At 38.9% G+C, this 288,358-nt stretch overlaps 2 protein-coding genes and 1 long non-coding RNA gene across 16 annotated transcripts; 2 read left to right on the top strand and 1 right to left on the bottom strand.

Annotated features, from left to right (window-relative positions):
- The first annotated feature begins 65,557 nt into the window (after positions 1-65,557).
- On the top strand, positions 65,558-200,595 carry ATF7I (activating transcription factor 7 interacting protein). 12 transcript variants are annotated; one of them, XM_071072174.1, is made up of 16 exons: positions 65,560-65,709; positions 89,274-89,524; positions 122,400-123,961; positions 133,586-133,672; positions 135,371-135,516; positions 137,076-137,213; positions 145,871-145,936; positions 155,434-155,507; positions 156,077-156,165; positions 159,353-159,991; positions 165,347-165,411; positions 173,349-173,427; positions 175,748-175,903; positions 178,421-178,603; positions 193,880-193,992; positions 195,315-200,595. In XM_071072174.1, exons 3-16 carry the CDS (start codon positions 122,407-122,409, stop codon positions 195,732-195,734), a joined length of 3,810 nt encoding a protein of 1,269 aa, XP_070928275.1. In that variant the 5' UTR covers positions 65,560-65,709; positions 89,274-89,524; positions 122,400-122,406; the 3' UTR covers positions 195,735-200,595. The 12 variants fall into 12 exon arrangements, with proteins under 12 accessions (XP_011740062.2, XP_011740019.2, XP_070928275.1 ...); XM_071072173.1 differs by lacking the exon at positions 65,560-65,709 and adding an exon at positions 84,203-84,656; XM_011741760.2 differs by lacking the exon at positions 89,274-89,524 and having other exon boundaries at positions 65,558-65,709; positions 133,589-133,672.
- A 713-nt stretch (positions 200,596-201,308) lies between these two features.
- On the bottom strand, positions 201,309-269,027 carry LOC105481910 (phospholipase B domain containing 1). The gene is made up of 11 exons (XM_011741703.3): positions 268,391-269,027; positions 255,039-255,258; positions 242,671-242,754; positions 241,234-241,372; positions 237,107-237,247; positions 236,185-236,329; positions 209,511-209,711; positions 209,260-209,400; positions 204,780-204,965; positions 204,006-204,112; positions 201,309-201,594 (listed from the first exon to the last, which is right to left on the bottom strand). The coding sequence occupies exons 1-11, from the start codon at positions 268,503-268,505 to the stop codon at positions 201,412-201,414; spliced, it is 1,662 nt and encodes a 553-aa protein (XP_011740005.1). The 5' UTR covers positions 268,506-269,027; the 3' UTR covers positions 201,309-201,411.
- LOC105481903 (uncharacterized) lies at positions 228,781-241,732 on the top strand. Of its 3 annotated transcripts, XR_011609326.1 has the most exons (5): positions 228,781-229,013; positions 229,835-229,949; positions 236,111-236,426; positions 239,268-239,362; positions 241,556-241,732. It is a non-coding gene; the product is annotated as an uncharacterized lncRNA (long non-coding RNA). The 3 variants fall into 3 exon arrangements; XR_011609325.1 differs by lacking the exon at positions 236,111-236,426 and having other exon boundaries at positions 228,787-229,013; XR_011609324.1 differs by lacking the exons at positions 229,835-229,949; positions 236,111-236,426 and having other exon boundaries at positions 228,791-229,013.
- Positions 269,028-288,358: the final 19,331 nt, after the last annotated feature.

Below are 288,358 nucleotides of genomic sequence, written 5' to 3'. Positions count from 1 at the left end.
CCACACACCTATGGCCATCTAACCTTCAACAAAGTTGATAAAAACAAGCAATGAGAAGAGACTCCCTATTCAGTAAATGATTCTGGGATAACTGTGTAGCCATATGTAGAAGATTGAAACTAGAGCCCTTCCTTATGCCATATACAAAAATCAACTCAAGATGAACTAAAGACTTAAATGTAGAAACTAAAACTATACACTTTGGGAGGCCGAGGCGGGCGGATCACTACGTCAGGAGATCGAGACCATCCTGGCTAACATGGTGAAACCCCGACTCTATTAAAAAAAAAAAAATACAAAAAAAATTAGCCGAGCATGGTGGTGGGCGCCTGTAACCTCAGCTACTAAGGAGACTGAGGCAGGAGAATCGCTTGAACTCAGGAGGTGGAGGTTTCAGTGAGCTGAGATCGTGCCATTGCACTCCAGCCTGGGCAACAAGAGCAAAACTCCATCTCAAAATAAAAATAAAAATAAAAATAAAAAAGTCAAAAAATAACAGATGCTGGTCAGGCACAGTGGCTCACACCTGTAATCCCAGCACTTTGGGAGGCCAAGGTGGGCGGATCACGAGGTCAGGAGATGGAGACCATCCTGGCTAACATGGTGAAACCCCATCTCTACTAAAAATACAAAAAAAATCAGCTGGGCGTGGTGGCTGGCACCTGTAGTCCCAGCTACTCAGGAGGCTGAGGCAGGAGAATGGCGTGAACCCAGGAGGCGGAGCTTGCAGTGAGCCGAGATCGCACCAATGCACTCCAGCCTGGGCGACAGAGCGAGACTCCGTCTCAAAAAACAAAAACAAAAAACAACCAGATGCTGGAGAGGTTGCAGAGAAAAGGGAACACTTATATGCTGTTGGTGGGAGTGTAAATTAGTTCAACCACTGTGGGAAGCAGCATGGCAATTCTTCAAAGAGCTAAAAGCAGAACTACCATTTGACACAGCAATTCCATTACTGGGTATATAACCAGAGGAATATAAAGCATTCTACCATAAAGACACATGCACATGAATGTTTATTGCAGCACTATTTGTAATACCAAAGACATGGAACCAACATAAATGCTCATAAATGGCAGACTGGATAAATAAAATGTGGTACATGTACACCATACTATGCAGCCATAAAAAAGAAAAAGATCATGTCTTTTGCAGGAACATAGATGGACCTGCAGGCTATTCTTAGCAAACTAATGCAGGAACAGAAAACCAAATACTGCACGTTCTCACTTATATGTGGGAGCTAAATAATAACTTATGAACACAAAGAAGAAAACGACAGACACTGGGGTCTATTTGACGGGGGAAGGTGGGAGGAGGGTGAGCAGCAGAAGAGGTAACTGTTGGGTACTGGGCTTAATACCTGGGTGATGAAATAATCTGTACAAAAAAATCCCATGGCCGGGCATGGTGGCTCATGTCTGTAATCCTAGCACTTTGGGAGGCCAACGCGGGAGGATCACTTGAGGTCAGGAGTTTAAGACCATCCCGGCCAACATGGTGAAACCCTGTCTCTACTAAAAATACAAAAATTAGCTGGGTGTGGTGGTGCATACCTATAATCCCAGCTACTTAGGAGGCTGAGGCTGAAGAATTGCTTGAACCCAGGAGGCGGAGGTTGTACTGAGCTGAGATGGTGCCACTGCACTCCAGCCTGGTGCCAAAGCAAGACTTCGTCTCAAAAAAAAAATAATAATAATAATAAATAAATAATAAATAAAAATTAAAAAAAGAAAATATATGGTTTTAGCTTGGTTGCTTATTAATCAAAGTGACAATGAAATCATTTAAACATGACAGAAGATAACATAATTGCAGGAAAACATAGGGGTTTCAGGGTGATGTTTTAGTCCATTTCCTGCTGCTATAACAGAATAGTGCAGATTAGGTAATTTATAAAGAAATTTATTTATTTGGCTTATGGTTCTGGAAGTGAGAACTCCAAGATCTAGGGCCACATCTGATCAGGGACTTCTTGCCATGTCATAACATGGCAGAAGGCATCACACGGCAAAGAAGCATAAGACACACACAGAGAAAAAGGTAGCTGAACTTCCACAAAAACCCAATCCCACAATAATGGCAGTAATCTGCTCATAAGCATAAACCATCATGACATAATTACCTCTTGAAGGTCCCGTCCCCTAATACTGTCATGATGGTAATTTAATTTCCACATGAGTTTTGGAGGGGACATTGAAACCACAGCAGAGAAACTAAAAAATATAATAATAATAAATAAGACAGCACAAAGCACAGAGCATGATTTTGGAGAGATGCCAAATCTCATTACACTTTTTAATTTTTTTTAGCAATAGAAATCTATCCTAAAATTCACATGAGGAAGATAAAGAGAAGTTGACTAGTGGGTATAAATTGATGGTTTGATAGAAAAAAATAAAGCCTAGTGTGAGATCAGTAAGGTCACTATAGTTTACAGTAGTCAACTGTACATTTTAAAATAACTAGAAGAATTTAAATGTTTCTAGCATAAAGAAATAACAAATATTTAAGGTGATAAATATTTTAAGCACACTGATTTGATCTTTACAAATTAAATGAATGTATTAAATTACCACATGTAACTTGAAAATATGTACATTTATCATGTATCAGTTGAAAAAATGTACATGCAATGTCAAGGAACCCTGAGTAGCCAAAGCAATCTTAAAAAAGAAGAAATTTGCTGGGCGCAGTGGCTTATGCCTGTAATCCCAGCACTTTGGGAGGCCGAGGTGGGTGGATCACGAGGTCAAGAGATCGAGACCATCCTGGCAAACATGGTGAAACCCTGTCTCTACTAAAAATACAAAAATTAGCTGGGCATAGTGGTGTGTGCCTGTAATCCTAGCTACTCAGGAGGCTGAAGCAGGAGAATCGCCTGAATCTGGGAGGCAGAGGTTGCAGTGAGCCAAGATCAGGCCACTGCACTCCAGCCTGGCAACAGAGTGAGACTCCATCTCAAAAAATAAATAAATAAATAAATAAAAATAAAAAGAAATTTGAAGGTCTCATACTTCCTGATTTTAAAACTTACTATAAAGCTATAATAATCAAAACAGTGTGGTGCAGGTTGAGTATCACTTATTTAAAATGCTTGAGACCAGAAGTGTTTCATATTTTTTCATATTTGGGAATATTTGCATTGTACTTACCGGTTGAGCATCCCTAACCCAAATCCAAAATCCACAATGCAGATCCACAATGACCGTTTCCTTTGAGTACCATGCTGGCACTCAAAAAGTTTCAGATTTTGGGGCATTTAGGATTTTGGATTTTTTTGATTAGGGATACTTAACTTACATTGGCATAAAGGCAAACATATAGACCAGTGGAATAAAATAGAGAGGCCAGAAATAAAAACCCAGAAGTATACGGTTAAATGATTTTCTTTTTTTTCTTGAGACACAGTCTTGCTCTGTTGCCCAGGTTGGAGTGCAACGGTGTGATCTCGGTTCACTGCAACCTCCACCTCCCAGGTTCAAGCAATTCTCCTTCTTCAGCCTCTTGAGTAGCTGGGATTACAGGCATGCACCACCATGCCTGGCTAATGTTTTATATTTTTTAGTAGAGACGGGGTTTCACCTTGTTGGCCAGGCTGGTGTCAAACGCCTGACCTCATGATCCGCCTGCCTTGGCCTCCCAGAGTGCTGGGATTACAGGTGTGAGCCACCGCGCCCACTTTTTTTTTGAGATGGAGTTTCGCTGTTGTCTCCCAGGCTGGAGTGCAATGGCATGATCTCGGCTCACTGCAACCTTCACCTCCCAGGTTCAAATGATTCTCCTGCCTCAGTCTTCCTAATAGCTAGGATTATAGGCATGCGTCACCACGCCTGGCTAATTTTTGCATTTTTAGTAGAGATGAGTTGTCACCATGTTCACTAGGCAGGTTTGAGCTCCTGACCTCAGGTGATCTGCTCACCTCAGCCTCCCAAAGTGCTGGGATTACAGGCTTGAGCCACCATGCCTGGCCGGTCAAATGGTTTTCAAGATAATATCAAGACCATTCATTTGGGAGAGGACCGTCTTTTTAACAAATGGTGTTGGTAGAACTTGATATCTACATGCAAAATAATGAGGTTGGACCCTTAGCCCATATACAAAAATTAATAGAAAATCCATGAAAGATCTAAGAGCCAAAACTGTAAAACTCTTAGAAGGAAATGTAGGATGAAAGCTACATGACATTGGATTTGGCAGTTTATATATATACATATACCAAAAGTACAGACAACAAAAGAAAAAAAATAGATAAAGTACATCAAAATTTAAAACTTCTGTGCATCAAAGGAAACAATCAAGAGTGTAAAGGTAACCAATGGAATGAAAGAAAATATTTACTGGCTGGGCATGGTGACTCATGCCTGTAATCCCAGCACTTTGGGAGGCCGAGGTGGGCAGATCACCTGAGGTTGGGAGTTTGAGACCAGCCTGACCAACATGAACATAGAGAAACCTCATCTGTACTTAAAAAATTAGCCAGGCATGGTGGCACAAGCCTGTAATCCCAGCTACTCAGGAGGCTGAGGCAAGAGAATCGCTTGAACCTGGGAGAGGGAGGTTGCAGTGATCCGAGATTGTGCCACTGCATTTCAGCCTGGGCAACAAGAACAAAACTCTGTCTCAACTACATACATACATACCTACATACATACATACATACATACATACATAAAATATTTGCAAATTATATATGGTCATGGTCATGCATCGCTTAATGATAAGGATGTATTCTGAGAAATGGAACATTAGGCATTGTGTCCTCACAGCTATAAGAAAATGCGCCCTCACTTGACACAATCTGCTGATATCTGGATCTTGGACTTCCTAGACTCCAGAACTGTGAGAAATAAATTTCTATTGTTTTTTGTTTGTTTTCTTTTGAGACAGGGTATCACTCTGTTGCACAGGCTGGAGTGCAGTGGCACGATTATAGCTCACTGTAGCCTTGACCTCTCGGGTTCAAGCGATTCTCCTGCCTCAGCCAGCCTGTAGCTGTGATTACAGGCACACGCCACTACGTCCGGCTAATTTTTTGCATTTTTGTAGAGACGGTGTTTCGCCATCTTGCCTAGGCTGGTCTCAAGCTCCTGAGCTCATGTGATCTGCCCACCTCAGCCTCCAAAGTGCTGGGATTACAGGCGACGGCCACTGCATCCGGTCAGACTTATTTCTTTTTCAGACATTATAGGTATTAGAAACCACAGCAAAATAAAATTGATGTTCTGCATGTCACTTGCAATTTTCTGTAGCCATTTCAGCTTTATCTTTAGATCTCCTTTCATATTCTGGATCAACCAGGAATATTACTTTAGAACAGAACTATTCTCAATTTCTCTTGATAAGCAAAAGCACATCCCATTACCTTGCGTACCGAGTCTGCCACTGTTGATTCTAGGATAGTGTGCCAGTTATGAAATTATCGTCTCCCAGCCCCAAGCCCACTTGCATGTTTTGCTTTGTGACTTTATAGCTTGTGTTCTTCAAAAATTTCTGCTTTGCCAGATGGCTCTTTTTTAGACTCTGTCAATAGAGTATTAAACGGCGACTGCAGACTTGGTGCGGTGGCTCACGCCTGTAATCCTAGCACTTTGGGAGGCCGAGGCGGGTGGATCACGAGGTCATGAGATTGAGACCATCCTGGCTAATCCGGTGAAACCCCGTCTCTACTAAAAATACAAAAAATTAGCCGGGCGTGGTGGCGGGCACCTGTAGTCCCACCCACTCGGGAGGCTGAGGCAGGAGAATGGCGTGAATGCGGGAGGCGGAGCTTGCAGTGAGCTGAGATATTGTGCCACTGCACTCCAGCCTGGGCGACAGAGCGAGACTCCAGCTCAAAAATAAATAAATAAATAAATAAATAAATAATAATAATAAAATAAAATAAAAAATAAAAAATTAGACAGGTGTGGTGGTGGGCGCCTGTAGTCCCAGCTGCCTGATAGGCTGAGACAGGAGAATGGCGTGGACCCAGGAGGCGGAGCTTGCAGTGAGCTGAGATTGCGCCACTGCACTCCAGCCTGGGTGACAGTGGAGGCTCCGTCTTAATAATAATAATAATAAAGAGAACCTGTAAGGCTAGAGGAAGAAGAAAGGGCCAGCCCTTTGTATCTGCTTGTGCTTCCTGTGACCATCACCCTAGCAATGCTTCTTTACACTTGCAATGGCCGTTTCTTTCTATAACATCAACTCCCTCTAGTTTTCCTAACAGGGGCATAATGAATATCCATGTACCTCCAATACCCTCAGAGACATCAGCACCAGCTGACTGGCACTCCTTCAGCATCCCTTCAGAAGTCTGGATTTTAGCTCCACAGAACCTTGCCTTTAAATTTCTTAAGTTTTAGGTTGGGTGTGGTGGCTCATGCCTGTAATCCCAGCACTTTAGGAGGCTGAGGCGTTTGGATCACTTAAAGTCAGGAGTTTGTGACCAGCCTGGCCAATATGGTGAAACCCTGTCTATATTAAAAATACAAAAACAATTAGCCAGACGTGGTGGCACATGCCTGTAATCCAGCTACTTGGGAGGCTGAGGCAGGAGAACCACTTGAACCCAGGAGGTGGAGGCTGCAGTGAACCGAGATAGTGCCACTGCAGTCCAGCCTGGGCAACAGAGTGAGACTCTGCCTCAATAAATAAATAAATACATTTCTAAGTTTTAATCATTCCAACCTCTTCCCTTTGTTGTTTTAGTGCTAGGGTGTTAGCTGTTTATTGCAATTGCGACTTCTATGATATCTCAGAGTTTTCTTTTTACGTTTTCCAGGATAGTTAAGAAATTCATACTTCATAATAATTTTTTATATTAAATCTACTTGTTCAAGTTTTCTATTTTCTGATCAGACCTTAATACATGTGAGGACAGACCTTGCTTTGTATGGTAGTACAGGATCATAAAAATGATTGGGGAAGCCAAAAGTGAGCAAAATCATCTTACCAATCAATGGATATAGCAAGATGAAAAAGTTCTAGAGATTGCTTCACAACAATGTGAATATGCTTAACATTGCTGAATTGTATGCTTAAAAATGGTTATGATGATAAATTTTGTTGTGTTTTTAACCATAATAAAAAAAAAAGTGGAAAAAATGACAATTGTCTTTCGACCTTCAAAAACTTTTATCAAGATGTTAAAAACAGCCAGGTGTGGTGGCTCACACCTGTAATCCCAGCACTTTGGGAGGCCAAAGCAGGAGGATTGCTTGAGCCCAGGAGTTTGAGCCCAGCCTGGACAACATACTGAGACACTGTCTCTACTGAAAAACAAATGAAAAAAGACATTAAAAAGTTTATGTCCATCTAAATGTATATAGGGGAAAAAAGAAATGAAAAATATTTTTAGTACACCATACTTCAAAATATTAGAAACATTGAAAAACTACAGTGTTATATTTATTTGCTAAAAAAAAAAAAAAAAAGTATCAAGAGTAATTTGAACAAGGAACTGATATCCAAGGATAATCTGCTACAAAAAAAAAAAAAAAAAAGAGTAGTTTCTACAGTGCATGTCATCTTCTTCTGTCTTGTAACTTACAATATGGAGGAACATATTTTCCATGCCTTGGAAAACTGTAATATACCCTTCCAACATTTTATCTTTTTTGCTTTCAAGGTTATATCTCCAAGATTTTATTTTAATATGAAGATTTTTTTGATGGCATCACTTCCTCTGAGACATAGCCATCTTTTTTTTTCTTTTCTTTTTTTTTTTTTACCACAATCACTTTCTTAATTATGTCAATAAATTCACATTTACTAAGTTCCTCTGGCTGAGTATCTAGAATCTCTTGAACAGAAGCAATGTGAACATCCCCGAAGTCAGCTATTTCTTCTATAACTCCATTATGTTTGATTTGCATTTCACTTCTGGCATCATCAACTTTAGTTTCTTTGCTGCACTTTCATCTTTGTTGGCCAACTTCCTTTTCTGATTATCTATTTTTGTAAAATGCTGTATGGGTTTATCACTGGGAGAGAAGAAAGTAACACAACTACATGCTTTGGTGTCTGTGGGTGAAATGAACAGAGGCAAAGTGATCAATCACCGACAGATTTTGGAAGAAGAGACATGATGAATCCCTGATAATCGTGTGCATGTTTTATTTACATAGTGATTTTTGGACTAAACAGCAGCAAAATTTTTACTTCATGCAATTATTCCCAATTAATATACCATCATAACTGAAATTGAGCCATGTTGTTGGGGCATTGGTATTATTTTTTTAGACAGAGTCTCACCCTGTCGCCCAGGCTGGAGTGCAATGGCACGATCTTGGCTCACTGCACCCTCTACCTCCTGGGTTCAAGTGATTCTCCTGCCTCAGCCTTCTGAGTAGCTGGAACTACAGGCACCCGCCACCACGCCCAGCTAGTTTTTGTATCTTTAGTAGAGATTGAGTTTCACAATGTGGCCAGGCTGTTCTTGAACTCCTGACCTCGTGATCCTCAGCCTCCAAAAGTGCTGGGATTACAGGCGTGAGCCACCACACCTGGCCTTGGGCACTGGTATTATTTGACTAAACCTTAGTGTTGTCTGTTGGATTGTGACCCCAAAAAACAATTTGAGTCCTTACTCTCAGTACCTCTGAATGTGAACTTATTTGAAAATAGGGTCATTTCATATGTAATTAGTTAATATGAGGTCATACTTGAGTAGAGTGGGGCCTTAATCCAACATGAATAACATCTTTATAAAAAGACAATGTGAAGATAAAAGAGAAAAAGACCATGTGAAGATAGAGGCCGAGATTGGAGTTATGCTGCTATAAGCCAAGAAACCCTTAGAGCTACCAGAAACTAGGAAGAGGAAAGGAAGGAAAGAGCCTTGCCAGCACCTTGATTTCAGACTTCTGGTCTCTACAACTATGAGAGAAGAAATTTGTATTGTTTTAAGTCACTCTGTTTGTGATATTTTGTGACAGTGGCCCCAGGAAACTAATACACATGGTAACTAAAATTTGTGCATATCAGAACTGTGCAAAGCAAGGACTGCCTATAGTCTCAATTACGTATATTATTGTTACTATATTATATATACTATTTTTTTTTTGAGACGGAGTCTCTCTCTGTCACCAGGCTGGAGTGCAATAGCGCAATCTTTGTTCACTACAACCTCCACCTCCCCGGTTCAAGCAATTCTCCTGCCTCAGCCTCCCAAGTAGCTGGGACTACAGGCGCATGTCACCATGCCTGGCTAATTTTTTTGTATTTTTAGTAGAGACGGGGTTTCACCATGTTAGCCAGGAAGATCTCGAATGCCTGACCTTATGATCCACCTGCCTTGGCCTCCCAAAGTGCTGGTATTACAGGCGTGAGCCACCATGCCCAGCCTATATATATATTTTTTTAATCAAATTAGCTAATGCTATTTCACAGAGAGAACCAGGAAGTAGGATGTTGATACCTGTCACATGTAAGCATTTTAACAGATTGGTGGAGCATATCTAAGATGACCCTTATAGCCACATACACATCATTTTAACACTTTCTTAAGGTGATGAAAATGAACACTTTCAGCTGCTTAATAACATACAAAACAAGATGCAAAAGTATATATAAAAATTGTATTTGATGACCAATGTTTCATTATTCTATCATTTGGGTAATATCCAGGTTCAAATATGAACCATTAATTAATAGTAGTAGTTCAGAGTCTTAAAGTTCTTAGATATTTGTCTCAAGACTAAGAATCCTGGAGATTATGTTTAAGCTGACATAGTATGGAACATAATTACTATTGATATGAAAGTTTGTCAGTATTATAATTCAATTTAGTTGAATACATAATTTTACATATTTTATAATATTAAATGCTTATACTCAATATATATTAATAAATATTACTGATCAAATCAAGAAGACATATCATTCTTTTTTTTTTTTTTTAAGTCAGAGTCTTGCTCTGTCACCCAGGCTAGAGTGCAAAAGCGTGATCTCAGCTCACTGCAACCTCCACCTCCCAGGTTCAAGTGATTCTCCTGCCTCAGCCTCCCGAGTAGCCAGGATTACAGGCGCCCGACACCATGACTGGCAAATTTTTGTATTTTTAGTAGAGACGGGGTTTCACTATGTTGGCCAGGCTGGTCTCTTTGGCCAGGCTGGTCTCTAACTCCTAACCTCATGATCTGCCCACCTTGGCCTCCCAAAATGTTGGGATTACAGGTCTGAGTCACCGCACTCAGCCTTTTTTTCTTTTTTTTTGAGACTGAGTCTCACTCTGTCACCCCAGCTGGAGTGCAGTGCCACAATCTTGGCTCACACAACCTCCGCCTCCTAGGTTCAAGTGATTCTCCTGCCCCAGCCTCCTGAGTAGCTGGGACTACAGACATGTGCCAACCATGTCCAACTAATTTTTATAATTTTAGTAGAGACGGGGTTTCATCATGCTGGCTAGGCTGGTCTCGAACTCCTGACCTCAGGTGATCTGCTTGCCTCAGACTCCCAAAGTGCTGAGATTATAGGCATGAGCCACCACACCTCGTCGTATAGGCTATTTTAAACTATACACGTGAAGACACATTAAGAACTGCAGATTCCATTCCACAATGTTAGCCATGGGTAAAAAAATTAATACAGAGCACAAAAACTCACCAATCCAGATATCCAGTTTTTCAGTGGGCACAAAATATTTGCTTATTTAATTTGAGTTCACAAATAATTAGACAAGCAAATAAAAACGAGATTAATAGAAACTATACAAACATATGGAAATTAAACAATATCTTCTTGAACGATCAGTGGGTTCATGAAGAGATTAAGAAGGAAATCGAAGTTGGGTGCAGTGGCTCACGCCTATAATCCCAGCACTTGGGGAGGCCGAGGCGGGTGGATCACGAGGTAAGGAGATTGAGACCATCCTGGCTAACACAGTGAAACCCCTTCTCTACTAAAAATACAAAAAATTAGCCAGGCGTCGTGGCACGTACCTGTAGTCCCAGCTACTCGGGAGGCTGGAGCAGGATAATCGCTTGAAACCAGAAGGCGGAGGTTGCAGTGAGCTGAGATCGCGCCACTGCACTCAAGTCTGGGCAACAGAGCAAGACTCTGTCCCAAAAAAACAAAAACAAACAGAAAAACCAAACAAATAAAACAAATGATAATGGAAACACAACATGTCAAAATCTGTGGAATACAGCGAAGCAGTACTAAGATGGAAGTTTATAGTTATAATCACTTATATCGAAAAGAAGAAAAACTTCAAAGAAACGACCTAGTGATGCATCTTAAAGAACTGGAAAAGCAAGAGCAAATCAAATCCAAAACTAGAAGAAAAAATAATAATAAAGATCAGAGCAGAAATAAATGAAATTGAAACAATCAAATGCAAAGATTAATTTAAAAGTTGGTTTTTTTAAAAAAGATAAAATTGACAAATCTTTGATCAGACTAAGACAAAAAAGAGAAGACCTGAATAAATAAATTAGAGATGAAGAAAGAGACATCACAACTGATACTACAGAAATTCAAAGGACCATTAGTGGCTACTGTGAGCCACTATATGCCAATAAATTGGAAAATGTAGAAGAAATTGATAAATTCCTAGACACACGAATCCTATCAAGATTGAACCATGAAGAAATCCAAAACTATAAAACATTGATGCAAGACAATGAAAATGACATCAAAAAAAAAAAAAAAGGAAAGATATTCCATGTTCATGGATTGGAAGACTCAATATTATTAACATGTCCATAACTAAAAACCAGTAACAAGGAACAAGATCAAAGCCATAATTAAAAGTCTCCCAGCAAAGAAGAGCCTGGGACCAGATGGCTTTACTGCTGAATTCTACCATACATATGAAATGGAACTGATACCAATTGTACTCAAACTATTGTAAAAAATAGAGGAGGAGGGAAAACTTCCAAACTCATTCTACGAGGCCAGTGTTACACTGATAACAAAACCAAAGAAACATCCAAAAAAAAAAAAAAAAAAAGAAAGAAAGAAAAGAAAAAAAAGAAAGGAAACTAGCCAAATATCACTAATGAATATTGACGCAAAAATCCTCAGCAAAACTCTAACATAAAAAATACATTAAAGTCCGGGCATGGTGGCCCATGCCTGTAATCCCAGCACTTTGGGAGGCCCAGGCGGGTGGATCACCTGAGGTCAGGAGTTCCATCTCAGCCTGGCCAACATGGTGAAACCCCATCTCTACTAAAAATACAAAAATTAGCCTGGCATGTTGGTGGGTGCTTGTAATCTCAGCTACTTGGGAGGCTGAGGCAGGAGAATTGCTTGAACCTGGGAGATGGGGTTTCACCATGTTGGCCAAGCTACTCTCGATCTCCTGACCTCAGGTGATCCTCCAACCTCAGTGGGAGGTGTGTGCCACTGCGCCCAGCCCTAATTGTACTTTTTTTAAAATTTTATTTTTTGGAGTCTGGCTCTGTCACCCAGGCCAGAGTAGAGTGGCCACAATCTCAGGTCACTACAACCTCTGCCCCCTGTTTTCAAGTGATTCTCCTGCCTCAGCCTCCCAAGTAGCTGGGATTACAGGCTGCGCCACCATGCCTGGCTAATTTTTGTATTTTTAGTAGAGACAGGGTTTTGTCATGTTGGCCAGTCTGATCTCGAACTTCTGACCTCAAGTGATCCACCCACCTTGGCCTCCCAAAGTGCTGGGATTATAGGCGTGAGCCACTGCACCCAGCCTGGATAATTTTTCCTTTCCTTTTTTTTTTTTTTTTTTTTTTTTTTTGAGATGGAGTGTTGCCCAGGCTGGAGTGCAGTGGTGCGATTTCAGCTCACTGCAACCTCCGCCTCCCAGGTTCAAGCCTCTTTGCCTTAGCCTCCTGAGTAGCTGGGATTACAGGCGCCTGCCACAATGCCTGGTTAATTTTTTTTTTGTATTTTTAATAGAGACAGGGTTTCACCACCTTGGTCAGGCTGGTCTTGAACCCCTGACCTTATGATCCACCCACCTCTGCCTCCCCAGGTGCTGGGATTACAGGAGCCTGGCCGATAATTTTTCTTAATAAGAGAGAATACCATGGTAAAGTGTGGGGAAAAAATGCTTCAAATTTATTTCTTCTTTAGAATTCTGTTTATATCTTAGTTACGTCTGCTACATTTTTGCAGGTTGTTGGAATCCCAAGCCAGGTAGAGCTTGCGGGTCATTTACAATTGCTTTCACTGAGAATTTTCTCTTCATTTGTTGGCAAGGCTTCTAACACGTTTGATTTCCTTTTAAGCAGATAAATGCCAGTTTCCTTCAATGGGAACACTTAGCTGAGTTTCTAAAAATAGGAATGGGATTTAAAGCAGGTTAGGTTCTCTTACAACTCCTACATTTCCCCCCTTTCCACAAATACATATGGATACTCTTTTTACATGTATTTATGTTTGTATCACATGGAAAACTTCCTTTTGGTGTTCCACTCAAGTAAAACTTACATGTCTTGAGGCATTTATTCCCTGGTCTACCTTAAGACCCTATGTCTTTCTGAATAGAACAGTGTTTAAGAGGGCAGTGATGGTAACAAGATCTCAGTGTGAATCTTGGCTCAGCTCATGCTACCTCTGTGATCTTGAATAAGTACATTAACACTTTTTGTCTTAGTTTCTTTACCTGGTTTATGCTGAAACATTTCTTAGGCAGTTTGGGCTGCTATAACAAAGTGCCATAGACTGTATATAAATAACAGAAACTTATTCCTCACAGTTCTGAGGGCTAGAAGTCTTAGACCAAAGTGCCAGCACGGCTGTGTTCTGGTAAGGGCACTCTTCCAGCTGCAGACAGCCAACTCCTTGTTGCATCTTCACATGTCAGAAAAGGGGTAGGCTAGCTCTCTGACCTTTTTTTTTTTTTTTTTTTGAGATGGAGTCTCGCTCTCATTGTGCAGGCTGGAGTGCAGTGGCACGATCTTGGCTCACTGCAACCTCCACCATCCGGCTTCAAGCGATTCTCCTTCCTCAGCCTCCACAGTAGCTGGGATTACAGGCACGCACCACCATGCCCGGTTAATTTTTGTATTTTTAGTAGAGACTGGGTTTCACCATGTTGGCCAAGCTGGTCTCTAACTCCTGACCTCAGGTGACCCACCTGCCTCAGACTCCGAAAGTGCTGGGATTACAGGCCTTGAGCCACTGCACCCAGCTCTGGCCTTTTTTTTTTTTTTTTTTTTAATAAGGACAGTAATCCAATTCATGAGGGCTCCACATTAGGTCATGATCTAATGACCTTCTAAAGGCCCCACATCCAAGTACCATCACATTGGGATTTAGATATCAACCTATGAATTTGTCGGTGGAGACAAACATTAGCCCACAACAAAAGGGAATACAGGAAGGAATATTATACTGGTTCTTTCACTGCCCTACCAAATTCATCCATCAATGTTCAATTATTCATCCATGTCTCCAGCCATTAGGAATTAATTGATAAAAGAAGCAATCCAGACAATGGTTCTTACTATACATAAGACTTATCTAATAAACTCATTAAAATGAAGATTCCTTGCCTTACACTCAGATACTCTAATTCTATAGAACTGAGATTAGCTAAGAAGACTGCATTTTTACCTAGACCTCCTAGGGAATTCTTATGCATGTGGTCCTTAAAACACATTTTTGGAATAGAAATGGAAAGCCAGGGTGGGTGTGGTAGCTCACGCCTGTAATGAGCACTTTGGGAGGCCAGGGTAGGCAGATTACTTGAGCTCAGGAGTTCAAGACCAGCCTGGGCAACAAGGCAAAACCTCGTCTCTACAGAAAATACAAAAATTAGCCAGGCATGGTGGCACACATCTGTAATTCCAGCTATTTGAGAGGGTGAGGTGGGAGGATCACTTGAGCCTGTGAGGTTGAGCCTGCAATGAGCCACGATTGCACCACTGTACTCAAGCCTGGGCGACAGAGTGAGACCGTGTCAAAAAAAAAAAAAAAAGAAAGAGGGAGAGGAAGGAAGGAAGGAAGGAAGGAAGGAAGGAAGGAAGGAAGGAAGGAAGGAAGGAAGGAAGGAAAGCTATCTTTCTATACCGATTGGTATAGAGGCAGAAACCATCATAGAATTATTGTTTTTGTTTTGGGTTTTTTTTGAGATGAAGTCTCACTCTGTCACCCAGGCTGGAGTGCAGTGGCGTGATCTGGAGTCACTGCAACCTCTGCCTCCTGGTTTCAAGCAATTCTCCTGCCTCAGCCTCTCGAGTAGCTGGGACTACAGGTGCATGCCACCACATCCGGCTAATATTTTTGTATTTTTTTTTAGTAGAGACGGGGTTTCACCATATTGGCCAGGCTGGTCTCAAACTCCTGACTTCGTGATCCACCCACCTCGGCCTCCCAAAGTGCTGGGATTACAGACGTGAGCCACTGCACCCGGCCTTAAGTGGCAACTATTTGAGGAAATAAAATGGGTGTAGTGAGTGATCCAGGCATAGGAGTTACAGAGGTTAAAAGAAAAAGCAGCAGATAATTAAGCAGAGTAATCTGAATCCTGCCAGAGGATGCCTTACTCCAGATATCAATGATTTTAGCTTTGGGACAATGGAATTTGCAAGAAAAAATTGAACCAGCTTATCAAGGTGTTTAATACGTATTTCAGAAAACACTGAGCCTAATGAAGAGTTCTTAAACCACCACAATGGAATGGAAGGTTCTTAGACAGTTCTCTGACTTAAATGCCTTTATAAATGTGGAATATGGCCGGGCGCGGTGGCTCAAGCCTGTAATCCCAGCACTTTGGGAGGCCGAGACGGGCGGATCACGAGGTCAGGAGATCGAGACCATCCTGGCTAACACCGTGAAACCCCGTCTCTACTAAAAATACAAAAAACTAGCCGGGCGAGGTGGCGGGCGCCTGTAGTCCCAGCTACTCCGGAGGCTGAGGCAGGAGAATGGCCTAAACCCGGGAGGCGGAGCTTGCAGTGAGCTGAGATCCGGCCACTGCACTCCAGCCCGGGCTACAGAGCAAGACTCCGTCTCAAAAAAAAAAAAAAAAAAAAAAAAAAAAAAAATGTGGAATATTTGAATGAATGAGAGATGGGGAACCCCACAGAAAAGAGTATATAATATCACACACTGGGAGAAAGAAAATAGCAAAATTTTTGTGGAGTTATTGATACTGACTATAATAACATGCAAAGTCTGTAGGACCCAGGACACCACTATTTTCATTAGCCAGAATAAGGTCCTTAAGATATCATATAATAGTTGGAACTCTAATATGAATTTGTTGCACCTTTGGCCCAATCAGATTCTGAACTCAACCTGAAGTTTCACATAGTCCCTGCTTAAAACACGATGGCTGACTAATTAGTTGGATGGTATGATCTACACTGTGGTTGTCAATCATCCTTGGCCTGGTTCTTGCTCAAAGTAGCAAGCTGTTAGTGAAGTAGGCTTATCACCTGGAGTTTATCACCTGGTCTTCACTAAGGCTAACTTGTCTGCTAGCGTTGCTAAAGTTTGTTTGTTTTTGAGATGGAGTCTCGCTCTGTCGCCCAAGCTGGAGTGCAGTGGCACGATCTCAGCTCACTGCAACCTCCTCCTCTTGGGTTCAAGCAATTCTCCTGCCTCAGCCTTCCGAGTAGCTGGGACTACAGGTGCTCACCGCCACGCCCAGCTAATATTTGTATTTTTAGTAGAGACATGGTTTCACCATATTGACCAGGCTGGTCTCGAACTCCTGACCTTGTGGTTCGCCCGCCTCGGACTCTCAAAGTGCTCGGATTACAGGCGTGAGCCACCAGGCCTGACTGCTGAAGTTTAAATTGGCAAAGCACACTGATCAGTGAACAGAAAGCCCATCCATAGTTTACAGGGAAGTCTTCCATCTGATTGCAGGTCAGTCAGTTTCACTGGCTCCCCTTGGCATGTAGAGGACACTGTTTTGTCTTTACTTAGACTCCCTCTGGTTGTATATTTGTTTTCATGGTTATAGTGTCATCATGCATGAACCTACTGAATGTGTTATACACCACTCAGACATTGCCTTAGACCATTCTTCATAGTGTAAGAAGCTGAAGCCCACAGTATTTCTTGTTATTATACTTTTTTGTGCTTATAAGTCAGCCATATAAGAAACTGGAACATTTTATTGAAAATTCAACCAGGGTATAAGATTGGGAACTTCATTTTGCAAAGTTACAGCTCTGTCTTGCAGAATGTGATATATGTTCTGAACCAGTGACCAGCAATGATACTTTCCCTCCCATAGTAAGGAATAAGATTCCAGGAAACTAGCAGTGTACTTGGGAGGGGCACTGCTCATGTTCGCATCTAATAATCTGTTTTCAGAACTTTTGTCTCCTCAACTTGTAACCACAGGCTTTTCAGCTGTCAATTCTCAGTACCCAAGAGAATGGTACTGTGTGATAATAGTGGAAACAAATTTGAAGTAGAAACTGCCACCTAACTATTTCAGGCTCCATATGCCATTGGAGCAAGACACAAAAAGGACGTGATGATTTTAACTGTATTATAGATCTCGATTACATAGGAGAAATGAAGAATACAGCAAGAATCCTAGGGAACACCTGGGGTCACCTCTTTTTACTACTATCTAATGGTGCCAGAGTACCCGAGACCTATTGGAAGTATCACAAATAATTCATCACCCTCAGAATTGAAGGTATAAGTCACTCTGCTCTGGGTGGGGTGAGGAGGTAAGGGAGGAGAAGGAAGAGGAGCAGAATCATACAAGCTTAAGTGTTGCTGGAAGGCAAAGAACACAGTCCAGGTAAAAAGAAAGATAAGTCATAAATACTAGCTATAGTCTCTATGTCAAGGTTATTATTGCTAATTTTGTTTTTGGTAATTGTGAAAATTACTAATTGTCCTTCGTCACTTCTTTTTCCCCTTCTTTTGTGACAGAACATCAGTTTTTTGTTGTTTTTGTTTTGTTTTGTTTTGTTTTTGTTTGTTTTTTTTAAGAAAGGATCTCACTCTGTCACCCAGGCTGGAGTGCAATGGCAAGGTCTTGGCTCACTGCAACCTCCCCCTCCCAGGGTCACGCAATCCCCCCACCTCAGCCTCCAGAGTAGCTGAGACAACAGGTGGGGGCGCCACCATGCCTGGCTAATTTGTACTTTTTGTAGAGAGGGGTTTCACCATGTTGCCCAGGCTGGTCTCAAAGTCCTGGACTCAAGCGATACGCCTACCTCAGCCTCCCAAAGTGCTGGATTACAGATGTGAGTCACCATGCCTGGCCAGAACACCAGATTTTTATCTTGGCACATGACTACCTGAAATAAAGATTGCTTTTCCTTATCTCTCTTTAAGCCATGAATGGCCATGTGACTAAGTTCTGACCAGTGGAATATAAGCAGAAGTATTGTTTGTGAAAATCCTTAAAGGGTGGAGGATGCTGGGGGAGGAAAAAAACGTTTTCGCTTCCTCCTTTTTCTTGCTAACTGAAAAGTCATCATGTATGTTTGCTGTATAATTTGAGAGTATTCAATTGGTCCATAGAAGCTAGGACAAACAAGTGAGATATTTGAAACTCATATGAAGTATTAAGCCTGGATATCAGGTAAACTAGTAGCTTATAAGATACAGGTGAAACTTGGCTGGGCGCAGTGGCTAAGGCCTGCTTCCAGCACTTTGAGAGGCCAAGGTGGGTGGATCACTTGAAGTCAGGAGTTTGAGACCAGCCTGGCCAACATGACGAAGCCCCATCTCTACTAAAAATACAAATATATTCCAGCCAGTCAGCCTGTGCAAGGAAATGAATTTTGCCAGGAAGAAGAATGAGCTTGGAGGTGGATTTTTCCTTAGGATTTTCCTTAGACAGAACTCAGTCCAGCTGAACCTTGACTTCAGCCTTGTGATACTTTGAGCAGAGAATCCAGTCATGCAGTACCCAATGTCCAACCTATATAACCATGAGCTAGTAAATGGGTATTGCTTTAAGCTGCTAAAATTGTGGTAGTTTGTTACACAGAAATGGGAAACAAATGCAGCTACTCATTAGTGATACTCATTATGATGTCATTCTGGTCTTGTCTGTGCTCTAAAAACACAGATGACACCCACAGCTGTTTAGTAGGTTAATTAGGGAGCTACAGTTGTAGCCAGGCATATTTGTCCTCCTTGCCTTTTGCTTTTAGAGCAAATGAGTGTGTTGGTTCCAGGCACTCTCTGTCTGCTAAGCTCCCTTGTCCAAATCCTAGTTCTGCTCCTCATGAGCATACCTTTGAAGGGAAGACTGATGTAGCAGAAACAAAGATAGGACCTGTACACGTTGAAAACCCACAATTCACATTATGTGGTCTTTTTACCCTACCTGTATCCTATCCTAAGTATGTTCACCTGTTACCTCATTCCTTTGTCCTTGTTGCTCAGTCTGTGTTTTTGTTGTTGTTGTTGATTTGTTTTTTTTGTTTTTTTTTTTGTTTTGTTTTGTTTTTTTTGAGACGGAGTCTCGCTCTGTAGCCCAGTGTTGCTCTGTCACCCAGGAGGCAATGCCGTGGTTCGATCTTGGCTCACTGCCACCTTCGCCTTCTGGGTTCAACCGATTCTCCTGCCTCAGCCTCCCTAGTAGCTGGGACTACATGCATGTGGCACCATGCCTGGCTAATTTTTTAAGTTTTAGTAGAGATGGGGTTTCACCATGTTGGCCAGGCTGGTCTTGAACTCCTGGCCTCAAGTGATCTGCCCGCCTTGGCCTCTCAAAGTGCTAGGATCACAGGAGTGAGCCACCACGCCTGGCCCAGTCTTTTTTATTTTATTTAATTTATTTATTTTAAGACAGAGTCTCTCACCCACTCTTTTGCCCAGGCTGGAGTGCAGTGGCACTGTCTCAGCTCACTGCAATCTCCGCCTCCTAGGTTCAAGCAATTCTCATGCCTCAGCCTCCTGAGTAGCTGGGATTGCAGGCATGTGCCACCCACCACACCCAGCTAATTTTCTTATTTCTTTTAGTAGAGACGGGGTTTTGCCATGTTGGCCAGGCTGGTCTCAAACTCCTGACCTCAAGTGATCTGCCCGCATTGGCCTCCCAAAGTACTGGGATTACAGGCGTGAGCCACCATGCCTGGCTTCAGTCTGCGTTTTAAATTGATTCAATAAACCACGTAATTCAGGCATCTTTACTTAATCTGCATGGCTTTTTGTTCGATGACTTCTATGATAGCTTGCATGGTAGTATACTTAGGGGCTACTATTGAGCCAAAGTAATTTCCCACATGACAAATGTGGATGTAAGGACTGACACTCAAACAGCCATCTGGGACCATAAGGTGAAAGGTTCATGCTGAGGATGGAGTAGCAGCAAGACGGAAGAAGAAATGAGAAACAATTTAGCAGGAGCCCAGATCTCTTATGATGGGCTGTCCCAGTCCTGGATTGCCTCCCTATATTTTTTTATGTGTGAGAAAATAAACTGATTTTTTTAAAAAATCAATATTATTGTAGATTTTCTGTCACAACTCAATCTAGCTCTACTTAATACACTAATATTCCATATTTCTTCCACTATTTTAAATCACTTTTTCAAAATGTGGTCAGTCTAAGGGCCATCTAAAGCATCTATCTGAGCTACTTGTCAAAATTTAGTTGCTACCTCACAGTCTGTAGTGGGACCCCAGGATTCTCCACTAATGATAAGTCTCTTTGGATATTCTTTTTTTTTTTTTTTTTTTTTTTTTTTGAGACGGAGTCTTGCTCTGTCGCCCAGGCTGGAGTGCAGTGGCCAGATCTCAGCTCACTGCAAGCTCCGCCTCCCGGGTTCACGCCATTCTCCTGCCTCAGCCTCCCAAGTAGCTGGGACTACAGGTGCCCGCCACCTCGCCCGGCTAGTTTTTTGTATTTTTAGTAGAGACGGGGTTTCACCGCGTTAGCCAGGATGGTCTCGATCTCCTGACCTCGTGATCCGCCCGTCTCGGCCTCCCAAAGTGCTGGGATTACAGGCTTGAGCCACGGCGCCCGGCCTTCTTTGGATATTCTTATGCCACCAATATTTGTAAACCACTGATCAATAGGAAATGTCTGTGTTTTTCATCTTTAGAATTTAATCCAAAGACTAAATAATGGCAAAGAATAAAACCTGGGGCTGGGCACAGTGGCTCATACCTGTAATCCCAGCACTTTGGGAGGCTGAGGCAGGCAGATCACTTGAGTTCAGGATCAGCCTGGGCAACATAGTGAAACTTCATCTCTACAAAAAAATACAAAAATTAGCTGGGCCTGGTGGCACATGCCTGTAGTCCCAGCTATTTGTGAGGCTGAGGTAGGAGGATCACTTTTGCCCTCGAGTCAGAGGTTGCAGTAAACTGAGATCATGCTGCTGAACTCCAGCCTGGGTGACAGAGCGAGACTTTGTCTCAAAAAATAAAATACAATAAAACCTGGATATAGGTCCGCAAAGGAACTAGAGGGCTAATATAAAATACCTAGATATTTTGAACTGAAGAGAAAAAACAACTTTAAAAATTACCCCTCGTATTAGTTTAGAGTGGCTGCCATACCAAATGACCAAAACAATGATGGTTTTAAACAACATACATATCTGTCTCTCACAGTTCTGGAGACTGGAAATGTAAAAATCAACGTGTCAGCAGGGCCATGCTCCCTCCAGAGCCACTGGGAGAGAATTGATTTCTGGCCTCTTTTAGCTTCTTCTGGGAGCTATCTGGCATTTCTCAGCATTCCTTGGCTCACAGCCACATCTTTCTGATCTGGGCCTCCGCCTTCATACTGCCTCCTCTTCCTTAGAAAGATCGTCTTTCTAATCTTCCCCTGCTTCTCTGTTTTAAGGATACATGTAATTGTATTTAGGACAATGATCCAGGACATAATAATCCAATAATCCAGGATAAATGCTTCCTCTGAAGATCCTTAACTTGATCAGATATTTTCCATACAAGATAATATTCACTCTTTTGCAATATAAAGTAGTATTTTCAGGTTCTGGGGATTAAGAAATGAATATATGGGGGGAGTTTTTTCTCCTACTACATATTTATTTATTTATTTATTTATTTTTGAGATGGAGTATTGCTTTGTCATCCAGGCTGGAGTGCAGTGCTGTGATCTTGACTCACTGCAACCTCCGCCTCCCTGGTTCAAGCAATTCTCCCTGCCTCCGCTTCCTGAGTAGCTGGGATTACAGGCATGAGCCACTGTATCTGTCCTCACATCTCTTAATGCTATTTTTGGACAGACTAATTGTTCATGCTTGTTAAGGAGGTAGTGAATATATTGTAGTCTTTCATATGACAGTAGATCATTTTTGGAATTACAGAGAACTGTTTTATGCATTACACCCAAGAAAGGAAATATATTGGACATAAAAGTCATACTAGCTGCCACATTCACTGTGCTTCTTTATCTTAAGCCTTGCTCAGGGAAATTGCTCTGAAATGCATTACAGTGTCACTGATTAAATCATGGTAGGTACATGATTTACAAGAAGCTAGCTTACAACCTAGGAGATTACTTGTAGGGGTGATCGTAAACATCTAAGACAAATACTCTTGCTTCCTCTGTAATTTGGACTGTGGAGTTTGAAGCATGGTGAAGACTGGCCAGTGAATAGAGAGATGTAGATTCAGCAGATCTAGGATAGGACCTTAGTGTTCATTTTCTCTGTCTTTCCAGTAGTTCTTTTCCACTCCATGATTGAAGAATCTCTGTTGTTTTGAAAGAATTAGGGCATATCAAGTCAAGTATTTAAATCTTGTTCCTACCACCTGCTAGCTCTGTGGTTGTCACTTAATCTCTCTGATATTTAACTTCTTCAACTATGAAGATTATGCCTACCTATGAGAATTATAAAGATTATATGATGCGGCCGGCATGGTGGCTCATGCCTGTAATCCCAGCACTTTGGGAGGCCGAGGTGGGTGGATCACGAGGTCAGGCATTTGAGACCAGTCTGGCCAACATAGTGAAACCCCGTCTCTACTAAAAATACAAAAAATTAGCTGGGCATGGTGGCAGATGCCTGTAATCCCAGCTACTCAGGAGGCTGAGGCAAGAGAATCACTTGAACCTGGGAGGTGGAGGTTGTAGTGAGCCAAGATTGCACCACTGCACTCCAGCCCAGGTGACAGTGCCAGATTCTGTCTCAAAAAAAAAAAAATTATATAATGTAATATATTTAAAGTACCTAGCAGAGTACCAGGCACACTGGAAAGCCTCAATAAACGAAATAGAGCAAGGGCTTTACTGCCATTTCTAAACAACAGATAGGGTGACTAAAACTACAAATACGGTCCAGTTACATAGCATAAGAAATCTGACATAGCTCTTACAGTCTTTCATATGTTGTCTCAGCCGTTTGTGCTATACAATAAAATAGCTGAGACTGTGGCTGGGTATGGTGGCTCACATCTGTAATCTCAGCACTTCGGGAGGCCAAGCCAGGAGGATCACTTGAGGCCAGGAGTTTGACACCAGCCTGGGCAACATAGCAAGACCCCATCTCTACAAACAATTTAAAAATTAGTTGCACATGGTGGCACGTGCCTGTTGTCCCAGCTCCTAAGGAGGCTGAGGCAGAAGGATCACTTGAGCCCAGGAGGCTGAGGCTGCAGTGAGCTATGATTGCATTACTATACTACAGCCTGAGACTCTATCTCAAAACAAACAAACAAACAAAAAACACAGCAATAACAAACCTGAAACTGTGTCCTCAGATGGCAGAAAAGCTAGAGAACAAGCTAAATAAATGTGTCATATTCTATATGAAGAGGGCAAGTTACGGAGAATCCCATTGTCTTAGGGACAGTTTAATTTGCTACAACAGAATAGCAGAGACTGGGCAATTTATAAAGAAGAGAAATTTCTCACAATTCTGGAGGCTGAGAAGTCTAAGATCAAGGCACTGGCAGGTTCAGTTGTCTGGTGAGGGCTACAGGCTCCAAAGGGGAGGGCTGCTGTGTCCTTCTATGGTACAAGGTAGAAGGAAGGGCAAGAGAACTAGAAGCTGCACGAAGCCTCTTTTATAACATCCTTAATCCCCTTAATGAGAACAGAACCTTAATGACATTTTCACCCCTTAAAGTCCTCACCTCTTAATAAGATCACATTGACAACACCTGAATTTTGGAGGGGACACAGTCAAACTACAGCAACATCTTTTTATGAAATAATATTAGGAACCCACTGAATTTTTGTTCTCCAGATTCACTCTAGTTCAACACACGCAATTCTTGGTAAAAATTTCTCTTCCTATCATGTGCGATTATATCAAGGGATAACTAACTTTTGTTCAGGAACCTCCTTATCTCTGCTTAGAAATTTGCATTTCTGAGCGTCAGTAGATTGCAGGTCCTACTCATTAGGGCATTTCTTATGGTACTGATATTATATTTTAGTCCTAATTAACATTAACAAGATGATTTTCATGTGGGGGAAAGGTATTCATTTGAGTGCAGATAGAACTGGATTCATGGAACTCTTGAAAGATGTGTAGAGTGGTGCAGGAAGCTCTGGATTATTCCTTACTGCCTCACTGATACCATAAATAGTTGGATTACTGCTGTAACTAGATACACGCATTCTTGAAAAACGTCTAATCTTGCAAAATTGTGCACTAAAACTACTCAAACCTTACGCAGTATTTTAACAAAAGCAATATCAAAAATGCTAATAATAATAGCACAGTTTAAAAGATAGGTTGAGTTTCTAATTAATATATTACAGAAAATATAGTAAAAAACAAAACCAAAAACATAAGAAGGTAGTATGAAGGAGAAGCTAAAAGGAAAGGTCTTAACAGTTTACATCACAGAGAGAGACAAGGGCAGAACTACATTGTTACCAGAAATTCCACCTAGAGAAGCTGTTGCAGACTTTGCACAAAATGTGGTAAGGCTGGAGACTTTGGCTTATTTCATTGTGTGTGTTTGTGTGTTTGCACAAAGCCTATGGAGAATTCACATTAAGCAGTTTTAAGACAAAGTCCATGGCCAGACAGAGCTGAACAGAAGAACTTGCAATGTACAGACATCTTGCACTCTATGCTTCCCCTGTGACTGGCGGCATTCCACTAAGTTAGGGGGCATACTATGCAGCAGCTGTAATCTAGCACTTCACTTCTCTGTAAATGTACCTAATGATAGACTTTTTTAAAAAAACACACATTGACATATATTTGATATAGGTGAAGTTTAAGAAATAAAATGGCTGAGTGCGGTGGCTCACGCCTGTAATCCCAGCACTTTGGGAGGCCGAGGCAGGTGGATCATGAGGTCAGGAGGGAGACCAGCCTGGCTAATATGGTGAAACCCCGTCTCTACTAAAAATACAAAAAATTAGCCGCGCGTGGTAGCGGGCGCCTGTAGTTCCAGCTACTCAGGAGGCTGAGGCAGGAGAATGGCTTGAACCTGGGAGGCGGAGCTTGCAGTGAGCGGAGATCGCGCCACTGCACTCCAGCCTGGGCGACAGAGCGAGATGTCTCAAAAACAAACAAACAAACAATCAAAAAATACCATTTCATTTCAAAGTTGAGCACTGAAGATTGAATATAATATTATTTTTTGCTAGACTGTAAGTTCTTCCAGGTAAGAAAATAGGACTATTTAGTATTGGATCTCAAGTTTTCAACAGTGCTTTGTACTTAGTAGTTACTGAACAAATGTTTATCAAATGAATGACTTTTCCCTTTCATGCTATACTCCATCCTATTTTCCTACTCACTAAAATTGCCATTCAATGCAGAGTTATTTTATAAGTGAAATTTATTTATTTATTTGGAGCCAGGGTCTCACTCTGTTACCCAGGCTGGAGTGCAGTGGCTCACTGAAGCCTCGAACTCCCAGGCTCCAGCAATCCACCTCTGCCTCGCAAATAGCTGAAACAGGCCTGTGCCAGCATGCCTGGCTAATTTGGTTTATTTTCTATAGAGACAAGGTCTCTCTGTGTTGCCCAGGCTCATCTCAAACTCCTGGGCTCAAGTGATACTCCTGCTTTGGCTTCCCAAAGTACTGGGATTATAGAAATGCACTTTATAATCTTTATTTATGAACTTATTTCTTCTATCTAGCTGTGCTTTTGTATTTGTTAACCAACACCTGGCTTTTCTCCCTCCTCACTACCCTTCCCAGGCTCTAGTAGCCACTGTTCTACTCTCTGCTCCTATGAGATCAACTTTGAGAACATGCAGTATTTATCTTTCTGTCCCTAGCTTACTTCACTTAAAACAATGTCCTCCAAGCTCATCCACATTGCCATGAATGTCAGAATTTCATTGTTTTTTATTTTATCACTAAATAGTATTTAATCGTGTAAGTATGCAGCACATTTTCTTTATCCATTCGTCTGTTGATGGACACAGGTTGATTCCAGATCTTAGCGATTGTGAATAGTGCTGCAATAAACATGTTTATTTTGCTGTTGTTGTTGTTGTTGTTTTTGAGTCTCACTCTTGTCACCCAGGCTGGAGTGCAGTGGCATGATCTTGGCTCACTGCAACCTCCCCTCCCGGATTCAAGCAATTCTCCTGCCTCAGCCTCCCAAGTAGCTGAGATTACAAGTGCCAGCCACCACACTGGGCTAATTTTTTGTATTTTTAGTAGAGGCGGGGTTTCACCATGTTAGCCAGGATGGTCTGGATCTCTTGACCTTGTGATACACCCGCCTTGGCCTCCCAAAGTGCTGGGATTACAGGAGTGAGCCACCGCGCCCAGTCTAATTTTTGTGTTTTTAGTAGAGGCAGGGTTTGGCCATGTTGGCCAGGCCAGGCTGGTCTGGAACTCCTGACCTCAGCTGATCCGCACACCTGGACCTCCCTAAGTGCTGAGATTAAAGGCGTGAGCCACCGCACCTCCGACCAAACATAGGTTTTTATTGCACTCCCGTGTATTATCCCTGCCATGCACGGGTATGTATGTATGTATGCATGTATCAGACATACGGTATGTATGTATGTATGTATGTATGTATGTATGTATGTATGTATGTATTTTCGAGACAGGGTCTCACTCTGTCACCCAGGCTGGAGTGCAGTGGCACGATCTCGGCTCACTGCAACCTCTGCCTCCCAGGTTCAAGTGATGTTCCTGCCTCAGCTCCCCGAGTAGCTGGGACTATAGGCACCTGCTACTGCACCCAGCTAATTTTTGTAATTTTAGTAGAGATGGGGTTTTGCCATGTTGACCAGGTTGGTCTTGAACTCCTGACCTCAAGTGACCTCAAGTGATTTGGAAACAAAATACAAGGCTGGGCATGGTGGCTCACACCTGTAATCCCAGCACTTTGGAAGGCCAAAATAAGAGTATTACTTGAGCCCAGGAGTTCAAGATCAGCCTGGGCAACAAAGTGGGAACCTGTCTCTACAAACAAACAAAAACAAACAAACAAACAAGCAAACAAAAAATAGTGGCTTGTGCCTGTAGTCCCAGCCACTTAGGAAGCTGAGGCAGAAGGATTGCTTGAGTTTGCAAGGTCGAGGCTGGAGCAATGGGCTATGGTTGTGCCACTGTACCCCAGCCTAGGGGACAGAGGAAGACCTGGTCACAAAACAAAAAACAAAAACCAATCATACACATTATTTGTCATTTTCTTTGTTCCCACACAAATGTACAGCAGAATTTTTGGTTTTTTTTTTCAGAACTGCTGGGTTGATGGATTTAGCAGTCATCAATGCCTAGACTCTGAATTGATCATTTCGTTAGGGGTTGTAACATAGTAATCTGATTTTTTTTTTTTTTTTTAAGAGAGAGAGGGTCTCACTTTGTCACACAGGCTGAACAGAAGTGCAGTGGCACAATCATAGCTCACTGTAGCTTTGAACTCTTGGGCTCAAAGCATCCTCCTTCCTCAGCCTTCCAAGTAGCTGGGATTACAGGCATACATCAACATGCCTAACTAGATTTTTACTTTTAGTATAGACAGGTCTCACTATGTTGCCCAGGCTGGTCTTGAACTCCTGGCCTCAGGTGATTCTCCTACCTCAGCCTCCCAAAGTGCTGGGATTACAGGCATGAGCCACCACACCCAGCCAGTAATATGAGTATTAAAATACAAATCTGATCTTGTCACTCTTCTGCTTTAAATAGCCTTCTATTGTTCTTAGGTTAAAGCCCAGCAGTATTTTACTATAGATCTCCATAGATGCTTTTGCTGGGGGCCAGGAGTGAATTTTCTATTTCTGGATACAAAGCGAGAGATGGATATTTCAGGATTTACCCAGAGAGCTACTGCTGGAAAACAGAGAAACTAACAGAGTTTTGTTGCAGCTTTTTGCTGGAGAAACAAAATTGGAGGCTGGAGGAGCTAAGATGCTAGTAAGACAAGAATGGAGAATGGAAGTTGACGTGCAAACAATTTTTTTAAAAAGACATTTGCTAAAATTTTAAACAGTGGAATTCTTAAGCCGTGCAGGGTGAGGAGCTAAAAAAAATAAAGTAAAATGCTTCCAAATATTACAGTGGAGTGTTTTTTTGTTAGTTTGTTTTGTTTTTTGCTTTTTTTGAGACAGAGTTTCGCTCTTGTCACCCAGGCTGGAGTGCAGTGGTGCAATCTTGGCTCACTGCAACCTCCACCTCATGTGTTCAAGTGATGTTCCTGCCTCAGCCTCCCGAGTAGCTGGGATTACAGGTGCCTGCCACCACGCCTAGCTAGTAGTGCAGTGTTTTTGTTTTTTAGTCTCATGGTGTGGTATGGTTTGGCTCTGTGTCCCCACCCAAATCTCATCTCGAATTGTAATTCCCACCTGCTGAGGGAGGGACCTGGTGGGAGGTAACTGGATCATGGGAGTGGTTTCCCCCATGCTATTCTCATGATAGAGAGGGAGTTCTCACCAGATCTGATGGTTTTATTATAGAAGTAGCAATTTCCCCTGCATGCTCTCTCTCCTGCTGCTGTGTAAGATGTGCCTTGCTTCCCCTTCGCCTTCTGCCATGATTGTAAGTTTTCTGAGGCCTCCCAGTCATGAAGAATTGTGAGTCAATTAAACCTCTTTGCTTTATAAATTACCCAGTCTCAAGTAGTATCTTTATAGCAGTATGAAAATGGACTAATACATGATGCTAAAGAGATAAGGATTAGAATTCATGATGCTAAAGAGATAAGGATTAGAATTTAGGACTTTCCAGGAAAAGGGCCCAGGTTAATACACCAGGCACTCAAAAAGTTTTACATTTTGAAGCATTTGGGATTTCAGATTAATTGATTAGGAATACTCAATCTGTATTGATTCTACTTTATTTTTTTGAGACAGTTTCACACTTGTTGCCCAGGGTGGAGTGCTATGGCATGATCTTGGCTCACTGCAACCTCCGCCTCCCAGGTTTAATTCTCATGCCTTAGCCTCTGAGTAGCTAGGGCCACAGGTGTGCGCCACCACATCTGGCTATTTTTGCAGTTTTAGTAGACATGGGGTTTCGTTATTTTGGTCAGGCTGATCTCAAACTCAAGTGATCGGCCCGCCTTGGCCTCCCTAAGTGCTGGGAGCCACTGTGCCTGGCCAATATTTTATTTTTATTTTTATTTATTTGTTTATTTAATTTTTTTTTTTTTGAGACGGAGTCTCAGTCTGTCACCCAGGCTGGAGTGCAGTGGCGGGATCTAGGTTCACTGCAAGCTCCGCCTCCCAGGTTCTGGCCATTCTCCTGGCTCAGCCTCCCGAGTAGCTGGGATTACAGGTGCCCGCCACTACACCCGGCTAATTTTTTGTATTTTTAGTAGAGACGGGGTTTCACCATGTTAGCCAGGATGGTCTCAATCTCCTGACCTCATGAGCCACCTGCCTTGGCCTCCCAAAGTGCTGGGATTATAGGCGTGAGCCACCATGCCTGGCCCATTTTATAAAAAAGTATTTATTATTATTATTATCAATAGTTCCTTTATGCAAGTCTTTTTTTTCCTAATACTCAGACTTTTTAATTTTTGAAGTATTAATTTTGATAAATCTTTTAGGTAAATAGATCTATATCAGTAGCTTTTCTGAAAGGATAGATGGGTCATGTATTTTCTGAGCCTTTGAATATCTAAGAATATATATCTGTTTCTTTTCTACATGAAATATTTATACAAAAATTCTAATATCCTATCATTTCCCTTCAAGGCTCTTACGATATTATGCCATTGATTGTTGTTTAATGTCGCAGAGTAGAAGTTGATGTCAGCGTCAGTTTTGTTTCTTCAAATATAGCATATTGTATATCTACCTGTCACCCAACCACCAAATACTCAGCCATAGTATATACACTTTTTTAACCCCATCTTTAGCTAAAACTCATAGGATTTTTCTTTATCTCGCCTATTTAATTTAAATATTCTTCCAAAATGTTTTTTAAATATAGGCCTCTTTTAAAATTAATGTCATTTGAAATTCACTGAGACTTTTGGACTGGTAGTCTGAAAAGTAACTTGTAGCTGTTTTTTTTAACTTTCCTCATTTCTTCTTCAGAAACATCTATCATTTAACGATGGGAACTATATTTTCTACTTTCTGTCATTTTCTCTCATTATTTTCATCACATTTCTCTTTTCTTCTTGGATGTATTGTTGGATGTCTTCTCAAGTTTGTCTTCCATATTACTATGTGGTAGACTTTCCAATGTACTCATTTAATTTTAATGATATAGTATTCTGGAGCCAGACTGTCTGATTTTCTTATTTTAGTTCTTCCATTAAATAGCAGTATGGCCTGGGCAAGATGTCAAATATGGACGATAGTATTAATATTTTCTCCCTCATAGGGTTGTTGCAAAGATTAAATGAGACAATTCTCTTAAGGCATCTAGCAAAAAGTAAAAACTAAGTAAATGTTAGCAAATAAAATTTACTTACTACTTGTAAGTAATTTACTACTCTTTTTTTTCCTGCTCACTCATAAATGTTGGTATCTTCCAAGGTCTACACTAAGACTTCTACTTTTATTATGCCCTGTATCTTAAGGGATAATTTGAGTTTCAAATATCATCTGTGCTATAAACTACCAAATTTGTATCTCCAATTGTGATCTTTTTAATTTACTGCTCTTTTCACAAAGGAAAGAAATTGAAACCAGAGATGAATTTAGAGAGACAGGATATTCTTATTATATTTCATTTTATACAATTTGACTTTTTAAAGATGTTGCAATTAGGTGGGGAATAACTGTGAAAATCTTGTAATACCTGGAGGATTTCTTGTTATTTGTAGCAAATAAAGGACCCATTTGTCCTTTAAAATTTAGGTAAGGTTTTAAAAATATGTAAGAATATAGCAGTCTTTTGAAAGAAATGTCCTGTGCAGAGAACATATTGAAAATGAATGTGTGACCATTATTGCATTTTAAAGATTACAGCCATTGTTTTTAGCAAGAAAATCATCCCAAACTGGATGATTATTATTTTGGATAATTTTGGATCATTCAGTTTTCAATTATTTTGTTGCTAAAAACAATGGCTATAATCTTTAAAATATTCACATTTGTATGTTTTTAAAAGTTGCAAATATAATTCTTTAGCTTATTTTAAAGTCTTTCAAAAAAAATAATTTCAGGACAGGCACAGTGGTTCATGCCCATAATCCCAGTACTTTGGGAAGCCAAGGTGGGAAGATTGCTTGAGCCCCGGAGTTCAAGACCAACCTGGGTAATATTGTGAGATCTCACTTCCACCAAAAAAGAAAAAAAAAAGTTCTAAAACAGTTGGGCTAGGTGGCCTGTGCCTGTTGTCCCAACTACTCAGGAAGCAGAGGCGGGAGGATGCCTGGAGCCCAGGAGTTCAAGCCTGCAGTGAGCTATAATTGCGCCCTGCACTCCAACCTGGGCAACAGAGACTTTGCCTCAATTTAAAAAAAAGAAAAAAGAGGGCCGAGGCAGGCGGATCACGAGGTCAAGAGATTGAGACCATTCTGGCTAACACGGTGAAACCCCGTCTCTACTAAAAATACAATAAATTAGCTGAGTGTGGTGGCGCACACCTATATTCCCAGCTACTCAGGAGGCTGAGGCAGGAGAAGCGCTGGAACCTGGGAAACAGAGGTTGCAGTGAGACGAGATCATGCCACTGCACTCCATCCTGGTGACAGAATGAGACTCTGTCTCAAAATAATAATAATAATAATAATAATAATAATAATATAATAATTTCAATGGGTCTTATACATTTGTTAAAAATATTAAAATGTAATGATTTTTATATTATTACACCATCATGCCTGGCTAATTTTTGTATAAAATGTAATAATTTCTGATTAGTTTGTATTATTATGCCACCACGCCTGGCTAATTTTTGTATAAAATGCAATAATTCCTAATTAGTTAATAACACCTGATTGAGACCTGGGAGATACCTGGAAGAAAGAGAAATATGTTAGCCAAATTTGGCAGATGATAACTTAAAATAAGTATTATGAGTTACTAAATACAGCCAATAATGTACTGCTTCTATTTTGATCAGCATATCTTTGTAAAGTCGCGTCTTCAGTTATGACAGCTATTAAAATCACAAACCAAATAATCTAAACTTCAAATTGCAATATCGCAATATGTTAAAACCCAGCATATAAAATCTCATTATTCTCACTATATATGTGTATATGTATATATATGCACATGTATATATGTGTATATATATATATGCACATATATATATATACACACATGCAAAATTTTAAATGCTTTTGAACTAGTAAATACAACTTTAGAAACTATTTAAAAATATTGTCATGTTTAGCTTGGCCTTTAATAATATCCTTTTTCCTGAAACTTAATACATTATTAATAAGCTGCCTGAGTTCAGCCCCTAAGTTCTTTATAGCTTTGTTTTGCCAAGAAGATTTAGGTCATTCAGTAGCAAGTCCCTTATTTAGTCTTCCTTCCTTCTTTCTTTTCTTTTTTTTTCCTTTTTTTTTTTTTAAGATAGAATCTCGCTCTGTTGCCCAGGCTGGAGTGTGGTGGCACGATCTCGGCTCACTGCAGCCTCCTCCTCCTGGATTCAAGCAATTCTCTGCCTCAGCCCCCCAAGTGGCTGGGATTACAAGTGTCTGCCACCACACGTGGCTACTTTTTGTATTTTTAGTAGAGATGGGGTTTCACCATATTGGCCAGGATGGTCTCAATCTCCTGACCTTGTGATTCTGCCTGCCTCCGCCTCCCAAAATGCCGGTGTGAGCCACCGCCCCCGGCTCATACTGCTCTTTCATAACTTGCACATGGCCTCTAGTAATTTTATGGCATCTTTCCACTTTACCACCCACTGTTGAATAACTTCACTTTTTAGGTATTTGTTATTTTAACCAGAGCAACAAAACATTCTTGCCTTGGCTTACCTCATCTGTTTGTGCTATGTCTTATCTAGCACAAAATCATTGGTCATACAAATGGATTAAATTTCCACTTCTGGTTTAATAGCTACATGTGTGAGTAGAGGGCTGGAATGTGGACCTGGTCCTTGTAGGGCAGTTTTCTCAGCAGTAGTATAAATCGGATAGTAAATTAACCTTTTGTGTATAAGTAATAGGTGTATATTTTAAATTTACTTAACCCCAAAAAAGTGGGGGGGATTTATTGGTTCACTTATTCAAGCATTCACTAAGCACTGACTATCTATTATGTTTCAGTCACTCTTGTCACCTGTTGAAAAATCCAGGGATGTGCCCGGTGTGGTGGCTCACGCCTGTAATCCCAGGACTTTGGGAGGCTGAGGCGGGCGGATCATGAGGTCAGGAGATTGAGACCATCCTGGGTAACACGGTGAAACCCCAACTCTACTAAAAAAAAAATACAAAAAAAAATTAGCCGGGCCTGGTGGCAGACGCCTGTAGTCCCAGTTTGTCGGGAAGCTGAAGCAGGAGAATGGCGTGAACCTGGGAGGCGGAGCTTGCAGTGAGCCGAGATCGTGCCTCTGCACTCCAGCCTAGGCAACACACTAAGACTCTGTCTCAAAAACATAAAAGAAAAAAAAAGGGAAAATTCAGGGATGTATAAGACTTTATTTAAATCTAGTTGCTCATATAACAACATTAGGTGTCAATCATTCTCTGTTATTTCAGCTTTTCCTGCTGTCGGTTTTATTCCCAGGTAAGTAAACACAGACAGAAGCAACATTAATCATACATTGTGTCAGTTTATTAATGCCAGTAGAGAGAAAACTGTCTCTAGTGGATTTAGGAAGAATTTCAGAGTTGAGATGGATTATATTTCCATTGCTGAACCAGTCAATGTGACTGTGGTTAGATAGGCCTTGTTCACATGTTAAGGCCTGAAGTTGGGGCCAATAACAATGACTCAGGCTAAGAATGAGGAAGAGTGATGCCTCAAAGAGAGATTGAGGTACTTGTGGGGGTTGAACTGTGTTCAACTGGTTTAATCTGGAATCAATTTCTCTCCTTATATTGTAAGGACAGAAAGTATGTAATATTTGGAAGGCAGAAATGGAGCACTGGCCAATACTCTCTGAAGGTCATCCTACTCAGAGATGGTGACAAACAGGCAAAGGGTTGATTGTAAATTCCAGATTCCCCTCACCCTTGTTCACTTCACCTCTGGCATGTCTTCTTCTTATCTGCTGAATCTGCTGACCAATAATGGCCCCATGTCCACCAACAGCCACTTAATTGTGGACCTACAGAGGGGATAACTATACAGAGGCAATAGCATTCCCTTTGCAGTCTCACTTAGGTAATCGTATGTGCTTGACTTTTCAGATTAATTAGTTGGTGCCTCATTCTCTATTTCTCCAAAGAGCCCACCTGGATTGTTGCTTCTTCAGCTCTTAGTATAGGTGTAGAAGGCTTAAATCCTATAACAAACCTCGTATTTCTAAGACTCATTAGGGTCTCCACTTTTCTTACTAAACCCTAGCTGACGCTGTTTTTTTTGTACAGGAAGTTGGTCCGGGGAACAGGGACATAATGATGGGACTTTAAAATTTTGTTCTCTGGGGCTGGGTATGGTGGTTCATGCCTGTAATCCCAGCACTTTGGGAAGCCAAGGTGAGAGGATCGCTTAAACCCAGTAGTTAGAGATTGGGCAACACCCCTGTTCTCTACTGGAAAAAAAATTAGCTTGGTGACTATAGTTATTAACAAAGTATTGTATTGTGGCCAGCCACTGGGTGACTCAGCTGTAATCCCAGCACTTTGGGAGGCTGAGGTAGGAGGATCACTTGAGCCCATGAGTTAAAGACCAGCCTGCCCAACATGGTAAAACCCTGACTCTACTAAAAATACAAAACTTAGTTGGGCATTGCCGTGCATGCCTGTAATCCCAGCTTCTCAGGAGGCTGAGGCAGGAGAATCGCTTGAACCCAGGAAGCAGAGGTTGCAGTGAGTGGAGATCTTGCCACTGCACTCCAGCCTGGGCGACACAGTGAGACTCTGTCTCCAAAACAAACACAAAACAAAGTATTGTATTTTCAAAAATTTCTAAGAGAGATTTTAAGTGTTCTTATCACAAATGTTAAGTATGTGAGGTAATGAATATGTTAATTAGCATCATTTAGTCATTCCACGATGTATGCATAGTTCAAAATATATCATATATGATAAACATATACAATTTTAATTTATCAATTGAAATAATTATTAAAAACTATAACCTATGTTTCTAGTAATCAAGTGCCTACAGAAATAGCTATTGTCAGCCAGGTGCGGTAGTTCATGCCTGTAACCCCAGCATTTTGGGAGGCCGAGGCGGGCGGATCATGAGATCAGGAGATAGAGACCATCCTGGCCAACACGGTGAAACCCCGTCTCTACTAAAAATATAAAAAATTAGCCAGGCGTGGTGGCAGGCACCTGTGGTCCCAGCTACTCAGGAGGCTGAGGCAGGAGAATGGCATGAACCTGGAGGCGGAGGTTGCAGTGAGCCAAGATCGTGCCATTGCACTCCAGCCTGGGTGACAGAGCAAGACTCTGTCTCAAAAAAAAACAAAAAAAGAAAAAAAAAAAGAAGAAATAGCTATTGTCATATATCAGTTTTGGGTAAGTATAAAAAATAACAAAGTTGTTTGCTTGCTTCTAGTTGTACTGTAGAAATTGGAGGAAAAAAACATGTAAGTTCAGAGGTTTAAATTCCTGGCTCTGGATCCAGGTAAGAAACCAGATGGCTTCTGCAAATTCCCTAAAATAAACTCTCAGCTCTTTTAGTTGCAAAGTGTCAAGATTTCTGACCAAGCTCAAAGGCTAATCATGTGAATGGCTAAGTTACAGTGAAAATAGAATTTATAACACCACATGGTTTTTTTATATTAATGTCAGGGCATCAATGGGGAATGAGTGAAAGAATTGGGGTCAGAACATAGAGAAGAGTCCAATGAAGCTAAATACATCAAACTCCCAATTTTGCCTAGCATATTTGGCAGTAGAAATAGCCTTTTTGTGTTCTGTTTGTGTAAATTCATCTTCTCTTGGCTGAAGAATCAGTGATGACCCTTATAAAGTCCAGTGATGCAGGGTATGGACTTGAAAGGTATCCCTTCTGTGATGGTTAATACTGAGTGTCCACTTAATTGGATTGAAGGATACAAAGTATTGATTCTGGTTGTGTCTGTGAGGCTGTTACAAAAAGAGATTAATATTTGAGTCAGTGGGCTGGGGAAGGCAGATCTACCCTCAATCTGGTGGGCACAATCTATCAACTGCCAGTAAACATAAAGCTGGCAGAAAAACTTGAAAAGGAGAGACTAGCCTAGCCTCCCAGCCTACATCTTTCTCCTGTGCTGGATGCTTCCTGCCCTCAAACATCAGACTCCAAGTTCAGTTTTGGGACTCGGATGGGCTCTCCTTGTTCCTCAGCTTCAAGACAGCCTATTGTGGGACCCTGTGATTGTGTAAGTTAACACTTAATAAACTCCCCTTTATATATATATATACACACACTCTATATATGAAGTATATACTATATACTATATAAAGTGTATAGTATATAAAGTATATATACTACATACTTTATATATATATAATACTATATATAAACTAATAAAAAATATATATTCTATTTGTTCTTTCCCTCTAGAGAATCCTGACTAATACAGATTTTGGTACCAGGAGTGGGGTCTAGAGGAACAGAATATTAAGCATGGAATTCTTTCGTTGGTTTTGGGGTTTCTGGGGTTGGCTGCTTGATACGATTAGACCCAAAAATGCTAAGAACTCTACTTCTAATAGTATAGAGAACATTTTAGTCCCTGATGTGAACTGTTTAGGGAGTTATGCAAAATAAATGCATCTGACACTCCTGATTCACAGCTCGTGAGAGGAGTTTGGTGACTCTATACATCATACCTTGGACCATATGTGGAGAACCAAGGAACATAATGAAGCTGGTCAGTTGCTCCTAAGTTCAGTGGACAAAGTGATGAAAGAAAACGATAAACTCAGGGATTCTGTCTCCTAGCTTCAGAAGCAGATATTGAGCCTCAAATCTGCTAAGATTGCCCTGAGTGAGAGTCTTATCTCCCACAGAGAAAGAGCTGAAATTGTGGAAAAACCGATACAAGCTCTTATCATGCAAGTGGCTAACCTGCAATGAAATACACATGCACAGCCTCACCAGGTGTCTACTGTTAAAGCGAGGGCATTGATTGGAAAAGAATGAGACCTTGAAACTTGGAATGGGGATGCATGGGAGGACCCTGATGAAGCTGGGGGACTGAGTTTATAAACTCTGATGAACCTTTTTTGCCAGAAGGAACAGCTTCCCCATCCTGAGTAGTGGCAACCTCCCCTCCTCAACCCATGCTACCATCAGCCTTTCCACCTTTGTCTGAGGAAATAAACCCTGAGCTGTCTGAGGCAACAGTGATGGCCTCCCCTGAGGCAGTTGCCAGGCAAGACAATGTTGAGTCTCCTCAGATGTCACCCTGAACACATCTGTTTGCTTCTAGACCTATAACTGGACTAAAGTCCTGGCGGCTCCCGAGAGGTGAGGTTGAGAGTGTGACCCATGAGGAGATGTACTACACGCGAAAAGAACTGTTTGAGTTCTCTAATTTATTTGAATAGCAACTGGAAAACAAGCATGGGAATGGATTTTTTTTTTTTTTTTTAACAGTCTCACTCCTTTGCCCAGGCTAGAGTACAATGACACAATCTCGGCTCACTGCAACCTCCAGCTCCTGGGTTAAAGTGATTTCCCTGCCTCAGCCTCCTGAGTAGCTGGGATTACAGGTGCATGCCACACAATGGCTGGCTAATTTTTGTAGTTTTAGTAGAGACAGGGTTTCACTATGTTGGTCAGGCTGGTCTCGAACTTCTGTCCTCAGGTGATTCACTCGCCTTGGCCTCCCAAAGTGCTGGGATTACAGGCATGAGCCGCCGTGCCTGGTTGGGAATGGATATTAAGTGTATGGGATAATGGTGAAAGAAACAGAGTTGGACCAGGCTGAATTTATTGATTTGTGCCCACTAATTAGGGACTCTGCACTTAATGTTGCAGCTTGGGGAGTTAAAAAAGGGATCTAATAGTTTATTTGCTTGATTGGCTGAAATATGGTTTAAAAGATGGCCCACTGTGAGTGAGCTGGAAATGCCTGATCTTCCTTGGTTTAATGTAGAGGAAGGGATCTGGAGACCTAGGGAGATTGGGATGCTGGAGTGGATTAGCCACTTTAGTTAGACCTACTCATCCCAGCTGGGAGGGTCCAGATGATATACCCTTGACCAATGCCTTGCGAAATAGATTTGCGAGGGCAGCACTAGTATCTTTGAAGAGACCTGTAATTGCTCTTCTCTGTATGTCGGATCTAATGGTGGGAACTGCAGTCACTAAACTACAAAAGTTAAATACAATGGGAATAATTGGATGCCTAAATGGCAGGGGCCAAGTGGCGGCACTCAACCGTCAAAGGCAAGGTAGGCATATCTTCTGTTACGGACAGTAGAGGCAAAGTTGCAATCAGAATAGTCTGACTTGTGTAGAGCTCTGTTATTGGCTAATTAATTACAGTGTTCCTAGAAGTGAAATTGATAGGAAGCCTACTGCATTCCTACTTAAATTATACAAATAGAAAATTTCTAGGTCTAAGGGACAAGACCAATTGAATTATAAAAACAGAGAATCATGGGCCCTCAATCTATTTCCAGACTTGAGCCAGTTTACAGACCCAGAATGCCTTGAATGAAGGGAAGTCTTGTTCCCCTTGAGGAAGGACCCCACTACATTACCTACAATTTATGCAGTGAATCTTTCTCCCATCCTTCCCCAAGGACACCTCTGACTTTTTACCAAGGTAACTGTGCATTGAAAAAGGGAAATGATCAGACATTAGGGACTACTAGACACTGGCCCTGAGCTGACGCTGATTCCAGGGGACCCAAAACACCACTGCGGTCCTCCAGTTAAACTAGGGGCTTATGGAGGTCAGGTAATTAAAGGAGTCTTAACTCAGGTCTGACTTACAGTGGGTCCAGTTGGTGGCCAGACGCATCCTGTGATTATTTCCCCAGTGCCAGAATTTATAATTGCATAAGCATACTTAGCAGCTGGCAGAACCACCACAGTGGCTCCCTGACTGGTAGGGTGAGGGCTATGATGGTGGGAAAGGCCAAATGGAAACCACTAGAGCTACCTCTACCTAGAAAAATAGTAAATCAAAAACAGTATCGCATCCCTGGAGCAACTGTTGAGATGAGCGCCACCATCAAGGACTTGAAAGACCCAGGGGTGGTGATTCCTAGTACATCCCCATTCGACTCTCTCATTTGGCCGGTGGAGAAGACAGATGAATCTTGGAGAATGACAGTGGATTATCGTAAGCTTAACCAAGTGGTGACTCCAATTGCAGCTGCCAGACCAGATGTGGTTTCATTGCTTAAGTAAATTAACACATCTCCTGGTACCTAGTGTGTAGCCATTGACTTGGCAAATGCCTTTTTCTCCATTACTGTCCATAAGGCCCATCAGAAGCAATTTGCCTTCAGCTGGCAAGGCCAGCAATATACCTTTACTGTCCTACATCAAGGGTGTATCAACTCGCTGGCTTTGTGTCATAATCTTATTCAGAGAGAACTTGATTGCTTTTTGCCTCCAGAAGATATCACACTGGTCCATTACACTGATGACATTATGCTGATTGGATTCAGTGAGAAAGTAGTAAACACATTGGACTTATTGGTGAGACATTTGCATGCCAGAGGATGGGATATAAATCTGCCTAAATTCAGAGAACTTCTACCTCAGTAAAATTTCTAGGGGTCCAATGGTGTGGGGCCTGTCGATATATTCCTTCTAAGGTGAAGGAGAAGTTGCTGCATTTGGCCCTTCCTACCACCAAGAAAGAGGCACAACACCTAGTGGGCCTATTTGAATTTTGGAGGCAACACATTTCTCATTTGGGTGTGTTACTCCAGCATTTATCGAGTGACCCGAAAGGCTGCCAGTTTTGAGTGGGGTTCAGAACAGGAGAAGGCTCTGCAACAGTTCCAGGCTGCTGTGCAAGCTGCTCTGTCACTTGGGCCATATGACCCAGCAGATTCAATGGTGCTTGAGGTGTCAGTGGCAGATAGGGATGCTGTTGGGAGCCTTTGGCAGGCTCCCATAGCTGAATCACAGCAGAGGCCTCTAGGATTTTTGAGCAAAGCCCTGCCATCTTTTACAGATAACTACTTCCCACAGACTTATTTTTTTTTGAGACGGCGTCTTGCTCTGTTGCCCAGGCTGGAGTGCAGTGGCATGATCTCAGCTCAATGCAACCTGCACCTCCCGGGTACAAGCAATTCTCCTTCCTCAGCCTCCCGAGTAGCTAGGATTATGGGTGCACGCCACCATGCCTGGCTAATTTTTGTATTTTTTTTTTTTTTTTAGCAGAGATGGGGTTTCACAATGTTGGCCAGGCTGGTCTCGAACTCCTGACCTTGTAATCCGCCTGCCTCGGCTTCCCAAAGTTCTGGGATTACAGACATGAGCCACCGCACCTGGCCAACTACTCCCCTTTTGAGAGACAGCTCTTGGCCTGTTACTGGGCTTTGGTGTAAACCGAATGTTTGATGATGGGTCATCAAGTCCCATGCAACCTGAGCTGCCTATCATGAACTGGGTGCTTTCTGACCCATCTAGACATAAAGTGAGTCATGCACAGCAGCATTCCATCATCAAATGGAAGTGGTATATACGTGACTGGGCTCAAGCAAGTGTTGAAGGGACAAGTAAGTTACATGAGGAAGTGGCTCAAATGCCCACAGTCTCCACTCCTGCCACCCTGCCTTCTCTACCACAGCCTGCACTGATGGCCTCATGGGTTGTTCCCTATGACCAGTTGACAGAGGAAGAGAAGACTGGGACCTGGTTTGCAGATTGTTCTGCATGATATGGAGGCACCACCCAAAAATGGACAGGTGCAGCACTATAGCCCCTTTTTAGGACATCCTCAAAGGACAGTTGTGAAGGGAAATCTTCCCAGTAAGCAAAACTTCAAGCAGTGTACCTGGTTGTACACTTTGCATGAAAGGAGAAATGGTCAAATGTGTAATTATATACTGATTTATGGGATATAGACAGTGGTTTGGTTGGATGGCCATTTCAGTCAGTGGGCTGGGTAAGACAGATCTATCCTTAATCTGGTAGGCACAATCTAATCAGCTGCCAGCGAATATAAAGCAGGCAGAAGAACTTGAAATGGAGAGACTAGCAATAGCCTCTCAGCCTACATATTTCTCCTGCTGGATGCTCCCTGCCCTTGAATATTGGACTCCAAGTTCTTCAGTTTTGGGACTCAGACTGGCTCTCCTTGCTCCTCAGTTTGCAGACAGCCTGTTGTGGGACCTTGCGATAGTGTAAGTTAATAACACTTAGTGTTTATTTGTTTGAGAAAATGTTTATTTCTTCTTCATTTTTAAAGGATACTTTTGCTGGGTATAGAATTCTGAGTTGACATTTTCTTTCAGCATTTGAAAGATATTACCTCATTTTCTTCTTTTTTGCATGGTTTCTGATGAAACATTTGTTGTAATTCTAATTCTTGTACCTCTACAGGTAATGTGTCTTTTCCTCTGGCTGGCTTCAAGATTTTTGTTTGTCTTTGGTTTGCAGCTATTTGAATGTGATATAGCCTAAGTTGCCAGGTTTTGGTATTTCTCCTGGTTGGTGTTTTTTGAGCATCTTGGATCCATGATTTAGTGTCTATCACTAATTTTGGAAAATTTTTGGCCATTGTTTACTAAAATATTAATTCTTATTCTCTCTTCTCCTTCTGGAATTCTAATTATGCAAATATTAGTTCTTTTGATATTGTTCCACATCTTATGAATATTCTGTTGTGTTTTTCATTCATCCCTTTTTTTCTCTTTGCATTTTAGCTTGAATAATTTCTATTGACCTATCTTCAAGTTTATTGATTTTTTGCTTACCTGTATTGACTCTAATTGATGAGCTCATTGAAGACATATTTTCATCTCTATTACTATTTTTTTTTTTTTTTTGAGATGGAGTCTCGCTCTGTCACCCAGGCTGGAGTGTAGTGGCGCAATCTTGGATCACTGCAACCTCTGTTCCCAGGGTTCTAGCAATTCTCCTACCTCAGCCTGCTGAGTAGCTGGAATTACAGGCACCTGCCACCATGCCAGGCTAATTTTTTTTTTTTTTTTTGTATTTGTAGTAGAGATAGAATTTTGACATGCTGGCCAGGCTGTTCTTGAACTCCTGACCTCAGGTGATCTACCCTCAGCCTTCCAAAGTGCTGGGATTACAGGCATGAGCCATCAGGCCTGGCCTCTATTACTGTTTTTCCTTTGTTGTTGTTGTTGTTGTTTTTGAGATGGAGTCTCACTCTGTCGCCCAGGCTGGAGTGCAGTGGCACAATCTCAGCTCACTGCAACCTCCACCTCCCGGGTTCATGCCATTCTCCTGCCTCAGCCTCCCAAGTAGCTGGGACTACAGGCGCCCGCCACCACGCTTGGCTAATTTTTTTGTATTTTTAGTAGGGACTGGGTTTCACCGTGTTAGCTGGGATGGTCTCAATCTCCTGACCTTGTGATCCATCCACCTCGGCCTCCCAAAGTGCTGGGATTACAGGCGTGAGACACTGCGCCCGGCCTGTTCCTTCCCCTTTCTAAAACTACAGAATATATAGTTCAGTGGTTTATAATACATATAAACTATTTATTAGGCCAGGTGTGGTGGTTCACACCTATCATCCCAGCACTTTGGAAGGCCAAGGTGGGTGGATCACTTGAGGTCATGATTTTGAGACTGGCCTGGTCAAGATGGTGAAACCCTGTCTCTACTAAAAATACAAAAATTAGCCAGGTGTGGTGGTGCGTGCCTATAATCCCAGCTACTCGGGAGGCTGAGGCAGAAGAATCGCTTGAACCTGGGAGGCGGAGGTTGCAGTGAGCTGAGATTGCGCCACTGCACCCCAGCCTGGGTGACAGAGCGAGACTCTGTTTCAAAAAAAAAAAAAAAAAACAAACAAACAAACAAACAAGAAAACCCCAAAATTAGTTAGGCCTGGTGGTGTGTGCCTGTAATCCCAGTTTCTCAGGAGGCCGAGGCAGGAGAATTGCTTGAACCTGGGAGGCAGAGGTTGCAGTAAGCCAAGCCACCACACTGCAGCCTGGGAGACAGAGCATGACTCCATCTCAAAAAAAAACCCTCAAAAAACTATATAATATAGTATATATTTAAATATATATTTTAAACACATACCAAATATATAATTCATATGAATTTTACATATATAATATATAATATTATCCTTCAGCATCCTGGTAAACCTTGTTCTCTGCAGTTTGTTCCTTTCTTCCCCCAAAAACAAATATGGATCTTCCTTTCCTTGAAAAAAATAACAATTTGGGTCTTGTAGATCAGAGCTTTCTTTTTTTTTTTTTTTTTTTGAGACGGAGTCTTGCTCTGTTGCCCACGCTGGAGTGCAGTGGTGAGATCTCGGCTCACTGTGAGCTTCGCCTCCCAGGTTCATGCCATTCTCCTGCCTCAGCCTCTGAGTAGCTGGGACTACAGGCGCCTGCCACCATACCCGGCTAATTTTTTGTATTTTTAGTAGAGACGGGGTTTCACCGTGTTAGCCAGGATGGTCTCGATCTCCTGACCTCGTGATCCGCCCGCCTTGGCCTCCCAAAGTGCTGGGAATACAGGCTTGAGCCACCGCGTCCTGCCAGATCAGAGCATTCTAACTAACGTACCAAAGTATAATGATGTGCTCAGGTTCACTGACATGCCATTGTATGGGTTACAGATATGCAGATACACCGACCCTCTTAGCTATCATTGACATCATGGGCAGCTGGAGGCAGCTGAAGCCCCAATCATCTTAGTTCTCCCCAGACCTTGAACAGGCATTTTCATTTACCACAGTATCCCACACAAAAGCAGTATTGTCAATTTTCAATTTGTACTATAACTAAAAATACCAAAATTTTACAAAGACGAATTAAAAATATTTTGGGTATTAATTTAATTTTCCAAAAGTTGTGTTTCTTTTCTTTTCTTTTCTTTTTTTTGAGATCGAGTCTCGCTCTGTCGCCCAGGCTGGAATGCAGTGGCGCGATCTCTGCTCACTGCAAGCTCCACCTCCCAGGTTCATGCCATTCTCCTGCCTCAGCCTCCCAAGTAGCTGGGACTACAGGCAACTGCCACCATGGCCGGCTAATTTTTTGTATTTTTAGTAGAAACGGGGTTTCACAGTGTTAGCCAAGATGGTCTCGATCTCCTGACCTCATGATCCGACCGCCTTGGCCTCCCAAAGTGCTGGGATTACAGGTGTGAGCCACCGCGCCCGTCCCAAAAGTTGTGTTTTCAAAACACATTGGATGAGAGCTGTGACATGCAAATTATGCAGAACACTTTCATGCCATTTTGACACAGATCTTTTATTGAGGCAATTTAGTGCTGTGAATATTTGGACTCTGCAATTTTACTCCAAGTATTTTATACTCTAATCAATTATTTCATATTCTTCAGCTCAATACACAGCAGTTAAGCAGGAATGCTGCTTAATAGTTGTAAAAGAATTATAAAGACTAAGAAATTCCTCCAACAAAGGGGATGTCTGTTACATACATTATTTAACATAATATTGTCATTTTTCCAGTGATCATAGAAGCTGTATTATTCTTGATAGTAGAACATTTAATATTTTATTCTTTTTCTCCTATTTATTTCTATTTATCCTTTTATTCGCTGAAATTATTTATTAAAATTATTCATTTTATTTTATCAAACTAACACATATACATAGTTTAAAAAGCCTCATAGTGCTAAAAGTTTTATAATAAAAATAGCAGCCTGCTGTTCTTCCTATCCGTGACATACTTTTTTTATCCAAAAGTAATTGCTTATCATTTTTAAGCTCTATTTTCTGTTATTTGGCTACTTTTTAAAAATTTGTATTTTAAGTTCAGAGGTACATGTGCAGGATGTGCAGGTTTGTTACATAGGTAAATGTGTGTCATGGGGGTTTATTCCACAGTTATTTCATCACCCTGGTATTAAGCCTAGTACCCATTAGTTATTTTTCCTAGTCCTCTCCCTCCTCCCACTCTTTACCCTCTGATAGGCCCCAGTGTGTGTTGTTGTTCCCCTCCATGTATCCATGTGTTCTCGTCATTCAGCTCACACTTATAAGTGAGAACATGCGGTATTTGGTTTTCTCTTCCTGCATTAGTTTGCTAAGGATAATGGCCTCCAGCTCCATCCATGTCCCTGTAAAGGAAATGATCTCCTTCTTTCTTATGGCTGCATAGTATTCCATGGTGTATATGTACCATATTTTCTTTATTCAGTCTATCATTGATGGACATTTGGGTGGGTTCCATGACTTGCTATTGTGAATCGTGCTGCAATTAACATATACATGCATGTGTCTTTATAATAGAATGATTTCTATCCCTTTGGGTGTATACCCAGTAATGGAATTGCTGCATCAAATAGTATTTCTGCCTTTAGGTCTTGGAGGAATTGCCACACTGTCTTCCACAATGGTTGGTTGAACTAATTTACACTCCTATCAATAGTGTATAAGCATTCTGTTTTCTCTACAACCTCACCAGCATCTATTCTTTTTTTTTTTTTGACTTTTTAATAATAGCCATTCTGACTGGTGTGAAATGGTATCTCATTGTGGTTTTGATTTGCATTTCTCTAATGATCAGTGATGTTGAGATTTTTTGCTTGTTGGCTGCATGTATGTCTTCTTTTGAGAAGTGTCTGTTCATGCCCTTTGCCCACTTTTTAATGGAGTTGTTTTTCTCTTGTAAATTTGTTTGAGTTCTGTATGGATGCTGCACATTATACTTTGTCAGATGCATAGTTCACAAAATTTTCCTCTCATTCTGTAGGTTGTTTGTTTACTCTGTTGATAGTTTCTTTTGCTGTGCAGAGGCTCTTTAGTTTAATTAGATTCCACTTGTCAATTTTTGCTTTTGTTTTGGTGTCTTTGTCATGAAATCTTTGCTCATGCCTTTGTCCTGAGTGGTATTTCCTAGGTTGTCTACCAGGGTTTTTATAGTTTTAGGTTCTACACTTAAGTCTTTAATCCATCTTGGTTAATTTTTGTATATGATGTAAGGAAGGGGCCCAGTTTCAATTTTCTGCATATGGTTACTGGTATTTCTAAGTGACATGCATATATCGCTATCTCTGTATTCACCCATTTACTTATTATAGTAGCTTACTGATATGGTAGAATAGGATTCCTCTCACTTATGCCCTTTTCCTTCTCCCCATTCCTCCAAACTATCCTTCTCTTTATTCTCCAAATAGATCTCTCTCATAAATCATTATGAAGTCAACATTCAGTATTTACATTATTAAAACCAGGTAAACATTATTTGCTCTTCAGCCAAATACTGTTCATGCTATTAGGGCCAGGAAAATATTATTTGCTGCTAAATCAAATAGTGCCCTATGATTATATTTTCTTTCTTCTGTAACTTTAATTTTCCTACAGGTAATTGGTTTATTTTTCATTAGTTTGTTGTTCTTTGCAAGAGAATTTCCTTCTTAAATCCTTAAACATCCTCTAAAGATGGCTTTTCACATGGCCCAATATATCAGATAACCTAGTATTTCCATTATTTCCCTCTGGAGATGCCTCTCGAGCACCTTGTGCTCCTCTCTGGTCAGGATTTGTTCTTTTCTTTTGTATTTATTCTTAGAATTTTCTTCATCTCTCAACTATATTGGGATCTCTTTTCTGAAACTCATTTTATTCTTTTTGGTTTATGTTGTCACTTTTTGTAGATGGTATCCTTGATTAAGATTTCCGCAAAATTGTATATGAGAGGTAAATTTTTAAGGTTTAGCAGATCTGAAAATGTCTGTATTCTAGCTTTATGTTTGTATATATATTTAGAGACAGAGTCTTGCTCTGTTGCCCAGGCTGGAGTGGAGTGGTGCAATCTTAGTTCACTGTAGCCTCAAACTCCTAGGCTGAAGCAATCCCCCTGCTTTGGCTCCCAAAGTACTGGGATTACAAGCATGAGCCATTGTGCCTGGACCCTCTAACTTCGTGTTTAATTGGTAGTTTAGTTAGTTACATAATTAAATATTGAGCAGCATTTTTATTGAGTTTTGAAGGTAATGCTTCAAAATTTCTTCTAGCTTCCAGTATTATAATTGAGAAATCCAGTATCATTTTTGTTTTGGATCCTGTGTATATGTGGCCTGTTATCCCCTTACTTCCACTTCACCATAAGCTTTTAGGATCTTCCTCTATTCTCAAGATCTTGAAATTTCAAGGTGATGTGCCTAGATGCACATCTCATAGTTTGTACTATTAGTGGACCCTTTGAATTTTGAGACTTCCTTCCCTCTGTTAGTGCGATGGTTAATGTAAGTGTCAAGTGTCAACTTGATTGGATTGAAAGCTGCGAAGTATTGTTTCTGGGTGTGTCTTTGAGGGTGTTGCCCAAAGCAGATTAACATTTGAGTCAGTGGACTGGGAGAGGAAGACCCATCCTCAGTGTGGGTGGGCACCATCCAAGCAGCTGCCAGCATGGCTAGAAAAAGTTGGCAGAAGCAGTTGGAAGAAGCTGGCTTGCTGAATCTTCAGCTTTTATCTTTCTTCTGTGCTGGATGCTTCCTCACCTTGAACATCGTCTTCAGCTTTTGGACTCTTGGACTTAGACCAGTGGTTTGCCAGGGGCTTCTGGGCCTCTAGCCATGGACTGAAGCCTGCACTGTTGGCTTCCCTACTTTAGAAACTTTGGGACTCAGACTGAGCCACTACTGGCTTCCTTGCTCCTCATCTTGCAGACAGTCTATCATGGGATTTCACCCTGTGATCATGTGAATTCTCTTTAATAAAGTCCCTTTCATATGTACATATATGTTGGTTCTGTCTCTCTGGAGAACCCTAACACAGTTAGATATTTTCTCTTTCTTTTCAACTATTAGTTAGACCTTGTAGACTGATTCTCTCCTTTTAAAAAGTAATTTCTGGCCAGGCATGGTGGCTCACACCTGTAATCTCAGCACTTTGGGAGGCCGAGGCTGGTGGATCACCTGAGCTCAGGAGTTTGAGACCAGCCTGACCAACATGGAGAAACCTTGTCTCTACCAAAAATACAAAACTAGCTGGGTGTGGTGGCACATACCTGTAATCCCAGTTACTCGTGAGGTTGAGGCAGGAGAACTGCTCGAACTGGAATGGCAGAGGCTGTAGTAAGCCGAGATCACACCATTGCACTCCAGCCCGGGCAACAAGAGCAAAACTCCGTCTCAAAAAATAAATAAATAAATAAATAAATAAAAGGCTGGGTGCGGTGGCTCACGCCTGTAATTCCAGCACTTTGGGAGGCCACGGCGGGTGGATCACAAGGTGAAGAGATCGAGACAATCCTGGCCAACATGGTGAAACCCCGTCTCTACTAAAAATACAAAAATTAGCTGGGCGTGGTGGCATGCACCTGTAGTCCCAGCTACTCAGAAGGCTGAGGCAAGAGAATTGCTTGAAACAGGGAGGCGGAGGTTGTAGTGAGCCAAGATTGCGCCACTGCACTCCAACCTGGCGACAGAGCGAGACTCTATCTCAAAAAAAAAGTTTCCTTTTTTCTTTTTACTCTGTCTTTTTAAATTGTTCTATTTTACTGAGAATATTTATAATATCCCAGATCTTGTTCTTGTTCTCTGTGTGTGTTTTTTTTTTAACTGTGGTAAAGCATACATCAAATTTATAATTTTAACCATTTTTATTTATTTTTTATATTTTTCTGGGAGACAGAGTCTTGCTATGTCGCCCAGGCTGGAGTGCAGTGACGTGATGTTGGCTCACTGCAACCTTCACTTCCCAGGTTCAAGTGATTCTCCCGCCTCAGCCTCTCAAGTAGCTGGGACTACAGGCGTGCACCACCATGCCTGGCTAATTTTTGTATTTTTTTAGTACAGACGAGGTTTCACCATGTTAGCCAGGCTGGTCTTGAACTCCTGACCTTAGGCAATCCACTCACATTGGCTTTCCAAAGTGCTGGGATTACAGGCATGAGCCACTGCACCTGGCCAATTTTAAGCATTTTTAAACGTACACTTTGGTGGCATTAAGTATATCTACCATTTTGTGCAATCACCATTACTATCCATTTCCAAAATATTTTCGTCATCCCAAACAGAAACTCTGTACCCATTAAACTACTCTCCATTCCCCACTTCTCCCAGGCCCTGGTAACCTCTATTCTATTTTCCAGTCCAATGAATTTGCTTAGTCCAGGTGCCTTATCAGAGTGGAGTAATTCACCATTTGTCCTTTTTTGTCTGGCCTATTTCATTTAGCATAATGTTTTCAAGGGTCATTCATGTTGTATCATGTAGAAGAATTTCATTCCTTTTTATGGATGGGTAATATTCCATTATATGTACATACCACATTCTATTTATTCATTCATCTGTTGATGGACACTTGGGTTGTTTCCACCTTTTGGCTATTGTGAATAATGTGCTACAAACACTATGTACAAAGTAACTCTTTAAACCTCTGCATTCATTTTTTAAATACACACACACACACACACACACACACACACACACACACACAGCCCTAGGAGTGGAATTACTGAATCATATGGTAATTCTGTGTTTAACTTTTTGTTAATTGCCAAGCTGCTGTCCATTTTTTGTTTTTCACTTCCTTGTCAATACTTATTTTACCTTTTTCTTTTTTTAATGATAGCTCTCTTATTAGGTGTGAAGTGGTATGTTATTGTGGTTTCTATTTACATTTTCCTAATGAGTAATTATGTTGAGCATCTTTTCATGTGCTTATTGGCCATTTGCATATTTTCTTTGGCAATGTGTCTAGTCAAGCCCTTTTCCCATTTTTGAATTGGTGTTTATTACTTTTCAGTTATAGGAATTATTTATATATTCTGTATATTCATTCAGATTTGCAAGTATTTTGTCCTATCTTGTGGATTGTCTTTTTCCTATCTTGAGAGTGCCCTTTAATGCCTCCAAGTTTTTAATTTTGATGAAGTCCAATTTATCTGTTTTATCTTCGGTTTCCTGTGTTTCTGATATCATATCTAAGAAATCACTGTCAAATCCAACATTCTGAAGATTTTGCCTCAGTTTCCCGAGTAGCTGGGACTACAGGAATGCGTAATCATGCCCGGCTAGTTTTTGTATCTTTAGTAGGGATGGGGTTTTGCCCTGTTGGCCAGGCTTGTCTCCAATTCCTGATCTCAGGTGATTTGCCCACCTTGGCCTTGCAAAGTTCTGGGATTACAGGCGTGAGCCACTGTGCCCAGCCACTTTTAGTTAATTCTTGTATATTGGGTGAGGTACGGGTCCAACTTCATTCTACTGCATATGAATATTTAGTCTGACTATCCAGTTTTTCCAATACCATTTGTTGAAAAGATTGTCCTTTCCTCACTGAATCATGTTTGGAATCTTGCCAAAATTCAATTGACCATATATGCAAAGGTTTATTTGTGGGTTCTCTATTCTGTTCCATCAGTCTATCCTTATGCCAGTACTAAACTGTTTTGATTACTGTAACTTTTTAATTTTGAAATCAGGGAGTATGAGTCCTCCAACTTTCTTCTTATTTTTCAAGATTGTTTTGACCATTTAGGGTAACTTGAGATTCCATATAAACTTTAGGATCAGTTTTCCTATTTCTGCAGATAATGCCATTGGGTTTTAATAGGGATTGCTTTAATCTGTAGATCACTTTGGGTAGTGTTGTCACCTTTACAATATGTATATGTATTTTTTTTTAATAGAGACAGGGTCTTGCTATGTTGGCCAGATTGGTCTTGAAATCTTGGCCTCAAGCAATCCCCCCACCTTGGCCTCCCAAAGTGCTAGGATTATAGGCATAAGCCACCATGCTTGGACAATCTTTACATTATTAAGTTTTCTAAGCCATGAACATGAAGTGACTTTTTTTTTATTCATTATTTTATTTATTCAATAAATAATTTATTTTATTTATTCTTATTTAATTTCAGCAATGTTTTGCAGTTTTCATTGTACAAGTTTTCTGTCTCCTTGGTTAAACCTGTAAGTACTGTATTCTTTTCGATGCCATTGTCAATAGCTTCTATTTTAAGCAGAATTTTGATCTTTTTCCCCATGGTTACAATATGAAAGAAATATATTTTCTTCAAATGTATCCACTTTATTATATCCTGTCTATTCATATTTGACCAGCATATTACCTATTACTACACCTATATTACTATTTAAAATGTTGACAAGAACTATAATGAGGGCCAGGTGCAGTGGCTCACGCCTGTAGTCCCACCACTTTGGGAGGATGAGGCGGGTGGATCACCTGAGGTCTGGAGTTTGAGACCAGCCTGACCAACATGGAGAAACCCCATATCTACTAAAAATACAAAATTAGCTGGGCTTGGTGGCTCATGCCTGTAATGTAATCCCAGCTACTTGGGAGGCTGAGACAAGAGAATTGCTTGAACCCGGGAGGCGGAGATGCAATAAGCCGAGATCGCGCCATTGCACTCCAGCTGGGGTGACAGAGACTCTGTCTCAAAAAAAAAAAAAAAAAAAAAAAGAACTGTAATGAATGTAGAGTCCTATGCCCACCAATAAGGACTTCCATTCATACTGACTGGCAGCAAAATATGGAAGGTGACTGAATTTATAATTGCAGATATTTAGGTATTCCACACATGTTGATGAGCCAGCCTTGTTTGCAAGATATAAAAAGAAACATGTCATAAAACATTGTATATTTATTCCATTAAGCATTTTTGCTTCATTTCTGCAATATCAGAAAATGTTGCTAAAAATCAAGATTTTTACACAATTTTAGTTCTAGTGAAATTATAGCAAAATTAGGCAACTTTTCTATAGATAATTATAGTTCTTAGGTAGTTTATTTTTCCCACAACTTTCCATTTTGATTAACTTCATTGTGTTGTAATACTTAGAGTTGTCGAAAACACTGTTAAGGTATATTTAGTTTTAAAAAAATGAATGAGGATATTTACATACTGTGTTCACACTGTAATGTGGTCCATATTTTAAGTTATTCTCTCTGAAAATACTATAAAATACCTCACTTTCATTAATCACTCTCATACTGAGATTTCCACAATTTCTAAAAACAATACTTAGATTCATGTAGTATTTCTTACATTCTTTCAAAATTTTCATTTTGTTTTGCCATAAAACAACATAATATGTGGCACTGTCCTAATAATTGCCTGTGTATTTTATTGTGTGCAGATGATGTTTTGCAATAAATAATTGACTCTTCATTTAATAAACAATACAAGATTGCAGGGTTCTATGGTTTGAATATGTGTCCCAAAGTTCATGTGTTGGAAACTTAATTTCCAATCCAACAATGTTGAGACGTGGAAACTTTAAGATGTAATTAGGTCATGAGAGTTCTGCTCTCATGAAGTGTGATGCTATTATATCAGGAGTGGGTTGGTTATTGAAGGAATGAGTTCCTGATAAAAGGATAAGTTTGATCTCTCTCTCTCTCTCGCTCTCTCAATGTCTACATATGCTCTCTTGCCCTCTGCCGTCCAGCATTGGATGATGTAGCCAGAATGCCCTCAACAGATGAGGACCCCTTTATCTTAGACATCCCAGCCTTCAAAACTGTGAGAAATAAATCTCTGTTCTTTATAAATTCCTTAGTCTCAGGCATCCTGTTATTGCATCCCAAAATGGACTAAAAGAGAAAATTCGTACTAGAAGTAGGATTGTTGTTATAAAGTGACTTTTAAACTGAGTAATGGGTAGAGGCTGAAAGAATCTGGAGAAGCAAGTCAGAAAGAGCTTAGATTTCCATGAATGGAGTTTTAAAGGCAATTCTAGTGAGGGCTCAGAAGAAGCTGAGCTTTTGGGAGATCCTAAATCTTAGGGATTATTTAGGTGGCTGTGATCAGAATACTGGTAAAAATATGGATGGTAAATGCCATTCTGATAATATCTTAGATGGAACTGAGGAAGAAGGTACTGGAACCTGGAGTAAACGCCACCCTTTTTATATTAGTCTGTTCTCATGCTGCTAAAAGAACTGTCTGAGAATGGGTAATTTATAAAGGAAAGAGGTTTAATTGACTCACTGTTCCACATGGCTGGGGAAGCCTCAGGAAACTTACAATCATGGTGGAAGGGGAAGCAAACATGTCCTACTTCACATGATGGCAGCAAGAAGTATGAGCAAAGGGAGGGGGAATTTTTTTTTTTTTTTTTAAATAAAACCATCAGATCTCATGAGAACTCACTATCACAAGAACAGCATGAGGGTAACCTCCCCCATGATTCAATTACTTCCCACCAGGTCCCTCCAACAACATGTGGGGATTATGGAAACCACAATTCAATATGAGATTTAGGTGGGGACACAGTAAAACCATATCATTCTTCCCCTGGCCCCTCCCAAATCTCATCCTCACATTTCAAAACACAATCATACCCTTCCAACAGTCCCCCAAATTCTTAACTCATTCCATCATTAACTCAAAAGTCCCAGTCCAAAGTCTCATCTGAGACAAGGCAAATCCCTTCCACCTACGAATCCTTAAATTTACTTCCTAGATACAATGGGGGTACAGTCACTGGGTAAATATACCTGTTCCAAAGGGAAGAAATTGGCCAAAACAAAGGGGCTACAGGTCCCATGCAAGTCCAAAATCCAATAGGGCAGTCATTAAACCTTAAAGTTCTAAAATGATCTCCTTTGACTCCATATCTCACATCCAGATCATGCTGATACAAGAAGTGGGCTCCCAAATGACCTTAGGAAGCTCTGTCCCTGTGGTTTTGCAGGGTATAGCCCCCCTCCCAGCTGCTTTCATAACTGGCATTGAGTTTCTGTGGCGTTTCTAGGCACACAGTGAAAGCTGTCAGTAGATCTACTATTCTGGGGTCTGGAGGATGGTGACCCTCTTCTCACAGCTCCACTAGGCAGTGCCCCAGTGGGGACTCTGTGTGGCAGCTCCAACCCCACATTTCCCTTCTGCATTGCCCTAGCAGAGGGTCTCCATGAGGGCTCCACCCCTGCCACAGACTTCTGCCTGGACATCCAGGCATTTCCACACATCCTCTGAAATGTAGGCGGAAGTGCCTAAACATTAAAGCTTTTTTTTTGAGATGATCTTGGTTCACTGCAACCTCCACCTCCTGGTTCAAGTGATTATCTTGCCTCAGCCCCACAAGTAGCTATGATTACAGGCACTGCCACCATGCCTGGGTAAATTTTGTATTTTTAGGAGAGACAGGGTTTCATCATGTTGGCCAGGCTGGTCTCAAACTCCTCACCTCACGTGATCCACCTACCCAAACCTCAATTCTTGACTTCTGTGCACCCGCAAGCCCAACACCACATGTAAGCCACCAAGGCTTGGGGTGTGCAACCCTCTAAAGCAATGGCCTGAGCTGTACTTTGGCCCCTTTTAGCCACAGCTGGAGCTGAAGCAGCTGGGGCTCATGAAACCATGTCCTGAAGCTACATAGAGCAGTGTGGTCCTGGCCTGGCCCATGAAACGACTTTTCCCTCCTATGCCTCCAGGACTGTGATGGGATGGGCTGCCTCAAAAGTCTCTGACATGCCCTGGAGACATTTTCCCCATTGTCATAGTGATTAACATTCAGCTTCTCATTACTTATGCAAATTTCTGCAGCTGGCTTGAATTTCTCCCCAGAAAATGAGGTTTCCTTTTCTTTCTCATCTTTAGGCTACAAATATTACAAACTTTTATGTTCTGCTTACTCTTTTTATTTGTTTTTTTGAGATGGACTTTTGCTCTTATTGCCCAGGCTGGAGTGCAATGGAGCAATCTTGGTTCACTGCAACCTCTGCCTCCTAGGTTCAAGCAATTCTCCTGCCTCAGCCTCCCGAGTGGCTAGGATTACAAGTGTACGCCAACATGCCCAGCAAATTTTTGTATTTTTAATAGAGGTTCAAAATGGGGTTTCACCATGTTGGCCAGGCTGGTCTCAAACTCCTGACCTCAGGTGATCCACCTGCCTTGGCCTCCCAAAGTGCTGGGATTACAGGTATGAACCACTGTGCCCAGCCACTTCTGCTTCCTCTTGAATACTTTGCCACTTAGAAATTTCTTCCACCAGATACCCTAAATCATCTCTCTCAAGCTCAAAGTTCCCCAGATCTCTAGGGCAGGGGCAAAATGCCACCAGTCCTTTTGCTAAAGTATATCAAGAATCACCTTTATTCCAATTCCCAACAAGTTACTTGTCTCCATCTGAGATCACCTCAGCCTGGACTTCATTGTCCATATCACTATCGTCAAAGCCATTAAACAAGTCTCTAGGAAGTTCCAAACTTTCCCACATTTTTCTGTCTTTCTCTGAGCCCTCTAAACTGTTCCAACTTCTGCCTGTTACCCAGTTCCAAAGTTACTTCCACATTTTCAGGTATCTTCACAGCAGCATCCCACTCTCTGCAGTACCAATTTACTCTATTAGTCCGTTCTTGCGCTGCTGTAAAGAATTGCTCGAGACTGGGTAATTTATAAAAGAAAGAGGTTTAATTGACTCACAGTTCCACATGCCTGGGGACGCCACAGGAAACATTACTTTTAATGGCAAAAACCCCAATTACTTTCGAACCAGCATAATACAATCACAGTGGAACAGTAAGCAAACACCATCGAGAGACTGAGACCATCCTGGCCAAATGGTGAAACATCATCTCTACTAAAAATACAAAAATAAGCTGGGCAGGGTGGCACGCGCCTGTAGTCCCAGCCACTTGGGAGGCTGAGGCAGGAGAATGACTTGAACCTGGGAGGTGGGGATTGCAGTGAGCCAAGATCGCGCCACTGCACTCCAGTCTGGCAACAGAGTGAGACTCCATGTCAAAAAAAAAAAAAGTGGAAAATATGTGCTACATCCCTGGAGGCCCAGCCCCATGCCCTCAAGTGTGCCCAGGATATGGGGCATGGAGGCAAGGATTATTCTCCAGCTTTAAGACTTAATGTTGTTTTTCCCTGTTAGATTTTGGACTTACCTGGGAGCTGTTACCCCTTTCTTTATGGCTATTTCTCCCTTTTTGAAGGGGAATGTCTATCTTACACCTGTCCCACCACTGTATTTTAGAAGCATGTTACTTGTTAATTTCACAGGCTCACAGCTGGAAAAGAATTTGCCACAGAATGAATTGTGCCTTGAGTCTCACTCATAGATGAGTCAGATGAGACTCTGGACTTTTTTTTTTAAAGCAAGCTCTCACAAGTCTTCCTTCCTTCCTTCTTCCTTCTTTCTTTTCTTTCCTTCCTTCTTCCTTTCCTTTCCTCTTTCTTTCCTTCTTTCTTTCCTTCCTTCTCTCCTCCCTTCCTTCCTCCTTTCTCTTTCTCTCTCTCTCTCTCTCCTTTTCTTTCTTTTTTTTCCTTTTCTTTCTTTCCTTTCCCTCCCTCCCTCCCTCCCTCTCCCTCCCTCCCTCTCTGTTTCTTTCTTTCCTTCTTTTTATTTGAGACAGACTTTCGCTCTTGTTGCCCAGGCTAGAGTGCAATGGCGCAATCTCGGCTCATTGTAACTTCTGCCTCCTGGGTTCAAGTGATTCTCCTGCCTCAGCCTCCAGAGTAGCTGGGATTACACGCATGCGCCAACACACACGGATCATTTTTTATTTTAGCACAGATGGGGTTTCTCCATGTTGGGCAGGCTGGTCTTGAACTCCCAACCTCAGGTGATCCTCCCACCTCAGCCTCCCAAAATGCTGGGATTACAGGGGTGAGCCACCGTGCCCAGCCTTCGCAAGTTTCATAAAAGAAAAATTTTGCATCATTTACTTTTCACCAATCTGTCTGGCATGCTTCTAATGATATCAGAATCACCTGGATCAATGTGCACCTGGACCAGTGTGCACATCCTCTGCAGTATTTTCTGCACACTGTGTCCAATTCAATATTATTGCCACTGTAGTAATGGACACCAGTTTTGGCCAACATGGCACAGTACCCTATTTTGGATTTCCTCAAAGTGGGGCAGTTGTGGGCGAGCATGACCAGTTTCACTTTGCCTTGTCTGATCACCTTCAGAGTCTGCTTGTACCCCAGCACATACTTTCCACCTTTTTTTTTTTGACATGGAGTCTCACTCTGTTGCCAGGCTGGAGTACAGTGGCGTGATCTCGGCTCACTGCAATCCCCACCTCCGGGTTCAAGCCATTCTCCTGCCTCAGCCTCCCAAGTGGCTGGGACTACGGGCATGTGTCACCCTGCCCAGCTTATTTTTGTATTTTTAGTAGAGCTGGGGCTTCACTATGTTGGCCAGGATGGTCTCGATCTCTTGACCTCGTGATCTGCCTGCCTCGGCCTCCCAAAGTGCTGGGATTACAGGCATGAGCCATGGTGCCCAGTCTACTTTCCACTTTTCATAATGAGTTGGAGCCTAGAGTTGATTGACACCAATGACTTTTTCATCTTTTTTAGAAGCCACTATCTTTCTGTCTTAGGTGTGGGATGACTCCCAACCAAGAGCAGCTTCAGGGCTAGGTGTGGTGTCTCACACCTAAAAAAAAAAAAAAAAAAAAAAATTAGCTGGGCATGGTGGTGCATACCTGTAATAACAGCTACTCAAGAGGCTGAGGCATAAGAATCACTTGAACCCTTGGGGCAGAGGTTGCAGTGAGTTGAGATTGTGCCACTGTACTCCAGCCTGGGTGACAGAGCAAGACTCTGTCTCAAAAAAACAAAAACAACATAAAAACAAAAACTGTACAGAATAAAAGTGAGTAGACTTCTCTCAAGCATTAACTACCTAAAATCTGTGAAAAGGATATCATATAATTTTTATTTAATGGAAAATTAATCACTAATCAAACCAAGAAATTGAGAAATGGTAACTCCCTCAAATCTTCAACAAAACCAGTCAGTTGAAATCCCTGTGCCTTAGTCCATTTTGTGATGCTATAACAGGATACCTGGGGGGCAATAATTTATAAACAACAGATTTATTTCTTACAGATCTGGAGGCCGGGAAGTCTAAGGTTGAGGGGCCCCCATTTGGCAAGGGCCTTCTTGCTGCATCATTCCACAGTGGAAGGTGGAAGGGCAAGAAATCATATGCACATATGCATATTGAGAGAGAGAGGGAGAGGTCCAACTTTTTTTTTTTTTTTTTGAGACAGAGTCTTACTTTGTTGCCTACTATTAAAAGAGCCAATCTACTCCCAAGATAACAGCATTAATTCATTTATAAGGGCAGAGCCTTCATGACCTAATCAGCTCTTGAAAGTCTCACCTGTCAACATTGTTGCATTGGGGATTAAATTTCCAACAATGAATATGAAATTTGGGGCACATATTCAAACTATAACATTCTGTCCCTGGCCCCCCAAATTTATGTCCTCATATGCAAAATACATTCATTCCATCCCAATAGCGTCAAAGTCTTAACTTATTCCAACACTAACTCAAAAGTCCAGAGTCTCAGGCACGGTGGCTCATTCCTATAATCCCAGCACTTTGGGAGGCTGAGGTAGGAGGATCACTTGAGCTCAGGAGTTCAAGACCAGCCTGGGCAACATGGCAAAATCCCATCTCTTAAAAAAAAAAGGGTCAGGTGCGGTGGCTTATGCCTGTAATCCCAGTACTTTGGGAGGCCGAGGCGGGCGGATCACGAGGTCAGGAGATCGAGACCATCCCGGCTAACACAGGGAAACCCTGTCTCTACTAAAAATACAAAAAATTAGCCGGGTGTGGCGGTGAGCGCCTGTAGTCTCAACTAGTCAGGAGGCTGAGGCGGGAGAATGGTGTGAACCTAGGAGGTGGAGCTTGCAGTGAGCGAAGATGGCGCCACTGCACTCCAATCTGGGTGACAGAGGAAGGCTCTGTCTCAAAAAAAAAAAAAAAAAAAAGGTCCAGAGTCTCACCTGGCATCCTGGCTCTGCCCTGAAAAGCTTTGCATTATGGGAACTCCTTTCCTTCTCACTCCCTGGCCATCTTAGGCAGCTGCTCATTTAAAAATTTCTTTTGTGGGGACCAGGACAGAGGTCCCTCTTACCTAGCTAAAATTGCAATACCAGTTCTATACTTTTCAGTGAGTACTAGTTCAATATCTTCTAATACGAACCATTTCACCTATTTAGGTAGCCTATGTATGTTGGAAGATGGTTATGATGCCCTTTCCCTTCTCTAATTACTTCCTGTATTAGTTTCTTATCGCTGGGTAGCACATTACTACAAACTTAGTAACAAAACAACACACATTTATAATCTCACAGCTTTTGTGGGTCAGGAGTTTGGACCATAGGTGTATCTTCTGCTCAGGGTCTCAGAGGCTGCAATGAAGGTGTCACCTGGGCTGTATTTTCATCTGGGGGCTTGGCTGGAGAAAAATCTATGTTCATTCAGTTTGTTGGCAGCTTTTATTTCCTCAGGACCATATGACTGGGGGACCGGCCTTTTTTTTTTTTTTGCTCGTGGTTGTCTGGAGCCTGCTCTCAGGTCCTAGAGGTCACCCAAAGAACCTACAGGCCACTTGTGGTAACCTTCCATATGGGCTTCTTCCACATGGCTGCTTTCTTCATCAAGCAAGCAAGGAAGAGTTCTCTCCTCAGGGAGGATCCAGCTTCTTTTCAAAGGGCTTTTACCAGATTAAGTCAGGTCCACCCAAGATAATATCTCTTTTGGTTAACCCCAAATCAATTCATTTGGTTCTTTATTACATCTGCAAAATTCTTGGCTAGAAGCAAGTTACAGGTTCTGCCCTCGCTCAAGGGAAGAGGATTATAGTGTGATCACCAGAAGGTGAGGATCATGGAGGTCATCTTCCTATTCTCAAGAGTTGTTTCTTAAGGCAAATTTCTTAAGATTTTCCAAATTTGCCTATGTAACACCTCATTCAACTCTGCAAGTTGGAGGACAATAATAAAATTGATCAGGTTGTTGTTGATTCTTTTAACGGGAGTGTCGGGAGTGCTGATAGAAACTGTTCAAGCTGAGCTATGTATTAGTACTACTCTTATAAGTACTAATTACTATTACTATTACTCTTAGATAATATTTATTGGGCCATCACTATATATCCAGTACTACTCCAAGTATTTTACCAGAATTTAGTCTTTATGATAACCTTAAGAGATCAGGGATATATATAAATTTTTTTTATTTTTTTGAGACAAAGTCTCTCACTTTGTTGCCTGGGCTGGAGTGCAGTGGCACGATTTTGGCTCACTGCAACCTCCACCTCCCAAGTTCAAGCGATTCTCCTGCCTCAGCCTCCCGAGGAGCTGGGATTATAGGCACCTGCCAGTACGCCCAGCTATTTTTTTGTATTTTTTGTAGAGATGGGGTTTCACCATGTTGGCCAGTCTGGTCTCAAACTCCTGACCGCAAAGATTTGCCCGCCTCAGCCTCCCAAAGTACTGGGATTACAGGCATGAGCCACCGTGCCTGGCCATAAATTTTTTATTTTTATTTTAGAGACAATCTCACTCTATTACCCTTGGAGTGCAGTGGTCCAATCTCCACTCACTGCAACCTCCACCTCCCAAGCTCAAGCGATCCTCCCACCTCAGCCTCTCATGTTGCTGAGACCAGAGGTATGTACCACCACACTGGGCTAATTTTCATATTAATTAATTAATTTGTTTATTTTTGATACCGAGTCTCACTCTGCTGCTCAGACTTGAGTGCAGTGGTGCCATCTTGGCTCACTGAAACCTCTGCCTCCTAGGTTCAAGTGATTCTCCTGCCTCAGCCTCCTGAGTAGCTGGGATTACAGGGGTGTGCCACCACACCTGGCTAACTTCTGTATTTTTAGTAGAGACGGTGTTTCACCATGTTGGCCAGGCCGGTTGTGAACGCCTGACTTCAAGTGATACACCCACCTTGGCCTCCCAAAGTTCTGGGATCACAGGCGTGAGCCACTGTGCCCGGCCTAATTTTTGTAGAAACTTGTTTCACCATGTTGCCCAGGCTGGTCTGGAACTCCTAGGCTCAAGTGATCCACCTACCTTGGCCTCCCAAAGTGCTGGGATTATAGGCATGAGCTGTGCTCACCCAGGAGGGCTATTTTTATCATCCCCATTTTATAGACTGGGAAACATTTGCATAGAGAATTTCAGGACACTAAACAAGTAAGAGGTAGAGTGAAGGTTTCAATTCAGGTAGTAAGCCTTCAGAACCTGAGAGCACTAGATTAAGCCTCCCGTTGTATTATTTTATACTTAGAAACTTTAGTTTTCCATTTCAATGGCTTCTTGTTGGAGTTTATGCTGTTTTTCTTTTCTTTTCTTTTTTTTTGATATGGAGTCTTGCCCTTGTTGCCCAGGCCGGAGTGCAATGGTGTGATCACAGCTTACTGCAACCTCTGCCTCCTGGTTCAAGCAATTCTCCTGCTTCAGCCTCCCAAGTAACTGGGATTACAGGACCAACACATTTTGTATTTTTGTATTTTTAGTAAAGACGAGGTTTCAACATGTTGGTCAGTCTGGTCTCAAACTCCTGACCTCAGGTGGTCCACCTATCTCGGCTTCCCAAAGTGCTGGGATTACAGGTGAGCCACTGCTCCCGGCCTATGCTGTTTCTTCAAAAGTTCTGTTTTCCTTGTTCAGTTGCTACAAGTGAAATATATTGGTTTATATTTATTATTTGAGTTTAGGTTTTTTATTTATTTATTTTTTGGTGAGACAGGTTCTATGATCCTACTTTAGCACTTTTTCCTAGGACATGATATTTAGCCTGTATCATTTTAGCCTATATATACCAATAAAAACATAATGGTAGATAAAATATGAAAATCCTTTTGCACTAACTGGTAAGTAGCTGCCCCACCCTACCAAACCCTTCCTACCACCCGGTCGGGCTCAGTCCCCAGCTGAAGAGCCTCTGGACCTCTTCAAGATCCTACAACTAAAGGATTAACACCTGACAAAGAGTGTGTGTGTGTGTGTGTGTGTGCGCGCGCGCTGCGCGCGCACGGGGGGTGGGGGGTGGGGCGTCTTCAAGCCTGCTTCCATTCTGATTGGTCAGTGATATAGGGATTGATAAGTATTTTGAATGTGATCCTACCTAGAAGTCTAAGTCAAGCTTTTTTCATTCTTCATGGTTTTTGTATTTTCTGTTATTTTCTAACTTGAATACTTTTGTACTTAGTCTGACAGCCACTTTAAGTTCTGTATCATAAGTCAGGTCAAGTATCACTTCCTCTGTGAAGTTTTCCCATATACTATGAAGAAGATTTAGGTTCTCTCATTTTAGAATTTTTTTATGCTTAAGACATACCACCAAAATATTAATGATCTCATAATGTTTACCTGTATTCATGACTCTTTCCCCATGAGAAACAGTGTCATTTCCTTCGGGCATCCCCAATGCCTAGAATAGTTTGTGAGACATTATAAATATTGTACTTGTTGAACAAATCAATGAATAGTTGATTAGGTTAACCAGCGGGTTGCATGGCTGAAGAGACTGTAACTGTGGTTGAGGATATTTGAAGAGATTCAAATCTAATAAAATTGTCTAGTTGGAGTCTTCAGGAGGCAAGTCTAGAATATGAGCATATCTAAGAAAACTGATAAATCCGTGGTTATGTTGAATTATTTTTCCATTTGCTATTAGCATAGATAATCAAGAATAGACTATTATAGGCCAGGTGTGGTGGCTCATGCCTGTAATCCCAGCACTTTGGGAGGCCGAGGTGGGCAGATTACCTGAGGCCAGGAGTTCGAGACCAGCCTGGCCAACATGGCAAAACCCCATCGCTACTGAAAATAGAAAAAATTAGCTGGACATGGCAGAGCGTGCCTGTAGTCCCAGCTACTCGGGAGGCTGAAGCAGGAGAATCGCTGAACCTGGGAGGCAGAGGTTGCAGTGAGCTGAGATAGTGCCATGGCACTCCAGGCTGGGCAACAGGGCAAGACTGTCTTAAAAAAAAAAAAAAAGAAGGCGGCGGCCAGGTATGGTGACTCGCACCTGTAATCCCAGCACTTTGGGAGGCCAAGGCAGGTGGATCATGAGGTCAGGAGTTTGAGACCAGTCTGGCCAAGCTAGTGAAATCATCTCTACTAAAACTACAAAAATTAGCCAGGCATGGTGGTGGGCGCTGGTAATTTCAGCTATTCGGGAGGCTGAGGCAGGAGAATTGTTTGAACCCGGGAGGCGGTGGTTGCAGTGAGCCGATATCATACCATTGCACTCTAGCCTGGGCAACAGAGCAAGACTCTGTCTCAAAAAAAAAAAAAAAAAAAGACTATTATAAAAATGATTATTTTTTATATGCTTACAGAAGACATACAAAGAGAAACATAATTGGCTCTATTATTCTGATCCAATTTCTCTTATTATTATGCAGTGTAACATTTAATACCAATATTTATAATTTTCTGAGCATCTATTTATAATTGAGCACTGATGTACTATGAAAATTATAATAAATCATAATTGAGCAACTATAATTTATTGAGTGTATCCTAAGGACTGTGCTAAGGACGTTACAACATTTAGCGATTAAACAATGCAAATTTAATTGTGTTATATTCTGACTTAAAACCTTTTAAATGATTCCTCATTGCTGTCCCAATAAGCTCCAACTTTTAGGCAAGAAATTAATTAAATCATTTATCATGATAGAGATGACCTCTTCTAGGAAGGCTTTTTTAATTCTATAGGTCTGGATTCGGTGATATTTCTTTTTTCTTTCTTTTTTTTTTTTTTTTTTTTTGAGACGGAGTCTCACTCTGTTGCCCAGGCTGGAGAGCAGTGATCTCGGCTTACTGCAACCTCCACCTCCCGGGTTCAAGCGATTCTCCTGCTTCAGCCTCCCCAGTAGCTGGGATTACAGGCGCGTGCCACCACAACCGGCTAATTTTTTTTTTTTTTTTGTATTTTTAGTAGAGGCAGGGTTTCACCATGTTAGCCAGGATGGTCTCGATCTCCTGACCTCGTGATCTGCCTGCCTCAGCCTCCCAAAGTGGGATTACAGGCATGAGCCACCGCACCTGGCCCTAGGTGATATTTCTAAAGGCCACCTTATATTTTAAGTAAATTGAACGGTTCCAGTTATAAAAATAAGTATTAACAACCCTATTCTAATTTCTTATTAGTTACAAAAATTTCCTGTTCACTTTTCTGTCTTCTCCACTAGAGTACAGATTTCTTGAGGATAGGCACCTAACAGGTCTACAACACCGTGATTGCTAAATAAATACTGAACTAATACATTAATATAATGAGAAGTTACATTTAAAAAACCCACATGGTACCATCTAATATTATTTTCAGGCTCTTCTTGCTTGCAAAACATATGCACATTTATTCTTTTTTTTTTTTTTTTTAAGAAGGAGTCTGGCTCTGTAGCCCAGGCTGGAGTGCAGTGGCGAGCTCTGGGCTCACTGCAATCTCAGCCTCACAGTTCAAGCAATTCTCCTGCCTCAGCCTCCCGAGTAGCTGGGATTACAAGCACGTGCCACCATGCCCTGCTAATTTTTGTAATTTTAGTAGAGACGGGGTTTCACTATGTCGGCCAGGCTGGTCTTGACCTCCTGACCTCAGGTGATCCACCCGCCTCGGCCTGCCAAAGTGCTGGGAATTACAGGCGTGAGCCACCGCACCTGGCCAAAACATATGTACATTTATTCTATCATTTAGTGCTTCCAAACTAGTTCAACTATAGTCATCATTGCCATTATACAGGTGAGAAAACTGAGTAACACACTTATTCCAAGGAACTGGCAAGGAAGCTGCAGTAGTCGAACTTGAACCCAGATCTCTTAACCAGTAAGGTAGCGACTTGTCCACTACTTCCTGTGGAATTCATTAAAGGCCGACTCCCAGCATGAAATTGAATGAATGGGATGAATACAACTTCTAGTGAGAGAGTATGATAAAAAGTGCTTGCTCTGTTACCGAGCAACTGAAAAAAAACTTTTTTTTTTCATTCCATCATTATTAATACAATTCAAAGTACATTCTGTGAATTTAAAACATAAATGATGAATAAATCAACATACTCCTGGCTTTTTTGAAAATTTTTCCCTCTGCTCTTTAACTCTCACCTACCTCCTTCCTTCTTTCTTTTCTAAGCCTCATAGAGGGCGCTCACAAAGTGCTACTTATTGATTGAAGAAGCTCCACTCAAAAAACACACCTCACACTGCAACTGAGAGACGCAGCGCCACCACCTCGGGCTTCCTTCTCTTTTCCACGCAGGAGGCGGGGCCAATTTCCCTCATTCAAATAAAAAACCAGAATTTGCATGGGGAATGGCTAGTCCTTGAGCTTATTGGCTGATAGCACAGTGGGCGGGGTACATATCACGAGCCCGGAGCCCCGCCCACAATAATTTGCATAACGGCCCCGGCGCGTGCAAGGGAGAAGCGGGTTTGTTTTTGAATCTGCGGAGGCGGCGGCGGTGGCAGCGGCGGCGCGGAGACTGAAGCGCGCGAAAAGCTGAGGCGGCAACGTCGGGGACGGCTGCGCGGGACGGCTCTGTAGGAAGGAACTTGGTTCCCCCTCCCTCAGCTTCCGCCCCAAAAGGTATATGTGAATCCCAGGGGCTGTTAAAACCACAGTTTCTTAAATTACTATTGTATTTCTGAGGAGTCAAGACCGCATTATGGCGGCTGCGGGAGTTGTGTTTGCGCCTGCGCGGTTGCGGAGCTGCGGGCGGCGCTGCATAGGAGCACGTGATCTTGCGGGGTCGGGCTCTAGCTGCAGTTGTGCAGCTGGCGGGGCGGTGGCTGCGCAAGCGCAATATTCATTTTCGAGATCTAATGTTCTTGTTGGACGCCATTTGGGTTCTAGATTTAATTTTCCTCGTTCTTGAGGGGTTTCTTTGTGTTACCCTTAAAATCTCACATTTTTCAAGAAAAACATTTCTCTAATGTTGTACTCCTGGGCCGACCTCAAGCTCTTCTCTGTTTTTTCGATTTTTTGAGAAGCTGTGGACTTAATTTTCTGTGAAACTGATTGTCTTTTTTGGTTCTTGATTATAATTTCAGTTTTAAAGTATTGCTGGATTGAGGTTTATATTTAGGGTGGTAAAGATCAGCACCTAGTGGTGTTCTCACGGGAAGTGCATTTATTTGGACTGCATATTTGCAAATACATTTTTAACCCTATTTTTACCTGTTGTGTTATGAATGTGTGGAATGTTTACAAAACAGAAAGAACTTTAGTTTTGGGAATATTGGGGGAAAGGGAATAGTGGAAGAAATTACAGTGTGATCGAAAATGAAATCCCAATCTGAGGATTATTTTGGTTTTAAATATTTGATCCTAAGTAAATGAAGTTTTAATTTTGATCAGTTTGTATGTTTCTGGGCATTTGGATTTTACATGTTTTAAGTTCTTTAGGTGACTTGTTCATTACTGCTTCAGCTAGATAATTGTTGCTTTTTAAATTAATCAACTCTTTTTCTTAGCATTTTTGTTTGCTATGATATGTAAGCTATAACATTTATTTGGTAAATTTTTCTGATGCAGAATTCTAGAAAGAACATCCATTACCCTGAGGCCTCTTTGAGGAAAGTGGACCATTAATAAAAAAAAAAAAATCTGTTCTTTTAAACACTATACTGTATACATGTGTGTTAGATGCAGCTGTGTTTGATTTTTTTAATTGTAAGTGTGTTCCTGGTTTTATTAATAGTTTTTTTAGGGAAAGTAATTATAAATATGCTACTGATTAGTTTAAAATGGTAGTGTCAACTATAGTTAAATCTTACGTAACACATCTGGGGGAAGTTATATAAGATTTGTTATGATTCTCCCGTTGTGCAAATTCTTTCTTACTAGGCAAAAAAAAATGCAAATGTTTTCCGTAGATTTCATCTGTGGCTCATATATACAACAACTGGTTTCTTGGTTGGTTATAACTCTTTAAGTTTGAATCAGTCTACTGTCAAATGAAGACGTGCCTTTTGCTTTATAATCTCTGTTAATTTAGGGAAATTTTTATTGCCTAAAACAAATGCCATTAGTAAATATTAACTAGATGTAATTGAAAGTAATACTTTTGGTTGGTGGATTTTTAAATGACGTCACATATGAGATAGAATGGAGTTAGGAAAGATTCTTCTTTTTTTCTCAACAGAATATTTGACCTGATGTAGTTCCTGAATCTCTAAGGTCCTGTACACACAAAGTATATTTAGAGGACAGTTGTGTAATTTTCTCGCTTTTATGTTTCTGGGGTGGTTACCTAGCAGCCCCTTTCTACCACATGCTATTTCAGGCATTTTAGAGTAGAAAATACACATAAATGTTTAGGTTAACAAAAGAACTTTGATCTTAGGGCATGGTACACCTTACATTTCCAGAAAAATGAAATACTTTGGTGTATATATTTAAGCGTATGTTTTCATTTGAATATACAGATGATTGCTTCTCAGGTTAATATTGAAGGTAGTAAGAGGTATTTGAAAATACTCGAATATGAAGAACATTTCTTGATGGGACAATTTTGATGTCATGTTTCTTACAAGGCAGATATAACCATATAAACTTAATAAGATTAATTGCCTGAACACCAACTATTAGTTTATTAGTACTTTGTTGATAACAAGTGTATTTTAAAATTTTAGTTTGGTGGTTATGATGCCACAAAATTTTGACACACATCCAACGTATGTAACTATTAAGACTAGGTTACTCCAGGAATGAATACCAAGTTACTGAAGTTATTTGAAATCTTTGTGGTTTTGTAAATTTAAGATTTTGTATGTAGTTTAGAAAAGACAGATTTGAATTATTAAATAAGTAGAACTATTTTTGCTTTAAATTAGGATTTGCATATGTGATAAATGTATTTAAATATTTTTAAACTTACTCATTATAGAACATTTGGAAAATGTTGAAAATTAATTAACAATGCTTAGAAATAACCACTCTGAAGGTATTGGTGATTTGTGACTTCACTTTTCCATGGTTGAGCAATCTATAAATGTTTATTAATTAGTTTTTCATTGGTACCATAATTTCATTTCTACTCTTTTAATGTTATGAGTGTCTTCCCATTAATTCTTCTAAAATATGTTTCATGGTTACATGATACTCTATTGTAATATCCCACATGATCAAATATTCTTTTTAAACACGTTTTTAAATGGTTACATATTATTATCTTTAAGAAGAATGTACTGTGACTTATTAAACCTTTCATTTTTTGTTTCCTGTTTTGCTTGTTGCTCATTTCTCTATTAAAAATAATGCTACAGTGAACATTCTTGTACTATACCTCAGAATATTTCTTTGAAATTACTTTCAAAGGACTTTTAAAGTAATTTGCAAAATTGATAAAAACTTTTTTTTGGAAAGCATTTTTTATCATATTCAATACCACCATCTTATGGGTGAAAAATAGCGGCTCATTAACTTTTTTTGATAACTAATGAAGTTGAATTTGTTGTTGTTTTATGTGTGCATTTTTTTTTCATTTTCTGTGAGTTAGCTGTTTGGCTTTTTGTATATTTTTCTATGGTGAGTGTTACTGTTTTTCTTATTTGTTAGTAACAGCTACTTATGGCTTTGAGGTCCTTAGCTTTTAATATTTGTCACAGTAATTTTAAAATTACCTTTTAAAGGGTTTATGATTTTATATGTTAAGAAGTTTTGCATTTTTATGTTGTAAAATCTACTGCTTTTTTTTTTTTTTTTTTTTTTTTTTGAGATAGGATCTTGCTCTGCTGTGCATGCTGAAGTGCGGTGGCAGTGATCTCTGCCCACTGCAGCCTCGACCTGCCAGGCTCAAGCAATTCTCCCACCTCTGGAGTAACTGAGACTACTGGTGAAGGCTATCACACCCTGCTAATTTTTTTATTTTATTTTATTTTTTTATAAACAAAGTCTCATTATGTTGCCCAGGCTGGTCTTGAACTCCAGGGGTCGAGAGAGTTTCCCACCTCAGCCTCCCAGAGTGCTGAGATTACAAGCATGAGCCACCATGTCCAGCCTGCACTGCCTTTTTCCTTTGTGATTTCTACAGCACTTGTCTGCCTAGAAAATATTACCTGTTGTGAGGTGAATTACATATTTATATTGTATTTTATTATTACTGTTTTTTGGGGTGGAGTCTAGCTGTGTCTCACAGGCTGGAGTGCAGTGGTATGATTTTGGCTCACTGTAACGCTCCACCTTCTGGATTCCAGCGATTCTCCTGCCTCAGCCTTCCAAGTAGCGGGGATTACAGGCGTGCATCACCACGCCCTGCTTTTAGTAGAGACAGGGTTTCCCCATGTTGGCCAGGCTGGTCTTGAACTGCTGACCTGAGGTGATCCGTCTGCCTTGGCCTCCCACAGTGCCGGAATTAGAGGTGTAAGCCACCGTGCACAGCCTTGTTCATGTGTTTTGTTAATTTTTTTACTAGAACTTTTTCTGGAAGTTTTAATAAACTTAAAAAATACTCTTACATCTATGTGGACATGTCTGTATTTTGACATATTTTGTGTTAAGATAAGTTACTAATTTCCATTTTTTTCAGATATCTAGTTTCCATAGACTTGATCCATTTCTTATTGGTTTGGTTGCTAACTTACGAGCTAGATTTGAGCAAACAATTCTGATTCATATACTAGGAATATTTAACCTGGGGTCCATTGGCCTCTAGGGGTTCTACCGATCCCTCGATATTTGATATACACCATTTTTTGTGAGTCTGTGTGTGTGCATTTTTTTCCCCCCCAAGATGGAGTTTCGCCCTTGTTGCCTAGGCTGGAGTGCAATGGCACGATCTCAGCTCATCGCAACCTCTGCCTCCCAGGTTCAAATGATTCTTCTGCCTCAGCCCCCCGAGTAGCTGGGATTGCAGGCATGTGCCATTACGCCCTGCTAATTTTGTATTTTTGGTAGAGACGGGGTTTCTCCGTGTTGGTCAGGCTGGCTCGAACTCCCTACCTCAGGTGATCTGCCTTCCTCAGCCTACCAAAGTGCTGGGATTACAGGTGTGAGCCACTGCGCCTGGCCTCGTATGTGCACTTTTCTGGGGAAACAGTGACAGCTTTCATTAGCTTCTCAAAAGAACATATAATACATAGTTTAAACAGAGATTGACAATGACTGTATCTGGGCCTTATTCTTAGAGCATTATTGCATTGTTTTATTTGCTGTAGGATTGTACACAATTTAAATATGTGTTTGTAGTGCTATATCCTATATAAAATGCAGTAGCCACTCACAAGTCCATTTTACAATTTTTTTAGCTAATTGTGGCTGTTTTTGCAGATGAACTTTAGGTTCATTTGGTTAATTAAGAAAAGAAAAAGCTAGCTAATGGTTTTGGTTACAATTCCATTAAATTTACATTGGGTGAATTTATAACCTTATACTATTTTTTTTTTAAATTCATGAGTATTACACCCTTCCTGTAGACTACCAAAATGTACTATTTGCTAGGAACTCTGGGAGAATTTGTGGTATCTGTGACTTTTCAGGAAGATGTTTTCTTGGTGCAGCTATAATTTTAGTAGAGATGAATTAGGAGATGATATAAGATTATATTTCTGTTTTTAATCTGCCTTAGGACATGATGACATAAAAATAGTGTCAGTATGAAGTTAGACATGGTAAAAATAAGTCGCAAAGTAAAGTATTGTACAATATTTGAAATCAAAATCCTTTTTTCTTAAACAAAGACAATTTGAAAAGGTACCTTATTCCTTTTCTGGCCACAGTGGACCTTAATCTCATAATAAAGATAAAAATTTTTTATTTTAATTTCCTTAGTATCATTAAATTATTATATTTTCTCATAAGGATATTTCCCTAATTATTAGAATAAGTTTATTCTTCATTAAATCTCTTTTTTATGCTGATTGCATTGAAAAAGATTATCTCCATTAATAAGGGTGTATTTCAGCTGTAATTCTACTATCTTAAATAATTGATTCAAGAGTCAGTTTATTGCCAAAATATCATTTTTATTGAACTAAACTTGTAAATTAGCAGAGGCATGAAAAGAAGAAATCAAGGAAATATAGAACTCTAATGATAAAATATTATTGGCTTTATGAAAATAAATCTGGAAACTAGATATAAAATATTAAGATATTTCCTTTAGTGGAACTCTCTTTTAAAATTCTTGCATGTTTGACCTTATATTTTATTAGAGAGGCCAAGACTATTTAAATGTTGCTTTGCCATGTTCTTTCTCAGATTGTCCTGCCATCCACAGAGTAAATCAGGGGCTTCTCCAGGCATTTTAATTTGTTGAAAACAAAACTAAGTTATTTATCGATGATTTCATCTTGTGTGGTGGAAACCATTTTGTATTGGAGACAGAGTGAGTGCTGGGGAGCATTTTCAGTTAAGAATGAGTAGATCAGGGCTGCTAGTGCTTGTTTATATGGTGTGAATGTTTTCAATTTTAAGTTTCGATCATTTGGATTTTAGAATCTTTAAGAGGATGACTCCGGTACCTCAGTCACTTTTCAAAAAAATGCCAGAGGCCTAAGGGAACTGTTATCTTCCTGAGATTCTTTATAGTTGACCTATATGAATATGAGAATCTGTGAAATGAAGATGACTTATTAAACCATCAGAAATATGCACTTATTCATGTCTGCAGTTTTCCATTGCTCAGAGTATTACAAGAAACATTTTGTGTTCTTTTATATCCAATAACTGGTAGTAACTAGCTGTGTTTAGGAGAGAGGATCCCTTTGTATGATGGTGATGTGAGGTAGTAATGCCATAATGTCTTACTATATATGATCCGTTCTCCCTATCTTTGTTGTTCGTATAGCCCTATGCTACTTGGGGGAAATATTATCTGGTTTGGTACCTAGAAATTATGTGTCCATCACTCCTGGCACTTTAACATTCTAATAAGAAATTTGATTTGTATGTTAGAATAGTTATCCTCAGAACTGTCAAAGCTGTAAAAGGAACTTTCTTTGGTTCAGTAATTCTCAATGATAATGCCTACCATTTTGTAGTAGGATAAAGCTAAAAGATGGAAAGGGAATCTGCTGTTTTGAGGACCAGGAGACTTTGATGGAACATTAAAGAATGACTTGACTGCTGCAACTCATTCCCAGCTAAGGCTTTGGAGCCTTAGATGTATATCTGCCCTGTTACTCTTATTAGATAGAATGTCATAGGAAAAGAAAGAAATAGTAAAAAGCATAAGGGAAAAGAGGGACCACTTTTGAACTCTTTTGTTTCCTTTTAGGTGATAAATGTCTGAAGTGAATTCAATTTGAGTAAAAACTAAGCTGCCACAGTATAGGAGACTCCATTTCTGTTGTTTAAAGATGATAACGTGTTTTTTTCTTATGTAACCATACAAAGTAAGACTGTTTAGAGTTGATAAGTGATTTTGCCTTAACATATGGCTTCCATCACTAGCGGAAACATGATTACTCTCTAGTTCTACTAGCTAGAGGCAAGGAAGAAAGAACAATGGGAGTGCATACTCTTTTGAGAGCATGATATGGAAGTGGCACATAGCACTTTGACTCATAGTTTATGTGTGATCATTTAGTCATTGGGACATATTTAGCTGTGAAAGGAAGTCTGGGAAATATATCTAGCTGGATAATCATATACTTAGCTAAAACTAGAGAATGTTATAAAAGAGAAATGGATATTAATGAATAGCATTTTCTGCTATATAAGGAATTGGGAGAAGTGGTTTCAAAGTACTTCATAATTTGATACTGAAAACTATTTCTCTGTTTTAAGATTTAGGTTCAGTTATAGTATAACTCTGTATGTCTTCCATTGAAATGGTATTTTGGGGGTTTTGTGTTCGTGATTTGTGACTGGGGTCCCAGTTATTATAAATATTTATATTTGATAGAATTCTCCTCCTCTCTGCTTGCTACTGAAAACATTAAATTATGATTAGTTTTGCGAGATTTGGAATTCCTAATTTTTAAAACTCAGTGTAGTATTTTTGAACTTTACAGGTTAACTTGCTTAGTTCAAAAGGACTGTAGATGAATTAAGTGACAAATGTTTGAATAGTTTATGTTTGCATTATTTTATACAGATTATTTTTTTCTCTTTATAACTGTATGTATAAAATACACATTTTCCGTGATGGAAAATGTGACTTTTTTTTTTTTTTTCTTTTTTTAGTTGAGACTAGGGTCTCACTCTGTCAGCCAGGCTGGAGTGCAGTGGTGTGATCATGGCTCACTGTAACCTTGACCTCCTGGGCTCAAGGGATCCTCCTGACTCAGCCTTCTAGGTAGTTTGGACTACAGGCACATGCCACCATGCCCAGGTAATTTTATAATTTTTTTCTGTGTGGAGATGGGGGTCTTGCCATGTTGCCCAGTCTGGTCTTGAACTCCTGGGCTCAGGCAATCCTCCCCTCTTGGCCTCCCAAAATGTTGGGACTACAGGTGTGAGTCACTGTGCCTGGCCAAAAATGTGACTTCTAGGAGCATTGTAATATACACTGGTAAAAAGATTGTGGTTGTAAATCCTCTGCACATAGGCAAAACTTAACTGATCAATAAGTAAATAGTTAAAAGTAGCTTTCTATGGAATATGACAAGTAAAACAAGAGATGTTTTTATAGGGTACAGAAAGTGGTGAGAGTGTTGGAAGGATATCAAGGAGATTTTATGGGAGTTGTATTTTAAACAATGAATTAGACAGATAATACTAGTAAAGGGAATAAATAGTATGTTCAAAATCTCAGAGGCCAGAAAGAAAGGTAGTGTGTTAGGAGAACTCTTAATAACTCTGTGATACATATCCTTGGTTTTTGTGAATAAAAGTCATAATTGCCATGGCACCCACATAATATGCCTAATAAAGCATGTTGTTACTCTCAGCTGGAAATTCTTTATTTTCCCTTTGCTTTACTTTATATATATATTTAAAGGCATTTATTCCTTTCCACTTTTATGTTTATAGTTATTTGTGTAGTACTTTATAAGCTTCCTGGGGTTAGGAATCATATCTTATTGATATACCTGACAATTTTTTAAGACAAATTCTTTCCAAGGTATGATAAGACCACTATTAAAAGTATAAGATTGCTTTCTACAGTATCAAAGTATTAATATTCAATAAATACTTGCTTATCAAAAGAATAAAATTCCTACGTTTTAGGTGGAGGTGAAAAAAAGGGAATAAGATATTCTAATTATTTTCTTTTATTTAACTCATTATCCACAGATGTCAGAACTTTTTTTAAAATCAGACATGTAATTTACTCAAATGGCAAATACCCACATGATAAATTGTCATATGGGAAGATTTGACAGGCACTTTATGTATGAAAAATTATAAATAGTCAGTTTTAGGAAAAAAAAATCTTCAATGTCATTCATTAAGAACCAGAAGAAAATTGAGAAAACAAGGAAGCACCTTTGCTTGCTTATTAGTAAAAAGTTTCTAAAATATGACTGTGAAGAGCCTGCATATATAAATTAATAAGGGTTTGAGGAAAAGATGGAATGATATTATTTTGTATTTTAGGTTTGTATAATCTTCTTCCCCCACCAAACTGACTTTAAATGATTTAAACGTTGAAAGATAAAAGTAAATAAATAAATGAAGAAAGAAAAGAAGAACAAAAGAAAAGTCAAAGAATTTTCCTAAAATCAGTTAGTTACACAGTGAAGTGGAAAGAACAGTAGTTTGGTATTGGGACCTGGGCAATTAGTGTCTCCTCTCAGTGTTCTTTATCTTTAAAATGTGGAGTTACCTCCTACAGGGTAACGTTTTGAGGGTTAAATACGATTAGATATATAAAATGCTTAGCATCTGTGCCTCACACATATCTCTAGTTTTAATCAATCGGTGAATCAATTAGTCATTCATGAATATTTATTAAGAAGCAACTATGTGCAGGGAGCCCTGCAATGCAGGGAGATTTATAGAAAATAATATTCTTGATTTCTGGAGCTAGAATTTAAATGCATTTAAAAAGTAACTTGGAAAGGTGGGTTTCATAATACCACTCACTAGTAAGGTAAATAAGCATTTGGGAAAGTAGTTTACTTGTAAAGGTTTGTGATGGAGACCAGTTTTAGGACTGACTCATTTAAAAACAAATGGGTATTTAAAGGGAAAAAAACCCACAAGATTACTAAATTCACTAAATTTACAGTAAACATCTTCCTGGTGAAAAAGCAGCCATTTTCTCACGTTAATTGTCATATCTGCAAGGTTTGGCAGTGTTCATCCTTGGCAAAGTTAGGGATGAAGACATTTTGGGCACTAAGTCCACATAGAATTACTCCTTGCTCTCCTTTTAAAAAATCTGCTGGACGTGTTCACTCAAAATTGATACCAAGTATCATTTTTCATCGATAGCCCTTCCTTGAAATCAAGCTGCAGCCTCTTAAGGCATAGATTTGGCCATAAAGTTTGTTAAATGATTTTCTGAATTGGTATATTTTCATGTTTTCTTTGGCCATTTGAGTCACATAGGTCTATTGAGGTATTGACCTATGATGTAGTAAGACATCCCTATTGTGTGCTTAACAAAACTATGTCCATTTGATATGAAGGTAAGAGTTAACCTCTGTATGGATGTTTTGTGAAGTACTATAATTGACTTATTTATTTATTAGCTTGTCTCCACTATCAGAAACCAAGTCATCTGACTTATCTCAATGAACTTTCTTTCATCTGCAGTACCTATAATTGTAGGGTATCTTGGGGTTTGCTGAGATTCCCACATTTATCAGTATTCCAGGTTTTTTGGAAGATACTATTCTTTATTCCCTTCAAAGCTTGGAATCTATAAGCTATAGAAGAGATACTAAATTGATTTCTCGTGAAGATTTAGTAGGCATGATTTCTATATTTAAGATGCAGTCCTTGGGAGGCTGAGGCAGGAGAATCGTTTGAATCTGGAAGGCAGAGTCTGTAGTGAGCCAAGATTGCGCCACTGCGCTCCAGCCTGGGCGACAGAACAAGACTCCATCTCAAAAAAAAGTAAAAAAGATGCAATTTTTGTTCCCTGTCATACCTAATTAAAGGAAATTTGTGCTTATTTATTTATTTGTTTGTTTGTTTTTTGAGACAGTGTCTTGCTCTGTTGCCCAGGCTGGAATACAGTGGCATGATCTTGTCTCACTGCAACCTCTACCTCCCAGACTCAGGCAATTCTTGTGCTTCAGCCTCCCGAGTATCTGGGATTATAGGCATGCACTATCACGCCCTGCTAATTTGTGTATTTTTAGTAGAGATGGGGTTTCACCATGTTGGCCAGGCTAGTCTCGAACTCCTGACCTCAAGTGATCTGCCCGCTTCGGCCTCCCAAAGTGCTCTGCTTATAGATGTGAGCCACTGAGCCCAGCCTGAAATTCATTTTTAAATTTCACATTTCCAGTGTGGTTATGGTTACAAATTTGATTTATCCAATTTTTTTTTTTTTTTTGAGACAGAGTCTCACTCTGTCACCCACGTTGGAGTGCAATGGTGCAATCTCGGCTCACTCCAATCTCTGCCTCCTGGGTTCAAATGATTCTCCTGCTTCAGCCTGCCGAGTAGCTGGGATTATAGGCGCCCACCACCACACCAAGCTTATTTTTCTGTTTTTAGTAGAGATGGGGTTTCACCATGTTGGTCAGGCTGGTCTTGAACTCCTGACCTCAAGAGGATCACCTCAGGTGATCCACCTGCCTCAGCCTCCCAAAGTGCTGGGATTACAGGCATGAGCCACCGTGCCTGGTCTGACTTACCCAATTTTACCCTGGTAGGAAGGAGAACAGATTCTTACTGAAACTGTGTAAACTGAGTCATAAAAAGTAAAAAGATTGAGTTATGATACTTCATACAATATTCAATAATTGTTCTAAGCAGTCTCTGGACAAGGCTGAACAACATATTCTGTATTTTTCTTTTTTCTTTTTTTTTTTTTTTTGAGACGGAGTCTTGCTCTGCCGCCCAGGCTGGAGTGCAGTGGCCGGATCTCAGCTCACTGCAAGCTCCGCCTCCCGGGTTCACGCCATTCTCCTGCCTCAGCCTCCCAAGTAGCTGGGACTACAGGCGCCCGCCACCTCGCCTGGCTATTTTTTGTATTTTTTAGTAGAGACGGGGTTTCACTGTGTTAGCCAGGATGGTCTCGATCTCCTGACCTCGTGATCCGCCCGTCTCGGCCTCCCAAAGTGCTGGGATTACAGGCTTGAGCCACCGCGCCCGGCCTTTTTTTTTTTTTTTTTGAAATGGAATCTTGCTGTGTCGCCCAGGCTGGAGTGTGGTGGCACGAACTTGGCTCATCGCAACATCCGCCTTCAGGGTTCAAGCGATTCTCCTCCATCAGCCTCCCGAGTGGCTGGGATTAAAGGCACATGCCACCACGTCCAGCTAATTTTTGTATTTTTAGTAGAGATGAGGTTTCACCATGTTGGCCAGGCCGGTCTCCAGCTCGACCTCAGGTGATCTGCCTGCCTCGGCCTCCCAAAGTGCTGGGATTACAGGTGTGAGCCTCCATACCCGGCCCGATATTCAGTATTTTTCTATAGAATCATTCATAAAATGTTTTTGGTGGCTTCTTTAGCTTATAACCTATATTAAAACCTTTCACAGGATGTTTTTTCCCCTGATCTCTGAGGGGGAAAGATACTACTATTTCTATAAAGTACGCCTTAAGTTGGAGGTTAGAGATAGATTGAGAAGAAAGTATTCTTCTCTTATGACTATTTAAAATAAAACATTAACCACAATTAAATCATTCATTTAGTCTTAGGTAATTCTTGTTTTTTTGATCTTGTGTTAAGCAACCTACTTACACAGAATTGACTGGTCTGTAGAACATAACCATGAAAATCATGATCCATTCCCTTGATACAGTTATGACAGTTGTTGATTCATGATGTCAGCTTTATACCAGGATGCCTGCATCTATGAGTCTCTTCCATGTAAATAGTAATAGTTAAGACGATTTGGTACAGTTACTAATAATCTTTTGATGTTTATTTAAAAGACTTAATTTATAAGACACATTTCCTCAGGTAGGTGGCAGCAAAAATCTTGACTCATGTTTAGTTCTTGAGTGTCACTGCTTCTGTGTGGCCTAGTTGCTCACCTCATCTTGTATACAACTGTCATCTGTATAATTTTATTCACCATTGATACAGTTTGGATCCCTATCCCCACCCAAATCTAATGTTAAATCATAATCCTCTATGTTGGAGGTGGGGCCTGGTAGGAGATAATTGGGTCATGGGGTGGATTTTTCATGAATCGTTTAGCACCATCCCCCTTGGTACTGTCCTCCGCAGTAGTGACTTGAGTTCTTGTGAGATCAGGTCATTTAAATAGTGTGTAGCACCTCTTTTCTTTCTCTCGTTCTCGCTTCTGCCACGTGATGTGCATGCTCCCCCTTTGCCTTCCATCATGTTTGTAAATTTCCTGAGCCCTCACCCTGAGAACCCAAGCAGATACCACTGTACTTCCTGTACAGCCAGCAAAACTGTGAGCCAATTAAACTTCATTTCTTAATAAGTTACCCATTTTCAAGTATTTCTTTATAGCAGTGCAAGAATGGACTAATACAACCGTTAGTGAAGATTTCCTTACCTATCTTCTAGGACCCTTGTTTTCCAAATGCTTTGTCTTTTTATCGACTTATTCTGTCCTTGGCAGGAGAATTCTTAGAATTTTCCCTGCTGGTAGAAAGCTACACATTCTCCAGTAGCTTTTTGAGAAAGGGTGCATGGGAGATACAGGTTTTAAAGACCATGCATGTTTGAAAAATATCATTCTATATTTTCATGCTTGATTGATAGTTTGGCTGGGTATAGAATTCTAGGTTGAAAGTCTTTTCTTTCAGAATTTTAAAGACACTGCTCCATTATTTTCTTCCTACTATTATCACCACTGAGAAATCTGAAGCCATTCTGATTTCTCCTCTCAGTGGAAGCTTATAGAATTGATTATTAGTCTTTAGTCTTATGGCATTTCAATGGAACGTGCCCTTGTGTGGATCTGTTTGTTATGGTCTGCTGGCATACTTTGGGCTCTTTTGGTCTGGAAATTCTTGCCCTTCAACTCTGGAAAGTTTTCTTAAATGATTTCATTGGTGATGTCTGTGTGTGTGTGTGTGTGTGTGTGTGTGTGTGTGTGTGATTCCAATTTGAATTTTTTGAATGGATACTCCAATTGTATCTTTTCTTCTGATTTATAATTTTGCCTTTTTGCTAAGGTTGGTTTCTTCAGCTTTATCATCCAGTCCTTCTATTGAGTTTTTCATTTTTTTCTATCATGTTCTTAATTTTCATTCCTTTTCTGTAGCATTGTATTCTTCACTCAAGAATATAACATCTTGTCTGCATATATTAATTTTTTTTGAAGTTTTCTTATTCCTGCATAGTCTATTGCTTCATGTATTTTTTTTTTGCTTTCGTTTTTCTTTGGTTTCTGTCATGTTGGAAACTTTTCTCAATTGCCTTTCTTAGCTAACTGCATAATGTGATGTGGAAGATTAAAAAGTTGATTGCCTTATCTAAATTGGACAGTTTTAAACTTCCCTTTAGGCTGATCTGGGTGAGCCATTTTGGGAGAGTTCTCCAGAGACCTTAGGTCTTAGGTCTTGTGCTGGTCAGACACCCCCAGAGAATAGTCTTCCATTTTTATAAATAGAGAAATAGGCTCTGATTGCCAGCACTCTGGGAGATTCATGAAGAGGACTAGGGATCTCTGCAGTCTGGACTTGGTCCTTCTCTTTTTGATATGGTACTCTTAGTTTTTTGGTTTTTTTTCTAGACAGAATCTCACTCAAGCTCAGGCCGGAGTGCACTGGCACGATCTTGGCTCACTGCAATCTCTGCCTCCTAGACCAAGGGATTCTCCTGTCTCAGCCTCCCGAGTAGCTGGGATGACAGGTGTGTGCCACCACGCCCGGCTGTTGGCCAGCCTGGTCTTGAACTCCTGACTTCAGTTGATCTACCTGCCTTGGCCTCCCAAAGTGCTGGGATTACAGGCATGAGCCACCGTGCCTGGCCAGATACTCTCATTTTTAACTGCAGATATTGTCTTCAGACTTTTGTTAGGGTTGGGAGGAGCAGATAGTCACTGTTAAATGTGTTTGGTAAAGGCATCTAAGATATCTTTCTGCTTCTTAAACAACAGTCACCATTTTGGCCATTTTATCCTTCTCTCTGCTCCCTTCACTCTGACTTTCAAAGGTGCTTAGTAGTTCTACTTCCTATGATTTTTCAGGTTTCTGCCAGGTAAATTGGATTGGTTCTTAACTTGTTACCACTGCAGCTTGGAATATTGTGTTTTAGAGATTGCTACGTTAGTTACAGCTGGTCCTGCTTATTTATTTATTTATTTTTGAGACCAAGTCTCACTCAGTCGCCTAGGCTGGAGTACAGTAGCTTGATTTCGGATCACTGCAGCCTCCACCTCCCAGGTTCAAGCAATTCTTGTACCTGAGCCTCCCTGAGTAGCTGGGACTAAGGTGCGCCACCACACCTGGCTGATTTATGTATTTTAGTAGAGATGGGGTTTTGCCATCTTGGTCAGGCTGGTCTGGAACTCCTGGCCTTGAGTGGTCTGCCCACTTTGGCCTCCCAAAGTATTGGGATTACAGGAGTGAGCCATCACGTCTGGCCAGTCCTGCTTATTTTTCAGCTTCCCAAATCTTTGTGGCTGTTACCTTTTATTTCTCTCTGTTTTTTAGGATTTATGCCTAAAAAAAAAAACCAAAAAAAACTTTATTGTAGTTTTAGTGGGATTTGAGGGAGTGAAATTAGGTGTTCTTAGTTCATCATCTTAATACCATTCTAACATGCGTTTTAGATTTTAATATGTGTAATGTTAATAATAACTTACAATTAGAGCATCTTAATTAAATAAACAAAACATATATTTCCTCTCAACCAAATACAGTGAAACTTTTTCTTTAGATGCTATAGTTTTCAATAATTTGCATATGCAAAGTTTTCAAATAGCATAATATATAAAAAAATGTAATGGTTGACTAGAGTTAATTCTAGTTGTTTTTTTTTTTTCTTTCATTACTAATTATGTGACTCCTGGCAAATGATTACATTCACTGGTCTTAAAATTTGAGATTGTAGCACTCTTATTTTACATGGTCATTGTAAGAGGGAAATAAAAAAAAAATTGAATGCAGCTTGAGCAACATAGTGAGACATTATCTCTACAGAAACTTTTAGAAATTTGCCAGTTGTGGTGGTGTGCACCTGTGGTCCCAGTTAATCCAGAGGCTGAAGTGAGAGTCTCTTGAGCCCAGAAAGTTGAGGATGCAGTAAGCTGAGCCATGATTGCACCACTGCACTCCAGCCTGTCTACAAATAAACGAAAAAACAAAAAGACTTGTAAAAGTGCTGATTTTTAATTAGGAAAAGATTAAACATTGGATAGTCATGGAATTGTCTCCTGAACATTAGAAATTGGTTGCAAGTAGTTTTGCTTCTATAAATTAACAATGATTGGTCTCATTACAAATGACCCTATATAAAACAAATTTCTTGTAATCTGTGACATTATACAATCAAGCTGAATCTTGCTTTTTTAGTAATATTAATAAAAATTAAAAGTAAATCACTTAGGTTTCCTGTAGATTTTCTCAGAGTCATCTATCATAAGCACATAGTAGTTCCTATGTAGTTCCTGAAAAGTGCCCTACAAAAGTTATTTTTCCATCTTGGATTCTGAAGTGCAGATGTTTTTAGGCCAAGACTAAAATCTTAGTAGACATATTAGTTGACTACTTCTTAGAAAGTAGGAGTTGAGATCCTAAAAATGAAGGTTCTTTTGAGGTTTTTGTGGTAGAAACAAAAACACTGAGAATTTTAGCTCACTATTTATTGAGCAGATAACTGTGTTTTATCCTATGGAAGAGAATGGAAAATGAATTAAGATGTGATTTATATCCTTATATAAAGATTATTTGCATAAAGATACAAGTAATGAAATGTGGTAAGTATAATGATGATATGCGTAAAAGATATTGAGAGAGTAATGATACCTGGTTTGGGGATGTGCATAGTAAGGAGAGATTAAGGAAATAATTTTTAGTGATAGGGTAATATAGGTTGAATCATGTAGAGGATATATCAAGTAAACTATAATAGGATAGTTTCTTTGGGATAAAGATGCTGGCCTCGACACTTATTTTATCTGAATAACAGCCTAATTATTTTCCTTTTCTAAACTGTTTCATCAGACACAGAAACAGAACCAATGTGTGAAGGGATGGATGAAGCTCTGTCAGCTGGTACCAAGTGTTGTCTAAGTTGCATTTCTGCTTGTATCAGTTCTGTGCAATTTTATTGGAGAATTTTGGATTTTCAGATTAGGGATGTCCAACCTGTATTATTAGTAGCCAGCAGCTTTCTGTTGGTAGACTATGTTTAGATTAAGAAAAAAGTAGTCAGGATTTACATCGGAAAAGTATTTGGCAAGAGAAGGGAGGCTTGAAGAAGATATCATCCATTTGACAGTGAGTTCCGTAATTTAAATCTTTGTGGATCAGACTTCCTAAAAACAATTTCTTATATTCCAGAATGTAAGAAAGTGTTCATTAGGCAGCTCTGAATATTTTGGCTATTTGTACCTTCTTTCCCCGCCCCCCCAATTAAACATAGATTCCAGTGCTTACAGTAATATCAGTTCTATTCCAGCCTTTTTCAGTTTACCAAATCTTGCTTTTGCTTTTAATTATATTATTTATTTATTTATTTTTTGAGACAGAATCTGGCTTTGTTGACCAGACTGGATGGAGTGCAGTGGTTAAGTTCACTGTAGCCTTGAACTTCTAGGCTCAAGTGATCTTCCTGCATCAGCCTCCTGAATAGCTGGAACTACAGGTTCACATCACCACACCTGTTAATGTTTAAAATATTTTTTTTTGTAGAGAAAGAGATCTCGCTTTGTTGCCAGGCAGGTCTCAAACTCCTGGCTTCAGGAGAGCCTTCCGTCTCGGCCTCCTAGAGTGTTGGGATTATAGGCGTGAGCCACCATGCTTGGCCTAAGTCTTGCTTTTAATGAAGTCTTTGCTTGAGAATCACAGTTATATTTTTGAAGAATTAATATGACTTGGATCAAGTGTAACTTTTTTTTTCTGATATACTTAAAGCAGTTGTTACCTACATTATTCATTTTGCTTCATGGAAAATACATAAGGACCTTTTAAAGATAAGTAATTTAAAAAACTTTTGTTATGGAAAATTTCAAATATATACCAAAATAGAATGAGATAATGAATTCTGTGTGCCCATTGCTCAGCTTGAACCATTGTCAAATCATAGGGCCAATCTCGTTTTAGCTATATCCCTATTACCCCCTATACCCTTAAAACGTTTTAGTAAATACCTATATTTAGTGATGGATAGAGACAAAATACACAGGTTAGCTAAATTTTAGGAAGGTGGACTGAGGAAGAGAGAAAGAAAACGTGGAGTCTGTCGCTGATGTGAACAGGTTCTCCCTGTGCTTTTGTCCTTCCCTTCTTTTTGATTGATGTGTTTCTGCCAACCCACATTTGTTGGGTCTCAAATTTGTCTTGCTAATATACCCATTATTAGACTGAGTTTTTACCCTTTTTAAAAATTCCCTTCTTTCCATCAGAAAGAATCTATAATTCTTTGTTTTTATTTGCTTTTACTCACATCAAAATGTTGGGAGGTCTGTGTCAGGGCAGGAAATGTAATTTGCCCTGGGACTAAACACTCACCTGGGGATGTTAATATTTGTGACCATTTGTACTACTGAAGAGAAGAAATTGTTTTTATATCTATGGTAAATTACTCAAAATAAGCTTTTTGCCATCTTCTAGAGACCCTGTTGTCAAGGTTCAAAAATTTAATTGTAGGCTTTAACTGTTCTGCTAGATTTGAGCACTTTGGGGCTTAGATTCTGTGGAGAAAATCTTTAGCCTTCTATAAATTGAAATTAACTTGATCAATCAAGCTATTTTCAGGATTTAAACACTTTTCTAGAAATTATAAAATTGAAATTCTTTTCATGATAAAACTATAAAAGGTAAAAAAAAAAAAAAAAACAAAAAAAACCCAAAAAAAGGCCTTGAGCAAGGTTTAACTTTTTTTTTTTTTTTTTTTTCTGGACTGAAATGGAGGCTTTCTTTCAAGCGAATTCCCTGATGTTTGCTCTGTGTGATTTGGCTCTATCTCTGTAACTGCTAATATGTGGCATGGATTTCAAGTTGTTTGGGATCTGGATGTGCCCAAAGTCTGTATTGCAAGACGGGATTCACAGGCATTATGTTACAAAACTGGCTTGCTGCCTTCTGTTTTCTTTTTCTGTGTCCTGTGTAGCTGCATTGTTTGTTGCAGTATATGCATTAGCTGTTGCCTATGTTCAGTTTCCTGCAGGCTGACAAAGTGGGAGGGGCTTTGTTTGTTACATAGCTGAGTTTTCACTGTGTGAGTTCTTGAGTGCACATTGCAGCCATCTTAATTACACTTTTGTGCAACTGAGACTGTGCAGCTGTCTCAAAATGGCTGCTAACCTAGTCTTTGTAGCTGCTTAGGCAGCAAGTATGCCAGTGAGGAGACTTGTCACATGCATCAGGACCAGAGGTAAGAACCAATTACTCTTTATCTTTAAACATTCTCATTTTTTTCTTTTTAAAAAAGGAATTTAACTGAGTTTACTTAGAAGGGCGAACTTAGAGCTTGGTTTTTAAAAAGTTGAAATGTTTGGTAGAACCTTTAAGCCTTTATTATGAAAACAGTACATAGCATGGTGGGGTCAAAGGTTAAATTCTTGTACTTTCTCACCATTTTATGTTCTGTCATTGCCAGAACATTTGATCACCACAGTAGTGCTTTTCTGGCCCTAATTAATGTAACATTCCTTTTGTGTAGGCTATTTTAGTGTGTTTGATATTTATTTGTAGAAATTAAAACAATATATTATCCGAATAGATTTTTTTTAAAGGATCCGTAAATAAGCCTTGTTTTGCACAAAGACTACAATATTTCTAGGTTTTTGTGAGGTATTGTGTGGAAGCTTTTTGGGAAGAAGGGTAATTATATAAAGCATGAAAAAAAATTTTTAATACTGTCCAAAATCTTTTTTTGGCATTATGGGTTCCAATTCTTTCTCATCATGCTGCCTCCTCCCAGTATCCAACTCTTAGATATTTTTAAGGCTGCTTTGCTTCTTTGTTCAAATTACTTTTTGCTTAAGTTGGCATTCAGATTCAGATTTTGAATTTAGAAATAAATTCACATCTAGTCATGGATACCTCTTCTTAAAAAATATATCTAATGTATTCAGATACCATCAGAGCTGAAGTACTCAGTTGTTTTAGTTAATTAAGTGATATTATTATGTTCATTTTAGTCTTAATTTAAACCTGTAGTATATTTAAAAGAAATATAGCTCAATGATTTTGTAAATTTAATTTCAAAAAATTTAAAAAGCTTTCTTAACATTGTTCTGGAGTAGAAATGTTTATTGAGATACTGTAAGTCTGTAGTTAACCAGAAAGATGGGAGAATGAAATTCTTATTCGCGTAGTATTTCAGATAGCAGAAAAAAAAAAGCATACTTTAAGCAGCAATACTTAAATCGCAGTACCTATTAAAATCTTTTTTAGCTGGTATAATATACTCCTGGTTTTGTCCGTAGAGTATTAAGAATATATCCCTGACTTATATGACATAGAGCAGTAAGTTCTAAATTTCTGAGTAGAGTAGCTTTCTAAAAACAGAAACTTTTTGCAAGTTAAACTCTTAGGGAGGATTCCAGTATATAAAAGGAATACTTATGATTTCTGCTTAATTCCGCAAGGCTTAAGAAACAAAAGGACACATGTAATATTTTATTGTTATGTACTTATTTTATATGGTAAACTTATTCATATGCCATGTGTATTTAATAAAATGAGAATAATTTTGCTATTAAGATAAACAAAACTTTGAAACAAGATCATATCTGACAATTATAATTTTATATTAGATCCAAATCTAGTTCACTTGTTTGTAGAACCTTGGCCTCTTAAGGCACTGTGGAATTCAGTTTGAAAATTATTCTTGAATGTATCTTCTTTGTGTTGTTTTTTGATGTTCATGAAGATGGAATATAAGATCTATATGTACATGACTTAACAGTTTAAAATTGTTGCCTTGTCACGGCCTTGTGTTTATATTTGTTTTCATTACTTTTTTTTAAACAAAATAATTGTTTTTCCTAACTGATTCAGTGTCCATTTATTTAGTGGCTTCAAATGTGTTCTGGGATCAGTATTTATCTCAGTTTCATCAATAGCTTTAGCATTTTTGTTTCACTTTAGTCACTACACTGCAAAATCTTTAGGACTGTCTTATATGACATAGTCGATTCTCATAATTTGAACACTAATTTATGTAAATCATTCAGTCATATGAACTGTCCCTTAAGAAAAAGAAAAACATTTTAGTGTGTTTGAGGGATTCTATTCATCGTTCCTTTCAGCAAGGTTATCCTTGGAGTGAACATGACATACAAAAGTGAATGTGCTGTGACCTTAATCACTCTTATTTTCATGCCTTTTAATAGTAATAACAGCTCACTATCTTGGTGGCGAGAGTGGGAGGGGAGGAGACTCTAGTGTTTAAAAATACATGTATTTAAAACATTTTATATAAGGTAGAAAAACTGTCCATGTTGAAATTACTGAACAGTTTATATTGGTCTTGAGTGGGATCTTAGGGAAATTTTAATAACTCAGTCTTTTTGCCTTCTATTGCTAACTATAATATTTACCCCTGCCCTCTACAAGATTATTACTTGCACATGAGGAAATATTAACGCCCTATGGTTACTCAGGATATTATTGCTAATTCTTTCACTGCTGTGTTGCATTTTTGCAACTGTAAGCATAAATTACCCCTTACTGAGATGATTACTTTTGGGATTGGTGATAGTTTTCAAATTTTCTGTTCCAATTCCAGGTTAGCTATTATGCTGGGTAACTGAGGGCATAATAAATCTGGGAGCTGAATAATTGAAGTTTTATGATGTTATTTTGTCACTTGTTAAAATTTTCCCCTTTTGTTTACTCTTTTTCATAAACAATTTCATCTACGTAAGCCTCTAAGAGAAATGTTAGGGTGGTGACACTGGCCAAGGGTCCAAACCTGAATTTGAATACTGTTTTTCCTACCTTTTTCTGACGTTGACAAGCTTATTCCATTTTCTTTTCTTTTCTTTCTTTTTTTTCTTTTTTTTTTGACAGAGTTTCACTCTTGTTTCCCAGGCTGGAGTGTGATGGCATGACCTTGGCTCACTGCAACCTCTGCCTCCCGGGTTCAAGCAATTCTCCTGCCTCAGCCTCCTGAGTAGCTGGGATTACAGGCATGCACCACCATGCCTGGCTAATTTTTGTATTTTTAGTAGAGATGAGGTTTCTTCATGTTGGTCAGGCTGGTCTCAAAGTCCTGACCTCAGGTGATCTGCCTGCCTTGGCCTCCCAAATTGCTGAGATTACAGGTGTGAGCCACTGTGCCCTGCTAATTTCTTTTGTTGTTGTTGTCGAGACAGTCTCACTCTGTCGCCGAGGCTGGAGTGTAGTGGTGAAATCTTGGCTCACTGCAACCTCCACCTCCCAGGTTCAAGTGATTCTCCTGCCTCAGCCTCCCCAGTAGCTGAGATTGATTACAGGCGCCCACACCACGCCCGGCTAATTTTTGTATTTTTAGTAGAGACAGGGTTTCACTATGTTGGCTAGGCTGATCTTGAACTCCTGACCTAAAGGGATCCACCTGCCTTGGCCTCCCAAAGTGTTGGGATTATAGGTGTAAACCACTGCCCCCAGTCGCCTTTCTTGCTTTACTGGAGACAGAATCTCACTCTGTTTCTCAGGCTGGAGTACAGTGGCAGTCTGAGCTCACTGCAACCTCCACCTCCTGGGTTCAAACAATTCTTGTGCCTCAGCCTCCTGAGTAGCTGGTATTACAGGCATGTACCACCTTGCCCAGCTAATTTTTATGTTTTTAGTAGAGACGGGGTTTTATCACGTTGGCCAGGCTGGTCTTGAACTCCTGGCCTCAAGTGATCTGACCACCTCAGCTTCCTGAAATGCTGGGATTACAGGCATGAGGCATCGTGCCCTACGTTCATTCCATTTTTTGATTCTCGTTTCTTCATCTATAAAATGGGGGAAAATTCCTATCTATTTGGCAAGCATATGCTGAGAATCAATTTACATAATGTTTCAGAATAGTATCTTGAAATACTCTGCAAAAATCTTGCATACTAATTTTCTCAGTAATATCCAAATGCATTTCAGTTTATTTGCCTCTCAAGTGTCATATACCTTTTCAAGTGTGATTGGATCAGTGTATATTTAAAAACTATGAGAAATTTCTTGTATAACTCATGCTCAGAAGCAAGAAGTGCTAAGTAACACTATATCCACTTAGTAATGTTATATATTCATTTTTGTAGTACTGAGACCTACTCTGTTAGCATAAATTAGCCATCCTTTGTTGTATATGGATATGGCAGATGTATTTATTAAGTAAAGCCAATATAGAATGTTGACATTACAGAATTTAGAGGAGTAGGAGAAATGTTTTGGGTATAGTCTGGCTGAGTTCTTCAAATATACTGTGAGAAAATAACTTATCTAAAAACATGACTTGAATTCATGGCCTAGAGTTTCCTGTGTTTCCGTACAAATGAGAATCATAAAAACAGTAATTTCTCTTTCAGAAAAATTCATTTTCAGAGCTACAGACTGGCAGCTAGCAAACACTTTTATTCTTGTTTTTATTCTTTAGCCACTAGCCCATTTCTCTAATTGTTAACATTTAAAGTTGTCAGATTTTACCTAAAAATCTAGGTGTCTTGCCTCTTGAAAAGCAAACAACATTTTTGCTTGAGAATAGCAATCTATATAACTGAGTATAGATGCTGTCTCCTTCAGATAGGGCCTCCTCTTGCCCACCTCTGGTCCTCTTCAGTGAATCACATTACCTGTGTGGCCTTGGAAAACAGTTCCTTTTAAATATCTATCCTACGTATTTGATAGGTTATTGGCAACCTTAAATATCTAAAATACAACTTCTAACCCAAAAGAAGGTAAGCATAAGTAAAATGTAGCCTACTTTACTTGGTAGGAGAGACTTAGAATATATAAAGTCAGTTTACTCTTTAGAAGATGTGGCACCTTTTGTAACCTTTCACTTTGTCCTAATTTTTTATAGAGTGCCATGGGAGCCAAATGAAGGAGATCCAATGACATAACAACAAGTAACAATTGATTGAAAGTGAAGAGATTAAAGAAATACTAATTAGAAACATAAGTATCTTGAGATCTTTTATGTGATAATCAGTTCTGTTTTCTTTAAATGTTATCACTGTATTAAAGGACATCACTATCAACTTGATGTTCTTAATGGTGATACTGAATAAGAAAAAGTTAAAGTGTATTCAAGCTATGCGGTTTACTGAACAGGTAAATGAAATAACATTTTATAAAAGATTTTTGCTCAAATTAGTTGAGCTAAGAAGTTTTATCACTTAAAATAATGAGTAAATGTCCTAATAGAACGTTTTCTTAACTGTACACTAGATTAGACAATGGCTGTTAGGCCATTACAAACTTCGTTTTTTTGAAAACTTACTACTGTTTACATTTATTAATTTAACATTTACAGTGGCTATGTGAAGACTACCTTGATGATGCATGAAGCATGATAATTTATAATCTTGATCTGACTTAAATTTGAATTCCACATTTCCCAGAGGAAAGCCAGCTTGTTAACATTCAAATAATACCACGACATTGGTAACTCTAAGGAAGAGCTAAAAGACTGTTATGCCTTTTTGGAAAATGTTTACTAGTTAGAGTTCAGCTTTAGAGAAAATTGAAAAAGTGATTAACTTGCATGGGAAACAGTGACTCCCCTGCTTTACTGTTCTTCACACTTTGAAAAAAGAAAGTGGTTTGGGAGAAAGCCTAATGTCTATTCAAATAAGTGATTGTTTTTTTAATTGCCCAGGTTAGAACTCTCACAAAGAGTTCTCTGTTGATGATTTGTAACCGTCTGTTATTATTCATTAATATGTGAATATGGAAATTGTGAAAACAGCACAAATTGATTTAGTAAATCTTCATCAGTTTAATGAAAGAGGGACCTTAACACTGGAGAGAGGTCTGAGGAATTGCTTCTGCATCTGCCTGAGGGAATCTGTCTTTCCTTCTGAAGTAAGCCAGATACAGCTAGCCAACTGCCAGTAGAACTATCTGACCTAGTATATCCCTTTGTTGGATATAGAAGTACCTGTATCATGGCATACATAGTGGAAAACATTAGTATAGAAGTTAGGAAAAGATTATTTCTGCTCTGATACTGTTATTAAGTAATTATGTAGTTTTGGATGAATATTTAACCTCTTTGTGTTATCCCTGATCATTAATTGAGAGGGGTCGTTGGAAGAACACCAACTTTGAGTCAAACAGAGTCAGGGTGAATCCATGTTCTTCCTCTCATTAGTTATAGGTTATCTGAAAAATGGATATATAGTGTTCAAAGTACAGTACCTATTTATGATTATGTGTTCAATAAGTCTTAGGTATTTTGTTTGTTTTGAGACAGAGTTTCGCTTTTGTTGCCCAAGCTGGAGTGCAATGGTGCAATCTCAGCTCCCTGCAACCTCCGCCTCCCGGATTCAAGCAGTTCTCCTCCCTTAGCTTCCTAAGTAGCTGGAATTATAGGCGTGCGCCACCATGCCTGGCTAATTTTGTATTTTTAGTAGAGACAGGGTTTCACCATGTTGGCCAGGCTGGTCTCGAACTCCTGACCTCAAGTGATCCGCCTGCCTCGGCCTCCAAAAGTTCTGGGATTACAGGTGTGAGCCACCACGGCTGGCCAAGTCTTAGGTATTTTTATGGAATGAGGCAAGTTACTTATTTTCAGAACCTCAGTTTTTCTTGTTTTTAAAATGGGAATAATGTTTATCATAAAGAACTAATATTAGGGTTTAAATGAGGATAACAAATATAAAGCGACTAGTGAAGTGTAGCACAAATTAAGTATTGGTTGCGTTTGTTTCACAAGATTCCCTTTAGCACAGATCTTTGTTTTTTTCTTTTAAAAATCATTATTTCAGGAAGAATGGGGTTGGGAGAAATCTGGTCTACGGGGTAGTTTGGAAACTGATCTTTAGGGAGAGGGCATTTTTAGGGACCTGGCTGATTTATAGTAAAAATGTCAGAGAGCAGGGTGTTTAGAATCTCCAAGTGAAGACTTTGAAGAGTCTAAAGGGGACAAAATAAGAATTCTTACTTGTGCAAAGGCAGCATGGTAGAGTGAAAACTAAAACAGACTGTGAATTGATCAATTACTCAACAAATTTAACAGCTATTTATTATGCACCTATTATTTGCCAGGTACTGTTTGATGCTTAGCATATAAGATCCTTGCTCTCCCTCAGGGAGTTTACACTGTGGAGGGAGTGGGAAGACACAGACAATAAATTCAAGAGAAGGTTGCAAATACTTAGGGATTATGAATGCTGTGGGGTAGGGTAGAATAGGTATCTAAGAGCTAGATGAGCACTACTCAAAATGTGGCCTGTGATCAGTCTGAGAACTGTTTGCTTTTGGTCCTCTGTGAGATAACTGAAATTGAGAGTTTATAGAAATTTTTACATCAATCTGATAATGTAATTTTATGTCGATTGAGTCAAAACAATTAAGACTCATATTTTATATGCCTATTTTAAATTTCATTTTTCAAGTAATTCATTGCCACCATATTTTACAACAGCATTGATCTATAGTGGGTTGAAAATAAAACACCAGTCTTTACTGTATTCATTTGAGCAGTGAGCTAGATCAACAGTTGCCATTGTTAGTAGTTTTAGTAAGCGTGTTGTGGAGATTTTCAGCTTCTTTTGATGAATTAATTCACTGTCAAGTAATTAGCTTATTTGGCTTAAAAATATTTACATCCATGTTATTTACACTGTATTTTATGTTGGACTGAATGATTTTAGGTCTTTTGATTTTCAAATACTTTTATTCATGGTTGGATGCATGATACAAGTAGGAAGAGAGCAAAACTAAAACTATAAGGTATATAATAAGTGATTTCTTTTTTAAATTTTTAACTTCTAGATTCGGTTCTCAATACTTAGATTATTTCTAATATTTTTTTCTCAACTCATATTTTATGATCAGTATATGGTACTTAGAAAGCTCTTTTGATATAAGACCTTTCCTCCAACCAAGAGTTAATTGATATGGTGTACACTGCATGAAATTAAATCATTATGTTTGTTCCCATCACTTCATCTGCTGCTGGTGGGTCATAGATCCTGAGAAGAGAATATAGTTGTTTGAGGAAATTTATCGTTGATAACCTGGGTAATATTTTTGATTGTCTGTATAAGTTCTACCATTTGTATTGATAAATAATAACTTTATGAGTCCCCTCATTTATAGCCCCATTATCTTTTTTATGTAATAGGGGTAACTTAAGAATTATGTTGAAGATAGCTGAAAATAAGATTTAGAAATACGGGAAATATTTTGGATAACCCCTAGTTAGCATTTTAAGTACTTCTTTTCATTTTATTATTTCAGATGTGGGACTAAATTAGTTTCTGGATTGTTATTTTAAAATGAAATTTAATATATCTATAGCCTTAATGAAAATGGTAATGGAGTAGAATTAGATATTAATAGATCATAAATTAACTACAAACTAAATAAAAATTTTAAAAAAAGGCCTTACAGATAATGACTCAACTCTTGCCTTGTCATATCTGGCCAGTGAAAACAATACATGAATGATACAGGTTTGAAAAGAATGTGGCACAGACAGAATATTTTCTTGTGAAGACGTTCTTAATTTAGTATGCCTAGGTTTTGGTACTGAGCATATGCTTTGGTAATATTAACTAGTGGTAAATGTGTTGAATTGTTTAACCATCATGATAGTGATACTTGAAGGTACACAATTCTTATTATTTGGTGAAATGTTAAACAATATACTTATAAGAGCAAATCTACTTAATGATGTTTACTATTTAATTGATTAGTTAAAATTTGAAAGGGAGTTGTAGAGTAGAATGAGGATAGCTTTTAGGTAATGTGAATTATAATTTGTAAAATTTTTAATGATTGTTAAACAGCAGCCATTGAATTTACGTGGTCTGTGCCATAAGTAAGCTAAGGCTTTTGAATATCTCTGAGAGTTAAAAATATTTTTCTTGTGGTGGGGGGTGGAATTTCAGTTATATAAGAATTATAAATTGGTTTTCTTTTATTACCTGGATTTGAATTATATTAGTAAGTAGATAACTAGATATATTCTAGAACCAGTCAGTACATGTTGGGGAACAAATGGGGAGGGTTTACTCAGCAGTACTCCCCTTTAGTTTGGTCATGAAATGAGGACTGCTTTATGTAAATTGTTCTTACTGGCGCCAGCTAGCTGTAACTGCAGTCTGGCTGTGCTGGGGCAGCAAATAAAATGTGTCATGGATTTTCTGTTTGGAATGTATAAGAATTAAGCCTTTTGGACTGAAAGAACAGAGTTGATACATTAGAATAGCAGTAGTGAGACCACAATTGACAGTGAATATGTGAAATAGTGAGAAGCTATAAGCCTTTTAAGCTTTTAGTTCTTTTATAGATTTATGCCTATTGATACTATTGGGTAATATGTGGGAGGTACTTAACTGCACACAGTTGCTGCAGACCTAATAGTTGGCAGCATAGAAAGCAGTACAAAGAATTCTGATTCTAGGCATTTTCACTTGAAATAGTCATTTTGAAGATATACTCTGTGTGTTCTGTGAGCTTCATTGACATATTGTCTGACGTTTTTTGGCTTTTGTGGTAAATGGGATGTATGCTGCACAAACTACCCAACAGATGTGAACCACTGTTTGAAAGGAATTTTAATATGTAGCCAACCTACTATATTCTTTTTTATTTTTAATGAATATGAATCAAACAAGAAATTTAGACTCAAGAAGGCTTACCTAGAAGTCTGCATTAGCTTTTAATGTTTATACAAATGAACTAAGTAGCAGTGGTTTACAGAAGAGGAAGTCCTTTTCACAGTGTCAAGCTGCCCACAGGTAAGAGATTCAGGTCCTTTTTCTGTGACACCTACCCCCCAGGCTTTATATTTTTCTCTCACCATTGGTAAGTTTTAAAAAATGTGTTTGTTTTTAGTTCTAATGAAAACAGGATTGGTAGATCGTTTAATGTTAATATTCAGGAGATTTTGAATGCCACATTTGGATTTGGTATTTTTTAAAATGTAATTTTCATCTTCTCAAAATTCCTTCACATTTGAATTGAAATGAACTAACAGTGGACTTCATATGTGATTATTACTCATGCATACAATATGTTCATATTACATAGAAATCAGTTTTAGATCTCTTTTCATTATAGTCTGTTAGTATATTCTCAGTTGTAGTGACACCAACTGGTACATGCAGAGAGATGACATTTTGTAACCTCACTTAAGTATAAAGTTTAAGTTTAAATTTACCACTTTGAATTCACCTTTACAAATCAGAGTGCTTATGTTTTCAAATATGGCTCATTGACATACATTAGATAATGTATATTTATACATGTAACTTGGTCAATTTTTCTACTTCCACCCTTATTCTTTCCATTTCTCTATATTTAAATTTATTATTTTAATAAAGTGAATTTTAGAAGTCTAAAATGAATGTATTAATTAGGAATTCCATTAAATTTAATATTTCTTAACCTGGGTTAAAGGAACACAGTCATTTGTTATTCTTTTTTTCTACACTTGAAATATTGTATACAAAAATACAAAATTCCATTGCAATAAAAATAATACCATTGCTGTAAAGATACGGAGGTATATGCTTATAAAGAAATGCCAATATGTGTGTTCATTCGTATCAGTAAGGCCAGAGATATATTACTGATTGTAATAATTTTTGGAGGGTGGGTGTGAAGAGTTGAATAGCAGAGTCAAGTGAAGAGTGGTAGTGAGATAGCTTAGAGAAGTGTATCAAAGAAAGGAATTATGTTAGGCAGCTCTCTGCTCTTTCCCTCCCTCTTTAGAAGTCAAGCAGCAGGCTCTTTCTGTAACCATAAAGTGTTACTTTTAGGTGGGACTTCCAGTTCTCTAATTTCTGAAAGTTTGGTCACTTATTGCTACATGGTTGTATACTTTAAAACTGGGGGCCAGCTGTAATAGAAGCCACACTCATGTTTCAGGGGCAGGAACTGTTCCTTACTTGTTGCCTTTTGACAATGTTGCTTGGATTAAAAAAAAACAACATGTATTTTATTGATTATAGAAACAACATTTTTTGTGTGTGTTTCATCTCAGTAAACAATTTCACTATGATTGACAAAATGATAATAGTAGAAAGAAATCAATTTTGATTAATGTGTTTGAGGTTGGGTGAGGGAAAGGTCATGCTTCTTGGTGTAGAAGACATACACATCTGAAACAGTAGGAAAAAGTTTTTCAAACTTCTCTTGTGCTATTATATTGGTTAGAGGAATGCTGCGCAGGGAAGATAGTTGAGATGGGTTGGTTTTTAAAATATAGACAGAGAAAAAGTTGATAGACAAAAACAGGAATTTATTGAATGCTGTTAGAGTTGGAGGTCATAGCAAAGAAAGATGAGGGATAGTAGGACAGAGGTGTATTTTGTATATAGACAACCAAAACAAAGATAAAAGTCATGAGTATGATTACAGGCGTGGTGGCTCGCGCCTGTAATCCCAGCACTTTAGGAGGCCAAGGCAGGCGAATCACCTGAGGTCAGGAGCTCGAGACCAGCCTGACTAACATGGTGAAACCCCATTTCTACTAAAAATACAAAGAATTAGCCAGACATGGTGGTGTGCACATGTCATCCCAGCTACTTGGGAGGCTGAGGCAGGAGAATTGCTTGAATCCGGGAGACAGAGGTTACCGTGAGCCAAGATCGCACCATTGCACTCCAGCTTGGGCAACAAGACTGAAACTCCATCTCTAAAAAAAAAAAACCAAAAACAAACAAAAAAACAGAACACCAAAAAAACAAAGTCATGAGGATAAAGGTATATATAGTCTTTGAGGCTATTGAAGTTGAGTGTGAATGATCCGAAATTTGTAGTATAAAAATCTTTGAGTTCCTAAAAAGTGTTTGTGTTCCTCTTAAAAAACAAAATGTATTTAGCAAGCAATGTAGAATCCTCAAAATCTTCAAAATGAAATTAACTAATGAAAAGTGTAAAATGAATGTATTAGTTAGGAAATCAATTAAATTTAATATTTCTTAACCTGGGTTAAAGGAACATAGTCATTTGTTATTCTTTTTTTCTGTGCTTGAAATATTATATACAAAAATACACAATTCCATTGCAATAAAAATAATATATTACCATTACTGTAAAGATATGAGGGTGTATGCTTATAAAGAATTTTAAAATTTTGTATACAGTATTTCAGGTAGTTTCTAATATTGTTCTTTGCACTGAAACCTACTGTTTGATGTTCCTGACAGATAATTATGTAGTTTATACTTCACCATTTCTAATGATGGAAGGGGGGAGAGTCTCTAATTTCATAAGGCAGTTTCTTCTTTTGTTGGGCATCCAAACAAATTAACGTTTGTTGATTTTGAGATGAAGTTGCCTTTCATTACTTTTATTTTTGCCTGTCATAGTCCCCCACTTCCTGTCTGTCTGTAGCTCTCTTTCTCTTTTATGTCTTTTACATGACAAATAGATACTATTTAAAGAAAGCTCATTAAAATTTTCTTATGTTTTCTAGGCTAAATATCAATATCCTTCATTTTTTCCCAACATTTCCTCATACAACATACTGTTCCAGAGCATTCTTTAGCATGGTCATCTCACAGTTATTAGGTCCTTCTTTATCTGTGATGCTCAGAACCAAACATAATTAACTACTCTAAAAATGTTCCCCTTCTCCTTGGCTGTTTGTTCTACAGTTTAACTTTGCATTAGCATTTTTGGTAGCCACCTTGAGCTGTTGGATTTTCTGAGTTTGCATTAAGTTAAAACACCTCAGTCTTTCCCTAACAGGCATTGATAAACTTTAATATACTTTAATATTTGAAACAACTATGTTACCTTATTATGTTTTCTTAATAATTTCTAATGTTGTTCATCATATTTAGTATGCTTTGTCTCCATCTTCCTTGCAAGGTTTTTTTCTGTTTTAATAGTGTTTTTAAAGAACTGGCTTTTGGTTCCTTGATTGCTTGCTCTTTTGTTTTCTTTCATAATTTTTCTGCTTTTATTGTAATTCCATGCTTTGGGATTATACCTTTTTGCCTTTATTAATGTTTTTGAGTTTTTTGTTAATATATGCATTTAAGGCTATCAGTTTTAATCTGAATATCATTTTGGCTGATTTCCTTAGGTCGTATTCTGTTAGTACTTTGTTGGTATTTTTTCACTGATTTCCTTCTACCTCTAAAAGTTTTTTTTTTTTTATAAAGAGATAATTTTTCTGTCATCTTGTTGGTATATTTATTACATTATGACTAGAGAATATAGCCTTCAGTGTTTTTTTTTTTTTGTCTTTGAATTTGTTAAGATTTTCTTGTCACCATATACATGGTCAATATTAATGTACATTGGCTATATTTGTAAAAAAATTGGTTTTGGGTTTATTGGATATACAGTTCTATTTATTGTTCTGTTATTCTGGCATGCTAATAGGATGTTCATTCTTTATTTTGTTTTCTTCATCTATAGATTTATCTCTGATTGTGAATTTGTTAGTTTTTTCCTGAATTATTTAAACCTGTTTTATCAATAGGACATATCTTTTTTTTTGTTCTATTACTTGATTTTCAACTTGAATTCTTTTTTATATGTCATATATAGGTTTCATATGTATACCTACCCTTTTTTAGTGTTACTATTTGCCTAGCGTATCATTTTCTATCCTTCTATTTCAACCTTTACTCTAAGGTATTACTCTAAGGTATGTCTCGTTTATAGTGCATAGCTAATGATATTTTTGTTGCTTTACACAGCTTGAAACCCACCAGGTTTTTCCCGATTGATAATTTTCTTTATTTTTGTCCCATATTCTGCAACTTATTAGTTTGTTAACTTACACATTGCAATTATCTGGCATAAATAACGTATTTATTTTAAAGATGATTGATCCTCAGTTATTTCAGCCTGCTCAAGAGTTTTTACCTTTGGAGCTTTGCTAATTTCCTTATCTGAATTCCTTCATAGGGTCTTCTGCTGTCTTGTCTTATATTTATCTATAATCGTTTTACCAAGGGTCTGCGTTCTCTGTCTTTGCTCAGAAGTAATATATTTATTTCCTCACTCAAGCTGATTGTTAGCTTTGCTAGCTATAGAATTCTACAGTGAAAATAACTTTTCTCATGAATTTTGAGGGTACTTTTTTTTTTTTAGCTTTCAGTATTGCTGATGACAAGTCTGATGCCAGTTTAATTCTTTCTCTTCTGTAAATGATACTCTAAGTTATTAATATTTCCCTATAATGATTTTCTGAAATCTTATCACAGTATGCCTAGGTGTCAAAAAATTTTATTTTGCTTGTTTTAATTTAGTCTGTTATGGGATTCAGTAGGCCTTTATTATTGGAAAACTTGTGTATTTTTTCAGATTTGCTGATTTTTTTTTTCTTATGTTTTCCCTCCTTTTTTTCTTGGTTCTTTTTTCCCGAAACTTGAGTTAATTGAAAGTTGTTGCTTCTGGGTATATTTCTTATGTGTTTGTTCTTGTGGGTGTAATAGCTTCTCATACACTTAGAGGATTTTTTAATATACTGTTTTAAAATGTCTTCTGTTTATTCTCCTACTAATTAGCTAGTGTTTTTTGTGGGGTTTGGCCCCTGACCTTTTGTTTTGAATTCTTGAATGTATTTGAATTCTTGAATGTAATCATTTGAATTCTTGAATGTAATCATTTTGGTATTTGAGATTTCCTGTTTTACTTTGGCTGGATGCTGATGGTTCAGGTGACTGTGAGTGGTGGGCAAGTGGTACTTGCTGCACATAGGATATGCTGGTAATTTGTCTTTGGGATGGTAGCTTCCATGTCTCTCTGGGGGCATAGTGTCTATATAAGTTACTACTCTAGCTCACAAATGTCAATGCTGCCCTGGTTTAGCACTAGCATGGAAGAGAGAATGTCTGATGAACTTAACTGTTCAAATACCAATTACATGAGTGTATTTTCATGTGATGATTCACACTGGCCTATCAGGTCTAAATTGAAAGTCTGTTATTTGTACCCCCTTGTCTCTGTGTAAGTGAGGTACTTTAACTAGTTTGACATTTATCCTTCTAGTCTTTAAAATATCACTTGCATGCCTGTATACATGTTTAGATTTGTGTGTGTGTGTTTTAAAATATAATGGCATAAAAACAGGGAACATTTATTGACTGCTTACAGTATCTAAGTACTTTCTATTTATTATGTCATTTAATTCCCATAGCATTTCCACGAAGACAGACTTTGTCATTTCAGTTTCATAGATGAGGATACTGAGGTAAGGAGAAGATACATATTTTAGATAGATAACCAGGAAATAATAGGATTAATATTTAAAAAGATATTTCTGGTCCTGGGATTTGCACTATTAATTACTAAGAAGTCTGCTTTTTTGGTACATTTGACAATATTTCTCAGAGATTTTTTTTTTTAATGCCTGGGATATTAAGGGTTTTTATTTTTGTGTTTGCTATGACAGTGCAGCAGTAGGCATCCTGATACATTCCTTTGTAAAACATGTTGGTACATAGATAGATACCTTAAAGGTCCTTTGGTGTGTCAAAATGATGCACAGTTCCTGCTTATTTGTCCTTAAAAATGGATATGACACTTAACTCTTCTGCTTATGGTACATAAGACCGCTCATTTCTGTATATTAATGCTAACCACAAATAATTGCCAATCTGATGTTTAAAAATGGATTTTCTCTTTTTGTTTTGTCTTTTTTTGATGATTAGGTTGAATGCCTTTTCTCATATGTGTTTCATGAATTGGCTGCTCACGTTTCTTTATTTTTTTTTCCAACTGTTTGTCCTTTTCATTCACTAATAGATTTTCTTTTTTATTCTGGATACTAATCCTATAGCTCTATGCCATTTTTTTCAAGGATTTCTCCTAACTTGTGGTTACTTGTACTTTCTGTGCCTTTGAATATTTCTATTAATTTTATATCCAGTGTCTTTGCTATTGCACTTAACTGCCATTTTGATCGATTTTCCACCATTTATTTCAAAATCCATTTCTTCCTTATTTGTTATGTTTTATTTTTGTTTGAGACAGAGTCTTGCTCTTGTCACCCAGGCTGGAGTACAGTCGCATGATCTTGGCTCACTGCAACCTCTGCCTCCCGGGTTCAAGCCATTCTCCTGCCTCAGCCTCCTGAGTCACTGGGATTACAGGTGTCTGCCACCACGCCCGGCTAATTTTTGTATTTTTAATAGAGATGGGGTTTCGCCATGTTGGCCAGGCCAATCTTAAACTCCTGACCTCAGGTGATCCGCCAGTCTTGGCCTCCCAAACTGCTGGGATTACAGATGTGGACCATCACGCCTGGCCTTTCTTCCTTATTTGTGATGCTTCTCTGTCATAGTTACATTTTTTATTGTTTGCGTGTGTCTTTTGGATAATTATTCTGTTGTACTCTTTTTTTTTTTTTTGTACTTATGATAATAATGCTTTGTTATATGCTGTCACATTTGAGAGGGCAAACATTCCTCATTACTTTTGATTTTCAGGTTTTTCCCTGTTTTTAGCATTGTTTCACTTAGAGATTAAGTTTTCTTTTTTTTTTTTTTTTTTGGATATGGAGTCTCGCTCTGTTGCTCAGGCTGTAGTGCAATGGCGCTGGGCTCACTAATTTTTGTATTTTTAGTAGAGATGGGGTTTCACCATTTTGGCCAGGGTGGTCTCTTAACTCCTGACCTCGTGATCTGCCTGCCTCGGCCTCCAAAAGTGCTGGGATTGCAGGTGTGAGCCACCGTACCTGCCCTCAGATTAAGTTTTAAAAGTTTGTCATGCTACAAAATACCTAGGTGGAATTTTCTTTTTCTTTCTTTTCTTTTTTCTTTTGTTCTTTCTTTTCTTTTTCTTTCTTTTCTTTCATCTTTCTTTTTTTTTTTTTTTGAGACAGAGTCTCATTCTGTCACTCAGACTGGAGTGCAGTAGCATGATTATAGTTCACTGCAGCTTTGACTTCCTCCCAGGTAGCTGGGGCCACAGACACGTGTCACCACACCTGGCTAATTTTTTAATTTTTTGCTGAGGTGGGGTCTCACTATGTTGCCCAGACTGGTCTTGAACTCCTGGGCTCAAGCAATCCTCTTGTCCCAGCTTTCCAAAGTGTTGGGATTACAGGCATGAGCCACCATGCCTGGCTATAGTTACTTTTAAAAATTCTCCTTTTTTTTTCTTTAGTCACCTCCCTGACAATACTTCTAATAAATTTTATCCAGGAAGAATTGATTTTTTTTTTTACGTTGAGTCTTAGCTCTAACATTTCATAAGACGGCTCTAACATGTCATGTAAGTGTTTCTAGATACCTTTTTCTTGCCATTCTGATTTTTTTTTTTTTTTTTGAGACATTCTCCCTCTGTCACCCTGGCTGAAGTGAAGTGGCGCGGTGTCGGCTCACTGCAACCTCCGCCTGGGTTCAAGCGGTTCTTCTGCCTCTGCTTTCTGAATAGCTGGGATTTTATCGTGCCTGGCTAATGTTTTGTATTTTTAGTTGAGATAGGGTTTCCCCACGTTGTCCAGGCTGGTCTTGAACTTCCAAGCTTAGGTGATCCACCCACCTCACCCTTCCAGAGTGCTAGGATTACATTCACGAGCCACAGCACCTGGCCTGAATGTTTTCTTCGTTGTATCTTTTGACTCCTGTTTGAGCTTTTACTGTTTTGCTCAGGATTTTCACAACATATTGAATATAGTGTCATATCCTTTGTTTTTGTGTTTAAGAGAAATGTCTGTGGTGTTTTATTACTATGGTGTTTTTTGTGTTGAAGAGAAATATCTGTGGTGTATTATTATGGAATTTCTTGTTAGTTTGAAGTGATCTTTATCAGCTTAAGGAATGATTTTTATGTTCTTAATTTTTATTTTTATCAGTGCTTAATTTTAATTTTTATCAGTGAATGAGTGTTGAAATATTAGTGTCTTTTCAATTTCTGTTAAGAAAGAGTTAATTTTTGTTTACCATTTTTATATTGTCAGTAAATTTCCTACTATGCTTTAAAAATTATTAAAGGTATTTAAAATGGAAAAACAGTGCAGTTTAGGATAGAGACGTTAATATCATCTTTTAGTAGTTAACCAGGAATATGGGGATACAAGAATTCGAAGAAAATGTGTAGTTTCTTGCCTCCTGGCTTTAATGATCTGACATAGTCACAGTTAGGCCTCACAAACTGCTCTTCTAGTCTCTCTCAGCACTGTTCTTTGCACAGTATATTTATTGAATTGATTGTTGTGCTGTTAACAGTGAGGTGGCTGATCGAACTTTTTTCTGTTTACCAGTCAAATGGCTTCAGACTGTTTATGTCAACAGTAGAAAAGATGATTAAAAATTTAGAAGAGAAATATGGTATTTGGAAATGCCAAAATAAGGTCCTAGATCTGCATTTGTGAACCCTCAAAAAGAGCTTAGTTGTATGTACTTGGTGGCTTACTGCATTTATCACTGAATTTCCTTGGAATTTTTCTCCCCCGCTTCTCTCTCTCCTCTTCCTCCTTTTAAATTTTTTTTTAATTCTGGAGGCTCTAGGCTCAGTTAAATATTTTCATGTGGCAGAGAGCCAGATTTCCAATAGCCCTGAACTCAGCATGCTGCTGTTGCTTAGCAACTACTTGTGAAGTCTTGTGGCTATAACTGAATTATAAATAGGGTTATGAGCAGAAGTGCAATTGAAATTGAGATTGGAAAGAAAGGCATACTCTTTTTTTTTCCCCATCTCACTTGAATTTGAGTGATTTTTTTTTTTTTTTTAATGCAGAGTCAGTTTTCAGAAATCTGGCTTATAAACATTGGTAATACTAACCCTATCAGGAAGACAATATGGGCATCTTTGTAATTACACATTTGGAAGCTTCCCCCCCCCCCCGAAGACTAAACAGTCTATAATGGAGACATGGCAGTTCATAGACACTAGAGAACAGAACTTCTCCTAATTTTCCTGGTCATACATGTAGAACAATATCCATACATTGTATTACTGCTATATTTCTCTTCCACATTTATGTTAAAATCTACATACAGGAACACTTTATTAGATTATGTTCTTGTACTTTTCATCACATCATTTCTTTAGAGTGGCTTAAAAATTGTCCTATAATCATGACCACATAGGCATTTGATGAATATTGAATACATGAGTAAATCAACCTATCTTTATTATTGCTTAAACAGTACATTTTAAAGTACACTTCATTAAAATGTTATCAGCAAAAAACCTGAAAGATTCTTTAAGGTCTTCTAATTTAATTTCCTTAATTTCACATGGAAAGCTATAGACCTAACGATGTTAAATGATTTGCCTAAGATCTATCACACCCTGGTGTGTGTATGTGTGTGTGTTTTTTGCATTGGTCTCTCTTACCGTTACATACTTCACAACTGTCTCTTTTTTTGCACTTATATTTCATCAGTTTACACAAAATTTAATTGAATTCTGTAATTTATTAAAAAATGTACAACTAAGTTTAGTAACAAACACAATTTATATGAACAGGTTTAGTTGAGAGCAGAGGACCATAGGTATCAGTGAGTATATTTGTAGAATGGATGGAGAACACTGGCTTATTTGATACGATGATTAGGAGGTTAAGAGAGTTTCCATAGTATAGAATTTTTGGTCAGAACTCTACAGATTTTTTTCAGGTTCTAAAAGATGAAACTAAGTGGCAGTTCTTGGTTTTGGATAAAGACCTCCGTTCTTCCTTAAAATATATTAAACTTTTGTTAATAGTTAGTTTTTAACAGCCCATCCTATGAAACTAAGTCGATTGCAGACATTTGTGAGAAACAAGTAGATTGTATTCTTAGGCATTGTTGCTAGGAAAAATTTAGAGTGGTAATGTAATTTTTTCTTTTGCTGCCAGTGGAGGTGCTGGTTCATTCTTTGTTGTATGCCCAGTAGCAGAGATCTTGCTATCAAAAGTGTAAGTTTCTTTGAAAGGTTTAACTGAAGGAAGATGTAGAATTATAAATAGAATTGGCTGGAAAAGTTGCGATAAGAAATAATTTTAATTAGATCTGCAAGGAGGGATAACCAGCAGTATGCTCTGCTATAGAAGATAAATAGTTGGTACAAAGAGGAATTTGAATTTCTTCCATAATATGGAAGAGGATTAAGAGTCTTTTTTCTTTCACCTTTTTTTTTTTTTTTTTTTTTTTAAGTGACAGGATCTCACTCTGTAGCCCAGGCTGAAGTGCAGTGGCACAATCATGGCTCACTATGACCTTGACCTCTCGGGCTCAAGTGATCCTCCCACCTCAGCCTCCTAAGTAGCTGGGACCACAGCTGTGCACCACCACACCCTGCTAATTAAAAAAATTTTTTTGTTGAGACAGGGTCTTACTATGTTGTCCAGGCTCATCTTGAACTGCTGGCCTCAAGCAGTCTTCCCACCTATAGGCGTGAGCCACTGCACCCAGACATCTCAGCTGCCACTTTAAACTCCTGTGGGTTTTTAGTAGGGCAGGGGGAAGAGACTAGAAATAAGATAGAGATCCAGGGTGAAGTTCCTGGAACTCTCTAAACTATTCTAAGGCATTTTAGTTGCTATACTAATTGTTCTAAGGTACCTTGATTATTCAGTTTCCCTCAGATTTGGATTGGTATGTGATGTGTAACTGCTTTGAATAAAGTTTTGCAAGCATGATGCCTTCTTGCTTTTCTTGAAACAGAACTGGCCAGTATAAGCAAAAATTATTTTAAAAGTATTAAAACTAATAAAATATGAAATACCAAGACATAATTAAAGTGATATTTGATATGTGGGATTATTAAATGTTCTCACTTGTAGTGCTTTTTTTTTTTTTTAGTTTTTGAGACAGAGTCTCGCTTCGTTGCCGAGGTGGAGTGCAGTGGCGTGATGTCAGCTCACTTCAACCTCAGCCTCCTGGGTTCAAGCAATTCTCCTGCCTCAGCCCCTGAGTAGCTGAGACTACAGATGTTTGCGCCATGCCTGGCTAATTGCTGTACTTTTAGTAGAGTTGGAGTTTCGCCATGTTGGCCAGCTGGTGTCGAACTCCCAACCTCAAGTGATCCACCTGCTTGAGCCTCCCAAAGTGCTGGGATTACAGGCGAGAGCCACCGTGCCTGGCCTGTAGTGCTTTATTAACAAAATCTGATATGTTTGTGATACACTCTTTCACTAATTGTGACTCAGGTTTATTCATATTGCTTTCCTTGCAATGAGGATAATAGTATAAATTAAGATCTATTTTAAGATATTTTAGATATAAATATAATTGTGGTTAAATTTTGGATATCTGTTGCATATGAATGTAACATTAAAAAAAAATAAGTAAAATAAACTAAGCTACTTTTCATAGAGACCAGTGTTTAAAATAACAGTTTTGTTTCTGAGATGGAATCTCGCTCTTTCGCCCAGGCTGTAGTGCAGTAGTGTGATCTCAACTCACTGCCACCACGCCCGGCTAACTTTTTGTATTTTTAGTAGGGATGGGGTTTCATCATCTTGGCCAGGCTGGTCTTGAACTCCTGACATCATGACCCACCCACCTCAGCCTCACAAAGTGCTAGGATTACAGGCGTGAGCCACCGCGCCTGGCCAATGTTTTTAAAAACTTGGTTAAATTTCATTTTAAAATCTTAACTACTGTTAAATATTCGGTTAAAAAGAGCATCAGTCAGTGGATTACTCGTATAATTTTTACCCTTTCTCCACTGGAGCTTTTTGTTACTTAAAATGGTTATGTGTTCTTATATGTTTTAAAGGCATTGTTTCTAATCTTTATTTCATGATTAAAGTAAGTTCTCTACATATAATTTTTATATTAAGTGTTTAAGGGTTTCATAGTGTCAAGTATATGAATTCACTTTGCATTTTGGATAACAAGTAGTGACCAAAGAAAACCTTTAAAAATTAGTCATTTCATCAAAACACACTACTGGTTACTTTGATATAAGAAATGCATAGAACAAGTACTTTAATAAATAGCATTGGTTTTAACATGACTTGGCTGTCAAACCAGCCATTCGTTTCAGCAACTGTAATTTAAATTCTTGAAATTAAAAGGTTGGTTTTTTTTTTCTTTTTGTTTTTTCTTTCTTATTTATCTATTTATTTTTTGGTTTGATTTGGTTATTTTGTACTGATCTGTGATCCTCTTCATGATGTTATATTAGACTATACATTGTTTGCCATGTTTAGGAATTAAAATCCACTCCATAATAAATTTGTACTGTACAGAGAGACTTGCCTATTAAGCATTATTAGGTTGGAAAGATAGAATGATAAAATGCATTCTGTTATCTGGGTAAAGGAGTTAGAAATTTCAAGTATTGTCAACTTTACTACACTTTAGGTAAAATTAAAAAATCAAAAATAGTGCCGTACAGATTATTTATGTGCATGTTTAACTTTTACTTGACACAATCATAAGATAATTTGTTTTTCTAACTGATAGAAATTATTTTAACTTAATTGAGAAAATAATTATTGAATGCCTACTGTGTATAAGACACTACTGTTTGTGGAAAGAAGTTTGTGTTAAAAAATGTATAAGGCATACTTCCTACCTTATTTTGAAGTCTGCTTTGGTAAGTTATGTAAGCTTTGTATTTTTAATACATATTAAACGGTTTTTTTAAACCAACAAATCTCATCGACTCATAAAATTATAGAAAAAAAGTGCTAGGAAAATTGCAGTACTGTTTAGAATTTGAGATTTTAGAGAACCTTTGATGTATTAAGACTGTGATTCAAGTGTTTTATGATTCTTCTGTAAATAGAAAAACACTTAAATATATAGGTATTGATGTGCGCTTGCACACACACACCCACAAATATATATGGACAATGGCATGTTTCTTGAAAGTGGCCCATTTATTTAGCTTAACATTCATTTCTTTAATTGGCACCTAATAAGTAAAGGTGTCAAGTTAATATTTTAGGTGATGAAATGCAAGGCACATTTTTTTTCCAAGAAAATAGAGTGTTTTTGCTGGAAGTTTTGCTTTTATATTCGCATCTATTCTAAGATTCCTGCTAGCATATTGTTTCTATTTTTAGGCTGTTGCCAGGCAGATTTAAAATTTCTTCTCTTATGGCTGTCTAATTTCTATCTTCCTGATTGGTTACATGATGCTGCTTTTATTAGCCAACCACAGTGACTATGCAAATTGTATTTCAGTTTCTGTTGCTGTGAAAGAACTGATAAGATGGCTGCAGGGGGCTCCCTTTGGGGTATGTTTTTTATTTTAAAGAGGGTTTTCATCAATACGTAGTAAGAAGCAAAGGTAGATTTCCTTTGAAGGGGCATTTTATTTTTGAAATGGGAAATCTAACTAAGCAAGCTTTATAAAAGGCTGAAAAATGCCTCTCTTGTGTATTTGATTTTAATGCTGCTCTGTTTTGCCTCTATTAGGCAACTTATAAGTGGGTATATTTTATTACTTTTTGTATATAAACATGCCAGCATGCTAGTTTAGAAGTCTGTTAAAATGTTCTAGATTATTGTCTTTGCTTTCTAAAATAATAGTTTTTTTTCATGTAGGAATTATTTTAGATGTCAGTTATGTGTATATAGCGCATCATTCTTTTAGCCAGTACTTACCTGTATTCTATGTGCTCAACACTATGTAGTTCACTAATATTATACTAGAATACTTCATTTTTTTGTTCTTTTGTGAAATGACCTCAGAGGCACATCATCATGATATCAGCATATTTAAGATGTTTTCTAATATCAAAGCTTTGGACACTTAAAATATATTAACTTTTCCTGAGATTTGACAGAGATTAAAATTTGAAAGAAGCAGTAATTTTATACTGGATACTTGGTAAAAAATGTCAAAGTGTTCCATTAAACAATACACAAATGTAGTATTAGAGTCCATTTATAATAAAAATGTCTTAAAGGATACCTTTAGAGCATTGGCAAATACAGAGAATGGTGACAAAACACGCCATATGAATAAAAACAATATTGATAAAGTGTGACAAAGCCATTTGTAACATCAGAAAGTTCAAGAAGTATACCTCATTTAAAAACATTTATCATCATTAATTACATATAAGGCCTTTTGGTTATAGTACCATTTTATAATAAAAGATAATGTTTTTGTTTCACTTAAGACTGTCTAGTCTTTTTGGTAAAAGATAGTTAATTGCATTTTCTATGTGTAGAAGACTTTATTAATATTTGCTCCTGGAGGGGTCACCTGTGTCATGCTTAGTACTGCTTTCTTTTTGTTTTTAAATATCTTGCATGGGTATTTTATGCCCATTACTGTAATCCTGCAAGATGAGCATACTGTAGAATTACGTACCATTTAAGGACAGGGAAAAAGAGTAATGACCTCATCCAAGATGAGCACATAAGAGAACAAGGCTGCGGCTATTTTACACATACTGCCTTTCACCATCAATATAATTACAGATACACTTGTTGGCTTAAAAATGTGAATGCTCTAAAGTATAAACCAACACTCGGTTCTCTTGGTATAGTTGTTCTGTCCATGTTGGAAGTGTGACCCAGTAAAGGGGTTTAGGTTAAAAATAAATGAAAAACACTTGACTGAAGTTCTGCTATTCTTTTTTTTAAATATCAAGTTTATTGAGATACAATTCACATGTCATACAATTCACCTGTTTAAGTGTATAATTCAGTGGTTTTCAGCATATTCACAGTCGTGTAATCACCATAATCAATGTTTGAACATTTTTATTACCCTATAAAGAAATCCTGTACCCTTTAGCAACCAACCCTCATTTCCTCCCAGGCCCTCCAGCCCTAGGCAATTGGTAAGCCACTTTCTGTCTGTATAGCTTTGCCTATTCTGGATATTTCATATACAGTAGTACCCTCTTCTCCACAGTTTTGTTTTCTGTGGTTTTAGCTCTCTGTAGTCAACTGTGGGTAATATTAAGTGGAAAATTTCAGAAATAAATAATTAATAAGTTTCAAATTTGGCACCGTTCTAAGTAGTATGATGAAATCTCATGCCATTCTCCTCTGTCCTACCTAGGATACGAACCATCCCTTTGTCCAGTATGTTCAGCGTGTCTATACTGTAGATGCTACCCACCCATTAGTCATTTAGGAGATGTCTGGGTTATTAGATTTGTGCTGATATCACAATGTTTGTCATAAAGTCACCCTTATTTTACTTAATAACAGCCTCAACATGCAAGAGTAGTGATGCTGGCAATTTGGATATGCCAAAGAGAAACTGTAAAGTGCTTCCTTTAAGGGAAAAGGTTAAAGTTTTTGACTTAATAAAGGAAAGAAAAAGAATCGTATGCTGAGGTTGCTAAGATCTTTAGTAAGAACTATCTTATAGTTTTGTGAAACGAACAGTGTATTGTTATAATTGTTCTACTTTATTGTTATTGTCAGTCTCTTACTGTGCCTAATTTATAAGTTAAATGTCTTATATGTATAGGAAAAAACACAGTATATATAAGTTTCAGTACTATCCAGTTTCAGGCATTCACTGGGTGTTTGGGAATGTATCTTCTGTGGATAAGCGGAGAATACTGTAAATGGAATTATTCAGTATGTGGCCTTTTGTGATTGGCTTCTCTTACTCAGCATGTTTTCAAAGTTTACACATGTAGTAGCATGTTCAGTACTTCATTCCCTTTATGGCTGAGTGATATTCCATCATATAGATATACCACATTTTATTTATCCATTCATTAGTCACAGGGCATTTAGGTTGTTTCCAGTTTTGGGCCATTATGCGTAGTGCTTCTATAGAGCATTCGTGTACAAGTTTTTGTGTGGACATATGTTTTCATTTCTCTTGGGTATTTACCTAGGAATGGAATTGCTGGGTCGTATGACAACTCTGTGTTTCACATAGTATGGAACTGCCTGTTTTCCAAAGCAGCTGCACCTTTTTGCAATCCCACCAGCATTGTATGAAGGCTCCAATTTATCCATATCCTTACCAGTACTCATTATTCTTCTTGATTATAGCTGTCCTGGTGTGTGTGAGGTGTTATCTCATTGTGGTTTTGACTTGCACTGATGACTAATGACGTTTACTGCCTATGAATTATTGACTTATAAAAACCATAGCTTTAGGAGAAAAATCTAATGTAAGTGACGGGTTGATGGGTGCAGCAAACCACCATGGCACTTGTATACCTATGTAACAAAACTGCACATTCTGCACATGTACCCCAGAACTTAAAGTATAATAATAATTTTTAAAGAAAACAGAAAAAGAAAAAAAAAGCGTTTTTGTGGAAATGCCTATTATGTCCTTTACTCATTTTAAAATGGAGTTATTTGGTGTTTTATTATTGAATTTTAACAGTTTTTATATATTCAAGATACAAGTCTCGTATCGGGTATATGGTTTGCAAATATTTTCGTCCATTGTGTGAATTGTCTTTTCACTTTCTTAGTGGTTTCCTTTGCAGCACGAACAGTTTTAATTGTGATGAAGTTCAGTTACACTGTTTTTTTTTTCCCCTTCTTTTGTTGCTTCTTCTCTTTGGGTCATATCTAAGAAACCATTGTCTGTTCCAAATTTATGAAGATTTATGTCTGTGTTTCCTTCTAAGATTTTAGTTTTAGCTCTTAAATTTAGGTCTTTCATTTATAGGAATTAATTTTTGTATATGGCAAGAAATAGGAGTCCAACTTCATTCTTTTGCATGTGGCTATCCAGTTTTTCCAACACTCTTTGTTTAAAATACTATTCTTTCCCCATTGAATGGTCTTGTAACCCTTGTCTAAGACAATTTTCTGTAAAAGTGAGGGTTTATTTCTGTTCCAAAATATATCCTAAGGATATACCTGTCATTTTGCTAGTAGTGCCACACTGTCTAGGTTACTGTAGCTTTGTAATAACTTTTGAAAATGCAAAGTATGAGTTCTCCAAGTTTATTTTTCTTCTTCAAGATTGTTTTGGTTGTTCTGGGACCTTTGCATTTTCATATTAAATTTAGGATCAGCTTATCAGTGTCTGCAAAGAAAATAGCTAGGATTTTGATATTGTCTTAAACCTGTAGCTTTAATTTGAAGAGTGTTGACATCTTAAGGATATGAGTCTTTCGATTCATGAGTATGAACTGTCTTTTATTTATTTATGTCTTTAATTTCTTCAACAGTATTTTATAGTTTTCAGAATGTTAAGTTTTGTACTTTTGGCAAAATAATTTTCGATATTACTGTAAATGGAATTGTTTTATTTTTGGATCATTTGTTTCAAGGGTATAGAAATGCAAAAGATTTTTATATATTAATCTTATAGTCAACTTTGTTAAACTCTTATTAGTTCTAATAAATTTTTAGTTGATTTCTTACTATTTTCTATATACGATATTTTATTATCTGTAAATAAAAATAGTTCTTTCTTTTTTTTAAAGTTGTATGACTTTGGGCTGGGTATGGTGGCTCATGCCTGTAATCCCAACACTTTGGGTGGCCGAGGCAGGTGGATCACCTGAGCTTGGCAGTTTGAGACCACCAGCCAACATGGTGAAACTCCGTCTCTACTAAAAATACGAAAATTAGCCAGACTTGGTGGTTCACGCCTGTAATTCCAGCTACTCAGGAGGCTGAGGCATGAGAATCACTTGAACCCGGGAGGCAGAGGCTACAGTGATCTGAGATTGTGCCAGTGCACTCCAGCCTGAGTGACAGAGAGAGACCATGTCTCAAAAGACAAACAAACAAAAAGTTGTTTGACTTTTATTTCATTTCTTGCCTAATTCTCCTGGCTAGAACTTCTAGTTCAATGCTGACTAGAAATGGTGAGGGCAGATAACTTTTCTTGTTCTGATCTTAGGGTGAAAAATTTCAGTCTTTGACCATTAAGTATGATAGCTGTGGGTTTTTCCTTGGTGCCCTTTATCAGGTTGAGGAAATCCTCTTCTAAGTTTGTTGAGTGAATTCTGCTCTTAATTGCTATGTTAAATTAAGGATGAGATAATTTAATACTTAGAAAGCTGCTGGTAATACTCTTGTATCTAATACATGAAGTAGTCAGCAGGCTGGTGAAACTGGGGAGGGAGTCTACTCTCAGGTCTCATTTACTGAGTAGATAGGTTTTACCAGTGATCTTAAATGACATCTCCATTTTCAAAGAGATAAAGAAGACAATTGTGGAAGATACCATGTAGGTGATTGTTCAACATTTTATTAAAATGGTACCAAAACTTAAATGATGAAATGCATTAGAAGGTTCCTGTGCTGAAGAAAACAACTTGGTACTGAATTGGGTGTCTGCTTTACCTCACTAAGTTAAAATTACTATCTGTGTAATTATGGATAGTAGCATAGTTATTGATTTATTAATTCACATGATATGTAAAGTTGAAATTATGTAAATTATCACATAAACTAATGAGAAAAGGATATGTTTTGTTATAGTGTCTGACATATATTATTCCTCAATAAGCATCAGTTTCTTTTTCTCCTTTCAAAGTGTGTAATAAATAAAATGGGTTTTTTTCAAGGTGTTAATAAAAGGCAGAATTTATAAGGCATGGTTGGGAATAATAAACATCAAATTCAAGATTATGCTTATCTTGGCATTTAGGAGTCAAGGATGAGGAAGGAGGAGTAAGCTGTTGTGTTGCACAGGGCACTTTATTTTTATTTCGTAATGAAAAATTATGTGTTAGTATAGCTAAACATTAATAAAATAACATAAAACTTGAGCTAGAATGGAACTTAGCAAGCATCTGGCCTAACCTCTTCAGTTTTACAGTTGAGGAAACTGAACTCTAAAGAGTTAAATTGATTTATTCTATGCTGGTGTATACTAATGTTAGAACATGGAATAGAACCTAGTTTTGTTAGTTCAGAAGTCTTTTTGTTATGCCAAGCTTTTTAGAATATGTATATTTTAAATTAGTGTGATAGTTTGTATGATATTTTATAATTATACCTTTTTACAGCAAAAGAATTCTATGTCCCTACCTTTTGCCATGTGATGTGAGGTGTTTCCCCTTGGGAGATTTTTACTTCCCATGCCGTTAATGACTAATTTGGTTTTAGCCAAAGGAATGTGAATGAAAGTAATGTCTAAGCAAAAGCTTTAAAATAAGCTGGTCCTGCCCATGGCCCACAGGCTGCATACAGCCCAGGGCTGTTTTGAATATAGCCCAACACAAATTTGTAAACTTTCTTAAAACATTATGAAAATTTTTTTTTTCAGCTCATCTGCTATCATTAGTGTATTTTATGTGTGATCCAAGACAATTCTTTCATTGTGGCCCAGGGAAACCAAAAGATTGGACACCCCTGCTAAAAGCTGTTGTATACTGTGTATCTCTGTCATATTGGTCTTTTCCCTCTGCCACAAGGCCTAGATGGGGTGAGGGGGTGCTGTTCCTTCAGCCTGGTGTCCTAGAATGAAAAAGTATACAGTTATTGGCCAGTGAAATTTTGTTGTTGTTGCTGCATTATCATCTAGTAAAAGGTGACTGACACAGAAAGTTAGCTGTCCAGCTTTTCTCTTTAGGTTGGGTTAATAAGAAAAGTAAGAGCTATTTCCTGGCATTTGAGGGATTTACATCTTTCAGCTCCTCATACCTCATTCTGGGTGTTTTACTTCACCCAAGCAAAATGTGAAAAGTACGTTTGGACAAATGATTTCTACTGCTGGTTATTTATTTATTTTTTAAATGAAACCTGGTCTTGCTATGTTGCCCAGGTTGGTCTCTACCCTTCAGGCTCAAGCAGTCCACTGCCTCAGCCTCCGAAGTAACTGAGATTACAGGTATGTGCCACTGCTCCCAGCTCTGGACAAATGATTTCTTAAATTCCTGTGGAGATAAATACAAGACCTTCTATAACTTCACTCCTTATCTTCACTCCATAATGATAATAGAGTTTGGCAAGCTAGTGAGTTGGGCCTTGATGGAAAATTGGCCAATTTTCTAAAGGGGTGTAATTTGCTCTGTGTATTCTAAAATGGCATTTGTTGGATCAAGTCATTTAATTTTATTTTGCCCTTGTAAGACAATGATCCCCAAAATTGACTTGGAGAAGTAATTTTAAGGTATCTTATGTTTTTATCATATAGACTGTTCCAAAATTTCTGAAAACATAGCACTGAATGCAACACGAAGTTAGATTGTAGTGACAATTCTGGCTTTGATTTAACCAAAATTTTAAGAACATGATTTACTCCTGCATAGTCTAGGGAATTGTTGGTAAAGCAAACTCCCTATTTCCTTTGTGGTTGGTTATTTTTTACAACGTAGTTTGGGGATATTGCATTCCACATTTTGGTTGGTGACAGGCAGAAGGGTTAATTTGTGGACGTGTCAGATATTATGATCACTCGATAACTTACTCAACTGAGTTTATGAGTATTTGATAAACAGATTTCACCACTTACTGTTTTTTTTTTAAGACAGCAGGATAGCTAGTGACAGTTATTTTATACTAGTTGAGAGAACAGTAGCTAACAATGCAACAGGATAACATCTATTTACATAGCCTTTATGTTATACTGGGTATTGTCAGTAATTTAAAGACGATTTACAGTATACAGCAATATGTGTATAGGTTATATGCAAATACTACACTACTTTATATAAGGGACTTGAACATTGTCAGATTTTATCTGTGGGAAGTCCTGAGACCAGTCTCCCACAAATACTGATGGACATCATATTTAAAATAAAAATTTCAAAATCTTTATACTAAATTTGAGCAGATAAGTATCAAAGTGAGTGAACAGACTCACTAGTCTATTTAATGAACAATAAGCAGTAAAGCAGATTATTAGCATTTATTGTGCAACCCATTATTCTTTATGATTTTAAGAGTATTGCAAATTCTCAAGCAAAATTTAGAAATGCAAAATAAAATCATACAGTTTTCAACTGAGATTGGGATTCTTAAAGAACCTAATAGCAGAGTTGCATTTCTAAAGAGGTTAGAAATTATCAGTTAAATATTAAATATTTAATATTTAATTCAGCCATTTAATGAAAATAAACTTGAATTAAAATTATTTTCACTAGAAAAATGAATGAAATGTTCATTCAGAAAAATGTTATACTCTCAGCCAACAGCATGAATATAATTGAAATGCCTTTGTCAAAGATAGAAATGCCATGTCCACTTAATGTTTTCTAAGTTTTTGCTTTAATTTTATTTTGAAGTATACTTCATCAAATATTCATTACTTTGAATTAATACAGCATTTGTTTTGTTTATGTGTTGTATATGCTTTTTGACCTAACAATCATGGTACTTAGTTAAGTCTGTTCTTGGAAAGCAGTACAGATCCTATTTTATTTAATCAGAGAAACCCTACCATAGACCTGTTTTTCAAACAGAGCATCTGGAGTTAATATTCCTAATGTTTCCAGTTCATTGTTCACCTTTATTTTCACATCCTTTGGATTTTTGATAGAGCACTTGCCCTCATCTGCTTCCCTTGTTGCTGGGCAAGGTTTGTGACACTGATGTCTGATTGGTTTTAGACTATTTCGGCTTTGAGCCAATCAGACAGTGAATTTCAGTTCTCTCACAGGACTGAAACATTGAAGCAGCTGTTGATATATTTTTCCTGTGGGGAGATTATATAAACTAAGAGTATGGCTGCAGCAAGCTCCCTCTTGGGTATGTTTGAAAAATTACAAGGTTCATCTGTAAGGAAGGGGGGAAATGAGGTTTATTTTTAAAACTTGGTTATTAAGAACACCTAATAAGTAGTGAATTTGAGAAAAAAAATTCTGATAACAAATTTTCCATTTTTATTTTATAATTCTATATTTAAAGAACTATAGAATGGTGTAATGTAATAAAAATGTCTTTTATTTTCATGAATATTTACTTTGTAATCCACACTTGTTTTATAATAAAGCTTTGAAAAGACATCTCATATAACCTTTTGTAACGCTGCAAAAGGCAGTTAAGGAGAAAAGGATGTAGTAATTGTACTTTTACCACTTAATATAGGTTGTCCAGCATCAGACATTTAGATTTCATTAGATGAATTAAACTAAGTCAGTTCAGTGCAGTAGACAGCACAACACTTCATAATACTATCCCTAGTAATCCTTTGGGTCCAGAATACTATTAATTTTTGGAATCGGAAATCTGCAACAATAGTGGTAGATGGGTATGAAAATTTTTTTTTTACTTGTCTGGATTTAAGGTTTTGCTAGATTTATATATACTATATATATGGTCTATGGAATTTTTAAAAAGAAATTTACATTTGAATTTTTCATTGTATAGAAAAGTATGTTCTTATGTATATTGTCCATGTTTGACTTATTCCTCAGGTAGGAAATTAATTTATATTAATGTATATTTCTGGAAATGTTCATGGATATTTATTAAAGCAAAAAGATGTAAATCTTATTCATTTATGTGTGTGGTATATTTAATGCATGTTACATGGATTTAGGGTTTTATGTAAACTGTGTTCTAGATTCTTTATTTCAAACAAAGAACCACACTTAAGTATTACAGATACAGCTTTTGTTTAACTATGTTTTTCTGACCTTATTGTCTGTCTCCTGTTGCTGGGCAGGAATCAGAATGCTGGCTGCTGATTGGCTGAGTTTGTGAACGGCTCTTGAACAGCCATTTAAATTCTTGAGCTTTTTGAGCAGGCAGATTGTAGGCTAAGACATAACAGCTTCCCTTTGTTGTTTCATTGCTATGATCTCTTGCTAGAAAGAAGTGGGTGGAGGGGGATGAAGCAGAGAAGAGAGTAATGTTTTCATTTAAAGAAGAAGCTCGTTGGGCTTTCCTTAAAAATATTTTTAAAATAATTTACCAAACATTTGAAAAAAAAAATTTCCAAGCCAGAGAGACTTAACCCTTCTCTGGTTATTTAAATATAAATTCCTGTGGAAAAGATTTTATTAGTGATAGTGTTTTCCCAGAGTTCTTGAATATACAGAGACTTGACATTATTTTGACTCTCTTCCTCATGAAAAAAATACTTTCAGGAGAAACTAGTTCATCATGTTTTGCAGTTACTTTTAGACATGGCAGACATCTTCTGCCGTAAAATACCAATGCTTTTTCTGCGAAAATGAATTACAGTCATGTGAAAGTTTTCTGATTTGAGTTGCCACCTAAAATACTAAATTTATTTTATAGAATAGTTTTATGAATGGCATCTTAGTTCTAGGTGACAGTACTAAAATGATCCTTGGAAGTGTTTTGCTGTGGTATTACAGCCATGGAAACTTGTTTGCAGGTAACACACCCTTCTTTAATGTGTATCTTTCTTAAATATGCTTTGCTAATGCAAAATACATTTCTAAAAGCAGACTGCTGATTGGTTGGTACAGATATGGCTGAGCTAGTTTGAACTAATTGTTCATGCTACTTCCTTATTGCTTTGTCTGTTTTTTATTATGTTTAGAACCCATAAGATCCGGTAAATGGCTGTAGTGTGCTCCCTTGTGGGTATGGATGGTAGTTATTCTGTAATTCTTTTTAGAGTGCTTTATTATTACTGAAGTTAATGGCAATTTTATTGATAAAATCAACTTTTCTTAAATTATATATATTTTTATTAAATATTATTTGGTGGTGGCAATTTAATATTAAATGTGAGGTTTACATGTTGGATTTTGTAATTTATATGTAAAATACCAAAGGGGAATTTGTCTCACACTTTTTAGTTTATTCCTAAAAACATTATCCTGAATATTTAGTTTATTCCTAAAAACATTATCCTGAATATATAGATGGTGATGGTTATAACATTTATTGAGTTCTTACTACATTCCAAGTGCTCAATGTATAGAATCTCATTTAGTTCTCATGGCAACCTTTGTGACAGGTGTTGTTATTCATCCCTTTTTAAGGTAGCCAAAACTAAGAAATTGATGTTAGTTTGCCCAGTCTCACACAGTAGGTTTCCTGGAAGAATTGGAATTCAAATCTATGAATTTGTCTACAGTCTACAGAGTTCATACTCTTAATTGGGTTATTACAAGTTATGACTTTTTTTAAAGGAATGCTTACTTTTACTGTAAGAGTTCATGTTCTTAATTGGGTTATTAAAAGTTATGAATTTTTTAAAAGGAATACTTACTTTTAATGCAATTGGTAATAACTACCAGCTATCCATATAATATCTGAGATGTGGATATTTTGAGGCTAAATTCAAAAGAATGGCCTTTTGAAATACTTACAGGGTAACTATGCTACTTATATTATAAATTTAATTATTTTGTAGTTTTGGAATTAGTAAGGAAAAGTGACAGCAAAATACAATGCATTGTATATGTATCTTTTTGCAGAAAATTTTGCAGTTAGAATAACTGTAATGATGGGAAGGGAAAAACCTTGAAGGTGTGAAATTTTAGTCTGTAATTAAAAATCCTTAACATAGTGTCTATTATAATTTTGTATTAAGGTTTCTGTTTAAATGAAGAGTAATTTTCCTAAATATTTAGTTATATAAATAAAATGGCTAGAATAAGACATATGTTCTAAGTTATTGGCTCAAAATGAGAGAATGAATACAGAATGTATCACAGTCTAGAAATTCTCTGACAAGGTGGTAGAATCTCAAGCTGAATTGGCCTCCAGCAAATAGGCTAGGCTTATTGTTTTATGCCCTTCAGCCAAAGATCAGCAGGAACACCTTTGTAATTGAACAAGTTAGGTTTACTATTTGTTGCAGGGAGGAAATAATGTTCACTATGGGGAAACTGTAAGGCACATCATTCAGTAAGAGGATGTTAGAAAAAACCTAGTATAGGATTTGAGTATAGTATAGTATAGGTTGGGTTACTCTGGGGAAAGATTAAGGAAGTAGATCCTTATCGTGGATTGGGTGGCATCAGAAACTTGGGGCACTTCTATACTTGGGTATCTCAATACATTTTATCTATATAGGGAGGACAGACTATTATAAGATAAAGCTGTAACTGATAAAGAAGTAGTCATCACTTATTTAGTGAGGGGGGATGTTTGGAATTTTGTGGGTTGCACAGTGACCTTGTCTGACTTGAATGTTCTCTGAGTTGGTTTTGTGTCCAACCAGAGAACAGCATGGCTTAACCGTAAGCATCAGATCCGTTAACAACATTGAGCCCTAGCTGTGAGTGTCAGTTAAGTTTTCAGACATCAGGGGCTGCATTTCTTTCTTTCTCAGGCCAAAGCAAATGTATTCTACCATATCATTCCTACTGGTGATGGTAATGGTAAGTGACTATCCAGTGTTAAAACAGTATTCCTGCCTCCTATACATCTTAGTCCTTAAAGGTATTTGTTTTATTCTACTATTGATTGATGACATTGTTTTCTTCAGAACCACATCTTTGTGCTCTTTTGTTTGCCTTTATTGCACTGGCCAGATGTTAACATGGAAATGGTTACAGGAAACATCCTTGTTTTTTTCTGATCCTATTTCAATATCAGACATGATACCTCTAGTTTTCTTGGTAGATAACCTTTATCAGATTTGAGTAAGTTTCCTTGTATTCTTAGTTTCCAGGAAGTTGTAATTATGCATCAGTCTTGAATTTTGTCAAATGAATATTCTGTATTTGTTGAGGTAATCCTTTGTTCATTTTGTCCCTCTGTTCTGTTTATGTGGTGAATTAAGTAGCTTGATTTGTTTTGTGGTTTTCTTTCATGCTTAACAGTATTGTTTCAGAGTTCTGGAGGCAAGGCATTTGAAATCACGGTGTTGTCACTGCCATTCTCCCTCTGAAGGTGGCTGAGGAAGGATCTGTTCCAGGCCTCTCTCCTAGCTTCTGGTAGTTGCTTGGCTTGGGGTACCATAACTTCAATCGTCACGTGGCATTCTCCCAGTATGCATGTCTGTCTATGTCCAGATTTTCCCCTTTTTATAAGGACACCAATTGTATTGGATTAGGGCTCACTTTAGTATCCTTATATTACCTTGATCACTGTAAAGGCCCTGTTTAAATAAGATCACATACTGAGGTACTGGGGCTTAAAACTAATATCTTTCTGGGGATGTGGTGGGGTGTGGGATGTTGCACAATTCAGTCAGTAACAACCTGGTACCAGACATTCAGTTTAGGCAAAACTCATAATTGTACACTCTGCTGGGTGTGAAATAAAGTCAGACTGCATCATGGCTTGTTCATGGTCAACACTGCTTGATTTTTGAATGTGAAATCGGCCTTGTATTTTTCTAAGTAAGCTTCACTTGGTCAGAATTCATTACCTTTTTAAAAAGCCTACTTCTAAATAACTCATAGATGAAAGAAGAATCATGATGGATATTAGAAAATATTTTAACAGAATAATGTAAATGACACATGAAAATGTGAGATGCAACTAAAGTAGCTCTTAGAGGGAAATTTATAGTTTTATATGCACACATTGCAAAAGAAGAAAGATTGAAAATAACACTTAAGCTTGAATCTCAAGGAAAAGGATGGCATGTTAAACTCTTTCCAAGAAAAAGTAAGAGAAAAGAAATAATAAATATTAGAGTAAATAATTAAAATAAGAAAGCAGATGTAAAACTAAGGAATATCAGCCAAGTAAAGGTTCATACTTTAATAAGTGAATAGAATTGATAAAACTCTAGCACAACTTACCAAAAAAAGAGAAGAATACACACACATACACACACACACACACACCCTTTGTACTTATTTTTAAATTTTTTTTGTAGTGGCATTACTGAGATATAACCACATATCTACTATTCACCCATTTAAAGTACAATTCAGTAATTTTTAGCATATTCACAGAGCTGTATAATCATCACCATAATCAATGTTAGAACATTTTCATAACCCCATAAAGAAATCCTGTACCCTTTAGCAGCCACTCCTCATTTTCTCCAGAACCATCCAACCCTAGGCAGTCACTGATTTACTTTCTGTCTCTAGATTTGCCTACTCTGGACATTTCATATAAATTGAATCATTCAGTATGTGGCCTTTTGTGACTGGCATCTCTCACTCAGCATATTTTTAAGGTTTAAGCATGTAGTAGCATGTTCAGTACTTCATTCTCCTTTGTGGTTGAATGATATTCTGTCGTATGGGTATGCCACATTTAATTTCTCCATTCATCAGTCATGGAACATTCAGGTTGTTTCCAGTTTTGGGCCATTGTGAGTAGTGCTTCTATAGAGCATTCGTGTACAAGTTTTTGTGTGGACATGTTTTCATTTCTCTTGGGTATACACCTAGGAATGGAATCGCAGGGTCATATGACAACTCTGTATTTCACATACTGTGGAACTGCGTGTTTTCCAAAGCAACTGCACCTGTTTGCAGTCCCACTATCATTGTATGAAAGTTCCAGTTTTTTCAAATCCTTGCCAACACTCATTATTCTCATTGATTGTAGCTGTCCTGGTTTGTATGAAGTGTTATTTCATTGTAGTTTTGATTTGCGTTTCACTGATGACTAATGATGTTTATTGCTAACGGACTTTTGGCTTAGGGGTCTCTTTCTGGAAATGTCTGTTCAAGTCCTTTGACCATTTTTAAATTGGGTTATTTGATTTATTGAATTATAGCAGTTCTTATGTATTCTAGATATAAAAGTCTATTCTATATAAATATATGTTCTGTATTCTAGATATGAAAGTCTAGATTCGAGATGAAAGTCCTTTATCAGGCATATGATTTGCAAATGTTTTCTCCCATTGTTGTGAATTCTCTTTCTTGATGGTAATCTTTTGTTAATATGCTTATAGTTCTGCCAATCTAAGTATGCTTGGTTGCAAATGTAATCTTTCCTTACATGTTTCTTAATTCTTCCTCCTTTTTCCTTTATCTCTATACCTGTTATTTCCCTACTGTTTTTGTTCTTACACTTGTATTTTTCTTTCTCATTTTCTTCAGGTACTTTTTTTTTTTTTTACTTTATCTACCTTTTTTTTTGCTTATACATCTCCATACTCTGTGAATTCCATATTGAAAATGAAAACTTGTCGCTTTTCCCCCAGTACTTCCTAGTTGATTTTCTAGTAGACTATAGTCATTTTTGATTTTGTATTACACAGATGCAATAAATATGAAAATCAGTATACACAAGCAGTAGGTTTTCTATGTCTTTATTTAAACATTATGTGAAATGTGCTGCTTGCATCTAAGATCAATTTGTATTAAGTCTACAATTTGGTGGCTACTGTTTCAGTTATTAAACGCTCTTTCTCTTTTTTCTTAAAGATTCAAAATGGACAGTTTAGAAGAACCTCAGAAAAAAGTCTTCAAGGCTCGAAAAACGATGAGAGTGAGTGATCGTCAGCAACTTGAAGCAGTGTACAAGGTCAAAGAAGAACTGTTGAAAACTGATGTCAAGCTGTTAAATGGCAACCATGAAAATGGAGATTTGGACCCAACCTCACCTTTGGAAAATATGGATTACATTAAAGACAAGGAAGAGGTGAATGGCATTGAAGAGATTTGTCTTGATCCTGAAGAAACTAAAACAGAATGGAAAGAAACACCCTGTATCCTAAGTGTTAATGTAAAAAACAAGCAGGATGATGATTTAAATTGTGAACCTTTGTCTCCCCATAACATAGCTCCAGAACCAGACTCTAAACTGACTGCTGAACCAGTTTCTGGTGATCCAGCCGCTGGTGATCTAGATGCTGGAGATCCAACCTCCGGAGTACTGGCCTCTGGTGATTCCACCTCTAGTGATCCCACCTCTAGTGAGCCCTCCTCTAGTGATGCTGCCTCTGGTGATGCAGCCTCTGGTGATGCCCCTTCTGGTGATGTCCCCTCTGGTGATGCCACCTCTGGTGATGCCACCGCTGATGATCTCTCCTCTGGTGATCCCACCTCTGGTGATCCCATCCCAGGTGAACCGGTCCCTGTTGAACCCATTTCTGGTGATTGTGCCGCTGATGATATAGCCTCTAGTGAAATAACTTCTGTTGATCTGGCTTCTGGAGCACCAGCTTCCACTGATCCAGCCCCTGATGATCTGGCCTCTGGTGATCTATCCTCTAGTGAACTGGCCTCTGATGATCTAGCCACTGGTGAACTGGCCTCTGATGAGCTGACTTCTGAATCAGCCTTCGATCGTACCTTTGAACCAAATTCTGTACCAGTTTGTGAACCAGTTCCTGAAATTGACAATATAGAACCAAGTAGCAATAAAGATGATGATTTCCTTGAAAAAAATGGGGTTGACGAAAAATTAGAGCAAATCCAGAGTAAAGACTCATTGGATGAGAAAAATAAAGCTGATAATAATATTGATGCTAATGAAGAAACTCTAGAAACAGATGATACAACTATTTGTTCAGATCGACCCCCTGAAAATGAAAAGAAGGTAGAGGAAGATATCACAGAGCTTGCTCTTGGAGAAGATGCTATATCTAGCAGTATGGAAATTGACCAAGGTGAAAAGAATGAAGATGAAACTTCTGCAGATCTTGTAGAAACCATTAGTGAAAATGTTACTGAAGATGATAAAAGTGAGAATATCTTAGAAAATACAGACTCTATGGAGACAGATGAAATCATTCCTATTTTGGAAAAGCTTGCACCTTCTGAGGATGAACTTACTTGCTTTTCTAAAACATCTCTCCTTCCAATCGATGAGACAAATCCAGACTTGGAAGAGAAAATGGAAAGTTCTTTTGGTTCACCATCTAAACAAGAAAGTAGTGAGAGTTTGCCAAAAGAAGCATTTCTGGTCCTCTCTGATGAAGAGGATATTTCAGGTGAAAAAGATGAGTCTGAAGTTATATCGCAAAATGAAACGTGCTCTCCAGGTTAGCATATAACTTAAATTTTAAAGATTTTTATTGACTTTGATGAACTGTTTAATAAAATATTATCATAATGTTTTAAATTTATTTTTGCTGCAGAGAAAGTTGAGAATAGTGATGACTCTATAGAAAGATGTCTTAACTTCATAGAATTCAGAATTACAGCGTGTCTACTCTGTGAGTAGCATTGTGCTAATTACTAAGAAGGGAGATAAAATAAGTAGAAAATATGCCCTTATAGTCTGGAAATAGAGGTGAAATAGAGCACCATAACACTGAGATAACAGTTTAAGTTAGTACATAATTGACTAGAGTTGTAGCAGTTCTTTCTTGCTATCACTTAGCGAACAAATAACTTAGAACTAAAAGCCTAATAGTTTATTCTGTTAGCTTCAAGTGTAACAAATTATATTTTCAATCAATTAATATTCCCAATGAAATCCTGTACTTTAATATTCTTTGTCCAGGGAATGACAGCACCATCGTTGTAAGCCAGAAACCTTAAAGCTTGATTATTCATTTGATAAAGACTTTACCCATTTGCTTCCCCAGCCCTTTTGATTCTACCCAACCTATTCTCTCCCTCATTTTCTGAATGAGCTCTCTATAACCCAATTATCTTACTTGATATTGTCCCTCTATGTCTTAGATCTCTGTTACTTTTAGGTTGATTTCAAACTCCTTATGTAAAAGGTACATTAACTTTATGATTTGTTCAGTACCTTTCTCTCCCAATCTCTTTTATTTTATTTATTATTCCTAGAGAAAAAGAGAATGATAAAAATTGTTTTATGGTCAAACTCAAAAACATTATTCCTGTATGGAACTTTCTCAGCCTGAGGAAGACTGAGAAAAGCATGAATACCTTTTTGTTCCCGTTATATCACATTCTTTTAGATTTAGACATCTATGAGAGAAGTGACCTTGCTAGCATAAAACACCATCTAATTTGTTCAAAGAAAAAAAAATGGAGGCAGGTCTAAGAGAAACAGATAATTTTTTTCCCCCAATATATCGTATCAGCTTTTGGAGGTAGAGATTTTTTACTTATTAAAAAATGGCTTTTTTTTTTTTTTTTTTTTTTTAGTCAGGTACGGTGGCTCACACCTATAATCCTAGGACTTTGGGAGGCTGAGGCAGTCAGATTGCTTGAGCTCAGGAGTTCGAGACCAGCCTGGGCAACATGGCGAGACCCCATCTCTACAAAAAAATAGAAAAATTAGCCAGGCATGGTGGCACTTGTCTATAGTCCAGGCTACTTGAGGGGCTGAGGTAGGGGGGTCACTTGACCCTGGGAGGTCAAGGCTGCAGTAGGCCGAGATCGTGCCACTGTACTCCAGCCTGCGTGACAAAGTGAGACCCTGCCTCAAAAAAAAAAAAAAAAAGGCTTTTTATTTTCAAAGAACATTCAGCTAAACCTATATAAAGAGGCCAGGCCCTTCTTGGTTCTAGAGATTTGAAGGTAGTATTAGCCCTCAGGATACACACAAGAATTAAATCACAGACCATTAAATACAAGGCTGTGAGTGCAGTGATAATGTTAAATTGGTATTCTGGGAGTGCAGAGGAAGGTAACTTTATTAGAGCACCAGATGTATTCAGGGATGTCTTGTCCCTTTTAATATCTGTATAACATAGAGGTTTCTTTTGTTTGCTTGTTTTTGTTTTGTGAGACAGAATCTTGCTCTGTTGCCCAGGCTGGAGTGCAGTGGAAGAATCATAGCTCACTGCAGCTTCCACTTCACTGGCTTAAGTGATCATCCTGCCTAAGCCCCCTGAGTACCTGGGAATACAGGCATGTGCCACCACACTTGGCAAAGTTTTAATTTTTTTGTAGAGACAGGGTCTTGCTATATTGGCTCTGCTGTAACATAGGGTTTTAATGAGTCTAATTCTTTTTTTTTTTTTTTTTTTTTTTGAGATGAAGTCTCGCTTTCGCCCTGGCTGGAGTGCAGTGGCACGATCTTGGCTCACTACAACCTCCGCCTCCCGGGTTCAAGCGATTCTTCTCCCACCACTGCCTCCTGAGTAGCTGGGATTACAGGTGCGCGACACCACACCTGGCTAATTTTTGTATTTTTTTTTTTTTTTTTGAGACAGAGTCTCGCTCTGTCTCCCAGGCTGGAGTGCAGTGGTGCGATCTCGGCTCACTGCAAGCTCCGCCTCCCGGGTTCACGCCATTCTCCTGCCTCAGCCTCCCGAGTAGCTGGGACTACAGGCGTCCGCCACCTCGCCCGGCTAGTTTTTTGTATTTTTTAGTAGAGACGGGGTTTCATCATGTTAGTCAGGCTGGTCTCAAACTCCTGACCTTGTGATCCGCCCACTTCGGCCTCCCAAAGTGCAGGGATTACAAGCGTGAGCCACCGCACCTGGCTGAATCTAATTCCTTTTAATGGCAGCTCCATCCTACTTGCTCAGGCCAGAAACCTTGGAACCATTTTTATTTTTTCTTTCACACCCCATAATCAGTCCATCAGGAAATTCTGTTGGTACTACTACCATAATAGATCTGAAGTCCAGTTCACAACTGTTATTACTCCTGCTCTGAGTCACCGTCATCAGGCCAAAACGGTGCCTGGCACACAGTAAGTGCCCGGTAAATATTTGTAAAGTGAATGAATAATCAATAAGAGAAGCATATCATGGAGGACCTTGGTTATAATGTTAAAGCTTTATGATGGCACTGGAATGCCAATAAAGAACTTCAAGCAGAGGAGAATGAAATTTACATTTTGGAAAGATAATAGGTGACAGTGTTGAGAATGAATTTCACTCATCCATTTTCTATAAGTGTTTATACAGAGTGAGGCACTAGGGCAAGTCCTTAAAGAAAAGCCTTATAAGTCCTTTAAAAAAAAAAGTCTGTATAAGAAAGTTAAAAAAGCAAATTGCAGCTTATGATTTAATGAGTTTATACACCTTACCTTTATGTCAGAATCTTGATATTGGAGGGCATCCCACACAAGGCAGTGAAGTGCTGAGAGATGAATATTAAGCCATCCATGTTGCATACTTTGAAAATTCAAAGTTGGGAATATTTTTGGTTACTTGCCTTTAATCTGATATGCTGTATTAGCAGGATACATTTAGTGATAGATTTAATTTCTTGGCTCATAACTAAACTTTTATTTTGTATCTTTTCCCCTTCCTCTGAAGGTAATTTTGTGTATTTTGAGTTTAAGAACAGTTTCTTAATTGGTTCTTAAACTGTACTCTGTTCTCTTTATATGGTGGCAGAATCTGTTGCATGCCATTTATGTTGCTGTACTCCTGCTGAAATGTTACTTAAATAAATGCCTTTATTCTTGACTAATTTTTAATGTACTCAGAACACAGAATGATTAGCTGAAGTACTAAAGTCAGCTTCAGTACTGGCTCTTCCTTCTAGCTGCTAACATCTATGAGTGTAGTAAACAGAAAATAGCATGACCTGCCATTTCAGGCACTTGTTTAGCAAATATGTTTTAAATATAGTAATTGTGATGTGTATTAGCAGCAACAAGAAATAATGAAAGATGAAGCAAATAGAAAAGCTATTTTAATTTTACAAAAGTAGAAGAAAGAGCTAAAAAAGTGTTGCATATATATGTGTGTGTGTATATATATACATATATATACATACACCTTAATAGGTCTAGAGACACTATTGAATTGTGGCATAGTACTATGTTATAACTGATACTCACTAAATTATTAAAATGATAATCTGTTTAAAGAGGATGGCAAAATAAAGATTTATCCCTCTGGGAAAGTTCAAACACTAGAGCAGCTGCATCTCCATGCTATATACTTTCCTCTAGCTACTATTTCATCTCTTTCCTTTCTTTTAGAGCCATTCTTCAAGTTATATTAACAAAGCTAGTACCATTTCTTCTTCTGTTAGCCCTTCCACTTAATTGGATTTTGATTTCTGCCTTGCTAGCCGCCCCCCTCCTAATTTTTCTCAGTGAAATGACATTGATGATCATGTTATTAAATCCAGGGACATCTTTTCTTTGTCTTATCTATTCTTCCATACTTGGATGACCTCTTAATAACAGTCTTTCCCTCTTGAGGCTCTCCTTAGCTTTTGGGTTACTGCATTCTCCATCTTCCCTTCTGTTTTGGTCCTTCTCATTCTATTTTTCATGGAAAAATAGGGATAGGCCTCCTCCACATGCTTTTTTTTTTCTTAAACATAAGATTTTTGAAGAGAAAAATCTGTTTTAGAGTAAACCAGATTTTTTTTACATTAAACATTGACATAGTTTCCTTGCAGATTTTATTTCAGATTAAAATAAAAATCTGTGGTTGATAATTTTCCCCTTGTTCATTGGATATTTAAGGTAAATAAACATAAACTGATGCTAATGAGGATAATTACATTAGACTAGAATTTGAGACTTCTATTTTTGCTGTAGGTTAGTATTGATAGAATTGGCATGATTTAGTCAATTTACTGTTAATTTGTTGTCACTTCAGTTAAAATTCTTTATCATCTCAATCCATTTATATTTAGTTGTTACTTATGTACTTGGCTTCTCTTTGTGGAGCTTCTTAGTTCTGTACACTAGTGTGCAAGTTGCAGAGTTTTCAGAGTTGAGGTAGACCAAAGATGAAATAGATTTTGGAAGGAGGTGTATAGGAGGAAGATCATTTTCAAATGAGTACTGTTGTCCGAGTTAGATGTGTAAGTCTGGATTTCAGATCAGAGACTTGGCTTGCATTAGAAAAATGTAGTAGATAGCATGTAGCTATTAGGTGACAAGATGAAATCACCTCAGAGTGAGTATACATGGAGAAAAGATCCAACAACTGAGCTTTTGGCATTTCAGTGTTTAGTGGTTGGGGAGATGAGGAAGAACCAACAAAGGAGCTGAGAAAGAGCAGCCCCTGAGGTAGAAGGAAAATGGAGAGATTTTGGTGTTTCAGAAGCCAAGTAAAGACACTGTTTTGAGGAGGAAATAAGGTAACCGTTTACTATATCAAATGCTGCTGTGTGTGCTCATAAAATGGAAGAGAAGTATTTAACAATCTGGAGATCATTGGTGACTTTTACCAAGGGGCAGTTTTGGTGAATGATGGAGTGGAAAACCTGATTCGGGTTTTAGAGAGAATGGGAGGGGCAGAATTGGATATAAAAAAATGTGACTTTCAGAGGCCGAGACGAGTGGATCATGAGGTCAGGAGATCGAGACCATCCTAGCTAACCTGGTGAAACCCCGTCTCTACTAAAAAATACAAAAAATTAGCCGGGCGAGGTGGCAGGCGCCTGTAGTCCCAGCTACTCCGGAGGCTGAGGCAGGAGAATGGCGTGAACCCGGGAGGCGGAGCTTGCAGTGAGCTGATATCCGGCCACAGCACTCCAGCCTGGGCGACAGAGCCAGACTCCGTCTCAAAAAAAAAAAAAAAAAAAAAAAAAAAGTGACTTCCCCCACTAGGTTTTGCTTTTAAAGAGAGCACAAAAATTCACATAGGATACATTATTTGCCACTCTATATTGGTTAAATAAAACTGATACAAAATGTCTGGAAAAGTCACATTACCAGTCATGCCTCATTTTTCTGATAGATCTTGTTAAGAATCTTTATATGTTTATTGACCTTTTGTAGTTCCTTATCTATGAACTGCCTGTTCATCTCCTTTGCCCATTTTTCTGATGGATATTGTTTTTAAGTAGTCTGTAGGAATTTCTTGTTTTGTTATAAATATTTTCATGGAGCCAGTAATCTAAATCAGGAATGGAGTAGACTGGCCTGTGAGCCCTGTTTTTATAAATAAAATTTTATTGAAACATAGCTATGGTAATTTGTTTACATGTCACATGGCACTTATTGCTGATTCCTGCAACAAGGACAGAATTAAGAGGTTGTGTCAGAGGTCTTGTGGCCCACAAGATTGAAAATACCTATTTTTTGGCCACTTACAAAAAAAGATTTGCCAATCTCTGATCTAAGGCAATGGTTTTTATCCTCCATTTTTCCTTAGAATAAAGTTCTATAAAGTGTAATTCTGAAATGGGAAACTAAGTCCCCTAATGTAAATTCTATTTTGTAATCCTTTAAAAACACAGTTTTCTACTTTTACTTAATGGAACCTTATTAAAGATAGTAGTCTTCTGATAGATATTAAACATCTAATTTGTCTCAGCTATTTCTCAAAGTTATGGTACTACCAAAATTATGAGATCTGGTATCTGCCCTTAATGAGCTGTCTAGTTTGCTTGAAAGGAAAGAATATCACACATGAAACTATGAAAACTTGCCAAATTGTGATAAGGCTATACTCAAGAAAATCAGAGGAATTATAACAGAAACTTATCTGTAAGTAAGGACAGATTCTAAAAAAGACATTATTGTTATTTTTTTTTTTTTTGAGATGGAGTCTCACTCTGTCGCCCAGGCTGGAGTGCAGTGGCGCAATGTCGGCTCACTGCAAGCTCTGCCTCCCGAGTTCAAGTGACTCTCCTGTCTCAGTCTCCCGAGTAGCTGGGACTACAGGCACGTGCCACTACGCACAGCTAATTTTTTATGTTTTTAGTAGAGACAGAGTTTCACCATGTTAGCCAGGATGGTTTCCATCTCTTGGTCTTGTGATCCGCCCACCTCGGCCTCCCAAAGTGCTGGGATTACAGGCATGAGCCACCGCACCCGTCAGTAAAAAAGACATTCTTTACCTGCTATTTGGGTGAGTTTCAGGAGTCCCAGGAACTACCTGAAATTATGTCTAAAGTTGTCTGTGTACCAAGGGCCTTGGATTATTACTCCGGGTTGAAGAAGACCCATTCTCAGGTTTTCTTCAGGCTTTGTGAACAAAATAAAATTAAAGAAATACAAGTCCCTACCCGTCTCTGTAGAATCTGTTACTACCATTTTTACCAAGTTCTTTCTGCTACATAAACCTCTAGCATATATTTTAATTCTGTGAATCCTGTGTGTTTTAAGTGTTGGGAATCCAGTAATATCTTCTAAGCATATCTGGAAACTGGGAGTTGGGTAATAGGAGGAGGTTTTTGAATAAGATGAAGAAATCTCAAGCTGAGCTTGACATATAGAGAGGAAACTGACATGCTTATAAAAGAGACAAACCATACCAGGCCAATTTACTCTGCTGTGTTCTGGATGCTCTGGCTTGGAGGCACTCTAGTTGGAGCCGTGGCTAATTTTGTGCTTTGTGCGATGTGAGGATTTGCTCAATAGAGACTATGTAAACCTTTTATATCAAGCAACCCAGTTACTCTGTCTCTCTGGAAACTCTGGGAACTAGGAAGCTCAGGAGTTACCAACACTCAGTATTAAAATCAGGAAGATACAGAAAAATATATAGAGAAAGAATGTGTTTTAATGAGTTTGTGATCTATTTACAAGAAAGCAAACATAAATTTTTATTTCACTGAAACTGAGGTTGAGAGATGAGGTCTTTTTTTTTTTTTTTTTTTTTTGAGACGGAGTCTCGCTCTGTCGCCCAGGCTGGAGTGCAGTGGCCGGATCTCAGCTCACTGCAAGCTCCGCCTCCCGGGTTTACGCCATTCTCCTGCCTCAGCCTCCGGAGTAGCTGGGACTACAGGCGCCCGCCACCTCGCCCAGCTAGTTTTTTTTTTTTTGTACTTTTTAGTAGAGACGGGGTTTCACCGTGTTAGCCAGGATGGTCTCGATCTCCTGACCTCGTGATCCGCCCGTCTCGGCCTCCCAAAGTGCTGGGATTACAGGCTTGAGCCACCGCGCCCGGCCAGAGATGAGGTCTTAAAACACTTAAAATGAGCAAAGCGTAGTAAATGGAGAGTTACTTTTCAAATAATTTATTTTAAAGTTCAAAAATAGTTTTAGTAATCCTGTGTACTATGTTAGCTTATTGTTTATCTTAGAGTGAAAAAAATACTTCTAGCGCCTTAATAGGTATTCATCAATGATCCTTTTCCCTACATATTTTCACCTAAAGTATCTTTTAAATTTTTTTAACCTTTGACTTTTGCTATTAGGGCTGTTGTGATTAAAACCCTGATGATTGGAGAAGAAATGTCGTATCAGAATCTTTATATAGCATGATATACTTTATGATTGTTTATTTAATACTAGTTGCAGAACATGATGAAACATAGTATGCTTGATTGAAGCCATTGAGAAGCAAGTTGCAATGACATAAGGGGGAAAAATAGAAGTCAAACATCTTAGTGATTTTTTTTTTTTTTTTTTGTAGCTCCCTTATTCCTCATTTAATGAGTAGGTTAGTTGAAGAGACATTGATTGACCAAAACAACATTTTGGTACCTCTTGGATTTTATTTAATATAATTGCATAGACATTTTTAGCAGTATCTTTTGGCAGCACTCTTCAGTTGTTACATTTTATATGAGTCATGCAAATTACCCCTTCTGGGCCAGTCACGGTGGCTCACATCTGTAATCCCAGCACTTTGGGAAGCTGAGGTGGGCAGATCACCTGAGGTCAGGAGTTGGAGACCAGTCTGCCCAACATGGTGAATCCTGTCTCTACTAAAAATACAAAAAATTAGGCTGGGCGCGGTGGCTCATGCCTGTAATCTCAGCACTTTGGGAGGCCGAGGCAGGCGGATCACGAGGTCAGGAGATCAAGACCATCCTGACCAACATGGTAAAACCCCATCTCTACTAAAAATACAAATTAGCTGGGCCTGGTGGCGGGTGCCTGTAGTCCCAGCTACCTGGGAGGCTGAGGCAGGAGAATCACTTGCACCTGGGAAGTGGAGGTTGTGGTGAGCCGAGATCATGCTACTGCACCCTTGCCTGGCGACAGAGTGACACTCTATCTCAAAACAAACAAACAAACAAACAAAAAAATTAGCCGGACGTAGTGGCGGGTGCCTGTAATTCCAGCTACTCAGGAGCCTAAGGCAGGAGAATTGCTTGAACCCGGGAGGTGGAGGTTGTAGTGAGACGAGATCGCCCCACTGCATTTCAGCCTGGGCGACGAGAGTGAAACTCAGTCTCAAAAAAAAAAAAAGAAAAGAAAATTAACCCTTCTGAATGTTTTCCTCGTTTATGTGAAGACAAAAAATAGTTTACAGTGTGAGATTATATTGTGGCAATGTGATAACTATATTAAGCACCCAGCTCAGTTGTTGGCACTGTTATCAAAGTAGGTATATGTTTAAAGTTTTTCTTATATTTGGGATAGCCTTTCCGTTCCTTGTTTATGAACTCTCTATACCATAAGCATTAAAGTAACTTAATGATTCAACCTGTATGTTCAACATATTAGGTGTTTTGAATGCTCCAGTACTTTGGAATTTTTTTGATAATTGTCACAGACACTATTTTAGTTTTAATTGTTGAATGTAGAGGAATCAAAATGCTCTACAGCAGTTGTTTTCACATTTTATTAATGTTATTGGTGACAGAAAATTATTAATTAATTTTTTTTAAGTTACTTAAAATCTATATTAAGATTAAATCCTGTGTTGAGTTTGTTGTGAATTGCAGAACAGTTGAATGTGGACTTATTCATTCGACCAGTTCCTGCTCCCCTTTTTCCCTCCCCAAATTTTACATTTTGGGACTCTGATTTCATAAAAGGTTAGTTTTGTAACTGGATAGTGACTAAAAATGTAAATTAGCGAGCTGTTACGAATTCCAGTAGAAGTAAGACTTTTCTTTTCTATATTTGTTAACAGCAGAAGTAGAAAGTAATGAAAAGGACAGCAAACCTGAGGAAGAAGAGCAAGTAATACATGAAGAAGATGAAAGACCTTCTGAGAAAAGTATGCGTATATAAACAAACTTGAACTGGGTTGAAAAATACTAATTCATTGTTTCTATATTTACAACCATGTAATATTCTTTTTTGCCCATGAAATAATTGTAAAATTTTGCAATTTAAGTAAGCCACAACTATAGCATTTTGTTGATGGCTAACTGAAGGATTTCTGAAAGTATGTTTCATACACTTCAATATTTTATTTTGTTTATTTATACTTTTTATTGTTCCTCAGAAAGATTTAGCTTAAAATTTATTAAGGTACTGACTGTTTTGACATAGAAATTGTTTTACATTTATGTTCAGAGAATGAAACTACAAGAATTTTGTATGGGCTAACATAAGTAAATGGAAGGATGTATTTTAGTTTACTTAAGGTTCTTTATCTTCATGGGGCCGGATGTAGTGGCTCACACCTGTAATGCCAGCACTTTGGGAGGCCAAGATGGGAGGATTGCTTGAGGCCAGGAATGTAAGACCAGCCTGGGCGACATAGCAAGAACCTGTCTCTGCAGAAAAAATATTTGAATTAGCCAGGCATGGTGGCACACACCTGTAGTCCCAGCTACTTGGGAGGCTGCAGTGGGAGTATTGCTTGAGTCCAGGAATTTGAAGTTCCAGTGAGCAATGAACCACTGTACTCCAGCCTGGGCGACAGAGTGACACCTTGTGAGAGAGAGAGAGAGAGAGAAGGAGAGAGGAAGGGACGGAGGGAGGAAGAGAGGAAGAAAAGAAGAGGGAAGGAAGGAAAGAAGGAAAAGGGAAGGGGAAGGTTCTTTAGCTTTATGGGAAGGGAGGAAAATGGTGGACTGTGTGTCCTTAGGTTTATAGAAAGATCATTGGACTAGAAGTCAGGAAAGCTGGGTTCAACAACTCTCCTGTCATGCTGCTATCCATGTGTGACCATGGGTAAGTTAAGATTATAAGAGAAATTGTGGAATAGAGTGGATTTAAAAGTAGGCACATAGATACAGATATATACAGAGGGATAAGCATGGTCACATAAGAGCATTTGCATTTAAAAAGTATGAAGATATTAGTGTTTTAATTTTTTTAGATATTGAAGAAACCAGATACAATTTGGTTATGATCTCATGAATATTAACAGCATTTGAAACAAATCTTCTAAGTGAAGTCTTCTAGTCTATATTCTTTATAAATGTACTTTTAATGACATTAATTTTATTTTTATTTGAATTCATTAGGATATGTTAAGAATAACATGCTTGTTTTGTAAGGCTAATGATTAAGAATTTTTTCCTGTACTTACGGAGGAAGAAGAATAAATAAAGCTGTGCGTAGTTAAAAATCTGACGTGATAATGAATACAATATTTTGTCAGAGGATTCATGTGCACTGTGACATTTAGTTACAGGAATGAATATGAGGTGATTTCATCTACCTTCTTCATGACACAATTGTGAGGCAGTTCTCCTTCTTAATGTGAAGATATCAAGGAAATTTTGTGTTCAAAGTATGCATTGCTTGACCATTAGAAAGTTCTTATTTAGTATATTGAAAGTCATTTGAAGTTTAAAGCTAAAAGCTATATACCTACTTTTCTGATCTCCAAAACAATTTACAAAATAGTTGGTTGAGAAGGCTATTGTGATAGAAACAATATTTTGCTGAGGATGGATAATATGCATTAAGAGCTATAAGAAAAACACCTGAGTGTGATCATTGTGGTTTTTCTTCTCAGATGAATTTTCCAGACGAAAACGTTCTAAATCAGAAGACATGGACAATGTACAGTCTAAACGTCGTCGATATATGGAAGAAGAATATGAGGCAGAATTTCAAGTAAAGATTACAGCCAAAGGAGATGTTAACCAGAAACTTCAAAAGGTATTGTGTCAATTATAAGTTATAAACCATATTGAATAAGTAGCACCACTGTCTTCTTCTAGGTTTCTGACATTATTCTGTATTTTATTGACCTAATGTGGTTTATCATAGAAAGAAAGAACTTGAAGAAAGTGGTTGAGCTTTTAAAGTCTATTACTGGCCAGATGTGGTGGATCACCCCTATAATCCCAACCCTTTGGGAGGCTGAGGTGGACGGATCACCTGAAGTCAGGAGTTCGAGACCAGCCTGACCAACATGGTGAAAGTCTGACTCTACTAAAAATACAAAAATTAGCTGGATGTTGTGGTGGGTGCCTGTAATCCCAGCTACTTGGGAGGCTGAGGCAGGAGAATCACTTGAACCTGGGAGGTGGAGGTTGCAGTGAGCCGAGATCACAATACTTCACTCCAACCTGGGTGACAGAGCAAGACTCCATCTTAAAAAATAAATAAATAAATAAATAAGTCTATTACTATCCTTGATAATTTAATTTTAAAATTCCTTCTGACTTATTTTTGGCTACATCTTTTTTTAAAAAAATGCTTATGATTATCAAAACAGAAGGGAGAGAAGGTAACATTTTTATTTATTTGCTTTGGTAACAAAACTGAATGTTGTTTTTCAGCTTTTCTTTTTCCTTCTCATATTGAACTTTATCTTACTGTGAAAAGGAAATTTAGAGTTTTAAATATTAACATTTTAATCTTTTTAAAGCTGCTTTCATGGTTATAAGTCTTTACATTCTAAACTCTTTATTGTGTACTTTAGGGTTAGTACAAAAGTGGTAGAGACAGGGGTTTAAAAGGACTAGAGAAAGGAGTAAAGTACGGAGTTTGAAATTCTGTTCGACTAGAGATAGAGATAATGAAAATATTCAGTATTTTATGTTTTTCAACATATATTCACAAATGTTTGTACAAATGCTTTTCTTAGAGAGGAATATTAAACGTCAATGATAACTAGTTTTTCAAGGTCTTATATATTTAAGGATGACATTTTACAATCAATGTTTTAGGACAACATTCTTTAATTAAAATATGGCATACATATTTGCACTTTGTAGAAAAAAGAATAGTATGGCAGTAGAAACTCTCAGTGTTTTTCCCCCTAGTTTCTTTTTATTTGACATATGGAGATAATAATGCTTATTCAGTCTTTCTTACAGAGCTGTTAGAATTATGAAGGTAGCTATGTGAAAAATTTTGAAAGCTGAGGTTTCCTGAGAGTTTACTTCTTTAGAACAGTGTTACTCAAGTATGGTTCATGGATATGTGCCAATGTCTTTGTTGTGGACCCATAATGAGAATATGGAAATTTTTCAAAAGTTTACTCTCTGGAAATTTTCTATTTTTAGTATGTATTACCCTCTTGAGGTAGATTTTATATATATAAAAGTAGAGGATTTTAGCAGATAGTATTGTGTTACAGAGTCTAGCATGTTTTATTCATTAAGTTAGTTAATTTATCGTTACTGTCTTCTTGGTACTTAAGAATATTTACTGTTTATTGCTTTTTGGAATGCCTTCTTGGCATAATGAAGGAATATTTGTTTCTTTAGGTTATACAGTGGTTGCTGGAAGAAAAATTGTGTGCACTGCAGTGTGCTGTATTTGATAAGACTTTGGCAGAATTGAAAACACGAGTGGAAAAGATTGAATGTAACAAGAGACATAAAACAGTTCTCACTGAACTACAGGTTTGTTCATTGACTTGAATTGTACTCCATTTGTCATTGTTTTTATAACTTATTTTCTGAGATATATATTTAAGATTGACATTGACTATAAAATACATTTAAATTCTAAATATAAGAAGTAAAAGGAGTTTGTTTAGTTTGCCAGGGCTGCTGTAAAGAAAGTACAATAAACTGAGTGGTGTAAACAGTAGAAATATTTAGAAGTTGAAGATCAAGGTGTCAGCAGTGTAGGTTCTTTTTGAGGGCTGTGCTGTGAGGAAGAATCTGTTCTGTGCCTTTACGCTAACTTCTTTTGGTTTGCGTACAGTTCTTTAGCATTGTAGAAACATCACCCTGATCACTGGCTTTATCTTTACATGGTGTTGTCCTTGTATGTGTGTCTGTTTGTAAATTTCCCCTTTTTACAAGGACACCAGTCATTGGAGTAGGGGCCCACTATACTCCAACATGACTTCATCTTAACTAATTACCTTTGCAATGACCTTTATAAATAAGGTCACAGTCTGAAATACTGAAAGTTTAGACTTCAATATGTGAACTTCTAGGGGACACAGTTCAAACCATAACAGAGACTCAGAAATTACTGGATCTGACTTAGAACTTCATATTTTGTTTTCCAGTCACTAAAGGAAGGCTGTCATTTAGCATGCTGTAATAAATAGTAAATAATATTTGTTAGGGATTCTTTTTATGTTAATCTACCTCCTTTGGTGGACCTCATGTTTTAAAGATGTTAGTTTAATAACACATATTTATTAATTTCTACTTTGCATTTTTTATTAAGTACAACTATATCTTAACACACAATACCAGAGCTTCTGGTCAGCTTAAATGAGCACATAGTGGTGTGCTGTAGTAATCTACTTTATTCCAAAGCTAAGAAGCTAGTATTTGAATCAGTACATTGATTCTGTCATAAGTAAGTGTATGTTTCCTATTGGGTTATTTTATATATGAGCATACCCCAAAGATGCTGAGTGGTAAGCCATGTTTAGGGCCTTATTTTGCGAATGAGGGAAAAGTGGCCCATAGAAGTTAAATCACTTTTTCCATTGTGAATGAAATTTTAGCTAAATAGGATTAGAATTTAAGTGTATCTCCCAGACTGACCTATCCAATTATTAAACTTCATTTTACTATTACTGTTCAAACTTTTGAATTAAATTTGAAAATGCCTGAAGATTTGAAAGAATAATTTTATTCATTGTTTCTCATCACACCCACAGGTACAACTATGAAATTGTGTTTTTAAAACCTGAGTTTTTGGCTGGGCGTAGTGGCTCACGCCTGTGAGCTCAGCACTTTAGGAAGCCGAAGAGGGCGAATCTCTTGAGTCTAGGAGTTCAAGACCAGCCTGGCCAATATGGTGAAACCCTGTCTGTACTAAAAATACAAAAAATTAGCCGGGTGTGGTAGTGTGTGCCTGTAGTTCCACTTACTTGGGAGGCTGAGGCATGAGAATTGCTTGAACCCAGGAGGTGGAGGTTGCAGTGAGCTGAGATCGTGCTACTGCACTCCAGGCTGGGCAGCAGAGTGAGACTCTGTCTCCAAAATAAATACATACATACATACATACATACTATAAAACCTGAGTTTTTGACACCTATCATCTCACACATAAGGTGCAATCCAGATTTCTTAACATTTAAATTTGTATTTAGGTGTTGCTTGTAGTCTCAGAATTTGAATCTTTCTAACACCAAGCCAATTAGCTTCTCTGCAAATGTTCCTCTTACTGACAATTTCTGAATTCCTGGAAAACTCTTGAAGGAAAATCTTCCCATTGTTCCTCTTATTGGCAGCTCTTGAATTCTTGGAGACTGATCCCTCAGTCATTTCATATGCACAGTGAGTCGCCAAGTTACAACTTGATTATTTCCTGGAAAAAAAAAATCTCAATTCTTTTCACTTTTCATTAGGCCATCATTACCCAATTCCCTGATTATAGTAACACCTTTTATATGAGCACTCTGGTACTAGTTTTTAACTTCTTGCTGGTCCTTCCAAAGCATTGTACTAATTTTTCTGAATACTGATTACTTCAGTCTCTTTATAGTCCAAGTTCCTCAATTGTGTACCAGTAAAACCAGTATTCATGTTTTACATTTTTAAATTTTAATCTCTTAGTTTTCAATCCACTTTTTCTAATATCCACCAGTTGCTTCACTGCCTACGGGGTACTATTAATGTTTATTGTATTTTGATACCAGGCTTTTGACTTCATATTGTTTCCCCTGTTCATGCATCCGTAATCATGTGCCCTCACTGTATTATTTTTAAAATGTTACCAAGCCCAATTTAATTCCCATCTCTTTGTGTCTTCTTCCAGTGTTTTGTTTTTTTATGGAAATAAAATTCAGATACCAAACTGTTTTAAAGTGTACAATTTATTGTTATTTAGTACATTCACAATTTTATACAACCACTCTCTATCGCATTTCAAAACATTTTTGTCAACTCAAAAGGAAACATTTTGCCCGTTAAACACTTGCTCTTCTTTTCCTCTTACACTAGCCCTTGGCAACCACTAATCTGCTGTCCCTATTGATTTACCTGTTTTGCATATTTCACATGCCTCTTTCACTTAGCATGTTTTCCAGCTTAATCTGTGTTTGTAGCATGTGTCAGTACTTCATTCCTTCTTAGGGCTAAATAATACTCCATTATGTGGTGGTGTATGCCACATTTTGTTTATGCATTCATCCTTTGAATGGCATTTGGGTTGTTCCTACTTTCAGCTATTTTGACTGATGCTGCTTTGAGCTTGTATACAAGTATTTGTTTGAATACTTGTTTTCAAATCTTTTAGGCATATACCTAGGTATGGAATTGTGGGCCATATGGTAATTCTTTGTTTAACTTACTGAAGAATCACCCAACTGTTGTCCACAGTGGCTATATCATTTTCTGTTCCCACCAGCAATGTATGAGGGTTCCATTTCTCCACATCCTCACCAACACTTGTTATTTTTACTTTCATTTTTTTCTTATAGCATCAGAATGGTATGAAGTGGTATCTCATTAGGGTTTTGATTTGCATTTCCCTAATGATAATGATGTTAATCATCTTTTCATGTGCTTGTTGATCAATCATATGTACTTGTTTATAGAAATGCCTGTTAAAGTCCTTTGCCCATTTTTAATTTGGATTTTTTGCCTTTTTGTTGTTGAGTTGTAAGAATTATTTATATATTCTGGATACCAAACTCTTTTTTTTTAATTTTTTTTTTTTTTTTTTGAGAAAGAGTCTTGCTCTGTCACCAGGCTGGAGTGCAGTGGCATGATCTCAGCTCACTGCAAGCTTCACCTCCCGGGCTCACACCATTCTCCTGCCTCAGCCTCCCATGCTGGGACTACAGGCGCCTGTCACCATGACCGGCCAATTTTTTGTGTTTTTAGTAGACATGGGGTTTCACTGTGTTAGCCAGGATGGTCTCGATCTCCTGACCTCATGATCTGCCCATCTCAGCCTCCCAAAGTGCTGGGATTACAGGCGTGAGCCACCACGCCCGGCCCAGGATACCAAACTCTTACTAGATATGTGATTGCAAATATTTTCTCCCATTCTGTAATTTGTCTACAACTTCTTAATAATGCCTTTTGTTGCACAAAAGTTTTAAATTTTGATGAAGTCTTGCAGATGGTATATAGTTTGGTCATGATTTATTATCAGTTCCACCAATCTCTGCTTTTTAATCAGGGAGTTTATTTACATTTAAAGTAGTTACTAATAAGGAAAAACTTTTGCAATTTGTCATTTCTTCTATGTCTGATACCTTTTTTGTTTCTACTTTCTCCATTACTGCCTTGTTTTGCAATTGATTTTTTCTTAGTATATCATTTTGATTCCATCTTGTTTCTCTTCTTATATATATTTTTAGTTTTTTCCTTAGTGGTTACCCTCAGGATTACACTTACCATCTTAACTTTATAACAGTTAGGTTTGAATTAATATCTACTTATTTTCAGTAGCATGCAAAATCAAGTATCATTATGGTTGTGCTCTAGAGAGGGAAATATGTTTTTTTGGTGTGGATAGTACCCATGTAGCAATTGTTGGCAACCGTTCTACCCAAACTTTGCTGCCTGTTTTGCAATGCGTACATAGTTCAGCCCGATTTTGCCCTTCACTCTGCGTACAGTAACACTTAGCAAATCAAGTCCTCTTATAACAAATATAAAGCATAGTGCACAACAATGAGAGGAGTTTGTTGAGATCTGTTGTGCTCATTTTGGCCAAATTTATGTGGAGTAGTTGATTTGGAAATAAAACTTTCAATTCGTTCTTACTGCATATTTCAGAACAATTTCCTGTTAGCTAATATGATATTTTGACTTTTGGCTTAATATGTTTTAGTATAATTATCCAGGGACAAATTGTTCAGTTGAATACGTCTGAGACAAATTGTTCTATTGGTCTGATAAGTCTTTGACCTAGAATTAAAATAAGTACAAATAAACTGCACAAGGATTAGAAAAGAAGGCAAGATCCAGAAGAGATTCTTTAAGAACATTTTTATGTTAACAACTTCGTACCAATGAAATCTGTTGTATATAAAAAGGAAGCAGGAGGCCGGTTGCGATGGCTCATGCTTGTAATCCCAGCGCTTTAGGAGACTGAGACAGGTGGATCACCTGAGGTCGGGAATTTGAGACCAGCCTGGCCAACATAATGAAATCCCGTCTCTACTACAAATACAAAAATTAGCCTGGCGTGATGGCACATGCCTGTAATCCCAGCTACTAGCAAGGCTGAGGGAAGAGAATCTCTTGAACCCGGGAGGCAGAAGTTGGAATGAGCCGAGATTGTGCCCCTGCATTCCAGCCTGGGCAACAGAACGAGACTGTGTCTCAGAAAGGGAATCAGGAAAGCTAGATTTTGAGGAACTCTATCAAAACTGTAGTCAAAGATTTATTTCTGAAGAAGTCATGGAACCCAGAAAGCTTTGCCAGATAATTCTGGCAAGTCATTGAGGAACAGATAATTCTTGTGTGATGTAAACTGTTTCAGGGTATGGAGAAAGATGAGACGTCCGTTTGATGAAGTAAGCCCATCTGTGAAACCTCTAGCACAAGAAGAGACAAAAACATAGTTTAGTTTTATTCCCCAGCGAATGCAAGCCTAGTTCAGTATTAACAATTATATGTCACTCTGCTAATGTAGGAAAGGTGAAAAACAGTGTGATCATCTCAGTACATGCCAAATCTGGATTTGTTAAAATTTACTGGTCATTCGTGGAAAACATAGGAGGTAAATACCTTGAATCTCTTAAAGGGTTGCTTTCAGAAACCTGTTGTAAATATCATATTTAATAATGGATTATTGGAAATATATCTACTAAAGTTGAGAATGAGACAATGCCTATTAATAGACGCTGCTATTTAGAGATTTGGTATTAGTCTTGGGCAATACAATGAGACAGGAAAAAGAAATGAGTAACAATTGGTAAGTGGGAACCCAATAGAATTCAGTTGACAAACGGTTGAATGAAGAAGGAAATACAGCAACTACTTCATATAAGAACAACATATTCTAATAGTTCTCCTTACATCAACAATAACCAATTAGAAAACATAATGAGAAAAAGGTTTCACATATGGTAGTTATTTAAAAATGAGTAAGCACTCAAGAATAAATTATTAAGACCATTATGAAGAAAAAGGACAGAACAAGAAAACAGGAGTGAATAGTAGTATGCTCTTAGATAGGAGGACTTGATTCCTCTCAAATCACAGTATAGTTCAAATTCATAATACTCGGAATTTCAACTAGATTTCTTACGGAAATGGAAAAGCTGTCAGCACACTCTGGAATATAACATTCCATTGGTTATGATTTAGAAAATGCCATTTTAAGTAGATTTAACTGAAAATGTGTATTTTACTTTTTCCTTTCAACCTCAGCTCCTGTTCCCTATCAATGAAGTAAAATTATGACAGCCTAATACGGAGACAGTTTTAAATAATAGAAACTGGGGGTCTGTTTATTCACTTGCTTTTATGAGCAGCAATATTTTGTTATAGGCCAACCTTGATGTTAAGGAACCCTTTTGTTTTTTGTAGACAGAGTTATTTCCTAAAGGTACATACGCAATGAAATTCTTGGTTTGTCTAGTTTCCCAAGTAAAACCCAATGTGATAGAATATTACTTTCCTGGAGTTACAAAAATGACTTGTTTATTCATTTTTTAAAAATGTCTCAGAATATTTACCAGAATAGCCATTCTTGGACACGGTATGGCAGATATTTTGAATTACAATTAAAAAAGAATTGTACAGCTTCCTATGTAAAAACAAAAAGGCTGCTCTTTGATTTTTCTGTTTTATAATATTACATATCAGAAAACTATAAATCAGTTTCCACATTTTGAGTTTGTTTTTCTGCTACTGGTTTCATTTTTAAAATGATAATTCTTTTAAAAAAGAGTTTGAGTACTACAAATCTATATGATGTGAAAGTGAGGTCCTTAGTTCACTTTCTTTCCCGCTTTCTGCCAATCATAGCTTCCAGGGGTGACTACTTTTAACCTTGGAATGTATCCTTATAGATCTTTTTCTATACATGTAACATATACAAGATGATTTTGGGGGTGGGGCTTAAGTAACAATAGAATAATAACATTATGCATACTGTGCAATTTATAGTATAACCACCTAGATAATTTTTTTTTTTTTTTTGAGACAGTGTCTCGCTCTGTCATCCATGCTGGAGTGCAGTGGCGCCATCTTGGCTCACTGCAGCCTCTGCCTCCTGGATTCAAGCAATTCTCCTGCCTCAGCCTCCCAAATAGCTGGGACTACAGGCGTGTGCCACCACACCTGGCTAAGTTTTGTATTTGTAGTAGAGATGGGGTTTCACCATGTTGGCCAGGCTGGTCTTGAACTCCTGACCTTGTGATCCACCCGTCTCGGCCTCCCAAAGTGCTGGGATTACAGGCGTGAGCCACTGCGCCTGGCCCCACTTAGATAATTTGACTAAAGGAAAATTGACATTCTCGCATAAGTTGGGGTACAGAAAATACCTTCCCCTTCCCATATACCTTTCTTTTCTTTTTCTTTTTCTTTTTTCTTTTTTTTTTTTTTTTTGAGAGAGAGTTTCGCTTTGTCACCCATCCACCCACCTTGGCCTTCCAAAGTGTTGGGATTACGGGCGTGAGCCACTGCACCATATACCTTTTTAGAAAGTTATATGAGATATTTTAGTTATCAGAAAGGTAAATCCATATTAACGACATGAAATTATGCTTTATGATCTTGAGCCTTAATAACATGCATAAATAACTAAGTCCTTAGGAAAATCTTTACCTTTGAGAGTCATAGGTAACTGATTGCCTAGGCCGTAATATTGGACTTAAGCACATTTTAAGATTTGGGGTCTCCTCTAGAAGTGACTGCTTTCTGAAAGAAACTTTAAAAGTAAATCATACCTTTTTTCATTTTTATGAAGTGAATACCCTTATTAGATAAAAGAAATTCTCTAGCAGAGCTCTTCCTTAGGTAGGGCCTCATGAATACACTCAGAAGTGTAATTTTCTTGAAAATATGTTTAATTTAAAATGGCTTCAGCAGCAGCAGCAACAGAAATAGTTGAATATTACGTCAATGCTTAGTAAAAGACTGAAAGGAAATACAACCAAATATGTGGTGAAATGATTATTTTTATTTTTGTTCTGCTTTTTTTTTCTCTCAGATTTCCTTTCAATATGTATTTGGGCAAAATATGTGATCAGGGAGTTTATATAAGCACAACAAATGATTAATAACCTCATTGACCATGTTGACACAAACAAGGTAATGGGTTTTTTTGTTTGTTTTTTGTTTTTGGGTTTTTTTTGAGACAGAGTCTCACTCTGTTGCCCAGGCTGGAGTGCAGTGGTGCCATCTTGGCTCACTGCAACCTCTGCCTCCTGGATTCAAGCTATTCTCCTGCTTCAGCTTCCTGAGTAGCTAGGATTACAGGCACGCACCACCATGGCTAATTTTTGTATTTTTAGTAGAGATGGGGTTTCACCATTTTGGCCAGGCTGGTCTCGAACTCCTGACTTCAGGTGATCCACCCACCTTGGCCTCCTAAAGTGCTGGGATTACAGGTAGGAGCCACAATGCCTAGCCAAGGTAACGTTTTTATCAGATTGTTAAAGATTAACAGAATATGTAATTTGATTTGTGAAAAAGTAATATGTGAACATTCATCTACACTTCTGTTGAAAGTGTCACAGTAAAGCCTACATCCATCCATATGTAGTATTGGCAAGGGATCTTTTATGACTTATAGATATGTCCACTTTATAATTCTTAGTGAGAAAATCAAGTGTGATTACAACTGTGTTAAAAAAAATTACAAAACACAGGCTTACATAATCAGGAATGTACTGGTAAGTGAGCAACACTCACAGTTTGAGGAAGAAATAGGCTAACCTAATTAAGAGTGTTTACATCTGAGTGTTGAATTTAGGGGTCACTTAGTTTTAGTCATAACTGTATTTTCCAAGTGTATATTTTATAATCAGCTTAATTTATTTTCTTTGCTCAGCTGTCTTCTGAGGATCCTGCTTTCTATAGGTTTCTTGTTATGTATTTATGGTTTTTTTTTTTTTTAATGCTATAATACCATTTGATTTTCATTCATTTTTGTCTTTTTTTTTTTTTTCTTTCAGGCCAAGATAGCCAGGCTAACCAAACGCTTTGAAGCAGCCAAAGAAGATCTTAAGAAAAGACATGAAGTAAAGTTTTCTATTCTTGCATAATTAATATTTAGCGCTCTAAGTGGTAATCTTAGGAAATGCTGAATTAGGAGGAAAGTCTGTATTACAAATCTGAAATTTGCTTTCATACTGTGTACTCCTGTATGTAATTTGTGTGCCTTCAGCCCTAGAACTAAGGAACCCCTTTCAAATCCTCATTTACTATTCTCATATATCAACATTTATATTTTATTTTAGGTTGTGCAATTCTTTTTTTTTTTTTTTTTTGAGATGAAGTCTCTCTGTCACCCAGACTGGAGTTCAGTGGCACCATCTTTGTTCACTGCAACCTCCGCCTCACCTCCGCCTCACGAGTTCTATTGATTCTCCTGCCTCAGCCTCCCAAGTACCTGGGATTATAGGTGCCCACCACCATGCCCGACTGATTTTTGTATTTCTAGTAGAGACAGGGTTTCACCATGTTGGCCAGGCTGGTCTTGAACTCCCAACCTCAGGTGTCCATCTACGTTGGCCTCCCAAAGTGCTGGGATTACAGACATGAGCCTTTATGCCTGGCCCCTTAGGTTATGCAATTCTTGAAGCTGTATTTTCTGTCCATCTTTAAAATTAGGCTTCAGGGATTTGTCTTACCTTGTTTCTTTCATTTTGCATTCTTGTCAGTTTCCCAGTATGGTCTCTTACTATTTTCCCCAAAGTATTTTAGTATTGTACTGCCTGTAGTGTGCCTGTTCTCCCCTTTCTTTCTTCCCCATGTAGTCAGACCTCTTTTTTGCTCTAATTGTAATATACAGAGATTAGATTAAGTCACTTTATTGCCTTAAACAGTTTGAATATTTTTTAAAGTATACAGTTAAGTCCAAACTTTATAGCATAAATTGACTTCCATAGTCTGGCTTTTGCTTTTTGTTGTTTCCTTCATTTTTCCTTTGTTTATCATTTTGCTACTCTTCTGTTATTTCCTTTATTGTTCATATTTTAATATAGTCTTTGTATATTGCATTATAGTTTTTAGTTGGATTTATTTTCTTTTCCTGCTGAATTTTATTTTTAATTTTTTTATTTGAACAAGTTCCATTTCTTCATATTGATAGTTCCATTATCTGGCACATAGTAAATTGCCAATACCAATAAATAGTAATCATTTTTCCTAGAAGTTTTCTGTATTGATGCATGTTCGTATATTCTTTCCTGTTTTTGCAGCAATAGTACGTAGAGCCGTATGAACTCTTCCCCTAGCTTCCCCGAGTGGTGAAATCTTATCACTGTAGTACAGTATCAAAGCGAAGAAATGGACAATTTTGTTAAGTAGTTTATCAACTTAACAGTTTTTACTAGTTTTTACATGTGTATGTAAAAATTCATTGTGCATGCATGTCTGTTTGTGAGTGTTTATGCTTCCATGCAGTTTGATCACATGTATAGATTTATGTAGCCCCCATCACAGTCAAGATATAAAATTGTTACATCACCATAAGTGGATTCCCTCATGCTACCCTTTTCTGGTTTTATTTTTATTATTATTTGATCTGTTGATGGACGTTTGGGCCATTATTACCTTTGGGCTATTTTGAATAAGGCTGCAGTGTACACGGGAGTGCAGCTATCTCTTCGAGATCCTGTTTTTAATTCTTTTGCATATATACCCAAAAGAGGAATTACTAGGTTGTATAGTAATACCTCTAGATATTTGAGGAGCCCCTATTCTGTTCTTCATAGAGGCTGTACTGTTTCACATTTATACCAGTAGTGCTCAAGAGTTCCAGATTGCCCAAAACCTCACTAACGTGTTATTTTCTGTTCTTTTGATAGTGACCATCCTCATGGATGTATGTGATATCATCATAGTTTTGATTTGCATTTCTCTAATGACTAGTGATGTTGAACATCTTTTCATATGCTTGTTAGCCATTTATATATCTCCTTTGGAGAAAAATCTCTTCAGGTTCTTAACTTATTTTTAAATCAAGTTCCTTATTTTTGTTGTTATTAAGTTGTAGGCATTCTTTATATATGCTGAATATTGACCCTTATCATATAAATTATTTGCAACTTTTTTGCATTCTTTGTTTCCTTTTCTCTTGATTGTTTCCTTTCATATACAGAAGTTAAGTTTGATGCAGTTCTGTTTATTTTTGCTTTTCTTACCTGTGCTATTAGTACAAACGAATCATTGCCAAATCTAATGTCATGAAACTTTTTCACTGTGTTTTCTTGTAGGAATTTTTTAGTTTTAGGTCTTACATTTAAATCTTTGGTCAATTTTGAGTTAATTTTTATATATTTTGTCAGAGTTCATCTTCATTCTTTTGCATGTATATATCCAGTTTTCCCAGCACCATTTATTAAAGAGGCTGTCCTTATCCCATTGTGTGGTTTAGGGAGTTTTGTTGAAGATTATTTGACCATATATGTGAGTTTATTTCTGAGCTCTCTATTCAGTTCCTTTGGTCTCTGTCTATTTTTGTGCCAGCACCTCACTTTTTTCAATTACTGTAGCTTTGTAATATATATTGTGTGGTTCCCTCCCCCACCCTCTACCCCCTTGGCCAACTTAGCCTAATATGTAATATGTTTTCAAATCAGGAAGTATGAAACCTCCAAATTTGTTCTTTTTCAAAATTGTTTTGGTAATTCAAAATCCTTTGAGATTCCATATGAATTTTAGGATTTTTTTCTGGAAAAAAACAAAAACAAAAACAAAACCCACTATTGCAATATTGATAGGGATTGCACTGAATCTGTAGGTTGCTTTGGGTAATACAGATATTTTAACAGTAAGAAGTCTCCCAATCCTTGAACACAGTATGTCTTTTCACTTATTTGTGTCTTTAAACTTTTTCCAACATTGTTTTGTAGTTTTTGTTGTATAATTGTTTTCTCCCTTTGTTGAGTGTATTCCTAAGTATTTTATTCTTTTTGATGCTATTGTAAATTATATTGTTCATTTCTTTTTTGTATTTTTTATAGTTTATAGATATGCAACTGATTTTTGCAGGTTGATTTTGTATCCTGCAACATTGCTGAGTTTGCTTAGGTTTGAACAGTTGTCATTAGGGTTTTTACATATAAGATCATATCACCTGTGAACAAAGATATTTATACTTCTTTTTCTGATTTGGATGCCATTTATTTCTTTTTCTTGCATAATTGTTTGGTTTAGGATTTCCCGTACTATATTGAATAGAAGTGGCAAGAGTGGGCATGCTTGCTTAATTCCTTATCTTAGGAGGAAAGCTTTCAGTTTTTCACCATTGAGTATGATGTTAACTGTGGAGTTTTTATGTATGGCCTTTGTTAAATTTAGATAGTTTCCATTTCTGGTTTGATGAGTGTTTTATTTATTTTTTTCCATGAAAGGGTGTTGACTTTTGTCAAGTTCTTTTGCTGCATCAATTAAGATGATCATGTGGGTCTTGTCCTTTATTCTGTTAATGTCTTATGTTACATTGATTTTTATATCTCGACCTATCCTTGCATTCCTCAGATAAACCAACTTGGTCATGGTGTATAATCTTTTTAACATGCTGTTGAATTTGGTTTGCTAATATTTTCTTGAGGATTTTTATATTAGTATTCATCAGGGATATTTGTAGTTTTAGTATCTTCATTCGGCTTTGGTATCAAGGTAATGATTGCCTAATAAATGGAATTTGAGAGTACTCCTACTTGGAAGTACTCCTCTTGGAATACTACTAATTGTTTGGTAGTATCCTCCAGTGAAGCCATCTGGTCTTAGGCTTTTGTTTGTTAATTTTGTTTATTTTTTAAATTTATTATTAATTATTATTATTATAGTTTCAATAGAGTCTCACTCTGTCACCCAGGCTGGAGTGCAGTGGTGTGATCTTGGTTCAAGTGATTTGTGTGCCTCAGCCTCCTGAGTAGCTGAAATAATAGGCCTGCACCACTGCGTCTGGCTAATTTTTGTATCTATAATAGAGACGGACTTTCATCATTTGGCCAGGGTGGTCTTGAACTCATGACCTCAAGTGAGCCACTGCACCTGACCTTAGGCTTTTGTTTGTTAGGATATTTGTATTACTGATTAAATCTCCTTACTAATTACAGATTTATTTATTTACTTTTAATAATTCAGTCTTGGTGGGTTGTGTGTTTTTAGGAATTTATTTCTTCTAGGTAATCAAGTTTGCAGGTGTGTAATTGTTCATTGTAGTGTCTTGTAATCCTGTCTGTTTAGCATCAGTTCTAATGTCTTCTCGTTCTTTCATTTCTTTTCATTTTTAAAGTCATCTGTTTTGTTAGTTAGCCTAGCTAAGGATTTATCAATTTCGTTTTTTTTTTTTTTTAAACCAACTCTTAGTTTTGTTTTTGCTTTTCCATTTTTCTATTCTCTATTTTGTTTACTTCTGCCCTAATTTTCATTATTTCTTTCCTCTTGCTGATTTTGGGTTTAGTTTTTTCCCCCTAGTTTTTTGAGTTGTAAATCTAGATTGCTGATTTGAGATCTTTCTGTTTGTAAGTGTTTTACCACTATAAACTTCCTTCTTACCACTGTTTTCACTGCATACAATTTATTATATTTTGTTTTCATTTTCATTTGTCTGAAGATATCTTGTAATTTACCTTCTTCTTTGACTTGTTGGTTTTTTTTTTTTTAACAGCGTGTTTAATTTTCACATATTTGTGACTTTTCCTACTTTTCTTCTGCTGTTGACTTCAAGTTTCATTCCATTATGGTCAGAAAAGATACTTGGCATGATTTCATTCTTTTTAAATTTGTTAAGACCTGAGTTGTGACATGTGACCTATCCATGAGAATTTTCTGTGTGCTCTTGAGAGAAATGTATATTCTGCTGTTGTTCGATAACTTATTCTATATGTCTGTTAGGTCCAATTAGCATATAGTGTTGTTAAAGTTCTCTGTTTCCTTGTTGATATTCTGTCTGATGGTTGTCTCCATTATTGAAAGTGGGGTATTGAGGTTTCCTACTATCATTGTGTTGCTGTCTGTTTCTCCCTTTCATTCTTTCAATGTTTGTTTCATATATTTGAAGCTCTGATGTTAGGTAGGGAGGGGTGTGTGTGTGTGTGTGTGTGTGTTACAGCTGGTGAATAGACCCTTTTATCATTATGTCCTTCATTGTCTGTTTTGACAGTTTTTGACTTAAAGTCTATTTTGTTTTACATAAGTATGGCCCATCCTTACTCTCTTTGTGTTACCATTTGCATGGAATGTATTTTTCCATCCTTTCACTTTCATTCTATGTTGTATTTTGGATCCAAAGTGAGCCTCCCATATAGGTGGATCTTATTTTTAAAACCATTAAGTCAACCTGTGTTTTGATTGGAGAGTTTTATCCATTTGCATTTAAATAAACTGCTCATTGGGAGGGACTTACTATTGTCATTCTGGTTTTTTCTCTATGACTTACAGCTATTTTTTGTTTCTTGATTCCTTCGTGTTTCATTGCTTTTTTTCTTTTGGTATAGTAGTGTGCTTTCATTCCTTTTACAACTCCTTTTGTGTAGTTTCTGTAGATGTTTTCTCTGTGGTTACCGTGGGGATTACATAAAATATCCTAAAGTTACAACTGTCTATGTTAAACTGCAAATAACTTTAATCATATAAGAGTGCTACTTTATATCTGCCTCACCATGACTTGATGTTACTGATGTCATATATCACATCTTTTTATGTTGTGTATCTGTTAACATATTTTTAGTTTTTTTAAGCTTTTAAGTTCTATACCAGAATTAAAAGTGATTTATGCACCAATATAACAAGAATACAGGATTCTGTATTTTTCTCCTTATCAACCTTTACCTTAGGGAGGTTTATATTTTTGTATGCTTCCATGATGTTGTGTAGCACTTTTTAGTTTCCACTTGAGGGACTTTCTTTAGCACTTTTTTTTTTTATTATTATTATACTTTAAGTTCTAGGGTACATTGCACAATGTGCAGGTTTATTACATATGTATACATGTACCATGTTGGTGTGCTGTACCCATTAACTTGTCATTTATATTAGGTGTATCTCCTAATGCTATCCCTCCCCCCTACCCCCTCCCCACAATAGGACCCAGTGTGTGATGCTCCCCTTCCTGTGTCCAAGTGATCTCATTGTTCAATTCCCACCTATGAGTGAGAACATGCAGTATTTGGTTTTTCTTTAGCACTTCTTGTAGGACAGGTATAGTGATGAAACTCCTTCAGCTTTTATTAATCTGGGAAAAATTTTAATTTCACCTACATTTTTGAAACATATTATTGCTGGATATAGTATTCTTGTTTGACAGTTCTTTCATTCAGCACTTTAATAATATATTATCTCACTCCTTCAGGCCTACAAGGTTTCTGCTGAGAAATCTGCATGTTATCTTATGGGAGTTCCCTTGTATATTGTTATGAGTTGCTTTTCTCTTACTGCTTTCAAGATTATTTACTGTGATTCAGACAGCTTGGTTATAATGTATCTCAGTATAGATGTTTTTGGGTTAATGATAGTTGGAGGTCTTTGAGCTTCTTGAATTTGCATCTCCATTTTCTTCTTCCAGTTTCAGACATTTTCAGCAAATTATTTATCTAAATGAGTTCCCAGCCCCTTTCTCTCTGTCTTCTTTTACTTCCCTTATGTGTATATTGGTTTGCCTACTGGTGTCCCAAAAGTCCTTTAGACTTTCTTAGCTTTACTTCATTCTCTTTTTGCTCCTCTGACTTGATAATTTCAAATGATCTGTTTTCAAAATTGTGGATTTATTTTTCTGTTTGATCTGGTCTGCTCTTGATTCCCTACAGTGAATTTTCATTTTCAGCTTCATAATTTCTATTTGATAAGTTTTTACAGTTTCTCTTTGTTGATATTCTCATTTTGTTCATGCACCCTTTTCCTGATTTTGCTGTTTTATGTCGTCTCTTTCACCTCGTTGAGTATCTTAATGATAGTTATTTTGAATTCATTGGCAGATAATTCATAGATCTCTGTTACTTTAGGGTTGATTTTTGGAAGTTTATTTTATTTATTTGGACCATGTTTCTCTGTTTATTTGTATGCTCGTTGAAATTTTAGCATTTGAAAAAACAGCCACATCTCCCAGTCTTTGTGGACTCTTGTACACAGGAAGGGCTTCACCAGTCAGCCTTGTTAAAGAGTCTGTGGGCCTCTAACACCTTTTTTTGGCTGCGTGTCTTCTCTGAGCTTTTACTTGTACTCTTCCATCCGAAGAGGTTTGCCTCTCCACTCTGAAGCTTCCTCTGGTACCTGTCTTTGCTGTAGCAGCCTCTGGTACTTTAGCAAGCTGTGGTATTAGTGCTTCCCCTGCTGTCTGTCAGTGTTACTGCAATTTCTCTGGTGCTCTATCAAGTTGAGGGTCCTGCCTTTGGTCTCTGAGGCTCACAGGCATCCAAAGTGCCATAGCCACAGTTCTTACGACAGGTTAGTCCTCCATTTTGGGTAAGACAAAATCTAGTACATTGGGCATCTTCTTAAACAGTTGGATTCAAGCTCCACCTTTCTCTTTCCTTTCTGATGTAGAAGCTGTGTTGGGAGGTTGATGGGGTATAGTGAGTAAATATAATATATTTTCCTAACTGTTCCAGTGTGCCTCTTTTTGGCCTTGTGCCATATCCTCTCAACTAGTTTGTGGAAATCTCATGCAGGCAATATGATGCTTACCTTGTTAAGTCATCTCCATATGGAAAGCAGAGGGGATTTCCTGTTCTGACATGTTGCTGATCCTACCACAGTTTTTTAAAATCCTCCATCAAATGACTCCTGTGTTCTAAACCATTTGTTTTATTTATTCCCTATGCATTTATTCTTCTTTTTTGTTTTTCTCCTGAAGTATTCTTTTAACCATTTTGAGTGTAATAATTACTTAATGATGGCCAGGCACAGTAGCTCATGCCTGTAATCCCAGCACTTTGGGAGGCCGAGGACGGCAGATCACTTGATGTCAGGAGTTCAAGACCAGCCTGGTCAACATGGCGAAACCCCACCTCTACTAAAAATACAAAAATTAGCTGGGCCTAGTGGCGGACACCTGTAATCCCAGCTACTCAGAGGCTGAGGCACGAGAATCTCTTGAGCCTGGGAGGCAGAGGCTGCAGTGAGCCAAGATGGTGCACTCCAGCCTGGGTGACAGTGAGACTCTATCTCAAAAAAAAAAAAAACAAAAAAACTCAATGATATGCTTAAAGATGCATTCCTTTCCCTAAAAGCTTATTTTTTAACCTTTTTACATCACATTACACTGTTATTTTAATTTGCTTTTCTCTTGTTTTACATTTGTTTGTCTTAACAGCCAGATTTTAAATACCTTTATAGCATATTATCTTAATTCTGTTGTTTTTCCCTCTACACATATCTAATGCAATGTCATACTAAAAGGTTGAAATTATTGTTGTGTCATATAAAAAGTAGCAAGATGTATTTGTTGTTAAGAAGAGTGATTAAGGGCATCTGCTCAGTGTAATTCTAAGCATTTATTACCTTTGGTTTAATATGTTGTTCTTACACTTGACTTAGTCTTGAGTAGAGATATTTTATTCTTCTCATTTTTTTTTTTTGTTTGTTTGTTTTTGAGGCATGGTCTGGCTGTGTCACCCAGGCTGGATTGCAGTAACACAATCTCAGCTCACTGCAACCTCTGCCTCCTCGGCTCAAGCTGTCCTCCCACCTTAGCCTCCCAAGGAGGTGGGACCACAGGCGTGTATTAACACGCTTGGCTAATTTTTACACATATATATATATTTTTAGAGATGGGGTTTCACTACATTGCCCAGGCTGGTCTATAACTCCTGAGCTCAAGCAATCCTTGCCTGTCTCAGCCTCCCAACGTGCTAGTATTATGGGTGTGAGCCACTGTACCCGGCCTCGTTTTAAGACATAAATGATGATAGTGTTATTAATGACGGAGGCCTAAGTAATGATAATTAATATGTAGGTGTTATAATTCCATTTCTGTATTCCCTGGTTTTGGGGAGAAAGGCTGAAATAAGTTGTTACTGAAGCTTAGATTTGTGACATTTTATGAAATAATTTAAGTCACACAGTGGTAGGTAGTATTTTTTTAAAAAACAACTTAAAAATAATTTTGGTTTGAAAATTTTGATTTGTGACATTGGATACCACTTACTTGTTGAACTGCTGGTGCTAATATGATGCCTGCTACATAGTAGGCATTCACTAGTTATGTGTTAAATGAGCGAGTCTGGTTATTCTTTAGATTTATATTGTTAATGTTTTTAAACTCTTACAGCATGTGAGCCATTTTTGTGTTTTTAATTTAATCTTCATAAGAACACTGAGATGCAGGAATTATTTTATTAATCTCTCAAATGATAAGCAGTTGCCTTCAGCAAAGTAAATGATTTGCTTAAGATACAATGAACAAGTGATAATGCCAAGATTCAAATTGTTGTCTCAGCTGGCAATGTTTCCCATTGTATTAGAGCACTGACAGATAATATATTGACAGGCATCTACAGGTCTTATTTTTTTTTAAAGATTCCCTGTGTGTTTTTTTTTTACCTTGATTTTTTTTCTCCCCCAGCATCCACCCAACCCACCAGTATCACCAGGAAAAACTGTAAATGATGTCAACAGCAATAATAACATGCCTTACAGGTGAGAATTCATAGTCTGTCTAGTTTTTAAATAACAGAACAAAGTTCTAATTTTCTTTATTTGGTCGAAGAATCTTGCAGTATAATCATGGTATTTATGTGGAAATAAGTGGTGTACTTGGTTAGTATATTTTCTTTTTCTGCTTCATTATATTGTTCATCTGTGAATAATACTTTTGCTAACTTATTGCAAGGCATTCTTTGGTCACTATATATTTGTTTAACCACTTGTCTTAAATAGTATTCTCTCGAGTAATTGAGAAATGCTTCTGTTAAGGGTGAGAAAGACTAATGTCTGTACATATTAGGACCTACTTTTGGTATTCAGGTTAAGTACTGATAACAGACATTAGAATACAAGAGTTAAGACTCTTCCCTAATGCCATAGACCCCAGCATTTAGAAGTCTTTGTGCCAGCTATGCCTCACTGTTTTTGCTTGCAGTTTAGGGTTGTGAAACCCAAGTCTAGCCACCCTTTTTCCCCTATGGGCCACTGCTTATTCTAGATATCAGTTGGTTTTCCCAGAGTGGCATATCTGTTGACTATTTGTGTGTATATATATTTCATAGAAATGCAGGCACAGTGAGACAGATGCTGGAGTCCAAAAGAAATGTAAGCGAGAGTGCACCACCATCCTTTCAAACTCCTGTGAATACAGGTAACTTTTTTTTTAAAATACCAAAATACATTTTCTTAGGAATTAAAGGCTTTGGTTCTCTTTTCTTACATTCTTTTGAGGTTGAAATGGATTAAGAAATTGGGCACATTGGTCTAAGTACAAAAATTTTGTTAAAAATTCAGGATCAAACTGGGCATGGTGGCACATGCCTATAGTCTCAGCTACTTGGGAGGCTGAGGAGGATTACCTGAACCTAGGAGTTCGAGTCAACTTGGGCAACATAGTGAAATCCACTTGTCTCTTAAAACAAAAAAATTTAGGGTGGTAGATAAGTATATGTGAAAATACAGTATAGATATTCAAATCTCTATTGTAGTAGTTCACAAAATTTCTTGTCTCTAGATCCCTTTACAATCTTAAAAAATTATTAAGAACCCCAGAACTTTTATTTATGTGGGTTACATCAGTTGATGTTTATTTTCAGTTGAAATGAAGTAGAAATTAAACAAATTTAAAGATTTTTTTAAAATAAAAGTAGACTGGGCTTGGTGGCTCACGCCTGTAATCCCAGGACTTTGAGAGGCTGAGGCAGGCAGATCACTTGAGGTCAGGAATTTGAGACCAGCCTGGCCAACATGGTGAAACCCCATCTCTACCAAAATACAAAAATTAGCCAGGCATGATGGCTGGTGCCTGTAATCCCAGCCACTCAGGAGGCTGAGGCAGGAGAATCGCTTGAACCCGGGAGGTGGAGTGCGGTGAGCCGAGATCACGCCACTGCACCCCAACCTGGGCGACAGAGTGAGACTTTCTCTCAAAAAAATAAATAAATAAATAATAAATATAAAAATAAATAAAGTAATAGTAAACTCTGTCTAACACAAAAAACTTTTTAAAATGAAACTAAGTGTATTTTCACTTAATAGCAGCACAAAGAGCATTATTCTCTTACATTTTTTACGTATCTCTTTAATACTTTGAGACATTAAGACAGCTAAAGATAGCTGTATACTCATATCTGTATCTGCTTTTAGTCTGTTTTAAAATGTTGATTTGGTTGACGCATATGAAGGAAATCCAGTCTTATACAAATATATAGATGGAAAAGGGCTAGCCCTTACAGATAATTGTGGATATTCTTCTTTGATATTGTCCAGTAGTAGTTTCTTTAAGGTTGGTTGTGAAGTATAATCTGAAACCACACCAAAGAACTTTTCTAACTCCTCCATTAAAATCCATTTATTGGACCTGTGTGGTGCCTTACGCCTGTAATCCCCGCACTTTGGGAGGCCCGAGGCAGGTGGATCACTTGAACTCAGGAGTTCCAGGCCGGCCAGGGCAACATAGTGAAACTTGTCTCTACAAAAAATACAAAAAGTAGCCGGACATGGTGGTGCACACCTGTGGTCCCAGCTACTTGGGAGGCTGAGGTGGAAAGATGACATGAGCCCAGGAGGTGTAAGCCGCTGTGAGCCAAGATTGCGCCAGTGTACTCCATCCTGGGCGATAGAGGCAAACCCTGTCTTTAAAAAAAAAAAAAAAAAAAAAATTCCTCTATCTTGTACTTGCACATGGAGTTTTACTAATATTCATTGATCATTTGAAAACTATTCACCAAGTTATGCAAATCTTCCAAATATTGACACATTTTATTAATATTATTTTTAAAAATTACGTTTACTGATTTTACTATCAGTTCTACTCAGAGAAGCATTTTAAGGATTTAGGGAGCTGTCATGCTTTCAGTGACAGATAAAAGTTTTTTCTAATGTTCTTAGTTTTGCTTAAGAACTCAAATGTTATTATTACTGATAAATACAGTTGGGCTTTTTTTCTTTGAAGTGACTGCCTTACCTAGTTTATTTCTAAGAAAAGATCTTCAAAATACCCACATGTGAATCATTGGTGTGTCTATAGGTCATTCTTTCAAGTAAAAATAGTCTTTCGTGGGAAAGATTGCTAGTTTAGTTTATAGCTCAATTGCACACGCATTTTTCCTTAACTATCCTACTTTGGCAAGCAGTAGTTGTCTCGTATGTACTGCCTATTCCTTCACATGGAATATTAAGAAAAGAACCCCTATTCAAAAGTTGAGATATAATAAAGTTAATAGTTTTCACTGCTGTATCATGGGGATTCTTAAGTAAAACTGACTTTGTTTTTTACTGTAAGCATGTGATGAAGAATGCAGCGACGTTTGGTCCATTGTACTACCTTGATTTTTGTACTAAGCATCAGAAGTTTTACTCACCATTGCTTTTGCTCCATTGGTGCAAATGTCTGCTCATTTAAAAAGTCAAATAATGTCTCATTGTTATGAAAATAGTTTTGACATTGCAAACTCCCCAAAAGGGTCTCAGAAAACCCCAGGCACCCCCCTGGACCACACTTTGAGAAACTGCTGCTCTAGTGAACCTGTGATTTTTGGAAAGACTATAAATCAGTGAGAAAGAAGTTTGGTCATGTATTTTAAACCTGTTCCAATGAGAATAAACACAAGTAGTTGAAAATTGCTATAAAACTGTAGTGACCAGCATTTGTCAGCATTTGTATTTTCTCTGTTCTTCTGTATATGCTACCTAATTTCTTCTTAATTCATCTGTCAACTTCACTCAGTGCTATTTTTCATATCATACAATGTCAGTAGGGTGTCAGTAGAGGGAACCTCCCCCTAATAGTTCCTCTCCCAAGGAATTCAGTCAAACTTGATCCAAAGATACAGACATGGTTCAAATAATAAAATATAATGAGTAAGCTTACCTGTTATTCATTAATGGTCATGACTCTTTAGATTTACTATTTGAGTTTATGTATTACTTGCGTTTTAAGGCATTTATAATGTTTTTAATGTAGTTTCAAAAATATATATTTTTACTTAACTTTTTAGTATTTTTTATTTGTGTACTAGTTAGGTACTCTAAAGTGATTATAGTAATTTTCAGAGACCATTTTGATACTCAGTAGTCTTGCATATTAATCATCCATCATGTGCTGTTTTTGTAATATACTAAACCTACATACAAAATTCTTCTAAGAATTTAATTCTAAATTAAATTTCGGAATTTGAATCTGGAAAAAATTTCATGATAAAAGACTTTACAGTCTTTGCGATGTATTTAATCTATGCTAAGTCTAATGCAATGTATTTAATTTGTATCTGTCATATTTTCTTAGTTGATAAATTAATATAACCATTTAAACAGAGAATTCTGTTTTCTTTCTATAGTATCTTCAACCAATCTTGTCACTCCTCCAACAGTTGTCAGTAGTCAACCTAAATTGCAGACTCCAGTGACTTCGGGTTCCCTCACAGCAACGTCAGTTCTTCCTGCACCCAATACAGCTACTGTAGTTGCTACTACTCAGGTGCCTAGTGGAAATCCTCAACCTACAATCTCTTTACAACCTTTGCCAGTGATTTTGCATGTACCTGTTGCAGTATCCTCCCAGCCTCAGCTTCTACAGAGCCATCCAGGGACTTTGGTGACTAATCAACCATCTGGCAACGTTGAATTCATTTCTGTGCAAAGCCCACCTACAGTGAGTGGTCTTACCAAAAATCCAGTATCCTTGCCATCCTTGCCAAATCCCACTAAACCAAACAACGTTCCTTCTGTGCCCAGTTCTAGTATTCAAAGGAACCCTACTGCCAGTGCTGCACCATTGGGAACAACACTTGCGGTGCAGGCTGTTCCAACGGCACACTCTATTGTACAAGCCACAAGGACTTCTTTGCCCACAGTGGGCCCATCAGGACTCTATAGTCCATCAAATAATCGAGGTCCTATACAGATGAAAATTCCAATTTCTGCATTTAGTACTTCGTCTCCTGCAGAACAGAACAGCAATACCACCCCAAGAATTGGTAAGTCACCATGTAGGTTTAATGCTAGAAATGCAAGCATGTTAATAGCCTTGTAACGATTGAACTTTTTTTTTCTAAGTGGCTAGCATTATTGGAAGGACAAAATAAATAGAATTTTCTTGATTATTTTTAGTAATTTTTTAGATACCTGAGAGAAATGATGTTGCTAAAATGGGGCTTGAGAGGGGGTTTATTTTGAATTAGAAGTTAGTATCTGTGTTTTATCTTTTAGTAATTTTCCTAAGTTTGGTGAATTTTGAATTTATGGCTTTGTGGCAAGCATTATGAGTTACTTTTATGATACATTTGCCAGCAATATCTGTTTAAAACATTTTAAAGTATCAAATTTACATAATATATGCTCTTAAGAAAAAAAGGCACGTTTATGTTCCTTACACATTTGGAAAATCCTTTGTGCTCTCATTCATAGCTTCCAAATTTGAACAACTTAAAAATAGATTTTCTTTCACATTTACTATAAAATGTTTGAGTCCTTCTTGTTTTATCCTTTCTGTTTTCCCATATGACATATTATATGATTGTTTGTATTTTACTTAGAAATACTGCAAAAAGGAGAACTTGACTATACCTGTTTAAAATCTGCCAAACTCTGTGTCTTCCTGGCTCCTGGAAAGAGTTTGTGTTGTATGCATTCTTGAGCTTGTTTATTCTTCATTTCTGACTTCACATGTATCCGCACTACTTTTGGAAAGGCAGGGAAGGGTAGGCATCATGTGTATAGTAAAATTGCTAGTGTTTTTCTTATTGATGTTGTAAGTGACCATGTAATGTAGGAAACAAATTCTAAAGTACAAAATTACTTTTATAAGTGAGATGTACAAGCCTTAGTTTTTATTTGTCATACAGTCATTACTAGTGTAGTTACTCCTTAAGTGTTTTCTCATATAAAACAATGACGGTATTTCAGAGTTGTTAAGAAAGTAAATGAGTGGCAGATCAAAATTAATGTTGGATTGAAGCTGGATATCACTCTTATCATATTTATAAGAATAAACTAATGTTTTATATGAAAGTGTAATTATTATTTATAGTATTTACAATTTAAATGTTTGCATAGTACAGGGGCAAATGTTTGTTAGTATTATCTGCTACCACATTATTTTTTGGATATTCTTTCATGTTTACAACACTAAAAGAGATGCTTACTTTTAACTGAGGTCAGTGGACATACAAGATTTTTGGGTGATATTTCATTTTTCTGTAACTTCTTTTTCTTTTAGTTGTTAGTATTTTTTAATGCCAGATGATTTAGTGATGGACATTGTTTTATGTGATTTTGGGTTTTCCTCCTTATGAAATTTTGAGGCAAAGTTGACATTGTTTTAATTTCATGGTCATGAGATGAGATATATTCTTAAATAGAGAACTTTTCCTGAAAAACCATGACTTGAAAAGAAATAATTTAGGAGTATTTGTTTAATGTCATGCTCATACTCCAAACACTTCTAAAAGTGTCAGAATTATAATTTCATTATTCTGTTCTCTTACAGTTTTTATAGAAAGGGTATATTCCCCAAATTATCTAGTTGATGTACACTATTAGTAATGCATGTCAGTCTGTTTCATTTGACTATTCTTAATTTTTTTATATAAAAGTAAGTTTTCACAATCAATTGGTGTAGCATTCTAAGATAATGTACAATTATTTCTAAACATAAAATTACATATTTTAACACATATATTTATTTAACACATTTATATATTTTTAATATGTAATTATATCAAGATCTTCAAGTTCCATTTAGAATGCTTACCTACATTTGATAATGAATAAATGTGAGTACAAGCTTTGTTTGTATTTTTTTCATAATGCTAACTAAAATGAGATCTTAGGAACTTGCTTATTCTTCAGTTCTGACTTTATTACTTATAATATGTTCTTTGATCAAGTATAATTTCAGCAGTGACATAAATGATATTAAAGTAAGCATTTGGCTTTTTAGGATTCCCAAAACCTAAACTGAAGCCGAACCTCAGTACATCTCTACTACATTTAGTAGTTTGATAAATTAATTAGGTTATATAATTAAAATTTTCTAAGCTCTATACTTATGTGGGTATTATATTTGCTTAATAAGAACATATGCTATATGTTCATGCATTTGTATGTATTTTATTATAGTTAAGTATATCCTTATGGATTTTAAATCTGTATTTCTGTTTATAGTGAGGTAAATGTCCTCCTAAGGGCTTGGAAATTTAAAGCTCAAACTATAGCTAATTTCATTCATTCACAAAGTAATGAATGCCTATATTATCTGAGGTTCTTTAGATACACAGAAATGTATAAAATAGTCACTATGATCTCACCAAGCTTACAATCAAATAGGGAATGTAGTCATTAAATAAGGATTTAATTATAAATGTGATGAGTGTTAGGATTTGCAGGTTTTCGTGAGAGGACAAAAGAGAACGTGGGAAATCTGGAAAGGTATGAAGTAATGAACAGAAGAATGGGGGAAATAGGGTTAAAGGGTTTTTGTAGGGGGTATAGAGGGTAATGTGACATCCATGAACCCTGGTTACAGTATGGAGAATGGTTTGGAAGGGGTAAGAATAGTGTTAGGAAGACCAATTAGGAGACTGGAGGCTCTTGTAGTGTACGAGATGAGAGATGGTGGTATGAAAAAGATTTAAACGTTATTTAAGAGGTAGCATTGGCAGTACTTGGTAATTTATTAATAAAAGTTTAGATGTGTGGAAAAGATGGAGAACTCAAAGATGACTCAGCTTTCTAAGACATTTTTAAATGTTGTTCCATTTACTAAACTAGACATTAAAGAAAGAACAGATTTGGGGGAAGTTATATACAATCCATGTACAAGGTACACTTTCAAATTACATTAAACATCTTGTTCTAAGACTATGTAAAACTAGAGTTGGCTGGGCATGGTGGCTTATGCCTGTAATACCAATACTTTGGTAGGCTGAGGCAGGAGGATGGCTTGAGCTCAGGAGCTCGAGACCAGCCTTGCAATATAGTGAGACCCCCATATGTACAAAAAATAAAAAATTAGTTTGGCATGGTGACACATGCCTGCAGTCCCAGCTACCCAGGAGGCCGAAGGAGGAGGATTGCTTGAACCCAGGAGGTCAAGGCTGCAGTGAGCCATGGTCGTGCCACTGCACTCCAACCTGGGCAACAGAGGAAGGTCCCTGTCTCAGAAACAAAAACAAGTAAGAGTTTAAACACAGCAATTATTTCTTCAACCATTTCTTCAAGGATAGAATTAAATGAATTGTTTGCCTTTTTTATGTTCATACAATTATCCAGAGCTACTAAGGGATACTGCCAGTTTAACTCCTGTAAAGTACTTTTTAATTTTATTTACTTTTATTTTTATTTTTATGGAGATGTATTCCATATGATAGAAGGATTTTAAGCTATAATTTCTTATTTTACATCCTGACCAGTTTTGTTGCCTTGATAGATGGAGTTACAATATTTATATCCAGAAGTCATCCAAAGTAGATCTTACAGAAGAAAGCAAAAGCAATGCAATGGAGCTATAAGACATTACATTAAGAATCAAGGGAAAAATTGTGTAATAATGGGCAAAGGAGATGTTAGTTGAGAATCTAGAATAAGGAATATTATTACAGTTCCGTGAATAATTAACTTACAGCTCTAAGGCAATTAGGTCTAAGAGAGAATCATGCTGGGGAACAAAGAAATGTGTATGTAACATTTTATTAAGCAGTCTAAATCTTTCTTGCATCTTTAGGAATTTTCTTATATGAAAATATTATGACAAAAAGTAAAAATGAGGCCAGATATGTTGGCTCATGCCTATAATCCCAGCACTTTGGGAGGGTGAGGCAGGTGGATCACTTGAGGCCAGAAGATCGAGACCATCCTGGCCAGCATGGTGAAAGCAGGTCTCTACTAAAACAAAAATTAGCCAGGCATGGTGGCACTCACTGGTAGTCCCAGCTACTCGGGAGCCTGAGACATGAGAATCGCTTGAACCTGGGAGGTGGAGGTTGCAGTGAGCCAAGATCGTGCCACTGCACTCCAGTCTGGGTGGCAGAGCAAGACTCTCTCAAAAAGAAAAAAATAAATAAAATAAAGAATTAAAAAATAAAAACACAAAAGTGAGGCTTCCTCATTTACTTTTTATGTAAAGTTATTTTGAGTTGAAGATGAAAGTGTTTCAAATCCAAATGAATGTATTTTAACATCGTATATAAAAACCTTTGGTAGTAAATCACTGATATTTTGGTAGTATCACCTAGTGTATCTTAATACTCCACTATGTAACATCAGTAACCTAGAATTAGTTTTGTTAGTCTTTCAGGAACTTCATAGTCCCAAACAGATGCTCATTTGTAATAAATGAAGTAATTTGAATATATTTTTAAATAGATAATGTATTAATATTATTCTTACAAAAAGAAAGTAGTTCAGACAAGGTAGGAGAAATCAAAGGGCATCCTTTTTACTTCTCTACCCTAGAATACTTCTCTTTTAACAGGTGAATATTAACCCAACTTGATTTTTTAGACATGCAGATTTATATATGTACATATGGAAATACATAGGTAGTTTAATCTCCTGTATTTTTTTAAACGTAAATTGTTTACTCTGTATGCATTCTGAATACTTACAAATGAAAGGGATGCCATACTTTGACCAAGAGGGTTTTATCTCCAGAAAGAAAGGATGGGCTGTTTCAACATTTAAAAACCCCATGTTACCAAATAGGAAACCCTAAATAATCTCAATAGGTACATAAAACCTTTGATGAAATTTAATGCATTCTCTCTTTTCCTCTCATTAGAAATTGGGACAAAATATGCTTTGTTCATTTTCTGTGCTGTTCTGGAAGTAACATTATTTTTTAACTGCAAAGTCATTACAAGTTAATTGAAAAATGAACAGAGAAAGAAAAATATGGATGATTGAACTACTGAGAAATATGCATGCATATTTTCTTGGATTTACTGCAACTGTTTCTACTGAATTTATTGGAAACATTTTTGACATATTAAATTTTTTTCTCCAAAGGGACATAGAATGCAGGAATTATATTTTGTTTAACTATTTCCTCATGTTAGAACATTTAAGTTTTGTGTATCTTAAATTATTTCCATGAGATACTGCTTAGAGTTAAAATTGCTGGGCCAGTGGAAAGTGTTTTTTAATCAGTATTGTGAATTTCCCCTTCTGAAAGATACTATAGCAGTGATCTGTGAGTTTGTGTTTTTATTTACATATGTGACATGTTGACAGAAAAATAGTTGGAGAAAACAATATGAATTGTTTTATATAAAGCAACTTAACTTTTTACATTTTGTAGATGTTTTTAAAAATGGCTTTTTTTTACTTTTCAGAAAACCAGACGAACAAAACAATAGATGCTTCTGTCAGTAAGAAAGCAGCTGATAGCACATCACAGGTAAGATTTTTCCTTCTTCAAAGTAAAATCCTAATTATGGTCTACAGGAAAATGAGTTTTCATCATTCTTTGATTGAATGAAAATTGTTCTATGTCTGTTTTTTATAACTGTCCAAATATTGTCTCATAACTTCTCTGTAATATTTGACAAGAATTGATATTTTTTGTTTTTTGTTTTTACATAGCAGTTCTCTTAGAGGTAATAGTTTATTAACTGAATGATTTGATTAGTACAATTGACAGTCCAGTCATTTGCCTTTACATTCTGTAAAGATTGTCTGCAAAAAGAAAACACATGTAGTTTCTTCCAGGTACACCTTTTTTAAGAGTGTTTCACTGGTTTACCCTCACTTGTACCACTCTCTACAGACCCCTACCACCATTTTAATTTCCTCAAAGGTAATCAGAAATACCTTTTGAGGAAGAATTTTTTGTCTGTCTGCTTGTTTATTAGCACTTTGCCAGTCTTTGTACTTTTTCCTATTAAATCTTAACCACCCAATAATAGAGTAACTACTTCTTTCCTGTATTAACAGTGTTCTTCCTTGTTCTTTATTGCTTTAGGTATAATCAGTTCATAGTGATTAGGTTACTGATAGTTTTATTTTCTTCACTTCCTTTGAATCATTTCAAGAATCTCATATATTCCTAGAAGAACAAAAATCTTTGAGCATGTCAGGCATGAAAAACTGACAAGATTTTTAAAACTTTTTTGATCTTTAAATGTGACGATTTTCCTTAAAAACAATGGATTTTGACCAACCTAGATATATACCATAGTTTATAGATCAAATAAAAGCTATTAAAAATATCATAACTTCTTACAAGTGTTAGCAGTTTTTGTGTGCACTATTAGAGATCAAAGTTGTGATTGTTTCTCAGCATGTCTTGTGGATATAACTGTGTTTTCATTTAAAATTATTAGATTGAGATACTTTCTAGAAGACATACAGAAAATGCTGATATATTCAGTGATACTTAGTGACATTTATAGGAAGTCTAGTTAAACTTTAAACAAAGGATTTATGAACATCTCTACTTCCTTCAGTGAGTTTTTTTTTTTTTTAAGTAATATTTTCAAGGAAAGGAAAATGGACATTATGATGGCTATTTTTTGTCATTTTATAAATGGTGGTTCTTCTAGAGCTGTGATATCTAATATGATAGCCACTAGTCACATGTAGCTATTTAAATTAAATTACAAATTTAGTTCCTCAGTCAAAATAACCGCCATTTCAAGGTTCAGTAGCTACATATGGCTAGTGGCTAGCATATTGGACCACACAGATATAGACTCTTTTCATCATTGCAGAAAGTTGTATTGAACTCTATTGTATAGAGTATTTTGCTGAAATATAGTATATGTAGCTGGGCACGGTGTCTCACGCCTGTAATCCTAGCACTTTGGGAGGCCGAGGCGGGCAGATGATCACCTGAGGTCAGGAGTTTGAGGCCAGCCTGGCCAACATGGGGAAACCCCATCTCTACTAAAAGGACAAAAATTAGCCTGGCGTGGTGGCAGGTGCCTGTAATCCCAGCTACTTGGGAGGCTAAGGCAGGAGAATTGCTTGAACCCAGGAGGGCGGAGGTTGCAGTGAGCTGAGATCATACCACTTTACTCCAGTGTGGGTGAAAGAATGAAACTCCATCCCATCTCAAAAAAATAAATAAACAAATAATATATGTAACATCATAAATATATAAGTGAAATTAAAATGGATATAATATAAGACACTTGAGGTGGGGCGTGGTGGCTCACGTCTATAATCCTAGCACTTTGGGAGGCGGAGACAGGAGGATCACTTGAGCCCAGGAGTTCAAAACCAGCCTGGGCAACAACATGAGACTCCGTCTCTATAAAAAAGAAGAAACTTAAAAAAAAAAAAAAAAGACACTTGAAACAGGAATTGACTTCATTAGAAAGCAAAGCAATAGTACAACTTAATGTTAAGCTCTCAATAGATATTTTATTTGGCTTCAAGGAAGAGGAATTTAATATCTGAGTATAAAAAAATGCATACAAGCAGTTTGAGCAGCCAGCCTGCTGAAGCAGTGCCTTATCAAAAATAAAGTTTCAGCTTTGAATCAGTGTCAATTATGTATATGAAGAAGAAATACAATTACCGGAGTTTTATTGTGTAATAAGAAACCATAATGGAAGTATATATGTGCTTTCAGTTATGAAGTTATGCTTGCCAGCCAGAATTTTTTGAAACAAATATCATTTTTGTCATTGTGATGAATACCTTTATTAATGTTCCACTGTTGACTAAGAAATTCTTGTTATCTTTTTGCCCCAATGTGCAACTTTCTAGCAGATAGAAACTAGTGTGAAACAGGTAGCGTGTGATTCTTTGAATTGTCACATTGTAAGTACAATTGGCTAACTTCATTTTTCTATCCCAAACCTACTTAGTTGTACTTCTTAACACTTTAAGGCTATTTAGATCGGAAGAAATCTGGATGTCTAAGGCCAGGCACAGTGGCTTATGCCTGTAATCCTAGCACTTTGGGAGGCCAAGACGGGCAGATCACTTGAGGCCAGGAGTTTGAGACCAGGCTGGCCAACATGTCTCTACTAAAACTACAAAAATTAGCTGAGGGTGGTGGTGTATGCTTGTAATCCCTTGGGAGGCTGAGACGGGAGGATCACTTGAACCTGGGAGGAGGAGGTTGCAGTGAGCCAAGATAATGCCACTGCATTCCAGCCTGGGTGACAGAATGAGACACTGTCTCAAAAAAAAAAAAAAAAAAGAAAAAAAAAAAAGAGAAACTTGGATGTCTAGTGTGGAAATGCTTGTTGTTCGGCTGTAGTTAATTAGCAAATGATGAAATATGTAAAATATTCTCTTGTAGTTGTTAAATGAAGATTTATCTGATATCCCCAAATAACTGTTTATTAACATTGCACATAATTTATTATTGTATATTTTATTACTATATATCATTTATATAATGAATTATTAGTTTTATATCCTGAAAAACAAATTTATTCAAATTATCAATGTAAGTTATAAAATAGCATTGCTATCTGTAATTGTTGTTTTGAAGGACTCAAGATCACCTTTAAGTTTGCTGATTTGCTAGAAGGATTTCATAAGACCCAGTAGTAGGTTATACTCACCATTATGATTTGTCACAACGAAAGGTGTAGAGCAAGAGCAACAGGGAAAAAAATGTGCAGAGTTGAAGTTCAGAGAGATCAGGCAAAGACTTCCAAGTCGTCTGTCTGGGATCGCACAGAATTTGTTTTTTCTCTGGCTTATTAACCTTAGAGACATGTGCCAAGAGTCTTTTCCCAGAGAATCCTGACTGAGTCTCAGGGTCTGAGGTTTTTTGGAGGTCTGGTCACATAGTGACATTTTTCTGTATGGCCATGGCATTGGAAACTCAGGATCCCAACAATGAAACCCAAGTATACATCATCAATCTTCATATTTATGCAAAGCAATCCTGATGAACACAGTATGGCACAGTTCACTGTTCAGAGTGTATATAAGAGAATTAATCGTTAACATGACCTTCCAAGGGCAACATTTCTGATAACTAACCAAGTCTCAATTATGGTTCCAAGTTCCCTTGGAGAGATGTGCAAGGAATGAACAACCAGCTCTTCTGTGTTAACTCTTTCTTCACATTTGCTGAAGTGTGCCTTTCAGGTATATTCTTGTTTCGTAACAAAAAAAAGCTACAAAGCCAGTATGTTTGCTCTCTTGAAATTTTCTTAGTGTTTGCTTATTGAGACTGTTAATTTTGGAAAATGGCACATGATTAGCTAACTTTTTAATAAAATTTCTAGTGTTAAAAACTATTTGATATAATTTTTTAATGATTTCAAACTGAAAGTTTCAGTAATATGTGTAAAAACAGATATAAACGTGTCTCTGATTAGATTTCTCAGACATGTTTTGTCAGGAAAAAATGTAAAGATATATGTATCACATATATGTGTATCACATGTCTCTGTTTGTTCGTTTCCACCTGGTGGCATAGAAATAATAAGGTCTACAGTCAGACAACCTGAAGCTTGTCACTTAATAGTGGGTGGGTGCTATGTTAAGTTATTGAACACCTTCGACTTTTCACCTATAAAATAGAGCTAGTGCTAGTACTTACCACATAGAAATATTAGGAAGAGTAAATGTGTTAATGCATGTAAAGCATTTAGCAGAGTCTAATAGGAGTAGTGCTAGCTATCATGACTATCTTATAAATGTACTTAATAGTTATTGAAGTAATTACCAATTTTATTTGTCAAAAAAAAAGTCTATTCAGGAAGCTACTTGTAGTATATGATAATAGATAAATTGTATCTGTCAGTTTATGATCAATAAACATAATTTATCATTAGATCATTGCTTGTAGATCTTCTCGATCTATATAAACATTTAATGATACACATTTTCCTCTGAGCACTGCTTTGGCTGCATTCCATAAATTTTCGTGTGTTGCATTTTTATTTCATGTAGGTTCCTTGTCATTTCCTTTTGGGTCCTGGGTTGTTTAGTTAGTAATTTATTTAATTTCATAGTATTTGGGGATTTTGCAAATTTTTTATTATTGATTTTTCATTTAATGCTATTGGATTTAGAAGATATCCTCTGTATGACTTTGTTACTTTTACACAAATTAGATATGTGTTATAAAGTTCCATCTATGGTATATATCTTAGTGAATGTACCATTACACTTGAAAAGAATATGTATTCTGCTGTTGGGTGTAATGTTTTATAAATGTCAATATGGCATGGTTAATAGTGTAATTTGGATTATTTTTATGTTTACTGATTATTGCCTTTTGCTGTAGTGGTTTTATCTATTACTAAGAGTGGTATGATTGTGAATCTATTTCTTCCTTTAATTTTATCAGTTTTGCTTCATAGATTTTGACCCTGTATTACATGGTATTTTTTATAATGTATAATTTGTAATCTTGCCATACTTTTATCATTGTAAAATTTCCTTCTTTGTCTGTTTTTGATATTAACATAATTACAGCAGCATTTTTATGCTTACTGTTTGCATGTTACTTTTTTCCGCTTTTTACTTTCAGTCTGTGTCTTTGTATTTAAAGTGAATCTGCAAGAGAAAAAAAAATCATATTTCTTGATTTGTTGTTGTGTTATCCCATTTGATAATCTCTACATTTTGATAGGCGTTTTTAGACCATTTATAGTTAATATAAGTTTTGATAGGATTGTGCTTAGGTCTGCTATTTTGCTATTTGTTTTCTATTTGTTTCATCTGTTTTCTTTTTTTGTTGGTTTCTGTGTACTTTCTTTCCTGCTTCATTTTGTATCAGTTTTTTTTTAAAAGCATTCTGTCTTAATTCCTCTGTTAACTTTTTAGCACTCTATCTATGTGTGTGTGTATGTGTGTGTTTATGTGTGTGTATGTATTTTAGGGTTTGTTCTAGAGTTTAAGTATGTATCTGAATCTTAATTATAGGAACCTTGCAATTGTATGTGTACATTTACCTCCATAATGAAGTTGCTTTCCTTAATTATCACGTTCATGTTTTCACATATATTGCACATACATTACATTGTTTTTAATCTGCATGTTGTAGAGCTCTAAATATATTGTTTTTAATTGTTGCCTTACAGAATTTTAAAGAAGTTAAGAACAGAAAAGAGATATAGTCTTTAATATTTATCCTTATGTTTACGTTTTCTGGTCCTCTTCTTCCCATGATCCAAGTTGGTATTTCCTTTCAAACTGAAGAATGTCCTTAAGCTCATCTTTACAGTGTAGATCTGCTAGTGATGTATTCTCTTGGTTTTTTAATATCTAAAAAATGTACTTTTGTATCTTTTGTCTCGTTTTTTCAAGGAGAGTGTCATTGGATATACAATTCTTAAAGGGTTTCTTTTTTTAATCATCAGCAATTTGAATATATTGTTCCAGTGTCGTCTTGCTTCCATAGTTTCTGACCAATAGTCAGCAGTTACTCTTTGCTCCTATATAACATGTAATTTGTTCTGTTTACTTTCAAAATTTTTCATTATTAGTTTTCAGTATTTGGACTATGATGTGTATAGATTTCTTAATGTTTCTTCTGCTTGAGGTTCATTGAACCTCTTGGATTTGTAAATTAGTGTTTTCCACCAAATTGGGGAAGTTTTTGGTTATTATTCAATTTTTTCTTTAGATCTTTGTTTCTTCTCATTTAGTGTTTTGCTGAACTGTTTCTTATTGCACAAGTTTCAGGCATTTTTCATATTTTCTTTTGTTCTTCTTTGTGTCCTATGGACTAGAAAGTTTCTATTGATCTAGCATCAATTTCATTTGAGTTTTTCCTGCCCCTCCAATCTGCTTTTATGCCTACATAGCTAATTTTTATTTTAGTAATTATTTTTTCAGCTCTATTATTTCTTTTTTTTGTTTCTTTTTCTCTTTAGAGATGTCCTATTTGTGCATTCATTGTTATTATATTTAACTCTTTGAATTTTTTTTTTTTGAGATGAAGTCTTGCTCTGCCACCTAGGCTGGAGTACAGTGGTGCAATCTCGGCTCACTGCAACCTCCGCCTCCCAGGTTCAAGCCATTCCCCTGCCTCAGCCTCCCGAGTAGCTGGGACTATAGCCACCCGCCACCACGTCCAGCTAATTTTTTGTATTTTTAGTAGAGGTGGGGTTTCACTCTGTTGGCCAGGTTGGTCTCAAACTCCTGACCTCATGATCTGCCTGCCTTAGCCACCCAAAGTGTTGGGATTACAGGCGTGAGCCACTGCTCCTGGCTTTAAACATATTTTTAATAGCTACTTTCAAGTCTTTATCTGCTGAATCTAATCTCTGCTTAGAGTCAGTTTGTATTGACTTATTTTTTGTCCTAAGTTAGTTCCACTTTTCAAAGCTCTGGACCTTAATGATAATATGTTGTAGTGAAACATTATTTTACATTTGTTGGTGACTTTTGGGATCTTTTAGTTTGGGATTTTATAGATTTTTGGTGTTTGTAAATAACCCATTTTCTGTGAAATCATTATTGTAGAAAGATTTATAAGAATTAGAATTGCATTATTATCTTGGGGTTGGGCCTGGATATTATAAAGTCAAGGCATTATTTTCTTTAATTTCTCAATTTGAGTTTTGCAGATGAAAACCTTTATCATTTGGAATTGATCTCAGTATAATATATCAAAGTAAATTGTGATTATCAGTTATTAAACAGTTGTCATGTATCATATATGGCATTAAGCACCATATATACACATTTGGATTAATCCTCACAATAGCCTCAATATTCAAATATTGGAAATTGAGATAATTACCCATCTGAATTAGGTAACTAATAAGTTAGAACTGTAAGACACACTCAATCTTTCTGACTTCACAGTCCTGGCTCTTTAGGTTTATACTGTCTTACCTTCCTTTTCAGTTGCTATCGTGGTTTTTAAAGGTTTGTCTTATAATCCTAGTATTTCTCATGATTTTGAATGATGGGTTACTGGTCAACTTGGCTGTGCATTTAATAGCATAGCAAACCATATGATTTCATAGTATACCATACCGTTTTTTAAGGGCAAAAAAATTTAGATTATTTTCTATAACCCAATTCTAGCTTGAATGATTGCCTTTGGTGTTGTGGTGGATTAATATTGATAATTTAGAGTAGTATTGATAAACATTTTAAATGTCACAAAATGAATGGTGTTTGTATTTAATCTTATTTGCTGTGTGCAACAGATAGCCTAATTTTTTAAAGAAAACGTCTTGAATTTCTTCTGAAAATTATATTTCATATAGTGGATGTTTAACGCGTGAGTATCCTGGGGCATTTGTCAGACAAACTCTCTTTATTCAGGTACAGCTTTTTAGGGGTCCCAATTGAACCAGGTTACTCATTAGTCTCATTTTACCTCACTTATCATTTCATTTTTTAACATGTATATCTGCCAGAGTTTTCTTTGTAAAATGTAGAAGCTTTGTTTTTCAGAGTGGAAAAGCCACTGGCAGTGATTCAGGTGGTGTCATTGATCTCACAATGGATGATGAAGAGAGTGGAGCTTCACAAGGTACTTCAATAGTAATTTGGGATTGGGCCTGGTTTTGATACCTTTTTTTTTTTGTCTTAATACAGTACAATATTCTACGAAGACAGATGTTTACAGCATTATGCTTGGTTTATTTGTGTTCTTTTTGTAATGGAAGTTTCTATATTAGAATTTTAAAATTTGGCCAGGTGCAGTGTTTTACACCTATAATCCCAGTGCTTTGGGAGGCCAAGGCAGGAGGATCAAGGCAAGAGGCCAGGAGTTTGAGACCAGCCTGGGCAACACAGTGAAACCCCATCTCTACCAAAAATTTAAGAATCAGCTGCGTGTGATGGCATGTGTCTGTGGTCCCAGCTACATGGGAGGCTGAGGCAAGAAGATAACTTGAGTCTGGGAGGTTGAGGCTGCCGTGAGCTGTGTTTATGCCGCTGTATTCCAGCCTGGGTGACAGAATGAGGCCCTATCTCAAAAAAAAAAAAAAAAAAATTAGAATCAACTCTTAAATAAGTATGAACAATCTGTAGAGGAAAACAGCAATTAAGAGAATATTGTAATTTTCGGAGTACCTCTGTTTTTGTATCTCTTATTTCACTTGATCCTTGCAAAAAATCCTATAATACTCATTTTAGACTTGAGGAAACTTGTTAGCCTTAGAGAAAACAATTCAGACTCAGTAAAGGTCTTGGGAATAAAATCCAACTCTTCTGTCTCTACATTAAATGTTCTTTTTCTCTCTCTGTTTATGATTCAGTGTAGATACTGTATATGTATGTATACATTTAATTTTGGTCATTTGAATTAGTTTCTTTTATCTAGCATTATATAAATAAAAATAGAAGTAATTTTAAAAAGCATTCACATCCAAAATAATAATATTCTGAGTTAGAATAGTTAGAAACTGTAAACCATATTCCTAGTTATTCTGCAGTGTTAATAGGTGTTTCATGAATACAAAGTTCTATGGTTAAATATGCTTGGGAAATGCTGAGTTTAAAGTTAAATTGTTTTTTTATTAATGCAGACTTCTCTGAGCCTTTACTATGCTGATTTATAATGTAAATCTCTAAGAATGATTTAAGATATAAAGTGTTTCTCAAACTTACTTGGCTGCGCAAAATAACATTCAGCTACATATCTATAAAACTCTGGTGATAATTGCATGTGGAAAATATAGTAATAATGTGCTGAATTACTTATTATTATCTTAAAGACATTACTTTTTTAAAAACCCAAATATTTTAAAAGTAATATTTTGGGGAATCAGTCTAGTTGAGCTTAGGAAAACAAAAGTTAAATAGCTATACAATTGATTATATGACAGTAAAGTTGATTTTGTTATTTAAAACTGAATTGAGAAATGTATGCCATCCTTCATCTGGGTTGAACTCAAGCCAGTATGATGATTCTTTAAAAGTTTCAAATTATCTCTATTGCTTTCACTAATTTTTAATAGACAGCCATGACTATTATAATGGATCCCTAAAGAAAAAAATAAATACAGGTTTTTGAGAGGACACAGGTAGGCTTAATTCTGGATTAAAAAGTAAAGTCCTAAAAGTTTGTTTTCAGTGCTCTCACCATTTCCCTAGCATCCATGCCTCATGGGGTCTCTCTGTTACCCCACCTTTGGGTCTGTCTCAAATTCTCACGTTCCTAAAGTACACTGTTTTCTAATGGCATTAAAGTATCCATCGTTAACGCCTTGGGTTTTATTTACATGTAGTGTGGAATTCTATGGGACAGAAATTGATGGGGATTATTTTAGATAGAAGGACTTTTGGGTGGTTTCCTGTTTTAAATTTAAGAGTTTTTTCTGAGATGCAAATATTTATTTTATAGGCTGTTGAAGATCTTTTTTGAGATTAGTCATTCTTTGTCTTTTTTAAAGACTATATAGTGATGATAAGCAACCATCGGTTATCAAAGAACCTAAATAATTGTAGTAATAGAAATTCAAGATCACAGCAAAAACTCATCATTTTATAGATATTTGTCTTGAATAGTATTCTTTCTATTATAGGTATGTAGATTATACATTTATGCAAGTAATGAATTATTCTAGTTGGCATATTGTATTGAATTTACAAGTAAGATTATTTCTGAATTTCTGTAAATGTGAATTAGAATCTGTGATAGAACCACCAACGAATTACACATATGCTCTTAACTCAGTTTTCAAATCAGCAAAAATACACATAAGTAAAATGGAAATAAATTGTTCTCTTAGAGGTAAATGTGACACCCAAGTGACAAGCAAAAGTAAAATTTGTCCATAGAGGAAAGACTTGTATTTCCCAATTTTTTTTCTTGTCGGTCATAATATTTCACTTTTAACTAACAGACCCCAAAAAGCTAAATCACACTCCCGTATCAACCATGAGTTCTTCTCAGCCTGTGTCACGACCATTGCAACCCATACAACCAGCACCACCTCTTCAACCATCTGGGGTGCCAACAAGTGGACCATCTCAGACCACCATACACTTACTACCTACAGGTAAATTTGCTGAATCATTGAGTAGAAGCTTTAGTTTACCTGTAGAGAACTATGACTATGGAGTTAAGCAGAAAGATATGACAGAAAATTAAGAATAATTCTTATTGTTAATTTAAGGACGACAATGTATGTCCTTTTGAAGGCAGTATAACTTAGTTTTGCTGACTGTCTTAAGCAGCAGCACTGGTAAAGAATGATTATAAAGTATGTATTTATTTACTTAACATTATATAAATAAAAATAGAAGTAATTTTAAAAAGCATTCACATCCAAAGTAATAGTATTCTGAGTTAGAATATTTAGAAACTGTAAACCATATTCCTAGTTATTGTGCAGTGTTAATAGGTGTTTCATGAATACAAAGTTCCATGGTTAAATATGCTTGGGAAATGCTGAGTTTGAAGCTAAATTAATTTTTTTCTTAATGCAGGCCTCTCTGAGCCTTCACTATGCTAATTTATAATGTACATCTCCAAGAATGATTTAAGCTAAAAAGTGTTTCTCAAACTTACTTGGCTGCACAAAATAACGTTCACCTAATATCTCTAAAACTCTGGTGATTCCTAATGCATGTGGAAAATAATATTATTCTGAGTTATATTCTTGAGACTAGCCTGGGCAACACAGTGAAACTCCATCTCTACAAAAAAATTTTAAAAGTAGCAGATTTGTCATCTGCCACAGCAAATGTTCTGTAAACAGCAGAAATGAGTGTAATTTCTCTGGAAGAGATGGATATAATGACTTGCTCTGAGTGTAACCAAGAAGTTGTAACTGACCGATCAAACAAGAAGTTTTAAATGTGTCTTATCTTGAAATAGCTTTAACTAGTCTAACACTACCACCAGGAATCATATGCTTGCTACCTTTCAAGAAGTTGTAAATTCAAATTTTTCAAGATTTAGCCTGTATCCCCTAAACTGTTCAGAAACCAATCAAGATGGTTTGTCTTCTGTAAAACAGTCCATTGCTTGAAGATTTATCTGCACAGTTCTTACATAAGTACTCTTCTCATTAAGGAAAACTTTGAATTAAAGTGGGGTTTTATCCAGTAAAATTTACACTTAAAACACCAAATAACTTGTAGGAATCAGCATATTTTCCATAGTGATTTAGCAAACTATTTGTTAATTAATCTTTGAGCTATGAAATTATTGTTGATGTAGCAAATGCGTGGTTGTTTTGGTAGGGACTGTTTAGATTTGTTGAATTTCAGAATCCTAGATGCTTATTCAGACTTTCCCATCAGTTAAAATAAATTTTACCTTGTTGGCATTTCCAGGCAAAAGAATGTGCTTGTGTGACTTTATCTGGTGTGTAAATTTTATATTGGTTCTCATTTCAATACCATTGTTCTATCTAAATAGGCAATTATAAGTAAGTTCAACCTTGGGAGCTGTGTTATCTATCTTTCTTTACATTTATAACAAAGTTATAGTGACAGTCATCAAAATTAGATATTTTGGAAGGAAATATCATTATTCAAACCCATGGGCAGTGTAGATTATGGAATGGGGAGTAAAGAGATGAAGAAATAAGTGTTCTTTCTTGTTAATACTTTCTTCTTTCTTCCCATTTATGAAGACTCACATCGAAAGTTAGGATCTGTAAAGACCGAAGAGTCCTTAGTAAAGAAACCGTTTTATCTTTGTTATAGCCAGTATTTTCCTCCAAATTGATTTTTTTATAGGACCCATGTTTTTCCATATCAAAGTAGATTGACTTGTTATTTTTTATTATATAATTACTGCATGGTCATTTGTAAAATATGATTCTAATTCAGAGAGTTGTTAACAAGAAAGTGTCACTAAAAATCATTATTATAGATATACATGCTGTCAGTGAATGTTTATGACTCATTTTTTGATAAATATTTATTAACATTACTCAAGATATTAATGCTTTCTGGAACATACAATAGGAGGAATGCCAGAGTAGAGAAGGGAGAAGTCTGTTTTTTAATGGATTTTATTTACTGTTTTTAAAAAAGATAGATTGGTTCAGCTAAACAAAATGTTGATTATAATGGTCAAAGAGTTAGGTTGGCTCACTTGAAAAATAAATGTGAATTAACAATAGCCAGTCAGTTTCTTTATCTTTGGGAATACAAAGATACTCTTTTGGATTTACACCCCCTTGGTAGAAGGCCTGGAGGGCTTATGATTCTACTTTGCTAAGAACAATTAAAAGTAGGAGGTTTTCTCTTTTAAGTCACTCCTGTGCCATCATACTCTTGATTCTGCACCTTTTAAGAAAATCTTCACATTGCTTGTTATCTGGTCAGACCAGAGGGGGAAGGGAGTTGGATGTGGTGGAGGTGTTCTTTTCCTCTGAAGCTTGGATTTTAATATTATTAATGTTTATTGGCCCTATCATTTTTATCTTAGAAGACCATAAAAGGAGACTGTTATTTCTGTCTTTATCAGTTAGATTTTATACAAAGATAACTACCATTTAATACTGTTTACTTAATGTAAATTTACTGTATTCTTATTATCTTTTTCTGCCTTGCATTAGCTCCAACTACCGTGAATGTAACACATCGTCCAGTAACTCAGGTGACCACAAGACTCCCTGTACCAAGAGCTCCTGCAAACCACCAGGTGGTTTATACAACTCTTCCTGCACCACCAGCTCAGGCTCCCTTGCGAGGAACTGTTATGCAGGCTCCTGCTGTTCGGCAGGTCAATCCCCAAAATAGTAAGAGATTTTTCTTGTATATGGCCCCAAGATACATGTAGTTCTCTTCAGCATTTAGTTGGAATGGCATATAATAATGTTAAATTTTGCAACAATTTCTTATAATGTCATATTAAAAGTATTGTTATAAGTTCAAGAGATCTGTACTACAACATAGAAACTATAGTATAGTTAAAATCAATGTAGTGTATTCTTGAAAATAGCCAATAGAGCAGATTTTAAGTATTGTCACCACACACAAAAAAGGTAAGTATGTGAGATCATACATATGTCAGGTAGCTAGATTTAGCCATTCTGCAATGTATGCATATTTCAAACATGTTGTATACCATAAATATATATGATTTTTGTCGATTAAAAAATAGTTTTCAAAAAAGAAATGGCAATATAACCAAAAATAATCTATTATTATTTTTCTTCCCTTAGGAGAGTTAAACAGAGAAAATTGTTCATGTATACTGGTTGATTTGTGCTCTGAGTGTTGTCTTTAATTTAAGTTTATTTATGGCCTGTATTGGTATAGTACACAATTTGATATTGGTATATTCTCTACTCTATTAAGAAACACCTTACCTAATTAGAGTGGGAACGGTCAATTGTGATTTAGCCCAGATGATGGAAATCATGGTAAAGGATAGCCTTCAATGAGAGTCTTAAACATATGGAAAGTGGCTGAGAAAAGAAGGGAAAATGTTAAAGAAAGCTTATAGTTTCCTGTATATATCATATATTAGTTACATACATATGTTACATATATGTAACGTATGTTACAAATATGACATGTTTTAAAATTATATGTTAACCACATATAAGCAGTAGTAGAATATATCATATAAACACAAGCTTATATAAAAGGTATATCTAAACTTTAAAGTAAAGAAAAATAATAAAATGAATTACATATGAACTCTTCATCAGGTTAAGAAGTAGAAATTTTTCAGTATCCTGTAAGTGCTCTTGTATCCCATCTTGACTACATCCCTTTTCCTTTCCATCAAAGGTTAACCACTGTTCCTACTTTTCTATTAGTCATTCTGCTTTTCTTTATGATTTTGCCACCAAAATTGATATCATTTAAACATATTAGGGTTCTCTAGAGGGACAGAACTGACAGGATACATAGATACATAAAGGGGAGTTTACTATTAACTTACACAATCAAAAGGTCCCTCAATAGGCTGTCTGCAAGCTGTGGAGCAAGGAAAGCCAGACTGAATCCCCAAACTGAAGAATTTGGTGTCCAGTGTTGAAGGGCAGAAAGCATCCAGCACAGGAGAAAGATGTAGGCTGGAAGGCTAACCAGTCTCTCCATTTCATGTTTTTCTGCCTGCTTTGTATTCATTGACAGTTGATTAGATTGTGCCCACCAGATTAAAGGTGGATCTGCCTTCCCCAGCCCACTGACTCAAATGTTAATCTCTTTTGGCAACACCCTAACAGACACACCCAGAATTACTATTTTGTATCCTTCCATCAAGTTGACACTCAGTGTTAACCATCACAAGTCCACCCCTTGTCAACTTGAACCCATACACATCTCCTCGGATTATACATATTCTTCAAATAAAGAGAGTAGTAAGGCCATAATTAAACCTAACATAATATAGCTATCCTTTGTACAACCGGAAATGCACCAATCCCCAAGCCAAATACTATTACATAAAATTAACAATACTTAAATGTTGATAGGAAGTCAGTAAATCTTATGTCACATGATGAAGGAAAAGGAAATAAAGATATTTTCTTGTACAAGTGTATACATGCACAAACATGTTTTTAGCAAAAGAAGGAGGAAATACTCATGACAATTATAGTCCCTGATAACTGCAACTGGTCGCATGGTCGTGGCTGGTATTGATGACTACCTTCTTCTACTACCTATTCTGTATTCTCTTTGCCTTCAGCAAGCACCTCAGCTGGTCATGGTTTATTCCTGGTGGAGTGACCCAGTCTTTCATTCCTGAGTATTTTTAGTGCTGCATAGATTGGGGTGTTATAGTTTCCTGTTGACCTTAATCATAGGGCATGGTAAAACTAAGAGACACCTTAATGGATCTCCTGTATTCCATGCATACTCTTCTTACCTCCATTGTGGAACAGTAGACTGATTTCTTCTTGGTGGTCCGGGACAGTCACCACAGCCAACACTAACTCCCTTGTTAGCCTGTTGACTTAAAGGTAAGAGGAGCCAAAAGTGTCCAGGGGGCAATCTTAAGTTCCAGTTTAATGGAATCATTGTGTCTCCTGGTGTGAGCGTTCCTCCCTCTGGAACTAAGACCTCTAGGCCAGCAGAACATAATGTCACAGGAACAGGAAGCAAAAATTTTGCTAGTAGATCCCTAGGGGTGAAGGTGAGTGGTGCCACTTCCACTTACACCCCCTGATTCCTGGACCCATGAATCCTGGCTATGGAAGAAACAGCACCATATATATTGGACGCTGATTCAGAGCGTACGCAGCCTTCTGGAGAACTTTGCCCCAGCCCTGCAAAGTATTGTCATCTGGTTGGGATTGTAATTGTGACTTAAAAAGGCCATTCCACCATTCTGTAAATCCAGCTGCTTCAGGACAATGAGGAACATGGTAAGACCAATGGGTTCCATGAGAACAAGCCCACTGCCACACTCCTTTAGCCATAAAATGAGTGCCTGGGTCAGAGGCAGTGCTGTGTGGAATACCATGATGGTGGATAAGGCATTTTGTGAGTCCATGGATAGTAGTCTTGGCAGAAGCATTGTGTGCAGCATAGGCAAACCCATATCTGGAGTAAATGTCTATTCCAGGGAGGACAAATCTCTTCCCTTTCCATGATGGAAGAGGTCCAATATAATCAACTTGCCACCAGGTAGCTAGCTGATCACTCCAAGGAATGGCGTGCTCTATGGAGGGCTCAGTGTTGGTCTGTTCTGCTGGCAATTGGACACTCAGCAATGTCCATAGTCAGGTCAGCCTTGGTAAGTGGAAGTCCATGTTGCTGAGCCCAGGCATCACCTCCAGCACTGCCACCATGGCTACTTTGTTCATGAGCCTATTGGGCGATGGACAGGGGTGGCTGTGGATAGAAGCTGAGTGGTGTCCACAGAACGGGTCATCCTATCAACTGGATTATTAATATCCTCCTCTGCTGAGGTCACCCGTTGGTGAGCACTCACAAGGGATACAAATACCTTCACAGTTTTTGACCACTCAAAGAGTCCATGCACATATCTCTTCCCCAAATTTCTTTGTCACCAATTTTCCAATCATAATTCTTCCTGGTCCTTGACCATCCATCTAAACCATTGGTTACAACCCATAAGTATATATAATCGTGCATCTGGCCATCTATGCTTCCAAGCACAGTGCACAACCAGGTGTGCTGCTCGTAGTTCTTCCAACTGGGAAAATTTCCCTTCACCGGTGTCCTTCAGGGATGTCCTAGAAAGGGGCTGTAGTGCTGCAGCTCTACACTTTCCAGTGGTGCCGCCATATGGTGCAGAACCATCTGTGAACCAGGCCTTAGTCATCTGTTCCACTGTCAGGTGATCATAGGGACTCCCCATGAGGCCATCTGTGCAGGCTGGGTAAGAGAATGCAGGGTGGCAGGAGTGGAGACATGGGCATTGAGCCACTTCCTCATGTAAATTACTTGTGCCTTCGGCACCTGCTCGAACTCAACCACATATATACCACTTCCATTTGATGCATGACCTACTTTATGGCTAAATAGGTCAGAAAGCACCCAGTTCATGATAGTCAGCTCAGGTCACATGGGACTTGATGACCCATAATCAAATGTTCAGTTTCCACGAAAGCCCAGTTAACAGACCAAGAGCTGTCTCTCAAAAGGAGAGTAGTTGCCTGCAAAAGATGGCAGAGCCTTGCTCCAAAATCCTGGAGGCCTCTGCTGTGATTCACCTATGGGATCCTGCCAAAGGCTCTAACAGCATCCCTCTCTGCCCCTCACACCTCAGGCACCATTGAATCTGCTGGGTCATATGGCCCAAGTGGCAGAACACCTTGCCCAATAACCTGGACCTGTTGCAGCGCCTTCTCCTGTTCTGAACCACACTCAGAACTGGCAGCCTTTCAGTACACTCGATAAATGGGCTGGAGTAACACACCCAAATGAGGAATGTGTTGCCTCCAAAATCCAAATAGGTCCACTAGACGTTGTGCTTGTTTCTTGGTTGTAGGAAGGGCCAATTGCAGCAACTAGTCTTTGCCTTCACTGGAATGTGTTGACAGGCCCCACATCACTGGACCCCTAGAAGTTTTACTGAGGTAGAAGGTCCCCAGATTTAGTCGGATTTATTTCCCATCCTCTGGCACACAAATGTCTCACCAATGAGTTCAGTATTTTTGCTGCTACTTGCTCACTTGATCCAATTAGAATAATGTCATCAATATAACGGACCAGTGTGATATCTTGCAGGAGCAAAAACTGATCAAGGTCTCTCTGAATAAGATTATGACACAAAGCTGGAGAGTTGATATACCCCTGAGGTAAGACAGTGAAGTATATTGTCGTCTTTGCCCACTGAAGGCAAATTGCTTCTGGCGGTCCTTTGGACAGGAATGGAGAAAAAGGATTTGCCAAGTCAATGACTGCACTCCAGGTACTAGGAGATGTGCCAATTTTATCAAGGAATGAAACCACATCTGATACAGCAGCTGCAATTAGAGTTACCACTTGATTAAGCTTACGATAATCCACTGCCATTCTTCAAGATCCATCTGTCTTCTGCATAGGCCAAATGGGAGAATTGAATGGGGACGTGGTGGCAAGCACCACCTCTGCATCTTTCAAGTCCTTGATGGTGGCACTAATCTCAGTACCTCCAGGGATGGGATATAGTTCTTGATTTACTATTTTTTAGAGGCAGCTCTAATGGCTTCCAGTTGACCTTTCCCACCATAGTTGCCCTCACCCTGCCAGTCAAGGAGCCAATATGGTGGATCTGCCAGCTGCTAAGTATGTCGATGCCGATTATGCATTTTGGCACTGGGGAAATGACCACAGGATGAATCTAGGGACCCACTGGACCCACTGTAAGTGAGACCAGAGGTAAAACTCCATTATCTGACCTCCATAAGCCCCTACTTTAACTGGAGGACCACAGTAATGCTTTGGGTCTCCTGGAATCAATGTCTGCTCAGAACCAGTGTCCAGTAGTGCCTGAAATGTCTGATCATTTCCCTTTCCCCAATGCACAGTTACCCTGGTAAAATGCCAGAGGTCTCCTGTGGGAAGGGTGGGAGAAAGATTCACTGCATAAGTTGTCAGGAATGTAGTGGGATCCTTTCTCAAGGGAACCCAGCCTCGCCTTCATTCAAGGGATTCTTGGTCTGTAAACTGACTCAAGTCTAGAACTTGAGGGGTTGTCATTCTCTGTTTTTATTATTCAATTTATTCTTTGTTCCATCGACCTAGAAGTTTTCTGGTTGTATAAATTAGGAATGCAGTAGGCTTCCATCAGTTTCACCTCTAGGAACACTGATTAATTAGCCAATGCCAGAGCTCTATCCAAGTCAGACTCTTCTGGTTGCCACTTTATCTCTGCTGTCCATTATGGTAGCTACGCCCACCTTGCCTTGGACACTTGAGTGCCGCCACTTGGCCCCTGTCAACTTAGGATCCAGTTATTCCCATTGTATTTACATTTTGTGGTTGAGTGACTGCAGTTCCCACTGTTAGATCTGACCTACAGAGTCGAGCAATTAGAGGGCTCTTCAAAGATACAGGTGCTGCCCTCACAAATCTATTTCTCAAGGCATTGGTCAAGGGTATATCTTCTGGGCCTTCCCAGCTGGGATGACTAGCTCTAAAGTGACTGATGATAAAGTTCACTCTATCATCCCAATCTCCTTAGTCTTTGGATCCCTTCCTGTACATTAACCAAGGGAGATCAGTCATTTCCAGCTCACTCACAGTGTGCCATCTTTCAATCCTTATTTCAACTAACTAAGCAAATAATCTATTAGAACCTTTTATTTTTTAACTCCCTGAGCTAACCTGAAATGCAGAGTCCCTACTTAGTGGGCTTAAATCAAAAAATTCAGCCTGATCCAAAATTGTTGCTTCTACCATAATTTCATACCCTTAATATCGATCCCCATGCCTGTTCTCCAGATTTCTGTTCATGTAGATTAGAGAACTCAAAACAGTTCTCTTTGAGTGTAGCGTACGTTCTCATAGGTCACACTCAAGCTCACCTCTAGGGGCCCACCAGTACTTTAGTTACAGGTCTAGAAGCAAAGAGAGGTGTTTGGAGTGGCTCCTGAGAAGACTCAACATTGTCTTACCTGGCAACTGCCTCAGAGGAGGCCATCACTGTTGCCTCACATAGCACAGACTTTATTTCCTCAGACAAAGTTGGAAAGACTGATGGCAGCATGGGTCAGGGAGGGTATATTGCCCCCACTGGGTGTAGGGAAGCTCTTCCAATCAATGCCCTCACTGTAGCTGTAAACACCTGGTGAGCCTGTGCATGCCTCTTTTGTTGTAGGTTAGCCAATTGCATGATAAGAGCTTGTGTCTGTTTTTCTACAATTTCAGCTCTTTCTCTATAGGAGATAACTGTCTCACTCAGGGCAATCTTAGCAGATTTCAGGGTCAGTATTTGCTTCAGAAGCCAGGAGACTGAATCCCTGAGTTCATCATTTTCTTTGTTTTTCTTTTTTTTTTTTTTTTTTGAGACGGAGTCTCACTCTGTCGCCCAGGCTGGAGTGCAGTGATGAGATCTCGGCTCACTGCAAGTTCCGCCTCCCGGGTTCACGTCATTCTTCTGCCTCCCCTCCTGAGTAGCTTGGACTACAGGTGCCCGCCACCACGCCCAGCTAATTTTTTTGTATTTTTGGTAGAGAAGAGGTGTCACCGTATGGGTCAGGATCTCCTGACCTCATGATCCACCCGCCTCGGCCTCCCAAAGTGCTGGGATTACAGGTATGAACCACTGCACCCAGCCCATCATTTTCTTTTATCACTTTGTCCACTAAACTTAGGAGGAACCGACCAGTTTCATTATGTTCCTTGGTTCTCCACATACGGTCCAAGGTATCGTGTACAGAGTCACTAAACTCCTTGCCTCTCACAAGCGGCGATTCAGGAGTGTCAAATGCATTTATTTTGCATAACTCTAAACAGTTCACACCAGGTGCTATCAGTGTTCTTTATACTATTAGAAGTAGAGTCCTTAGCATTTGTGGGTCTAATCACATTAAGCAGCCAACTCCAGAAACCCCAAAACCAACGAAAGAACTCCATCCTTCATATTCGGTTCTTCTAGACCCCCAATCCTGGTACCAAAATCTGAATTAATCAGGGTTCTCTAAAGGGACAGAACTAATAAGACACACGCATAGCCTAATAATTTATAGGTATAGTACATATTTTATATATATCTATAAAGAGTAGTTTATTAAATGTTAACACTATCACAAGATCCCACAATAGTCTGTCTGCAAACTTAGGAGCAAGGAAAGCCAGTCTGACACCCAAAACTGAGAAACCTGGAGACCAATGTTTCAGGGTAGGAAGCATCCAGCAGGGGAGAAAGATGTAGCCCTGGGAGGCTAGACCAGTCTCTTCATTTCACGTTTTTTTGCCTGCTTTTTATTTGCTGACAGCTGATTAGATTGTGACCACCAGATTAAGGGTGGATCTGCCTTCCCCCGCCCACTGACTCAAATGTTAATCTCTTTTGGCAACACACAGACACACCCAGGATTAATACTTTGTGTCCTTCAATCCAATCAAGTGGCACTTTGTATTAACTCTGTCACAAGTCTACCCTTTGTCAACTTGAATCCATATACATCTAATATCATACACAGTCTTCAAATAGAGTAATAAAGCCATACTTACACCTAATATAATACAATTATCCTTTGTACAACTGGAAATACACCAATCCCCAAGCCAAATACTATGACATAAAGTTAACAATATTTAAATGTTGATAGGAAGTCAATAAATCTTACATCACATGATGAAGGAAAAGGAAATAAAGATATTTTGTTCGTACAAGTGCATATATGCACAAACATGTTTTTAGCAAAAGAAGGAAGAAATACTCATAAAAATTACAGTCCCCATTTCTGCTACTGGTCACATGGTCATAGCTGGTATTGATGACTGCCTTTTTCTACTACCCATTCTGTAGTCTCTTTGCATTCAGCAAGCACCTCAGCTGGTTGTGGTTTTATTCCTGGTGGAGTGACCCAATCCTTCATTCCTGAAGGGTCTGGGCCATTTTTAGTGCTGCCTAGATTGGGCTGTTACAGTTTCCTGTTGACCTTAATCACAGGGCATGGTAATACTAAGACATGCCTTAATGGATCTCCTGTATTCCATGTATACTCTTCCTTACCTCTGTTGTGGGACAGTAGACTGATTTCTTCTTGCTAGTCTGGTACAGTCACCACAACCAACACTAACTCCCTTGTTAGCCTGTTGACTTAAAGGTAAGAGGAGCCCAAAGTATCCAGGTGGCAATCTTAAGTTCCAGTTTAATGGAATCATTGTGTCTCCTGGTGCGAGCGTTCCTCCCTCTGGAACTAAGACCTCTAGGCCAGCAGAAGGTAATAATCGCAGGAAAAGGAAGCAAAAATTTTGCTAGTAGATCCCTAGGGGTGAAGGTGAGTGGTGCCAGTTCCACTTTACCTGCTGATTCCTGGACCCGTGAATCCTGGCTATTGGAGAAACAGCACCAATATTGGATGCTGATTCAGTGCATACGTAGCCTTCTGGAGAATTTTGCCCCAGACTTGCAAAGTATTGTCACCTTGTTGGCGTTGTAATTGTGACTTCAAAAGGCCATTCCACCATTCTGTAAATCCAGCTGCTTCAGGACAATGAGAAACATGGTAAGACCAGTGAATTCCATGAGCATGAGCCCACTGCCGCACTTAGCCATAGAGTGAGTGCCTTGGTCAGAGTCAATTCTGTGTGGAATACCATGATGGTGGATAAGGCATTCTGTGAGTCCATGGATAGTAGTCTTGGCAGAAGCATTGTGTGCAGCATCATAGGCAAACCCATATCTGGAATAAGTGTCTGTTCCAGGGAGGATAAACCTCTTCCCTTTCCTTAATGGAAGAGGTCCAATACAATCAACTTGCCACCGGCTAGCTAGCTGATCACCCCGAGGAATGGCGTGCCATATCAAGGGCTCAGTGTTGGTCTCTTCTGCTGACAGATTGGGTACTCGGCAGCAACCATAGCCACGTCAGCCTTGGTAAGTGGATGTCCATGTTGCTGTGCCCAGGCATCACCTCCAGCACTGCCACCATGGCTACTTTGTTCATGAGCCTATTGGGTGATGACAAGGGTGGCTGCGGATAGAGGCTGAGTGGTGTCCACAGAACGGATCATCCTATCGACTTGATTATTAATCTCCTCTGCTGAGGTCACCCGTTGGTGAGCAGTCACAGGGGATACAAATATCTTCACAGTTTCTGACCACTTAAAAAGGTCCATGCACATATTTCTTCCCCAAATTTCTTTGTTCACCAATTTTGTAATCATGCTTCTTCCAAGTCCCTGATCATCCAGCCAAACCATTGGCTACAGCCCATGAATCTATGTAATGACACATCTAACCATTTCTCCTTCTAAGCAAATCATAGAACTTGGTGCACTGCTCAAGATTCTGCCCACTGAGAAGATGTTCTTTCACTGCTGTTCTTCAGGGATGTCCTAGAAAGGGGCTGTAGTGCTACTTCTGTGCACTTTGCAGTGGTGCCTGCATATGGTGCAGAACCATCTGTGAACCAGGCCTTAGTCATCTGTTCCACTGTCAGGTGATCATAGGGACTCCCCATGAGGCCATCTGTGCAGGCTAGGGAAGAGAATGCAGGGTGGCAGGAGTGGAGATATGGGCATTTGAGCCACTTCCACTTGTAAATTACTTGTGCCTTCAGCACCTGCTGGACCCCAACCACATATATACCACTTCCATTTGATGCATGACCCACTTTATGGCTAAATAGGTCAGAAAGCACCCAGTTCATGATAGTCAGCTCAGGTCACATGGTGACTTGATGACCCACAGTCAAATGTTCAGTTTCCACGAAAACCCAGTTAACAGACCAAGAGCTGTCTCTCAAAAGGGAGTAGTTACCTGCAAAAGATGGCAGTGCCTTGTTCCAAAATCCTAGAGGCCTCCACTGTGATTCACCTATGGGGTCCTGCCAAAGGCTCTAAAAGCATCCCTCTCTGCCCCTCACACCTCAGGCACCATTGAATCTGCTGGGTCATATGGCCCATGTGGCAGAGCAGCTTGCCCAGTAGCCTGAACCTGTTGCAGAGCCTTTTCCTGTTCTAGATTGCACTCAGAACTGGCAGCCTTTCAGTACACTCGATAAATGGACTGGAGTAACACACCCAAATGAGGAATGTGTTGCCTCCAAAATCCAAATAGGTCCACTAGACGTTGTGCTTGTTTCTTGGTTGTAGGAAGGTCCAATTGCAGCAACTAGTCTTTGCCTTCACTGGAATGTGTTGACAGGCCCCACATCACTGGACCCCTAGAAGTTTTACTGAGGTAGAAGGTCCCCAGATTTAGTCGGATTTATTTCCCATCCTCTGGCACACAAATGTCTCACCAATGAGTTCAGTATTTTTGCTGCTACTTGCTCACTTGATCCAATTAGAATAATGTCATCAATATAACGGACCAGTGTGATATCTTGCAGGAGCAAAAACTGATCAAGGTCTCTCTGAATAAGATTATGACACAAAGCTGGAGAGTTGATATACCCCTGAGGTAAGACAGTGAAGGTATATTGTCGTCTTTGCCCACTGAAGGCAAATTGCTTCTGGTGGTTCTTGTGGACAGGAATGGAGAAAAAGGATTTGCCAAGTCAATGACTGCACTCCAGGTACTAGGAGATGTGCCAATTTTATCAAGGAATGAAACCGCATCTGATACAGCAGCTGCAATTAGAGTTACCACTTGATTAAGCTTATGATAATCCACTGCCATTCTTCAAGATCCATCTGTCTTCTGCATAGGCCAAATGGGAGAATTGAATGGGGACGTGGTGGCAAGCACCGCTTCTGCATCTTTCAAGTCCTTGATGGTGGCACTGATCTCCTCAGTACCTCCAGGGATGGATAGTTTTTGATTTACTATTTTTTAGGGGCAGCTCTAATGGCTTCCAACTGACCTTTCCCACCATAGTTGCCCTCACCCTACCAGTCAAGGAGCCAATGTAGTGGTTCTGCCAGCTACTAAGTATGTTGATGCCGATTATGCATTTTGGCACTGGCGAAATGACCACAGGATGAATCCAGGGACCACTGGAACCACTGTAAGTGAGACCTGAGATAAAACTCCATTAATTATCTGACCTCCATAAGCCCCTACTTTAACTGGAGGACCACAATGATGCTTTGTGTCCCCTGGAATCAATGCTCAGAACCAGTGTCCAGTAGTGCCTGAAATGTCTGATCATTTGCCTCTCCCTAGTGCACAGTTACCCTGGTAAAAGGCCAGAGATCTCCTTGGGGAAGGGTGGGAGAAAGATTCACTGCATAAATTGTTGGGAATGTAGTGGGGGTCATTCCTCAAGGGCATCAGGCCTCCCCTTCATTCAAGGGGTTCTTGATCTGTAAACTGGCTCAAGTCTAGAAATTCACTGAGGGGTCGTCATTCTGTTTTTATTATTCAATTTAGTCTTTTGTCCATTTGACCTAGAAGCTTTCTGGTTGTATAAATTAAGTAGGAATGCAGTAGGCTTCCTATCAGTTTCACCTCTAGGAACACTGTGATTAATTAGCCAATGCCAGAGCTCTATCCAAGTCAGACTCTTCTGATTGCCACTTTGCCTCTGCTGTCCATTATGGTAGCTATACCCACCTTGTCTTTGACAGTTGAGTGCCGCCACTTGGCCCCTGCCACCTGGGGATCCAATTATTTCCATTATGTTTAAATTTTGTAGTTGAGTGACTGCGGTTCCCACTGTTAGATCTGACATACAGAGTCGAGCAATTAGAGGGCTCTTCAAAGATACAGGTGCTGCCCTCACAAATCTATTTCTCAAGGCATTGGTCAAGGGTATATCTTCTGGACCCTCCCAGCTGGGATGACTAGCTCTAAAGTGACTGATTCACCCTACCATCCCAATCTCCTTAGTCTTTGGATCCCTTCCTGTACATTAACCAAGAAAGATCAGTCATTTCCAGCTCACTCACCGTATGCCATCTTTTAATCCTTATTTCAATCAAGCAAATAACCTATTAGAACCTTTTCTTAACTCCCTGAGCTGCAACCTTAAATGCAGAGTCCCTACTTAGTGGGCCCAAATCAAGAAATTCAGCCTGATCCAACTTTGTTCCTTCCACCATCATCTCATACCCTTAATATTCATCCCCATGCCTGTTCTCCAGATTTCTGTATATATGAATTAGAGAACTCAAAACAGTTCTCTTTGAGTGTAGCGTACATCCTCATGGGTCACACTCCCAGCCTCACCTCTAGGGGCCCACCAGTACTTTAGTCTAGTTATAGGTCCAGAAACAAAGAGAGGTGTTTGGAGTGGCTCCTGAGAAGAATCAACATTGGCTTGCCTGACAAATGCCTCAGGGGAAGTCATCACTGTTGCCTCACATAGCACAGGCTTTATTTCCTCAAAGTTGGAAAGACTGATGGCAACATGGGTCAGGAAGTGGACGTTGCCACTACTGGGAATGGGGAAGCTGTTCTTTCTGGCAGAAAAGCTTCATCGGAGTTTACAGACTCAGTGTCCCCAGCTTCATCTGGGTCCTTCCACGCACCCCCATTCCAAGTTTCAGGGTCCCATTCTTTTCCAGTCAATGCCCTCACTTTAACAGTAGACACCTGGCAAGACTGTGCATGTATCTTTCATTGCAGGTCAGACACTCGCATGATAAGAGCTTATGTCTGTTTTTCCACAACTTCAGCTCTTTCTCTACAGGAGATAAGACTCTTATTCAGGGCAATCTTAGCAGTTTTGAGCCTCAGTATCTTCTTCTGAAGCTGAGAGAATCCCTGAGTTCATCATTTTCTTTCATCACCTTGTCCACTGCACTTAGGAACCAGCTTCATTATGTTCCTTGGTTCTCCACATATGGTCCAAGGTATTATGTACAGAGTCACTAAACTCCTAGCTTCTCACAAGCTGTGAATCAGGAGTGTCAAATGCATTTATTTTGCATAACTCTGTAAACAGTTCACACCAGGGACTATCAGTGTTCTCTATACTATTAGAAATAGAGTTTTTAACATTTTTAGGTCTAATCACATTAAGCAGCCAACTCCAGAAACCCCAAAACCAATGAAAGAACTCCATCCTTAATATTCTGTTCCTCTGGACCCCACTCATGGTACCAAAATCTGAATTAGGGTTCTCTAGAGGTACAGAGCTAATAGAATATATATATTTGTGTGTGTGTGTGTGTGTATATGTATATATACACATATATGTATCCTATATACAATATTCATATATATAAACTAATAGGATGTATGTATTTTATATATTATGTATGTATTAAACTAATAGGGTATATACATAAAATATATACTACATATAAACTAATAGTATATATCCACTTTATATCCTACTACTTTATATATACAGTGTATCTTTTAATTATATATAAATATTAAATATATGTAAAATGCATACTTTATAGTAAATGTTTATATATATAAAGGGGACTTTATTAAGTATTAATTTACACAATCAGAAGGTCCCACACTACTGGGCATGGTAGCTCACGCCTGTAATACCAGCACTATGGGAAGCTGAGGCAGGCAGATCACTTGAGGTCAGGAGTTTGAGATGAGGCTGGCCAACATCATGAAACCTCATCCCTGCCAAAAATACAAAAATGGCTGGGCATGGTGGCACAAGCCTGTAATCTCAGCTACTCGGAAGGCTGAGGCAGGAGAGCCCAGGAGGCGGAGGATTGCAATGAGCCGAGATCACGCCACTGCCCTCAAGCCTGGGCAACAGAGCCAGACTCTGTCTCAGAAAAAAAAAAAAAAAGAAAAAGCAAGATCCCACAATAGGTTGTCTGCAAGCTGAGGAGCAAGGAAAGCCAGTCCAAGTCCCAAAACTGAAGAACTTGGAGGCCAGTGTTCCAGGGCAGGAAGCATCCAGCACAGGAAAAAGATGTAGGCTGGGAGGCTAAGGCTCAGCCAGTCTCTCCTTTTCACATTTTTCTGCCTGCTTTATATTTTCTGGCAGCTGATTAGATTGCGCCCACCAGATGAAGGGTGGATCTGCCTTCCCCAGTTCACAGACTCTAATGTTAGTATCTTTTGGCAACATCCTCGCAGACCCACCCAGGGTTAACACTTTGTGTCCTTCAATCAAGTTGACACTCAGTTTTAACCATCACACATATGTAGTAGTTTTGCAAAATGTGGTAGCAAGGAAAAATATAGCTGTTTAAAGAAACAGTAATGCTGTCATTAGAAAATAAACTGATTGGAGTCTCTGGATCATAGTTTGGCTTCAACTCTCTCAAGTTTACAAGAGCATTATCTGGGAAAATTAGTCAACAAGTTTGGAAATGAGTTCTGGGAAACTTGGCTCACTATCGTCCAGGCACCAGACCAAACTATGGCATGGGCCAGGTACTGAATAAATGGCAGGAGTATGGTCAGGGCAGTAGGTGGCTCTGAATTTTCTATTTTTGTTTCCTTGGTGTATGTCACAGCAGTTTTCTGTGGGGTGAAATGAGTATCCTGAACCAAGGAGCTAGGCATGGAGAAAATGAGAGGAACTTCATTAGTACATGGCAAGGATGACTTATTCTGGCTTTCTGTCCTGGTTGAAAAGATGAGACTGCAGAGCTTTTTATGAAGATACTCCCAATTTGTCTATCTTTTGAGTCACACTGCTCCATTATGGCCATTTACCTTTTACATGCGGTACACAACCAGTGTTCTAGGATTTTTGTTCATAGTTCTCCTGGTAAGGATCCTTTTATTTCTCCCTGTGCTGGACCTCCTGTTGCTTGTGTCTCATATTTTTCTCTTTATTTTCTCACATATTAGTGGCACATATTCTCCAGTGACTATTGAGAGAAGGTTTGTGGTAGTTAGAATTTTTTTTTAGTGCTTGCACATAAGAAAGTTTTTTTATCCACAGGCTGGTTGATAGCTTGGCTGAATACGAATAGGACCTCTAAGTTAGAAATATCTTTCCTTTCAAATCTTGAAAACATTGCTTCACTGACTTCAAATATTTAATGTTTTCCACCAAATTTACAATAGAATTATTTTATCTTGTAATTTTTTTTTTTTTTTTTTTTTGTAGGTGTTACAGTTCGAGTGCCTCAAACAACCACGTATGTTGTAAACAATGGACTAACCCTGGGATCCACAGGACCTCAGCTCACAGTGCATCACCGACCACCACAAGTGCATACTGTAAGTGTTGATGCTTGGTTTTGTAAAATTCTCAACTGTAAAGGTATAAAATATTATTGTAGTTGGCATTTTTCTTTAAAGTGGTTATATCCAAGGGAATTGTTAGGTCTTTCTGCTTTTTCAGAAGTTTATTTCTAAAAATTGATCTTAAACCATTATGAACAAATGTTCATAGGGATGATGATCATTTAGAATCATTGAGTTTGCTTGTGGTGTACAGTATACAAAAACAGGTCCACAGTTGGGGTATATGAAGTGAAATACAGACCATTTCTAATTCATGGTTAAATTAAAAAGGACGTTTTTCCATGTGTTAATTTTATTCTTTTGTTTTAAACTATGCCACGTCTAACTGCTACATTGTCATCAATTGTTTTAAAGAATCCAATGATATTGGGAATTCGTTAGTTAAGAGGCAGCAGAGATAACCAAAGATTTCTCCTTAGATTTAGCCTCCAAAACAATGTCACATTATCCTGTGACACAATTTTGTCAGTGTTTGACTGGTATGAAATATCATCATAATGACGATGATGTTCCAGTATTAGAAAAGTCAATAGGACTTCCTAAAGTTAGAGTCACGTTTTTTTCATCATCTGGCCTTAACCTACCTTTCCAGATTTTTCTTCATGTACCCTATATCCAAGAAAAAGTTAATACTTGTTGTCCATACGTCCCCTCACTTTCCTGTCCACATGCCTTTGCTCATGCTTTATTTTTGGCTGAAAGGTACATGATTATTTCTGCATCTCTAGATCCTATCTTTCACAGTTCAGTTTAAATATCACCTTTTTTTTGTAAATTGGCCAAGAATATAGTACACATTCAGTGTTAATACGCTTATTTATAAGAATATGCTGTTGTCTTATATTGCAAAATAACTTAAAAATGAAAGTATAGTTGTATTCTCCAATTTTATATGATCTTGATTGCCATACATGATATTTTAAAATGTTATACTGAAGTGATAATCTGTGACATAGATAATTCAATCATAAATTATTTTGTTAGAAGTAGATCATTATTTCCGTGTTCCTCAAAATGATGTTCCATCAGCAGGGGCTTTTTATTTCCTAAGAAAAACTCAAAATATTTTAGGTCTAGGAAATAGAGCAGGAATAACCTCAGCATCATTGTTTGTGGCATCATTCATTACAAAACCCCAAATAGAACTTGCCAAATTTGATATGGTGTTTGGTATTTCCTAGAATTCTTGATGTAAAATGGTATCTCTTATGTATGTTCTCTAAGGTGTTTTAATTCTAACATTCTAAAATGTTCTTTTTGCGATCATTATAAATCAGTGTGACTTGTTTTTTTAGGAGCCGCCACGCCCTGTGCACCCAGCACCCTTACCAGAAGCTCCACAACCACAGCGTGTGCCCCCAGAAGCTGCCAGCACATCTCTGCCTCAGAAGCCACACTTGAAGTTAGCACGAGTTCAGAGTCAAAATGGCATAGTACTGTCATGGAGTGTCCTGGAGGTGGATCGAAGCTGTGCCACTGTTGATAGCTACCATCTCTATGCTTACCATGAGGAACCTAGTGCCACCGTGCCCTCACAATGGAAAAAGATAGGGGAAGTCAAGGCACTTCCCTTGCCCATGGCATGTACTCTCACCCAGTTTGTATCTGGTAGCAAATACTACTTTGCAGTACGAGCCAAGGATATTTATGGACGTTTTGGGCCTTTCTGTGATCCTCAGTCAACAGATGTGATCTCTTCCACCCAGAGCAGTTAAACCTTGGAGCCTTTATATTTTCCTCTTTTAAAATTTCCACCTTTTGGTCTTGTTTTTAATCTTGTGCATGATACCCCATGTAAAATCCACCTTGTGCAAGATTTCTTGGACAGATGTGTGTATACACTACATTTGTTTATAAACAGAAGCAAAATAAACTCAGCCCACAAAGCTAGAATCTTTTCCTGGACAGTTTAGGCTTTGGGGTTTGGAAATGTAAATGTGTACCTTGCTTTAGTTTTGAGGCTGGGGAATATGTGTGGGTGTTTATGTGTGTTTTTCCCTATGTATGTGTTACTGCATTGGAGTCTCCCATTTTTATTCTCAAATTTACCTCTTAAAGTACGAAGTAGTAGATCAAAGGATCTGAGATGTGTAACTGGCATGACTCTGCTTTTAAAGGATCTGTAGGATCATTTTAGTTAAATGGTTTAAACAGAATCAAAACAAAACCCAAAGAAATGAATTAAAAACAAAATGGCTAAATAGTTTAAAATAGGTTGATTCGAACACAGGAAAGGATCTATTTGTTGTTTCTTTTGTCTGGTCTCCTAAGTTGTTAATTAGGTTAAAAAAGATCTGCAATGGCCCCCTCCCTTTCCTGATCTGGCTTTTACATTTATTTTGTGCCTTAAAGATTAACTACAAAAATAAACATGGCCAAAAATAAATAAATAAACATGGCCATATGTCCATGGTTGCTTACTCTTCCCTTGCAGCCTTTTTACCCTTGATTTCTTGCACACCTCCTCAAGTAATTTTTTTTTTTTTTTTTTTTTTTAGATGGAGTTTCGCTCTTGTTGCCCAGGCTGGAGTGCAGTGGCACAGTCTCAGCTCACTGCAACCTCCGCCTCCTCGGTTCAAGCAATTCTCCTGTCTCAGCCCGAGAGTAGCTGGGATTACAGGTGCCCGTCACCATGCCCGGCTAATTTTTGTATTTTTAGTAGAGATGGGGTTTCACCATGTTGGCCAGGCTGGTCTCAAACTCCTGACCTTAGGTGATCCACCTGCCTCGGCCTCCCAAAGTGCTGGGATTACTGTTGTGAGCCACCGTGCCCAGCCTACTCAAGTGATTTTTAAACCAAGGTGTGTGTGTGTACATGGAGGTGTTTGTACACACACGCACACATGCGCATGCACAGTCTCATCTTAGCTGGGCATGGTGATGGCATCACATTTAACTCCAAAAATTTGATGTGCTATTTTCTTCTAAAACTGTAGATGCTTTTATTTTTGGTCACTATTTAACTTTGTGTAAAGTGGACCAAGAGAAAACCATATTGTGGAAGAAAATTTTTCACAGGTTTTAGTATCCGTGTTGCACACTGTGTTAGAGATTATGAAAATGATTCTAGTTCAGTTTATCACCCAAAGCTATCACCCAATACTAATTCCTTAGTATTCTTTCAAATGAAGCAAATAGAAAGATTCACAATATAGAATGAGCTAAAATATCAAGGAGAAAGTTTCATTTCCTCTTTATTCTCACAGCGTCCTTCCTGTTTTAACCTTTTAACTTTGTTTTGATGGTGCCAAGTTGAGTCTGATGTACCCATTGTTAGCTTTGGATAGAATTTAAAGTATATCCCAAAATTAGCCGGGCATGTTGGTGCATGCCTGTAACCCCAGCTGCTCAGGAGGCAAGGAGAATCGCTTGAACCCGGGAGGCAGAGGTTGCAATGAGCTGAGATTGCACCGTTGCACTTCAGCCTGGGAGACAAGAGCGAAACTCTGTCTCAAAAAAAAAGAATTTAAAGTATATTCTTTGAGGTCATTTTATGTAACAATTAGATATAACCTCCTGTGTATCTCTCTGTTCCTCTTCAAAGTTACTAAAATTCAACTTAGGTCATGGATTTTTAATATGAGGGGCAGCTGTACTGGTTTCAGGTAGGTGTTTTGAGTGTAGATAGTTTAGGACTGGAGGGCTGGGTTAAGTTTTAGGAGTGAGAATGTACTTGAGAATATTTTGAAAGGAATTTATGAAGTTTGTGAAATAACTTACAAGTCCTCTTCCTTTGCAATATTTGAATTCCATTTTTCTACCTTCTCAAAATAGTCATTCATTTTTCCTAGAATTGCAGGAGGGAGCTCTCTCTTTTATTAATGTTGTTTGTTTGCAACTTTGATGGCTTATAACAGGAAGTTTTCTAGTTGTAAAGAAAACTCTTTAGAGACTTTTGACTGGTCAGTATACTATCATCTGAGGTGTAAGATTTGATTCATGATGAAGAAAGCCTATAGATTGCCAAAAAATTAATGCTCCAAATCTCCTTTCACTCTCAGAAAATGAGACCACAAAGGAGTATGCTATAAATCAAATTTGCCAACCAACTATGTAGATATTACTCATTCTAGGACTAATGATGATGGTAAAGAAGTTGCCATTGTTATGGCAACGAAAATTTTAAAAGGAAGGAGTCGGTGATCTTCTAGATGTATATGAACACCTGTCTATATCTGCATGTGTATGTTTTGACCTGCAGTGGTTGCAGTGTTGATTATGTGTTCAAGATTATTCCTGTCTACAAAATTGAAGGCCCTTGTTCAAATTGTTCTTTATTGGGTGTTTTTATGGTCACGTGGTTACAATTTTCTTACATAACCTACAAAAGGTTCTCTTGATGAACATTTTTATTTATATTTACTAATTTTTTTTAAAAAGCTTTCATAGCATTATTTAATCAAATGAAGAAAGCCCAGTAGAATTTTTAAAAAAAATCATTATCCTAGCCTATATTATGTTTTCTGTCAAAGGAAAACAAATTCTCAAATAGCAGTTCTAAAAATAGATTTACCAAAGTAAAATAATTACTTAAAATGTTTTATTCCAGTTGGAAGGAAGGTACAGGGAGAGATCGCAATTATTTAGGGGAAAAGTATATTTATTATAAGATGGTGTACTCAAATTAGCCTACCATGGCACGTAGGGGCAGCAGCTATATTAGATTTACTAGAGGTGCTAGGTTAGAACACTAGGTTTTTATTGAGGCAGGTTTTAATATTGATAGATGCTTTTTGTTTGGTTTGCTGCTTCTGGGAGAGAGAATGGAGGACTTAAGTAGTAAGTAGCTACTGATAACAGACTTTCTAGTAGCAGTTTCCACTCCGCGGTTAACTTTTTAGTTTCATAGTATCTTTTCACAAAGTATTACAAATAAGCTAGATTCTCCCATTTTGGGAATGCAAGTTTTACTACATTTTTAGCCTGGCAATATTTGTGTAGGTATTGCCTTATTGGAAATTCTGGAAACCTGATACTGCAACCTGCAATGTAGGATGTTTGTATGGCATTTAAAGATAACGGTGATGTTTATTATTCTATACTTTGCATTCTGTGAGAGTAATTTTCACTGTCTTAAGTGTGAGTAAGCCTCTTCTAAAAATCCTGTTCTTGTCAAGAAATTTATAAATCACATACAAAGACATCTGTTGTTAACAGTTAATTTTATGAGGTAACTATATCCTTCTATTTCTCTGGATTCATTTTTTAAAAATATGCAGAATACTGCATACTGTTTAAGATAGTATATACATTTATGAGAGAAGTGGAGAGCTTTCTTCCTTGAAAAGTCGGTATTTGTGGAGATATCATTTGCCTCACAGAGAGGTGTTCCCCACTCCCATCCCCATTGCCAGATGATAAATACTTTGAAAAAGTGACCTAAAACAGCTTAAATCTTAGGTGCATCTATCTGCAGACCTCCTTAAGTAGGCTGCGTCTTACAGTTCTCTTACTGCATTGGGTAAGTGTTAACTTTGTTGTTTGTTCTTTTGCTTTAAATATTCTCCAAATTACCATTTATGCAACAAGGTCAGGGTTAATACTGCATGGTATTCATTTATCTTGTTTCATGAACTTTCCAGTACTGTACAAGGTTAACAAAGTAATGCCTGTGGTATCCTCATCTCTCACTTTTTTACACTGTGATCTTAGCACAGTAAGGTACTGCAAAGACCTTCCTTCCAAATGTTCTCCCTGACTTTGCTTCTTGGGCCAATTCAGTATCCTCAACATCCTATGATTTTGTTGTTTTATCACTGACCTGTGGTTGGCCTGTTTTATCCTAATTTCCAGAAAAATCAAGTCCTAGTATTTGCAATATCAAATAACTGTCTAAAACCAATGTGTGATTCTACCTTCCTTATTATTTTTACTGGGCAAATGCCCTATTTTTTTTTTTTTTTTAAACTTTTGGGACACACACACAAATCAGCAATTCTCATGAAGCGTTTGTCGGCGTGGCAGACTTGTCTAATTCCTGAAACTCATTCATCCCCTTGAGCCAGCCAATGGGGAGGAATAGGATAATGCAAACACATGTTTTGTTTTCTCATTTTCAAATAATTTACCATGTTAAACTTTTCTTTGTTTTTTATTTGTAGAGTCAGCTAAGTACCCATATTTAAATGCTGTCTTTATCATTTTTTTGAGGTTTTTGTCTGTTTCTTTGTTCTGTTTTTGTAAATAAGGTAACTGGGCAATCAAACACCTTTTGGGGATTCTGGCTTTAGTATTTTATCAGCCATTTCAAAATTAAATATAAAAATCCTTTGTAAGTAACTTGCATCCTAATTTTTCTTTATTGCAGTTGAAAGTGTAAATAATAAGACAATATAAGTAAGACCTTCCTAATGTCTAATACAAACTGGGCTGTAGCAAGTGGCCCTATTTTTATTAGGGTTTTGAAGGTTTGTATGTGTGTGTGTGTGTGTGTGTGTGTGTGCGCGTGTGTGTGTTTTTCTTTTTTAAATGTATAGTAGAGTGGTGTCTGTATAAGTGTTAACTGTAGTGGGGTTTTGTCCAGCAAGCCTGAAATTTATACTTTGAAATAAAACTACTGGGTTTTTAACATTCTGAGTACTCTGTTTAATTCTGGTTATTCACCCTTGTGGCTTTTTTCTTTCTTTTTTAAGAATCTTCCGCCTTGTTTAAAGTCACCCATTACATACTATGTGGTGTGGCTTATTTAACCTACTTCGCAATTCCATGGCACTCAGATCACATGTAACTCTCCAACTTTGAAAGAAAGTTGCTATGCAGGGTTGCTGCCAGCTTGTATAGGTGCTTTTGGCTTATAGGAGGCAACAGTAAGGTTTACTATATTGTATGCCTAACCTACACCACAAAAGGACTCAACTGATGCCTGTTAATGTGACCTGAAAAATCACTACAATCACTAACTACTACTAGAGGTTCCTTTGAAAACGAAGCTCCAGCGTCCCCTAGGGTTTTGTCATTAGGCATATTCATCCAGGGAAACAGGAAAGAGCATAGGAGGAGTACAGATTCTTATGGGCCGGGCATTTGTCTCAGGTTCCAGTGGCTAGAATTGTCATGTGGCACAACTATCTGAGGGACACTGGGAGATGTGGTCTGTGTGAGCAGGCATGAAAGGAGAATATGAATTCTGCTGAATGAAGGAGCAGTTTCTGCCATACCCTCTTGTGTATTAGCATGTATACTGAAGCTTAGTGTTATTTATATATATAACATTTCTTCTACAGTGCTCTACCTTATAGCAAGTGCTTGCTGTAAAAACAACAAAGTCAGTGGAAAACGAAAGTGACAAATGAATTTAATATATTTTATTGCATAATTCTGATGGGAAAAACATAGCTAAAATAGTGCCTTTGGTTTCTTATTTACAGCCTTCTAGTCTGTCATCTCCCTCCTTCATTTCATGTCACGTTTCAAAATTGGTTTCATGGTAATAAAATCAAAGTTGTAGACCTCTGGCATGCCCTGATGTAGAGTTTTGTTGAAACGGTTCCAGTGAAAAACAGGGAGGCCACCTTGTACTGTGGGGCCACTTATGGCATAGGATGTGTACTGAGATGCTAGGTAGATATCTGCCACCTGGAAAGAGAGAGGAGGAGGACATTTTAGAAAAATCATTTGGCAAAAAATTAAACCCATGGCCTTTCCCACTCCCCCAACTACCAAAGTCATAATATGAGCTTTTTTTTTTTTTGAGACGGAGTTTCGCTCTTGTTGCCCAGGCAGGAGTGCAGTGGCACAATGTCGGCTCACTGCAACCTCTGCCTCCCAGGTTCAGCAGAGATGGGGTTTTGCCTTGTTGGTCAAGCTGGTCTCGAACTCCTGATCTCAGGTGATCCACCTGCCTCAGCCTCCCAAAGTGCTGGGATTACAGGCATGAGCCACTGCGCCAGGCTGCCTTCTTTAAAACAAAATTTTCTTGCCATTTTTCACACTGTCTTTGTATGATGTAGTCTTCTGTATACATTTGGCATCAAATGTCAATCAACTAGAAGTGTGTGAAATGAACAATGTAGCCAAAAGCAAGCTATGAAGTCAGATTACTCATTCAGAATTCTAGCTCCAAAGCTCATTTAAAGATCACTTAACCCCTCTATGAGTCAGTGTTCTCCTTTGTAAAAAGGGCTGATAACCCTACTTCATAGAGTTGGCATGAGGATTAATGCAAGCCATGCTCAAAGCAATGCCTAGAATAGATGAAGTCCTCAGAAAAAGTTGTTATTAATCAGGGTGGTAACGAGTCTTTTTTTTTTTTTTTTTTTTTTTTTGGAGACGGAGTCTTGCTCTGTCGCCCAGGCTGGAGTGCAGTGGCCGCATCTCAGCTCACTGCAAGCTCCGCCTCCCGGGTCTATGCCATTCTCCTGCCTCAGCCTCCCGAGTAGCTGGGACTACAGGCGCCCGCCACCTCACCCAGCTAGTTTTTTGTATTTTTTAGTAGAGACGGGGTTTCACCGTATTTAGCCAGGCTGGTCTCGATCTCCTGACCTTGTGATCCGCCCGTCTCGGCCTCCCAAAGTGCTGGGATTACAGGCTTGAGCCACCGCGCCCGGCCTAACGAGTCTTAAAGTAGATGGAGCTCACTGTCAAAAATTGAGGGCCATGGTTCTCAAAAACACCTAACCACTGACTAGCAGTGGATCCTAATCTTAGAGGGGAAAGAGAATCTCTTCTGATTTTCCCCATAAAGAGAGAAATTATATTTTTAAAGAATATCCTTCAACAGAAACTTTTTGATAAAAACAATTGTAGGCCTCTGTCTCCAGAAGTGAGATTTGGTAGAGGGAAGCTTGGCTTGAGTTCTCCCAGGCAAGGCAGCACAGGTGATTTTCTTGGTGTATTCTGTGATAGATACAAACTTCACACATTTGACTGAATGTTTGCAAATACCATTTTAAAAAAGGAACACAAAAACATTCATAAGGGTTTCATCTGTGCCAGCTTCTCTACATCTACCTTTTTTTTTTTTTTAATGTTAACATTGAGAATCATTACGGTTAAAAGCTTTGCCTTCATCACATAGCTAAAAAGAAGGTTGAGCTGGAACTCAAGATACTTTAAAGCATTTCCTGTTTAGGTATTAGGCTGATAGAGAATAATGTATAACTGGGGTCAGCATTCCTATAATTTTTGGAGCCAAAGACCGAATACACAGTTTACCCTGACGGGTTTCTTCCAGAATTTAGGACAGGTGGTGAAATGAAAAGACACACCCAAGCCAAGACTGCAAAAGGATGTAGTAGCATAATCTGCCAACCAAATGCCTCATACCCTCAGACATCCCAAATCCAGTGGTGAGCAGGTAAATTTTTAACAACCATCTTTCTGAGGAAAAAAGTTCCTGATTTCCATAATGTAAATACTTTCACTTGACTGGTTTCAAACTATCAACATGATGTCAACTAACAATTGGTTCCTGCCTGTCTATGAGCTGGCTTTAGCACACCACTGCAAACCTACTTATTACTTATATTTTGAGACACATTACAGCATTTATCAATTCTAACGTTGTGAAAAACCTCTGTGCTTTAGGCATCTTGTCCAAACTTGCTCCTTCGGCTAAATTCGATTCATGTTTAACATGGAATCACACTGCTTGAATAATATGTTCTTTGGACTTTGGGCCAGTTTGGTAAAACTTAAGACAACAATATCGTCATTATGGCTGTACACATTTACAAATAACACTGTTCTAAACATTTTACAGAGATGAAAGGCTTATTCTTCAGAACACCGTATGAGGTAAGTACTGTTATATCCATTTTACAGATGAAGAAACAGAGACATGATGGAATTATGTGATTTACTACTAAATGGCAGAGCAGCGACTTGAAGTTAGATAATAGGACCTACCACCAGAATCTCTGAAAGAGCTGATTCCTGGGTTGAGTTTATGGTTAGAGCCATTACTGTGCTTCCTGCCTGTGCAACTTTGCCTTTGGAGAGGCCTGTGTACTGGTGGGAATTACATTCAAAAGCCAATAGCATGTTACCTTCGTGTCATAACAACCTCCGGGACTTGGGTTAGGTGAGTTCAGGTCCTCACGGCAGCAGATGGTATTACAGGGGTCACCCTTACTGTAAGGATCCTTCTTATAATCTAGGAAACAGAGAGAGATGGGGAAGAGAGTGAGTATTGGCTATTCGAAGACACTTCTCCACAGTAAGGTTTTGGGGCCTGTTAAAGCCTAGATAATCAGAGAGTGTACCCCCACAGGCCTCAGCCCAGCCTGCTTCCAGGATAGACATCTGCCTTGGCTTGTGAGGAAGGAGTAAGTCCTTGGCCCCAGGCCCAGCCTGCTCTTAAGAACCTTACACAGTGAAAAATGGATGGGAGAGAGAACCAGATAAATGCATCAGTTGTTTGACTTTGATGCTGTTCATAAAAAAAGAAATACAAATTTGACTTTGATGCTGTTCATAAAAAAAAATGAGGTATTTATGAACAATTTTTGTTTTATTAGCTGCTGTTATCCTTGGAAAGAAACTTGTGTTTGGAGAAAAATTTTAAATAACCCTGTATGAGTTATTTCTTCTGTGTCTTACAGATGACTTTTTTCAATTACAAAATGTATAGACTCTTCTCTTTCATTTTATAAAGGAGGCCAAAGCTCTATTATTGAGTATAAAATGTATAATATTAGTTAAATACTTAAATAACTTCTTGTAATTCCTTCTAGTACAGAGATGATAAACTTACATGGATTCTTTATCCATAGGGAAGAAAGGAGTTTTGAAGAATGATTCTTGAGAAATATGCTACGTACTGTTGTATCGCATGATATATTTCATGGATGCCACATCAGTCACTTTCCCTTGGTCACGCCGGAAGATTTTGGCTCGTGGCGCTAAATCATAAGAGTAGTCCAAGCCCAGCTTCTGAACTAACAGTGGATAGCCACTCCAGTTGTAGATCTTTTCATGGAAAGGAATATTGTAGGAGGGCCAATATCCTGATTTGGAATGGAAGGGAAGTAAGGGAGGGATTGACAGGGAAGGAGACAGAAAAGGAGAGAGAGCAAAAGAAATGTTATCCATGTTCATTTATTTTGAAAATGGGCACAGGTGTTTCATTACAAAATAAGGTATAGAAAATAAAGCTTTTTGCATGCGAACCCTGGCAGCCAAACAGCCTTTTAAATTTCCTAAATCAGCACACCTCTAGATTATTTCATTAGGGGAAGAAGAGCATCAGAATTCTCTGGTTTTCACCCAAAATTATTAATCTCTAAGCCAAAAAATAACCATATTCTTTATAGAGCAAAATAAAGTATAATGCAAGGCGATCTGGGGAGCTCATCTAAGTGGATTTAGTTACTGAAATGCCAAGAAATGGCTGTTCACAATATGGCCCTATAAAGGAAGATGTCAAATGGTAATCACGATGTAGTGGAAGAACATAGCACTGGGAATAGAAAGCCTGAATTCTAGGCTCAGGGCTTAAGAAGTAGGTCTTAGGCAACTTCATTTGTTTTGTTTTGTTTTGTTTCTGTTTTTTTGAAAGACGTCAGTGGGGAGGGAGAGGAGAAGTCCGTAATGTGAGGGGATTGGGGATGATCTTGTAGGTTACATTAGGTTTTAATTCCTTTGACTCTAAACATTTATAAAGGCTCAGCTTCATTCAAAGCTTCATAGTGTGTGAAGGCCACATAGCCTACTAGTCACTGAGCACCAAATACGTGACACAGCTCTCTCTGGTAAAAGCAGAATTTCAGAAACATCCTAGATTACACTGGTCTGGGTTATTGCCTACAGAACAGTCAAGGACTGTCTCCACCATTCAGGGTTCTCTCCCACCTCCACATTCTCTCCTGGCCCTTGTCTGCCTTTCTCCTTTGTATTGTTGTACAGGACCTCCTCTTTAGGGGTGAGGTTACTGAGACAAAAAGTAAATGATAAGACATTCAGCCTTGCTAATTCTGAGAGCCAGCATCAGAAGAACTGAGATATGGATGACATTGAAATTACAGAAGAAAAACAGATTTGTTGCTAAAACATATCTAGGTTATATAGACTCAGGAATTCGATTGCCTGGATTTGAAGCCTGGTTCTGCCATTATTAAGTATGTGACCTTGAACAAATTGCTTATCCTCCTCTGTGCCTCAGTTTCTTCATCTTCATTAAGTATTCAGCATTAAGCATCTTCATAAGCATAAGCATGAAATGCATTCAGATGGAGTGCTTAATTATAGTATCTAATACTTGGTAAACATTAGATTATTATTATATTTCTCTTTGTGAAAACAGCTCAAATGAATAATGAAAATGTCTGCTTTATACTTCACATTTCATGAAGCTTCATGATTTAAAACAGAGCAACTTGGCCTGGTGCAGTGACTGACGCCTGTAATCCCAGCACTTTGGGAGGCTGAAGCAGGTGGATTGCTTGAGTTCTTAAGTTCAAGACCAGGCTGGACAATATGGCAAGACCCTGCCTCTTTAATAAAATATGAAAAAAATAGCCAGGCATCGGGGTGCACAACTGTGGTCCCAGCGACTCGGGAGGCTGAGGCCCGAGAACCGCTTGAACCCGAGAGGCGAAGGTTGCAGGGAGCCGAGATCACGCAGCTGCCCTCTAGCCTGGATGACAAAGCGAGACCCTGTCTCAAAATAAAAAAATAAAATAGGGCGACTTGTTTAATCTCACAACAACCTGATGATGTGTAAGTATTATCATCCCTTTTTTGAACAGAAGAAACAGAGTTTCAGAGAGGTCAGATGTCTTCCTTGCCTCACAAAACTTGACTGAATACAGGCCTTCTAACTAAAACATCCAGGGCTTCTATCACCATACCACAGTTGCTTAAATATGCTAGGAGGTGTGCCCACCCCCCACCCCGACCCCCCCGCCTTTTTAATGGCTATATGATATCATTTATTTGTTTGGGCAAAACACGTTTCTTTCTGAGCTTTTCTTTACTCACAGTAAAATGGTAACAATAACACTTATGTGGTAGTATGTTACAAACATCAAACAAGAGAACTTAAGTAAAAGGCCCAGAAGAGTGTCTACAATGCAGTAGGTACTCTGAATTTAATTCTCTGTTCTTCTCTCCTCTGGCAAAAAAAAAAAAAAAAAAAAAAAAAAATACAGACAGATCATCATCAACTCTTTTTAGTCTTAGGGAGTTTCAAGGGGTCTAGCAATGGGACTGCAGAGAACCAAGTCTACCATTCTGTTAGCAACTGTCCAAAGAAGAAAAGACTACTTTAGCAAGCATCTCTCTCTTGAGGCCTGCTATTATTTTCAGGCTCTTAGGAGCTGGAGGGACCAGCTGGGTTATCTGTTTTGAACTGCTCTGTGCTAACCAGTAACCACCTAATGATTTCACTTCTTGGATGGATTTTCCTAACAAGCAAAGAAGGTAGGTCCACTGCTTGGTAGTATATGAACTGCTTGGCAATGAAAACTCCCACCTTAAAAATTGGTGTTATGCATAAGTCTTAGTGCATTTAGTTGGTGTGAACCATTCTCCACTGATGAGGCCCACTCTAGGCATCATTACAAAGTCAATTTGGGGACCTGGAAAACGGAGGACCAGGTCCTGATCCCTAGGGTCAAAACTTTATCTCTGTTCTGTCTCTATTCATCTGCCAGCTGATCTGTTGCAATAGTCTCCTAACTAGTCTATTTTCTTCCCACCCAGTCTACTCTTCCTTCTCCTAACTAGTCTCCTTTCTTCCCACCCAGTCTACTCTTCCTTCTCCTAACTAGTCTCCTTTCTTCCCACCCAGTCTACTCTTCCTTCTCCTAACTAGTCTCCTTTCTTCCCACCCAGTCTACTCTCCCTTGTCAGGAACTCCCAATTTCTAAAACATAAAGGCTGAACTGCCCAATAGGATTTTTAAGGCTAACATTTTCTCTCAATCTATCTACTTGTCTTAATTGATTCTCATGACCGTCCTGTGAAATTGTAGAGGAAGTTCTTGGGAGCCAGATGAGTCTCAGAATTTAGGATTTTTCAGACTTTAGAACAACCATGGAGTGCGTGGATTATGTGACATTACAGTCTCTTTGGGAAACACCTCATAATCAAAGATGTTGATATTTCTGTAGCCTAATGTATACATGGGGTCTCTAAGAAGAAATAAAGACAATTTAAAAAAACAGGCTGGGCACAGCAATTTGGAAGACCGAAGCAGATGGATCACCTGAGGTCAGGAGTTCAAGACCAACCTGGTCAACATGGTGAAACCCTGTCTCTACTAAAAACACATAAAAACTTAGCCGGGTGTGGTGGCACATGCCTGTAGTCCCAGCTACTCAGAAGGCTGAGATAGGAGAATCGCTTGAACCCGAAAGGCAGAGGTTGCAGTGAGCCAAGATTGCACCACTGCACTCCAGCCTGGGTGACAGAGCAACACTCCATCTGAAGAAAAATTAAAATTAAAATTAAAAACAACTAAAAGTTTCCTTCTGGCAGTTTTGCTGCCAAATGAGTTCAGATCAGGTCATATCTTGCTACCAAGTGAGCCAGCTACCAAATCAAAACAAAACACAAGAAACAAAATAATAATTTGTGGTTTTACAGTTTTAGAATTTTAAAATTACAAATACCTGGTTGTGGACCTATATCACGATTCAGTTTTATAGATGAGGAAAGTGAGGCTTGGAGAGATTCAATGATTTGCCTGAGATTTTAAGGAACTGAGATTTGAATGAAGGCAGTGAGCCTCCTGGCTTCAAATGACTGGACTCCTTCTTGCCCACCAGAAGTGCCTTCTCTGACCCCACCCACTAACAGCCACGTTCTCTTTAGGTTCACCACCGGCCTAGGGACACCAGACCTGATGACAGCTCTTCCCATCCTGAGCTCCTGCAGCTGCTTTGAGCACTTTGCTTCCCTACTAGACTCCTGAGTCCTTCGAGGTCAGGGACTCTGCATCCTTGCTTTTCTGGTCCCTGGGCCACAGTGGCACTCCATAAATATTTGCTGAATTGAACTTAAAGCTTTAACCGGGAATACAGGAGAAAAGGTAATACTAGAACCATGAGGAATCACAGGGCCATGAATGCCTGATTTGCATCCCAATCTGCACATTGTCCTGCAAGAGTCTGTGACGTAGGTTTACCTGTTGTGCTAAACCTGGTCATTCTCCCCCAGTGTAACTGGCAGTGGCATCCCCATCCTGTCTTCCTCCCCATGCCCTCCCCCACCACACATTCACACATCGTGCATTCCCCTACCATATATGAACTCACACATACTCGTCAGGTTTTCAGACTTAGGACATGAAGAAAGTACCTCTCCGTAGAACATCAGTTTGTTCGGAATATTCTACATATGTAGGAATTTGCTCCACAATGTACAGAGTGCCTTTGTCAAGGCTGTGGTTCAGCTTTACCTTCTTCAGGTCCAGAACCATGTATTGATTGTTATAGGTGCCTGAAATATCAGCAGACGTGAAGACGGGACATAGGTATGACTTTACTGGTTAACAAGCCCAAATTGAAATATATGTCTGTGCCTAACAGTTATTCTGCAGGGTCACTTACCAGAGTTGTATTTTGAAAAGATGTCTGCCCACCTCTTGCCACTATCTGCCATCATATTGGCCACACGGACTCTTTGCCATGCCAGGAGAGACTCAGGTATTATCTGCTTTAGCAGGGTTTTATTATACACACTGTTTGTGGTCTGCAGCAGTATCAATCCACTGCTAAGAATGTAAAAGTCATCCAGAGACTCCAAAAACCCTGCAGAAAAGACAAATATACACATCAGCCTATGTATATATGGAACAGTGAACCATCATTATTAGCAAAGAGCTTTACATACACATGCATTTTGCAAGGCGTGTCAGTTATGACTATCCTTGACCTGCAGTTGCCTCCCCCAGCTCTGGCTCACCTCTGTGGTAGTCACCCAACTGCCGCTTACAGAGGTGCCAATAGACCTCCACCCCTGGATTCTCCATTGAAAATTTATTTTATGATTTGAAATTTAAAAAATGTTAAATCCAGAACATTGCAAGTTTCCAGAATGATAAACAGATGTAGATCCCAACTTGCTAGGATTTCGCAGGAGAACTTTTAATTAGGGAGGGGATTAGCAGCGTTCATTAGTAGGATATAAATGCCTTTTTTTCTTCTCTTCTACTTTCCCATATTTTTCAAATTTTGTATAAGTCTACTTTTTTTTTTTTTTTTTTTTTGAGACACAGTCTGACTCTGTCACCCAGGCTGAAGTGTGGTGGCATGATCTCAGCTCACTGCAACCTCACCTCCTGGGTTCAAGCGATTCTTGTGCCTCAGCCTCCGGATAGCTGGGATTACAGGTGTGCACCACCATGCCTGGTTGATTTTTGTATTTTTAGTAGAGACCGGGTTTCACCATGTTGGCCAGGCTGGTCTCAAACTCCTGACCTCAAGTGATTCACCCGCCTTGTGTGGGCCACCACACGTGGCTAAGTCTATGTAATTTTTATACATGGAAAAACATCTACATTTAGAAAAGAAAAGATGGTTTTGAAACTCGGTCATTGACACTCTTCGTCAATGCTTTTTTATAAATGTTAGAGGCAACACAGGAAAATCAGTGAAGCCACAGTCTTTTCTGAAGACCTATTTTGTCGTTTACACTGGGATGAGTATGGAAAGGACAGAATATCAGACGCAGCTGTAATAAAAAGAGAGGATATATTGTCATCAGTAACAGTAATGGAACAACTGTCAGTGTTAAAGAAGAGTCAGAAAAGGACCCCAGTGGTAGAGTTAGAAGGGGCCAGAGTGGTAAGTTCCTTTGGTGCATCCTGCCGAAGGGGATTAATGCCCTTACAAAATAGTCCAGAGAGAACTAGCTAGCCCCTTCCACTATGTGAGGTCACAGAGAGAAGGCGCTGTCTATGAGAAACAGACCCTCATTAGACACTGAGTCTTCCAGTCCCTTCATCTTGGGCTTCTCAGCCTCCAGAACTGTGAGCAATAAAATTTCTTTTTTTTTTTTTTCTTTTTTTCTTTTTTGAGACGGAGTCTCGCTCTGTCGCCCAGGCTGGAGTGCAGTGGCCGGATCTCAGCTCACTGCAAGCTCCGCCTCCCAGGTTTACGCCATTCTCCTGCCTCAGCCTCCCGAGTAGCTGGGACTACAGGCGCCCGCCACCTCACCCGGCTAGTTTTTTTTTTTTTTTTTTTTTTGTATTTTTCAGTAGAGACGGGGTTTCACCGTGTTAGCCAGGATGGTCTCGATCTCCTGACCTCGTGATCCGCCCGTCTCAGCCTCCCAAAGTGCTGGGATTACAGGCTTGAGCCACCACGCCCAGCTATAAAATTTCTATAGTTTATAAATTACCTAGTCTGAGGTGTTTTGTCATAGTAGTCAGAATGGACTGAGATAGTCTCAAATTTCTATCATTATTTTTTACCACTTTTATCATTTTTGCCATATCTGAGATCTAAACTATCATTTAGTTAATATTTTTATTTTTTGACAAGTAAAAATTATATAAATTTATGTTATACAAAATGATATTTTGATATCCGACAAGTAAATATTGCATATATTTTGGTATACAAAATGACATTCTGATATATGTATATACATTGTCAATGGCTAAATCAAGCTATTAACATATGCACTACTTAATATCTTTCTTCAAATTAACTCTCTTTTCAAACTTAAAATACTTACCCTTGTCACTTACCATAATGTCTAAGAAACTATGGACTTAAATGTTTTTGTTTTTTCCCAAAGAAATACATTGAAACAAATACATTTCTACTAACGTGCAAAAAATATTTGTCCACATACCACCTCAAATCACCCCACCACCCTATGCATGCTATTGCACATCTATTCTAGCCTAGTTTGGAATAAGTAAGGTGGGGTCAAAGAAAGGGGTCACTTGAAGCCGGAGGTAAGAGCATGGATTGGGAGTCAGAGGGCCTAATTTTAGTTCCCTGCTTGCCTCTAATGAATTTGACAATTCTCATTTTGCCTCTCTGTTCCTTATTTCTTTCCTCTGATAACCTGGGACTAAGTGATGTCACTCAGCTCTAACAATCTGATTTTAATTTCTTGAAATTCCTTGAGTAGGAAAGTTACACGATGAGAGGACTGTCCAACTAACCCTTAATGAGCCTCTACAAGGCTGCCGTTAAGCTATAGAGAGGTTTGTGTAAATTAGAGAAAGTTGCACACTCCAAGTGGTACAAGGCTTAAAGGTGCCCTTGAATGAAATTTTAATGGTCACCTCTCTAGAAAGACGTGACCTGGGCAAGGATATATGGCTTGGCAGAGTGTAAAATGGATTTCATTCATCTCTTGGGCTGGGATCATTTTTCAGTGCTCAAACTGTACAACCATACCTGGCAGCCTTGAGAAAGCTCCCTGGTAGAAAATCCCTGTAGGGTAGAATGCTGTATTTCTGGAATGACAATTTTGCTAATTCACTCCTTACTGTAGCAGTCTCTCTGGACACAAGAGGGCAGGCGTTCTTTAATATATGTAGGTGATTGAATATTACAAGTACTAATGTTTTAAGGAGTCATCTTTCCTTTAAAGGCAAGATTCTTTATGAAAGTGACAGGAAGATGGAAATATATAGGCTATCTAGAATTCTAGAGCAAAGAAAATGACTGGCCTGCAAAAACTATAGTCGAGGAGGCTAATTCTATAGTTTAGAGTTTAAGATGATAAAGAAAAGGCCCAGAGATGAGACAAAGTTCTGATACATTACCTTTTAAAAAAAAAAGCACATTTTTTTGACTATATACAATTATAATCTTTTAAATTTTTTTTTTTTTTTTTTTTTGAGACAGGGTCTCCCTATGTTGCCCAGCTGGTCTCAAACTCTTGAGTTCAAGGGATCCTCCTGCCTTGGCCTCCCAAAGTGCTGGGATTACAGGTACGAGCCACCACATCTAACTAAAATTATGATCTTGCTCTCATCTGTCATTGGTAGCTTTGGAAGGCAGATTGAGATCAGGAGAAAATGAAACACTCCAGTGTTTTATGAATGCCAGCCTAAGAATAATATTTCATGGTAAGCTTCTCACTGAATTTAATTAAGAAATAAATAGAAATTCTTTCAGTTAATAAATCATATTTCAAGACTTAAGAAAAAAAAAACACTGAATTACAGAAATAAACAGTAACCACTATGTAGTCAGGCAAATGGCAACAACGGTTACTCAACACACACCATGGAACAAACACATTAGAAACAATTATGATGGTTGACTCATGGGGAGTTGCATGTTGAGACAGGGTGGAGTTGAAGGAAATCATCTTATGACCAGTTAGTCAAGAAAAGTATGAAAAATAAGGTGGGATTTCTGGAAAGGTAAAAGGGAGGAAGCATCCTGAGTTACGTGGGGAAGATGATCCAGACAGGTCTGATCTGGCAGAAGATATCAGTGTCCTGGGATGGTGCCAATGAGGAGACAAAAAATCAAAGAAAGGTACTGAAAAAAAAAAAAAAAAAAAACCCAGAAATTAAGTGCTGCAAGATCCATTTATAATTCTTTAGAATACGTGCCGGAATTCTGCTATTTCTTTTCTTTTCTTAGTTCTACCTTTTAAAAGCAAAGGACATGAATTTTGGTCTGTACCAAATATAGGTTGTATTTATATGCTTCAGCTTTATGAGCAAAGTACCTCGATTAAAGAGGTAACATGACATTAATAGAAGTAATTATAGAACATTAAAAATGTTTACAACATATATTTATTAAATAGGCAATTTTATAGATTATGGAGACTTGACTGAAATTTTCCTGGAGCCTATTCTTTTATCTTCATTTGTACCTACTTTCAAGTACATGCACTTAATATTTAAAGAGGCTAAGCTGGCTCACGCCTGTAATCCCAGCGCTTTGGGAGATCGAGGTGGGTGGTGGATCATTTGAGGTCAGGAGTTCAAGATCAGCCTGACCAACATGGGGAAACCCCATCTCTACTAAAAATACACACACACACACACACAAATTAGCCGGCGGTGGTGGCACATGCCTGTAGTCCCAACTACTTGGGAGGCTGAGGCACGAGAATTGCGTGAACCCAGGAGGTGGAGGTTGAACTGGCCGCTGCACTCCAGCCTGGGCAACAGACTCCGTCTCAAAAATCAAAAACAAGGCCAGGCACAGTGGCTCACGCCTGTAATCTCAGCACTTTGGGAGGCTGAGGCGGGTGGATCACGAGGCCAGGAATTTGAGACCAGCCTGACCAACAGGGTGAAACCCCATCTCTACTAAAAATACAAAAATTAGCCGGGCATGGTGGCGCGTGCCTGTAATCCCAGCTACTCAAGAGGCGGAGGCAGTGAGTCGCTTGAACCTGGGAGGCGGAGGTTGCAGTGAGCCGAGATCGCGCCATTGCACTCTAGCCGGGGCAACAACAGCGAAACTCCGTCTCAAAACAACAACAACAACAAAAAACAAACAACAGCAACAACGACAACAAAAAGGGCTAAGCAAAAATTTTGCCGCTTAGACCACAAGGGCTGCCATAGTCTCACAGACAGGATGGACTATGGATTCAGTATGCTGGGATGGTCTAGGGTGCTTGTTACAAATGCCCCAGCCCAGATCAATGAAATAGGAATTTCTATGGATAACACTGCATTTTTAGCAAGCTCCACAGGAAAAACTGGGGAACATCTAAGTTTAAGAAGTATGTATACGTGTATGGGGGAGGTGATAGCATACCTGTATATAGTGAAAAGTAGGAACACACCATGTTTGGGGAAACACACTAAGTGCATCCCAGAAAGCCTCACTTATAGATCATTAAGCTTGAAGCCTCCGCCTTATGGGGATCATCATTACTGGGATCCTCAATTAAAAGTCCTTTGAGGCCAGGCAAGGTGGTTTATGCCTGTAATCCCAGTACTTTGGCAGGCCGTGGAGGGCGGATCGCCTGAGGTCAGGAGTTCAAGATCAGCCTGGCCAGCATGGCAAAACCCTGTCTCTACTAAAAATACAAAAATTAGCAGGGCGTGGTGGCATACGCCTGTAGTCCCAGCTACTCGGGAGGCTGAGACACAAGAATTGCTTGAACCTGGGAGGCAGAGGTTGCAGTGAGCTGAGATGGCGCCATTCCACTCCAGCATGGGCGACTGAGTGAGACTCCGTCTCAAAAAAAAGTACTTTAAATAGGTTCCATCTTTTGTTCCCACGCAGAAGCTCCACCCACCAGGCATGGCAGGAAATCCTTTGAGTTCACTGCTCTTTTCGTTTTTTGTTTGTGTTTTTGTTTTGAGACAGGTCATGCTCTGTCACTCAGGCTGGATGCAGTGGCGGGATCAAGTCTCAGGGCAGCTTCAAACCACCTGGCCTCCTGAGTAGCTGGGGCTGCAGGCATCCACCACCACACCTGGCTAAATTTTTTAATTTTTTTGTAGAGACAGGGGTCTTGCTATGTTGCACAGCCTGGTCTCAAACTCCTGGGCTCAAGCAATCCTCCTGCCTGGGCCTCTTAAAAAGTGCTGGGATTACAGGTGTGAGCCACCACACCCAGCTGGCTCTTATAGTTTTAGCCATTTAATTTAAATCTGAATCATTTCTAAAAAAAAAAAAAAAAAAAGAAATGAATATTTATAGTTGGATAGATTGCCTTTGCACTCAGTCCTCAACCACTGAATTGTGTGACCTTGACCTGTTTGACTATTTAACTTCGCCGACTATTTAACTGTTTATTTTAAAAATGCAGACAAAATACCCTCCTTGAGGTTTTTTATGGAAGGTAGAATTTGTAAAAATCAGTATAATTTGCCTCTTCACTGCATTAACGTGCTACAGACTCAGACTGTTTTGTGTAAAGTATGTCAAAGAACTGCACTTTGTCTAAAGAGAAGTTTGATGTTTTGTATGCTTGTTAAGAAAATACAGTGCTAGAAATTAATGGTGGACAGCTGATTTTAAAAATACCCTTCTTGTTAGGTTTTTATGAACATTAAATGACATAATAAAAACAAAATGTTGGTCCGGCACCGTGGCTCATGCCTGTAATTCCGGCACTTTGGGTGGCTGCAGCAGGTGGATCACTTGAGGCCAGGAGTTTGAGACCAGCCTGGCCAACATGTTGAAACCACGTCTCTACTAAAAACACAAAAATTAGCCAGGCGTGGTCACACACGCCTGTAATCCCAGCTACTCGGGAGCTGAGGCATGAGAATCGCTTGAACCTGGGAGGCAGAAGTTGCAGTGAGCCAAGATCACACCACTGCACGCCATCCTGGGTGACCAAGTGAGACCCTGTCTGAGAAAGCAAAACCCCACAAACAAACAAAAACAAAATGTTTAGCATAGTGTCAGGGACAGAGCTGGGTACGTGGTAGGGGCTAAACACATATTCAGGTTTTTTGTTTTCCTTTCTATTTAATAACAAGTTGAACACAAGCTTATAGTAATTTATTTAAAATTTAAATTCTGCCTCATTCCCATAAAACTAGTCAGGTCCCATTCATGTTATGTATCATCTGGTTACTACAAAGGATTCTCTTCAAGTAACAAGTCCTGTGCTGAACACGTAGGTTTTGCATCTGAAGTCCCTTGTTTACAATTCCTGAACATCTTAGACTCCTGTTCTCAAATCCAGGGTATGAAAGGGAGGGCAGGATGAATAGAAAGCAAGTTACAATAGGAAGTGTGATCTCTTAGGCAGTCCCCACCTCCTCCTTGTTTTATTGCCCATCTTTCTTTCCTACAGTTCCTACCATGTCCACATCAAAGCGGACATCATCTATCTCCTTCCTTTCTGATTTTCCTCTAATCCTTCTTTCTTCCTTCTTTTCTACTTCCTTCCATAAATATTTATTCAATGATTATAATATGCAAGGCTCTGTGCTCCTCCAGGGACACAGGCATGAATACAGAATATGGGCTCTGAAGAAATTATGCACAGGGTACCTAGGAAGCTCAAAGGCGAGATGACTTACTCGTCCTGAAGGTTAGTAAAACCATCTAAAAGGAGCTCTTGTGCTACTCCTTGTTAATATGAGAAGCGCTAGGGTATTATGTATTACCTGGCCAAAATAAATAAATAAATAAATAAATAAATAAATAAATAAATAAAAAGGTGGTATCAAGGGTGAGTATTCCAATAATAGCAGCATGATAAAATTGAGTGATTTTCCCACAAATAATCATTATAAAACTGTATCAAATTATTTAAAGCAATGATCTGAAGGTACTAGGAATGACCAAAGGCAGGGAGAAACAGAACGTTAGTACAGCATTGGTTAAGCTGGAGTATGAGGCTTCCTTGCCTGCATGTATTCCTAAACCCCTGATATGAACTGAATTCTGTTTCCTCGAAATTCATATGTTGAAGTCTTAACCCCCAGTACCTGAAAATAGACTATATTTGGATACAGAGCATTAAAAAGGTAATTAAGGTCAACTGAGGTCTTATGGGCAAACTCTAATTCAACATGACCTGTGTCCTTATAAGAAGAGGAAGTGGGCCGGGCGCAGTGGCTCACGCCTGTAATCCCAGCACTTTGGGAGGCCAAGGCAGGTGGATCACGAGGTAAGGAGATCAAGACCATCCTGGCTAACGGTGAAACCCCATCTTTACAAAAAATTAGCCAGGTGTAGTGGCACACACCTGTAGTTCCAGCTACTTGGGAGGCTGAGGCCGGAGAATCACCTGAACCTGGGAGGCGGAGGTTGCAGTGAGCTGGGATCATGCCACTGCACTCCAGCCTGGGTGACAGAGTGAGACTCCATCTCAAAAAATAAAAAAATAAAAACATAAATAAGAAAAAAACAGGAAGTGATGTCAGGTATATGCACGCACAGAGAAAAGGCCGTGTGAGAACATAGTGAGAGGGTGGCCATCTGTAAGTCAAAGAGATAAACCAAACCTGTCAATATCTTGATCTCGGACTCTTAGCCTCTAAAACTGGGAGAATAATTAATTTCTGGTTGTTTAAGCCACCCAGTCTTTGTCATGGCAGCCTTAGCAAACTAATATATAGCCCATACCCAACTTTAGCTATGGAAAACTACAGTCATTCTGGCTTGAAATGGCGAGGCCAAAGTCTAGTGTTGCAGAACAGCTGAGAATTTAAGAGGAAAATTTTGGGAGCAAGAGAACTACAAGAGCAGAGATTCAAAATCTGAATATGAACTCTGTCCAGTTCCCTGACTGACCACTAACTGTGCATGAATGTGGGAAACGCCAGGGAGCCCAGGGTAAAAATACAAAGAAATGAGAAGGTTTTCCCTTGTAAGACAGAATTGCTCTAGAAGTGAGATAGGTGAGTTTGCTGCAACTTAATATTGCCAGGGTTCCCAACTCATATGCAGCTCAAATTCCTCAAGCTGTCAGAGGACAAAGGTAAGAACTGGAAAACCAAATCCGAATATAGGGGAAACCTGAGGATCAAGGAAATCACAAAGAGAGTTAGCTCTATAATACGAATATGAGCTGCCAACATCTTTCACTGGCTGCTAAATTACACAGATGCAGGAGCAACCTCCAGAGGACCAGGTTGAAGCAGCAGCTGGAAGTAAGCAACACTGAGGAAGGACATTCGTTGCTGCACACCATACAGGTGACATACGTTGACATTTGAATGCAAGCAAAATAATTACCTGTTAAAAACAAAAAGTAAAACAAGTGACTTCAGCAAGATGTCTGACTAGAGGTGTCTAACATTCATTTCCCTACAAAAAAAAGAACCAAAATGATGAATAAACAACTATATTTTGACTAGAGTACCCAAAGGAGAACACTAAAGTGTTCCAAAGGAGTACAATAAGGGAGTTGCAGAGACCCAGTGGAGCATGGAGACTTGGGATGGCTGCATAAAAAAAAGAGTGAAACGTTCTGCATTTGCCACTCCGTCTTCCCAGTCAGGATTGGTATGAAACCAGGAGGCAGTCTCCCTATGGAGAAAAGGTGAGCAGGAGAACTCCCAGCAATCTCCACTGCAAACACCTAGTCTTTGCTGCTTGAGAATTCTGCAGTTTTCACAAGCCGTGAACCCATTCTGGGGAGCTGCCTGGCATTCACATGGCTGTATTATAAAGAATGAGCCCACTGTGCCATCTTCTCCTCTGTGATCTAAGCTGCTGAGGCACAGCACCATCTTGAGACCGGCGCCACTACTGCAGTGCACTGTGCTCTGGAGGACCAGTAACCACTGTTTGTTTCTCCCCATCCTGAGGCTCTGCTGCAAGTACACTGTGCTTCTAAACAGTAGCACACCACTCACCAGTCGAGCAGCTACTGTTTCCTATCCACCTATCCATGCTGCCTATCTGTTCCTATCCATGCTGCCTAGGAGGCTCTCCATCTTCCCCATCCCTGTGGCTGCAGCACCTCAACCTCAATTACTCAGAGCATAGGCCCAGTGAAACAGCCATAACCTTGGTGCCTGAGCCCATGTGCTGTCCTGATCCCCAAGGAACAGATGATCCTACCCAGCAGGGAGGCCACACCTTACCCTGAAGGAGCAGTCCCTATGTACTTGTGTATAACAGCCTGGCACTCCTGCCCCCAGAGGAGAGACTGTGTCTAATCCTATTGGAGTAGGCCTTGTGCACCCATGGTGCATGAAACAACCTGGCACCCCTGCCACCAGCAGAAAGGCCATGCATATGACTTGACAGAGCTGCCATACAAACTCCTGCAGGCTAGGATGCCACTGAGGCATCCATAGAAATTGCTAACATTGACTACAGCTGAAAAAACTGCATGGTGACTACACTCCTGCATCCACCTGGAACCAAAGCCAATGCACCCTACACAACTGACACCTTTGGACACATCTGCAGGCAAAAATCTTTCCTTATGATAACAACTCTATAAAACTGGAAGAGGCATCCATTCTATCAGATGCCCAGACATCAATGCAGGGACACAAGAAATATGAAAAAGCAAGAAAATATGACACCACCAAAAAAACACAATAACTCTCCAATAACTAAAGAAATGGCAATTTACTAATTGCATAAAAAACATTTTAAATATGATCTTAAGGAAAATCAGTGAGATTCAAGAGAATATAGATAGGCAATTTGATAAAATCAGAAAAGCAATTCATGATATGAATAAAAAATTCAACAGAGATATCATTTAAAAAAATCTCTTGGAGCTGAAGACTTTAATGAATGAAAGACAAAATATAATAGAAACTTCCAACAGCAGACTACACCAAGCAGAATAAAGAATTTCTGAACTGAAGACAGCTCTTCATTTGAAGAATGAAGAAAGCCTATGAGACCTATGAGACACCTTTCAGTAAACACATTTTCACACTATAGAAACTTGAGGCTGGGCGCGGTGGCTCACGCCTGTAATCCCAGCACTTTGGGAGGCTGAGGTGGGCAGATCACGAGGTCAGGAGATCAAGACCATCCTGGCTAATACGGTGAAACCCCATCTCTACTAAAAATACCAAAAATTAGCCAGGCACAGTGGTGGGCGCCTATAGTCCCAGCTACTGGGGAGGCTGAGGCAGGAGAATGGCATGAACCCGGGAGGTGGAGCTTGCAGTGAGCCGAGATTGCGCTACTCTGCCACTGCACTCCAGCTTGGGCGACAGAGCCAGACTCCATCTCAAAAAAAAAAAAAAAAGAAACTTGAGAGGGAGAAGAGATGGAGAAGGGCACAGAAAGCTTAACAAAATAATAGCAGAAACTTCCTAAGTTTTGAGAGTGATATGGAGAACTCTATGCCAACAAATGTGAAAACTTAGAAGAAATGAATAAATTCCTGGGCACATAAAACTTACCAAAATTGAATCATGAAGAAATAGAAAATTTGAACCGACCAATAACAAGTAATGAGATTGAATTAGTAATAAAAAGTCTTCCACAAAAGAAAAGCTGAGGACCCAATGGCCTCACTGATGAGTTTTACAAAACATTAAAGAAGAACTAATACCTATCCTTTGAAGACTATTCAAAAGACATGAAGAGGAGGGAATACTTCCAATATCTTTCTATGAGACCAGCATCACCCTGATTCCAAAACCTGACAAGGACACAACAAAGAAAGAAATCTATGGGCCAATATCCCTAATAAATATAGATACAAAACTCCTCAAAAAAATATTTAAAAACTGAATTCAATAGCACATTAAAAAAAGTCACTCACTATAATAAATGGGATTCGTTCCAGGGATGCAAGGATGGTTCAATATATGCAAATCAATAAACATAATAATACATCACATTAACAGAATTAAGAACAAACCCCTGAAGGGATGTTGAATCTACTGATCTAGAAAAGACATTTTAAAAAATTCAACATCCCCTCATGATAAACACTCTCAACAAAATAGATATACAAGAAAGATAACTCAACACAGTAAAGCCCATATATAACAAATTCACAGCTAGCATCATACTGAATGGGGAAAAGTTGAAAGCTTTTCCTCTAAGATCTGGAACAAGACACAAATGCACCACTTTTATTTAACATAATACTGGAGGTCCTAGCCAAAGCAATAAGGCAAGAGAAAGATAAAAAGGGCATCCAAATTGAAAAGGCAGAAATCAAACTGTCCCTGATTCCAAATGACATAATCTTATATATAGGGAAAACCCTGAAAACTTCACCAAAATACTATTAGAACTAATAAGTAAATTGAGTACAGTTGCAGGATACAAAATAAATATATGAAAATCTATAACATTTCTTTATGACAATAGCAGACAATCAGAAAAAAAATAAAGCAATTCCATTTACTATAGCTACAAAAACAAACACTTAACTAAGGAGGTGAAAGATCTTTATGATGAAAACTATAAAATGTTGACAAAAGAAATGAAGAGGATACAAATGGAAAGATATTCCATGTTTAAGGATTTGAGGAATACTTTTTAAAATGTCCATACTAATCAAAGCAATATACAGATTCAGTGCAAGCTCTATCAAAATACCAATGACATTCTTCATAAAAAGAGAAAAAAAATCTTTAAATTTGTATGGAACCTCAAAAGACCCCAAAGAGTCAAAGCAATCTTGAGCAAAAAAAAACAAAACTGGAAACATCACACTACCTGGCTTCAAAATATACTACAAAGTTATAATAACCAAAACAGCATAGTACTGGCATAAAAATAGACATATATACTAATGGGACAGAATAAAAAATACAGAAATAAATTCACACACTTACAGCAAATTGATTTTTGGCAAAGAAACTAAGAACACACATTGGAAAAAATTCTTTTTGATAAATGGTGCTCGGAAAACTGGATATCTACATGGAGAGGAGTGAAACTAGACCCCTTGCTGGGTATTTATCCAAAGGAAATGAAATAAGTATATTAAAGAGATATCTACACTCTCATGCTTATTGCAGCACTATTCACAATAGTCAAGATACGGAATCAACCTATATGTCTGTCAACAGATGACTGGATAAAGAAAATGTGATACATATATGTATAATGGAATACTATTCAGCCATAAAAAGAATCGAATTAGGTCATAGGTGGCAATGTGGATGAGCTCTGAGGGCATTTTGTTAAATGAAATAAACCAGGCACAGAAAGACAAATACTGCACAATCTCACTCAGATGTGGAATCTATAAAAGCTGATCTCATACAAGTGTAGAGTAGGACAATGCTTACCAGCAGCTGGGGAGGGTAGGCAAGGTGGGAAGGGTTTAATCAACAGGTACAAAATTACAGTTAGATAGAAGGAAAAAGTTCTGGTATTCTATTGCACAGTAGGCTTACTATAGTTAACAATATTATATTATATATTTCAAATAACTAAAAGAGATTTTTGAATGTCCTTACCATTAGAAAGTGATAAATGTTTGAAGTGATGAATATTCTAAATACCATGATTTGTTCACTACACAATGTATACATGCATCAAAACATCACACTGTATCCTATAAATATGTACAATTATATGTCAATTAAAAATAAAATAAAACGTAATTCTCAAAAATACAAATTCAGAGACACTATGGTGTGCTATTTTTCAAGTCCAGATTTCAACCAAAAATTACCAGGCACTATAGTTAACAATATTGTATTACATATTTCAAAATAACTATAAAAGAGGATTTTGAATGTTCTTACCATAAGAAATTGATAAATGTTTGTGGTGAAGAATATACTAAATATATATATACACATTGTGTAATGATCAAGTCGTGGTATTTGCTATATTTATCACCTCCAAAGATAAAGGAAAATATGACCCCACACTTAAGTCACTGGAAACTGTTTCCAAGTAGGCCTTGATATTGGGTTTAGTGGAAAAAGACAAAACAGGAAAATATAGTATTAAGATTTACCAGAGAGGGAATCTCAACATAAAATTAGAAGTTAAAAAAAGAACAAAATTGAAATTCTAGACCTGAAAAGTACAGTAAATAAAATGAAAAATTCACTGTATACTTCAACAGTAAATTTAAGATGGCAGAAGAAGGAAATAGAAAACTTGAAGATTGTGGCTGGGCGCGGTGGCTCACGCCTGTAATCCCAGCACTTTGGGAGGCCAAGACAGGTGGATCACCTGAGGTCAGGAGTTGGAAACCAGCCTGGCCAACATGGTGAAACTTTGTCTCTACTAAAAATACAAGATCAGCCAGGCATGGTGGCGCATGCCTGTTATCCCAGCTACTTGGGAGGCTGAGGCAGGAGAATCACTTGAACCTGGGAGGTGGAGGTTGCAGTGAACTGTCACGTCACTGCACTCCATCCTGGGCAACAAGAGTGAAACTCCATCTCAAAATAAATAAATAAAATTAAAAAAGAAAAAATAAAACAAAGAAAACCTGAAGATAGAAGATTAATGGGAATCATCCAATCTGAAAAACAGAGAGAAAAAAATAAAAACTACATAAAATTTACAAAGCCCCAGAGACTTGTGCAAAAATGTTTAGCATCTGATGAATAATTGACTGGAGTCCCAGAGGGAGAAGACAGAGAAAAGAGGAAAAAATATGTGAAGCTATAAGTGGTGAAAAAGCCCCACCTTTAATGAAAAACATTAATTTACAGTTCCTATCAGCACAACAAACTTAAAATAACCACAAAGAAGACCAGAGTTAGCCCGCCAGAAAGCTGAAGTCACCAAAAATCTAAATGCAGAAAAAAATTTGAGCAGAAAATAATATAATTAACAGCTTACTTCTCAACACACACACACACACACACACACACACACACACACACTCACTTCTTGTTTTAATTTTTTAAAAGACAGTAAGTTTTTAAGTAAAAAATCTTAACACCATATTGGTGTATTTATAACATACATAGATGTAGCATATATATGACAACAATAGCATAAAGGATGGAAGGCACTAAATGGGATAATTACCATTTTAAGTTCCTATATACTTTTTAGTAGACATAATTGCTTATTAACTTTACGTAAATTGTGATGAGTTAAAGATGCATATCACAAGCCCCAGGGACAACAAGGCCAATAAATGCCAATAAAAATGCCAATAGATATAGCTAGAAAGCCAACTGGAGTATTAAAATATAGACTATTTTGTTAGAAAATCTTTGTTAAAATGTTTAACACAAAAGAAGACAGGAAAGGAGGAACAGAGAAACAAAATAGAGATGAAATGAACTAAATAGTGAAATGGCAGACTTAAATCTAAATATATAAATATTTACAGTAAATGTAAATGGACCAAACACTTCCATCAAAAGTAAGAGACTCAAACTTGATAGAAAAGAAAGCAAAATGTACTCATTATCTGTCTACAAAGGACATACAGCAAACGCAAAACCACAAATAGTTTGAAAGTAAAGACATTCCATTTGTGCTAGCAAATTAAAATATGCTTTGATTCACATTTGAACCTGAAAGCAGGAATGCCTACATTAATTGCCACATTAAAAACAGCCATCAGGTGGGCAGATCACGAGGTCAGGAGATCGAGACCATCCTGGTTAACATGATGAAATCCCGTCTCTACTAAAAATACAAAAAATTAGCCGGGCGTGGTGGCGGGGGCCTGTAGTCCCAGCTACTCGGGAGGCTGAGGCAGGAGAATGACGTGAACCCGGGAGGCGGAGCTTGCAGTGAGCCAAGATCACACCACTGCACTCCAGCCTGGGCGACAGAGCGAGACTCCGTCTCAAAAAAAAAAAAAAAAAAAAAAAAAAAAAGAAAGAAAAAAAGAAAAAAACCCAGCCATCTACCCTTGATTATCTAGAAAGACTTCATAATGATGGCCAGTTCCTTTTAGGTTTTAGAAAATCAAATGATGACGTAAATTTCCCTTAATTTGCACAGTAGTAATTAAAGTACATCTCTAAAGTGGAACACTTACACTAGGCTCTAAGATTCACTTTGAGGTGGAACTTAAAACCAATATACTGTATGTATGCATTGGTAGTAGCTACTTTTGCTTCATAGCTTCATACCAACAAAATATATCAGAATAGTATGAAAGTACTGGAGGAGTTGAAAGAAAAATACCCAAGGCCGGGCATGGTGGCTCACGCCTGTAATCCCAGCACTTTGGGAGGCCCAGGCAGGCAGATCACCTGAGGTCGGGAGTTGGAGACCAGCCTTGACCAACATGGAGAAACACCATCTCTACTAAAAATACAAAATTGGCCAGGCGTGGTGGCGCATGCCTGTAATCCCAGCTATTCGGGAGGGTGAGGCGGGAGAATTGCTTGAACCCGGGAGGTGGAAGTTGCGGTGAGCTAAGGTCGCGCCATTGCACTCCAGCCTTGGCAACAAGAGCGAAACTCCGTCTCAAAAAAAAAAAAAAAAAAAAGAAAAAGAAAAAAGAAAAACACCCGGATACACATACTCCTTCAGACTTACAGACTTAAGCTGCATTTATGGGGTAGTGATGAGGTTTAGAACATACACGTATTTCGTTAAAATTCTCCAGATGATTCTTAGTATGAACTACTACATTATAAATTTTAAGATATACTTAGAAGTCCTTAAGACATCTAGCTCCATCTCTAATAGACAACACATTTATATTGCAGATATTGTTTTTTTTTTAGTTTATGACCAGTTATTTGTGAAGGACTATTGGTAGGAAAAATATGAATATGTTAACTTTAGCTTACGGCACCAATTTATGAAGGAACAACAGGCTCACCAGCTGATCTCAAACATAAAACACCCCACATCAGTCTGATACGATATGGTACTACTTTGAATCTGTTACTAGTACCACCTTGACAGAGGATATATGCTCCCAAAACGTTTGTTACCACACTTAAAAATCACTGCTGTCATTAAGCATCAGTTTCAAAAGTATAGCCATCAGTTTCAAAAGTATAATTTACTTTTTCCAGATGACTACCATTATTCTAGTCTTTTGAATTTGTAAAGGGAAAAACAACAAAAACAAAAACTTATGATGCACTTTTCTCCAGCACATCAGATTTCAAATTGGAAATTAAAGACATGCTATGGTAATGAACCTGCTAGTACTCACACTTTTTACAAGAAAAAAAAAGGCAAGAAACTTAATGGAAAGAGAAAAACCTTCCTTTGTTGGCCCTTAAACTGAGTCAAGATCTGAAATGTAGAGATGATCTCTGACATTTATAACAGATACCTGTATGTTCTTGCTGTGTAAATAAAATTGCTGGTATGAAAACAGTAAGCATAAAAAAGCTGGAGTGGTTATATTAATATAAGGCAATATAGACATTAAGACAAGGAGTTGTCCTAGAGACAAAAAAAGACATTTCATAATGATAAAAGGGTCCATATAGTAGGAATATACTATACTTATGAATGTATGTGTTAAATGATAGAGTATCAAAATGCATAAAGCAAAACTACCAGAAATGAAATGAGAAATATAATCTGCCATGGGATTGGAGAACAAAGATAAGAAAATGAGAAATAGACAAATTAACAATTACAGTGGAGGTATAAATATTTATTTTGTAGTAAATGATTAACAAATAGAAAGTCAGTTAAGAAAATAGATGATTTGAATTACACTATCAATTAACTTGCACTGACTGACATTTACAGAACACTACACTCAGAAATACTAGAATTTACATTATTTTCTACTGCATATGAAGCGTTCATTGAGATAGACTCATGCTGAGCCATAACACAGGTCTCAATAAAGTTAAAAAAATTTGAAATCGTACCAAATATGCTCTCTAATCTCAGAATAAATTAGAAAATGGAAATTTATTTCCAATTAATTTATGATTATTTCTATGGAAATAAATTTCCATAGAAAATTGGAAAACAGTGACAAAGATCTGAAAAATCTGTAAATTTTTGGAAATTAAACAATACACTTTCAAATAAGCTATGGATTAAATAAATCATGTGAGAAATTAAAAAATATTCCAAATGGAATAAAAATGAACACAAAATATATCAAAATTTGTCAGATGCACCAAAAATAGTGCTTATTGGAAAATTTATCATTTTTTTTGCTTATGATAGAAAGATGAAAATCAGTTATCTGGTTTTCTGCATTAAGAAGCTAGAAAAAATTACAAATTAAATGCAAAGTAAGTAGAAGAAAGAAAATAAAGATAAAAATGGAAATTTTATCTTAATAAAGAAGAAAAATGGACAATATCATGAATGATAATGGGGACTTTACAGATCCTACAGACATTAAGAGGTTAAGAAAAATATTATAAATAGCTTCATATCAATAAACTTAGAATAACTTAGAAAGAAGGGATAAATTCCCTGAAAGACACATTTTTAAAACTAACTCAAGATGAGTTAGAAAACTGAAATAGTCCTGTAGCAGTGAAAGAAATTAAATTTACAATTAATAACTTTTCAACTAATAAAAACCTTCATGTCTAGATAGCTTCACTTGTGAATTCTATTAAACACTTAAAGAAGAAAATGGGCTTGGCATAGTGGCTCACACCTGTAGTCTCAGCATTTTGGGAAACCAAGGCAGGAGGATCACTTGAGCCTAAGAGTTTGAGGCTGCAGTGAGCTATGTTCACACCACTGTACTCCAGCCTGGGTGACAGAGTGAGACCCTGTCTTTAAAAATAAATAAATAAATAAATAAATAAATAAATAAATAAATAAATAGAACAAAATAATCCCAATCCTATACATGCTCTTAAAAAATTTAGGAGAAAGAAATAATTCCAAATTTAGGATATGAGGATAAGCTTATCCTAAAACCAAAACCATCATAAGAAAAGTAAACTACAAACTAATATGTCTGATGAATGTAAATGAAAAAAATCATTAACACATGTTAGTAAATTGAACTAAAAATAAATACAAAGAATAACACATCATGACTAAGTGAGGATTAACCCAGGAATTTCAAGTGGTTTAACATCTGAAAATCAATCAATATAACTCATCATATTAATAAAGGAAAAAAAATCGTATGATCCTTTCAACAGTTGCTGAGAAAGAATTCAGAAAAATGCAACATTTATTTAATATTGATAAAAATATTAAATAAAGTAGGAAGAGCAGGGACCTTCCTTAATATTACAAAGGGCATCTACAAAAAATCTGCAGTTAACATCATACTTAATGGTGAAAGACAATACTTTTCACCCCAGGTCAGGAATTGGGCAAGGATTTCCATGCTCACCACTTACGGTCTCCATTATTCTGGAGGTCTTCTCCAGCACAATCATACAAAAATACAAAGGCATACAAGGGATGGGAGAAGTCAGACTGTCTTTATTTAGAGATGACATGATTGTATATATAGAACATCCTAAAGAATCTATAAAAAAAGCTATTAGAAGTGATATGTGAATTTAAAAAGATCTCAGGATAATAATGTACAAAAAAAGTCATACTATATTGTGGTAGTTTTCAAATTTCCACAAATTATTTGGCACCCTTCTCTTTAAAAGGTGGATTCTAATTCCCTTTCCTTGAATGTGGGCTGGTCATAATACCTTGCTTCTAATTAATAGAACCTGGTGGAAGTGAGTGTTGACGTCTGAGGTGAGGTCACAATAGGCATTACTATTTCTCCCTTGTTCTTTTGGATGGCTTGGTCTGGAGGAAGCCAGGGGTCTTGCCATGAAGGACACACAAGCAGTTCTGAGGAAAGGCCCAAGTGAAGAGGAACCAATTGCCAGCACCACCCTGTCGGCTATGTTAGTAAGTCGCTTTGGAAGCCCATACTCCAGTCTCAGTTAAGCTATCAGAGATTTCAGCCCTTCAGTCTTTGAGTCTTCCAGCTGAGGCCCCAGTCATAGGAGAGACAGATTATCCTCACTGTGTCCTATCTAAATTCCTGATCCACAGAAACCATGAGTAACTAAATCATTATTGTTTTTAGCCACTAATTTTTGGAGCAATTTGTTATGTAGCAATGGGTAATCAATAAATATGCATGAGAACAAGCAACTGAAAAAAGAATTAAATAAAATCTTGATTACAGGAGCATCAAACATAACTTAGGATTTAACTTACTTAAAGGTATGTAAGACCTAAATACTGAAAACTACATGATATGACTCAAATTAAAGACCTAAATAAACAAATAGATTATATTAGTGGATTGGAAGACTCAATGTTGTTGACAAGTGAATTTTCTCTGAATTGGTTAAAACTATCAGATCTTTGTGCTGAGGTCTTCACACATTGTATTGGCTGCCATTTCAGTGCCATCATCTTCTAGTGATTTATCTCTTTGTCTTACCTCATTGATTATTGATTTGTATTGCCAAAATAAGTACATATATGGGGAGGGCTGGTGCACGGCTTTTACCTTCCTTACTTAGCCTCAGCAGTTGCTAGGCAAAACAGACCATGTATTCAAAACCCTTCTTGTTAGGGACAGAAACTTCTAGAACAAGGCTATTCAAAGTCACTTTTTTTGGGGTATCCAGTGCCTCAGGCAAGTGTTTTTGTTTGTCTAACAGGACCCCTGCCTATACAAACAATTTGATTAAAAACATACATTTAAAAATTCATAGGTACATGTGAAGTATGATGATTTATCATTGAAGATTTAGGATGGTGGGCAGAGAAACGTACTCTGTTTTGTCTATTGTCCAATCAGTGCATGCGAAGATTCTTTATAGTATCCAGGTACCATCTCTTTGTATTCTTTATTATTAAATGCATTGTTCCTGGCTAAGTTCCTATTTTTTGTCATGAGAAAAAGGTAGCAATACTGTTGTTATAAAACCATGACTTTTTGGAACCCGTTTGTATTCAAACACCACAGATCTCCTTGCCTCTGCAGTTCCCTAACACCATTCTCTTAATGACTCTGCAACAACTATCACGCCACCTGTGAATCCTAGCTTCTAATGACTCAAAAATCCTTGTTATGCTTTGTTAATGTTGATCACAAACGCAAGTCTTACCAGAGTATTAAAAAAATTGTGAATGATAATTTGTTTTTTGGTCACTAAAGCTACACTGGGAATTTTACGGTGTAAACACAGATCAACATGTTTTCTGTTGGACTCTTTAGGCTAATTGCTGCCTCCCTAGAATGTAATCTCTTTGTTGTTGTTGTTGTTGCTGTTGTTGTTGAGATGAGGCCACACTTTGTCCCCCAGGCTGAAGTGCAGTGGTGCTATCTTGGCTCCCTGCAACCTCTGCTTCCCTGGCTCAAGCTGTTCTTCAGCCTCAGCCTCCCGAGCAGCTGGGATTACAGGCATGAGCCACCAACATTTGGCTAATTTTTTTGTATTTTTGCAGAGACAGGGTCTTGCCATGATGCCCATGCTGGTCTTGAACTCCTGAGCTTAAGACAACCCACCTGCCTTGGCCTCCCAAACTGCTGGGATTACAGGCATGAGCCTGCTTAGCCTGTTTAAATGTTAAGTGCATGTACTTGAAAGTAGGTACATAAGAAGATAGAAGAATAGGCTCAAAGCCCCAGGAAAATTTAAGCGAAGTCTTCATAACTTAAGTCTTCACAATTTAAGTCAAGTCAAGTCTTCATGAGCCTAATCTCTTTTCATGCTGAACCCTCCGCCACCTTCACTCCTCACCCATGGGTACCAGTGGGCAGGATAAGTGAGAAGCCTGTAAGCCAAGCTGGAAGAGCTGTCCCAATCCCACAAGAAAAATCCATCTGTTTTAAGACTGACTCAAGACAGTAGGAAGTCACATCATCAACTGCAGCAAAAGATTTGCTACAAAGGCCCGTTTGTGTTGTAGAGCAAGGTTCTCAAAAGGCCTCAGAGGGGCCAGGCCTAGCCTGCCCCAAGGACTGCCTGACACACGGTGCACAGCTGCAGGGGTGAGGAGGCCACCACAGGGGCCAGATGTGGAGCTCATAGGTCGAAGTTCGCTTGCACTTTACTGTCCTCCCCTGCTGCATGCTGAAACCCAAGGGTAAGAGGTGGCTTTCAGTAGCATAGATCCCTGAACATATGCTCTGACATGAGAGCCACCCCAGGTCATCGCGACCACCATTCTGATAGCTAGGTTATGCACCATCTCGCAAAAAATATATACTGTGAGGGCCAAGTAGAGGAATCTGCTTACCAAGACCAGGCCATAGGCTTGAGTCCCAGAGCTCGTTGTGGCATCTTGTTGAACCCATGTGTGGGCAGGAGTGGAGGAGAAGAGCCCCCAGATAGGGAGATGTGGGACAAAGGCCCATGTGCATTGTTTTCTGGGCTCAGAGAAGCTGACCTGGATGGCTCAGCCATCTTGGTCAGTCTTGGGCACTAGAGGGGGATTTAGAAATTTTCTGGAAAGGATGCCCAGAGACATCCTGGGCATGTCTAAACTGGACGCCCAGAGACACAGGTCAAGATACTGCCAACCTGGCCGGTCTCAGGATGCTGGAGGGGGATTTAGGTAATTTTCAGGAATGTAATTCCAAGCTGGGAGGGTGGGGGTTCCTGCGCCCAGACCTAAGGGTGGTACTGAGGTTATCAGCACCTGGTATACTTTGGTATACTTTTTGACTTTCCCTGGGTATTGCATGTTAGCCTCTTTAGGTGAAATAATTTCCTCAATCTCCACTTTGTATTTTTAGAAAAGACTAAAAAAGACCAAGCCTGTTAAGCAACCAAATCACCTTAAATTCTTTCTAAATTAATAAAAATTATTCTGTTTTCTTAACCTATAACCACCTCTATTTTTATGGAGTGAACTGAGGCTCTGGTGAACGTACAGCATGAGACTGGCTTCAATACGTTTGGGCGTACTGAAGGCAGCAAATCCTTTTGTATTATTGATAAATGTGAAGGATTACCATTATTCCTTCTATTCTCCTATGCTAGAGTACAATTTGGGGAGTGTCCTGACAATTCTTATTAGGTAATTATCCCTCAAGGATTCTTGCAAGGACAACAGGAGGACACATAACGTTGCGTTGTGTTTCAGTAATTCAGCAGTCATATTTGTTATCCTCTGGAAGAGGGATTATCAAGCTTCCATCCATATGCTGATTGACCATTTACAAAATATGGTGGTTTGAGTTGCCTGGATTATTGCACCAGCCTTCTAAATGTTCTGCTGGCAGCCTCTCTTGTCCTCCTCTAACTGGCCAGATAATCCACAAATGCAAATCTACTCATGTCCCTTTCACTTGTCACTTTAGTGGCCTCATGCCGTGCCTCATTCCCTCTCTCTGGCCTTCTTGATGCTGTCTCTTGCCCATATACTGTTTGTTCCTCAAGGAACATTCTACCTCTGTATCCCCATTGGGCTTGGCTAAATTATCTTGTCTTTTGTGCCTCGACTTAAATTTTCCTTTCTCTTAGCTTTCTCAATGTTCCCAGACTAGTCTTTCTCTTATTACAAAAATCACACTCTAATGTCATTTTTTTTTTATTGGCCTCTACGTCTCAACAGAAAGTCAACTGTGACAGTAGGAATTGTGTCTATGCCGGTCTCCATCAACAATCCTTTGCCTAGCCCAATTTAACAGAAAGTTGTGGATGAATAAACTATATAATGGTTACAACTGTATGAAGCAAGCGTTCTATTAGCCTCATTTTACAGCGAGAAAGATGTGGCTCACCAAAGTAAAGCAGCTGGACTCCATACGTTGAAAGAGTTTAGCAGCTGTCCAAGCTCTGCCTTTTTCCTTCCTACAAACCTCAGAAAATACACAAAATATCCCATCTTGAAGCTTCAGCGTTTTTCATGGCAATGATCTTGACGATCACTCCAAAAAATTTAGCAGGAAGGCCATGATGTGTCGTAAAAGGTGGATAGGAGCGTATGAAATCCTCAGAATTCTCTGTATCTTTAGCATGATGGTAGTTGTAGCATCCCAGTTACCATCATCTCTAACGTGCCTCAGCCAAGTCAGGAACGTTTCTTGAGTTGATCTGTATGTTCTGACTCAGGAATTCTTTTCGTTTGTTTTTAATTTTTATATTGCCTCCATTTAATTTTAATACAAACATACAAACTGCTACGTCAACACAAGTTATTTGCTTAATTCCTAATTAACTTCACTTCCATCCTCTTTTTTCCAATCTTATTGAGGCATGATTGACAATAAAAATTGTATATATTCAAGGTTTACATGATGTTTTGATACACCTATACACTGTGAAATGATTTCCACAACCCAACTAATTAACATATTCAGCACCTCACATAGCTACCTTTGTGTGTCGTGTGTGTAGGGAGAATACTTAAGATCTACTCTCTTAGCAAATTTCAAAAACACAGTACATTATTCTCAACTACTGACGCAGGAATTCTTAATATCCTTGCACAGATCTTGAAGAGCCTCCAGGCTCTGCGTTCTTTGATGAAAAAATGACTCGACACTCCTAACCTATTCAATTGACCATGGCACTCCTCCATCAAAGAAAAACAAGGAAGCCATCCAGCTTTGTTCTGGACTCAGCAGCTAAGATGGCATGAGCTTCATTGCAAAGCATAGTTCTATGTCATGTCTATTCAATGAATCCAATGTTGCTGGTCCCTTAATAAAATAATTTGTAACATAAATGAGACTGCACATGTTTTTCCTGTTTGGTGCTGAGAACAAAGCTGCCCAGTTAGAGAAAATATGAATCCCACTGTTCCATTGGCTCCTGTAAAAACGTCTTGGGGTATATATAAAAGTGTCTTTTGCTCTCTTGGAGTTTCAATTGCTCCAAAAAGCTCTACATATGATCTATGATATCTATTTGTGTAACTCATCTGGAAGGATACATATGCAAATGTTAACGGGATTATACATTTTGTAAGAAAACCTTCCATGACCTTCTCCATCACTACCTCTGGGGTCCAGGACTGTTAACACTACTGGAGAGCATTGTATTTCACAGAGATTTCAAAGCAGTGCACATAACATCTGAATGTTGCATTTTATCACAAAGATGAGGAAGAGGAAGAATAGTGGACTGCTCTGTCTCTTGCTGTCCTTAAATGTCAGTGTAATAGAATGTGAAAGAATCAAAGCACAGTCTAACTCAGAGAGAGGAGTCCCTAGTCCCCCTCAATGCTAAAACAACTAAGCAAACTAAGACAAAGATGAAATCAAAGTGGTTTTAAAGAAAGGATCAGGTCACAAGGACAGAGAAATACTGGGTTATGCCCTTGGTCAGAACTCCTGATAGGGGCTGGACATGATGGCTCACACCTTAATCCCAGCACTTTGGGAGGCTGAAGCTGGAGGACCACTTGAGCCCAGGAGCTTAAGACCAGCCTGGGCAATGTAGCAAGATCCCATCTAAATAAAATATATTTTTAAAAATTAGCCAGACATGGTGATGTGTGCCTGTAGTGTCAACTACTTGGGAGGCTGAGGCAAGAGGATCATTTGAGCCCTGGAGGTCAAAGCTGCAGTGGGCTATCGTTGTACCACTACACTCCAGCCGGAGTGATAGGGTGAGACCCTGACTCTAAAAATAAAAAGGAATTTCTGATAGGAAGACCAAACATATTCTGACAAAGGTAGATAGATATGACAGGTGTTTGGTATAACCACCCCATAAGTTACAGATATGTAATTAAAGGTCATGTTGGTTACAGTGGATCCAGTCGAACTCTTAGATGTTTAGTGTTTTCCCCTTGACTTTGCTCTTCATGTTTCTTGAGGAGGCTGGGGCTAACACATGCTAACACATACGCTTTGTTGGATTTACAGAGTGAGTTTTGTTTTTTTAAATACATGTTTTGATCTAAGTTGGAGGATCTGGAAATTCTTGGATGGAGAACAGACAGTGAAAGCTGATCCTTACCTCCTTTCCATGGGTCGTATGTTTGCTACGCTTGTTTCCACTTTCTCTTTTTTTTTTTTCCTTGAGATGGAGTCTCGCTCTGTCGCCCAGGCTGGAGTGCAGTGGCCTGATCTCGGCTTATTGCAAGCTCCGCCTCCTGGGTTCACGCCATTCTCCTGCCTCAGCCTCCCGAGCAGCTGGGACTTCAGGCGCCCACCGCCACACCCGGGTAATTTTTTTGTATTTTTAGTAGAGACGAAGTTTCACCGTGTTAGCCAGGATGGTCTCAATCTCCTGATCTCATGATCCTCCAGCCTCAGCCTCCCAAAGTGCTGGGATTACAGGCGTGAGCCACCGTGCCCGGCCTCCACTTTCTGTTTTCTTAAACCAGACCTGCTTTATTCATTTACATCACCTGCCTGTTGCATTTAGACCCAGGAATTTGCAACCTCTCTTCTACTGGGACTGTCCTCCCGTCCATCTCTACTTCTTCAAATTCTAGCCATCCTTCATGGTCTATCTCAAAGGTCATCCTCTCTTTCCTTTCCCCAACAATCAGATGTGCGTCTCACCCCCTTGGAATGGACAACACTGGTTACACTTCTTTTGTAGTACATACAGTATTCAGTAATATTATTACTCTTGTTCATATTACACTTTATATTGTCCTCCTGACTATAATGTAAAGTTTATAAACTTACACATTCATTCATCCATTCATTTGGCAATTTATTAAGTACTTGATGCCACACACTAAGGTTAAGTGCTATAGATATTGCAGTAAATAAAAGAAACACTACAGGCCCTCAAGGTGGTACCTGAGCGCAGGATCAGCCATGTCTTCATTGCTTCTGCTGCAGAGCCTAGCAAAGTGTCTTGTACATGATACATACTCAGTTGGCATTTGTTGAAATAAATTTAGATGTAGCCATTTACATTTACGAAGTGTCTTCTATTTGGCAATTCTAGTAACCTTGTTTATGTCATTCTATTAAATAAAAGTATTTGAGCTATATTTCTTCAAAAGCACTCTGAAAATCAGATTGATTGTTAATATATACTAGCCATTAAACATTTCTTCTCCCATTGCAGTTAACACGGAGTCACTAAGGCTTTATCCGGGAATAGTACTCCGAGTGCTCAGATGTTTCTTTAAATTCATTTACCTGGGTAACTGCTGAAAGAGAGGCGACTACTGCTGGTATCTTTATCTTTGATGTTGAAGTCCCAGTGTTTATATATCCTGAGCATGGCTGCGTACGTGTACCAGCTTGAGTGAGCAAAAAGGATGTTCTCAAACCCAGGAAGAACCTACAGCCAGAATCATAGTGGATTACACAGATGTACATAGCTAACTGACTGCAATTGTCTTAAGTGTAAGAGGCAATCAGGGATTGTGCCCTTTCAGGTAAATGTTTATTGCTATATTGATTACTGGAAAATATGGCCAAGGAATCAAGATTAACCTTTAATGTGGCCCCAAACAGACTCTTCCTTCTAACATTCAAAATGGAAGACTCTAGCTGGGCATGGTGGCTCACACTCAAAATCCCAGCACTTTGGGAGGCCAAGGCAGGCGGATCACTTGAGGTCAGGAGTTCGAGACCAGCCTGGCCAAAATGGTGAAACCCTGTCTATACCAAAAAAACAAGAAAAATTAACCAGGCATGGTGACACACCCCTGTAGTCCCAGCTACTTGGGAAATTGAGGCAAGAGACTCGCTTGAACCTGGGAGGCAGAGGTTGCAGTGAGGCGAGATCACACCACTGCACTCCAGCCGGAGCATCAGAGTGAGACTCCAGCTCAAAAACAAAACAAAACAAAAAAACAAAATGGAAGATTCTAGAAGGTGGAAGTGGCGCAGGTGCACACAGCATGGGAGGAATGGTGGAAGAAATAGATGTAACATCAGGTACTTAAAATTATCTCCATCAAAGTTACTTCCAGTTCTTAACTTCTACCATTGAAGAACTCACGAGCTGATACACTGGTATAGCCAGGGGTGATGAGATGTTGCTATACTTGGGCGCTATATAGATAAAGTCTGTAAGAACCAGAACAAGGCAAAAGGAGCTGCTATGTCTTACCTTAATAAGAGCAGAGCAATGTCCCATGTCCCATCTCTTAAAAAACTTTAGGCTGCTGTTTTTTGTGGGAGAGAGTGAGGGAATCAGATCCAATAAATCTCCAACAGCATTCAGGAACTGAATCTGGAACAGGGTCATTGGCTAGGAAAGGACAAAGACTGCACTTAACATCGATTTGTGACAGACATCTTTTCCTGTTTTTCCTCTCGTTAGGGTCCCATTAAATTATTCCCTTGCAGGCTGTGCGCAGTGGCTCACACCTGTAATCCCAGCACTTTGGGAGGCCGAGGTGGGTGGATCACGAGGTCAGGAGACCGAGACCATCCTGGCTAACATGGTGAAACCCCGTCTCTACTAAAAATACAAAAATTAGCCGAGCGTGGTGGTGGGCGCCTGTAGTCCCAGCTACTCAGGAGGCTGAGGCAGGAGAACGATGTGAACCCAGGAGGTGGAGGTTGCGGTGAGCCAAGATCACGCCACTGCACTCCAGCTGGGTGACAGAGTGAGACTCCATCTCAAAAAAAAAAAAATATTTCCGAAGAGTCTCTTATGCTAGATTTTTATTGTAGCTTATAAAATAATTTTTATGGCTTTATAGTTTAGAAGAGCTGTTTTGGCATGTTTTGATAGCCACAGAATTTGGGAGTGGCTCCTTGGAGAGTAAAGTAGAGCTTTCTGTTTGCACTCTACAGCAGTGCTTCTCAACCTCGCCACTACTGACATTTTGAGCCAGTTAATACTTTCTTTTCGGTTGTTGTGCATTGTGAGATGTTTAGCATCATTCCTGACCTCTACCCACTAGGTATCAGTGGCAACTTCCCAGTTTTGGCAACCAAAAATGTCTCCAAGACATTGCCAAGTGTCCTCTGGAGAGAAACCACTCTTAGACAAGAACCACTGCTACACAGCAAAAACATTCAACTAAGAAGCTTTTGGTTTTGATTGTGTGTTAACCGTAAGACCAGCTGACTGGCCAGCATTAACTCTGAAGCCGTTATCAGATTGTACTTAAACATGAACTTTGTGTAAACTGGAGAGCACTGCTCCAGGAAGATTCAGTCTGCTGGAGCAGGTCCGGGTTAGGCATCAACAAATTGGTTTTGGGGTAGAGGTGGTGGGAAGACAAACACAAATAACATTTTAACCGAAAAACTAAAACCAAAGCAAAAACTCAATCCAATTTTTATTTATATAAATATCATCTCTGTTTTGTTTGTTTGAATAAGTTACGCATTTATTATTCAAGATTTTAAAAATTATGATAATGTTTATAGCAGAAAGTCTCCTCCTTTTCCTGTTCTCCATTTGCTCAGGTACTACCATTTCTAGTTAATCATTTTGCTAGTTTTTTTGCATATACTGCCAGTTTTTTGATTTTTGATTTTTCCCTATTGGCACTGTGATCTTGGATCCAGAGTTTTAAAAATGTCTTGTAAATACAATTTTTAAAAACATACATGGTAGTGTGTTATATGCACTGTTGTTCACCTTGATTTTTTTTTTTTTTTTGTCTTAATATCTTTCACTTAATATTTTGGGGATGTTTTTATATTGGATGTAAAAATTGTCCTTACTCTTCTTTTTATTTTTATTATTTATTTATTTATTTCCTTATTTTTGAGACAGAGTTTCACTCTTGTTGCCCAGGCTGGGGTGCAATGGCGCGATCTCAGCTCACTGCAACCTCCACCTCCCGGGTTCAAGCGATTCTCCTGCCTTGGCCTCCCAAGTAGCTGGGATTACAGGTGCCTGCTACCATGCCCAGCTAATTTTTGTAGTTTTTTGTAGAGACGAGGTTTCACCATGTTGGCTGGGCTGGTCTAGAACTCCTGACCTCAGGTGATCCACGCACCTTGGCCTCCCAAAGTGCTGGGATTACAGGCGTGAGCCACCGCACCTGGCCTGTCTTCACTTTTCTAAGCAGCATTCCAATGTATGGATGTTTTATAATATTTTTAACTAGTGTTTTCTTTGATGAGTTTTCAAGTGGCTTCTAGTCTTTTGCTATTATAAACAATGCCACAATAATTAATCTTGGACACATCATTTTGCTTATGTTTGAGTCTATGTGTGGGATAAATTCCTAGAAGTGATTTAGATTTTAATAGATATTGCCAAATTGTTCTCATACGAATTGTTTAAATTATACTCTTCTGACCAGGTGCAGTGGCTCATGAGTGTAATCCCAGCATTTTGGGAGGCCGAGTCCGATGAATCACCTGAGGTCAGGAGTTCGAGACCAGCCTGGCTAACATGGTGAAATCCCATCTCTATTAAAAATACAAAAATTAGCCGGGCGGGGTGGTGCATGCTTGTATTCCCAGATACTCAAGGGGCTGAGGCACGAGAATTGGTTGAGCCCCAGAGGCGGAGGTTGCAGCTGAGATCAAGCCACTGCCCTCCCGCCTAGGCGATAGAGTAAGACACTGTCTCTAAATAAATAAATAAAACTCTTCCATCCTCAAAAACATATTAAACATTTAGTTTATCTCCAATCTCATAGGTGCAAAACAGTATCCCACTGTAATTGATATTTGCATTTCTTTTGTTATACTGTATAATATATCCATACGTTGGAATGCTGCTTAGAAGCGGAAGGACAGATGATATTACACATCTGAAAGAATAAAGATGTATACATACAATTTAAGGAAAAATAAATAAACACCGATGTAGTCAACACACAGTTTAAAAAATGGAACATCAGCAGTGCCTTAGAAGTCTCCAATCTCATCTCACTCCTTTCCTGCCAGCGGTCACCACTATGCTAAATTTTGTATAGCTCATTACCTGCCACTCTATTATTTATCACCTATATATAATATATTTATCACCTATATATATATTTTTTTAAGATATATTTTTAAAACTCTACCTTTTTTGAATTTGCACAAATAGAGTCATATTGTATGGGCTGGGTGCAACGGCTCATACCTGTAATCCCAGCACTTCGGGAGGCTGAGGCGGGTAGATCATTTGAGGTCAGGAGTTCGAGACTAGCCTGGCCAACATGGTGAGCCCTCATCTCTACCAAAAATACAAAAATTAGTTGGGAGTGTTGGCTCACGCCTGTAGTCCCAGCTACTTGGGAGGATGAGGCAGGAGGATCACCTGAACCCAGGAGGCAGAGGTTGCAGTGAGCCAAGATTGTGCCACTGCACTCCAGCCTGGGTAACAGAGCAAGACTCTGACTCAAAAAAAAAAGTTAGAGTCTTACTGTATGCATTTTTCTGTAACTCACTGCTTTCACTGGACATTATTTTGACATTTATCAACATATATGTGTATATACACGCATATATACACACATGTACACACAGACACAGACATGTACATGTATATATGTGCATATATATGTATATATACATATATACACACATTGGACAAAATAGACAAAAAGTTCAAAGAAAAGCTGTGCACTTAATTTTATATATATACACACACACTGGTCAAAATAGGCAAAAAGAGTTATATAATATACATATTATATATATATATACTGGCAAAATAGACAAAACGTAATAAATGTAATATGTTATATAATATACATATTATATACATATATACTGGCAAAATAGACAAAAAGTTACATAATATACATATTTCATTTATACATATATTATCCCAGGAAACAAAATATCCACAATTTTTGGAAGTATATCAAATGGTACATTGGAAGCCTCAGTGAGTCAGTAAAGCTTTCCCCCAGAATTATAATGCATATGTGTTTGTGTGGATATGTGTTTACATGAATGTTGTGGGGTGTGGGAAACATAGAACTTACATACTTAAGCATCTTGTCTTAATGAGCATGCAGTCTAAAACACTAGTTTTATCAGATTAGTTAAAAACCCAGTACATTCATACCATGCTTTTTAACCTAATCCTGAGCCCAGTATTATGGGAGATTGAAAACACACAGAAACAAGTTGGCTTACTTGTGTTTTGGGCTTGTAATTTTGTAAATTAGGTGCCACAATATGACAGCTATGACGGTTCTTGGCTGTAAGGAATGTATACTGTAGTTCTACTTTGATCTGCTTCTAAACTGGAATGTTATTTTAAAGATAACATTCAATATTCTTACTGTACTGTGTAAATTCTGAGAAGCTTGTTTAAAATCCTACCTTTGTCCCTTCTAAGATGGCCCTCCTCTTTGCTCCTACGTAAAGACCATCTATTTGTGCCATCACATAGCCTGTGTGTCTCCAAAATGAGTCATCCTTGTATGCTTTGATATTTTTCCGGGTCCACTTATCTTGCTTCCTGGAAGAGAAATCAGATTTGCACTACAGTCTCAATAGTTACTCATTCACAGGTCAATCAAACCAGCATTGAGAAATTACTCAGACACTTATGCTAATGTGATTTCAATTCTAGATCTGGTAACACTCCAGTCACTCAAAGGATTTCAGGGAAAATTCTAACTGATTTTTAATTTCTCCCTAGGGTTTTGATTCTTCTTTCACAGCTTCTTCTGGGCTGTATCTCGAACAAAAGCATAAGTGTGATGCTGACCTACCTGTGATATGAGACCTAAACATGTCGAGGAGAGACTATCCAAATGCATTTTGTGTAAAACCACAATGTTTTACTAAGTCAATAAAGATACATTGATTAACCTTACTTTTAGTTGTAGAAGTAGTAAAGTTAAACAACCGGACAAAATCTAAGGGCAAGGTGGTTGATATCTGTATTTCTCTCAGATCATTTGCATAGCTTATGATTCATTCCGTTTCAGTTGTTATCAGGAACTGCCTCAATGCCTCTGTCCCAGCATGGTAGCAAAAATGTCATTTTTTAATGGTCCTTTCATTCTTCCAGTTCTCTGAACTTTCATGGGATGATTTGATATAATTTTGTATACTGAAAACTATTTCTGACTTGTTCAGGCAATCACTAGATCAGTCTTAGAATAATGTCCTTGCTTCATGGGATGTAGCCCAGTGGTTTTTAACTGAAGCTCTATAGTAAATTTAGCATTTCATGAAGAGGTTGCTTAGAGTGCAATTTGAAGGGCCAACCCAAGAGCCTTTCTGTCCCCAAATTAATCTCCTGTCATCCCACAAGTGTAAACACATTTAAAATTTTAGTCTTCAGAAAACTCTATTAAAATGGAAATATTCTCAGAGGGTGTTAAGAATTATGACTTTAGATATTATCAAAGACCTCAGTTAGGATTAGTTGCAGGCTCATGAAAAGGAAACACCTTAAAGAGTGAAGAGAGGGGATCCCTGCAAGAAGGAGAAGGGCCTCCAGGAGGAAGAGATCCAGGGACTTAACACTGATACTTTACACTGGTGATGTTCCTCTAACCGTGTCAGCAATTGATTATGGGATACTCAACTCAACCTTTGAAAGAGCTGACATTAGAGAGCATGTTGTTTGCAACCAGTTTTCATGCCATTACCAAAAAGTGCTATCCCCTACTACAAGAACAACTGTAGAGTCCTGCTAACGAGATTTAAAAAAGAAATGGGCAAAGAAAAAATTGCTGCTTGAAATTACAGATTCAGTCCCTGCAGCATTAAAAACAACGAAAAGAGAAAAGCTAGGATACGTACTCCATAAAATCCTGCACTTCATCCATGATGGAAGGTTTCCTGATCAGGTGCGGGTAGAGGTTTGTGTAGTGGTCATTCATGTGCCTGAAATGATACATGAAAATTACCACATTTCTATTTTTATTCTTGGATTTCTCCATCACAGTAAATTATTCAATCATTTGGCTAACTAGGATGTCCCTAATTACAAACTCTCCCTACTATCTTTTTTTCCTTAATGAATGCACAGTTTAAAATTGGGAAATATTTGCAACATACAGAAAAGGATAGAATGTCGAAAACACCCAAGTATTCACCACTCAACTTTATTAAATTATTATATTTTGCCATATTTGCCACATATATTTAAGAAATCAAACAAAAGAGTAGAGTCAAAGCCCCTGTGTGCACTTCCTGATGCTAATTCTTTTCCTTTCTCCCAAGAGGTAATAACTTCAGTCTTGAATCTGATCATTCCCATGCATGTTTATATGCAATTACTACATATACATTTAACCATAAATAATGCATAGAATTATTTATCGTGTTCGCAACACACTATAAAAAAGATCATACTGATCACTCTTATTTATCTCAATATGATTTTTGAAGAAATATCTATTTTATTTGCTATTTAAATTTATTCTTTTTAACTGCTGATACTATTCCATGGTATGACAATATTCATGTGTGCATTCCCATGATGGACATTTAACTGATTTTTTATTTCTTCCTATTATAATGCAACTTCAAATGTTTTTGTATATGTCTTTTTTTTTCACACATTTGCATGTTCTTCTAGGACATGCGTGCACACACACACACACACACACGTGAATAATAGTTGGGGTAAGTATTCTATATAGCTATAAAGTAACTAGATATTGCCAAATTGTTCTCCACAGTGATCGTACCAATTTATATCCCTACTTACTACATGTTAGACTTCTCCTTCTTCCACAGCCTTACCAACACTTCATATTGTGAGACTTTTCAACTTTTAAACAATTTGATAGGTTTTAAATAGTCCCTCCATTTAATTTCCATTCTTCATAAGATTATTGGGCATTTGTAATTCTTTATTTTAAAACTTAAAAAAATTAAAAATGTCTCATATGGTGTACAGTTCATATTTCTAATTGATTAAAATAATCCACTTACTGGGATTTTAATATTCTTGGAGTTCTTTCTTTCTTTTTCTTTCTTTTTTTTTTTTGAGACGGAGTCTCACTCTGTCGCCCAGGCTGGAGTGCAGTAGCGCGATCTCGGCTCACTGCAAGCTCCGCCTCCCGGGTTCACGCCATTCTCCTGCCTCAGCCTCCCGAGTAGCTGGGACTACAGGCGCCCGTCACCTCGCCCGGCTAATTTTTTGTAATTTTAGTAGAGATGGCATTTCACTGTGTTAGTTAGCCAGGATGGTCTTGATCTCCTGACCTCGTGATCCCCCCGCCTCAGCCCCAAAAAGTACTGGGATTACAGGCGTAAGCCACCGCGCCCAGCCTCTTGGATTTATTTCTATAATCTTTTCTGTTTTCCATTTACTATCCCTTCATTTGTCCCTGTCCCCTCTTTTATGTTTTCTTTGTTTAGATAATACTTCTGTTATTTTCTTTTCAGTTCTGCTGATTTAAAACCTATAGAATGTATTTTTATTCTTAACATTAAAAAGATATAACGAGTATTTTCTTATAAAGTCTAAATGAGTTTTATATTTCTCTCTTCCTCCAAACATAAAGCATATTTTAGCACATTTTAACTACCCATTGACATCCTCCATCATGTTATTGCTCAAAGATTTAGTTTTACCTTTTTAATTAAAATTTTTTATTTAAAAATTATTTTCTTAGGCCGAGCGCAATGGTTCACACCTGTAATCCCAGCACTTTGGGAGGCCAAGGTGTGCGGATCATGAGGTCAGGAGTTTGAGAACAGCCTGGCCAACATGGTGAAACCCTGTCTCTACTAAAAATACATATACACAAAAATTAGCCGGACCTGGAGGCATGCACCTGTAATCCCAGCCACTCCAGAGGCTGAGGCAGGAGAATGGTTTAAACCTGGGAGGCGGAGGTTGCAGTGAGCCAAGATCATGCCATTGCATTACAGCCTGGGCAACAGAGCAAGACTTCATCTCGGGAAAAAAACAAAAAATATTTTCTTTTTAACCTTTACAATTAAATTGTATTAATTTTTTTTTTTTTTTTTTTTTTTTTTTTTTTTTGAGACGGAGTCTCGCTGTGTCTCCCAGGCTGGAGTGCAGTGGCGCGATCTCGGCTCACTGCAAGCTCCGCCCCCTGGGTTCACGCCATTCTCCCGACTCAGCCTCCCAAGTAGCTGGGACTACAGGCGCCCGCTACCACGCCCGGCTAATTTTTTTGTATTTTTAGTAGAGACGGGGTTTCACCGTGTTAGCCAGGATAGTCTCGATCTCCTGACCTCGTGATCCACCCGCCTCGGCCTCCCAAAGTGCTGGGATTACAGGCTTGAGCCACCGCGCCCGGCCAAATTGTATTAATTTTTTTTTTGTTTCTTATATTAATGATTGTTCCTTACATACCACACTTTCCCTCCTATTATACTTGGTAAAGTATAGCCTCTAACAGTTTAATGAAGTCTTTGGGTGGTAAACTGTTTTAATTTATGTATCTGAACATATTATTATTTTGCCCCTCCTCCTGGATGATTTAAACGGTTATAACATTCTAGTTAGATATTTCTCCTCAATACTTTTAAGATAATATCTTGATGTCTTCTGACACTATTGCTGATGATCCGCAGTATGCTTCCTAGCTGAGATTCCTTTGTAGTTAATGTCTTTCCTTTCTAATAGCTTTTAAGATGGTTCCCTTTATCTTCAATTGTCTGCAGTCTCATCTGCTGCATTATAGCAATTTAAAAGGCTGTGTCTTCCAACTAAGGATTTGTGTTTTTTGTTTTTTGTGTTATTTTTGAGATGCAGTCTTGCTCTGTCACCCAGGCTGGAGTGCAGCCGTGTGATCTTGGCTCACTGTAACCACCGCTTCCCAAGTTCAAGCAATTCTCCTGCCTCAGCCTCCCGAGTAGCTGGGACTAGAGACGTTTGCCACCATGCCTGACTAATTTTTGTATTTTTAGTAGAGATGGGGTTTTGCCATGTTGGCCAGGCTGATCTTGAACTCCTGACCTCAGGTGATCCATCCACCTCAGCCTCCGAAAGTACTGGGATTATAGGAGTGAGCCATTGCACTGGGCCTGTTTTTTCCATTTTGATAAATTCTCAGCAATTACCTTGTCAATTATTGCTTATCTGCAATTGCCTCTAGTCTCTTTTTCTGAAACTCCTAATAGGTCTATATGAGAGTTTCTCAATCTAATTGCTATGTCTAATAACAGTTTTTTCATAAGTTTTACCCTTTCTCTCTTTGGGCTGTGTATCGTATAAATCCCTCAGTACTAATATCCGATTCAGAATTTTTTATCTGATTGTATCTAGTCCAGAGTTTGTCTATGTATTGAGATTTTTAAAAATTTAACTTCTATAATTTTCGTTTACATTTCTAACAAGCTCTTTTTAAAAATCCGTCTTTTTACTTCTTACTCCTTGTTTAACAAATTCTCCGTTTTCTTTCATTTATAACTTAAAGCACCCTATGCAAATGTAAAGTCTTTGTTAAACCATTCTAAAAATTAATCTGGAGTATACTCACATTGTTGATTTTGTTAACTATCTTTCAATTTCTTTGTGGATTTTGGAACTTTGGTGTGTAGGCATTTTTCTTTCCCCCCTCTGTCTCTCTCCCTCTCTCCCTCCCTCTTTCCCTGTCCAAATGCCTCCATCTGAGTCCTAGGAATCAGGTCTTACAGTGCCTTTTTGGGACTTCCATCCTATGGAATATTGCAGCGATATTTGTAAATAACCAAACCAGCATGTGAATGCTTTGGCTTTTGGTTGCCACCACCTCCCCACCCCCAAGCTTACCGTTTCTTATAAATCTATAGGCTAGGACTTACATCACCAACACTATTTTGTGGCCTCCTTTCTACAAGCAGTTAAAAGCATCAAGGCTACTTCTGGCTCCCAGCCTTGACTCAGCTCACTCAAAGCATTGAGGCCCTCACCCATCAGCAGGTGGCTGCCTCTGCTGGCTTCAGGCCAAGGGCCAGTAGATCCATATTTTATCACTTTGTTATCTGTTCAATTTCTGGTAGAAGAGACATTTAATCTTGTTCTGGAGCCCAGCTGTGTTACTATGAGGTTTTCTTTCTCATCTTTTCCCTATAATTTGCTGTAAGTTTAGAGCAAAGAGGAAGTCCCTGCACCCTCTGGACTGAATGTTTACCTACAGTCCTCGTTCTGGTTTTTATCTGATGCTTTTCACTGATGTCGGGACTTTAGAATTGGAGGCCATGCTGGATTCCAAGAATGGGAATTTGGCTCCTACATTTTGAAACTTTAGATATTCTTTATCTAGTAGTTTCCGGAACTGAAACTAATAATCTGAGAATAGTTTTATTGCTGGTGAAGTATACAATATTATGATCCTTTGAAATTGTTTATTTTGTGGTACTGGAATTTAATAAACTTTACCTCATGAGAATTTTTTCTTCCAATTACCTGTGTATATATATTAAATTGAATCATCACATTAAACTATTATTTACATATAGTTTATGCTATCACATACCTTTGCTTTGATCCATTTAGTTACCTTCTACTACCTCTAAATGCAAGAGCAAGAACAGCACTAAAGCTAGACAAGTGTGTGGGTGACAAGAGAGGGATCCTCTGTCCTGGCCTCATGCTCTTAAAATAAGTTATATGAAGGCCAGCACGGTGACTCACACCTGTAATCCCAGCAGTATGGGAAGCCGAGGCTGGTGGATTGCTTGAGATCAGAAGTTCAAGACCAGCTTTGGCAACATGGCAAAACCCTGTCTCTACTAAAAATACAAAAAGCCGGGCATGGTGGTATATGCTTATAACCTCAGCACTCGGGTGGTTGAGGCACAAGAATTGCTTGAACCCAGGAGGCAGAGGTTGCAGTGAGCAGAGATCATGACACTGCACTCCAGCCTGGGCAACAGAGCAAGGTTCCATCTCAAAAAAAAAAAAAAAAAAAAAAAAAAAAAGAGTTATATGAAAACAGTTTTATTTATTGGAAACAAATAACTTGTGGGCTCTTCACTTACAATGTTCACTCAGGTAAAGAAACAAAAAATTCATACTTTTTATCCAAAGTCTTCCATCACTGCGCCCTGCCTGGCTCCACGCAGAGTCCCAGATCCCCCAAATTTTTCAGTCTGTTTCAAGATAAGGCAGTGGCTCTCAAGTGGCCTGATTTTTCCCTGTAGGGAGCATTTCCGGAGACATTTCTGAGTGAGGGAGAAGGTGCCACTGGTAGCTAGTGGGTAGAGGCCACAGATGCTGCTGAAGATCCCACAAGGTACAGAACAGCTTGCCACAGTGAAGAATAATCCAACCCAAAATGTCAATATTGTCTAGATGGGAAAATCCTTAAACAGAGGAATATTAATCCTGACTTGAGTGTCACTGCTGAGAGTGTCTACTACATAACCATAGACAAGACAGATGGAAATACAGGAAGGTGACTGAGCCAGAAGTATTAAAATTTTTCTTCTGGTTTCTTTTTTTTAGATGGAGTCTCGCTCTGTCACCCAGGCTGGAGGGCAGTGATGTGATCTCAGCTCACTGCAACTTTTGTCACAGAGGTTTAAGCAATTCTACTGCCTTAGCCTCCCAAGTAGCTAGGATTACAGGCGTGTGCCACCACACCCAGCTAATTTTGTATTTTTAGTAGACATGGGGTTTCACCATGTTGGTCAGGCCGGTTTTGAACTCCTGACCTCAGGTGATCTGCCCGCCTCAGCCTCCCAAAGTGCTGGGATTACAGGAGTGAGCCACTGCCCCTGGCTTTTTTTTTTTTTTTTCTTGGGTGTGGAGACTAGCCTTTTTGATTCTGACATTCAGTACAAGGGGAGAGAAACCTCCACCTTGAGATGAGAAGTGGGGGCCTCACCTGATCCTGCCACACACAGAAGCTCCAAGGAATACAATCTTCTTGCAGTCTCTTCAGGTTGAAGCCCTTCTCTGATCCCTGGGCCTGGGACCCTACACTTCTGTGTGGCAGAGCAATGCAGTGTAACATTAAAGAATTCAGGCTTTGAGCTCTGAGTTTAAAGCCTGACTCCACTACTTCTAAGCTATATCTTACTAAAAGCAGGATTCCAACTTCTCTATGCTTCTGAATTCTCAACAGAGACGACACTAGTGTCAACCTCATGGATGAGTCAGGTTTAGTTTCAGTTCCTGCAGTGTGTAAAGTCGGTAAGTTTCCTGCTAGGTTGGCTGAGATTTTGCTCACCTTTACCTCTTCAACACCTCTTCTACATGTTGAGATCAGAAAGACATGTGCACACCCATCTTTCCCAGAATATTTTTGCATGATGGCAATAACACATCATTTAGCACCTGTCATGTGCTACCTCCTACGCTCTCCTGCTTGGCCTCCCTGAGTCAGAGACCATACTGGGCTCCTTTAGTATTTCCCACAGCGATGAATCCATTTGTCTGTGGTAGCGGGGCATGCGCATGCGCATGCAAACTCTGGGACTAGATAGCCTCCGTTCCAATCCTGGCTCCTACTCACAAGCTTCGTGACTTTCAGCTAGTTACCTAACTTCCCAAGTTTTCATATGAATAATATGAAGATTATCGTGATACACACCTCATGGTATTGTGGATTAAATAACTCAACGTATGTCAAATGCTTTGAACAGAGTCTGGCACACTGTAAATGGCATATAATGGCTGGTTATCATCGTCTTTGGTATTTTGTGGTCAGTTTTAAATTACAAATAATTAGAAATAATTACAAAAAATTAGAATAATTAGAAATAATTGTGGTCAATTTTAAATTACATCATTAGAAATTTTTGAGAGTGGGCCAGGCACGGTGGCTCATGCCTATAATCCCAGCATTTTGGGAGGCTGAGGCAGACAGATTGCCTGAGGTCAGGAGTTCCAGACCAGCCTGGCCAACATGGTGAAACTCTGTCTCTACTAAAAATACAAAAATTAGCTGGGAGTGGTGGTGCATGCCTGTAATCCCAGCTACTCAAGAGGCTGAACCTAGAGGATCGCTTGAACCTGGGAGGTGGAGGTTGCAGTGAGCCGAGATTGTGCCACTGCACTCAGCCTGGGTAACAGGTGAGACTGCATCTCAAAAAAAGAAAAAAAGAAGAAGAAAAAATAATTTTTTTTTGAGGTGGAGTCTCGCTCGGTCACCCAGGCTGGAGTGCAGTGGCGAGGTCTCGGCTCACTGTAAGCTCCACCTCCCGGGTTCATGCCATTCTCCCGCCTCAGCCTCCTGAGTAGCTGGGACTACAGGCACCCGCCACCATGCCTGGCTAATTTTTTTGTATTTTTTAGTAGAGATGGGGTTTCACCATGTTAGCCAGGATAGTCTCGATCTCCTGACCTCGTGATCCGCCCGCCTCCGCCTCCCAAAGTGCTGGGATTACAGGCGTGAGCCGCCTGTCTCAACATATTAATGTAAGTAAAAGGAGTTGCCTTTGAAGAATGTAGTCAGGAACAAACTCCGTACGTTTCTTCCTATCCTCAGTGCCAGGCACAAGGTAGGAAAACAAGTGTTTGTCGTGCTGAGTTGACTCATTCAAATTGTGTAATTCCAGAGGAGGGAGTTTCAGCAGCCGCATGAACAACACAAGAGATCAGCTGCTTTATTAAAAACTAGAGAGACCAGGTCCCCATACACTTATCACCATGCTTTCCAGATAGAGTTCATGTCTCATTTTATTAAAAATCAATCCGTGATTATTTAACAGCCTTTATATCATTCATGAGACATCAAAGGCTGAATCTGTAACTCTTAGGGAACTGTCCAACAGAGTTAAAAATCAGAGGAAGAATCTTCAGTTTGGTCAAGGCTGCTACCATCACACTGCATTACATGGAAATATACCTCATACTTAGAATTTGTTTCTAATAGAACTGGAACACTAGAATGCTATTAAACCTAATTAGCATGTAATAAGTAACAGCTGGGAGCAAAGCACTATGCCAGACATCTGGGGTATATAAAGATTAACAAAATAGGGTGGCCATCAAGGCACTAACAGGTGGTAGAGGAGAGAGCTGGAGCTCTAATCCAGTGGGAATGAAATCTTAAAAAGCTTCAAGAAGATAGCATTTGCCGGGCGCAGTGGCTCACGCCTGTAATCCCAGCACTTTGGGAGGCCGAGGCGGGCGGATCACGAGGTCAGGAGATCAAGATCATCTTGGCTAATACAGTGAAACCCCATCTCTACTAAAAATACAAAAATTAGCCAGGCGTGGTGGCAGGCGCCTGTAGTCCCAGCTACTTGGGAGGCTGAGGCAGGAGAATAGCGTGAACCCGGGAGGCGGAGCTTGCAGTGAGCCGAGATGCGCCACTGCACTCCAGCCTGGGTGACAGAGTGAGACTCCGTCTCAAAAAAAAAAAAAAAAAAGAAAAAGAAGACAGCATTTGAGATGGCCTTTGAGCTACATCAAAGACTCTGCAGAGCAGAGGTCCTCTCAGGCTCTTGGTACCACATATATGGGAAGCCCCTCTTTGAGAAGGGTGGGAAAATGACCACAGTCACAAACACTAGACAGAGTCGACAGAGAGGTCATCTTTCATATTTAAGAAACCTCGGGCACTCTGTGCTCCAAGTAGAGAAGGACTGTTGGCAGCACTTCCATCCAAGGCCTTCCACACATGGTCCCCATTTGCCTTTTGAAACCCACCATCCTTCGATTGTTCAACTGAAGCCTCCACTCCTCGTTCTTTGTTTTTGTTTTTGTTTTCTGAGATGGAGTTTCACTCTTGTTGCCCAGACTGGAGTGCAATGGCGCAATCTCAGCTTACTGCAACCTCCACCTCCTGGTTGGAGCGATTCTCCTTCCTCAGCCTTCCAAGTAGCTGGGATTACAGATGCATACCACCACACCAGACGAATTTTTACATTTTTAGTAGAGATGGGGTTTCGCCATGTTGGCCAGGCTGATCTCGAACTCCTGACCTCAGGTGATCCTCCCACCTTGGCCTCCCAAGGTGTTGTGATTACAGGCGCAAGACACTGTGCCCAGCCACTCCTTACTCCTTGTAAATGCAACTTATTTCAGACTCAGCGCCTTTTTTCAGTACTCTGTTCCATTACATTCTGCTCGGAATGACTTTATCCCTCTTCCCAGCCAAACCTAGTAGTTCTCTTCTATCAAGCACCAGGCCTACAACTCACTTCTTCCAAAAGCCTTCTTTGACTATTCTGGCCACTGGGGTGCTTTTCTCTCTTGTACTCTGTACTTATGGCTAACAAGCTCTTTTGAGGTTGTTCTCTACAGTAGAGTTGCTAGCAAGAGTGACCCAGCTTTTCCCTAAGGATGTAGTTTTAGAGATTCTAGAGCTATCTCTGACCCACTCCTGATCATTCGCCCGTGGGCTGTTGCTACTGGTATGAAAGGAAGGCAGACTCAGATCCTCAAAGCCTACATCACAATTTGCAGGAAGTATTGTTGTTTATTTGTTTTTAAAATTTTCAAAGGCTGACTTATACATCTCAACTTCTCTTTGAAAGGACATGGCAAAAAGGCAAATTAAACAAGAAAACAGTTCCTGAATAGTAGCTGAGTGTCTTTTTTTAAGAAACAAAATTACCAGCCTGGGAAACACAGTGAGACCTCATCTCTACTAAAAATAAAAAATTAAGCTGGGCGCGGTGGCTCACGCCTGTAACCCCAGCACTTTGGGAGGCCAAGGCAGGTGGATCATCTGAGGTCGGGAGTTTGAGACCAGCCTGACCAACACGGAGAAACCCCATCTCTACTAAAAATACAAAATTAGCCGGGCATGGTGGCTCATGCCTGTAATCCCAGCTACTCGGGAGGCTGAGGCAGAAGAATCACTTGAACCTGGGAGGTGGAGGTTGCAGTGAACCGAGATCGTGCCATTGCACTCCAGCCTGGGCAACAAGAGTGAAACTCCATCTCAAAAAAAAAAAACCAAAACAAAATTATTTGAATGTGGTGGCTCCCATCTGTAGGCTCAACTACTGTGGAGGCTGAGGTAGGAAGATCTCTTGAGCTCAGGAGGTCAAGGCTGCAGTGAGCCGTGATTGCGCCACTGCACTCCAGCCTGGTAACAGAGCAAGACCCTGTCTTAAAATAAATAAATAAATAAATAAATAAATAAATAAATAAATAAATAAAATTTGTACTTTAATACAGGCCTGGCGCGGTGGTTCATGCTTGTAATCCCAGCACTTTGGGAGGCCAAGGGGGGAGGATCATGAGGTCAGGAGTTTGAGACCAGCCTGGCCAATGTGGTGAAACCTCATCTCTACAAGGAAATGTAAAAATCAGCTGGTTGTGGTGGCATGCACCTGTAGTCCCAGCTACTAGGGAGGCTGAAGCTCGAGAATTGCTTGAATCCGAGAGGCAGAGGTTGCAGTGGGCCGAGATTACACCACTGCACTCCAGCCTGGGCGACACCGAGAGACTCTAACTCAAAACAAACAAACAAACAAACAAACAAACAAACAAACAATTTTTACTCTAACACAGAAGTGTTTTTTAAAAGTTATTATTAGAATGCTTCTTTTTCTATAGACTTTTTTGGTTAGTGGATAAAGTTACTCGTAAGAATAGCTCAATGCTTTATATAAAAAGTAAAGGTGAAATGATAAAGCCACCTTCAAAAGTGGCTGCTATGAGATGTTAAAGCTTATGTTTTTCTGAGACATAAGAATATGAGAGGTGCCACCTTTGTCAAAGCCCTGTGAATCTCTGTGAGCTCTAAGAGTAACACCAACAGAAATATCCAAGGGAAACATGTGCACTCTCAGAACATTCTCAGAGATTAGAGCTGCTTTCTGCAGATCACATAGTTTCCATTAATAACCCATTGTATATGTCACTCATGAGTTAATCTAACCTATTTATATTCACACAACTGTGGTTCAAATTGTTTCTTCCAACTCACGACTCAAATAACACAATCAGAATTCAGTGGAAACAGAAGTGGATAAAGATGTGGAGAAGTTCAGATTTTTACCTGTATAAAATGATTTTAAACATGTTAAAAAAAATCTGATTCCGTTTACGAAGTTTTATACATTGATTGAATAGTATGCTGTTAAGGAGATTTGTATGGAAGAGTAAAAAAATTGGGTATAAAAATAAAAACAAAAATTTGTAGTCTGAATTAAAAAAGAGCAACCAGAGCCCAACAACTAGTCATTCGACATCTGATACAATCTCCAGTACTCAAAGTAAATTAAGATTGACATTTCACTTACTATGACTAAGGCAGTAACAGCCTAAATAAAGTTTGGTGAAATTGCACTCAACAATCTAGGTCACAGAGAATAAAAGAGTCAAGCAAAGTCATCAAGACACTTTTTATATCAAAGGAGGGATGAGAGTTGATTAGATAAATTGCAACTTTATTTTCCTTAAAGTCCTCTTCTCTAAAAGGCATGTAGCCTGATTGCATCATTATTAATTACATCCATGTTACTTTTATAAGGCAAGGCAAGGACACTAGAATCAAGTAACAGTAGAACTAGAAGAAACATTTATTTTAGACTCATTATAATGTCAATTTAAAAATCTCTGCCCACATGGAGGTATTGTTTCAAGATGGCTGGAAATAAATGCACCAACCGTTTATTTTTAATTAATCTTCCCTGCTCCGTTGTTCTCAAGGAGCGACCCCACCTCTCATTTGCTTTCTACCAGACAACAAGTGACTAGTAGGCTGAAAGGACTTTGCTGTCCTTTAAAATCATTTCATTTCTGGGTATGGTGGCTCACACCTGTAATTCCAACACTATGGGAGGCCAAGATGGGAGGATGGCTTGAGGTCAGCAGTTTAGGACCAGCCTGGGCAACATGAGGAGACCCTGTCTTTGCAAAAATATATAAAATAAAATAGTTTCATGGGAGAGGAAGATTTTTAAAAAGTGCCATGAGAATTAAAGAGTGCCACACTTGGGGGTTTTGTTCTTTTTCGGCAGGTACTGATTATAGGAAAAAATGCAATTCTGTGCCCATGCTTGTGGTCCCAGCTACTCAGGAGGCAGAGGTGGAAGAATTGCTTGAGCCCAGGAGATCAAGGGTGCAGTGAGCTATGATCGCCACCGCACTCCAGCCTCGCAACAAAGCGAGAACCTGTCCCATGCCCCACCGCCGCAAAAATGCAATTGTAATAATGTCTCTATCACACACGTGAAGAACTCCAGCTACTCTTCAGTTCTAATGTGCAATGCCAGGAAGATGAGAGTCACTGTGGAACATGGGAAGGACAGGGGTTGCCTGGCAGTGGCCCCACCATGACTGGGATACTTACGGGGCAGTGAGGTAACCCTCCAAAAAGCCAGCCACAAACATGATGATCTCATTGCTCAAGGCTTGAGAGCCATAGCCAGCTCTGATCTCCAGGATGCCCCAGCCTGTGGTTTCCACAGAGTTATTGTAAAAGCCATAGGCGTCCCCATTCTTGTCCATTATATTTTTGACTTCTACTGTCATTTCAGCAGGCATCCAGTATGCAGTTGCATAGTAGACTCCTAGAAGAAAAGGGAATAATGATAAAAATGCCATTCAAATTAGCTGTGATGCTTTTTTTTTTCCTATGTATCCAACAATTTCAAGACATTTGCTTTTAAAGATTTCCATTCTATTAGAATTGGGAAATCTGCCGTTATTGTTTGCCCTTATTCCAAGTGAGGAAAAACTGGAACCTTGATCAAGGGGGATAAGCTCAAAACACAAAGAACAAGGTCAAAGGTAGGGGTGTAGTTACAGCATCATAGAGGTGAGCCTGAGTGCTTCATCCTTAGAGGGTGGGAATCTGGGCAGGGCTGGAGCTGGACCTTAAGCCAACTTCTTGAGAGCTTGTTTGGAGGTTCCAGCAGGATAGCTGAGCTAGTTGTATACCCTTGACCGAAGACCGGTCCTCCTCTATCAGGGATGCTCGTCCTCTTTGACTGAGCACGCAGCTTCAGGAGGGACGCACATGGAGGAGTGAGGGAGGAAGGGGACAGTCGCCCAGCCAGCCAGATCAGCCAAATCAACCTGGCGGTCAATGGGGTGACAGATGTCGCAGCCAGATCGCCCTCACATCCAACGCCCACTTCTTAATTCAGACAAGAATAGGGCTCTTATCCCTAGTCAGCAACTTCTTCCATTCCCCTTAACAGGTGGAACAAAACATCACCATTCTCAGGCTCCTTATCCTATGTCTCCTGCTTAATTCTTCTAATGTCATATGACATTAGATTCTTTGCAGGAAAAAGTAGAAGCAAGTAGAAGCTACCACCTGTGACTCCGTCAGGTGTTGATAATTTTGTGGGTCCATCCCTACACAATCCCTGAACTCATCACGCCCATCTCTCCAGAGCTTCTGGTTCACCTCCATCCTTCGACCCATGCTCTGGATCTCACCCTCCCACCTTCTTTAGGAACTTTGTTCTATCCTATATCCTCTTGCTCCTGTGCCCTAAAGCTCCTTCTCTCGGCAGTAGCTTCTCCCCCCTTTGGCATACTTAACATGCTCCATTGTCTCATAGCTAAAAATAAACCAACTACAGAAGCCATCTGGATCCTGTGACCCAATGGAGCTATTGCCGGAATCTCTCACTCCCTTCACGAAATCATTACAAAGTTTAAAGTGTCCACACTGTATCAGGGACTGTTTTGAGTGCTGGTGACAGAGCTGTGAACATGACTGGCACAGTTCCAGGCCTCGCCTTTTGGAAAGAGGAATGCACTCACGCCCTGCACTTCCTCCTCTTGTCCCTTGCTCCAGCCGGCTGCAGTCTGCTCTCCACCTCCAGGATACCAACGCGGCTTCTGCCTGGCTCACTCACAAAATCCTGGAGTCCTAATGTCATATGAACTTCTGAAAGCATTGGATTCGTGACCACTTATTCTTAAAACTCTTTCCTCCCACGGCCTTTGGGACACTACACCCTCCCCAGTCTCCTTCTCCTGTGCCTGCCTTTTTCCTCATTCTCCCCATAGGTTCCTCTTTATCTTGTAAACCCCACAGCACACTTGATAACACAATCCGGATGACTCCATCGCACTAGAGATTCGAAATATCCTCCATCGTGATGCTTTCTCTCTCAGTGATCTCCCAGCCTGAAATTTGAATCCATCCTGGCTTCCTTTCTCTCTCTGATATCTTAGGTTTAATCAAAAAGCCTCCTAAATATCTCTCCCACCAGTCTCCACCTCTTTATGCCTACATTTCTATGTTACTTTAGGTAACACAACTGGCCGTTTAAGTATAGAAGAGGACTTTTTCAAAGTTTCTCTGACCTTTAATCCATTCTTCATTCTCTACCAGAGTAGCATTTCTAAAATGCGAACTGATTTTGTTAGCTTGCCTGCTAAAAATGTTCAATAGTTTCTATTTCTTAAAAGTTCTGCTGCCGGGTGCAGTAGCTCACACCTGTAATCCCAGCACTTTGGGAGGCCAAGGAGGATGGATCACCTGAGGTCAGGGGATTGCGACCAGCCTGGCCAACATGGAGAAACCCCGTCTCTACTAAAAATACAAAATGAGCCATGCGTGGTGGTGTGCGCCTGTAATTCCAGCTACTCGTGAGGCTGAGGCGGGAGAATTGCTTGAACCCGGAAGGCAGAGGTTGCTGTGGACCTAGATTGTGCCATTGCAATCCAGCCTGGGCAAAAAAGTGCAAAACTCTGTATCAAAAACAAAAAAAGCAAAACAAAACAAAAAGTTCTGCTCACAGGCATGAGCCACTGCGCCTGGCCAACATTTTACTTTTTGATGTTAAGATTGCCTATCAGCCGGGTGCAGTGGCTCACCACTGTAATCCCAGCAGTTTGGGAGGCCGAGGCAGGCGGATCACCTGAGGTCAGGAGTTCAAGACCAGGCTGACCAACATGGAGAAATTCCATCTCTACTAAAAATACAAAATTAGCTGGGTGTGATGACGCATGCCTGTAATTCCAGCTACTTGGGAGGCTGAGGCAGGAGAATCGCGTAAACCTGGGAGGCAGAGGCTGCAGAGAGCTGAGATTGTGCTGTTGCGCTTCACCCTGGGTAACAAGAGTGAAATTCCCTCTCAAAAAAACAAACAAACAAAAAGACTGTCTATCACACTTTTCAAAATAAGACATACATGTGGCCAAGAAGCATATGAAAAAAAGCTCAACATCACTGATAACTAGCAAAATGCAAATCAAAACCACAATGAGATATCATCCCACACGAGTCAGAATGGCTATTATTTAAAATGTCAAAAAATAACAGGTGCTGGTAAGGTTTCAGAGAAAAAGGAATGCTTATACACTGTTGGTAAGAGTGCAAATTAGTTCAACCATTGTGATGATTCCTCAAAGACCTAAAAACAGAAATACCATTCAACCCAGTAATCCCATTACTGGGCATATCCCAAAGGAATATCAATTGTTCCATCATAAAGACACATGCACATATATGTTCACTGCAGCACTACTCACAATAGCAAAGACATGGAGTCAACCTAAATGCCCATCAGTGGTAGACTGGATAAAGAAATTGTGGTACGTATGCACCATGGAACACTATGCAGCCAAAAAAAAAAAAAAAAAAAAAAGACCGTCTATCAAACATGCACTAAAAGTAGAGTCTTAACACTACAGCATCATGGCACCGTGGTCCAGGGGCTCGGTGATAGGCTGGGGCTTAGTCAGGCTTAGAAACTAATCCTGATTAAACTCTTAAGGAATGATCTGAGTAGGCCTGAGTCAATTTACTTCTGAGTACAATGACTACCATGGCAGGCCTTCACAATCGCTAAATGGAAGTAATGGCATTAAGAAATAGGGAGGGTCAAATAATTTGCCAATAAACTGTGGTTGACAAATAATTGTCTGATTGTTAATGGAGCCATTCGGCCACAATTTGACAATTATAGGCAGCACCCACGGAAACTTCCCTTCTCCACCCAAAGGCAATAAATTTTCCAAATTTATTTTTGACCACATATCCCCAGCTTTTCTCACACATTCCCTTCCACCCTCACCTCCAGGGAGCCTTGTAGGGAAATGAGGAAGTGTGGTTGCTTGCATAAAAAGCAGAGTCATAAACAGGAACCATAAAACAAAAAAGGAAGGTGTGTCTCTTTTCTTTCTACCCGCAAAGCATGATTTTAGCTTTTTCTTCTTCTCCAAAACCTTGGCATTTCTCATCGTTAGGCAACCCAGGCCTGCCTTCACCTTCCAATCAATCAACTCCTTTTTGATGTAATTTGGGGCTTGCCCAAGACAACCTGAGTACTAAACCAAGAGCTATGTTTTCACTGTTGCTGGTCCTACCTAATTTCCTGACCACAAAAAGAAACTTCTGCAAATATGTGCTTTTTTGACACTCGTGTACCTCCATGCATGAAAAAACCTTTACTCAATCCCCAAGAGATTTTGGTGAGAAAAGTGTCCTGCCAATAGCTTAGCATGTGCTTTGAGAATAAAGCCCAAAATCAGAGTCTTCCCTCCACTCCAGCCGAGGTCCTCCACTCCTCAATGTTTTCTCTAAGTTTCAACTCTTTCTGGTTCTCCCACTATTCATGCCATTTTCTGATTTTCTTAAAACCTGTAATAGTTTAAGCCATTGTACTTTTCCATTTTTAAAAGACATCTTCACGATGAGAGGTGAATGGTCTGAACAAAGTAATAGTGAAAAAAGTAGAAAAATAGTACATAATTCTAATGCAAACCTAGTTTTATACAAGCTCTGTGAAAGTGGGGACTATTTCTGCTTAACACTCTATAAACCTGACAAAATAATGTTTCTTTGACGAATCTAGTTTGTGTGTGTTCTTTAAATGAAAAGAAAGCCATTTATTTACTTATTTATTTATTATTTATTTTCGAGCTGGGGTCTCGCTCTGTTGCCCAGGCTGGAGTGCAGTGGCACAATCACAGCTCAGTACAGCCTGGAATTCCTGGGTTCAAGCAATCCTCCTACCTGAGCCTCCCAGAAAACGAAGCTCATCAGAGCACTCATTCACAGAAGTTAGTATGAAATAGCTCAAGTAATTATGTTTTCAAGCCTGGGTGAGAGACTTCCTAAATGGCTCAGAATCTTGGATTAAGTCTATCCAGCCCCAAGAGCAGGAGCTATTTGTTGATATTTTCTTTAGAGTTATGAAAATGAAAAGTCAGAATTCAAACATTTTAACAGCAATATCCTCAAAATCAATGCACTTGATTAAATATCTGTTGAATGAATGGGAATGTTATTTATAAAAAGTATTTTTCTTCTATAAATAAAGATGGAAAATATGCCATCATTTTTATATTTCTATGTAAAAGCCCAAACGCCAAAGTTAAATTTTTTTGTATTAATATTTACTTGTATACTCCGATTAATATTTTATTTATTTATTTATTTATTTATTTATTTATTTTATTTTTTTTTTTTTTTGAGACAGAGTTTTCGCTCTTGTTGCCCAGGACGGAGTGCAATGGTGTGATCTCGGCTCACTGCAACCTGCGCCTCCCAGGTTCAAGCGATTCTCCTGCCTCAGCCTCCCAAGTTGCTGGGATTACAGGCACGTGCTGCCACGCCTGGCTAATTTTGTATTTTTAGTATAGACAGGGTTTCTCCATGTTGGTCAGGCTGGTCTCGAACTCTGGACCTCAGGTGATCTGCCTGCCTGGGCCTCCCAAAGTGCTGGGATTACAGGCATGATCCACTGCAAGTGGCAGTATTTTCTATGAGTTCGTTGTTTTCAGTTGAAAAAAATTCCTACCCTGTCTTAGAAAGAAAAAAATGTATAAAATACTTATAAGTAGCTTAAACTATTCTCTCCCATATTTGGATTCTATAATAATTTTTCTAGCACCTCATTTATGAAAAAGCAGGTAGTTTTCAACCCCAAGCAATGCAATGTTTATTTAATATATTCAGAAGTCAGAGGGGAAAAAAAGAGAAAGAAATGAGAAATAGAACAAGCAAAAGATGTCAGAGAAAATAGAAAAAAATTATAATGAAAATAATCTGTTCATATTGGGTTTAGCTAAAAATTCACTGGTTTTGGTCCTTGAACTGCTTTCTCTTTGATGTCTGCTCAGCTGGTCTCTCAGTATACCTCTGTGTGCCTTGGCATGGCACTTGCCTTCTTTGAAAGGTCTCCCAGTAAATTGATGCCTGGTTTTTGGATTTGTTTTGACTCTTCGTCGGCGTCACTAAGGAAATAACTGATTTGTAAATTAAACAATCTCCAGTAAACAAAATTGTAAGTAGGTGTTTAAGCCTTGGCTCTCTCCAGAGATCAGAGGCTAAGATGCCTGCTGGAAGGAGGATTACTTTGGCAAGTACTCCCAGAGAACAGGAGCGAGGGGCTGGGAGAGTGAAAGAGAGGAACACTGATTCGAGGGTGCATTCTGAGCTGCTTTCCACTGTGGACACAGGGGCGATCCCACTGGGACTAGCCTCGGAAATCTTCATCCCAGGCACGGAAGACCCAGCTACCTGCTCCCATCTGATTAAGGTTAAACGTTGCCCTAGGAAGTGTTAACTCCCTCACTCCATTTCAGAGACGCCCTGAGGTGGAAAGTAAGAGATTTCTACAGTGAGGCAGAGATGAGGCCCCTCAGGTCATCTGCATGAAGTGGAAATAAAAGGCAAGTGAGAGGACGTGAGGTGGGCCACAGGATCAGCAAGTGTGAGACACACTAGATAAGTAGAAAGGGACACAGCTTTAAAAACTAGCTTCAAAACAACAATCCACGAATGAGGAAAAATGCTGGAGATTTGCTTAGATCTGGAATGATCCCTTTCCTTCATCCTGTTGAAACATACCCGTTCGTCACTGGCAGCTGAAATCAGAGTTCTTGCCAAAAGCCCTGTCAGCAGAAAGTCAACTTTGCCTCATTCTGGTTCTCTACTCTTAGCTCAGTCCTCATCTAGATTACTTATTAGTTATGTATTTGTGTCTGCTTGGTCCCAAAAATTTGATTACAAGCTCCTTGCGAATGAGAGGTGCAGTCTCACATTTCATTGCATCCACTCCCTTAGGCCTAGCACAATGCTCTATGGATTACGTGGCCACCTGGATCCCAAACTTTCCTGTTTTTGAGACAGTTTTGCTCTCGTTGCCCAGGCTGGAGTGCAATGGCACGGTCTCGGCTGATGCGACCTCCGCATCCCAGGTTCAAGCGATTCTCCTGCCTCAGACTCCCGAGTAGCTGGGATTACAGGCATGTGCCACCATGCCCGGGTAATTTTGTATTTTTAGTACAGATGGGGCTTCTCCACGTTGGTCAGGCTGGTCTCGAACTCCCGACCTAAGGTGATCTGCCTGCCTTGACCTCCCAAAGTGCTGGGATTACAGGTGTGAGCCACCATGCCCGGCCTGGATCCCAAACTTTCACACTGTCTGGGAAGGTCACACCTGGTGACAGATTTTATCAAGTTATATAAACTTGATAGTATAGTCATTCTTGATTTCTAATTATGAATTAGAACTTTGGTGTCTTAGGTTTGAAAATGACCTCAAAGAGAATAACACCGGTGTGAATAACTTGACACTCCCTTATGCTGAAATTATTACTGCCTATGCAAGGCAGATGGACAAATTTCAGAACCAGCCCATCTCTTTCAGTGAAGTGCTCATCCTGTTTTCAACTCTCTCAATCAAGAGACTTACACAATTTTCTCTAGGAAGACTGTAACATGGCCAGGTGTGGTTGCTCATGCCTGTAATCCCAGCACTTTGGAGGCCAAGGCAGGCTGATCACCTGAGGTCAGGAGTTTGAGACCAACCTGCTTAACATGGTGAAACCCCGTCTCTACTTAAAAATACAAAAATTAGCTGGGTGCGGTGGCACACGCTTGTAATCCCAGTTACCTGGGAGGCTGAGGTAGGAGGATCGCTTGAACCCAGGAGATGGAGTTCACAGTGAGTTGAGATCACACCATTGCACTCCAGCCTGGGTAACAGAGTGAGACTCCCTCTCAAAAAAAAAAAAAAAAAAAAAACCTGTAACATATGTTATCTGTGTAGACAGTGTTTCAAGTTTTAAGCTAAAATTTCCCCATAAATTCACTACCTCTATTTCATTTTTTACCATATTAAGTAAATTCCTGTTTTGTTTTGCAGTAGTGCAAAGAAGCTACATAATAACATTATTAATACATTTTCTAGTCACATTTTCAAGCTGGATGTTCAAAAGATTGTAACATGGAAGTTGTATAAACTAGAACCCACTCCAGTTTTTAAAAAGGCAAAACCTAAATGCATAAAAATTATTTAAAATGCTGAAGAAAATAAATCCCTTGGGTTTCATTCCATGAAGGGTATCACCACCTCTTTTGTTTTGCTATCTCCATAGTTAATGTCTTATAATTTGAAATCTAACAAAAGCAAAAGATAACAAGTGACAATGTAAAATTCATGTCTAAGGAAGTATGAAAGCAAAAATTTATTTTCTGCATGTCAGAACACTCAAGAAAAAGTTCATATGTTTCATAGTATATATATGTATATTATAAAAAGAAACCACCAGAATTTTTTTTTTTTTTTTGACACAGAGTCTTGCTGTTGCCTAAGCAGGAATGCAGTGGCGCGATCTCGGCTCACTGCAAGCTCCGCCTCCCGGGTTTACGCCATTCTTCTGCCTCAGCCTCCCGAGTAGCTGGGACTACAGGCGCCCGCCACCACGCCCGGCTAATTTTTTGCATTTTTAGTAGAGACGGGCTTTCACCATGTTAGCCGGGATGGTCTCGATCTCCTGACCTCGTGATCTGCCTGCCTCGGTCTCCCAAAGTGCTGGGATTACAAGCGTGAGCCACCGTGCCCGGCCCGAAAATTTTTTTTTAAAAATTGTTTTACTTCAATGAAACACTGAAGGAAGATCCTTTTAAATTTTCCTCAAAAGAAAGATTTTTAGCTTTGCTTCCAAATTTATGTTTTCAGAAGGACGAGGAAACAAAGTTTAATAATAAAGACAACTGGGCAGTTGCCTCAGACTTTGTTCTGGAACTTATCTTGTGTACATTATGCAAACAAGTTGATAAAGGGAGAGCACGAGAAAATGTTCAAGTTGGCACTGGGCACGATGACTCACATCTGTAATCCCAGCACTTCGGGAGACCAAGGCAGGCGAATCACTTGAGGCCCGGAGTTCAAGACCAACCTGGGCAACATGGTAAAACCTCGTCTCTACAAAAAATACAAAAATCAACCAGGCATGGTGGTGCATGCCTCCATCCCAGTTACTCGGGAGGTTGAGCCACGAGAATCACTTGAACCTGGGAGATGGAGGTTGCAGTGAGCCAAGATGGTGCCTTTGCACTCTAGCCTAGGCGACAGAGCAAGACATTGTCTCAAAAAAAAAAAAAAAATTACTTCAAAGCACGTAGATTATCATCTTCAATCTTGCCTGCCTTATCAAGACATGATAACTTTTTAGAGAAAAGCAACTTCAGTGGCCACTCAATTATATAACACTTACTGCATGTCAGGCACACTGTTTCTCACAACCACCCCATGAGATAGACACTTACAATACCCATCTTCCAGATGAGGAAACCGAAGGACATATAGAGACAATAACTGACTAAAGGTCACATGGCAAGTGTTGGAGCCAGGATTCAAACACAGGCATTAGGGTTCCAAAGGATTTCCTCTTTCCGGAATTCTGTTACCTCTCTAATACTATACTTCCAAGAATGAAAAGCTTCCGTGTGAAGAATGAATATACTGAGCAACTGTGAGGCCTTATGTCAAGTGAATTGGGAAGTAAGAATGTCCTCAGAGACCAGGTACAGTGGCTGTTGCCTGAACCCCAGGGCTTTGGGAAATGAACCTGTGGGAGGATCACTTGCGAGCAAGAGTTTGAAGCCAGCCTGGGTAACATAGTGAGACTCTGTCTCTACAAATAATTTTTTTTTTTTTTTGAATTAGCCAAATGTAGTGGTGTGCACCTGTAGTCCCATCTACTCTGAGGCTGCAACGAGCTATGATCGTACCACTGCACTCCAGCCTGGGTGACAGAGCAAGGCCCTATCTCCAAATAAATGAATGAATAAATAAATAAGAATGTCTGCAGAGTTAAAGGATCAACTGAAACTGAACCCAATCATAGGTCTGCCAAATCACCTTGGAGACTGAATGTTTCAGGATGTTAAACTTTTTGACAACAAGATGAAGGTATTAACTGTTATGCTCAAGTGGACACTGGTAAGCCATGGCAATGTGGAAAAGGCAGTGTCCCAACATCAGGGGCCAGCAATGCCAGGCAAGCACGGTGCAGTGGAGGGGCACTCTCTCGGCTGACTCAAGTATATGATGTATATGATGCTTACCAGGAGACAGACAAATCAGGCCTCCAGCCTGACAATCTCATGTTATCTACTCCCATGTGGTTTGATTACAGTGAGAAAGTGCCTAGAGTAGACCTCACAAATATCCAGTCTGCCTGACAGTTATATTTCTAACTAAAAATTAACACTAAGTCTGATGAATAGACTTGGGTGTGTATTGGGATGAATCAGCTTCCTTACTTCTGATCAGATATGGAGCACTAGAAAGACTGAATTTCTGGAGTCTAGCCCTGCAAGACTGAGGGCCAGATTGTGAACCAGTTTTACCAATATACATATCATCTTCCGAGTCTCTCAGCAGCCAACCCTAAGTAAGAATGTCTGCAGAGTTAAAGGATCAACTGAAACTGACTCCAGTCATAGGTCTGCCAAATCACTTTATGGAGACTGAATGACTTTCAAGATGTTAAACTTTTTCAGAACCAGGTAAAGGTATCACTTATTTCTCTAGTGACCACCTGACTTCTCCATACATACCACTTAGAAAAAATTATATAAGGACCTTCTAAAATCAATGATGGGGCTTTTGGTCTGGAAAGATAAAGGTAACACCGTATGTCTGAAATCATAGCTTGAAAGATTTGGCTAGAATGACTGTGCAATTATTTGTCAACTTCTGGAATAATAAAACTATGAAGTAACCTTTACAAATTGAAGAATATGCAAGAATTAACTAAAAGTGGCCGGGCATGGTAGCTCACACCTGTAATCCCAGCACTTTGGGAAGCTGAGGTGGGCAGATCACTTGAGGCCAGGAGTTCGAGACTAGTCTGGCCAATCTGTTGAAATCCCGTCTCTACAAAAAATATAAAAATTAGCCGGGCATGGTGGTGTGTGCCTGTAATCCCAGCTACTTGGGAGGCTGAGTCAGGAGAATTGCTTGAACCAGAGAGGCGGAGGTTGCAGTGAGCCGAGATCATGCCACTGTACCCAGCCTGGGGGGAAAATAAAAATAATTTTAAAAATAGTAAAAACATAAAAATAAAAGTAAAATTAAAAATTGAAGAAGTTGTTTTTGGATACATAGATGCATGTTAGTGGATATAAAATTCATTCCAAGGGGATGGACATGCAGTCCCTTTAGTGTTTACTGAATTCCTACTAAATTCAGGGTACTGAGCTGGGTGCTTCAGAGAACACATGACAAGTGAGAGGTAGCAAGCCCCAGTTCTTTACTCTTCGGTTGTTCGCAGGCTAGTAGAAGGCAGAGACCCAAAAAGCCTCAAGGGAAAATAGATTAATGTGGGTAGGACAAAGGAAACAGATCTCGTCTGCTGAAATAGTGTGGCATCACCAGACATCCTTAACACCTATGTAAGTAAGAATCCCTTCCAGATTGCTGGGCATGGTGCTATCAGGATCACTTCACCTCAGAAATGTCCTTACTTTCTGCCTTGGCTCCAGAACCTCCAAGCATGGAGTCAGCTTCCTGTTGGAAGAACTGTTTCAGATGCAGTTTCTTACAAGGTGGTTACCTTCTTGAATAAACAGTGCTCCATCTTCAGAAATCCAACATCTCCATCTCACTCCTCAGGCTGCCCCCTCCACCTATAAAAACAATCTCAATCGTCCAAAAATAAAACAGAAAATGAAGGCCGGGCGGGGTGGATCACGCCTCTAATCCCAGCACTTCGGGAGGCCGAGACGGGCGGATCACGAGGTCAGGAGCTCGAGACCATCCTGGCTAACATGGTGAAACCCCGTCTCTACTAAAAATACAAAAAAAATTACCGGGTGTGTGGTGGGTGCTTGTAGTCCCAGCTATTTGGCAGGCTGAAGCAAGAGAATGGTGTGAACCCAGGAGGCGCAGCTTGCAGCCAGCCGAGATCGCGCCACTGCACTCAAGCCTGGGCGACAGAGCGAGACTCCGTCTCAAAAAAAACAAAAAACAAAACAAAACAAAAAAAACAAACAGAAAAGGAATATTTGGGACCCTCCAAAGCCACCCCCAGGTACATCTGAATGAGCTGTATCCCTAGACTAGAAGTAGGCACCAAGGCCACCGCCATAGTTTAGGCAAAGAATACAGAAAATCACCAGTCAGGAGCCTGTGGGTACATCTGATCCCACAGACTGACACAGACTGGAAACATTTAAGATCGAAGAGTGATAACTGCACAAGTTTCGGAAACGAAGGCACTCAATGATGGAAGGTGGTGTAACAAGAATCAGTACACATATTTAGAAAGGGGCATCCTCCCCAAGCCCCACCCTACTCTTGTACAAGGTCAGCACAGAAAAGGGGATTATGAAATAAAACAAAATTAATTCTCTCTTAGTATTACTTTAGAATTCTTTCAAGTCCCTTAGTTATAGTTCATAATCTTCGCTTCCTTAGAAATGGAAATCATAAATCCAAAGCTTTTTAATTTCATTTCATTTCATTTTTGCAAAGGATGTAGATTTGCATGAATACCTATAGAGATAAAACCTGTTTTTCCAAGAGGGAAGTAGTTAAGCAAAGCCCTCTGGCATCCCCTAGCTCTGTCTTATTTGCTGTGTTATCTTTATGCAAATTACTTCTGATCAATCTCAGTTTTCTCATCTGCAAAATGGGGAATATAATCCTATTTAGGATTATGATGAGACATATATTAAAAAACAAAACAAAACAAAAAAAACCCGGCCGGGCGCGGTGGCTCATGCCTGTAATCCCAGCACTTTGGGAGACTGAGGCAGTTCGAGACCAGCCTGTCCAACATGGTGAGACTTCGTCTTTACTAATAATGCACAAATTAGCTGGGCATGGTGGCAGACGCCTGTAATCTCAGCTACTCGGGAGGCTGAGGGAGGAGAATCTCTTGAACCCGGCAGGCGGAGGTTGCAGTGAGCCACTGCACTGCAGCCTCGCGGACAGAGCGCGACTCCGTCTCAACAACAACAAATCCAGAAGGCCCTTAAGCCCACTGCCTGGCACATATCAAACTGACAATCGTGCAATCGTGTGTTTAAGCCAAAGTCACTGTAAATTTTTAAAACACAAAACAAATGGCAAGCCGGAACCATATCTCCCTACAGTCTGGATAAATATATTTAGATGCCCATTGGCTGGAGTTTTTAGGACCAGCCCAGGCTCTGTGGGCCAAGAATCGGCGCAGGAGCAAACCAATTTGTTGGCCGAGAATTCGGGCCAAAACTTGTAAAGTTGGCAGACGCACTCTCCAAGCCCTTCTCAAGTGCCCTCGCTGCGCGGCCGCAGGGCTGGAGCGAGACGACCGGTCAGAGGCGCGTTTCTCGGCGTCCACCCAGGAACCAGACGCCCGCTGGACGTCAGCTCGGCCGGACGCGGGGCACTGGCGCGGACAGATTCCGAGGAGCCTCCCGGGCTCCCCTCGCCCAGGGCGCACTCCGCTCACCTGCCGGGTTCGGCGACTCCGCGGTGACCAACAACAGCGGCGGCAGCAGCAGCCGCAGCAGAAGCGGCAGCGGCGGTGGCAGCCCCGGGCACCCGCCCGGACCGCCGCGGGTCATCGCTCCACAGCCACAACCTTCCTCTGCGAGATCAGGCGGCCGCCGCGGCCCGCGGTTGCCGAAGTTGCGAGAGCGGCTCGTGGTCGACCCGGGGGCGCCGCCTCTCCGAGGTGGGGCGTCCTCAACTTTCCTGTTTCATGAGGCCTGCCTGCTCCGGGCTCTGAGGGGCGAGGACGCTTCACGTGGTGGCCTGGGGCCCACCCCGCCTGGGAAAGGCGGGTCCTTTCGGTCTGACCCTCTAGCAACCCGTGGGCCGGTCTGGGAAAGTTCCCCAGCTGCGCTTATGGGAAACGCAGAGGCTGCCTGCCGCTTTCCTTGGCAGTTTGCGGCCCAAGGCTTGGGCGAATCAGTTCACGTCAACAGCACTGCTAGCCTCTGCTTCTGTGGCCGACCTTTTATCTCCAGCAGCGGACCAGGCGCCCGGGGCCCGGGTGACATGCGTGCACTGCCTACACGCAGCTCGGATCCTCTGCTGTTTCTGGAGAGGCCTCCACGGGTCCATTTCCCTCAGCGATTAGCGTGCCCCTCCTTCCCAGGCTGTTTAACCTAAATCCATGTGCTGTAGCTCAGATTTTTTATCCTTTTTGCTTCCTCTTCGTTGGCTGGAGCCACCACCGGAGAGTGATTCAGAAGGGGCTGACACTAAACACACTCCTACGTTTCTGTGGAGTCCCCATTTCTGTGTGGGGTCAGTGAAAAGTGACATTGTGAAGTAGTCAAAAGTTATGCCTTGGGTGACATTGTGAAGTTGGCACAGGGTGCCCTAGGTGACATTGTGAAGTAGGCAAAAGGCATTTCATTCATTCAGTCAGCATTGGCTGGGCCCATCTTATGCTCCAGGTACCAGTGATATAAAGACAACTAAGAGCACGCCTCACCACAGACGAAAAGAACTAAGCCCGCCGGGCGCGGTGGCTCACACCTGTAATCCCAGCACTTTGGGAGGCCGAGACAGGCGGATCACGAGGTCAGGAGATCGAGACCATCCTGGCTAACACGGTGAAACCCCGTCTCTACTAAAAATACAAAAAATTAGCCGGGGGTGGTGTCGGGCGCCTGTAGTCCCAGCTACTCGGGAGGCTGAGGCAGGAGAATGGCGTGAACCCGGGAGGCGGAGCTTGCAGTGAGCCAAGATCGCCCTACTGCACTCAAGCCTGGGTGACAGAGCGAGACTCCTCTCAAAAAAAGACAAAACAAAACTAAGCCGTATAGATTAAAAAGTACACAGAAGTTGCCATTCTGCTGTATTAGAGCTATGTTTAAGGTGCAGTGGAAGAGGGGGAAGAAGGGAACAAGTCACCCCTCAGATGGGGGCTTCAGCACCCTACTCTTCCTCTTGGCCTTTCTTCTAAGCTTAACCTGGGTGTCAAGGAGAGATGAGAAGAGAGAATAAGAAGTACCTTTCATAATAGGGAAAATGCACTTGTAATTGTTAGAAAAGATAAAAAACCTAAAAGTACATCAAATCTCTGTGCAAATTGTGAAACACAAGTCACACTTTTGTGGTCGAGGTATCATGGCTCATGCCTGTAACCCCAGAACTTTGGGAGGCCAAGGTGGGAGGATCACTGGAGCCCAAAACTTCAAGACAAGCCTGGGCCAAATAGGGAGACTCCGTCTCATTTTTTTAAAAATTAAAATTAAAGTCCCAATTTTGTTTAATGACATTTACTGAATGAAGAAATTGAGGACATTGTAAAAGTTGCACATTTTCCTTCAAGTTAGAAGATTAAAATGAAGAAAAATTATGAAAATTTTGGTTGTGTTATGTTGGGAAGAGATCCACATTAGGCTATTCAAGGAAGTGGTGCCACCCCAAATATTTGAGTCATATTGACCTATACCACCCTCCCTCACCTTACTAACCCTTCTGATCCAAGGAGCCAAGTGTTCTGATGAAGTAAGGTGCATAGAAATGCCCAATGTGAACCTTGAGGCATTCATTCATCTATTATTTATCATCAAATATTCGTTGACTCCCATGTTCCAAGCATAGAGTAGTAAACAAAACAAAGTCCCTGCCCTCACAGAGCTTGCATTCCAGTAGGAGGGAGCAAATTATACCTATAAACACATTAATTGAATCAGGACTTCTCTATCTCAGCACTATTGACATTTTGGAGCAGACAACCCTTTGTTGTTGGGGGGTTGTCCTGGGCACCCCTTGGCCTTTACCTACTGGATGCTAGTAGCACCCCCATTGAAAATGTCTCCAGACGTTGTCAAATGCTTCCGTAGGGGAGCAGAATTGCCCCCTAGTTGAGAATCACTGAATTAAATGATGATACATCTTGCTTTCTTTAAATTGTGCCAGTCTTACGTATCTGGGAGGAAAATGAGCTGCAAAACTCACACATAGGAAAATAAATCTCGAGACCCCAAAATCACTAAGCCAAGAGAATAGTCAAGCTGGAAACTATGTCAGGCAAACAAACCTGCCTCTCATTTTATCCTGAAATAAGATAGCTACAAAGATAAGAAACTACACACCTCCCTCACAATTTGCCCACAAGGAAATTCCCTGTGGACCAAGGGCAGACAGAACTTAAAGTCATCCCTCTGAGGCTCACCAGAGACAAATGCATGTCTGACTGCTTCCTCTGCAGTATTGTTTACGTAAAAATGCAGACTCCCTGAGCCAGAGTAAACTGTGTATTCTTCGGAAGGCTGAGCAAGGACTCAAAAGAACGTAACATTTTGTCTCTTTTCTACTTCTAACATGGAAGACCCCACTTTGAGTTGTCTGGTGTTACCGGACTGAACCAGTGGACATCTTACACATATTGACTGATGTCTTATGTCTCCCTAAAATGTATAAAAGTAAGCTGTACCTCTACCACGTCAGGCACATGTTGTCAGGACTCCTGAGGCTGTAGCCCTGGTGTGTCCTTAACTTTGGCAAAATAAACTTTCTAAAATTGACTGAGACCTGTCTCAGATCTTTTGGGTTCACATACTAAAGCTGCAATGAGGAGGACCAAAGATGCTGGCTGCCAAATGTTCTCATCACTTCTATAATGGACTTGTGTGGTTTGGGGCTACTCAGCATCCATTATTCTACTCCTGTACCAACTTTTGGTGAGCCAAGGGTGGAGGTATTTCTACCAGGAGACACAGAAAGGAAGTTTTATTGAATTGGAATTTGAAAGTCCATTACTGAATTGCAATTGGTCTTTTTTGAGCTCCTCTTAAAACGTAAAAATATGTTTGAATGGGTAAGAATAGGATTGTAGTATTGGTAATTTTGCCTAACTATCAAAAAGAGTAGGAGCGTTGGGTGCAGTGGCTCACTCCTGTAGTCCCAGCACTTCAGGAGGCTGAGGTGGGCAGATCACTTGAGGTCAGGAGTTCGAGACTAGCCTGGCCAACAGGGTCTCTACTAAAAATACCAAAAGTTAGCTGGGTGTGGTGGCTCATGACTGTAATCCCAGCTACTTGAGAGGCTGACACAGGAGAATCAGTTGAACCCAGGAGGCAGAGGTTGCAGTGAGCTGAGATGGCACCACTGCACTCCAGCCAGGATGACAGAGAGACTCCATCTCAAAAAACCAAAACCAAAACAAAACGAAAGTACTAGGAGCATAACCTCACCTAGGAAGCACCACTGGAGACTCAGGCTCCTCATCTCAACGGGCAAAGAATCCCAGCAGCTGAGATACTGGCCCAAAGCAAAGGGAACACGGAAAAAAGGTGTGGAAGTCACATATAATTATCTATAGCCAGGTGACCAGTTGCAGAAACAAAGATGGTGGTCTCTGTTGGCCTCTATAGTTCTTTCCTTGCTGTAACATATATGTGGCAGATTGAAAATTTTACAGTTCCAGTTCCAGAATAAAATATGCAAAATGTAAATTTGTTTCTTTTCCAAAAAAGTGTAATTAACTTAGCATTCAAACACAACCACTGATGGTAATTTTGCTTATTTGTTTGTTTTGTTTTTTTGTAAGACAGGATCTCACTATGTTGCTCAGGCTTGTCTCAAACTCCTGGGCTCAAGTGATCCTCCCACCTCCGCCTTCAAAAGTGCTGGGATTACAGGTGTGAACCCAGCCAGTAAAAATTTTTAAATACCAAATTTAAAGTTACTCAATTTCATTTGGGCCAAATCCTTAGTGTCTTTTGCCTCCTTTATGTCCTTCCTCTTTTTCCTTAAGGATGACCTTAGCTTCGGGGGCTTATGTATTGACTTGGTACTAGATAAGGGACATTTACTCTGTGAGTGATGCTCTTGGCTTAGTGGCCTCCACTAAGATACAGCTTTTTTTCTCATTCGGTCTGCAGGAATTGCAGTGCATACGCATCTGCTGTTGGTATCTACAACTTTACCTTGACCTCAGATTTAGATTCCCAGATACTCTGTGTATTAGTTAATGGAATACTAGCTATAATGACAAATAAACTCCAAAAGTTCAATGGGTTAACGCAATGAAAGTTTATTGGTGGCTCGTATACCAGTCCAGTGTGGGTGTTCTTAATTAGTAAGTGGCTTTCCTCCACGCAGAAATTTAAGAACCCACCGATCTTTCATGTTGTGGCTCTATGATTCTCTAAGGCAGAAGTTCCCATGCTTTCTTGGTTGATACTACCCATAGAGTGTCACTAACACAGTTTTAGGGCTGCAGACCAAAAGAAATACCCATCAGTTCTTTTTACTAAGTAGTTAGGGCCACACAATGCAATAGTAGTCATTTGCTCAGTGTCCTACGGACGGTGCTACATTTCCCTCAAACATGTAAAGTATCCCAGAGAGCTCCATTGATCGATTATAGTGTATTCTTCTACCACTGTTCCCCATGAATATTTACTATATCCTCAGATACACTCTGTGCATTCGCTGTGGTTGCCAAACTGTGTGGAGGAACCATAACACTATGGAGTATTGTCTTGTGGCCATGGGAAGAGAAGAGAAAAGCACCCATCACCCCTGCTTCTTCTTTTTTTGGTTTCATTTGTATTTATATATTTATTTTTGGAGATGAGGTCTCACTCTGTTGCCCAGGCCGGAATGCAGTGGTGCTATCTCGGCTCACTGCAATCTCCAATTCCCGGGTTGAAGCAATTCTCCTAGTAGCTGAGTAGCTGGGAATACAGGCATGCACCACAATGCCTGGCTAATTTTTGTTTTTAGTAGAGATGAGGTTTTCTCATGTTGGCCAGGCTGGTCTCGAACTCCTGACCTCAGGTGATCCACCCACCTCGGCCTCTCAAAGTGCTGGGATTACAGGCATGAGCCACCATGCTTGGCTGCACCCCTGCTTCTTAATAACTTCTGCTTACCTTCCATCGGCAAGAGCTAGACATATTGCCCTATCTTTATGCTAACAAGACAGGGACATGCAGCCTCTAGCTGGGATGTCACTGCTCGGCATGGAAGTAAGAGCATGCATTTCTGGTAGGCAGCCAGCTGTTTCTAACACACTTGGCAACCTCTTCATCCTGACTTGCATACTCGGGTCGTTTGGCTCATTCTCAAACGGCTCTGAGCCCTGTGGGAGTGGCAGTAGGGACTGAAAGCTAGTCTGATCTAGTGTGCATCAAATTAATGAGCCAGCCCTTGGGTTCATCTCCCCAAACATCTCCCTCAGTTATTGCTACTTTACAACTCAGGTGCCATGTGGGATTATAGGGGTCCTATTCAAGGCTTGCAAGTTTATGGGTATATTCTGGAAAGTTTAAACATCTCTGCTCTGGTAATTAGAGACCTACTTTGAGTTTCCATTAGCAAACATTTCCACACCCTGCCTCACCCATCAAACAGATGACGCCACCCCTAAGGAGGAGGACAGTCCTAGACCCTTCACATCGACCCATTATGTATTTATCTCATTAGCTCTTCAAACTTTTTACTTCTGTGGGCAGGAAGGAATTCAACATTAACATATATTGTTATTCTAATTTATTGTGCTTTAGTATATCATACATATGCCCTTTTGTTTCAGTCTGTCTTTCCATTTTCCAAGGCAAGTTTTGATATTTCCAAACATTTTTCTCCTTCAGATTCATAGATCTTACGTTTTCATGGCTTTGAAGACTATTGTCTCTGTACATACAAAGTCTCAGAAAGCCACATAGTTTACCCTTTGGTCTTCTGATATTTTTGTTTTTTCCTCCCTTGAGCAATAAGCCTTTGCCTTTTGGAATAAATATAGCCGTGAAAGATTTACTAGGGTAAATAACAATTTCTCAAAAGAAAAATATATAGAGTAAGCCGGGCGTGGTAGCTCATGCCTGTAATCCCAGCACTTTGGGAGACCAAAGTGGGTGGATCACCCGCTCAGGAGATCAAGACCAGCCTGGCCAATATGGTGAAACCCCGTCTCTGCTAAAAATACAAAAATTAGCCGGGCATGGTGGCAGACGCCTGTAGTCCCAGCTACTTGGGAGGTTGAGGTAGGAGAATCGCTTGAACCCGGGAGGCAGAGGTTGCAGTGAGACGAGATTGCATCACTGCACTCCAGCCTGGGCGACAGGGCAAGACTCCATCTCACAAAAAAAAAAGAAAAAGAAAAATATGTAGAGTAATATTTTAGACTAACATCTAACTACAATTATGAACATTTACTTATGTAATTGATTTTCCTTTTTTATTTTTTCCTCCATTATTGTGTGTAGGTTGTGTTGGTAGTTAAATTTACTATTTGGGATTTGGGGCCAGGCAACATGACTCATGTCTATAATCCCAACACTTTGGGAGGTCAAGGTGGGAGGATGATTTGTGCTCAGGAGTTTGAGGACAGCCTGGGCCCTGTAGTGAGACCCTGTCTCTATTAAAAAAAAAAAAAAAAAAGTCTATTTTTATATATATGGAAAAAATGAGTTTAACATTCGGTCCATCAGTGTCAGAATACTGAGTCTACACCACTGCAGAATCAAAGAACAAATGAACATTTCTCATAAATCCCAGGTTTGAGCTCAATGCCCATGGAGCTTATCTTGACCACTTATAACCATCTGTCCTGTCAGTCTGTCCTCTCAGCTATGCACTTGCCTGTCCTTTATACATGCTGCTGGCCTGTGAGTGTCTTGTAAATTGGGTACAACAAGAGGGGCTGCCATTGGTCAGTGATTATAAGGCTGTTAGCACGTCTTGGCTTTAGGACCATGGTTTGAAGGGTGAGATATGAATCAGGAACGGATTGATTACAGCAGGAGAGGCAGAGGCTAAGAAAGAAGTTGCTGTATAAGCTGAATACTGATTAAGCAGTTTATCGTTACTATTATTTTTCTAGAGACAACAAAGTCATGAACTTTTTAATCCTACTGGTAGGCTTTTCTTTCCCATCCTTATCTTCACAGAGGCTGAAAAATGCACTTCCGAATACTTTTAGGGCCCAGAGCATTTTCTGCATTGCTTAAAGGATGCAATTTTTACTTAATCGTTCCTTTTTCATAATTTCCCCAAACCTTTTCCTCTAGCTCTTTCCTAAATTGGGTGGCGGCATTCTTGAGTAGCTGCCATCAACTTCCTCTATTTACATTTCTTTTTCCACGTTTACTATCTTAGTATCTTCTCTTCATTCCACAGAAAAAAATTACAAATGCCAAATACAAACAGTTAACAAGACATAATCCTTTCTTAGTGGTATTGAGCCTTGACTGTAGTGGTGAAATATTCCTATGTTAAATATCCACAGCTCTTCTTTCAGTTTGTAGGAAAGGATTTAAGCCTTAATGGTACTGGCATAACAATGACTAAACGAAAAGTGCCTGATAAATATTTGATAAGTCTGGCTGCTACTGATTAATGAAGACAGTAAGAAGAACAATTGTAGGCAGTCAATTCTTGAAAAGTGGCTAGATTTAACATTTAAATATAACCCAGGGTTGGCTGGGCTTAGTGGTTCATACCTGTAATGCCAGTACTTTGGGAGGCTCAGGCAGAAGGATCACTTGAGGCCAGGAGTTCAAGACAAGACTGGGCAACATAGCAAGATCCATCTCTACACACACACACACGTACACACACAAGATTAGCTAGGTGAGGTGACACATGACCTAGTTCCATCTACTTAAAAGGCTGAGGTGAGGTGAGAGGATCCCTTGAGCTCAGGAGTTTTAGACTGCAGTCAGCTGTGATTGTGCCATTGCACTCCCGCCTGGGCAACAGAGCGAGACCCTGTCTCTAAATAAATAAATAAAACCCAGAGTCAAAAGTCCAGAATTTGTTTCTAGGTAAAGATCACATTTCAGCCTAGACAAACATCTCCTGGATACAGGAAATTGAGTTAGAAACTGTGCATATCAATCTTCTCTACAACTATATTCTGAGGAGTTCTGAGGAGCAGTGCCAAAAGAAATTTGAATACTCTCTTTGTTGAGAAACACACTGTCTACTAACTCTTTTAATTTTAAGATGAATGATCAGAAGCAAGAATGAACATGACATGGAATCTTTGAAAGATATTGCAGAATGAGAGAAAGGGGAAAAAAGAGCAACAGGGGGCATGTCTTGAAATCTTGGATTTGTAATCTTGCTAGATTTCTAAAACTACCAATTTTAGGAAATGAAATAACATTTTAGAAAACGTTTTGGCATCTTCCACAGAGCAGAACAAACATGGCCTGCAAGAGAAGAACATTTGTAAAGAAAAACAGGATATAAGAAAAATGCATGAGATGAAAAGGAAAGATGAGTAGAATAAGAAAGTGTTGATAGAAATTGAAAATTTAATAGTGGAAATTAACATTTCCATTGGAGACAATAGTAAAATGGAGAAATTGACAGTGTTAAAAATTGAAATTTCTGGCCGGGCACGGTGGCTCACGCCTGTAATCCCAGCACTATGGGAGGCCAAGCCGGGTGGATCACAAGGTCAGGAGTTAGAGACCACCCTGGCTAGCTACTAAAAATACCAAAAAATTAGCCGAGCGTGCTGGCGGGCGCCTGTAGTCCCAGCTACTCGGGAGTCTGAGGCAGGAGAATGGCATGAACCTGGGAGGCAGAGCTTGCAGTGAGCCAAGTCTGGACGACAGAGCGAGACTCTGTCTCAAAAAAAGAAAAAGAAAAGAAAAACTGAAATTGCTAACTCAATTTCAAGGACAAATTGATAAAGCTCTCCAAGAAGAAGAGGGAAAGATAAAAAGATTAAAATGAAAAGGAAGATAAAGAGAAGATAAAGAAAGAGACACAAAAGACTGCAGAATTCAAGCAAAAACTGAGATGTTTCTGACCAAGGAATCAAACTACTTAGAATAGAATCACGGACGAAAACACTATCAAGAAAACTTTCCTGAGGTGAAAAAGAGATCTAAGTGTTTCTCCTGATATGATGTGATGGGAGGGGCACAAATCATGAGGATAAAATCTGGCTGGGCCGACTCCTGAGTACGTGACATGCACAGTCGAACAGGGCCCCAGTGTTAAAGGGGCCCACATTTGATGTAATCATCTGCTGTCACTGTCTTTAAATTCTTACCCAGGCTGGAGTGCAGTGGCACAGTCATGGCTCACCACAGCCTCTACCTCCCAGGTGATCCTCCCATCTCAGCCTCTCAACTAGCTGGGATTACAAGCGTGTGTGATCATGCCCAGCTAATTTTTATATTTTATACTAAAAACATTTTATACTAAAAATATAAAAATTAGCCGGGCGTGATGCCACATGCCTGGGTGTGTGGGCGACAGAGCGAGACTCCGACTCAAGAAAAAAATGAAAAGGAAAGAAAGGATTACTTTGATATACTTCAATTGATTGACAAGTCAAAATTAAGACCTGAAGAATAGAGAAGTCATAATGCAAAATTTTAAAGGGGAATCGCACACAGTTTAGTAAATTCAGGAATCAAATTTATTGGGTATTCTGAGGTGGATCCTGCAAATGTAGGGGCAGCTTGCCCTTCAGAGCTCTCGTGAGCAGAACTGTATTTTTCTTCTGCTTTCTTTTTGCACAGTGATACATTTTGTATTTCTCAAGCTGCATTCTTCATAGCATAGCTCAGATGAATTCTTTGCTGTGGTTGATGTCCACATAAACCACTCACAAATCCTTTTCTGTACAACACTTGCTACCAAGTACCTTGATTGAAACACCATGTCAACAAGAATTACATAACAGAAGGAAAGTTACATAAAAACCATGACGGCCATTTCCATTGTCAAACAAATTAAGCAATGATTTTGTACATTGCTGACATCCTGACAACTCCCACTGAATAATGGGTCTTTTTTTTTTTTTTTTTTTCTGAGTTGGAGTCTTGCTCTGTTGCAGAGTTGCGATGTTGGTTCACTGCAACCTCTGCCTCCCGGGTTCAAGCAATTCTCCTGCCTCAGCCTCCTGAGTAGCTGGGATTACAGGCGCAAGCCACCATGCCCGGCTATATATATATATACACACACACACACACACACAAATATATACACACACACACACACACACATACACACACACACACACACACACACACACACACACACACACACATATATATATATTTGTATTTGTGTTTTTTTGTATTTTTAGTAGAGACGGGGTTTCACCATGTTGGCCAGGCTGGTCTCAAACCCCTGACATTGTGATCCACCCGCCTTGGCCTCCCAAAGTGCTGGGATTACAGGCGTGAGCCACCACGCCCAGCCAATATGTCATGCTTTTAAATATTGACTGTGAAAAACAAATGACTAAGGGGCAATATATGAACAGTCAGGAAGCCCATCCTCTTATTGTTCATCTTGCAGGGAATGCTCCCACGTGGTTGCGAATTGTAGGATTTTGGCTAAGCTAAACTAGGATTCATGGTTGGATATGTCTGATGAATGCATGAGTCCACATGTATCCATCTGCCGGAGTTGATTTGTGCTGAGAAAAGAACTGGGGAAGTAGGCTTGTATGAAGGCACTTGATGGAAGGCAGAATGGGTGAAGAGAAGGAGGAAGGGATGGCAAGAAATGCATGGTGCCTCCCCTATAATTTGCTTGCCTTTTTAACTCAGTTTGACATTTTTAAAGAGAAAGGGATGGCTGGGCGCTGTGGCTTATGCCTGTAATCCCAGCACTTTGGGAGGCCAAGGTGGGTAGATCACCTGTGGTCAGGAGCTCGAGCCCAGCCTGGCCAACATGGTGAAACCCTGTCTCTACTAAAAATGCAAACATTAGCTGGGAGTGGTGGCAGGTGCCTGTAATCCCAGCTACTCGGGAGGCTGAGGTGGAAGAATTGCTTGAACCTGGGAGGCAGAGGCTGCAGTGAGCCGAGATCATGCCACTGCACTCCAGCCTGGGTGACAGAGCGACACCACATCTCAAATAATAATAATACTAATAGTTAAAATAAATAAATAAAGAGAAAGGGACTTCAGGAAGAGGCAAAAGAGGGAGATTTCAAGAAGGAATTTGTGAAGTGTGGGGCCATCAGAGCACTGTTCCGATGCCAAATGATAGCACAGGCCACAGAACAGGGAAGACAAGCTTACTTTTCATGTCAGCATAATTTCCACCAAGTAAAACTGTGCAGGGCGTGGGGGTGCATCCCTGAAGTTCCAGATACTCGACCCAGGAGTTTGAGGCTACAGTGAGCTATGACCATGCAGCTGCATTCCAGCCTGGGCGACAGAGCAAGATCTCATCTCTAAAAAACAAACACAAAAACACTGCAGGGAAGGCCATTGACACCATTAAAATAAAATGTGTACATACAGCAAAACTCCACCATAATGCTATGAGCAGAGTCTCAAAATTAAAATAGTTAAATATGAAGGACACATTTTTGCAAGTTTAATGAAATGAAAATGGTGGCTGGAGGGGGGATGGGAATCAATTGCAAATTGTATCATACCAAATTTGTTTTACTAGAGCAAAGGGAATAATCATGAGAGCAGATTATAATAGATGTCTCTGTACTGGGATTTTTGGGTGATTTTGTTTCCCTGCATGTCAGTATTTGTTGCCCAGGCTGGTCTCGAACTCCTGGGCTCAAGCAATCTTCCTGCCTCAACCTCCCCAGTAGCTGGGACTACAGTTGTGCACAACTGTGACTGGATCCAATTTTCTAAAATTATATGATAAAAATATAGTAGTTTTCTCATTTAAATATTTTAAATTTAAAATAGTCATAGGAAATTTCATCTTACATAAGCAAAATGTCTGAAGGTGTCCTGATTTCCTGATTGAACAAATCCTTTTTTTTTTTTTTGGCCAAAGTCTCACTCAGTCGCCTAGTCTCGAGTGCAGTGGTGCAATCTCTGCTCACTGCAACCTCCACCTCCAGGGTTCAAGCAATTCTCCTGCCTCAACCCGCCGAGTAGCTGGGACTACAGGTGTCTGCCATCATGCCCAGATAATTTATTTTTATTTTTATTTTTAGTAGAGACCAGGTTTCACCATGTTGGCCAGGCTGGTCTTGAACTCCTGACCTCAGGTGATCCACCCGCCTTGGCTTCCCAAAGTGCTGGGATTACAGGTGTGAGCCACCACGCCCAGCCAAATCAGGAGTTTTAAATTGGCTATTATACACTTTAGAACAAAATATATTTCAGATCAAGCCTTTCCCTTTGAATAAACAGGTTGATTAACATTGCCATTCATGCTATTTCGGTAGTTGTTGTTACATTGTTTTCTCAAGCATCTCTATGGCCAAAAGCAACAGTTGGGTGTATGAATCATCTAGGAAGGATTTTGAAATACTCATGGCTGCTTACTGCCCTGCTATCACTTCTTTCAATCTGATCTTATTGGGGCTGGAATTTTAAAAACCTTCCCCCAAATCTCGTATTTCCTCTAGCCTGCATTGTTGAAAGCCACCAGAATATATGAGAATGCTATAAAATTTCATAGCCTAGCCTTTACAATATGACCTTCTATGCCTTTCTTTTCTTTCCAGAGACTTTTACACTGCAGGATCTATGCATTTCTATCTAGTTTTATGTCTCCTGGGTGAACCCTCTCCTGCTCTACCACAGGGTCTGTTTGTTCTCACTCTTTCTGTTTTTGATGAGATCATTCCACACTTTATCACCTTCCTGTTTTCCCCTCCCAACCAACCTGTTCAAGGTTCATGTCTAGGGTCAAGTCAGAGATGCTCAACAAGCTTGCTTGCTTGCTTGCTTGCTTGCTTGCTTGCTTTCTTTCTTTCTTTCTTTCTTTCTTTCTTTCTTTCTTTCTTTCTTTCTTTCTCTTTCTTCCTTCTTTCTTTCTTTCTTTCTTTCTTTCTTTCTTTCTTTCTTTCTTTCTTTCTCTCTCTCTTTCTTCCTTCCTTCCTCCCTTCCTTCCTTCCTTTCTCTCTTTCTCTCTTTCTTTCTTTCTCTCTCCTTCCTTCCAACAAGTATCTTTCTTTTCTTTCTTTTTCTCCTTTCTTTCTTTCTTTCTTTCTTTCTTTCTTTCTTTCTTTCTTTCTTTCTTTCTTTCTTTCTTTCTTTCTCTCTTTCTCTCTTTCTCTCTTTCTCTCTTTCTCTCTCTTTCTTTCTGTTTTCGCTTGCTTCCTTTCCTCTCTCTCTCTCTCTCTCTCTCTCTCTGTCTCTGTCTCTGTCTCTCTCTTTCTCTTTCTTTCTTTTGATAGAGTTTCACTCTTGTCGCCCAGGCTGGAGTGCAATGGCACGATCTCAGCCCATTGCAACCTCCACCTCCCGGATTCAAGCGATTCTCCTGCCTCTGTCTCCTGAGTAGCTGGGATTACAAGCATGTGCCACCATGTCCGGCCAAATTTTGTATTTCTTGTACAGACAGGGTTTCACCACATTGGCCAGGCTGGTCTCAAATTCCCGACCTCAGGTGATCCGCCCGCCTTGGCCTCCCAAAGTGCTGTATCTGGCCTCAACAAGCACTTTCAAGGGCCAAGTGAAAAAAAATGTTACTAGGCTAGACACTGAAATGACTCCTAATTACAAAGCTTGTAGCCATTGTCCTGGAGGAAGCACTCACCATCTTGTGGTGGGATTTAGGGAAATGCACAAATTACTAGACAGAATAGATAGAGTAATATTAAGTGCCACCCAACAAGTGGAAGTTCTATACGGTTCAATGGGGAGGAGTTAGCTCTATCCTGAAAGCCTTTCTCCGCTTCTTAATCCATGCTGGCCTGTCCCTTTGCTGAATTACTGTTGGAATTATTATTTATTTATAATAAATAATAATAACTTGTTTTGGCCCTTGGTTATCTATTTCATATATGTTTTAGGTGTGTGTCCTCTCAAATTCCTTGAAATCAGGGTACGTGTTAAATGAGTTTTGTTTTACCCCAGAGTAGCCTATAACAGCAGGGTACCTGGGTTGTATGTCATTGAATTCCAGCTTAGGCAGATCGCCCAAGAGCAGGAATGTGGGTGATGCATGGGTCCTCCAGGGGACTGATGTTAGATGCCCCAGTCTCCAAAAGCCTCCACTAAGTCTTTCTACATCATCAAAGCAAAGTAAAAGCTTTAAGCTTACTCTCCCATCTCCAACACCAGTCTCCGCTTCTCCTCTCAACCAAACTGCATCACTAGCTCCACACATGGAAATCCTGGTACCCCTAAGAGAACGACAGTGACATTTTTCTTTTTGATCCATTATACTTTCCATGCAACACCTCTTGTTGGCAATCTTGGAGATCACCTATTTTTACTTCCCTCCTTGCCTTCCTCCTTCTGATCAGTGAAAAGTAGTGGTTAAGGTATATGGTTTCTAGAACCAAATTATACAGTTTCAAATATTCACTTTGCCACTAACTTAGGCAAGTGATTTTTTTTTTTTTCTTTAATAGAGACAGGGTTTCACCATGTTGCCCAGGCTGGTATCAAGCTCCTGGACTCAAGCAATTTATGTGCCTCAGCCTTCCAGAATGCTGAGACGACAGGTGTGAGCCACTGTGTTCAGCCTAGACAGGTGATTTTATATCTCCACGTCTTTGTTTCCACATCTGTATAATGGTAATACTAATAATAGTAAATACTTCATAGGTGTTTCATAAGTACCATGAGTTGATAGAGTCAAAGTGATTTGAACAATAATTGTGTAATACAGTATTTCACAAGCGCTGTCTTGACCTAGTTTGAAAGACATAACTAAAAACTCTCAATTCCCCTTTTCGGATAGCTTGCTAAACTCCTGCCCTCCGACTACTACTCTTATCAGGTTCAGGTTCTGATTCTAACATCCTTGGGTTGTAATATATAATACTCAACTACCAGAGGCCTCCAGATACCTAACACCCAGGGATAACTCCTTCTTTCTTGGGCCTGTGGAATTATTCAAAATACCCAGTCAGCAGGAACCCACAAAACTTAGCTAACCCCATCCCACCTGCTATACATAAACTCCCCCTACAACTCCAGCTTGCTGTATCCTGTCCCCAGAAGCACACGGCTGTGTGGGCTTGCATGGAAGCCTTCTCTGGTTTGGAGCTATAAGTAATAAACGGTTCTGCTTTTCATCTACCCAAGTGTTATTGTGTTGTGTTCAACTATCCAAAGAACCTATAATCATACTTAATATTATATAATTTGGTAACAACTTAGTATGTGCTAAGCACTCAATAAATGTTTTTTAAGAGCTTCCAGTTTCTGTAAAATTTTGTGCACACAAATGTTGCAGAACTATTTCTGAGAGTAAATCATATTTTATGACACAATCCTTTTTAAGTGTTCAAACTATTTAAACTTTATATTAAAGCTAATCTTAGAAAAACATCTTTTCACATTTAATTTAGTGGACTTTATTATATTCCAATATACAAACGGAAATATGCCACAGTGGAGAATGCAGTTTATATATCTAAAATACAGTTTATTATTTCTAAAGTTAGATATAATTCTTAAAATGTTTTTATTGTGAAAAACATTTCTAAACAAGATTGAAATCAAACCACATGTACCTATCACCAGCTTCAATAATCTGGTTAATATTAATCTATATCCCATATCCTCTTCCCTTGAAATGATAGGGACTCTTTTCTAAAAGTATAATAACAGTATCATTATGATACGTAAAAAACTTGACAATTTCTTAATATTTTCAACTACTCAGTCAGTTTCCAAATTTGTCCAAGTATCACATAGATTCTTTTTTTTTCCTTTTATTTGACTTCTTTGGATCAGGATTCAAGCAGAGTCCATATATTACATTTTATCAGTAAGTGTCTTAAGTTATTTTTAATCTGTCACTTCCCCTTCCTCTTATTTTCCTCTTATTGTTTATTTGTTGATGACATCAGATTGTTGTCCTGTAAAGTTTCCTTTTTTTTTTTTTTTTGTGATAGGGTCTTACTCTGTTGCCCAGGCTGGAGTGCAGTGGTGCAATCATGGCTCAGTGCAGGCTTGACCTTCCAGGCTCAATCGATCCTCCCATCTTAGCCTCCTGAGTAGCTGGGACTACAAGTGCGTGCCACCATGCCTGGCTATTTTTGTTTTTGTTTTTTTTTTTGTCGTTTTTGTAGAGATGTAGTTTCACCATGTTGCTCAGTCTGGTCTCAAACCCCTGGGCTCAAGCAACCCACTCATCTTGGTTTCCCAAAGTGCTGGGATTATAGATGTGAGCCACTGTGCCCAGCCCATATTCTGCCATTTGATGATTAGTTTTCTGTTGGACCTTTTTAGTAATTTTTTTTCTTTTTTTTTGAGACGGAGTCTTGCCCTGTTGCCCAGGCTGGAGTGCAATGGCACAATCTTGGCTCACTGCAACCTTCACCTCCCAGGTTCAAATGATTCTCCTGCCTCAGGCTCCTGAGTAGCTGGGATTACAGGCATCTGCCACCACAACCAGCTATTTTTTGTATTTTTTTTTTTAGTAGACACGGGGTTTCACCATGTTTGCCAGGCTAGTGAACTCCTGACCTCGTGATCCACCTGCCTTGGCCTCCCAAAATGCTGGGATTACAGGCATAAGCCACCATGCCCAGCCTTGTTTTTTTTTTTTTTTTTTTTTTTTTTTAAAGCATTGCTGAGTTACAACTGCACATATTTATAGCATACAATTTGATATGTTTTGACATATGTATACACATGAAACTATTATCACAATCAAGACAAAGAATCTATCACCCTCACAAGTTTCCCAGTTTTCCTTAGTGATAATCCCTTTCTCTCAGTCCTTCCCACTAGCTCATCTTGAGTCACTAATCTGCTTTCTGTCATTGTAGAATAACTTGCATTTTCTAGAATTTTATGTAAATCATAAATCATACATTGTGTATTCATTTTGCCTGGCCACTTTCACTGAGCATAATTGCTTTGAGATTCATCCATCATTGTTGTTCCTTTTTATTGCTGGCTATATTTCATTATATAGATTTACCACAGTTTGTTTACCCATTTATCGATTTACAGATATTTGGACTGTTTCCAGTTTTTGCTATTACAAATAAAGGTTCTCAGAACATTTGTATATAAGTCTTTGTATGGACAGGGCTTTCATTTTTCTTAGAAAAGCACCTAGGAGTGAAATGGCTGAGTTATATGATAGGTGTATGTTTAACCATTTAAGAACCTGCCAAACTGATTTTCAGAATAGTTGTCCATTTTACATTTCCACCAGCAGGGTATGTGTGTTAGTTCCTCCACATACTCTCCAATACCTGTTGTAATCAGTCTTTAATTTTAACATTCTAATAGGTATGTAGTGGTGGCTTATTGGTTTAATTTACATTTCCTTGATGACAGATGATGTGGAGAATCTTTTCATGCTTATTTACCATCTGTATATCTCCTTTGGTTAATGTCTTTGGTCCATTTTAAAATCAGGTGGTTTAGTTTCAGTTGAATTTTAAGAGTTCTTTATATATTTTGAATAACAGGCCTTTATCAGATGGATTTCTTTTGTTTTTGAGACAGAGTCTCACTCTGTTGACCAGGCTGGAGTGCAATGGCTGGAGTACAATCAGCTAACTACAATCTCCACCTCCCAGGTTCAAGCAATTCTCATGCCTCAGCTTCCCAAGTAGCTGGGACTACAGTCATGCACAACTACACCCAGCTAATTTTTGTATTTTTACCAGAGACAGGGCTTTGGCATATTGGCAGGCTGGTCTCGAACTCCTGGCCTCAAGCAATCCACCCACCTTGGCCTCACAAAATGCTGAGGTTACAGGTGTGGGCCACCACGCCCAGCCCAGATGGATCTTTTGCAAATATTTTCTTCCAGTCTGTGGCTTGTTTTCTCATTTTCCTGATATTGTTTTCTGCAGGGCAGAAGTTTTTAATTTTAATGGAAGTCCAGCTAATCAATAATTTCTTTCATGAACCATGTCTTTGGTTATGTGCCTAAAAAGTCATTGCTGTACCCGAGGTCATCTATTTTACGTTCAGGTCTAGATCCATTTTGAGTTGGTTTTTGTAAAAGGTGTAAGGTCTGTGTCTAGATTCATTAGATATAACATCAAGGATGATCTTTACGCACTCTACAACCCTATCGGATTTTCCTCCAATAAGAACAACTCTGTCAGTGAAATAAGGACAGCATTCCTGGAAAAGCTTGATGGTGGTTTGAGTGTTTTCTCGAAGTTCTTTGATTTTAGCACCTTTTACCCCAATAATTCCTCCTGCTAGACTCTGATAAATCAACAGCCTCAACTCACAAAGTCACTTCCTTTATAGTGTTGGTAATTTAAGCATTCCACAGCATCAGATTCGAGCGAGAGCTGGCTGGTTGCAGTCGATGATGGCAACTGCAGGCCCTCTTCCAAGGTAGGGATGATTTTCTTCAGAATTTCTCCAATTGTTTCAATATCAGCGCTGATACTCAATATGCGCTTGGGGCCACTGCTGTCTGGGACTGAAACACTGGCACTGTAGTCTGTACGGAGAGCCTTAATATTCTTGCCTCCTTTCCCAATCACTGCCCCAGCATTCTTGCTCTGAAGCAGAACGCATAATTCAACCATCTCATCAATGTTTCTAGATCTTTTAAATGCTTGTTCCTCTTCCATATCTTCTACAGGGCGTTTACCAAATTCACCATTGGTTTCAGTGTTAGGGAAGGTTTCTTCTGGTTGTTCAGTTTCCATATTCTTTTATTAAATGGGCGCACCAGTTATTATAGATCCTTGCACAGCAGAACTGCAGCGTTCTGGAGCGCACCAGCAACTGACAGCCCAGTGCCGCAGTAGCCCGGATCCGACAGGAAATGGCGGCCCGCGTAATGGCGACTACGTGCTACTAGGCGGAGCCAAGCGCCGACCCCTCCTCCACCCACCCGCGGTACCGAGGTCTCATCCACCGCATCCTCCCCCCACCGTTCGAGACAAAGCCACTGAGGCAGCCCTGACTGTTCCATCCCCGCCGCTTCAGCTACAACCTCGGGCCGGGAGACCCAAGGTGAGGCGGGGCTCACCGTGGGCATTTATTTTATAAGAGGAATTATTTGCTAAAATTGAATTGATGATTTTAAGGATTCACAAAGGTCTCAGGACAAGCAGGAGTCTCCTCTGGTCTGATATGAAGTCTTCCCTTCAATTCTCCAGAAATTTATCCCTTCCTCCCTTCCTCCCTTACTCTTTTCCTTTCTTTTCCCCCTCCCCTCCCCCCCACCTATCCCCTCCCCTCCCCCCTCTCCCTCCCCCTCCTCCTCCCCTCCCCCTCCCGTCCCCCCTCCTCCCCCACCTCCCCTCCCCTCCCCCCCACTCCCCTCCCCTCCCCTCCCCTTCTCTTCCCTCTTCTTTTCTTCTTTTTTTGAGACAGCTTGTCACCCAGGCTGGAGTGCAGTGGTGTGATCTTGGCTCACTGCGCCTCCACCTCCCAGGTTCAAGTGATTCTCCTGCCTCAGCCTCCTCAGTAGCTGGGATTACAGGCAGGCACCACCACACTCGGCTAATTTTTGTATTTTTACTAGAGACAGTGTTTTACCATGTTAACCAGGCTGGTCTTGAACTCCCGACCTCAAGTGATCTGCCCACCTTGGCCTCTCAAGGTGCTGGGATTACAGGCGTGAGCCACCATGCCCAGCTGCAATTCTG

This window comes from Macaca nemestrina, chromosome 10 (assembly GCF_043159975.1).
Source record: "Macaca nemestrina isolate mMacNem1 chromosome 10, mMacNem.hap1, whole genome shotgun sequence".
In the NCBI taxonomy this organism is placed as follows: Eukaryota; Metazoa; Chordata; class Mammalia; order Primates; family Cercopithecidae; genus Macaca; species Macaca nemestrina.
The sequence above is the reverse complement of the archived record's forward strand: the minus strand, read 5'-3'. Positions and strand labels throughout refer to the sequence as shown.

Excerpts from the sequence above, each read along its gene's own strand:
- LOC105481910 (XM_011741703.3), bottom strand. The coding sequence starts at position 268,505 with ATGACCCGCGGCGGTCCGGGCGGGTGCCCGGGGCTGCCACCGCCGCTG. Across the intron at positions 236,330-237,106 it reads ATTGCTCTGCTCTTATTAAG|GTTCTTCCTGGGTTTGAGAA; the intron begins GTAAGACATAGC and ends TTCTGGCTGTAG. Across the intron at positions 209,401-209,510 it reads CTTTTCAAAATACAACTCTG|GCACCTATAACAATCAATAC; the intron begins GTAAGTGACCCT and ends CTGATATTTCAG.
- ATF7I (XM_011741704.3), top strand. Across the intron at positions 137,214-145,870 it reads CAGTTCTCACTGAACTACAG|GCCAAGATAGCCAGGCTAAC; the intron begins GTTTGTTCATTG and ends TTTTTCTTTCAG. Across the intron at positions 156,166-159,352 it reads TCAAACTCCTGTGAATACAG|TATCTTCAACCAATCTTGTC; the intron begins GTAACTTTTTTT and ends TTCTTTCTATAG.